Here is a 288,358-nt window from a genome sequence, read left to right as displayed (position 1 = left end):
GAGAAAGAGAGAGACTAAAGAGAAAGAAAGATTATGTTCTCTGTGAAGAACTCTACCAGGAGTAACTTAGCCAAAAGATTGGCTATTAAAATATTTGCCTATGGGTCTCCCTGGTGGTACAAGGGTTTAAGTCTCAGCATTGTGAAGCTATCGCCAGCCACTGCAACATGAGTTCCATTCCTGGCCAAGGAGCTAACCCACATGGCACTGCAGACCTCTCCTGTTTCGCCCACTGCACCCCCAGCAGTGTATTTCAGTAGATCTGCCTGTTCTCCCCACTCTTGTCTCTGGTGAATCCTCCTCTTTCCCCCTCCTTCTCTGGCCTATACCCCAGTTCTTTTTTTAATACTCCAGTTCTTATATGCATAAATAAATAAAAATAAATGTTAAAAAATAAATTATTTGCCTATCACTGGTGGAGGGATGCAAAAATGCAGAACAACAAACGTTAACGTGAAGAAGCAAAATCATACGCAAAGGAAGCATTATCAGTATTACCACCAGCTTCCATACCCCTGCCAATGAACGTGCAAATGGGCAACAGACCATCAACCAGAATGAAGGCTTGACTATTGACCAGAAGAATTTTAGGAAAGAGAGAGAAGTCCTTCACTGCAAGCAGAGATTGGCCAAAAGTGGAGCTGGCCAACATGCCACTTTGTGGAAAGCAGTTGTGTGCCCCCTCTGCTTGCCATACTACATCCCTTACAGTTTGAAATGTTGCTCAGTTGTGTGTCTGATGAAGCACTGGAGGAAACCTCTTGTGAATGGCCAGGTGGAGAGGGCTATGACTGTAACACATAATTTCAGCTCAAATTAAGATTGGAATTTAGGTAATACTTTGATATAGTGTGGCCAAAGTCAGAATGAAATGGTGAACTTAATACAGTATATACGTGTTGGTTTTCAGTGGTGCACACCTGAAACTTAAGTAATGCTATAATGCAGTATTACTTTAATGACAAATAAATTACAAAGAATGAATTACAACCAAACAGTTTTTTTGTTAAGATTTTGGTTTGTATGTCTACAATACCAAAAGTAAAATACTGTTCTTTCTTTTTCTTTAGTTACCTTCATTCAAGATGAATAGCGATCAAGTTACACTAGTTGGTCAAGTGTTTGAGTCATATGTCTCAGAATACCATAAGAACGACATTCTTCTAATCTTGAAGGAAAAAGATGAAGATGCTCATTATTCAGTTGTGGTTAATGCCATGACCCTTTTTGAGACCAACATGGAAATTGGGGAATATTTCAATGCATGCCCCAATGAAGTACTCACTATTTTTGATAGTGCTCTTCAAAGATCAGCCTTGACACTTCTCCAGTCTCTTTCTCAGCCTGAGGATTTCTCCTTGAAACAGAATCTTCATGCCAGGATATCAGGTAAGTCACTTAAAGATTTTACTGCCATGTTATTTTCTGGGAAGATTTTGGTGTCTATACTTAAAAGTATGTTTTTGATGTCTGTACCTAAAATTAATTGTAATTGATGTCACTTTTAGAACAGAATAATTTCATAATCTATTGTGTAATTGATGTCACTTTTAGAACAGAATAATGATTTCCTACTGTTCTCTCTGGTTATCGAAAAGGCTGGGTTAGGTTATTAGGCATACCAACTAAGGTAAGAGATTGTGTGGAAGCTACTGTATATTGTGTATACGTATAAATACATTTACATGTGTGTATAAAATTGTAATTTAAAGCAGCTTTATGAGGTTTTGCGACTGTTACCAATAGGGTAGACAGCTATATAGTTAAACAGTTACCAAGTGGTGTATATATGCCCACAAGTCCTTTTATACTCACATTATAAAATACTTGATAATATAAAGAATTAGAAAAGTGGTAGATGTTACCCTGTAATCTTCAAAACTATTTTAGGAATTTTTTTTTTTTTTTTTTTTTTTTTTTAGTATCTCAAGCTTAGCATTGTGCTGACCACCTCTAGTTACCCAGTAACTTTTGGTTTAAATAGTGTCAGATGAAGCATCTAAATATTTTTTTAAAGATTTATTTATTTATGCATACAAGAACTGGGCTACTGGCCAGAGTTGTGGGGGGTGAGAGGATTCACCAGAGACAGAGTAGGACACAGAACAGGCAGATTGACTGAAATACACTGCTGAGGGGAGCAGCGGGGCAAGTCAGGAAAGGTCTGCTGCACCATGTGGGTAGCTCCCTGACTGGCCGGGGATCCAACTCATGCTACAGTGGCTGCAGATAGCTTCATAGATTGCGTCTTAACCCTTGCACCACCATGGAGACCCCCCTAAGATGAACTTTCAAGAAGGAAAAATATTACATATAGGAACAAATGGTTTAATGGTGCTTGCTTTATGATAGGAGCTGTCCTAAGGAACTTTACATATACGAATTTTTTTTTTTTTTTAAAGATTTATTTATTTATTTATACAAGTACTGGGTACAGTCAGAAGCACGGGAGGGTGAGAGAATTCACCAGAGCCAGAGCAGGGAGCAGAGCAGGCAGAAGGACCGAAGTACACTGCTGAGGGGAGCAGCGGGCGGCAGGAGAGGTCTGCGCGCCATGTGGGACCCTCCTCTGGTGGCCGGGGAGCAGCCGGGGATCGAACCGGCACTGCAGAGGCTGTGGGCAGCTTCTCAACCCAGCGCTCAACCACTGCGCCACCGGGGAGGCCCATGAATTCTTTTAATCATATGATCATATGAGGTAGTTTTGTTGTTACTGTCATTTTACAGAAAGGAAATCTGAGAGGTTACAGTTTGGCCAGGGTCACACAATAAACGATAGAGCTACGACTCAAATGCAGGCATTCTAGCTCCAGAATCTATATTCTTGATTCTTGTATTGCTGCTAAGAGTGGGCATTTTATAGAGGGAAAGAGTGTTGTCTAAAAAGGACACTATATGTAAAATGTTTGAGTGCTAAGAAGGCTTAGTATGAAAGCCACAAAAAAGCCCTGTTGTCTAATCCAGATTTTGTTCCTTATTGTTCAGTCTGTGGAGACCCATGGAAGGATTATAAGCAAACATTTGCATACAGGCCTTCATTATTTCTTGCCTGGGTTACTGTAGAAGCAATGGGGAATATGATGTTTTAGTCTTCCTTTCTAAATTGCTCTTCACAGTAAGAAACACTATCAAATTAAAAATTGCTTCCTAGAAAAAAATAACCCAACAAAAAAAATTACATATAGCTTTGTTTTTAAATGAAAATTTGTTTAAGTCCAAAATAGCAAGTATGTATCTAAATAGTTATACAATACTTCATCAGTTATATATGGGACTTCATCATATTGAAAATCCAAAGTCTCTGAATACACTGTGGGTTTACTGGGCATTCTGTGGTTATGCATGATAGTAAAGTTACACAGCTCTTTCTGAAAGAAAGATCTTATTTTTTTCTTAAGTTTGTATACATGAATATTATAATTTAGACTGAACCATGGATTTGCTTTTGAAGCAGAATGGAACTAAAGAAGTAGAATTGGATTGTAAAAATGATATTTTTTTTAGGGGCCATGAAAGAAAGAATAGACATTTCCAAAAAATTCAAGAAAATTATTGTTAAAATCAGTTCTCTTAACCCATTTTTTCCCTACCAGCCTTTTTAGCTGTCTCACCTTTCTTAAAGATAATTATTGGTAAATTTTGTTTATACTTCTAGAAGCAAATTGTGTTTATAACCCTAATTCCCACTTAAGTTTCCATTTGTATACTTACATAGCAAACTCTTAGTGACTCTGCAAATACAAAAATAAAATTATTTTTAAAAGTGTATTTAACTAGGGCCTCCCCCGTGGCACAGCGGTTGAGCGCTGGGTTGCGAAGCTGCCCGCAGCCTCTGCAGCACCGGTTCGATCCCCGGCTGCTCCCCAGCAGACTTCTCCTGCAGTTTGCTGCTCCCCTCAGCAGTGTACTTCGGTCCTTCTGCCTGCTCTGCTCCCCACTCTGGCTCTGGTGAAGTCTCTCACCCTCCTGCGCTTCTGACTGTACCCAGTGCTTGTATAAATACATAAATAAAAATAAATCTTTTTTTTTTAAAGATTTATTTATTTATTCAAGTATTGGGTACAGTCATTAGTACGGGATGGGGAGAGAATTCACCAGAGCCAGAACGGGGAGCAGAACAGGCAAAAGGACTGAAGTACACTGCTGAGGGAAGCAGTGGGCGGCAGGAGAGGTCTGCGCGCCAAGTGGGACCCTCCTCCGGTGGCCTGGGAGCAGCCGGGGTTCGAACCAGCACTGCAGAGGCTGCGGGCAGCTTCGCAACCCAGCGCTCAACCGCTGCACCACCGAGGAGGCCCTAAAAATAAATCTTTAAAAAAAAAAAAAGTGTATTTAACTATATGACTCAACAGTTCTACTCCTAGCTGTGTGCCCAAGATTATTATAAACAAATATTCAAACAAAAATAGACACAAATGTTTGTTTTGGTATTATTCACAATTGCCAAAAAATGTAGAGACAACCAACCAAAGTGTCCATCAGCTGATGAATAAATATAGTATATCCATATAGCAGAATGTTCAGACATGAAAAGGAATGAAGTGCTTATACATTTTACAACATAGATGAATCTTGAAAACTTTGTTCAAAGTGAAAGACACCAGACACCAAAGACCACTTTTTGCTAAAAAATTTATTTAGCAAAAAAGACAGAAAATAAAACTTAGTGACTGCCAGAGGCAAGGGCTTAGGGGACATGGGGAATAACTGCTACTAGGTATAGCATTTCTTTTTGAAGTAATAAAAATAATCTGAAATTATTTATAGTATTTATAGTATAAATAAATTTATAGTATAAATAAATTTATAGTATTTATAGTATAAATAAATATAGTATTATTTATATTAAATTATTTATAAAATTATTTATATTAAAAACCACTTGATTATATACTTTAAAAAGGAGTAAATTTGTGGTATATAAATTTTTATCTCAATATTTTAAGAAAAGTATTCATGTAGGGAGCAAAAGGAAGATAACTTAACATTCTAGTGTATGAAATAAAATGATGTTGTACCTCTGAAACATATATAATACAAGTTCTTTCATTTTCTTTAAATGAAAAGCTCTTGGTTGTTAGTATAGCTTTTACTTGGTATAACTGGAAATACTGGTATGTTTTTGGTAGTTAACATTTAGTTACCTACAACTAATTTAACAAAGGATCAAAAATGAAAAATGAATAGTGGATTTTCTTCTGATAGTTAAAATCACTTCTTTAATTCTGCCCTAACCTCTGTCTGTTTCTGTACATGTGATACAGCATTTCTCAGCCCCCAAATGTTTCATTGAAGTATTTCCCAGGAATGTGGAAATAAGAGAAATCAGTTTGTTTTCTGAGTTAAACTGTAAAGTCAACACATGCAAAAATCATCCTAAGCAAAAGTATGGTTCCCTTATTGGCAAAATGTGATGTAACCTGAATTAATATAAGTAAGAAACAGTCCATCAGAAAGTGGGCAAGTCAGCATTGGAAGCATAGAAAAAGGAGTCTTGGTGGTAAATGTTGGCAGTGCCTCGTTTGTTTATACAATACACAGTGAATGAGGATAGAGCTCAGCCAACAACAGAAAATTCAAGTCTGTCTGTAGATTTGTAACACCAGATTACTGTAGCTTGGTGCCTTAAACATTCAGTTCATTTGACTAATTTGCTTTCTTAAAAAATTTACATGCTTCCCAGACTGTCTTCTGATTATCATCATCATCATTATTTTTATCATTGTTTTTATTAGGCTTCCAAGTATAATCATACCTATTATGGTTATTTCTCATGAACTTGACAAATTCTATAGCTGTCTTCAGTATGCATACTTGTCAGGTTTTGGACAAAACAATTGACCATGAGACATGAACATTTGTACCTAGGTAAACCTGTTAGCCTTGGACCTTCACAGCCATCATCTCTCTGCTCCAATGTCAAACTTGACAAAGGGCATTTCCACAAAAGAATTTTCTTTGGCAATTTGCAATTTTCAGTTGCCTGTTTATTAATGGTGAAACGCATAGGCTTTAAAAGATAAAGTGTTGCTTTATCACTTTATGCTTTAATACATGGCAGTATTCTTTGTTGAATGTGGTAATAACTATATACTATACTTAGATCCTACTGAAATAGCCTTATTGTGAGAAATAATCCTTTTTAAAATCGTGGTTATTATATCATCTAGATATAAACTTTTAATGTATCCATTGGTAATTATTGTTTGAAATGCTTTTCTATCTTCTTGAGTTCTGATTTCTTAAGTAAAACACAAAGGTTTTTAGGTGAAATTATATTTTTTTTTCCTTCAGGAATGTGAGAACATATTTCATAGAGATAAATCCAAAGGTATAGGTTGATGTGTTCTGTTTTTTTTGGGTTTTGTTTTCATCAGGTTTGCCTGTCTGTCCTGAGCTGGTGAGGGAGCACATCCCTAAAACCAAGGATGTAGGACACTTTTTATCTGTCACTGGGACAGTGATTCAAACAAGTCTGGTGAAGGTCCTGGAGTTTGAGCGGGATTATATGTGCAACAAATGCAAGCATGTATTTGTGGTCAAGGCTGACTTTGAGCAGTATTATACTTTCTGCCGACCATCTTCATGTCCCAGCTTGGAGAGCTGTGATTCTTCAAAATTTACTTGCCTCTCAGGCTTGTCTTCATCTGCAACCAAGTGTAGAGATTACCAGGAAATCAAAATTCAGGAACAGGTAAATGTTCAAATAAATGAGAAAAATAACAAATTTGAAGAAGTGTTTTATAGCTGTGGGCAAGTTGCTAAGACTAGGGAACACATAATACATTTATTATTTTTTTTAGAGTCATAGTACTCTTTTTTTTTTTTAAGATTTATTTATTTTTTTATTTATACAAGCGCTAGGTACAGTCAGAGGCGTAGGAGGGTGAGAGAATTCACCAGAGCCAGAGCGGAGAGTAGAACAGACAGAGTGATGAAGTACACTGCTGAGGGGAGCAGCAGGTGGCAGGAGAGGTCTGCGCACCATGTGGGACCCTCACCCAGTGGCCGGGAATCAAACTGGTGCTGCAGAGGCTGTGGGCAGCTTCGCAACCCAGCTCTCAACCACTGCGCCACCGGGGAGGCCCCACATAATACATTTAAATAGAAGTTATGTCATCACATTATGGGAGATCAACTTACAATTTTTAGAAACCATGAAATAGTCATCTATAAGAACACTGGCAAGAGTGTTGTGGAATTACTTATGTTAAAATTAAAGTAAGTAGTTCAGATTAGCTATTCTTAACTAAGAGATAGGAGAAAATTAAATGAGTTTAACTGGTAAAATATTGGAGTAGGCAGGATGTGGGGTTTTGACCCAATTTTATTTGCTATGCCAAATTAGGCATATACATGAACATTTTAACAAATGAGAGTGAGCCTAATTTTCCTTTACTTGCAGCTTAAAAATAAGTTTCCTCTTTCATTTAAAATAAGTAGGAGGGGCCTCCCTGATGGCCCAAGGGGTTAAGCACTGCACTATGAAGCAATCCACAGCCTCTGCAGCACGAGTTCAGTCAATTCCCCGCCAGTCAGGGAGCAATCCTTATGGCACAGCAAACCTCTCCTGTGGTGCCTGCTGCTCCCCTCAGCAGTGTATTTCAGTCAGTCTGCTGTTCTATTCCCCACTCTGTTTCTGGTGAATTCTCTCACCCCCCTGGCCTGTGCCCTAGCTCTGGTATGCATAAATAAATTAAGCAGGAGATAGTCTGAGACTAGCACATAGATTCCTCATTGTTGAGAACTCAGACATATGAACGCCATTCTTAACACATGACTCTAGTGCTATGATTGGGTATGGATGAGAATGGTGGTTACAGCTTCATTCATATTTGTGTCTTACTCAAAGAACAGGCGATAAAAAGGGATGGGCAAAAGCATCTGTCAGCTAACCCAAGTTTCTATTTAAGCAGTTTCTCTCAGGTTTTCTATGTATCTGCTTATAACTTACTGGTCAGAATATTATAGATGACCACATCTAGATGCAGTGGAACCTAGAAGAGTTTTTTTCCTGGGCACATGTTCATATGGAGTAAAACTAGAACCAGAGTTCTGTTTCTAAGAAATAAAGTGATTCTTGCTAGGCCTTAGATTAGAGAACAGGAAAAAAATTGCCTCGGGCCTCCCCTGGTGGCGCAGCGGTTGAGCGCTGGGGTGCGAGGCTGCCCGCAGCCTCTGCAGCACCGGTGGCCGCTGGCGAGGGTCCCACCAAAAAAAACCAAAAAAAACAAAAAAATTGCCTCTTTTCTAGGTAAGTAACTGTTACTATGTTTACTAATTGGAGCATGTTAATTGTGACCATCTACAAACTAGATTATATTTGGAGATATTTTCCCCATTGTTTTTATCTTACTCTAGTTTTAGTCAATTCTTAAGCTTATAGTAGCACAATTCTCTTAAAGGTCCATAAATCACCATCAGAATTTAATTGTATGATACTGGAGAAATAAAAACTAATTTCAAGAACTGCTAGGCTTCTGAATACTTAGTGTATATTTAAGCATACTCTGTAATGTTTACTTTTCCTTGCTAGGTTCAGAGGCTATCTGTTGGAAGTATTCCACGATCTATGAAAGTTATCCTAGAAGATGACTTAGTAGACAATTGCAAATCTGGTAAGAATTAACTTTTGTTAGCTTATATAGGAGATCCTAAAGTATTAGTTAGGAAAAGTCATGTTTTGTTTTCTCAAAATCATTGTCAAGTGAGGGTGGAGACTTAGTTGCTCACTTTGAGGACAGAGCCTAGCATGGAGGTCGGAAGTAAGAGCAGGAAAGCAGTGAAATCTATGGGGCTGGGGTTATGTCTTTTATTTTTTTTAATTCTCCTTTTCTCCAGTACTAAAATAGTGAATGCTATTCATATATACTTACTGATACATTGAATGATTGAATGTTATGTAATAATAAGTATAGATGTCAGTATTTGGAAATTGTATCTATAAACTATCCAAAGCCTCAAAGGAAAATCTGTAAAAGTTATTCTGCCCACCAGGTTGGGTGAGTTTTGCTCAGGTTAGAAGGACTCAACCAAGAAGGGAACAAGCAAGGCTGTAACTTGTACTTTCAGTTTATGGACAGGAGCTTTGAAGTAGACCAGATATTCATTCATTTCTTACTTAATTCTTTTTTAAAAAAAAAAGGCAATGGGTAAAATATTAACAAATGTAGAAAGTGAAAATTTATATATAAGAAACTATACTATCAGTTGTCAGAAATTGTCTTACTTCCTGACACCAATATAGTTGAACCTTCTGGCTACAGTTCACCTCTTGTTTAAATGTGAACTAATAATGATGAATAAATCATCCAGTAAACTGTTTTCCCAGTGAAGAACAATAGTTTGCTATGATTATCATTTGACAAATTAAGAAAACATGCAGACTTAGTTTCTAGCCATCAAAATAAAAATACAATGCCAACAAAAATAAATAAATGAATAGATCAGGACTTTGTGGAGTTCTTTGTCCCAAATTATTTCTAAACCCTGGTGGGAGAATGATTTATTTCTCATTTCTGGTCCTTTGTTACTGCTGGACTCACTTGGTGCTTTTTCCTTAGGCGATGACCTCACTATTTATGGAGTGGTAATGCAACGTTGGAAACCCTTTCAGCAAGATGTGCGCTGTGAAGTGGAGATAGTCCTGAAAGCCAATTATATCCAAGTAAATAATGAACAGTCTGCAGGGATCATCATGGATGAAGAGGTCCGAAAGGAATTTGAAGATTTTTGGGAATACTATAAGAGTGATCCCTTTGCAGGTTTGTGTTTAAGGCTGTATAGCTGGTAATGTTTAATGGCATTTCCTTCAGTAAATATTTTGTTTGTGATTGGGGGCAGTCTTACATGATGCAAATACAGTGGCTGAGTTCAAAGGAAGGTAGTATTGTTGCCTCTAGGAGTCTCTCTTTTAATTCCTTTTTGGGGATAGTCATTGCTACGCAGAGATCTTAGAAAATCAAGGCTAAATTTCAGAGAGATTTTCCATTTCCAACTATTATTTCAGTATTTCTTAAGCTGCCAAAACAGTCTGAGTCTTCTACCTTCTTTACCAATTAAATATGGCTCCTCCTTAAATATGCATGACTCTTCTTATTTTGAAACCTAATCCTAGTAAAGCTGTATTTCTTTTCTGATACCTTAGATAATAAAAACATCACAGTATTTTAGCTGAAGATTTCAAAGTTCAGAGTAAGTAGAAATGAGAAAATTATATACAAAGATGCAAAAGATAAAGCTTTGTAATTATAGCAAAAATTTTGACCATGAGACTAAGATGTAACATAAATTAAAATATCAGTGTTGGGGTTAATAGAGTAGTTTTTTTGCTACACTACATCCCTCTCCCAATTCTTCCTGGGCTAAGCTGGCCCAGGCACCGGGCTGCCTCCTCCAGCCCTCTTGCCTTCCAGGAGAGACTCCCCTCACCCTCCAGGATTTATGAATTATCCTTTATGGTCCACTTTTTACTAAAAGATTTTTTATCTTCACCACTTCTGCCATACCAGGTGATATCACCATAATTTGTGGCCACTGAGTCAATTTTGATTCATTATAGTAAGTAGCCTTACTCATTGACCCATTAATTATAGAATGAAGGGACTTTCTTTCCCATTGATGGTTTGGTAGGAAAGCTGCTAGAACTGGATTCATCAGCTAACAAGTAGTTGTATGATTATTTTCCTCCTCAAAAGGGCTATTACAGAAATATGAGTGCAGACTCAGAAAAAGAAGTACTGATACATGCAAATTAGTTACCAATATGTGACATTAATTTTCAGTAATATGAATGTAGATACACAGAGTATCATCATGGTAATGAATTCTGACTAAGTTATGACAGATTCAAGAAGGATTTGTTGTGATAGAATGTCATAGGTTCTAAGAGCATCTGTTGGTTGATTAGGCCAATGAACACATGGAGTACCTACTTATTCATGAATGGGATATGCAGGTTCTCAAATTCGGTGTTTTAACATTTCTGAAAACTGTATTGTTCTTCTTAAACCACCTGATCAGAAGTCCCCAAGATGTCCAGCTTGATTGCTAGAGTTTATAATAGTTGTCTTAATACCCTATAACTTATTCTAGATAAAACAGAATTTGCCAAAACTACTTAAAGCAAATGGTGAACTGACTTGCAGGGTAGACTGATTTGCCTTCTCTTATGCCTCTTGAGAATCCCACGAGCTCCAGACATCTGTATTGTATTGAAGACTTTTGGCTCTTGCAGTTAGCTTCACCCTTTGTTTCTGAGATTGAGTACCTTTTGTTTAGACAATGGAGTAATTTATAGAGACAAATTACTGTAAGTATAAAGCAGACTTTCCATTTCATGACATTAATGGGTAAAGAATTTTTAGGACCTAAACAAAGTATTAATTCCTTTTAGTCTTTTGGAATGGTCCTCATGATTATTATAGGTGGTGGGGGAGGGAAGTATTGACAGAAGATGATCAGTTAGGATAAAGAGAAATTCCGGTTAGGATTTCTTGATAATTATTGGTAACTGGACATTCTGCTTTTCCTAGGAAGAAATGAAATATTGGCCAGTTTGTGCCCTCAAGTTTTTGGGATGTATCTAGTAAAGCTTGCTGTGGCCATGGTGCTGGCTGGTGGGATTCAAAGGACAGATGCTACAGGAACACGGGTCAGAGGTTAGTACCTATTTGAAAATTTTGAGAAATGTTAACATATACCAGGAAAGCTGTAATTTTTTTCTGCATAAAAATTGCTTGTGAGTTTTATTCTCCAAATGTAATTTTAAAGCTGACAGTTGTCTGCTTCTAGTCCAGTATCACTATATCAAGAGCTAAGAATTTCCAAAGACTAAAATAAATCCTGTTTTTCAATGTGTCTATAATTTTGTTCCAGCCTATCAGGGTGCAACAAAATAAAATCTTTACATTTCTACTACTGTCTATGGTTTTTATTGGATCCCCCATCTCTCCAAGAGGAAAAGATTAGAAAGTACTTTTTAATGTCTTCAAGCAGCATCTCTCCATCTGTGACTGTCAGTGTTTCTCTCTGACTGCTGCTCAGTCATCTGCCTGCTGATTCACTTTCCTCTGGTAGGTAGAGCAAATGTGCCATCTGCCATGAGGTACTGCCGTAGGTCACACATTCAGATTACTATAAGTGTGTAATTATTTCCAAATGGAAGTTTTGGGGTTTGGGGGGTTTTGTGTAGCTAACACTTAGATGACCTGAATCTGGCATAAAGTAAGTTTACATATGGCCCTCAGCAAGGCAATACAAATAACTAAACACTAAACCAAAAGATTAAATCATACAGTTCATAGGGACTCAAACAATAGTAGAATAGTAGCACAATAAGGTTTACATGTATTGTTTTGATCATGTACTGTTTGCAAAGCATCTGCTATATGTTGAACTTAAATAAGATTGTCTTATTAATATATTTTAAAAATACTAAACTGGCACTGAAGAAATTTGGTGAGATGGTACGTATCACAGGATATTCATATGTTCACTTGTTGTATTTGAAAAATAAGAGCACTTTAAAATAGATACTTCATTAAACTACTAAAGTTTACATAAAATGCTTTGATACTTATAAGTCCTGAACACTTAAAAGTGCTTAAATAAAACACTTGTGTGGCTCGTATGGAAATATTTAATCATAGTTGTTTGGTATTAAAAAGTAGATTAAATAAAATCAGGAACTTTGTAAGTTAAAATTTTTTAAATGTTAAATAAACATCTGGATATAGCCCATTATCTATCATTAGAATTTAATTTTGAAATGTCATAAACAGAAATCAATTAATAATTGTTATTTATAACATAATTTTTCTCAAAATTTTCTAGTTAGATTCTTCGGTGAATGACCTTAAATAAGATTATATAACAAACACTATGTAATATAGAATTTTCTTTTAATTACTTTTGCTAAAGAATCTTTTCATAGAGATTATAAAACCCCACATATTTACTTTTTTCTAGGCGAATCTCATCTTTTATTGGTTGGGGATCCTGGCACAGGGAAATCTCAATTCCTCAAATATGCGGCAAAGATTACACCAAGGTCTGTGCTTACCACAGGAATTGGATCTACTAGTGCAGGTATTTTATGTGACAATTGCAATTAATTTAACATTACTATAGTAGCCAAACATTTTATTTTTCCCTATGCAAAAGTAGCTAAAGTACGAGAAATTTCAAGTTAACTACTGAGTTACTGGCAGAAATTGAAGGGTATGTATTTTTAGTTCTAAGAAAATATTTTAAAAGTTGTATCTAAACTTGTTCTCCAAAATCTTATGCTATATATCTCTTAACATCTAAGGTTTGAATGATCCTTGTATTAGACTCCTATGATTACCATCTCACATACTTACGTAGGAAAGAGTTATACATCATTTGGCATTTTATGAAGATAGCAAACAATGTTGAAATAAATAGGGGGAAAATCTCACTTTACAAAAGTAGTTAGATGACATAGAGCTTAAAGTATTTTCATGGTAATAAATTTCATGGAAAATAGTAGCCCCTACTGAAAATACTTAGAAAATTTGTTTTAGTATATGGAATGCATACTTTCATCGTTGCAATGTGGAACTTCATTTCATATATTGTAATGATTCTTCAATATGTTTAAAAGCTTTGCCGATAAGAAACCTGAGATTTCATAGTGACTTTAGGAAAAAAAATATTTAAAAAGATGTTTTCTTACCCTTTTTGTATCTTTACATTGTTTTAATTGGGAAAATATTTCTCCTGTTTTTATTATAATGGGCCTTTGTTTTCACACATTGCACAAATATTATTTGTTAGAGGAGCCTAATGTCCATTGTTTGTACTCATATTTCACATGAGGAGCTTATACTTTAAAACATAAAGCAGCAAATGCTCCATTAATGGCCCTACATAATGAGAGCCCCAATCTAAGGGGCACTTGTGTTTTGAAGTAGAACTGGACAGTACATTAAGCATTGACAAGAGAGAATTTGTGAAGTGAGAGGAGTGCTCGAGTTTCAGGATATTGGAGGGAAGATGATAATAAAAAACACTTCATATGCATTTTTAAATCCTTATGGCCCACTGTACTAGCGTTCTCTATAAAATAACAAAAAAGGTGTTTCCCAAGTAATTTGTGGATTAAGTAATTATATGAGCGCCAAAAAGTAAGTCCAAGTTGTATTTGGCCTATAGTAATTTCCGACTATTTGGATAGTTTTAAAGTGAATGCTTGCTGACTTACTGTATTAAATGTACTTACCCCTTTTTTAAAATCGAAGTGTGAGAGAAAAGGAAAGAGAAAAGGCTGAGGAAATATAAATTTTCAACTGCAAAAAAATTGCCACTTGTCATTTACCAAAAGGACCAGACTGGCCTTCCTTCAATTGTATTCAACACATTAAAGAGTCATAAAATTCAAATCAGTGAGTCAAAACCAGCATTTCCAAAATGAAGTATAATAAAAGATACCAGAATATACTGCATTCAATAAAGGTGCCCTATAGGGTGCACTTTCATGAAAATTGTTAAATAGTCACCAGGTCATACTTAAAAAATGTTTTGTTAACCATAGGTTTAAAATTCTGCTACAGATTTTCTTGATAAATCTAGAACCCCTAAATTGTAAAATTAGATAGTAAAATCACATGAAAACTTAGCCTTATATAAGGTCATAAAGGAAATATATATATATATATATATATATATATATATATATATATATGCACTCCAGAATTCCTGAGTGAGTCCTAGTTTCAGTAATTTCCTTGTTCCCTCTAACCTACTTGTCTTATATAGCACGGTGTGTTCCTATCTTCAGAACACAACTATTTACTATGATGAAAAGAGGGGGAAAAAAGTTTTACATCTTCTAGCTGTAATTCAGATATTTGTAAAATGTGGCTAAATTGAAAAAAAAAAAAAAATGAAACCTGTGTGTTAGTTTCTCAGTTCCTAATGTTTGAATTCTGTTTTCAGTCATTTATTTTTAAAAAGTCTTCTAGAATAAAATCTCCAGAAGTAATGGTTTTTAAATGCCAAACTTCTGTGATGATTGGCTGTTCATTTAGAAATTAATGTAAAAATCTAATCCTTTGATGTCAATATACTGATCACTATAATTAACCAAATAAAAACTCAGCAGTGAATTACTTTATCCAGTAATTTGGCTTATCTTTGCTTTATTTCTAACAAGAATGTATCTTGTTCCTGTTATATTAATCACTGAGCTCTTTTTGGGAAAGTATTGCATTTATTTTCATTTTAATATTTTAACATTTTCTTTTAATTGCAATTAAACAAAAATGAAATTTTCTTCATAGTTTTAACAGTCAGACGTGTTTTACTTTTAAAGTCTAAGAACTAATTAGTGGACAGTTTTAATAATTTTATTAATTTAAATTTCAAAGTTTAACATTTAGCAAGACTGTTTCACAAATTCACTTATTTAGAATGACAGGAAATATATACAACTTAGAATCCATATTCAAACAAATGCCCTTTCTCTTTCCTCAAAATAAAAGCTTTAAAAAGTGCAGTATAAAAGTTTTTCATATGAAGGCACTGCGTAACTCTGCATCATATGGCTAATACCTTGCTTGGCAGCAAGAGTAATGGAAATATTCTACACTTAATTTAGTGGCGCGTAATAAACTTTTTGAGGAAGAATCTAACTTTCATCAAAGAAAAGGAACCTTTTGGCCCATTTAGCTAATGAATTCCTTTCCAAGGCTGCCTTTTAAAAATTTATTTGGAAAAGCTATTTAGAATATGTCAATCACAAATATACCTAATCTTAACTCTCCATCAGTGTCAGAAGGTATGCAGAAGAGGACTACATGTGTGAAAATATATATTTCCAAATATTTTCTGTTATGATAAAGCTAAATATGCTTTTCCAAATTCGATGATTTTTTATAGAAACGCTGCCAATAACAAATGATCTGTCAAAACAATTTTAAAGCATTATGATCACAGTACGTTTATATATATATCTAACGAACAGGTCTAAATCACTAATTTTCTGTTCTTAAAATTAGGGAGTTTGTATTTGCTCTTAGCATTTTGAATTCATTGGGCAGTAACAACATATGATTCATGGAGTGTTCTAATCTGTTTTTTTTTTTAAAAAAAAAAACAAAACCATAGCCAGAGGACCTTATAAACAATCACATTTGTTTTCATATTAGAAACCAAATTAGAGCCATAAGAAGCTTCGAGGTGGCCTGGAAAACCAGATCCTAAAGTTCTTGGTAGCATATAGTTGTCTTCAAATCTCTTCTTTAAGGACATGCCAAAAAGAAGGGAAATTTGCCCCTTAAATAAAACCAAACTATTTTATGACAGGAAGAAACATTTTAGTTGAAGTGAACTTGGCTTTTTCGAAGGTCAGCAAACTAGTGGTCCAAAGATTACTGTCCAAGAGCCTAAGACATCTTTATAAGCTGGTCTAATTCATATTTTTCTTCATAAGTGCTTTAATTACATATAGAGGAGAAGAAAATTATGTTTTAATCAGATTAGTTTCAGAACAAATAAAATAACACATTAGAGAAAAAAATTACTTAAAAATAGTTGTATTTATATTCCACAATTTGCTCAAATACTGGTTTTCTTATAAACTTTCTACAGGATGTTTTTGAAACAAATTCTTCACATTTGTCTTCACTATGTACTTACGGAATTTCAGGGAATAGTTCTGTGTATTTTTATAGCTTAATTTGTACTAAAGGGATGGCAGGTGGTCACATGCAGTCCATGTGGGATTCTAACATAACATTTAGTGAGTTTTCTGATGTGGACCATCCCTTTGATGCTGAAGGTAATGCATCTGTTGAAAGAAGTGATTGTAGATTTGGGTTACTGCTCTCTGCATCTTCCAGTTTTTCTGTGTTATCTTCCCAATTAATGTGGAATCTTGTGACTCTGGGATTAGATGCCAAAATGTTCCTTTGAAGCTAGAAGGAAATATAAAAATGGTAAATACTAAAAAAGCTAGATCACCATATACAAACAGGAGCTTAGTAAAATAGTTATTTTAATTAGTGCTCCAAAAGAGCTAACTAAGTTCATATATTTTAAGTCTAAATATGTCAAATAAAGCACCTTAAATGTAACTCATCAACAAGGATTGATTGGGGCTGTAGCAAAGAAAGAATTCTTGCTTAATGGAAGCAAGGTGTGGAGAATCTGAGAGAATTCATCTAACTCCTCTATATTTCTGTTGCCTAAAAGGGAGAAAATCTCTTAATTTTTGAACGTAAATGCTTTAGAAGATGCTTTATTTGACAAATATGTTCTGTAATTGATGTATCACTTCAGTAATACTTTAGAGAAAAAAGAATTTCCCCCAAATATAACCTCTCATTAATGGTTTCCTACATTTTAGTTATTATTGATTCATTCAGAGTATTCTGGTTTCTTCTCTTTCTTGTTTTCTATAGAAGGTGCTATATAGGTAACCATATATTGCATCAGTGGAAAATCCAACACTAGGATAAAAAAATTCCAGCTTTCTTATCAGAAGGGAGAACATGCCATTCTGCTCCCATGTAATTTTTCTTGCTTGATCTGGTAGATAGTTTCATGCTTAGTATCTCAGGAGAATCACCAGTTACTGAACTGTTACCATTCTCAATGGGAAATCACAAAGTTCTAAATATTTTTGAGTATACTGAATTACAGATTCACAGATTTCAACTTCTCACTCATAGTTTTATTTTCTCAGAATTTAAGCTGTTTTCAATTTCTAGAAATAAAATGGAAGACTTTTAACCTTTAGGTAGAGCACAGGAAGCATGGAATGTTGGAGTTCTGAGATATTTACTATTCATATTAAAAATAAATACAAAACTTACCCCCAGGATTTGTGGAGTTATAAACTATCATAAGACAGAAATATAAAATATATTTAATATATTTAAAATGTAAAATATCCTAAGACAGAAAACAGTCATGATAGGAAATGCCATGCAAAAAGCCATAAACAAAGGCCTTTTTCTAACAAGAGGCATTTTCATTTTTCTAAATCATCAGACTCTCAAGGTGCCTGAGCAACATCAATTACTAACAACTTATTTGGAAGTAGTGCTTGAAGTCATTCCTAGTAGTAGAACAATGATTAGTTAGCCCAGTTGGCCTAATGGCCTCAAATTTCTTTTGTCTTAAAGCCAGCTTCATAGTGTGCTATGAAATGGCAATTGCACAAAAAAGGAATAGTTCAAACATACCTTAGAAAAGTCTGGTTTTACTGGCGGATTTTCCCTTAATTCTGTCTCCGTATATTCATTATTTACATAATAGCCAACTCTAATAAATTCTTGACCTCGGTAGGTGCATGTAATTAGCACAACTGTTACACCTACTGCATCTGCATCTGGAATGAGTCCTGGATTTGGTGCATCAGCCTAGAATAATTTAAGAAAAAAAAAAAAAAAACACAAAAGGTGTTAACTGCAAGCAAGACTGGAGTTTTGTTTACCCTGAGCACCCTATCAGTCCAGGACACAGCCACAAAAATTTGAAGGCCTACTAGGAAGACAAATATGTGAGATTGACTTATAGCCAGAAAATATAGTTCATGTTTCTCCACAGTATAACTAAGTACCTGGGTACTTGAAAGCATCACTTCTTCTAGAGGAAAATAAACCTAGCTACATTGTATGGTAGCTTATGAGGGATTATGCAATATTCAATTAAATCAATATAATTCCAACTTTTTCTAGTCATGATTTTCATGCCTAAATATTTAGTAAACATTCAGTATCTTCATACAGCATATTGGCAGCAAATATTTATACCAATTCCCTCTTCTACCCACGATATATTCTCACACCCATTCACACTCTCCTCACAGGTATTCTAATAGTAAATTAATAAAACTTGAACTGGAATGAAAATAGGTAATATAGCAGATTTTCAAAAGATACCAATAATAAATAATGACTTTGCTAGGCACTAAAATACAGTGGGCTGCTTCAACCACACAATTATAGAAATTCAGTGAAGGTAAAGATTGTTTTAAATAAATTTAATTAATGACAGGTTTTGAATCAAGCTGAACCTTGAGGAAGGTAGAAGGTGAAACAAATGAGCTAGAGAAGACTAAGCATGAATTGACTATGATACTGTCCATGTCAGTGTACGGGACAGTAAGGAGAGTGGTAGGAAGGACTCAGAGTAAGGGGATAGACAATGATGGCAAGGCATCTGAGTGCTACAAGGGCAGCCATTCTGAGTGCTAAGTGGATGATGTGCCAGTAGATTAGCTTATTACTGTTCCCAGAACACTAAAGAACATCCCTGGACCTGGGTTACCACTTCATCTAATGCCTGAAGCTTGGGAACGACCCAGACTAGTATTCTCAATCAGGCCATCATCATCAGAGAGGAATGTAAATTGTATGCCTACTATGTATATGAAACACAAAATGACACAGAAATACCTACCTAGGCTAAAATCCTCAGTTACCCCCAGATTCTCTACTTCCTACATCTAATTGTCTTAACATTTCTCATCTATGACGGCTGAAGCACCTCTTACTGCTCAATACTGTTAATACTCTAACTGATCTCCTCCAGATCTAACCTATTGCTTGCACTGTTGTCAACATCAGCTACTTAAATATTCCTATTCCATCACTAGATTTAAAAATCTCAGATACTCCATTTCTAAGGGTTAAAAATGTCAGGTCTGTGTTTATAAGACCCTTCACAATTTGTCTCTAACATCTCCATTCACACTCTTTTTAACTCCACACCTCTTCCTCTAGTTCTAGAATTACAAAGGTTCTTGAAAATGTAGTGATAAAATGTTGTATATACTGTTCCCTTGGCCTATAAGGTCCTTCCTTAACATCCTGAAAAAATTCATCTTTGAAAGCTTGCATCAAATGTACCCTCAGTGAAGTCCTTTCTAATTCAAGGGTAGAACTAGTAATGTTTGTTACATACTCCTTATTACTTAACATAAATTCTCTAATCTATGCCAAAAATTTTAAATGTTTTCCCTTAAATCTTCTGTGTGATTCTAAGCTTTAGAATGGGTAGAAGTCCCATCCAGTTCATCTTTATAATCTCATGTTGGCACAGCTCTAGTCATAATAATCTGGTTCCTGCCCTGAAGGGTTTATGATCTCTTTGGAGAGATACCAAGATGTGACTAAAGGGCTTGTACTGGAGAATATGCTGTTTCTCTGAGAAATGTGTCCTCACCCATTCCCGCCCCTCTAAGAGATTTTCATATACCTTGAGTGGGAAGAGATAGGAAATAGAAGTTTAGTATTATGATGGAAACTTTCCACATTGCTTCCCATCCCTTCAAGCAAACTGGTTCTAGGAATACTTGTGGCTTAAAATTTGACAAGGATTAACTTTAGCAAATTCAAGAAGAGAAACCTGTAGGCCCATCAGATCATTTAGGATAGAGAAGTGATAAGCAGAGATTTTTAACTCCAATCAGCAATACTATGTAGGTAGCTGAACATCTTCCTGCTAGTCTTTGAGACACAGGAGAGAGGCATGTTTACTCTGAAAGGCAAAATGACAGACCAGGAGAGTAATACGGTTGTCAAAAACCAAATTTTTGTACCTCTCTGCTAATAATGGTGCATTTTACAAAATGCGTAAGCCGAATATATGCTCTAAATAAATCACATTAGACTTCCTCTGTGCTTTCTGGCAACATGGGGACTAACAGCGAGGTAAAACCACTGGAAAATCACTAGAGGGGAGTATTTTTGAAAATTTTTTTCCTATGACACTCTAAGCCAAAAGCTTAGGAATTTTCTTAACAAAAAGAAAAGATTTGTAAGGGTTTGTTTCAAAAACAAGGCATTTACAAGTTTTTATAGTAGCAAGAAAAGGTGTATCACTATGTGTCAAATCAAGTTTCTGACTACATGAATTATAAGTACTAGTTCTTAGGTTTGTAGGTCAAAGCAAATACTCCATATAACAATTTTGAGAAGCTGAGAGATAAAAATTTAGTTATAATAGAAATAGGGCTCTATTTGTCAGTGACTTTATTAGTTAAGTGTTAGTCCTCATTTAATCCTCATAATGTTCTTTTAATATCTTACTCATATTTTATAGTTAACTGGAGTGACTGAAAGAGGTTAGGGGGCCTGTTTAAAGTTACATGTGGCTAATAAGCACTGCAGCAAGATGTGAACCAGGCCTGCGACTATAGTGCTTTTCCTGATACATGCATTCTCCTGCACCCACATTTTTAACCAAGGTTATGAGTTGTATGAACAACTCATGATAATAGCACTTTTAATTGACATATTTTGAGTTTTTGGTTAATTTATTTTACCTTTACTTATCTGTTAGATATATTATCTGTTGCTTTTTAATAAAAAGCACTAAGGCCAAGAGTTTAGCCTTAGTTCTGAATTCTCTATTTGGAAGAGGGAAAGATAGGATCTCTAGAGATAGCGTTTGAAGGATTCTTAGCCCCTATCTAGTGGGGTTATTTGACTAACAGTATTCACTTAGATTGATGCCCATCTGTGATGTAAGAAAACATGGAGGTCAGGGATAGTAAAAGGGAGATTTTTTTCTTGCTTAAGTTTTTCAGTGGGTTCTACTTAATGATGGGACTGCTAAGCAGAAGTACTTGTAACAAAACTAATAACCTATGGCTTGTTGTTCTTTAGACACTTTTAACTATCTTCCTGTAATAAGCAAGGGTACCAGAGAAGTCACTGAATAGTTTCATATAACAGCTTAACATGGATTAAAAGAAGTATCACTTTTATAATACAGAAGACATTGTCTGAAACCTTGGCACAGACCCAAATACTGTGAGTGGTATCAGAGGACATAATTTATATTAGAATTTCCCCTCACAAATATTAAACAGGCTAGTGGTTTGTGATAGTGATCCTCTATAAATATGTATGCAATAGATGCTTTAGTAAACTACTAGATTTCAATTTTAGTGACCCAAGATCTCAGAGATCTCTATCTACTAACATACTTGTTAAGCTAGGCTCAATGACTAGATTATGCTGAAATAAAGGGTTTTGTCATATCATCACTGCTCATAGCTGAAACCATAAAGGCACATGTTACTAACTTTACCAATTTAGCATGTTTTTTATTTTTATTTTTTTGCATAGAACTGGGGTGTAGACCGGAGGTGCAGGGGTGAGAGGATTCACCAAAGACAGAGTGGGGAGCAGAACAGGCAGACTGACTGAAATACACTGCTGAGGGGAGCAGTGGGCAAGAGAGGAGAGATCTGCTGCGCCATCTGTGGGTCAGCTCCCTGGCCAGGGATTGAACTCAGGCCATAGAGGTCACAGAGCTGAGATTTAACCCCTAAGGTATTAGGGAGGCCCTAGTACATGTTTTGAATCACTGTTTTGAGCTGCTAAATAACCACCCTGAAAATCTACTAGGGGACAATTCACAGGAAGAGCCCAAAATTAAGCACCAGTGTGCCACATTATATAAAATCCCCTGTATGCTGTGCAAATCCTGAATAAACATCACATTAATGTCTCTCAGCATACAAAATCAAGAGGGGACATTCCTTCCTAAAACATGATAGAAGCAGATAAAGCGAAGCAAAAGCAGAATGACTTAACTCAAAAGGGATAAGGACCATGAAATATAGTCTATTTAGGAACATATCTGGCATAAATATTTACTAAGAATAATCTTACCTGAAATACAAACATATGCCTTCCAGCGGGAACAGGCCCCACTAAAACAGAGTCTAAAACTTGATCGTATTCTTCACTTTCTGCAGATCCCACATAGATAATTTTCCATTCCAAGTCTAGGGTTAAAAACCAAAACATTATTCCATATTCAGTAATTTCATTATGAGATGACATCAAAGACCCTTTTAATGTCCACTTAATTCATTGGCTGCTAAAGGCAACTTCTCATTGCTGAAGATCCATTCAGAAAGACGCTGAGCTGCTGCTTGTAAAATTCTTCCAGGTCATACCAGTTCCTCATAGCAGTTCTTTTGAGAAATAGCGGGCCCTGAGCATTGCTCCTCATAAACAAACGAACATAGCCAAAACCTTGGGAAATGCAACAACCCTCTCTTGAGGATTCATAGAACAGAATGGCAAAGTAAGTGTTCTGAGACATCCCTAAGTGAAGAATACCAGCATGTCAATGTGTTCATCCATCACTTCCCAAATGTATTTGGTAGGGCATTCCAACTTTTTTTTTTTTTTTAAGATTTATGCATATAAGAAGTGGGGTACAGGCCAGAGGTTTGGGGGTGGTGAGAGGATTCACCAGAGACAGAGTGGGGAGCAGAACAGGTAGATCTTCTGAAATACACTGCTGAGGGGAGCAGTGGGTGAGACAGGAGAGGTCTGCTGTGGTGTGTGGGTCCCCCCTGGCCGGGGGTGGAACATGCTGCAGTGGCTGCAGGTAGCTTCACAGGCTGTGTGTCAACCCCTTGTGCCACCAGGGAGGCCCCTTGAGTTCCAACTTTTAACAACCTACTGAACACAATTTGGACACTTTGAAAAGGCTCCCCAGACTATGCTGGGCAGGTCTAAATCATCTAAATGGTTATTAGCAAACTTCCCTCTGGGCTCAGAAGGGGCTTTATCGCATAAGATGTTAAAGGGCCGCAGTGGGGCTTTATCCTCATGACACCCATTCATTCTTTAAATCGGGAAGAGGGAGCCAAGAACCCTTATACCACTGATATGCATGCAGTGGGCCGCGTGCGGAGCAACAAGACATATTCAAGTGCAACCTGAGATGTTCTGTGTAATCCAATCTTAGGTGTGATGCAGATTTTGTGTACATATTACAGTTTACTTTGCAAGAACCTAAAGATGAGTAAAAATGATCTTTCTTTTGAAGGAGCTTCTTTGGCAGGATGAGGAAGACAACTCTACAGATACAAATCATCTCAGCACTCCTCCTCCTCCTCTTAGGAGTGCAGCACTGTGTGGCCTGCTCTCAGATGCACTCTACTAAAACTATACAAGCATTACTACAGGGAGTTTCTGGGTCACTTCCTGGGAATCTGGTTAGTGCTACCAGTGTTGCCATATTTTTGGTCACTACATAGAGCTATTGTTACCTAAATAAGTAACAAAATAGTATAGGTACTACTTATTCATACTGTATTATAAACTGCAGTTTATTGGAAAGATCTTTTAGGTTTGTACTTTCTCTTATCAAGTCAGTTATTTTCAGAGGACCTAACATGCCATGTGTTTTTTCTAGACCCAGCCCACTTAATATTACAACTTCTAGCACATTTCCAGATGCAGGGTCCTGTATCTGACATCTCACAATATCAATTATTTGTTGTTGAAGATTGAGTGGAAACAATGTGAATAGTCAGAAGAAATAGCAAATACAAAGACTCAGAAATGGGAGGAGGGTTGGCATCCTCACGAAAAAGAAAGGCCAGGGCTGGTACAGAAGGAGTAAAGAGGAGATGACCATGAGATGGAGGGTAAAGGGCATGGCCAGATTATGCAAGGATTTGAAGGTAAGATCATAATGACTTGGGTTTGGGGGCCTCCCTGGTGGCACAAGGGGTTGAGCACTGCACTATGAAGCGGTCTGCGGCCTCTGCAGCACGAATTGGATCCCCGGCCAGCCAGGGAGCAACCCACATGGCACAGCAGACCTCTCCTGACTCACCAGCTGCTCCCCTCAGCAGTGTACTTCAGTCAATCTGCTTGTTCTGTTCCCTACTCGGTCTCTGGTGGATCCTCTCACCCCCCACATCTCTGGCCTGTACCCCAGCTCCTGTATGCATAAATAAAATAAATCTTGGGCCTCCCCAGTGGCGCAGCGGTTGAGCGCTGGGTTGCGAAGCTGCCCGCAGCCTCTGAGGCACCGGTTCGATCCCCGGCTGCTCCCCGGCCACCGGAGGAGGGTCCCGCATGGCGCGCAGACCTCTCCTGTGGCCCACTGCTCCCCTCAGCAGTGTACTTCTGTCCTTCTGCCTGCTCTGCTCCCCACTCTGGCTCTGGTGAATTCTCTCACCCTCCCACGCTTCTGACTGTGCCTAGTGCTTGTATAAATAATAAATAAATAAATCTTTAAAAATAAATAAATAAATAAATAAATAAATCTTAAAAAAAAAAAAAAGACCAAATATGTAGGATAAATACATTAAAAAAATAATAAAGATTTGGGTTTTACACGAGGAGGAAGCACACAGAGGACCATGGTGATGATGCACAGGTGAACTGGTGGTGGGAATTTTACGGGGACTACACGTGAGAGGAGAAAGCATACATTGTACAAAAAGGAAGAGTGATGTAAAATATATATTTAAAAAAAGAGACTTGGGTTTTACACTGAGTGGCATGGGCATCCATTGGGGGTTTTTAGCAGAGGGGTTACAGGATCTGACTTTCATTTTAAAAGGACCGTTTTGGCTGCTGTGTTCAGCAGAGAGTAAGAGGACAAGATTTCAACAACTGAGACAAGAAATTATGGTGGTCTAGACCACATGTAGCCATGGGGTTGAGAAGCAGTCACATTCTGGATAAATCTCAAAGCAAGTTGTGGTTTTTTTTTTTTTTTTTTTCTTCTCCTTTTGGCAGGGAAGGGAAACAATCAGGAATTAGTTTTACTTGAGATATCTACTAGATATCTAAGTGGAGATAATGAGATGGGAAAAGCTTGGAAATTGTCAACATGTAAAGCCTAAGGGATTCCTAGAGAGTGAGCCGTCAGGTTCTCCAAGATCACTAAAGACTCTGGGAGATGAAGAAATCAATAAAGTAGGTTATAAAGCTAGTGGTCAATGAGGTAGGCACCTCATATGTCAAGTGAAGAAGTGGTTTTAAGGAGTGTGAAAACTATCCGGGTAGGAATAATATTGGGAATTTCTCACATGTAGGTTTTTATAATGTTTTGTCCATTTCATATGTATTTGTACCACTACCACTCTTGGCCTCCTAATTGGTATTAAGTTAAACTGGCATTGGTGATGTGACATAGGAACATAGTTATGATTTACAAAGTTACTTTTATAAAATACCTACTATGTGCTGGGCGTTGGTCTCACCACTTCATACCTGGTGTTTAAACCTCAACAGGTTTGTAATATGGATTTAATTATATCTTTTAAGTACTGAGAGACTAAGAAATCTACCCAAATTCACATAGCTAGTAAATAAAGAGTGTGAGAAGCTAATATGTCTCTCCCAACACAAAAGCTTGGTTAGGTTCTTTCCGAAAAACATACCCAGGAAGATAAATTCTTCCCTACCTCTCAAATAGTGGAATAGGGAATTTAATTATGGGGGAACGGATGAGGGAAGAGGCCATGATCAGATGTTAGCCTTAATGAGTACACAGGCTGTAACTCAGATCACTTGTACCTTAATTTTTATGCTTACAGATGCTTGTTGTAACTAGTGAGTTTAAAATGCTTAATACTTATTTGTAGATTAGCATCACTTGTTTTATTAGTTTTTTAGCTTTCTTTGTGCTCTGTATTAGGAGGAAAGGATAGGGACACAGGTTGGTAGCTAAAGGAGACAATTTTAAAAGTTAACTAATTGTTGCATTTAATCATGATAATCACAGTAGTCTGTCATCTCCATTTGTGGTGGGAGTCACTAATGAAATGTTAAAACTAACTGGGAAGAACAGTAGTTTGGTGGGTAGTATATAATCTTTGAGAATTAGAACAAGTCTGAAGTTTGCAAGTGTAAAGCACCATAATCAATTCTAGTACACTGTAAATACTCAACTGACTATAGCTATAATTGATACTCATCAACTTTTAAGAAAAATGGCTCCATCCATCAGAGAAGCAGTGAATTAGCCATTCACAGAAGGCATAACAAAGACAGCAGGAAAGTCAATCAAAACTCATCCAGATTTAGTGACCAGCAGGTCAAACAAATCCAGGGTCTCCTATATACCAGGCTGACAGGAAAACCTCATTTAAATCTAGACTGCTGTCCTGCTTGTAATAAAGCCTTATGTTTGAAATAACTAAATCAACTTAACTGCAATCAATCAATAACTGCTTTTATTCTGAAGCATAGCTATAGGACAGTTGAAATATTTGGAAGCTACTGACAAGCTAAAGTATGAAAAATGGTGACCAACCTCTGGGTTGGGACCTAGAACAAAATTATGAAGTGAAAGGTTCCCTTCAGAATATTCTATAGTTTAATTTCAAGACTTTTTTTTTAAAGACCTGTAATACAAAACTATGGAACCTATAAGAAGCCTTTGCTAGGTAAACTCAATTTTCTTAATCCACACAGCCTCTAGGTGGAGTACACAAGCATGGTACCTTTTTTGAAAGATTCCTTTGCAGCTCTGTATGACTCAGCTTAAATTCTTTTAAAAATATACGAAATAAGTACTCAGTGCAGAAGTGAGGTGCGCAAGTGGAAGTAGGTGTATGCTTGACACATCAGTATTATAAAAACTGATGTAATTCTGCTGGATTCTGAGCAGATCCCATTTAAAAACGGAACATATTTTTCTGCTGTGAATGGCAGTTTCACCACCCAATGTCAGAGCTCTATAACAAGATCCTGAACCATCTATATTCCCTGTTCAGAACTAGTTCCTAAAATGGAAGGCATCATTTTAAATATATCTATACTTTGAGGAATTTCTAAAGCCTAAAACATTAGTCTAAGTACTGATCAATGGTTTCTCTTGCATTTGCCTACTTTTATGAGATTGTAATAAAAATTGGACAGTTTGGTATGAAAAATGGGCTGGTAGCTAAAATACTTAAAGAACACTGTGGGGAAATAATCAGATGGTTTAATAAATATTACCATTAATTTTATTATCAATGGCCTATTTAGAAATTATTTTAATGAATGAATCATCTTTCAAAATGTGTACCACATGTATTATACACACATATATTCTTTATATACATATTAAAACTGGAAGAGCACAGATTAAAGTTAATTATGGTTACTTGCAGGAGTAAAATGAGAGGCACTGAGTACGGGACTGTTATACGTTTGTACAACTTTTTCAAAGTTTATTACAATGAGCTTTTTCTAATTTAAAAAGTGAACACTACAAAACTTTATAGAAAGTAAAAACGAATTTTTAAAGTGAAAATTGCGTTACAGGTCATGATTAGCATAATAATTGTAATGCAACTTGTTAAATGTACTTGTAAGTTTAAAGTAGTGTGTTCCCTGTTTAATTGTAATCCTACCAGTGGTGAAGTAAACTTTCTTCCCCTCAAGCTCTGAAAATGAGGCACTGGGTTATTTTAATATAATCTAAGAAAAGCAAAGATAACGCCTTGGCAAATTTCAGCTTTCTAAATATTACTGCATATAGTAAAAATACCTTTTTGAAGACCTTAAAACGCACTTAGAAAAATAATTTTCTGCATGGACATCAGAACGTGGCTTTTTATTTCCTAGCCCACTTTTGTGTTTCACGTTCAGGGTGTTTGGATGTGGAGTTATTTTTAAATTGCAACACGTTCTTGAAAAGGTCTCTCAGACCACTGAAGCAGCCGGCGATTAAGTCCTGGAAATTATTTAGGTATTTTACTTACTGAGTTACATGTAACTTTCTCGCGTAGCAATATTTTGCCTCCTGAGAAATGTCCGTCCTTACGGCAGACGCGTCCCCGCCGGTCGGGGCGAGCCCGCGCGCCAGCATCCCCGGCGGGGCCCCGCGCATCCCGGGCGGCCCGAGCACCCGGGGCCCCGGGAGCGCCGGCGCCCGGCCCGCGGCGCGGAGGGCCGAGCCTGCGCCCGCCTTCCCCGCTGGTTGGTCGAGGGAGCCAGAAATCAGCGCGAGGACAGCCTCGCTCTCCTCCCCGCCGCGGCCGGGCATGGCCACCCGGGAGCCACGGCCGCTCCGGCGCGAGCTCTGGGGCCGGGCCGGGCCGGCGCGGGGAGGCGGCTGCGGGGCCGCGCTCGTCACCCGCGGCGCGGCGAGGAGGCGTCGTGACGCCGGGGTCGGTGCCCGCTTCTCCGCTCCGGGTAAGATGGCTCCGCGGCTCGCCCGCCGGCGCGACCACACGCCCGCCCCGCCCGGCCCGGCCTCCTCGCCGGGGCCGCGGGGGCCGCGGAGGCCGTGGGCGGCGCGGGGCCGGCCCGGCGCGACCCCCGGCCGGCGCCGCGGGCCGGGGCGCGGGGCTCCGGGGCCGCCCGCCCGAGACAAAGCTGACAACATGGCTACCTCCGCTCGCACAAGTTCCTCGCAAGTTAGCCGCGGCGGGCGCCCCGGCTGCGGCCGAACGCCGCGCGCGCCCCGGGGCCGCCGGCCGCCAACTTCAAGTTTCCCTCCGCGGAGCCCGGCCCGCCGCCCGCCCCGCGCCGACCCCGGCCCCCGCGCCAGGCCGGGCCCGGGAAACTTTCCCCGCCGGCGGCCGCGGCTGACAGCCCGGGCGGGCGGCCGCCACTCACCTTCAGACAGGTCCTCGATGCACTCGAAGGTGATCTCGAACTGGAACGGGTTGTAGAAGGGAGAAGGGTTGTCCAGCACCACTACATTGTTCACCTGAACCTTTGCCATATTTTGGAAAAAACACAAACAATGGGCACGGGGGCTGGTCGCGGCACAATAAAGTCCAGCGCGCGGCCGCTCGGGAAAGCGCAGACCCCCGCCCCGGCGCCGGCCCGACGTCGTGCCGCGGCGACTTGAGAAACTTTTTTTTCCTCTTTTTATTTACACGGGAACACTCCACAGTGTTTTGCAGCTTTCCTATTTCACTAAACTACAGCCCATTCTGCTCTGATAACTAGCAGCGTTGCCCGCGATTGGCTGCACCCGGGCTCTGACCCTCCTCCTCCTGCGAGGGCCTTGGCGGCGAGCAAGATGGGCTCCCGCTCCCGGAATGGACTCGGAAACTAACTGCGGCTCCACCTGCTGGTGTGGATTAGGACAAAGGCGGAGAACAAAGTGAGTGGAATACGGGCTGGGAGGCCCGTGCGGAGGCCGCCGGCGGCGGCGGCTGCGGGGGCGGGGGGGGGTGCAAGGGGGGAGGGGCAGGGCAGGCCCCGCCCCCGGCCCGGCGGCTCCCGCGCCGCACGTCGGGCGTGGCCGCGGTGGGGCGGGGCGGGGGCCAGGGGAGGCGTGGCCGCCGTCGAGCCGCGGGGGGCGTGGCTGCCGTGGCGGGAGGGCTCGATCCCGGGGTGCGCCCGCCCTGGAGTTTAATGTGTGGGGTTCCCCCCCCCTTTTTCTTATAACGCCTCTTTCACATCTGTGCAACGGCTATGTCGGCGCTCTGCTGAATTTAGCGGATGGGGTTCGTGCGTCTCCGCTGGGTCTGGTTCAGCTGTCTCTGTACGAGGCGGTGTTGGGGTAGAGGGAAGTGTTGGTTGCGGTGGAAATAAATTGCAATTTATAGACCGATGCCATCTCGAAAAGAGCAAAGCCATTTTGGAAATCCAGTTCTTGGCCAATATCTGCGTTCGGGTACGATAGCGCCGTTAGTTAGATAGATAGAAAATGAAGGACGAAAAGCTGCTTTTCCACACACACTTTGCTTGGAAAAATCTGAGGCTGTCCCTAGATGATCTCCCCCCGCCCCCATTCCAATTTCGAAATACTTAAAATAAGGAAAAGGATTACTTAAGATGTGATCATTGCACCCCAGGTTTTTGCGGTTTTTGGTGGGCTTAGCGGAACATGAAAGGAGAAAATGGAAGTGTGGGACACCAAAAGGCAACCGCTCAGATGAAATAGAGAAGGGAAATGGAGAGAGAGCACAAAAGCATACTAGACGTTTGAGTTTGAAAAAAACGCACGATTTAAACCATTAATAAATGCGAACACTCGTAGCACCGTAAGCAAGTTCAGAGGAATCTTTGCTTGTCACCAACCAATTAAGAGCTTAGCTGAGAAAATGTGGAGTCTTCTGTGCTGCTTGACAACCACTATGGGGAAAGGGAGCTCTTTTAGCACATTTGTGAGCTTGTTGCACTGCCTATTTACTAAGTAATGTTTTATTGTCTGCTGTTCGTTTTTTCTTTGAGTGTTGTGAATGAAGCCACTAAATTTGGTCAATGTCAGAGAAAGTTATTAAATGTATCTATGTTAGGAATTTTCTCAGTATATAGTCAGCAGAATTTTGATCTGTCATTCTTTGAGCTAGCTATTCATACTTAAGTAGGTTGCTTTTGATGAGACCTCTTCATCTGATGGTCTTTTGAAAGTTAATGTGGGATAGCTGATACCATGACTCCTCACATTTAGAAAAGTACTTGGGGGTGTCTGTGGGGTGGGAGGAATTCAATTTTATTGTTAATGGATTAAGTAGTCAAATCTATGGGAAAAGGTTTCCTTAAGTCTAGTTGTTTTTGTGTATTAGGAGGTAAGAGTCATACTGTGGTGGATAAATGATCCTCTCTGTTCGTGCTTGCTAGTGCTGGGCCTAACACTAGTTAAGATAAAGTGTCAATTGCTGTGTCTGTAAGACACTCGTGATATTTTGATATAAATGGTCATTTGAAGATTAAAACATGATTCCCTTGAGAATGGTGTATCAGTATTCTGATTATTACAGGCACTCTTAGGAGGAGATTCTAATTCACTTGCTTTATAAAAATGGTATCAGCTTGGTAAAATGAAGTGCAGTTTGCAGTGTGACCATGAGTGTGTTGTAATCGGGTGCATTTTAACATAAAACTTGATTTGGGTAGATTGCAGCAGCAAAAATTAAGATGATCTACTTGAATACCAATAGTTTGGCTTTTTAAAAAATGTTCTGCTTAACATGTCATATGCATATGCAAAGTACTTAAGGGGGGGGGACCCTAATAATTCACTTGAAGCCATAAGAATTCCTCCAGGCCTCTCATACTGCATTTCTACTCCTCAAAAACATTAAAGAGCCCTTGAGCATTCTTCCCAGTAATTTCCTCACTATTATAGAAAAGGCTAAAGGGATTCCTCAGATATTCCCTGGTATAATTCTAACTTAAGTGGTTTGTTGTCAGGGAAAATATCATATATACATCACTCTGATTTCAGTGATAATCTGTAGGACTTATTATTTCTGAACAACTTTTTTGGTGGCCCTCAAATAGCTAACTATATTGCAGCACAAGACATCACAAATGTCTTCATTTGCTAGATGGGTCCCACAGGATGCATGGAGGGCTACATGGAATGTAATCCTCAAAGTGATTCTCTCTGTACGCATTACTTGGGGGAAGCATGGCTGAGAGAAGTTGCTTGGGCTCTAAGATGAGGAAAACCTCAATTGGTGTCTAAGACAGAGAATAAAGGGACCTAGTTAGCCATCGTTATGAAATTCATATGTTGAAACCCTAACACCCACATACCTCAGATGTGACTGTATTTGGTGACAGGGCCATTAAAGAGGTGATTAAGTTAAAATGAGTTTCTTGGGTGGGATTTCATCCAGTCTAACTGGTGTTGTCATGTGAGGAGAAAATGTAAACATAGAAAGAGACTCCAAAGGCACACATGGATGGAGGAAAGACATGTGAGGACACAGCAAAAAGAAGTTTAGGTTTTGTTGTAAGCAATGGAGGGAAGTCTCCAAAGAAACCAACCCTACTGACACCTTAATCTTATATTTCTTTTTTTTTTTTTTTAAGATTTATGTATTTATTTTATACAAGAACTGGGTTACAGGTCAGAAGTGCGGGAGGGTGAGACAATTCACCAGAGCCAGAGTGGGGAGCAGAACAGGCAGACAGAGCGAAGACACTGCTGAGGGGAGCAGCAGGCGAGGCAGGAGAGGTCTGCTGTGCCATGTGGGGTTTTCCCTGGCCGGCGGGGAATCGAACCGACACTGCAGAGGCTGCGGGACAGCTTCAAAGCTGGGGGCTCAACCACTGCGCCACCCTGGAGGCCCTTAATCTTAAGATACACTTAGCTGTTTAAGTTTCTCAGTGTGGTGTTTTGTTACACAACCTTAACAAACTAATACAGTTACAATGTTTTACCCTCAGAATTAAGTTTATTAATAATCTGAACTCACTAACCATAATTATTGGTTTGTTACCAAGTGCTTTCTGGTTGCCAGTAGGTGGTTGGGGGCCGGGGGTATGGAGCCGTATGTTCTTGTTTTTCTTCAGAAGTACCATTGGGCCCATAGTTTAGACTCTGAAAAGATACAACTTGCTTCTCTGATCCAAAGGCCCTCCCTGGAACTTCTGAGAATCTTAAACATGAAGTTAAATTGAGGTCACACACTGTACAAGATGAAAGAGTGAATTAAAATGTGCAAAAATTAAATTGAATTAAAATATATTGGAACTAAGTATTATATCAAGTCTCAGTTATTGTCTCAGAAGTTATAGGAATGGAAATGCTAATGTCTTACCTTTGTTCAGATCCTAGAGTCCACTTAGGCACAATTATTTTATCACCATTGAATTCTCTTTGAAGAGATGTGCATTATTGTCCCTACCCCCCACCACACTCAACCCCCTCCCTCAATTCTCAAGGAAGATTTATTATAATATGGTCTGCAATAAGTTTAAAGAACTCCCTATTATTTGAGAGTTACGGGATGTCAAAATTTGATGATCATTTTCAATAAAATTCTCAGCATAAATGTATAATAAAAATTTTTCAGAGTTTACATACATTTTTAAAAGGAATAAACCCTATAGTAGTGATTCTAATAATAATAACTAATAATGAGAGCATTCATTATGTGAAATTAATGTACTAGACTCCGGAATGTTTACAGACAAATCATAGGTAGATGGCATCCTTAAAATTTTTCTTGTCCCATTGGAAACAAATACAAAGTGTTAGAAGCAACTTTAACCAGTTACAAATTTGTGTGGGAGGCATATATGGTATCACAATAAAGGCTGTGTGTTATGATGTTTCTAATGATGTAAAGAACTTTTAAATACCTGTTTTTAAGCTTTGCATCACCCTGGTATAGTAAAGGTGTAGGTATTATCATCCCTTCCATAACAAATCAAGACACTGGTGCTCAGAAATTCCCTTTAATTTCTGCTTAGTAGCTCCCTCCCTACTGTGTCAGGTAATATTTGAAATGGCCTTGATTTAGAAAAATGATGGTACCCATAGGCACTGCCCCGTTTTCTGCTCTACCTCAGTTTTTCTGTTTTGTGTTCATTGCGATCCACCATTAGTTTACAAGCTTATTCAAGATATAAGCTAGGTCTAGTCCATTGTCCTTAACTAGACTGCATTATTTGTTAAACAGCCTTGGGGTGATATCTAATCAGCTTTCTGAAGCACCAAAATCGACATTAAGACATTGTTTCTGATCAGAAGAATATAAGTGGAAATAATAATTTTTCCTTTGCTTCTTATATGTAGTTTTTTACCATGTGTTCTTAGTCCTCTTATAAATAAAGCCATTCTATATTTGCTTTCCTCTTGGACTCAGATTCCACTTGTAGTCCATCTTCCTTCATATTTTGCATTCCATCCTTTTCTCTCTGACCCTCCTCCTCTTCTATTCATCAGCGGCTCTCTTCTTTTCCTGACACCAAGAGAAATGAGAGGATAAGTAGAGAAAGAACTCAAATCTATAAAATATCTTTAAGCTAGACCCTGCTTGCACAAAGCTAAGCTCGCTCTAATTGCACAAAGCCTTTTAGTTATTTACTATAGAGACAAAGGACATTAGAGTCTTGCTTGACAGGCAAGTAGGCTTTGTGGATTGAAGGCCTTATATTCAGGGTCATTTAGAAAAGGTCAGAAACTGGAAACAATGAGAAGGGGGAAAGTTTCACAAATGCTTTACTACGTAATTAATTGGTAGAATTTAGGTTGACAGAATTTGTGCTTGTTTAGGCCTTGAGTCCAGCATACAAAGAATCCACCTCCAAGTACCCCTGGTGTAATTACCCCATCATTTAAAAAAAAATAATACTATGCTGCTTTTCAATTAACAGCTGTACAACAAATGTACATTGTACAACAGATGTAATGATGTACATTTGGGTGCACACTTTTGTATAGGACTTGTTTTTCATTTCTCTGGATATATGCTTAGGAGTGGACTTGCTAGGTCATATGGTAACTCATTTTAAGGAACTACCAGTTTTTCAAAGTGACTGCATCACTTTGCATTCCTACCAGCAATATGTAAGCATTCCAATTTCCCACGTTAGCATACATCTGACAGGTACCCAGGGATCCCCAACACTTGCCTGCACCAAAGTGATCAGGCCATCTGTGTGCAAAGGCAAAGGAGACTCTTAGCGTAAAAGATCTTTAATAGAATTAGTGTGCATTGAGAGAGAAGAAAAGAGAGATTAGTGTCCCAATAAAACTCCTAAAATTTTCCATCCTCCTGTGAGCAAATGCTCAGCCAGTCAGGGTTAGCTCCAAGTGGGGCGACTGAGGCCTGAAAGCTTGTTACAGGTCTATGGCATCTTCTGGTTCTGGTGGGGAACCATCTGAAAGGGATTCTGAAAAGAGAGTCCACATGAAGATAATGGCTTCCATTGTCGGCCTCCCCATGTGCCTTTCACCCACATGTCTCTTCCAAGTATCTCTACATCTCTGTTTCCTCTCTGTTTATCTCCTTCCACTTCTCCTCAGCATTACTAAGTTGCGAGTCAGGCTGCAGGAACAAAAGGAATCTCCTTTACTCCACCTACCTTCCATGTTGTATAGTTTCACCCAGCCACTCATTATTATGTAGGGCGGGGAACATGGTGGCTCTCCTAACACATCCCCACCTCACTTGTTAGAGTCTTTCTGATTGTAGCCATGGGTGGTGGGTAAAGCGGCCATCTCTTTTGTGGTTTTGATTTCACATTTCCCTGATAGCTAAAAATGTTGGTCATTTTTCATTTGCTTATTGGCAATTTATATTTCTGTTGTGGAGAGAGATCTATTCCAACCTTCTGCTCACTTTAGAAACTGGATTATTTGTCTTTTCGTTACTATATCTATACATGTATCTTTATATATTCTTTATATATAAGTCTTATCAGGTTTGGAAAAATTTTCTCCCGTTCTGTAGTTAGCTTTTCATTTTCTTGATGTTGTCCTTTGCAGCACAAAAACTTTTAATTTTAATGAAGTCCAATTTATCTAATTTGTCTCTTTTTGCTTGTGCTTTTTGGTGTCACTTCTCAAAAACATTGCCTAGTCAGGGGTAACAATGATTTACGCCTGTGTTTTCTTCTAAGAGTTTTGTGCTTTTAGCATCTTAAATTTAAGTCTTTGATACAGTTTGAACTATTTTTGCTATATGATGTGAAATAAAGGCCCAGATTCATAGTTTTGCGTGTGGAGGTCCAATTTTCGAGAAGCATCTGTTGAAAAGTCTTTCAAAAGTTCTTTTCCTTATGAATTGTCATAGAACCTTTATCAAAAATGAATTGACAATAAATGTATAGGTTTATTTCTGCACAATCAATTCTGTTGCTCTGTATACTTACGCCATCACTGTTGAAATGCCCTGGTACTGATGAGGTGTCAGACTCCTTCCCTGAAATACAGACTCCACCCAAGTTAGGGGATCTAGATCTGAACTTTGTCCCTGAGGTCCTCAACAAGGGGACAGCTGGGAAGGGGATGGGGCTGAGTAACCATTTTGTGAGCCTTTAAAAAGGGATGACTCTCACCTGCCCTCCTCCCCCACCTCAGCCACAGCAGGCCTCTACCATACCCCTATGTTCCTATAACTCAACTCCACTTGGAGCCATCAGTCAGTAACTAGACCTCCCTTTCCCTCCATCCTGTTGGTTAAAATACATTTTTCCCTTCTTTTGTTGTGCCAGAGGGCCTTTTGTTTTCATTTGTGACAGGAAGTGGCTGGATCCAGAATTGGTGAGAGAGTTTCTGACCAGGGGGCAGTTTTTAGACCTTTTGCCCAGTAATACTAAAACATTGTCTTGATTACTGTAGCTTTGTGTAGTAAGTTTTGAAATCAAAGTGCAAGTCCTTTCATTTTGTTCTTTTTCAAGATTGTGTTGACTCTTCAGGATTCCTTGAATTTCTGTCTGATTTTTATGATTGCCTTGTCAGTCTCTGCAGAGAAGCCAGCTGGAGTTTTAATGGAAATTGCTGTGAATCTGTAGATCCCTTGGGGAGTATTGCTATCTTAATAATATTAATTCTTCAAGTTAGTGAACATAGGATGCCTTTTCATCTTTTTAAATCATGATTAATTTCTTTCAGCATTAGTAATTTACAGAGTGTAAGTTTTGTGCTTCTTTTGGTAAATTTATTCCTAAGTATTCTTGTTAATGCAAGTTAATAAGTACAATTATTTCTTACTTATATATTTTGCATGTCTCATTTCAAATGTATAGCAATACAGTCGGTTTTTTTTTTTAAGAACATTTGTTTATAACATTACATAACTTTCAGATGTATGACTTCAGATACACAGTTGATTTTATATCCTTCAACCTTATGAATTCATTTATTAATTTTTTGGCTACACAAATTAACCCCCATGTATTATAGGTTAAAATGTTCTTAAACTTCCATCTTTCTCCACCCCACACCTGCATTTCTCTGGAGTTTTTAATTCTCAGAGTTGTCTACACTGAGCTCTGGCAACTCATTAATTATACTTAGAGTTTTCCTATCCTAATACTGGTTCCTATGAGAGTTTATGCCCTGGCACATAGTTCCAGTTTCTCCAGTGTGGGGGGTAGTGGTGTACCCTGTAACTTCATTGCTCTGATGGAACTTAGAACTGTTGAGTTCAGGTTTTTACTTGTTAGGATGGATTGGCACTTTCTAAACTCCTTAAATGCCAGACTGAAAACCAAAAGTACTCATAGGATTTTCTCTTAGGCTTTCTTCCTTGAATTTTCTTGTTAAAATTTTATATTTTTCATTGAGTTAATTTTTGTATCAGATGTGAGGTATGGACTAAGTTTTTTTTTCTTTTTGCATAAGTATATCCAATTTTTTCAGCACTGTTATGGGATAGTTTATCCTTTCTTCATGGAATTGCTTTTGCATTACAAAAAACAATAAAACACATGACCACATATGTGTGGGAGTCTAATTTGGGATTCCATTTTATTTTGTTCTGTGTGTTTCCTTTCTCCAATACTACACTGAATTGATTAATGTAGCTTTCTTAGTAAATCTGGAAATCAGATTATATGAGACCTCTTATTTTGCTTTTTGGCTTGATTCTTATATTTTATTTCTTTTTATATATTTTACAGTCACCTTGTTAATTCCTATAAAATGAAATGACATGGGATTTGTCTTGATTTGATTAGTCATCTTTGATTTCTTTTACCAGTATTTTTGTAGTTTTTACTCACAGATCTTACACATATTTTTTGAGATTTATACCCAAATATGCCATACTTCCTGGTGCTATTATTATAAACTGTATTTTTATTATTTATTTATTTATTTATTTTTGCGTGGAAGAACTAGGGTGTAGGCCAGAGGTGCAGAGGATGAGAAGATTCACCAGAGACAGAATGGGGAGCAAAACAGGCAGATCTAGTGAAATACACTGCTAAGAGGAGCAGCGGGTGAGACAGGAGAGGTCTGATGCACTATATGTGGGTTAGCTCCCTGGCTGGGGATCTGACTCAGGCTCTAGCAGTGAATTGTTCTAGGCCACCAAGGAGGTCCCCATAAACTGCATTTTTAAATTGCAGTTGCTAATCTCTAGAAATAGATTTTTGTATGTTGATTTGCATCTGTAACATTGCTATACTCACAAACATTAATTCTAGTAGCTTTTCTGAGATTGGGGCAAATATAAGTGGTTTATTTTTTCCTTTTCAATCTGTGTATTTAATTTTGTTTCCTTGCTTTGTTTTACTGGCTACAATCTCCAGTATGGCTTTGAATAAGAGCAAATCTTGCTCTGTTCTGATCTGGGGGGTTAGAGTGGGTTGGTATAAGCATTGAATCTTTAATCATTAAGTATGCTTAGCTGTAGGACTTTTGCACATGCCCCCTTTTTCAAAACTATTTCTAGTGTTATGATACTTTTTTTATTATGAATGATTGTTGAAGTTATTTAGGTGTTTTTTCTTTATCCAAGTGGTTGGTTGCTTTTTTCTTCCTTAGCTTATTGTTTCAGTGAATTATGTTGATTAATATTTAAATGTTAAATTAACTTTGCATTTCCAAGATAAACCCCACTTGGTTATTACTGGTTATCACTCTTAATTATTGTTTGATTTGCTTGTGTTTTCTGAGGATTTGGCATCTGGATTTATGAGGGATTCTAGTCTGTATTTTTCTTTTAATACATCCTTACCTGTTTTGGTATCATGATAAAACTGGCTTCACTAAATAATTGGAAAGTGTTCCCTGATTATCCATTTTTTGGAAAATTTTGTGTATTATTGGTACTACTCCATAAATTTTTGGTAGCATTCGGCACATTCATCTCAACCCACTAATTTCTGTGTTACAGGTCAATTTTCAAAATAGATATAGGATTGTATAAGTTATCTATCCTTTTTAGAAAAACCATGTCAATCTGATATTTCAAAGAATTTGACCATTTCATCTATGTTATCAAAGTTAGGGCATAGAGTTATTCATTTTATTTACTTCTTATTAGTTTAACATCTGTAGGGTATATGGTGATCTCGCTCTCACACATTTCTGATATGTGTAATTTGTGTCTCTCTTTTTTTAATCCTGGTCAATCTAGCCTGAGGATTGTCAATTTTTATCAATAGTTATTATAAGTAGTTACTGTGTATCACACACCTTTTAAAGAACGTAAATTATATACTATTGTAATAGCCAAGAATTGATAAAGTATTTGCCATTGTTAGCCCTTTAGTAGATGAGTAAAGTGAGACCTGGATGCATTAGCAAACTTGCCTACAATATGATGGCCAGAATGACAGATCCAGGATTCAAATCCAAGTTTAGGTGACACTAAAATCTTTGCCTTTGACCACTCTGCTTTATTAATTGATATGTAAAGGATGATTCAAAATCAAATAAGACATATGAAGGGAATCTCTCCCTCATTATGATTATGAGCAAATTTTTCATTTTCATCATTGTACTATTATATCTACTGACATAGGTTGCTGACACAACATGCTTTTCTCCTTAGGTCTGACAGTAACTGCTGTAAAAGACTCAGGAGAATGGAATTTGGAGGCTGGAGCATTAGTACTTGCAGATGCAGGCCTTTGCTGTATCGATGAGTTTAACAGCCTCAAAGAACATGATAGAACCAGTATCCATGAAGCAATGGAGCAGCAAACCATAAGTGTTGCTAAGGCTGGGTAAGAATTTCTCTTCTTTAAAATTTGTGGGAAAAGTGAAATCAGTTAATAATATGATTATGGAAATATGTGAACCTTATTGAACTGTAAGGTATATTTGGTCTTCTCTGAGCTTATAAATTATCACCCTTCAAGACATTAGTTTTCCCATGAAAATAAAAATGAGTTGTTGGGAAAAAGAAAGGGAAAACTGGGACAAATGCTGTCAATCTATTTTAGAAGGAGAGAAAATTAGCAGTGCTATATGATAGGCTACAAAATAAATCTTTGAAAGTAAAAGTGTTTTATTAACCACTTCTACTGCCTTACCTTCTGCTAGGTGTGAATTAGTATGACCCCTTTGTGTTATCAAAAGTATGTCATAAGTTCCAAAAGAAATGTTCTTACAGTTAAGCAGTTCACTTATGGCATAGGTTGAACCATCTTATCATAACTATTAACTATTAGAACAGTGCATTAGAACAGTGCTCGTCACACTATTTGTGGTAAAGGACTAGTCGAGCCATTCTTTTCAATCCATCACAGTATTTTTATAAAATGCAATGTTATTTTTTAATGAAATGTAAAATAGTCATACAAAATATAAATTTAAGTTCTTCTTCCACTGAGGATTAAGAAAACTGTACAGCATGTTACCCCTATCCTAAAGGGGAAAATCCAGATAACCCTCATAAGTTTCTTGGAAGTTAGTACAGAGCTGAATTTAGAAGAAAAACAAGGAAAGTCAATTCCTAAGTATAACCAGCCCCTCCAAGGAGAGATGAGGCACAAACTGTTCACCTTTGACAGCATGAGAGGAAGAGGTAGTTACCATAGAAACAAATAAGAAATAACTAAAAATTTTTAAATTCCCTACAGTCTAAGTATGGAGTAGCATATCAATTTAGAATAACTGAGAGTGCTGAACACATGGAAATTTTCACTTGCAAACCCTTCATGAAGGTTCTTCACCAGATGCTCACAGGAAAGACTGGGCACAATAGAAACCAGAAAGACCCTCCCCAGTCCAGGCTTGAGAGGCAATTGCTGCTGGGAAATAAGTACAAACCTTACCTGCTTCACCAGACACATATCATCCAAAGCAAAAGCCTTAAAGCTCTGAGTGCAGAGCATCAAATCCTCTTATCCCCAGGGCAGAGCAAAAAACCAAAACAAACAAAACCCTTTTGCCTCAGGAGGAGTTTAGAGAATATTCCTTCCTCCAAGAAGCAAAAAACATTCTGTTTTTAGAAGTAGCTTAGCAAAAGCCATCTTCCCCTTCAGAGGGGGGCAGAAAATACTCTGGTTCAGAATCCTGAAGCCATACAAAGCTGCAGGTTGCTACCATTGGGACAGACAGAAAACCTCCTCTATAGATACAGGGTGGTGCTGCTTTCCAACCTGTCCCCTCCAACACCAGGTACATGGTTTTTAAGAACAGGAGACCAGAAACTACCCTGGCTCCAAAAACAAGCCTAGTTTAATAACAAACAGCAGCAGTCTGCTGCTGGTAAGGCACAGGAGGATGGAAAGAGAACCCCTGCTATGGTGTGTGTGTGTATGTGTGTGTGTGTGTGTATTATATAATACTATATAGTGACTACTGAAAACTGATGGTAGAGCAGAAGTCATAAAGATAATCTTCTAGCTCTGCATGACAACCCTCATACTAAACACAGATGATCACAGCTCAATACTGAAAGAATTTGAAGTCTGTGGAGCACCAAGGTAGCAAGAACACTGCCAATACCCAGATCACCTAGGATGGCTTGATAGACACCAGTGACCTGACATTCTATGCGAAGTGATCAGATAGTATTTGAAGGCAGATTGTAATCAGTTAAAATGTAAATGCTAGGACAATCACTAAACAATACAAGAGGTATTGTTAGGGGAAAAGGATGTCCTGAGCTAATTCCATACAGGCTTTGTGGACTCCACCCCCACTCCAGACCAAAGCCATCAAGATACTGGGAACTACAAATCCCATCACCACCAAAGGGAAGGTTGCTGGGACCTGAGGGTGGAGTTAAGCGGCCAGGTTTGGTATAAAAACCAGACACGTGGACCTTGGGGTCTCTCTTGCTCTTGCCTCTTGGCTTCACGGCTCTTGGCTCACCGCCAGCTCTCAGAGTGCCATTTGGGATTCCAGATCGGCAGATCTGGTAGGACACATTTAAGACTTTATCTCCCACTTTTCTCCCTAAGTTGTACATTTCCTCATTTCCCCTTCCCTTTTGAATAAATCTTTTATTAATCTTTTGTGTGTACCTACGGCAGAGTATTAAGTCCCTTTTATGTGTGTGGGTGAGGACTCAGTCAGGCAACCTGTTTTATATCGGGGCTGCCCTGTAACAGTATAACTTATAAGCCACTTGTGGAGATAAAATGGAGTCTTGAAATATAGTGCAAAGTAAGCAGGAAGAGGGAAAGAAAGGAAACAGATGGGACAGATAGAATACAGTTAGTAAGATGCTAGATTTAAGTTTAACCATATCAATAATCCTGCTAAAAATAAATCATGCAAACAATTAAAAGGCAGAGGTTAGATTAGATAGAAAAGCAAGACCCAATTAAATGTTATCTTCAAGAAACTGACTTTAAATTCAAAGTCATAAGTTAAAAGGATGGGAAAATATCCCTTGGAAACAATCAGAGACATTACAGGGAAATGAAACTATAGACAGTTATTCCCCCATGAACATAGATGTGAAAATTCTTATCAATATTTTAGTAAATCAAATTTGGCAGTATATAAAAAGTATTATATATTGTTACCAAGTGTTGCTTGTCCTAGCAATGCAAAGTTGGTATAACATTTGAGTATCAATTTTTTTTAACAATATTAACAGAATGAAAGAGCAAAAACTTATCCCAGTAGATGAAGAAAAAGTATTAGACAAAAGTAGATACTCACTTATGATAAAAATTCTTAGCAAATTAGAAGTCCTTCCAATTGTTTTAATGGCATCTATGAAAAACCTACAAGAAGTATTCATAATTTAGTGGTGAAAGATCGACTGTTTTTCAAGTTAGATTGGAAGCTCATCAAGGATGTTGTGTTATCACTTCTGGTCAAGGATGGAAATCTTAGTCTGTTTAGTGAGACAAGAAAAAGAAAAGACATAAATTATAAGAGAATTAAAGCTGTATTTATTTCATATGGCATAACCATCTGTGGATAAAGTCTCAAAAAATATCAGTGAAAAAGATATTAAAACTAATAAATTAATTTTAAAAGGGCATGGGATGCAAGGTTGATATATAAAAATTAATTGTTTTTCTGTATGCTAGCAATGAAAAATTGAAAATCGAAGTAAAATACACAATTTTATAATGGCATCCTAAAACATGAAATTTAGTGATAAATCTAGCAAAATATGTTCTAGATATTTAGACTAAAAATTATAAAGCATTGATGAAGAGAAATTAAAAAGACCCTAAGTAAATGCAGAACTTTATCAGGTGTCATAAATGAGAATACCTACTATTTTTAAGATGTAACTTTTCCCCAAAACAACCTATAAAATCAATAGGAATCAATTTCAACAAAAATCCCAATAGGCCTTTTTGCAGAAATTAATAAATTGATTTAAAATTTCATCTGGAAAGACGCAAGAACTAGAATAGCCAAAGCAATTTTGAAAAAGAAAAATTTAGAGTATTTTATCCCAAGATTTTCTATAAAGCTATAGTACTTAAGGTGTTATAGCATCAGTGTAAGGGTCAACATAACTGAATAGAGGATGCAAGTCCAGTTGATTTTCAAGAATGATGCCAAGATAATTCAATGGAGGAAGCATTCATTTACAAGATAATGCTTATAACAGCTTTATTCATAATCACCCACGATAAAAGATACTAGTTCCTCGTAGAAGGTATGGTAAAACCCTCTGGTCCTCTCGTTTTTTTTGGAAGACTCTTTATTAGTGTTTCAGTTTCCTTGCTTGTAATTGATCTGTTCATGGACAAGTATTGTTAAGGGAAGTTTTATGATTAAACCCTGATTCTGAGATAACTACTTTTCCCATTGTTCTTTGCATCTCAACTCAACTCAACACTCTAGGAGTGTTATCCATTATCTTCCATGGCAATATGTGAACCAGGGTACTGAGCTTCCCATTCTGTATTCTCCTGGGAGAAACTTAGGGAACCAAAGACCATTGTTATTTTCCAAACATTTATTTTGATTTTTTCCTGTGACTTTTTCTCATGAAAACTTTGAGATATAGTTCACCTGTGTCATTCAAAGTATACCGTTTCATGATTTTTGGTATATTCATAGAGTCATAAAACTACCACCACTGTCTAATTCCTGAACATTTTCATCACCCCAAAAAGAAATCCCATCCATTATGGGTAACATTAAGATTTCATATATTACAGAGAGATCCAGGAGTCTCCTCAGAAGTTCCTCTTTGCTAATAGTAAAGCTAATCCTGATTCCAGCATCCATTGCACACATACTCTCAGGCAAGCACTGTCTTGAGCCTCCCCATCCTCCAGCAGTTTTATTGCAAAGGAATTGAAGACAGAGAGCAGCAGTTTTACCTTTTTGAATTCTCAGTTCAGGTCTCTGCACACAGGAAGTGGTTTACAAATATTTACTGTTCAGAGAGAGGGTAAGAACAATATCAGTTTTACCTTGCATTGAGAATAATTTTTTAATTATTATTTTTGAAGATTTATTTTTATTTATGTATAAAAGAACTGGGGTGTAGGCCAGAGGTGCAGGGGAGTGGTGTGTGTGTGTGTGTGCGTGAGAGAGAGAGAGAGAGAGAGAGGATCAGAACAGGCGGATATACTGAAATACACTGCTAAAGGGAGCAGCAGTGGGTGAGACAGAAGAGGTCTGCTGCACCATGTGGGTCAGCTCCCTGTCCAGGATCTAACTTGTATCAGCAGTGGTTGCTGATAGCTTCATAATACTGAGATTTAACCTCTTGCACCACCAGGGAGGCCCAATTTTTTTATTACTATTTTATATGTGATTGTGTTTTGTTTCATTGTCAATATTATAGCAAGTTTCTGTTTTTATGAAAATGCAAACAGCTTCACTTCATTAAATATGCTTTCATGAGATTAGTTAGGAACTATTTTTTTACATTGTTTTTACAACAAACTGAATTCAGAGTTCTAAACACTTGCCTTTTTACAAGGCCATTTTGGCACATAAATTATGAGGTAGACTGTTCAGAATTTTTCCCTTCAGTAATTTTTTTAAAGGGGGGTTTATTTTTCTGTCAAAGTGCCTTGTCTTTCTTTTCAATAATAAGTGTCATCTTGTGCCACTTGCCACAAGTAAAGATTATCAAACTTTTTCTGTCTTTAGGGCATGAGGTAATTGCTAGAGCCAAATAGAAATAGATTAGGGATTAACAAATGTAGCACATGTTTCCTGATGTCACAGGATTGTGACTGCTGAGAGGCAGACCTGCACTGTAATTAAAAAGGTCCTCTAGTGAAGAGCAGACAAATTTATAGAGAAAAAGTTTGACATGATTGTCAATGAATAAGCTATATTATTTTGAGAACATTCTCATGATTAATAATTTTAAAAATGATCTTTAAGTTATGTCACAGTCATGCCTGTCCTGCTACTGCTCTATTTGGGACTTATGTGCCTCATCTTGGACCTCTGCACTGCTTTCCTCCATGAGTCCCATTCATGGTCCTTCCGCAACCACTATGCCCATGTCTTCAGTCTTCCCTCTGTAGCAGTTCCTCAAAAATGTGATGCCAGTCAATACTTATGTTTCCTGATTTCCTTTCTCCCCCCCCCCATTTGTTTCTTTCACTTAAAAAAAAATAAGCACACAAAGTTTTTGCTTCAACCACTAACCATTCTGCAAAGTCACCTTTTTTTCCCCTTCATAAATTTGTATCGCTTCATTTAAAGAAGTCCAGAGGTCATGAGGGTTTAGCTCAAAAGCTGCTTTCTAATGTTTTTCTGATCATCTCTTTCAATCTACATAGATAAATTTAAATCTTATACTCCTCCACTTTTTCTAAGAACTTGATTATTTCTAGAATTTACTGTATTCTGCCTCATCCTACCACTACAGTTAGCTTCTAAAGGTTAGTATCTGTATTTTGTTAAATTTTGTATACCTCCTAGCAACCAGCAGAGGGGTCTCCTCATAGTAGGAACATAAGAAGTATTTATTGAACTTGAAGAAAAGTACTTTTTTTTTCAAGATAGACTAGTGTAAATGCACTTTGAAAGTGGTGTCTGTGATACCTACTTGTATCATTCTACATTGACTTTTACACAAGCAGCCTTTGTTTATTCACAAGTTTAATCTTTGTATTTGAATCTCAATGGTCAGTAACTTTTACCCTTTATTTGGGCAGCCTCGTGTGCAAGCTAAACACAAGGACCACCATCCTCGCAGCAACTAATCCCAAAGGCCAGTATGACCCTCATGAGTCCGTGTCAGTGAACATCGCCCTTGGCAGCCCACTCTTAAGTCGATTTGACCTAATACTGGTTTTGCTTGATACCAAGAATGAAGACTGGGATCGTGTCATTTCCTCCTTCATCTTAGAAAATAAAGGTATGTGGAGACAGACGATACACTCAGATGAAGTTCTCTTTGAGGACTATACCATAAATACACAGGGTGGTACACTTTCCTAACAGGCAATATACAGAGTCTTAGACAAAGAGCAGTGAGAGAAGCTACTGTTTAGTAATCACAGGCTGAGGAGCAGAAGGAAGCAGCCCTTTCTCTGCCTGCCATTAATGAGATGTGGTTGTAAGTATGTCTTTTGTGTTGAAAGGGATCTACCTTATGGTATACGGTTACCACATACCACTCTATACAAAGAAAACTGGACAGAATTAGGAAATAAATCTCTAAATATGGGCCTCTCAGTAAGATTTACTTAATCACTGCTTATATTATAGGGGAGACCAGAATTATTTTGAATAATTTTAACACCAAAGTACCATAGAACTATATGCCATAAAGAGACAAGTCTAAATTTTAATGGCCATAAAAATGTGAAGGTTTTCTTTAATTAGTCCTAGGGATGTAATATACAGTATGGTGACTATTCAATACTATTGTGTATTTGAAAGTTGCTTACAGAGTAGATCTTAAAGTTCTCATCACAAGAAAAATTGTAAAATGTGTGATAATGGATGTTAACTGAACTTATTGTGGAGATAGTTTCACTATATATATGTCAAATATTTAAATTTTATTAAAACTAGTACAATGTTAAATGTCATTTATATCACAATGAAAACAATAAAATCAAAATAAATAAATTACTCTGATGAATCGTAACTCTAGTTTTCAGAGGTTAAGCTATTGTTTTCTTCAGTGTGAGAGTGTTTTCTTAAGAGAAGCACCAGATATCTGTTGACAAATATAATGTGGGGGTAAGGGTCATTTACCTTTTACTTCAAGCATGTCTTCTATTATATAATTTTTAAGAAGTGCATATTATTTTTAATGGAAAATAAATAGTTTAAATTAATAAAATAATTTTATTGATTATTGGATATTTAGTGGGGTCTATAGTCATTCCTTACTGATGAGAAGTTCATATATCTTTTCATGGCTAGAACTAACCATGTACTTCAATAAAGCTACATGTGCAGATACAACTGGACCAGGGTTTTTCTGGAGTGGGAAAATAAGCACTCATGCTGCAGACCAACACCTGAGCATGGTCTGGTCAGTCAGATAATGTTATGTGGGTGTAATTCTTCCGACAAGGAGTCCAAGAAAAAGTCTAATATGTCAGTTCACTAGGCAAAATCTCCAAGAAATGGCAGGCCTCTTGTTCCCCATTATACAGGAAAAAGGAGGGAGGTTTGAAAACACGCAAATTAAAATGAGTTGTTTGCCTGTTGTTAGAAATTACTGACTCAACCAACACCTGGTATATACAGGTTACCCAAGCAAATCAGAGAAGCTCTGGAGCATGGAAAAGATGAAAACCTACTTCTGCTTCATTAGGAATCTGCAGCCCAAGTTATCTGACGTGGGAAATCAAGTTCTTCTTCGCTACTATCAGATGCAAAGGCAGAGTGATTCTCGGAATGCTGCCCGCACAACCATCCGCCTGTTGGAAAGCTTGATCCGATTAGCAGAAGGTTTATTTGATTCAACAAACAATACTTTCATTAGATGCCCAATATGTGCCTTGCATGAGGCTTGGCACCATGACTTCAAAGATGAGGAAAAATAATCCCTACCCAGAGGTGCTCACAGTCACTTAAAAAGTCAAGACTGAGCTATGACACCGCCTCTCCTCTGGGGACAGATCGTGGGTGTTGAGTGGAATATGGTGTCATTAAGAGAAATCTTTGTGATATCTCAGGACCTCCTATAACTTAAAACATCATTCTTTTAGAATATCTTGCTATTGTTTTGTTTCTCAATGTCAGCCTATTAGCATTTAGGGAAGGATACTGCCTTGTTTGGATTATTTACTATATCCCAACCCACCACTAACATAGCAACACTAGTTAACATTGCCATGCCTTAGCTGTTCTGTATGTGAGACTTACATGCATGCATGTATCTGACGTGTCTAAGACTTTTCTAATGATGGCTTTTACATTTAGCCCTTGTTTACATTATTCCAAAAAAATTCACATGAATATTATGATGACATAATACATGATTTATTAAAAAGTCCATCATTTTTAATATGGACTTCATTTATTCAAAGATTTATACTTAATAAGAGAGCAAAAAATACTCAACTCAGGCTTGCAGATTTAGTTGTTTTGAAAAACTCGCACCAGAGATGAGAAAATGAGTTTTAAACTTGTGTATTTTTATAATAGACTGGAAAATGAAGGTTAAAAGTTGTTGGCTATCAAATATGCTTTCTTTACTGGAGCCCAGAGTAATTTTACATGTAAATAATATAGACTTGCCATGGGCTATGTTTTATAAGGCCTATTATAAGAGAAACAATCTAAAAGCTAGTTGAACTAGACTTTTGTACTTGTTATATTAAAATATTTATTAGTAACTCATCCATTTTTCCCAAGGGAGGGAGAATCAGGTAGAATATTACATTTGCACCTCAAATACTTACTTAAAAATCTCTGTCTTCTTAATTTCAAATACCTCTTATTTCCTTAGCTCATGCTCGCCTGATGTTTCGTGACACTGTGACTCTGGAAGATGCTATTACAGTGGTGTCAGTAATGGAATCTTCAATGCAGGTAAGGGGTATTTTGTTCCTAATATTTGATTCCTAACTACAAGCATTAAAAGAAAACAATTTATAGTACATCAGGAGTTATAAAAATGATCATGTTCTATGTCTACTAATTCCTGGGAAAATATCCAAGGGAAACCATTTAAAAGAAAGGGGGAAACTAGAAGTCTGACTATGTTGTAAACCAATGTTCCATCAATAAAAAATTAAATAAAATGAATGAATGAGGAAAAATTGTCATGGAAACATTCTCTGCATCAGTAGCATTGCTTTTGCTACAGTGTCAGTGTAAAGTAGTGAGTCTCAATCATTTTCCTCCTCAACATACCTGAGGGATGCTCATGGTCCCTCACAATATAGCTTCTTAGAGCAGTGCTTCACCAAGAACTGGGGGAGAGAACTACTGAAATTTCAAAAAGGCTCCCAGGTGATTCTGATCCCCAAGATGGGATCAGAATGGGAGTGTGGAGGGCTGGTCTTTAGCCATCTGGAATAGTGGTCCCTTAGTGTGTGCTTCCTCTATAAGCTGTCCTGATGACGTTTCCTGATATTTTCTATTTTCTCCCCCTTCAGGGAGGTGCACTGCTAGGAGGTGTGAATGCACTCCACACTTCCTTTCCAGAAAATCCTCTGGAGCAGTACCAAAGACAGTGTGAACTTATTCTGGAAAAGCTGGAGCTGACCAACCTCTTGAATGAAGAGCTAACAAGACTTGAAAGGCAAGAAAAGAAAACCAAGAAAGAAATAGAATGGAAAATCTTTGGTGTTTTGTAAGATGAAGGGAGTATAAATTAAGTGTAAAATCTATCTGTACTATCTTGTTAGGGGTTATTTCTGTTATCTATTGCTGTATAATCAGCTATCCCCAAACTCAATGGCTTAAAAAAAAACAAAAACCACCCAAGTATTTTAGTACTGACTTTTCTGGGAGTCAAAAATTGATAAGTCATCTTAAGATGACTTATTTTCACTTTTCATAGTATCAGGTAGGGTCACTTATACATTTGCATTTGTAATTGGATTGGCATATCCAAGATGCCTTCTATCCCATGTGTGATGCCTTCTCTGGGATAGCATAAACGGTTGGGGGATGGCTGGCCTCTCTCTACCATATGCTGGTCAGAATTCTGACAGGCTAGCCTAGGGCTCCATTAGAACAACAGTGCAAGCTTCCAGGCTGCTTATGGGCTGGGCCTGGAATTAGTGCAGCATCACTCCTGCCACAGTATATAAGTCACAGCAAGTCTCAAGGTCAGTCCACATGTGAGAGAAAGGCAAATAGATACCACTTCTTGATGAGATAAGTGGCATAGACATATGGGGCTGGGGGATTGCTAGTGGCCATCTTTGGAGACCACCCCCCACAGCTGCATTTCATCCTAGTTTGGGTAAGAACATATGTCTGGTCCTTTACTATAAGTAATAAGTTATATAAATTTATATTTCAAATTTTTACTGTAACATAGTATAGTATCATATACACAGTAAATTTATGCCACTGAGTTCTGATTACATGAGATGCACTAAACTAGGCTACCACAGTTCAGCCCCAGGATGCATAGTTGTCATGGAATCAAGAGTTCTTTTTTACTACTATCACTTCTTCCTTTTCTCTGTCTTTGACTCAATATAAGAAGCAGAGCAGTGCTACTCAGAGAGGCAACTGGGATTTCTGCTTAGAAACAGGAAATTGGACTCAGGGATAGTGATCTCTTCCAGGCCAGACCCAGATACAAAATATTGTAATAACATGATTTTATCATTTTTCCTCACTAGAAGCACATGCAAGGGGGTTTACATAAAGAATTATAGTCTCTATTACTGTTTTAATTTTACTCCATTTCAAAGTTTTCTCCCAAGTGTAATAAATATTTTCTCATTAGTCATTATGTAACCCTGGTGAAAGGAAGTCACAGGTAGAAGACAGAAGTCCAGATTGGTTTCAGAGAACCTAACTTGCTAGTCACTAGAAAGTTAGTGAACTAGAGACAGTGGCACTAACTTTAACCTGGGAGGGCCCTCCTGCCTCATTTGCAGCAGGTCTGACCTCCCTCCCCCCCCACCCGCCTTCAGCATAATGTTTTTCCTTCCCTCTATTCTCAAGTTTATAACTTTCAAAAAGTTACATGTTCAGTAGGCTAAAGCCCCAGTGAGAATGATGTATTTTATCTTGAGGAAAAATCTATTTTTTGTCCTACGGGGTAATAACTCAGGAATGGCAGAGCAAGGTTTCAAAACACCTTTCTAATGACTTATTTTGGTTAATGTCATTTCATATGTGACATTAAAATGCCAGATGAGAAGGAAAGTGTCATCTGCATTGGGCAGAGCATGGATTCTTAAGGAATTCTACCTGAATTTTGGTATTCACATTTTCACCGAACACATGAGTTTCTTAAAAGCTATACTTTGAATCTGTACCTATGAAACGCGAGTCAGAAATGGCAAGTTTTTCCATTGGGGTGTCTCCTTGACTAGTGTGTGTGGCTTAATGATTGACCTGAACCTGGTCATGGGTGTTGATCTCGAGCTGGGTTCCAGGGAATGAACTGCATGTGGAGATGGAATGACTGTAGAAGAATTTGAGGCCCACATTGAGATTGTTGACTATTGAGTAAACCTTGGAATTTTTTTCCTCATTTCTGTCATATCCAGTCCTTTCTCCCAGCAGCGTTCTCTTTCTAATTTATAAAACTTGAGCTCAACCTTACTAGGGAAGTATGAGGATTGCCTTTGTCCTGCTAGTACTCAGGTGCCAGACCACAGTAAACCTATACTCTTTATAAAGTCACTCCCGTTTCTTTTGGTCTTCTGGCTTTTTAATGATCCAGAGCATAGTGTTAAGATCAAAGCTGTTTCTTTGATTCTTTTATAGTTTGATACTGCCAATCCTTTTCAGGCCTGCTGTGGGCTGGGCCAGGCTTTTGGAGAGGCTGCTCGTTTTGACATATTGACCATAAACTGACATGTACTGGATTCAGGGAAGGGAGCAATGTGAAGCTCAGCATTCGTGTTATGTAATAGAAAAATAACAATTGCACTTTAAAAAATTCAAAAGTCCCTCCTCAAAGGAAAGAAGAAAAACAGAATAGGCAATGATCTGAAAGATAGGACTCTGCCTTAAGATGTTCTTCCTGGTGTTTCTTTGCTCATGCAAGCTGTGTTCCAGTGCTGACCCTCACAGCAACAAAACCAGGTGCCCTGCAGGAGGAAGTGAGTTACCTTCAAGACACAATCTAAAGCTTAGCTTACCAAGTGAGAAAGCCCCAATAGCATGTGGGTTTTTATTCCTTAGGAGAGTGTTCTCTGTCCCTCAAGGAGATCACATAGTAATAATAAAACTTGAATAATAAAAATAAAAATATAATAATGTAGCTACTTATATTTTTATTACATTTTCTTCAGGGAAATACTTTACAAGTAATAGTTTGCCTCAACTTGCGGCCATTCTACCCACCTCCAAAGAGAGGCAAAGATGCTGTCTTTTAGGAAGGTGGAATAAAACTGTAGACATTTTAGATAGTGGAGAATTTAATTCACAAAGCAGGATTAGACTAAAAGTAGACTTACATTATCCAACTGCCTTAAAGGATAGGGATGTTGTTATAGACCTTTAACAACTATGAGTAACCGACTTCAGTTACTAAGTAGTAGTAATTCTGAAAGCTATTTTTTTTTAATTTGTGACTTCAGTGAATGTGGATTTGCTGTTTTGGTGTAATAAATTAATAAGAAAGAAATCATAATCTTATTTCTCAAAGAGAGCTACCATTAAAATTTCAATTTATTTAAATATGTTCAAATTTAAAACTCATTTAATACATCCTTCCCTTTTCCATGATTACACTCATGTTTCAGAATAATTCACTTCTCTGCTTTCTGGTGTACTTCCTTTTCAGACTTGGTAAAGGGTCTAAATCTGAAAGGAAGCAATATGGAAGTGGGGTCATATTGCCCCTTATATTGAAAAGGTGTTTCTAAGTTGTTATGAAGGACTTTCTAATTATTTCTGTTTCTTATATGCCCAAGATTTGAAATGAACATCACTGATCAAATCCTTCATTCTGGGAAGGGCAGTACGTCCAACTCAATGAAGAATTGCTGCCCAGAACACATGTTAACATGTTACTGGACTTTGCAGGAAAGGTGTCACAGTCACCTGGGTGGTGGGGTGGGGTGAGGGGCTTAGGGGGCAAGAGGGAATGGGGGCCACGAGGGGGATGATGGCCATGAATCTGAACGCTGGAGGGGAAGTGCAGAGGGAGTACCAGTACAGCTACTACAGAAGAATCTGTCTTTCCACCCTTGAGGAAGGTGACTTTTTAGATGCACTAAGAGTTAGTACTTCAATTAGGTAAAGAGCTGTGAGAAATCATCATCTCTGGTCTTTCTCTTTGGTTCTGATCTGCAAATTGGCAACCCAACTACCAGAACCACTTTCTTTTTTTTTTTTTTTTTTTTTTTTAAAGACACAAAAACTTTATTTTGAATTGTGACTCAGCTACCTAGTCATTTCGTAATCGTAGATACATTTTTTGAGCCCTCCGAGAGTCACATTCATTATCTTTTTTTTTTTTTTTTTAATAAATTTTATTGTTATATTCCCCATACAATTGCAGCCCCCCCATTCTGACCCCAATCCCTCCCCTCCCACCCCCGCCCCCCTAAAAGTGTCTCTGGTTCATAGTTTTTTGTTGATTTTGATTTTCACTTTCTTATAGTTATTCATTTTCCTGGTCCCTTATTTAAGTTTTCTAGATTCCTGCTATGAGTGAGACCATCCGGTATTTTTCTTTTTCTTTTTGGCTTATTTCGCTGAGCATGATCCCTTCCAGCGCCATCCATGTTGCTGCAAATTGCATGTGTTTATCTTTTTTGAATGCTGAGTAATATTCCATGGTATATATGTACCACATCTTCTTGATCCAGTCATCTATTTTTGGGCATTTGGGTTGTTTCCAAAGCTTAGCTATTGTAAACAGTGCTGCTATAAACATAGGGGTGCAGGTCAGAACCACTTTCTTGATCAGCAGTCAACTACTGTGCAGAGAGCTACAAATCTGTCTTGCAGTTGAACATTTACCATGAGAGATAAGACTGAGGATTTTACCCTGACTTACAACAATCTTAAATGAATTAAATGAACTTCAGAGAGATCTAAAAATGTAGACAAACCTGCTATTCTATTAATTTTACTACAGTTTTAGGTTAAATTACAATGATTGTCAGAGCACTTAAATTCTATACTGATGAAAAAAGGATAATTTCTTCTTTCTGTTCTATAAGAGACCATATTTGGTATTAACTTGGATTTATGTTGGACTAAAACTTTTAGATGACATCTCAGAGACTAAGGAGATATAAAGGTTAAAGCAAATTCTCTTCCCTTCAATGCATGTTCTCTTTATCTCTGCTACAGGTTACAAAATCAGAGTGCATACCGATCCCAATCCCTATCATGGACTCGGGAGGCAGAATCTACTCCAGGATTCTTGAGAAATGATCCAGGGGGAGAACGCAATTTCAGAACTTCAACGCAAAAAGAATTGAACAGCAGCATACATGCCTCCCCCACTGGAGGCACTCCTAAGGGAAGCCCCCAACACAGCCCCCCATCCCATCTGGGACCTAATACATCAAGTGGAAAACATTCAGCTGAGCACAAAAATAGTAGAGATGACAGTTTGGACTGGTTTGACTCCATGGCAACTCATCAGATGGAACCTAACAACACTGTTCATGTGTCTCCTGGTCCCAAAACAACTGAGAAAAAAATGGCTTTGAAAATCTCCAGCAACAAATCTCAGGGTAAGGAAAGGAATAAGCCAGGCCAAAGAAACCAGTTGGAAATTGGACAGATTCCAGCACCAGGAGGGACAGAGACTCCTTTGAGGGCAGACAATATTGAGGGTAAGAAGGCAGAAAAGGCAGCAATAATTTCTGAAGCAGCAGTATCTGCTGATGAACCAGACTCACTACTGACTTATCATGTCCCCAGGAAACTGCACAAACTGCGCAAGGGGAGGGCCCAGGAGTTGTGCAGAAAGTCCACCGGGGTGCCCATGCCCACTCGCCCTTCTCCTCCTCAGTCCATTCCTTTACAAAATCCAGACAACACCCTGGAAACTCCCAAAAGGAAGAGACACAAACCCCTCATTCAGGTGGAAGAGCCTGAACTTAAGAGTGTTGATAGGCCAGTTCCTCCTGTGGCCAAACTGTCAAAATTTACTTTCAAACAGAAGTCAAAACTGATCCACTCTCCTGAAGACTCTAGCTCTGTGACTCCTGGCACAACTGAAATAATAGTTCAGAGGCCTAAGATTTCCCAACATAGAATGGGAAAAGAAGCAGCCCTGCCTGAGAATGACCCAGAAAAACTGACCCCTATCTCAGGAAACAGAAGCTCAGATCAGCTGCAGAGGAAGACAAAGGAGGCATCGCAGCAAATACAGGAGAAAGATGGACCAAGAGAGAAGAGAGAATGTGCCCCTGAAAAGAGAGCTATTCAGCCAAGTGTAGAGCTTGGCAACAAAACTGGGCATTTTCATCTTTCTTGTGAAAGAGACAGGAAAGAAGAGGTTTCATGCAATAATAAAAGCACTAAGGTTCATGCTGGCACATTAGCCAAATTGGCAAACTTCTCTTTTACTTCTTCCTCTGAATCCAAATCAGAATCCCCTCCTCCTCCTGAAAGTAAGAACTGGGGTACGAGAGGTCCTAGCCCTTCTCCCGCAATCACAGCTTCAGTGCTTGGCAGCAAAAGGAAAAGTTTTCAGCTGGAGGGCTTCACTGAGAAATCGATTCTTTCAAAAAACTCTCTCTTCGCTTTAGCAGAACTAGATGAAGAAGCATTAGACTTTGATTGGGATGAAGAAATGAGAAAAAAACCTTAATCATGAAAAACCTTCTGGTCAAATTTCAACTTACCAACTCAACAGAGCACCTTCTCAGGATCCACCTGGTATTTGTAATGGGCAGACAATGGGCGAGCACCATTCTGAATGCCAACTCCCTCATCAGGCTTTGTAATCTCAGCTTTATCTTTGTCACTTAAATTGTATAATCAGTTTACTTTGGTGTGATAACAGCACTTGAATCAAATTAATTGACATTGTGCTTAATTTTGCAAATGGAGTGCTTATCGTCCCAAAGATGTTCCGGTTTCAGTTTGATTTATTTTTAAGGTGAAGGATCTTCCCTAAACCCAATCTCTCATTCACTCCATAGCAAATTCAGGAAGATAGTGCTCATAACACTAACAAAGCAGATGAACTATGTTTTTTTTTTTCCCTCCCAACATTTACTGAGTATGGTGAATATTATTGTGATTGCCAAAATCATGTTATCTTTCTAATAATTTTTAAAAATTGATTCCCATGACTGATGCTTTTCTTTCCTTGAGAGACAGCTTGACAGTTCCATGGTATTCCTAAAGATCTGGCACATGGCCAAATAGTAGCTTTCTGCAGTACTGATCTTTTGGGTTTTCCTTTCTTTCTCAAGCCAACCTGGGGTACTTTAGATTCTTTTATTTCTTAGGGACCTACCTTCAAACAGAACCTAATTCCTGTGGTTGCATAGAAAGACAGTGTGCAGTAAGCAGCCTCAATCATAATATGGCATCTACCCATGTGGTTAATATAGAAATGTGACTCTTACTAAATTATGACTCATTTGTCTGAAAACCAAACAAATGAATTGGTATGACTCATTTGTCTTTAAAACCAAGTAAATGACTATATTTAGTAGGAATAGACAACTCAAACTTGTCTTTCTTAAGCGTTTTTAAAATTATTTTTTCCTTTGTGTTCTAGCAAGGGTTGTTAGAATTCCATAAGTAGAGTCTTTCTCTTCAAAAGTATAAATTTGAGAAATAATAATTGATTGATTCTTTAACTGTCTGAGGGACTTTTGGACAAAAGTATTCAAAATTATATATACTTTAATATTCACGTCATTAAATTTAATACAGAAAAAAATTTAGGAATCCCATTTTTTCTTGAGCAGTTTAATATTCCAAAATTTACTAATTTAAGTTTCTGAAAAATTTTAAACTGTGAGTTCAAATTTAGTATGGATGAGTCCTTTGTAATCTTCAGACATCTTAAGCAGCTAATAAAATATATATATACAAGCAATGATTATAAAACATTATTATACATTCACTTAAACCAATTGTAAAACATCAAGACTGTGGTTTAAGCAATTTCTTAATTATTTTTGAACTTAATTTTCTGATGTAGTAGGAATGCTTAACTTGAAATATTCCTAATCTGTCCAACTAGTACTTTCCTGGGTTTCAGTATTATTGCTAAATCTAAGAAAAAGGAAAGAATCTAGATTATGTAACATTGAACCTGGTCTGGATGGTATGGTTGTACAGAGTAGGGTAATTCAAACCTGAGTCACAGCATTAAGCTGACCTTTGTCATGGTAAACTAAATCCCTTTCTCATAGAATTTTGTCTTTGAAACTTGGTATTTTTGCAGAAATGATATATAAACTTGGCATAGCTGGCAGTATTATTATGATCTGTTTTCATCACCTTATTGGAAATACTGATTCTAGAGCTTCCGTTTCTTAGTAATGAGAGATTACTACATTTTTGTAGTTAACTAGTTATCTCTGGGATACTGAGTAATTCATATTTTAAAATATAGTGTTGAATTGTCTTTGTTAGTTATTATGTATGACCATCTGTGCCACCTTCTATGTGGTCTTAATTTGTAGTCACCAGACATCCATTGTTTTTGCGAGTAAATCCACTCTGTTTCTTATTTTAGTCTCCTCTGTGAGGATCATTTGGTCAACTTTACAAGTTCCATGTGTTTATTTTTCTATGCTAACCCAGACAGAAATTAACATATATGTAAATATTACAACATGACTAGAAGAAGTGAAATTCTCAATATAAACATTGCCCTTATTAAAAAAACTGTCCCAGCCTATTGTGATGCTCAGAATCTATGGGCTTTTGTGTTGGTAACTAAGAAGTGATATTATATCGATGCCAGTGTCCTTTGAGGACTAACATTTCTAAATTATCCATGCTATCTGAAAACAATAGGACGTTCCAATCCCATCTTGATTTTTTTCCTGTCCCAAAACATAATAGCACCTATCTGATACTGGTTCCTTTAAACATTTCCTTTGGAGGCCAGTGGTATTAGAGACCAAACTTGGGGTCTCAGAGGTGCACAGAGAATCAGCCGTGGGCAGAAGTACTACCACTTTTGTTGGGTCCCCTGTGGTAACTTCAGAGCTGATGAATGTTTAGTGTCCTGAGGTCACATTTTATTCTACTGCATTCTACTTTTCTTACCCTATGTGATTTCATGACAACTAAGACTTTCTCTCATATGGTCTTTAAGATGTGTGCCAAAGAAGCACATAGGTATCATGGGAAAAATATGTACAGTTTGAAAATCGTATTTCTGCTTAATAAAGGAAAGTGTAAAAAATACATTTAATTCTGAATGTTTTTATTTCAGGCCAATAGACTCCTTGAAAATATTTTAATACTGTAAAACTACTTAGACACAATAAAAGCTACCTCTTATTTTGTGAAAGGACTAAACCAGCATTATAATTATATAAAAGAATTGAGTATATATGATACTTAAATTTTCATTGGGATTTTATTGATATTTTTGTTTTTTCTTAGAAATAAAAGGTAAAACAAGTATATTATTCTGTCTTTAACTTTTTGACTTAATTTATACAAACTTTTAAGCTTATTCTGAAGGTATACTAAAACTTTAATAATAGAGATCCATTCTTGGGTGACAAATTTTCATTCTAACAAACTTACATGCTCTTTATGAATTTATCATACTTTATTTCTGTGCCCTCCCCAAGTGCTAAGCCTCCTGCCTAACTAGTTAAAGGAGTGGAAAACCAATTCTAGAGAAAATCTTATTAGGTCATTCACAAGGAAGATCCCTAGAATTTACTTTTACAGCATTTGGTGGGTCAGAAATGTACCACCCTGAAAGTCTGGATCAAGGGGACTACCCAGAACCAGGTTTACTTTATCCTCTTATCAGGGAACCTATTTCCAAACTAGCAAGCTCACAATGTAGAAGTCTAGGCCAGTGCATATTCCTTAGTGTTAAAAAAATGTATAGAGAGAGAGCAAGAAAAGAAGGCTCCTGGCTCATATTAGTGCTCACTGCAGTAGGGGGCTTGTTGGCTGTGACCCATCTTACACATGTCCCCCCACCCAGGGATATCCACGCACACAGGAAGTGGTGGTAACTGCTCCCTATGCAGTTTGATCAATTCCCCCACTTCCTCCTTCCTTAAAGGTTTAAGAATGCGTCTAAAGGGAATACTGGTAAAAGTGAGGAAGGCAGAAATGTTAAATTAGGCTTAACCAAATTGTTAATGTGTCTATGTAAATACTCCAGTCCAGTATATAGTCCAAGAACAAAATGCAACATTCATGCTGGACCTGATCTCACCAAGAATTAGGCTGAAAATTATTTATCTTGTGAATACCTTTTCAGGCTACTCTTCTTTATGTTTGATTGGAATCTTAATGTTATAGCTAAACAAGGAGGAGTTTAACCACCCCAAAACAAGCATTTTATCAGGTGCATTTTTATGTGGGGATAAACCTCGTTTAATTTAGGATCTCATAATAAGCAAGGACAGTGTCAAAATGCTGCATATTATTTCAAATCTAACTTTCAGAGCTCACTGGTAGATAAATGAGACTGGGTAGCATAAAGAACAGGCTGACTGGGTTTTAGAACCAAATGATCAGTAGCCAACTATGTGACCTCACTGTCTTCAATGATCTCATCCATAAAAACAAGGATTAGGTGATTCTGAGGTATTGAGTAACAAGAAAGGAAAACCTCAGAGGCTAGCGGCAAAAAAAAGTAGGTTTACTCTAAGGACAGGGCGGGGAGTCTACTAAGAACAGGAAACAAAAGTCTAGCCAGGCTTATATGACCCTGGTGCTCTCACCCTCTCTTGGGTCCTCATGGCTCCTCACTGCAGCATCCCTTGGTGAGTGGGGTCCAATTTACTACCCCTCTGCACAGTCCTGCACTGCTCACTGGAGACTTCTGCAACTTGAAGTTTTTGATCTGCTTTGGGACCTGGCTACAACTGTGCTTTTCTCTCACTTTTCCGGATGATACACACCCACCTTCATCTTACTGATTCAGACTCTGATCACCTTGGTTTAGAGGAAATGGGGAGTGAGGAGGTGAGGGGCCCTCTGGTACTAACACAGCACCCAGAGAGTGGGAGGAGACAGTCTTCAAGAGCAGGGGTGGAAGGCAGTGGTTGAGCAATCCACTGCACTTCTGCCTTCACAGCAATAGGTCCTATCACGCTAGCAACACTTACTATTTCTACTACATTCAACCAACTTCAGAGAGAGGCCTCTAAAAACACTTCGGATCATCTCTGTCCAGGGAGAGCTGTGAATCTTAACCTGAGGGCAATTAGGTGTTTTTCAGGGATTACAAACCACTTCGGCAGTATTGAATGTGCAGTTTATGCTACAGGCCATAGAGGGAGCTGTTTAACGTGTCCCTGGTTCTCAAGCCTCCGTTTTCCTGTGCACAAATGGCTCATCATAACTGCATCGTCGCTCTTAGAAATACTTAGAGGAAAATTAAAGTAGATAGGAGCATAGGAAGGATATTACTTGAAGTACACTTTAGGAATAATCTGTAAAGATATATTTGAATATATTCCAGATTTCCAACTTTTATAATTATCAACAAAGTGGGGACTAGATCCATTGCAAGGAGTGGAGAAATAGCTATGTGTTTTAGACCTACTTAATCCTAAATAATTTAGAATTACAGATAGTCCAGAATAATTTTAAATTGATCAATAAATTAAACTACTTTTTAAAATGAAGGACCTACAGCTGTTCTAAGGGATCTCACCTCTCAAAGACCTTTGGTTTGCTACCTTTAGGGGAATCAGTGTAGGAAAGGAATGACACTCTTGCCTGGAGCACAGTAAATCCCCGGAGTGACCCTCTTGTCTGTAGACCTTGCATCTGAGAATTTGTGATGGTGGAAAAAATTAAGTATATGTACAACATGATCTCTCCTTGAATGGGAAGGCATCTGCCAGACTCTGTCCAGTCCCTCTTCTTCCCACTATCAGTGTGTTCACAGAAGGTTAAAAATAGCAATGAAATTTTGTTATGATTATCTATATGGCTATTATAATAGTTCCCCCAAAAAAATGTTAAGATGTACTGAGTTACAAAGAAACTTTAAACCAAACTTGCAGCAACAGAAATTTTTATAAATTTGTTTTTTAGTACCTTATCTACTCCAATGAAAGTTTTAACTACAACATACCGATATTATCAGCCATTATAATATTTATGCTTAAAGTTTTCAAAATGCATTTACTACACAAAAACATTTGATTTTTTTCACAAACTAACATATTTTGGGTGATACTCCATTTTACAAATGAGGAAAAAGCTCAAACATTTTAGTAATTTTTTAAAATGTCTTTAATATACTTTAAGTGAAAGACTAGATTATAGAATACCTACTTCCCAATTTCTTCCCCTATTGCTTCATTAAAAAGAATATCTGTTAATAAAGGGTAAAAGTTCAATATTTAGGTAATCTATGTAGATCGCTTACTCTGTGCTAGTTATTCTTTAAGTATTTTAATAATTTAATGCCTGTAGTATTAAATAATTTAATCCACATGACAATTTATGCTATACATAGATTATCTCTGTTTTACAAATTAGGTTAAGTGTAGCTTAGAAATACTAAATAACAACCCAGTTGACACGACTAGTTATGTTCTTGTGCTACCGAGGGATATACAGGGACCCCAAACTGTTTAGGGGTACATGGGATTTGGCCAACTATTTGCACAAAGGCAAAAGAATCAGACTTTTAGTGTGATAGATTTATAATAGAATTGGTGTGCACATGCATACAGAGAGAGAGAGAAGAATTTCAAATAATAGTTTATCAACAAAACTCTAAAAATTACTCATTCCATTTTGGGCAAATGCCCAGCCAGTCTTGGCCTAAGGCAGGGTTGCAGAAGCCTTTAAAGTTTGCCATAAGTATAATGTATTCTGACAAGGAACCACAAGAGAGAGATTAGGTAAGTCCCAGAGAGCTGGGACGAAGGAGAGACTCCACATCAAAATAATGGCTCCCATTGTCTCTGCCAAGGACCAGCATCCCCACGTGTCTCTCACGCACACGTCACCTTTCCAAGTCTCCATGTCTCTCCTCCACATGTCTCCTTCCATGTGTCCCGTCCCAATAGTACCAGAATGCAAGGTGTAGCTGGAAAAGCAAGAGAGCAAGAACATGCATGTGCTCAGTTATAAGCCACACATGGCTGCTTACCCCTGCCCTGGCTCCGGCAGTGCCCCCAATCAGGAATTCAGGCTCATGGCATGCTGGGAGTAGTAATTCTAGATGTCTATGGTCTCTTCGGTGTGGCGATGGTAGTAGAGTCTGTAAAAACGTCAAGGAGTAGATTGTTCCTCTAATAGTGTTGTACTACATATATTAATCCATAAAGTGAGAGGGAGGGTTATGATGTACTAGATGCTCTTCACTGCGCCTCCCTGGTGGCACAGGGGTTAAAGTCACAGCGCTATCAAGCTATCACCAGCCACTGCGAACTGAGTTCAATCCCAGCCAGGGAGCTGACCCACATGGCATAACAGACCTCTCCTGTCTCACCGGCTGTTCCCCTCAGCAGTGTATTTCAGAAGATCTGTCTGTTCTGCTCCCCACTCTGTCTCTGGTGAATACTTTCATCCCCTACACCTCTGGCCTAGACCCCAGTTCTTGTATGCATAATTAAATAAAAAGAAAAAAAATCTAAAAAAAAACCCACCAAGATGCTCTTCACTTTGTCATGCCCCCATCCTTCTCATGACACAGAAGCCTCTGCTGGGAGCTGCAGCATGTCCTGTCATCTTTCTAGTGTGAAAAGGGGACTATTCGTGCTGCTGTCCTGAGAAAATAATTCAACAACAAAACATACCTACTTCCTCTTTTCTTTGTTCGCCCTTTTAGCAAAACTTTTTCGGAATTGTCTGTTCCCAATTTCTAATTCTGGTCCCCTCTTGTAGTCCACGCCATTTAAGTTTTTTCCCTTGCTGCTGTGACAAAGCCCAATGACCAAGCTCACCAATGACCTTCAATGCTCATTGTCAGTTCTCATCTTAATTTAACACACTGAATACTTTATATTCCTTCCAAATGCTGAGGTCAAAAACGAGAGTCATCCTTGAGAATTTACCTTCTTTTGTACCTGACATCCAAAAAAATCTCTATTAAAAATATACCCACAGTGCCTCCCTGGTGGCGCAAGGGGTTAAGATGCAACCTATGAAGCTATCCGCAGCCACTGCAGCACAAGTTCGACCCCCAGCCAGGGAGGTGATCCACATGGCACATCAGACCTCTCCTGTCTCACCTGCTGCTCCCCTCAGCAGTGTATTTCAGTCAATCTGCCTGTTCTGTTCCCTGCTCTGTCTCTGGTGAATCCTCTAACCCCCCACAAATCTGGCCTGTACCCCAGTTCTTGTATGCATAAATAAATAAATCTTTAAAAATATATATATCCACAATATGGCATAAATAAATAAATCTTTAAAAATATATATATCCACAATATGACATAAATAAATAAATCTTTAAAAATATATATATCCACAATATGGCAATTTTCTCATCTCATTTGCTGATATCATACAGGTCAAAATTATTATCTCTTGTCTCTTTGGTTTCCCATTCAACTGTTAGAAATGTCAATTCTCAGGCCCCAGCCTGGATCTATTCAATTTAAAACTCTGGGGTTTAACTGTAGTTTAACAAGGCTTCCAGGTGACTCAGATGCCCTGAAAGGATCATGTGGAGGCCGAGAGCAGCTGTGCCAATAAAATGTCAGAATTTTATTAACCAACTTTTTGAGATATCGTATCTGGAGGATTTCTGAAATCCTCCAGAGTCCACTGACTGAAGGAAAGGCCAGGACCTCAGAAGACAACGATTACCTCAGTCGAACCCACAGGGACTGACACAGCTTTTCTTGGGTTACTACACACAAGGGAAAGGAAATAGCCTAACATTTTCACACCTGTGGAACACAGAGCCTGACAATGATACCCAGCATGATACAAAATAGTTTCCCATTTTGACTTCTTACTGGCACAGCTGCCCTCAGTCTCCACACAATTCTTTCAGGGCATCTGAGTCACCTGAAGTCTTGTTAAATTACGGGTTGCTGGCTCCCAGGCCCAGAGACTCAATTGAATAGGTCTGGCTGGGGCCTAAGAATTGGTGTTGCTAACAATTTTACAAGTGATATTGATGCTGCTGATCAAGGGACCACACTTCTGAGAATCACTAATGTAGATGGATCTTGCCTTAGGGACACCAGCCATTTCCAGTCTCCCTGCCAGCTGCTCTGACTTTGCTGCTCAGTGAGATATTTGCTTCCACCTTGCTTCTCATAGTTAAGCATCACTTTCTGACCTCTAGCATTTGAGGATCCTTTTTTTCCACACTGATCAACTGTTGCATGTATCCTGCACCTGGGGAGATGGTGTGACCTTGAGGTAGGTGCTGCACAGCTAAGAACAATCCCTAGGGGCAGAGTTCAGCTGTGAGCTGTTAGCTGTTGATGCTCTGAGCCACTAGGGAACATGGGTGCATCTGTGTGGAAGGAGAAGTGTGGGTGGTCCACTTTAGAGCCCACTGTGTATCTACCAGAGTCTCTCTGGGCTGGGACTAGGGTGGAGGGAGTGAGATTTGCCTAGGGCACAAAATTTAAAGAGACACCAAAAAATTAAATAATCCAGATAAATAATTTGATGTAGTATTTAAAAAATCAAAATGCTGAAGAAAAATCCATGACAAATGATTAGATTTTTAAGTAAAGATAGCATCCATGTTTCTGACGTCTCATTTTGTTTCCTGCTCCAACAGGGCTTAGCATGGTGCTGTCTTCCTTCACTAGAATGTCAACTGTGTGAGGGCAGGTTTTTTTCTGTTTTGTTCACTGATGTGCCCCTCCCCCCAATAATTTTCAGAAGAGTTTCTGGCACATACTATGCTCAATAAATATTTGGTGAATGAGACATTTAAGATGAAATAAGACAGCTGAAGGAAGAGTGGCCATTTAGCTACATTTTCCTATTTCTCTCCCTTTTTTCCCCCAGAGTCTCTCCACTCGCACTGACTGCACACGTGAGGCTGCCTTTCCCTTGGAACCAGAGGACTTGGAGGGAGATTTGCATGACTGAGGGAAAGCACATGACCAGAACAGGATATATTTCTAATAAAAGTCAATCTTGAGGTATGTGTTTAAAATATCTTCTTTACTGACATCACCCTCAGATGTGAGGGCTCTATGTAGCGGATGTCCTTATACTAACTAATCACAGTTATAGGTTGTCGACTTGATAATCATGAGGAGCAGCTTTCAGAACTGCTGGGCTGATCCTAAAATGTCGCCGTGCGCCCAAGTATAAGTGGATTTAGAATTCCAGAACCCAAAGTTGAGCCGAAAACCTGGAGACCGAGTGGAAAGGGTAATGGTCATTGAACAGCTCACCTCCTTGCCTGCTGTGTCAGGGAGACCTGTGCCAGCACATGCTGAGCACACCTTCTGAGTGGGCGCTAGGTGGCGCCACATTTGCTCATGTTGCTGGAAAAGGACGTGGCCCCCACTGCTGGCCACGGTCTCCAGGAAGCTTCCTCCCATTTACTTGAGGGCCGGTGGTCACTGCACCTTCCTTTTCAGGACCTACAAGCAATTCTAACTTTTTTGTTAGTCAATGAAGGGAATTTGGGAGTCTGTATCAGAAAAGAATCAGGGGTTACAGGCAATTCCCACTCACTAATAGAAAAATGAAGCTGTCCAGTTGAGGCTAGAGTACAGAAGAAACCCCAAGCATCAGAGTTCTGTGGTCACTTCAAAATAAAACAAAAAGCAAGCCTTCAAAATAAAATTTGACCTGAGAAGTATCAGTAACAGGAGAATTGAGTTTGGTTGACTTGTCCCACTCTGGAATCATGTATGAAGGCTGCAGGGGTGTTGACGGGATCCTGCCTCATGTTGTGGACAAATTTTTATCCTCCCAGGCATACAGATATCTGAGTTGAGTGTAGGGTTGTGAGAATATGGACAATGGAGGAATAGGCTGGTTTTGAGCACCTTCTATATATTAGGCCTCATTTTAGATACTTAATATTTATTGGTGTATATGTATAAAATGGGAAGGTAGGTAGTGGTGTATATGTATAAAATGGGAAGGTAGGTAGATAGATGATATTTAGTTCTCAGCATTCTATGAGAATTGTATCATTAACCTCTTTTTTACTAATGAAAACAGGATCAAAGTGGTTAAATTAATTTTTCAAGGTCACACAGCTAACAAATGGATTCTGATGGAGGTGAAACTGTTTGATCCAAAGCTTGTGCTCTGTCACTTTATCAGGAAAGTTCCCAAAAGAAATATGACTGTGTCAAGGCAAGAACATTGTTGTAAGAGTCCCAGCTGGTCTCCCATTCAGTCACCATGTACTTCAGAAAGAAGTGACCATGTCCTAATGACCACTAAGCCACAGTTGGGGGGGGGGGAGTCCCGTGTTCTCCATTCGCAGACCCTGGCAGCTGGTCTGTGGTTCAGAGCAGGGAACACCGCAAGGCCTTGACCTTGGTTCAGATTCTAGGAAAAGGGAGGCCACCACAGAGCAACTGTCTCACACGCTGGACCAGACCATTCATGCCACACTGGGCTCTGGCACTGTCCACATAGAACACACTGAGAATCCAGCGAGGATGTAGAGAAGGGGCTCTAGAAGATTCCTTTTCAGTTTTCTACCAAATGTGAGAAAATACTTATTTTCATGAAGACCTTTTCCTCACCAAAAAGAGGTAGAGCGCCATCCTGAAGGGGGTTTTGCTTGTTCATTGCCCGTGCTTGCTTGAACAACGATGCTCCAGCAAACACGCAGCGGGCCCTGGAAGAGGAATGGAGGTCAGCTGCTCTTCCTGCGGCTCCCGCCACCAGGGGGCATGCACTCTCTCTGATAGAGGCAGGAACGTGGCTGAAGGAGCAAATTGACCGGCAAAAGCTGGAGGCTTGCCTGCGTGCAACTCTCATGATGAAAACAGTTCTTCCAAAATCAGTCTCATTTGGCCACTTCCGGCAGACAAACAGGCCAGCTGAGGAATGGGCCGAGAGCCCGGCAAGAGCGCCTCAGGAGGCAAGCCGTATGATCATTATGGAAAAACTGCTCCATCTTGTGAAGACTTTGAAAATACCTACCTAAAGCGCCAGGCTGCGACAGGGCTTTGAGGCTCTCTGAGCCAGGCGGTTAGAGTCCATTTTATAGAATCCTACCTGAAAGCTTATCCATTTAATAACGTGATTACTTGGTGGGGGTTGGGGGTGATGCAGACATTCCGGCTTCATCTCTACAAGGTCCTCCAGGAGATTTTGTTAATCAAAAGCTTTGAAAAATCCCAGAACCTTACATAAGATATAACCTGCATTTTTTTAATTGAGAAATAATTGGCATTGTATAAGTGTGCTGTGTGCAATGTGCCCATTCAATACATTTATATATTGCGATATGATTGCCACCATAGGGTAGCTGATGCATTTATCACTTCACATAATTTTCTTTTTGTGTGAGCACAATTACAATCCAGTTTCTCTGCACCTTATAGCATTATAAAAACAGTGCTAGGGACACATACGGGAGTGATGGAAGGACCAAGGAGGGGCAGTGAAGCTCAGGTGGGGCAAGGATGTTAGTTGAAAGAAGCTTTGGAGAAGAGGGTGCAGTGTGTGAGCTAAGCCTTCAAAGGGGTGTGAAATTAAGTCAGACAAAGGCAGAGGAGACTGGAGGACAAGTCTGTCTTCCTCTGTGTAAGAGCAAGGGCTCAGAGGAGGGATTCAACATGGTGTGTGTTGCTACCATCACTGTGCTCCTCAAATAAGAAAGTTGTCACCGGCCAAGAGAGTACAGAGCGGTTTGAGTACAAGTCTCCATGGCAGAGGTACATGGGACATGGTGGGCACAAAGAACAAGAAAAGAATGTTCAGTCATGGAAAGTGCCCAGGAGAGGCTGAAGACCATAATATTTTAGTGGAACCAGCCTAGCTTTACTGTATAGCCAGAAAGAAGGATATTGGTCCAGAGTTAAAGTTTTGTTGTGAAATGAAGGCAGACCTCTGGTAGTTTTGGGACCCCCTGATCTTGAACCTGGCTTGCTCAGCTAGAACTTGGAACACAATTGAAACCTATCTTTGGTTCAAATGATAGAGAAGACATAGGACTGTGGTGAGGAGAATGGCAGGGTACTATAGTCTTGAGTAAAATATGCCACCTATGGTGCAAACGCATGTTATACCCTATCAAAAGGGCCATTATATAATGTAAAATAAAATTGTGAATATATATGAAATTCCAAAAGTAGTCATTTCAAAGACTATCTCAATAAACTACGCTTTGGGGATCAAGATGACCCTCACATTTTTATCGTATATTGACACTCCAGTCATTTCTCCTTTGAGGAAATGTGTAAGCGTGCTTTGAATATTTTATTTATTTATTTTTAAATTTTTAAAAAGATTTATTTATTTATGCATACAAGATCTGGGGTGTAGGCCAGAGGTGCAGGGGGTGAGAGCGTTTACCAGAAACAGGGTGGAGAACAGAACAGGCAGATTCACTGAAACACACTGCTGAGGGGAGCAGCGAGCGAGACAGGAAAGGTCTACTGCGCCATGTGAGTCACCTCCCTGGCTGGCCAGGGAATCGAACTGGTGCTGCAGTGGCTGACAACAGCAGGGGTTAAAGATAATGTTATATGCTATATAAAGATAGCATTATCTTTAACCCCCACACCACCAGGGAGGCCCGCTTTAAATATTTTTTTTTTAATAGTATTTTATGTTTGGATCCTATTCAGTCACTTTCTTTTTTTTTTTTTTTTAATTAATTTATTTATACAAGCACTGGGTACAGTCAGAAGCGCTGGAGGGTGAGAGAATTCACCAGAGCCAGAGCGGGGAGCAGAGCGGCAGAAGGACCGAAGTACACTGCTGAGGGGAGCAGCGGGCGGCAGGAGAGGTCTGTGCGCCATGTGGGACCCTCCTCTGGTGGCCGGGGAGCAGCCGGGGATTGAACCACTGCTGCAGAGGCTGTGGGCAGCTTCGCAACCCAGCGCTCAACCACTGCGCCACCGGGGAGGCCCCTGCTTTAAATATTTTAAAGGAAAAGCTTGAATAATAATAACAAACACTAACTAAAGGGCTTTCTATGTATAAAGCACTTACTTAATCTTCATAAAATATCCCAATATTAATATTTTTTTCTGATATTAATATTAATACTAACATTAACCCATTTTATTGCATCAATATTAACCCATTTTATGGATGGAATAAAAGACAGGCAATTTGCATGCTCTAGGTCACACAGGTGACAATGGGGAAGCTGACACCTTAGCACAGGAAGTCTGGCTCTGGAGTGGAGGCCTTAGGTGTCACTCTACTGCCTCTCTTCTCAAATGCTACCTTCTTCTCACTGTGATGGGCTGAATATTGTCCCCTCAAAATTCATATGTTGAAGTCCTAACCCCCAGCTTCTCAGAAGATGGATGAATTTGAAGAAAGGGCCTTTGAAAAAGTGATTGGGTTAAAATGAGTACATTAGGGTGGGCCTTATCCAACCTGATTGGGTGTGGACACAGACATGTGCAGAAGGAAAATGAGACGAAGCCACAGGGAGAAGACAGACATCTACCCTCATGGAGAGAGGCCTGCTGACACCTTGATCTTGATCTCTAGCCTCCCAAACTGTGAAAGAATGAATTTCTGTTGTAAAGGAAGAGAGGGCAGCCCAGGGGAGGGTTACAGTGGGCATAAAGACTCTGTGATAAAATTAGCCAAAACTTTATAAAAAAAATTAAATAAATTTCTGTTGTTTAAGCTTGGTACTTTGTAATAGCCACTCTAGCCAAGTAATAATTTTACAGACCATCAGTTCAAAGGAGACAGAGAAGGATCCAAAAAAGAAATTAATCTTTTAAGTGAATTCCTTTCTAATTTAAAATACAAAATATGTGCATTTCATTAGATAAGCTTAATTGGCTCATATTTTAAAAGAATTAATCTGCAATTCATTTCTATAGTTGGAGTGAAATAAAGCAGGATGTTTCCATTTATATTGAAGTAATATCACAGACAGGAAAAGGCAGCTTAATTAAGGCCAAAGTGTATTTGTTAATTAGCTGTCAACCTCTTCAGTGAGCCGACCCAGGGATGCCATAAACAATTAGAGAGCATGGATTTATTGATGGAAAGATGAGGTAAGCTGACCATTAAGTGCACTGTTTCCTTAGAGGATGGCGGCACTTTCATTAATAATGAATTCTGTCTTTCTTCATGTCTTCTGAGTTTCCCACTAACACTGGTTATTGGTGTGAAATATGAGGCCTTGCAGTTATTACAGGCAATTGAGAGATTCTTAGAAAGTGCAACAGCATATTCTAGGGGAAAACTAATTTCTAGCATACTTATTTTTTTTCTCTAATGAATTTCAATCCACATGTATTTTGCACTGCCTGCCTGTGAGGTGGTGTGCAGCAGGCCTTGGAAGCTTCATTTTGTTTAGAATTCAGGACATAGTTCTAGTCTGAGTCCCATAGAATGTCTGTTTTCTGACTATTTAAGAGAAATAAACTAGGAAGTGTCCAGTCACAGGTCTGAATCATTTTAAGATTAAAAATCCTTGTTTGTAAATTTGAAAAAATTCAAACTTTGACCAGATTGTCATATATTCAGCTCCTGTTCCATGCTTTACAGTGTTCCATGTTTCAAAACATTTAAAAGCATGTGCTTTAATTAAATGTTTCATTTTTACAGAATTGATAGTTTCATTTCTCTCTATATCCAAGGATCTGGGTTCTCCTCTTTTTACTAACCTTGAAGGGCATCCACATCCTGTGTAGACTAGCATGGGGCTGATAGGATGTACATCCTCAGAAAACTCCATTCCACGTGAGGGGTAAGGTCCAGAACAATTACTTGTTTTCTCAAAGGACACTGTCCGTTGAAAATAAGAACAAAGATACTCAATTCAAAGTTGTGGTGAAGGAGGAATTTTACAATTTTTATTTTTTTTTTTAAAGATTTATTTATTTATTTATACAAGCACTGGGTATAGTCAGAAGCATGAGAGGGTGAGAGAATTCACCAGAGCCTGAGCGGGGAACAGAACAGGCAGAAGGACCGAAGTACACTGCTGAGGGGAGCAGCCGGCGGCAGGAGAGGCCTGTCGCGCCATGTGGAACCCTCGCCAGCGGCCAGGGATCGAACCGGCGCTGCAGAGGCTGCGGGCAGCTTCGCAGCCCAGTGCTCAACTACTGCGCCACCAGGGGAGGCCCGGAATTTTACAATTTTGGGGGACAATATCTAGTGGTTGTGACTCAATCCAATTTTGAATAAATGACCATGAAGAAAAGGAGAGGAAAGGCAAAAGGCAAAAACACAGAGAAGGGAAATAGAAAGAGGCAGATGGTTTAAAAGAGAAGTAATACAGAAACAAAAGTAGAGAAAGATATGCCCAGCCCAGAAATATGTAGGCAGAGATGCATATATTAGGAAATAATAGTCCTATTGGAGTCATACACTCCAAATTCCATGATATTCCACAACTCATCCTCAAGACAATATGGCTTTAATTGATGTGTCACATTTTCTACACCAAAACAAAGCATCTAATGTAAAAACATAAGCAAAAAATAAACCTTGCTCCACAAGCCAAGATAGAATAACACAAAAAGAACCAACTCTGAATGGACACGTGTAAATACGGAGCCACACACATGTGAGCTACATACAGACTTCATGGGTGATGAGAGAACCTAGGGTCTGTCACTCAAACCACAGTCTGGCTCAGCAAAGCAGTCAGGGAGCAGACTAGAGTGCTGGTAATTTGTCTCAAGCCCCCCAAAATGAGCAGCAGCTGCCTTGTTGACAGGACTGAAAAACTGTGGTTAGTTTAACTGCACGTAGAAGTGTCCAGAGGCTGTTGGTAACCTGATTCAAACTGCACTCACTCCTGATTTTCTTCATTTTCCCTTTAGGAACCTGCCTTGGGTACAACCAAGCCTTCTTCCACCCCTCTGTCTCGTAGTCTCTTTGCTGCAATTCTGCAACATTCAAGAAGCCCCGGCTCCATGGCCTGAACAGAAGGGGAATATTTGCTCAAGAAGAGACATACAGGTAGGAAGAAGGAGGATTTTGAAATTTCTTGCCTTTCACTGGAACTTCCTGATAAGCCTCCTTGATTTGGATCAACCTCTTTACTCCCATGTTCCACCAGTTGTCATTCCCTACCTTTTGGAAGCTGCTTCTTTCTCTTACAGTCTCTGGTTTTGTTGCATCTCTGCTTCTCTGAATGACTTCCTAGCCATATTATTTTTACTATGTTGAATCTGATGGCATTTAAACTGACAATAAGCTATTTTACACTGATATAGTTTAGAGTGTGCTTACCTTCTCATTGTTTTGGAGGCAGCAGTGAATAAAAATTCTGCCGGGAAAATACAATAGTAATGCAATTGATGGTGAGGCTGAATTTGGAAACACACTTTTGTTTTCAAATCTTCCATGCTCCGAGGCATCCCTAGGGCTGAGGAATCTGGTGAATTCTGGAAAAGAGAGGAGCTTGGGACTGCATGAGTGGGGAGCTCATTTAGTAGATGTTCTACCACCTGCTCACAGACCAAAGGGAGTTTCATGGCCAGTACATGTGTGGTGGCAGTTGCCAGGCGACTGAAATTGAAAGTGAGTTGTGGATTTTTCTATCGTTTCATGCAGCATTTTTTTCCCCCAAATGCTCTTTCTTTCTAACAAATCATTCAAGTAAATGCCTTTCCTTTAAAGCGAGCACTACAAGGAATTGAAGTCTTACTTCCTGGAATACAGGGCTGGATGGCAGCCATTCCTCAAATGAGCCCCCACGGAGAAGACTTGGAGATGTAAGCTTCCAACTCAGGTTTCCGGTGGATGCATATTAGCCCCCACGGGCCGGAAGCTGAGGTCATGGCTTACTTTCTTATGGCTGTCAAGGGTCAGTTCATCTTATACTTCCTGTCACTGTTGGCTTAGATCACGCATGATACAGTCTTTAACCCTGTGCCTCACACACAGATTTCTAATCAGCATTTTAAAAAAAAAGCTTTAATATTTCCTTTCAAGAAGAGATGCTAATTGGAAAAAGGCTAAGAAACTGCTATGGATTAGCAATAATAGGGGTCAGATAAAATAAGGCAGTGAGTCAGGAAATGGGTTAGTGGTAATCATTCAAGGAGAGAAAGATTGGCAAACCAGCCAACATCGCTAGTAAAATGTTCTGTGTGTTTTTTTGAAACTTCATTTGCAGAACTGAATCGGCATGAGGTCATAGTAGGGACTGTGGATTTTGCTACCAGATAAAAATAGGTGGGAACCTTATCACTAACCAGGCTCTGTGATATTTTGGACAATTTTCTTAACTATTCTCAGCCCAGGTCAGGGATAATTCAAATTTTCAAAATTGTTGCAAGAAGCAGAGATCATGTGTTGTGGAGCAGTTGGTACATAGGGGCATGGACTACATGATGGAGCTAGTAATAATAACACCGTGTGCCCAGCAGTGCACTGGCTGGTGCTCACCTTGATGGAGGCAATGAAAAGAGTCGAGATCACCAAGAAGTTGGCAGACCTTGGTGAGAACAACAGTGAATGGCATTGTCTTTGCAGTCCTGATCACTTCTTCACCACCATTTCTCCCCAGCTTCAAGTCAAATGACCCAAAGAGATGATGAGACAAAATATTGCCAAAAACTGTGGAAGGCCGAGATTTTCATCAAGTTAACAAGTTAAAACCAGTCACAGCTTCCCTGATGCAGGCAGAAGACATGAGACTCTCCTAGTCAGAAGCAAAGCCTTATTACAGCACAGCAGGAAGCTCGAATTTCAGGTTCACATGGGTTCCCCTCGAGCCCCAAGCCCCTCATAGGCCATGCAGAGGTGGGCACAGGTAGATGCTGTGCAAAAAGTGTGTTTATGTAGCTGAGGAACTATGAGCTTAGGAAGCCCCCAATCTGTCAGCAAATCTACCCAACCTTTGTACCAGAGACAAACATTGTCTTTATTAACCTTGCCAGAAAACAAATCTACCCTCTGCCCCAGAGAAAGACTCTGAGATTTGTATACACATGTCCCTGAAAACATGGTCTGGAATGCCATGGAGAATTGCCCCCAAACACCCAACAAATAAGGTATAGTCAGAGGCAGAACTCAAAAGAAATTCCAGATTTGGTCCATGTCTTAAGATTTTTATATATTTAATTAGTAAAACTGATAATCTTATATAGAATGATAAACAGCATAGCTCCTGGAGTTGCTGAGAGTCTGGCGAAGATGATGACTGCTCCATTATGTGCTAGTTTGGAAGGGACTGCCTCCTGGGTGCTGAATGGGGCACACAGCCCACTCTCCCTTTCTCGCCTGGTGCCACCAGAGGGCCTAGAGGGATGTTTTTTCCTTGTGATTTCCAGTTAGCCTGGAAATGGAGGTTAGCCCACTGAAAAGAAATGTGTTAGGGATTTTTTTTCCTTGTTAATGAAGAGGGAAGAAATAAGCTGCTTTGCTCTTCTCTACCTTTTTTGGACTTTATAAGATTAAAAATGGTTTTGGAAAAGGAATTCTTTCAAAGGTCCATGAAGGAATTATGAAATCCTGAGATTGAGCCAGATTCTTTTTTTTTTTCAATGAATGTGCCTTTGTAAGGTTAGATACGGTGCTCCCTATGACTTGAGGATCTAGAACACACCACCCAAGGGTTCCAGCACTTCAGATCCCACCCTCAGAGCATGTCCTTAGAGTTCAAAAAACAGAATCTTCTCAGTGACCTCATACCCTCATCAGGAGACATAGCCTTGCCAATGTCAGATCACATGGGAAAGTGTTTCCCAAGTTTCAATTCAAAAATAGATTCATTATTTTTGAGAAAATGAAGTAATTGTCACAATAAAGAATTCAGGGATTGCCTGGTTGGAGAGTTTGGTGACAGAGCAGATGTGAATTGGTAACTCAGGCAATGTCCAGTTTGTCTCGCTTGCTTCAGCGAGGATACAAGAGCCCCCCAGTAATGGGGTTGATTCCTTTAGTGAATCATATAATTAGCCCCAGCTCTTCTTTCTCCCTTGCTTCACACTGAATCTGCCACATAGTGACAGACTCAGTTCTCAGATCTGCCTACAATTTTTTTTTTTTTTCAAAGAAGAACTAGGGTGTAGCCAGAGGTACAGGAGAGTGAGAGGATTCACCAGAGACAGAGTGAGAAGCAGAACAGGCAGATCTACTGAAATACACTGCTGAGAGGAGCAGCAGGTGAGACAGGAGAGGTCTGCTGTGCCATATGTGCCAGGGAGCTGTCCCTGGCTGGGGATCGAACTCAGGCCATAGAGGTGATAGTGCTGAGACTTAACCCCTAGGCTACCAGGGAGTTCCCCTACAATCTTTTTCTTGAAGACATTATCGTTTTCATTTATGGTTTTATTTTTTTACATGTAAAATGTCTATCTGAAATTTTTTTAGTTGTTTTATCCCATGAGATAGAGTTCTAATCATATTTTTCTCATGCTCCCAAGATTTGGCAATGCTTCCTCACTATGTCCTTACCACTCCTCCCACATGGCCCCCACCCCCTGCACACACCTGTAGGCATATCAACACACATGCATGTACATGCATGCAGGCCCATGTACCCAGACACACACACATACATGTGCACAAACACACACGGGCACAGGCACACCCACATGCACAAAGGAGAGAGGATCTTTTTTTAGATGCATATTCTTTCCATTTGCCTAGAACTGTTTCCTTCAATCATCTCTAGGTGTCATTCAGGAGGAGCCCCTCAAGTCCGGCTTTTCGGCAATAACATGGGCATGGCTGGTCTAGGGAAGCTGGGATGCTTGGGGGTCTGTCCCCACCTGGTGCCAGGGTCCAGCATATGATGCCAGTGAGGGCTGGGCCCATCTTGAGATCAGCTCATCTGTCAGTGCCAATCCCTGCTCCCCACGCCTGGGCCCAGCTGAGCCCCTTCCCCTTTCAGGGCTGAAATTGTGTGAGCTGAACTAATGGGCTGAAGTAGTACTCTCCTTCCTCCACCCCCCAGCATTCCAATCCCCAGGAAGGAGAATTGCCCTCTGTGATTTCACGTAGAATCTGCAAGAGCTGTCTGAGAGACTAGACAATGGCGGTCTCTGTATCACTGTGGAGAAGGAGAACAAAATGCTGATGAATCAACAATTACATTTAGGATCTACGGTTGCCTTGGGCATCTCAAAGACCACTTAATAGGTGCCTTTATTCCAGAGCTTAATTTACCTTCCAAATATCTAAAAGGCTAGAGAATATATTACTTAATTAGAGAGGGATCAACCTTCCTTCTCTGTTCCCATAAAGCACTGGCGTGTTTGAGTGCTATTCATGTTTAACTAGGATTTTTTCCCATTCAGGTTGCAATGCTGGGAGATGTAAATAGCTACAGGTTGTCCTTCTCCCACACAGGTGAGCACATATTAGGACAGTTATTTCAAATATTGTATTCTGATCTTTCTTTAGAATATGCTTTGTTTGTTTGTTTTATTAAACAAATATCACTATGCTTAAATGTTTTAGTATCAGGCCTCAGCACAGTGCCTCACACAGAATTCTGAATAAATGATTTTATGACCTTATACAAGCTGGAATTCTGTTAATAAATATGGATACACAGAAAAACATTTGGTTAATATTCCCTTGGTAAAATAGAAATTCGACAATGCCTGCACCTCTTCACACAGTCTAGCAGAGTTCTCACTCATCAGCAGAAATGAACCATATGGCTGCTGCCCTAAGGCCCTGTGTTACGCCATGTCACTGCCTTGCTCATTCACAGCAGATTGTTTCCTTATCTGCCATGAGAAGTGGAATCTTAAATAACTGAAGCAAAATTATATTTGTCAAATGTGAAATGTTTGTAAGTCAGCAGTGCGGTTTTGTAAGTAGTAGTCTTGTTTATAATCCATTCAACTGAATCAAGCATTTGAATATTGAGTGTTCAAAATTCAGTAATCTGGTTGTAGTTTTCTAGATCATTTACACAAGGTAATAGTGCTTAATAAAGCTCAGGAATCACTTTCAGCTGTCTTCATCCTGTCAGTCCATCATCCTGAACAACTACAGAAGTGGGTTTGTCAAACCTCTTAGATATACATGTGGATCCTGAATCCCAGTCATCACTGACAATTGTAGTTTGAGAAGCTGAATGACACCACAGCTCAGGAGTGCTCACCCACAGGAGGTTAGCACACCCCTGGAGAACTGACAAGAAGCTCGAGCTCAGTTCATTTTGCTGCCCTTTAGTTTAACTAGACTGAGGCCAGGTCCCAGCTCGAGCCTAAGAGTGATTTGAACTTGTCTTTTGAATTGGGAGATACGACCACAAGAATTTGAACTATGTAATAGGTTTTTGACTGAGAAGAAGGGGAAAATTTTTTATTGTTAATTTTTGCACAGGAGAGAAAAATAAATATGAGAAGGACCTGGGTCTCGGATTCTAGTTCCTTAGTCAAGCCTAGAGCACAGGGCTTGCAAACTGTGATACCTCGTCAGATCAACTTGAGGGCCTGTTTTTGTACTGTCTGTAAGTTAGTAATTTTGTCACTTTGTAATAAAGAAAAACAACAACAAATAACTTGTGACAAAGGTGGTACATGCCCTGTATAGCTAAAATATCTGCTACCTGCCCCTTTCAGGGAAGGTTTGTTACCTCTTGCCAAAGAGGGCATGAAGTCAGTACAGGATCATGGCTGGGTTTCCACCTCTGTGAGAATCACCGCATGACTCTGGCTCAGTAAAAACCCTACAAAAAACCATACGAGCCTCTCTCATGGCGCAGGGGTTAAAGTTTCAGTGCTAGCAAGCTATCCCTTACCACTGTGGCCTGAGTTCTATCCCCAGTCAGGGAGCTAACCCACCGGGTGCAGTAGACCTCTCTTGTCTCGCCCGCTGCTCCCCTCAGCAGTGTATTTCAGTCAGTCTGCCTGTTCTGCTCCCCACTCTGTCTCTGATGAATCCTCTCACCCCTCTGGCCTACACCCCAGTTCTTATATGCATAAATAAAAATAAATCTTTAAAAACAAAAACAAAACACCATACTTGAAGACAGATGATGCCCGGGGTGCACAAAAAAAACATGCAATTTCTCCAGGACTTTCTCCAGGACACCAGTGGCTCTAGAGGAGAGGGTTTGCCTTCCTCTGACTTTCTGAGCAACCGGCATCACAAGGGTTAGAATTTAAGTTTGCAAGAGAGACAACTTGCAGGACTTGTTGAAAGAGTTTTTGAATAGGGGTAGGACTGAAGCCCAACATGAAGAGGAAGGTCAAAGCCAGTGAAACTTGAGCTGTTACTGTGATAGGCAGGCCAATAAAACCCCAGTGTCCTGGGCCCAATCTTTTTCTATGGTATCATCATCTTAGAAAGCAGACTAGCAATCGAAAACAAGTTAATTCTGGATTTTGCTTTTATCTCTTAAGTGACATTCAAAAGGATTTTTTATAATTTCCAGGCCCACTTGTTAATTCTCCTCTTCCTTTCTTCCTGGGTCCCCTGCATTTTCTCATACCCCATGACTAACTCAGCCTTCCCATTCCCTGCTTCCCTTTCTCAGTATTTTCTGACACAAAACTTCCATCCTAGTGGTGCTACTCATGTAAATAAACCTGATCTGGAAGATGGGTGAAAATTTTGATCAGGATGGGAGTGATTTGAATCAGAACACTAAGCAGGATGTACCAGACTTTTCTCCAGAACTCAGGGGAGGGAGAGCTATGAATACTTACGCGTTCATAATTTTGGGGTCCACTCATCATTGATGAGACTGGTTGTTTCCTCAGGCTACTTAGACCTGGGGAAACTTTGGTTATAAGAAATTGTGGAATTGAAGCTTATATTTCATTCCCCTGCTTTCTTTTTCCACAAATCTTCTGCAGCATTCAATTGCTCAGACATGAGGAAAAAAAATATACTTATGAAATGCCTCTCTATGTAGTAGTTTAGAAAGAAATATTTTAGATAATCCAATCAAAATGGTCAGAAAAGCTAAACATGGTGGCTTAGATGTGGCAATTCTCCAAAGAAGACATACACAATGAGATACCACCTCACACTTAGAATGGTCCATATTGAAAAGACCTGAAACAGCAAGTGCTGGTGAGTATATGGAGAAAAGGAAATCCTCCTACACTGCTGGTGGGAATGAAACTGGCATAGCCACTATGGAAAGCAGTAGTTGGAGGTGACACAAAAGAGTAAAAATGAATTTGCCTTACAACCCAGTAATTCCAATCCTAGGCCTCTACCTGAAAAAGTGAATAATATGATTCAGAAGAAAACTTGCACTGTCATTGGAACACTATTTACAATAGCCAAGCTAAGGAAACAACCTAAAAGCAAAGATGAGTGGATCAAGAAGGTGTGGTATCTGAGAGGACTCAAAGTTTGAAAATGTATTGACATGTAGCCTTCCATGTCCCTTTTCTCCCATCCATTTTGATTCTCACCTGCCTTCCAAATTGTTTTTCATCTTATACTTCATAGGCAATCTCAGCAATGTCCTATCAACCTGTTGGAAGAAGTACCAAATCTCCTGCCAAGACCAAGACCGAGAGCAACAGGAAGGGTGTGGGCAAGAAGGTGTTCAGAGCAGCTTGTGTGCCTTTTCTGAAGGGTGCATGCCGGGTGGTTCAGATGCTGCCATTTTAATGGCTGCTTAGATGTGGCCATCTTTTTTTTTTTTTTTAGATTTATTTATTTATTTTATACAAGAAGCGGGGTACAGGCCAGATGCATGGGAGGGTAAGAGGATTCACCAGAAACAAAGCGGGGAACAGAACAGGCAAACTGACGAAATACACTGCTGAGGGGAGCAGTGGGCGAGACAGGAGAGGTCTGCCGAGCCATGTGGGACCCTTGCCAGCTGCCGGGATTGAACTGGCGCTGCAGAGGCTGCGGACAGCTTCACAGTGCAGCGCTCAATCGCCTGCGCCACCAGGGAGGCCGAGATGTAGCCATCTTGACCAGAATAAAACCAGGCCATTCATTTTTCTTTTTCAAAATGAAAACTGCTTTATTATTTTCACCAGATGACAAAAATAACAAAGAATTATTAAAAGAATCAGTGCCAAAAAATATGGCATAACAACCATTCAACACAAAATACTTGAATATTTTTCCAAGAATTTGTTCACTGGATAGGTATAAACATCACTGGTTGGGTTTTCTGGAAAGCGTATTCCAAGATGGAATTTATTGTGCAGGATACTTCTTAAGAATCGTCCTTGTGGTCAACACTTGTGGAAAAAAGGAGAGGCAGAATTCGGTAGAGAGAAAATGAACCATGGTGCAGACCTGACAATAGCACTGTCTGATGTCACAGGAGCTCTGAGTAAAAGCAGCCTGTCAAAGCTGTTTTCTGTCGAGCTGAAATGACCTGGCCCTATTCTCCCACCTGGATCAGGAGGTGCCTGAGCAGGGAGCTGCTCAGGAAGGCTGGACATTGGAAGGTGTCCCCTCTGCAGCTGAGGGGACAAGTCTTTGCTTGAAGGGGATCTGAGTAGTACACCTTCATGCCCACATACAGGTAACTCCACTCTCATTCCCAGTGCCAGGCAACCACTAATCTATTTTCTGTCTGCTGAGAATCACCTTTTCTGGACATATCAAATAAGGGAATCACAAAGCCTTCTAGTTTTGACATTGCCTCTTATCTGTGATGAGAAATTTCAGACTCATCCTCAGCTCTGTGGAAACTGACTGGTCAGATCCAGATTCTCAGAGCTAGGAAACAGGAGAGCTCTGACTCAAGTCCAAATCTTGCGATTCCAGTTTCTTTCCACCCCTGTCTGTTTTCCTGATCTGGATTTATTTTCAATGCTGAGTGGAAAATTTGGTAATGGCCCTTTAAAAAAAAAAAACTTCAAAGATCACTGGTCTTCTGGGTCCAAGGCCGAGTTTGTGATTCTTCTCAGCCACCAGAGGGTGCCCCAAAGATCTCTCTTTGAATTGACTTCCGCTTGTCATGTAGGGCATCTTAAGAAAGAGAACGTGAATTGTGACCTGATTGTATTCCGGGTGGGGTTTTTCTCAAAATGCTTTTCCTCTCTGAGTATTGGCAATGGAGAATAAAAAACTAGAGACAATTGTTGGTGCATTTTGAGAGTTTTTTTAGGCTTCTCAGAACAGAATTTATTTTTAAGATATACACACACACACCAAAAAACCAAAAACACACAGACTTAATTAGGAAACTGAGTTCTTAAGTTTTGGCAATCCAGCATGATGTATATCAATCATTATATTAAGCTGATTTTACTGATTTTTGCAATTTCATGTAACAATATTGATTCTTGAAGAAGGGAAATGGAAGCATGTTTTTAAATTGTTTCTCAAATGAAATATCTGTATTGTTAGAATAAATTGGATAATTATTCAACATGATAACAAAGTTTATTTTTTTGTGAAATTATTTTATAGTGATATCTCCCCTGTTATTGGGACTGAAAATGGCTGAACTCACTTGCTAATTTTGACTTAAGAAGGAATTCATCAGTCTCCAGGATCCAGGGGGCTGATATGATTTTTGACCTTTTCCAGATGAATACCTCCTACACCCTGCTCTATTGTGGATGGATGGATGCATAGTTGAATAAATGGATGGATGTGGGCTGTTCAACAGCCAGAATGGGGGTTCGTGGAGCATATTTAGGGGAGCTTAATGATGAATTGTGCTGAGCTCCACACCTGCCAGTTGTCTAAGCCAGTAGAGTCATGTGTTGCTGGCACTGTGTCCCTGTGCCTTCACGGACTGCATGACCACAGAGCACTAGCTGCAGCTGTGGAACTGGAGGCATAAGACATGGATTTTAGGACCGGCTCTTCTCTTACTTAGCTGTGTGTCATTTATCCTTTCTGTACCTCATTTTTTTAAATCTGTAAAATGGCAAAAACAATATTCACCTTAACCACTGTTTTCCCCACAAGGATGTTTCAAAAAATAAGTGGGAAGAATTCTAGACGAATGATGAACACATTGCCTTTGTAGGAAAAAAAGGAGGAAAGAGACTAAGGCAAAGATTCAAAGTCAGAAAGAGAGAAGAGAGAAACTTGGAGAGGGAGAGAAGAAAGCTATGGTTCTGTAGGCACAATTCTTCCTGTAATCACATTAAGCTATAAAAAACATATTTTTATATCTAGGTACCCGCCTTTGAAAAATAGAAAGCAATCCATTCCAGCTTCTGAGATGATTTGACCAGTATTATTCAAGCATCAGAACTTCAAAAACAGGGGTCTCTGTGGTGGTGCAGCGGGTTGAGCACCGCATTGTGAAGTTGTCCACAGCCTCTGCAGCGAGGGTTCGATTCCCGGGCGGCAGACCTCGCCTGCCTTGCCTGCTGCTCCTCTCAGCATTGTCTTCGGTTCGTCTGCCTGTTCTGTTCCCCGCTCTGTCTCTGGTGAATCCTCTCACCCTCCTGTGCCTCTGACCTGTACCCCAGGTCTTGTATAAATAAATAAAAAAAAAATTTAAAAAAAAGAACTTCAAAAACATTTTTATGTTTCTCCATTAGGATTCATTTGTTTTTCAAAGAGTAGTGTCTCAACCAAGTCCCAGGATTGGATAATCCAGTTAAATCTCTCATAAACTAGAATTTGGTGATTGAGAATGGATTCATTCAAGTGAGAAGATGTGCCTTTCACATCTATCCTTCACTTGACAACTAAGTCATTCTTGAAAATTCTGTCTTTAAGTGAAGACACGGAAAAGAGATGCTTAGAATTTTCAAAGTAGCAAACCTTCAAGTACTTTCAAAGAGTCTAATTCAAAGCAATTAATTAATATGCTAATGAGGAAGCACAGCATTCTGGTCACTTCAGTAGGGTCCCTGTACCATTTGGAAAATGGTATTTTTACCACAGGCTTCCATCCCCAAGTGGCAGATCATTGAAATTTGGGCTATCTGATAGTCTGGCTAGAAAGTGTCATGTCTATAGGAACTGATGAAACTTATGTTAAAGTAGTACTTTTAATGTGGTATAAATATACAAAGTTTACCATATTAATCACTTTTAAGTGTACAATTCATTGGCATTAAGTAACTCACAATTTGTGTAAACATTGCAACTGATCCATTTCTAGAACTTTTTATCAGCCCAAACAGAAACTACCCAGATCCTCCCCATTCCCTCAGCCTCTGGGAGCCAGAGAAACATAAAAAACAGACTCCATCTTGTCTTTAACTTTCCTGTTGAGACTTCTAGTAAAAATTAACCAGCCTGACAGCAATTTGGTAATCTCAAAGAAACAGGAGACTCCATTGATTATGACAACATCCACACCCCCCCCACCACCCCCCACCCCCCGCCACCCCTGCCTGCCCCCAACTGCAGGCCTCTGCTGGAGACTTCTGCCCATCAATTGCAGACAGACAGATGGACTTAAAATCAATCCAAAAAGTTTGCTAAAAAGTTAGTTCAACTCAGGTTGTTCCCCTGCCTGATCCTTTAAAAACCCTCACTCTGAAGTCACCCCTGGGGACTGCTCCTTGGTCTGCACTGGAGTCATGATCCTATTGTTGAATAAATGCTTTTCTGACTATATTATAGTCTGGTTATTTCTCTCCAGTCAACAATGAACATATTCATTTAGTGTCTTGGGGTTAAAAGTCATTTTACAAAAAAAGAAAGTGGGGGAGTTGAACAATGGCAAAACTTGGCGAGAGTCATCGCGGAAATCATCAATCTGCCTATCTTTTCCTAACACAGAACGATCTTCAGGATTGGCTAGTGTCTGAAATGTCCCTGCACATGGGAATTAAAGATGACACATAATCCAAGATGTTTTTGCTGAGCACAGAGAAAGTTCAAAATAAGGAAGTTCTGGAATCACCTGAGAACCCAGAGGAGGTGAGGCTGGTAGAGGCCTGCCTGAGGTCAGCAGTTGTGGCAAGGCCAAGATTGCAGCAAAAGGTCATGCTAGTCATCATCTGGACTCTCAACATTTTCCCAAAGTAAACATTTCATGACTATCCAAAGGGGCATTGTTCTAGAATTTGAAGCACCTACACAGTGACCTCTTAAATAAAATTTAATTTCTAAACTAAGCACAATTCATACTTTTGAAAAAGCATATATGCTTTATTCCCCCACATTAATGATGATGTTAGCAGTAATAATGGTCTGTCTTTAATTTGGACTTGGGAAGTCTCTTATGCTTTATTTACAGTCAGGCACACTCTACTGGCGCCTTTCCAGTATCCTGCTTCTTCTAAAAACACGTGGATTTCATTGTGAAGGAAAGACACACACACTTAAAGACTTTTTAAGCTCCCTTCCCCCCTGAGGCATTTTGCTAATGAGTACCAGAAGTACATGAAAGGAGAAAAAAGAAAAAGGAAAAAAAAAAAAAAAGAAAAAAGGAAGAAATGCTTTGTAAAGAAAAGGGCCTGTCTTTGGGCACTTCTGGCACAACTGCCTCTTATTAATCTCCACCTGGGTAAGAGAACAGCAGATAATGTTTATTGTGCGTAGTGCTTTCTATAGTGACAACTGATATTTGAACATTTACTATGAGCTGGGGCCTGTGCTACACTCTTTCTGTGAATAATCTCTTTTGCTCAGCACAGCTACCAGATAAGGTAGGAATAATTTTTGTGAATATTACATATACTAGGAAATTGAGACTTAAAGACTTTAAGCAACTTGGCCAGATCCATGCTGTAAATAAGAGGTTGAACCTGACCCCAAGGGCCTCAGTGAATTAAAGTATGCTGATTTAATTTGTGGACAACCTCTATATGACATCAATTTTTACTGCTATTTCACAGATGAAAAAACTGGAGTTTAGAGTAGTTAATTGACTGACTCAGCGGTGCAGCTACTACAGGATTTGCAGAATTGGGTTACAGGATTTGCAGAATTGGACCCTCAAGCCTTTGTTCTTTCCATTAAACACATGTCCATCAGCTGCTCCTGTTCCCAGAGGCTACTTCAAAAACCAAAAGGGAAATTGAATTGATGTACAGCAAGAGCTGTCTTGTGGCACTCCCTCCAAACTTCTGTATTTAGGAAGGCTCCAGGGTCTGATAGCACTTTGGCATCCTTTCTCTGTCTCTCCCTGCAGTCTCTTGAATGACATTTGACACAAATTACATTGTCAAAGTTCTGTTACTAAAGGGGGTGAAATAATACAAATTGTAGGGTTTGTTTGCATGCTATCTGGCACTGATAGGCACTTGGAACTAACAGATGTTTAGGCTGAAAATGAAAGATCAGAGGACATGTGACAACACATTTACAAGTATTTTATGGAATGCTGAAGAGCCCTTACCCTTAGGCATTTGTTTTTTCTTTCAGAAAAAAGTAACTGATGATCTGAACCCTATATTTTAAGACAGAGGGGTTTTTTTACACTCCATGAAGTTCTTGCAAATGTAAAGTTATGACTCAAACCTGGGACTCTTTCCAAACCAAAATGTGGTACCAAATTTGGATTGAGAGAAAAATCATCTATAAATATACATAAATTTAATTTTTATCCCTGCGATATTAAATTTTTATTCATATTATTGTTAGGATAAAAGAACTATTATAATCATCTGAAAGTGAATATTATTCTGAGTCAAGGCACCAAGGGTGACACCTTTAAGATTAGCAACTCCTCTAGCAAATGTAAACAATCAGTGCTAATTTATCTTTTTAAACTTACTTTTATGTTTGTTTATATGTTGATTGCGGTATAATTGACATGTAACATATTAGTTTCAGGTGTACAACACAATTTGAGATATGTGTATATTGTGAAATCACCACAATAACTCTAGATAACATCCATCACCACACGTAGTTACACATTTTTCATTCTTGGAATGAGAACATTAAAGATCTAGTCTCTTGGGCCTCCCCGGTGGCGCAGCGGTTGAGCTCTGGGTTGCGAAGCTGCCCGCAGCCTCTGCAGTGCCGGTTCGATCCCCGGCTGCTCCCCAGCCACCGAAGGAGGGTCCCACATGGTGCGCAGACCTCTCCTGCCGCCCGCTGCTCCCCTCAGCAGTGTACTTCGGTCCTTCTGCCTGCTCTGCTCCCCGCTCTGGCTCTGGTGAATTCTCTCACCCTCCCGCGCTTCTCACTGTACCCAGTGCTTGTATAAATAAATAAATAAAAATAAATCTTTAAAAAAAAAAGAAAAAAATCTATTCTCTTAGCAACTTTCAAACATACAATATAGTATTACTAACTGTAGTCACCATACTATATATCACACCTCCAGGAGTTCGGTATTTTTTTTTTATTTTAGATTTATTTATTTATTTATACAAGCACTGGGTATAGTCAGAAGTGCGGGAGGGTGAGAGAATTCACCAGAGCCAGAGCGGGGAACAGAACAGGCAAACTGACGAAATATACTGCTGAGGGGAGCAGCAGGCATGGCAGGAGACATCTGCGTGCCATGTGGGACCCTCACCCGGCGGCCAGGGATCGAACCAGTACTGCAGAGGCTGCGGGCAGCTTCTCAGCCCAGCGCTCAACCGCTGTGCCACCAGGGGAGGCCCGAGTTAGGTATTTTTTTTTTTTAAAGATTTATTTATTTATGCATACAAGAACTGGGGTACAGGCCAGAGGTGTGGGGGGGTGGTGAACGGATTCACCAGAGAAAGAGTGGGAAACAGAGCAGGCAGATTGACTGAAATACACTGCTGAGGGGAGCAGCGGGTGAGTCAGGAGAGGTCTGCTGTGCCATGTGGGTAGCTCCCTGCCCGGGGATTGAACTCGTGCTGCAGTGGCTGCGGATAGCTTCATAGGTTGCGTCTTAACCCCTTGCGCCACCAGGGAGGCCCAGGAGTTAGGTATTTTATAACTGGTAATTTGTACCGTTCAATTGTCTTCACCCATGTATCTGTAGTGTTAGAAACAAGACAGCAGACTCAGAATGGAGTTGCCTACACTAAGCTTCATGTGATGAAACCAAGACATAACTTAAATGCAGATTTGGCTTCCCCAGAAATGAAATGTTGAAACAACTAGGAGTCACCTAATTAGTACTAGTTATGTAATCTGCCTGTTACACACCTTTCATCCTCTAAAGTAACCTTGCAATAACCAATCCAATTTTGCTTAGTATAATTTCCTTGTTCCTGCTCCCTTCTGCCTATAAAAGTTCCAGTTTGTACAGCTCCTCAGAGCTCCTTTCTATCTGCTAGACTGAATGCTATCCAATTTGCAAACCATTGATTAAGGCCAATAAGATCTTTCGAATTCACTCAGTTGAACTGTGTTTTTAAACAGTTTATTTTCAGGTCCCCTTAGAGGGTCTGATTAAAGTATCTTAGATGCTGCTTTTAAAACCTTTAAAACACGGAGTGGGGAAACTTCATAGCTCAAGACGCTTTTGTTTCATTCTGAGGTTCAGAGGCCAATAACAGGATGTTGAGAAGCAAGTTGAATGCTTAATCTAGATTGCAAAAGATAGTTCTAGAACACAGACCTGCAGATTGGAAGTTCAGCTTCCTTTTCTTTCTTTCTCTGTTTACCAAAGGCAAGAAAAGATAGGCTACTAGAGAGAACTCAGTAGGGCAACTGAAGCTTTTCATTGGCGAGGCAGTGAGTGGACAACAGCTGAAAGTTTGTTCTTATCAGGACCTGCTGTAAGGAAACGCTCTCTGTTCATCACATGTCACCTAAGCCAGGCGTTTCCAATTGCCTTCCCCTGAAAGTTTCCAGTAGTCTCACTAGGTCCCTCTGGGGTGCAAGGGAAATGGAGACAACTAGAAATGGGTCAGAAAACTACCTCAGCCTGCTTGACTCTTTTGTTTGCCAGAGACTTCATCCTTTCCTGCCCCTCCCTTTCTTTTAAACTTGACTTTGCTCTCTTAAAATAAATCGTCACCCATAATGTTGTCTCTGTCTCCCCCTTTCTCGTTAACATTTCTGCTCTACTTGTGATCATGGTTTTCATTTTATTTTATTTTTCCTACAATGCAGGTGGAACGTAAGCATCTGCCAGGAAAATCTTTCCCAAATGGAATGAGGGCCAAAGACTGGCCTTTACAAAGAATATAAAAGGTCAGGGGTCAGGTTCAGGGCCAGGAAGTCAGAGCTTTGGGATGGAGAAAGTGAGAACAATGTGTGGAAAGCTGCAAATAACAGGGAGCTGAGACTCACGGGAGACCACACACACGCAGGGTAAGTCAGCACCCAGAGTTAAGTAAGGATGGCTATGGCGCTGAGGGTGGGGTGCCACAGACCAGGCAGCTGCAAGGAGGTCATTAACTCCAGCTGGGAAGGAAAAATGCACGTGGAGCTAGAGGCCAAGGCTCTGGATCCACCTCAAAGGTTCTTCGAGGTACTAAAGCCCTGCGGAGCAAGACACAGAGACACCTAACCCTGCCCCCAGAACTTGCCTTTCTCTTTAGTTTCCTTTTCTTTATTGTCTTACCCTATTCCTTTGACATTTGACCTTCATCTGTCTTCATCCTGACTTCATCTTTTGGTTTACTCTGTAAATCTTCCTCCCTGAGTCCCTGCCATCTTTATTTACCATGTTCTGAAGCCTTGGCACCCCCATCTCCAGTCCTGTTCATGTGCCCATGATCCAATTCTCTGGCCAACATGCCGGGGATGGTCCACTATCTTTTATCAGCTTGCTCTGAACAGTGAGCCCTTGTGGCAGAAGCTTGTAATGGGGGGCTGTTGGGCTGAATATGCTACCCACCTCCAATTCCCATCCCGTTCAAGGGATGGGATTTTCTGGCCTAAGCTCTGGGGGCTTGTAGTCCTTAAAACACAGAATACAGTCACTTTTCTGCCAGGGCATTGTTGGCCATTCATATTTACTCTTCCCAAGATGGCAGGGCTCGGTGGCTAACTTCTGGGGCCTCTGGGTGTGGTCAAGTTCACCTGGCCAGCAACCCCTACCCATGGCTTAGTATGAGCACTTTATTTCCTTGGACCTCTACTTCTTAACCTCATAGTTGGCGCCCTCACAGATTGGTCAGTTCTCTTTGATCCAAAACCCCTTGGCCCCTTCTTGTTTGCCTGACATAGGACTTTTGAAATATTTTTGGTTTATTTCCAGCATCAACTGTTTGCTATATTATTCTTTTATCACAAAAATATAAAAAGGTTTGGCAATTCTCACATTGAAATCTATGGAAGAAACGTTACTTTTAAGACACTGAGAAAAATCTTCCAGGAAGTATGAAGTATTAATTTTACCTGATATTTATCAAACCTCTGCTATAGAATGAAGACTGCCTTTTTTTTAAAAAAAATATTTATTTATGCATACAAGAACTGGGGTGCAGGCCAGAAGTGGGGGAGTTGAGTGGATTCACCAGAGAGAGTGGGGAGCAGAACAGGCAGATCTACTGAAATACACAGCTAAGGGGAGCAGTGGGCGAGATACGAGAGGTCTGCTGTGCCATGTGGGTGGCTGCAGTGGGTGCAGATAGCTTCATAGTGCAGAAACTTTTCCCTTTGTGCCACCAGGGAGGAACTGAAGACTGTCTTGATTGTGTTGCACAAATACTACTTTCTATCTTTTCCCCTTTCTTTTTCAATAAACTTGGATTCCCTTGTAGCTTATTTACCTTAATATTCCAACTTGGGAATGGATTGTGAGCTTGACAGGTAGGTTTCTTCTGAAAACAGGATGACTATATTGCAATTTACAACTTGTCTCTGAAAATAAAGGGTTATAAGACTAAGAAAATTTTTACATGTAATGTTTATATGAATATTGAGCCCAGGGTCATATGAATTGGTAAACTTTGCCCACCAAGAATGGTAACCAGTCTTGAAAAGAAACTTAGGATTCACTGAATTATTTTGATACTGACAAAAATTACCTCATAAATCTCTAATAAATTGTGTTTATGCTGTCTGCTGTTTTTCACTAATTACAGTTTAAAAGTTTGTGATTCAAAACTATAAGCTTTGATGTGTGATGATTAGAGCAAGCTGAGGAGGAGGATTTGGTGCTTCTTATAACGTAACAAAATGCTATAGAACTTGTGTTTTTAGAGAATTCTTTGGATACTTATCATTATCCATACTAATTTGTATTTGTGGACTACTTTATATTTTACATTATAGAGGGAATTGAGACCTCCTATACCATTTCCTTTCCAAAAATAACAATGAACTTGATACTTAACATTCCCATACAAATTATATATTTGTATTATATCCTAATTCATCTCTAAATAATATATATTGTCTTCCATGTTTTTAAAGTCTATCTTAATATAACACACTGTATAAATCCTTTTGCAACTTGCATTTTTTGCTCAATATTCTTTTGAGACTTAGTCTATTGATTCATGTAACTCCAGTTAATTAATTTAAATTTCCATACAGCACCTTTTTTGCACAGTTAAATCTCATATTATTTGTCCATATTTCCTACTGAAGAATGTTTAGATGTTTTGATGTTTTTCAACATTACATACAGTGTTGCAATGAATACCTCTAAACAGTCTTTCTTTGTAAGGATTATTTCGTGTAAATACCTATGAGTAGAATTTCTAGATCTTAGCTTTTTAATTTTACTGGACAACTCTTCTCTCAGGAAAGTTTTTTTTTTTTTTAATATTTGTATTTATTTATGCATAGAAGAACTGGGGTACAGGCCAGAGGTGTGGGGTGTGAGAGGATTCACCAGAGACAGAGTGGGGACCAGAACAGGCAGATCTACTGAAATACACTGCTGAGGGGAGCAGAGGGTGAGTCAGGAGAGGTCTGCTGTACCATGTGGGTAGCTCCCTGACTGGGGATCGAACTCATGCTGCAGTGGTTGCGGACAGCTTTACAGTGCTGCGTCTTAACCCCTTGTGCCACCAGGGAGGCCCAGGAAAGTTTTTGATTACAGGTCACAGCAAAACTAATAATTGTTTAAGCAATAAACAATTGCTTTATCTAATGTCAACCAAGGACCTATCCTTCCACTTTGATACTGACCTTAGTGTGCTCACTGTGACCCTCTTGCTTGTCATGTCTCAATCACAGGTGTCTTGCATGACTCTAAGCATCAGCCTCTCATCCCCAATATTCCAAAAAAGGAAAAAAAAGTGCCTGGAGAAAGTTTGTTTGTTTTAAGGGAAGAAAAGCCTCCTTGTGTTTCTAGGGTAGGCCACTTTTGACTTAGGATGAGGACCTGTTTTTTGTTTTTTTTAATTTTTTTAAAAAGATTTATTTATTGTTATTTATACAAGCACTGGGTACAGTCAGAAGCGTGGGAGGGTGAGAGAATTCACCAGAGCCAAAGCGGGGAGCAGAACAGGCAGAAGGACTGAAGTACACTGCTGAGGGGAGCAGCGGGCGGCAGGAGAGGTCTGTGCGCCATGTGGGACCCTCCTCTGGTGGCTGGGGAGCAGCCGGGGATCAAACCGGCGCTGCAGAGGCTGCGGGCAGTTTCGCAACCCAGTGCTCAACCGCTGCGCCACCGGGGAGGCCCAAGGACCTGTTTTTGATAAAAACATGAAGAATAGAGGACCCCCTCCACACACAGGAACCACCCATCCTCACTCAGGGGAGACTCTCAAGTCTTAGCCACCAGAAGTTTCTCATCAGACTTCCCTTCACATTCCATTAGGCTGAATTGCAACCACTTGGTGTCAAGGAAATGGGAAAGCAAGTATCTGTCAGGATTATGGGATGTTTTCAATTGGCTTATACCAGGTATGATTCATACACTGAGGCTGAAGATATTTAAAATAATGGGGCTTAGTAAACCCAAATAGAATGGAAGGTCTAATCTTTAGGCGATTAGTATATATAATACTTTTCAAAGCGGTTACACCAGTTGAATTCACAAGAATAGTGTTGAACATTTCTGTTGTGCTATGTCCTGACCAACTTAGTATTTTCAGTTTTTTGCTAAAATGATGGATATGAAATTGTGTTTGAGGGGTGAGGGTAACATGAGATTTTAAGTACTTTATCATGTTGGGCTTTTACTCTGCTTAGAATTTATTTCATTTGTATAATGAGGTCAGGATTCCATTTATCCCTCCTCCTCTCACAGAGTTACCTATTGTCTCAGTACCATTTACCAAGATAATTTGTTTTCTCTTAGTGTTTATAATGTAACCTCTGGCTTCTGCCACATATCAAGTTTCTACATACATGTCATTTGCTTTTTGGCATGGTATTCTGTTCCATTAATCTGTTTGTCTATGTCTATTACCACACAATTGACTTAGATATTTATAAAAAATCTTGACATCTTAGAACAGGTCTCCCCACTTTGTTATTCTATTTTAGAAGTGTGTTGGTTTTCTTAATTCTTTTTTCTTCCATTGGAATTTTAAGTGAGCTTGTCAAATAATACTTGAGATTTTTATTGGAACTGTATTAAATGTTTAAGTTAATTGAAAACAATTGCCATATTGTTTGATAATATTGGGTCTTATCTATTTATTTTGATAATATTGGGTCTTATCTATTTATTTCCACTCTAATTTTTATTTCCTTCCTTCTACTGGCTTTTGGTTTCATTTATTCTTCTTTTTGTTGTTTATTTCAGTTAAGTGGGGTAAAGGTCATCTGCTAAGAGTCCAAGGAGGGACTTGGGGGCTGGGTGTCAGGCAGCAGTGTCTGGAATGCGGTTGTTGCTCAATGAATGTATATTGAATGACTGCTGAATGAAAGTTTTTAAAAATTGGAGTAATCATTGTTGGTCATTTGCTAGGAAATAAACCATGAAAGAAGTAATAACACTTGGCCAGCTTTGTAGGTTCAAGTGAGGTTATGTAGCATGGACTTATTGTAGTAAAGCCAATTGGCAACCCAAGAATTCTAGGGAAGAAAGAAAATGGTGGACTTGGAAAGGAAAGAATAACCAAAGGGAAGCCTTCTAGGAGGTGAGTAAAGCGTAATGGCAATAGGCAATCATGGGACCAGTGTCGCTAAAGAGGGAAATGAAAGAAGTTTGGAAATGAAACCAACTTGGGAGAGAAGAGAGGGGTTGAAGGACTAAAGTTCCCTTTTCTGAAATTCCTCCCTCTATGGGCTCAATCCTATTATTATACAAACTTGATGTTATTTCTCTCACATTCAATCAAAACAAAACAAAGTCCTTCTCTTGACCTTGCCAGCTACTGTCCCATTTCTCTACTGTCTTTTGCAACAAAGTCTTTGAAAGAATACTTAAAACTCAATTCAAATTTCCCTCTTCCCACTCTCTTCTAAACCCACTCCAATGAAATTTCCTCCATTGATACTCAACTGAAACTCCTCTGGCCAAGGTCACTAATGACTTCCATTTTGCTAAATGCTATGATCAAATATGTTCTCATTTTACCAGACCTGTCAGCAGCAGTAGATACCAATGATCACTTCCTCCTGCTTGATACAATTACTTCATTTGGCTTCCAGGGCACTATAGAAGGGTACCTCTCTGGCTGTACCCACCACCCATTTTGTTTGCTGGTTTCTTCTCTTCTCCTTGACCTGTTAACTTTGTAGTGTACTAAACATGAATGCTGCTTTTTCTCTATCTATACTCGCTCCTTGGTATAACTACCCCATTCCAAGGCATTGAATGCAAGCTATTTCAAAGGTATATCTCCAGGCTAGAACTTACTTCTGAAATGGACTGATACATCTACCTTTTACTCAGTATAATAGATATCTTAATCTCAGCTCGTACAAAACAGAACATCTGATTGTCTCCCCTGCTCTGCCCTTGTCTCTCTTCCGCCCATAACCTTCCATTTCTCAGTTGATGTCAATGCCACCCTTTCATTTGTTTGAATCAAAAATCCTAGGGTAACCTTTACTTCTTTCTCTTGACTCTACACATCCAATCAATTAGCACTTCCTGTAGGTGTTTTCAAAATATATCTAGAATTCATCCATTTCTACTACATCCATTCTGGTCACTCTGAACCATTGCATATCATGTAGAAAACATAATAGAGTAACTAGAATAGTTTCAAGTTGCTTATACCTTTTCATTTCCCATCAGTTCCTCCCAACTCAATCTATTCTCACCACAGCAATCAATGTGATTCTTTAAAAAATATATTCAGTGGAACTCATATTTACCTCTCTCTGCCTCTCAGTTTCTCTTCTCTGCTCACTGGACTCGTTGTTACATTTTGGACACAGTTGATCTGCTCCCTCCTTGGGGCCTTTGCAGCAGCTGTTTCATGGTCTCAAGTTCTTTTTCCACGTCCCACAAGCTTAACTCCCTCCCCTCGTTCATGTCTTTTGCTCATATATTAGTGTTTGAGTTAAAATCAGACTGGTGGTACACTGGTAAAATTTTATCACCTGCCTTTTTGGGAAAAAGGAAACTGTCCTTTGTAGTATTTGCAAATTTCCATGGTTCAAATATTCAGTGAGTTCAAGTTATCAATTTTACTCCATGGAATTGGTGTTGCTGAACATGGAGTTGGAAAGAAATGTAACAGTCAGGTCTTGGTAGTTGTTGCAAGATAGATTCTGTACCCACTTATTGCAGCCTACCCACCAGCTCCCCAATCCCTCTTAGTATGCTTTATATTTTTTAGACCACATAATACCTTTTCATGTAACCCATTATTTATCATGTCTATTGTTTTTTTATCCATCTCTCTTGAGAACCCCACTGGGGTATACCTCTATTTTACTTATTGATATTAGAACAATGCCTGGCACAGAGTAGGTTTTTCAATACATTGTTACATGAATGAATGAATTTCCTAGTGACAATTATACAGTGTAGATATGGTAATAATGATCGACTGGGACAATGTACAGGGTGGAAACCTGTGGTCATATTTGAAGATCTGAGTAGCAGAGCAGGTGTGGCCATACTTATGAAGGGCTGGAGTGGAGTGAAGTGGAATCGGTACCTTTAGAACTGAGAATGTTGTGAGGTTGGGGAGTCTTTTCGTCATTTAACAACCAATCTCTTTTCTTGGTAGTAATATCTAGAAATATGGTTAGAACCTTGGGGCTTTCTGAGGTTGAATAGCAGTCTTTAATTTTGAAACTCTTTTACTTAAAGAACATTATTTCAGGATATGTCGTTATTATCAATTTGAATAGAAAGAATAATGTGCATTAAAGGGAACAAAGAATAAGTGTGCAATTACTAAAAAGAGAAAGAGGGGAAGGAGAAGAAAAAAATAAAAAGAGAATTCCTGATCATTTTGGGAAAGTCATACATATATGTTTATATACATATATATATTACATCATTCTTCATATTTGTACAATGTATATTTCCCCGTGAAATTCCCACCACCATGTCACCTGTGCACAATCACCATAGTCCCTTGTGCTCTTCCCACCCCATCCTGATCTTCCTTTCTCCTCCTCCACTTTGGGAAAGTCTTTGCTGTAACTTTTAGTAATCCACCCTAGAGGCTTCCTCAATGAATGTGTTAATGTGTCACATTCTTCACATACAGATACAGGGCTTTGAACATCTGGATTTCTCTCCTCTTACAAAAATTCACTCTTCAAACTGAGCGATTCCATTTACACTGAAACTTCTAATAAAATTTTCCTTAGATATCACAGAAATACATTTCTTCATATTTCACTGATACAGGATCACACTAATGATTGTGTCATTTTTTGAGTTCGAAGCCTGATCCTCAATTAATCACCAGCTTTTCTGAAACTCATTGTCACACTGTTCGTACATTTGGACATAATCAGCCTCTGCATACACACTTGATTTGAAAGCTACTTATTCTCTAGGCAGAAGTCTCAAGTCTTTGTGGGTGCATTTCCTCTGCGAAGTTGTTTTCATTGATCCAGTTTCTTCAAAGGACATCTTTCATAAGTGACATAAACTTTAGGTGCCACATAATATTCTCCTCTGATGTGTTGTTGAGCTTGTTGTTTGGATTGAGGGTAGTCAGGATGGAAAATATTGATGTCATGCTTACTTAATTTTATCTACTTAAAATTTAAAGAAAAAAATCATATTCAATGTGAATTTCCAGAATCAGTAATGAAAGGAAGGCCAGAATACAGATGATAATTATATATGCTGGTCGTTGGCACTCATATAACTATAACCTTTATTGGTATCTCCAAAAGTGCAGTATATTGAAGATCTCCTAGAGAATCATTTTCTGCAGCTGTTTATTTTGGCCCTGAGAGGGCTCTGGCATGTGGAGTGTGGGCTGTGGCCGGGTGGCTGCCGTCAGCATTGTGGCTGCTGTGAATTCCCTCCCTGACTTGGAATCCTCCACACTGAGGCTGGCGCATGCAGCACCCACTCGGTCTGTCCAAGAGGCAAGCTGGTTCTCCGAGTAGGTTATCTTCTGCCCTTTGCTCTGATACCCGCCAGAGGCTTTATGTTCCTTACCACCTACCTCACGTGCCCCTACTAGTCCTGATTGGTAGTTCCTATCAAACTTCCTGTTTCCAGGTAGGTAATCTACTGGTTTGAGCCATGATGATCAAGTTTCAGTTCTGCCTGATAATTCCATGTGGCCCTTGGCCAGTCACTATCCCAGGACGTGTCTTTGTCACAAGAGGGACCAAGTAACAGATCCCACTGCATCAGGCCAAGCTAATTCCCCATGCCCTTTCCCTTAGTTTCTTTGCTTTAGTGAGAAATTCATCCCACAAATATTAATTTGATCATCTCATTCTGGCATCTGTCCTCATGAAGTTTATGTGGGAGTCAGGAAATTAATAGTTAACAAACAAAAATGAAATTGTTAGAGAATGCTGGATGCGCTAAAGAAAATACAGTGGGTAGAGGAAGTAACTGGGGGAGGGAGGACTCAGTGTAAACATGGTGATCAGGATTTCAATTAGAGTACAGAGCTCTCCACACTTCAATGCAATGTCCTTGATGGAAACAGTCCAATAAGAATATAGAGATGGTGAGATGTAAGTCAAATTAAGATGAGCCAAGGCACACCCGGTTCCTAAGGAAAAACATAGGTAGTCTATGTTTCAGGTAGGTAGTCTAGTGGCTTTATACCTCATCTTTCCCTCCAGGTGAGATGAATGCAACCACACACCCAAACACAAAGGCAAAACTCACATTACAGCATGTGCATGAGGTCTGCGTGCCCAAGGCTGTCCTGCTCACAGCCCCTTGGCTATTCTCTAACAGGAGAGGTCGTGCTCTATGTCACCTGACTCTGTTCACTCAGAAACAGGAGTCAAAAGTACATGCCTGAGCCCAAGTCAGTCTGTCCAGAGGCTGATAGGTGACCTGTGAGCTGACCCAAGGGGATCAGCTCTCTCCCAACGAGGATGTTGATCAGATGGTAAACTTAGCTATCAGAAACTCTCATGCTCTTTCTGGAATTAGAACTAGGCATATAGAAGTGAGGGGGCCTCCCTGGTGGCACAGGGTTAAAGACAGCACTATTAAGCTAGCACCAGCCACTGCAGCATGAGTTCGATCATGGCCGGCCTCATGGGATGCTCCCCTCAGCAGTGTATTTCAGTAGTTCTGCCTGTACTGCTCCCCAATCTCTCTGGTGAATCCTCTCACTCCCTGAACCTCTGGCTTACACCCCAGTTCTTGTGTGCATAAATAAATAAATCTTAAAAAAAAAAAAAGTAAGTCCATAGCAGGAGAAGAATCTGCAAAAAAGCAGAGACTAGGAGAAAGGCTGAGTCACATGAATGCTGGACCATGGAGGGAAGGCCATCCTTCCTAGGCAGGGACAAGCTATTGCCTGCAGCACACTCCTTGTCTGTCCCCAGCCTTGCAGTGACTGTAGGTGACTCCAGCTGCCAATATCTGTATGTCTAGTCTACAGGCCTATTTCTGAAACCGACAGCCAGCTGGAAGTGCCAGGAAATTAACATCTCTCAGGAGAAGCTCTCAATTGATGGCTCAGGAGGTGTGATATAATGGCTATCCCAGCTCCCCAGCACCCTTTGCTGGGATAATTCTGAGTTTGTGTTTTGTACCATTGACTCAAGTCTCCAAGCAAGATGAAGCTTCAGTCCCATCCCACCCATTCCCATAACCACACATTCTTTATTGTTTACTCTATTCTCTTCCCTACTCCTTGACAAGGATTTCCTGTCCCTCCCAAATGAAGTATTTGCACATAAATTCTTGTTTTGACTCTGCTTCCCTTGGGAGATAAGAAAATGACTTAGACCCCAAAATGACTTGGATCTTGAACATCAATTTCAAACCATTCCTGATGGCTGTGTTTTATGTCTTGGGAGGTGATTGGCATTTCCTTTTACCAGGTAGATCCTAACTCAGCAAGTTTCCATCACTAAATGACCAAAAGAGCTGAAATCTTCAAGACAGGAAACAGGTGTTTGGGGAAGGAAGAAATCAGTAGTTTCTTAGAGATAGAATCATATCCTCCTTTAGTAAGTATTTTTTGTAAATATTTGTTTCATGCTAGGATGTTCTGTCAGAGCAAAGCAAGGCTTCTAGTCAAAATATTTAATTAGGGCTTCAAAACTTCCTATATTTGTGAATGTCCTATGATTGACTGCCATGTGAGTATTGACTGCATTAAAGAAAAGAGGTGACAATTCCAGTACATCCTGCTAGTGACACTGTTTTGAAAAAGTTAATTATGATATTGGGGGAATCCATCGGGAATAACACATAGTTAGTTGTGGTTGTGAAATATTTATCTCTAATAAATGCCCTTTCAGCTACCTGTTGAAGACCCAAGTGAATTGTAAGCATGTCTGGATCCCTTCCACAGCACAGAGGAGCAGACGGGGCCTTGGGAGCACTAATCAAATTTCTCTCAACACAGATGCCTGCTGTTTGCTTGGGGTTAACCTGTGTGACTCCCCCCATAGTCTAATCAAGGAGTGGAACACAGGACCCCTCTACTTTCAGTTTCCTCTCAACCAGCGGCACCCACTTTGGAATTTTGTCTGAAGAGAAAGCCAGAATTTACTTACCTGTTTACTTCTCTTTCCTCTATCTGTTTTTTCCTTCTCTCTCTCTACTGTACTAGATGGAGTAGGCCTTTCATTTCCTCTTAGTATATTTGATGACACGGCCTTCTTCCCTAGAACTGCAAGTCTCACTGCCTAGTTATCTTGTAATTTTAGTAAAAACTGCACCTTTGAATTAGCCAGATTTAACTGTCAACAGGGAGCCCCTGCGGCAACCAAGACCAAAGAATAGCAATTAACATGTTAGAACGGTATCCCTATAGTCACTCAGTTAATCATCAAGACACCTAGAATTCAGGTTCTGGGCTGACATTAGACACACAAGTAGGAGAAAAACTCTGTCTCTGCCCTCAGTGAGCTCTGTAGGTTAGTTGAGAAGGCAGACATGAAACTGAATCACTACAATTGAATATGGGTAGTTCTAGAGCGCAGGCAACACCCAGGAAGGAGCTGTGATCGACTCTGCAGGCCTGAGTGGTTCTGGGCAGGCTCAGAGGAGATAGGTTAGAGGAACTAACCACACAGAGAAAGGAGAGTACAAGCCCCCTACGAGCCTGAGCGTGTGAGCCGAGAATGAAAGGAAGTGATGTGCTTGCGGAGCAAGTGGTTGGGTGGGGAAGAAGGAGAAAAAGGGGTCAGAGAGTCTGTCTCTAGTACTAATCATGTGGGGTAGGCTGTGGGGACCCATTGGAGTGGCTTGTCCGTACATGCTGTGTAGCCCAGATCTGAACTCTCTGAAAAGCATATTTGGGAAAAGGGTTGTGCCACACCCATTTTATATCTCCCTGGTACTATTACAAAGGTTGCAAAGACATATCAGATGATCAAAGGTTTGGGGTGATGGAGAAGATGCACATTACAGCAAGAAGCCTATTTAGAGATAAATACAGATCTCAATGCCATGATTTGCAAGTCTTAATGCCATAAATCTCTGAAAACTGATTTAAAATGTTTGTACCCACCCATAAATACTTGCTCTGTGATATCACCATTTGGTTCTGCTTTCTGGAGCCATTTCTGGCTGCAGGGATGCGTGTGCTCGAAGAGAAGTTCCCAGTTAACATGGCTGTGCTAGGATCTGCACTGATGGATAGAACATGGCCCAATTTGGCAGCACGACTGGGAATGAAGTAGTAACATGGTAACAACAAAACAGTTTTCTAGAAACAATTGCCCCAAGAGCCCGCTGCCAAGAGAGGTAAAAGAGCCAAAGGCTTTTTTTAGGTGCCTGAGAAATAAAGTCTCTATTGCTTTAGAATATCATTTTAAAGCAGAATGTTTTTCTCACAGATAGCATCTGTTGACAGAGATAAAGCATTTATTTCAACCTGCTGTCTCGTACAATCTCAGCAGGTGAGTCTTTCTCAGCAAAAAAATCTCACGCTGGGGATTAGTCAAAGATACAGTTAAAGAATTTGTTTAGAGCATAAATGTTTAGGTCTGAAATCACAAGCTTAGAAATAAACTTTGTAATAATGAAGAATTTTTAAAAGGTTTTAAGCAAAGCTTGCAAATCCAGTCAATTCTTATTATAACTGGTATTTCTATTCTATAAAGTCAGCACTAACACCGAATTAGCAAATACCAAAGCATTGCTCCTGGGAGACAGAGTTAGGTTCTTAATGGTCTAGTTATCAGTTATTCACAATCAATACATACCTGTTTTGTGTATGTTTCTGTTTAAAGACACCAAATTTAATATATATTGTTGATACAAAACATTGAACTCCCAGCTGGCAGCACTAGAGCTCACATCTGCTTATGTAATGCAGTATTTTCTCTGCAAGGCACATCACAGATTTCGGGCACTTGAACACTAGGCAGCACTCAGCGCACTGCTTGGGGACCATTTAAACAGTGAAATCATCAATAAAACCCACAAAAATATGAAAAAAGTAGCACTAAACAGACTGCAAAAAGGACACTTGTGTATTACAGGACACATGCAGCCAGAACATCCCCTAGTTCAACCTCAGCTGGGAACAGGTTTGTTGAGTGACTCAATGTCCCACCATATCTGTGAATGATTATAAAGGTTCTGTGAATATTGGTTTTGCAGTTACAAATAAATTTCAGCCTGCAGGTAATTTAAAAATATGGAATTCAGGAATAGTAGGTGATCAACTGCTTTAGGTTTATGTTTTAAGAGAAATTCTGGTAGTTGTGTCAGGAAAAACCTAATGAAAATACTGCTTTTGGCAGATAATATTCTATGTTATGTTGGCTGCATAAGAGGAAAGAAGGGAGAAAACAAACTGCTTGGACGGTTCCCCTATGGTCCTGCAAACAATTTTAACTAGACTCAATGCCCAACAAGGAAAACTATTAAAGTTAACAATAACATTTTTTTAAGGTAATCCTGCAATTTTAATTTTGGGAAGCTACCCAAAAGAATCAACTTAAAATATGGGAAAAATATCTACTGAAAATGTTTGCACAGCCTTATTTAAAATAGGGGGAAAAAATGGACATGACTAAATAATTGACAAGAGTCATGGTCAAGTAAATTATTGCATATATATATAGGTAGCCAGTTTAAATGATTATTAAGAATATTAGACAGGCAAACTCACACCATTTAAAATGTCTACTGTAAAGAAAACAGCAAATAATAAGTATTGGCAAAGATGTGGAGAAATGGAAACTTTTATGCATTGGTGGGGGTGTGCAAAGTTACAGCCACTATGAAAATCAGTATGGAGTTTTCTATAATACTAAAAATAGAATTATATGATCCAGCAATACCACTTCTAGGTATATTCCCAAGACAATTAAAAGTAGGGTCTTGAAGGGATATTTGTAGACCCGTGTTCATAGCAGAATTATTCACAATAGCTATGGTAGAGACAACCCAAGTGTTCATCAAGAGATAAATGGATTTTAAAAATATGGTTTATATATATGTATATATATATATATATACTGAATTATTATTCAACTTTAAAAAGGAAGGAAATTCTGACACATGCTACAATCTGGAGGACATTATACTTAGTAAAATAAGCCAGTCACAAAAAGACAAATATTTTTGATTCTACTTCAAGAACTATTTAGAGCAATCAAATTTACAGACGCAGAAATTAGAAAGGTGGTTCTCAAGGACTGGAGAAAGGGGGGAATGGGAGATTGTCATTAACTGTCCTATATGATGAAAAGAGTTCGAGAGGTGGTTGTCCAGCAATGAGAGTGGTCTTAAAACTTATGGAACCATATACTTCCAAGTAGTTAAGGTGGCACAATCTGAAAAAGAATATCATACAGAAATATAAGAGAAATATTGGGGAGCTACTATAAAGTATAAAAGCTAGTATTAAAAATTATTAATAAAGATTAATAACAACTAGTAGGAATCAATGAAAAATTAATATGAAAGATCCAAATATGTAATATGATTATGAGTATGGTGGGAAAATAGTTATTTTCCACCTTTTAAAAAAATATATTTTTATTAACTTTAAAAAAATTGTTACTAAAATACTAAAATACATTGTTTTACATCTTTGCTAGTGTTTTGACAGCATAGGATTCCCCCCTCAGCTGTATCACTGTGGCACTCCCATCACTGGAACATAGTCCTCCACCATAGTCCATTTGCAACAGAGGGATTGCCATAAAAAGGGAGGGATTCCAGATTCCCTACCCCACCTAATAAGGGGTGATGCTGAGTGACCAAGTGAAGATATAGAACAGTTGGAGAGACAGGGAGAGAAGCTTGTGGAAAAGAGACTTGTGAAGGAGGGCACACCTGCTTTTCAGAGTTGAACTTGCACCAGGGACTTGGGGGATGTGGAGGAGACACATGGGACAAGATACATAGAGACAGTTGAAAGAGACATGTGAGAGACATGGGGAGGCTGACAAATGGCTGCCTTTTTCTTGATTTATACTTTTTTTGTTTGTTTGTTTTAAGATTTGTTTATTTATTTATGCATTGAAGAACTGGGCTAAAGGACAGAGATGTGGGAGGGTGAGAGGATTCACCAGAGACAGAGTGAGGAGCAGAACAGGTGGATCTTCTGAAATACACTGCTGAGGGGAGCAGCAGGCGAGACAGGAGAGACATATGCTGGGCCATATGTGGGTTAGTTTCCTGGCTGGGCACCGAACTCAGGCTGCAACAATGATAGTGCTGAGATTTAACCCCTATGCCACCAGGGAGGCCCCTGATTCATTCTTTCATTTTTCTCCTTTCTTGCTAGACTTGCCTGGCCCCTTCTGTGCCTTCGCTATGGTTCCTTACCAGAAGGTGCCTGAGACTTGTTAGGGCCTCAGTGGCCAACCCTGTTTGGACATTTGCCCCTGAGGGGATGAGTAACTTTGGGTGTTTCGTTGGGAGTCTATATCTTTATCTATTTCCCTCTCTATGTACAATCATTCTATTTAAGATCTTACCACGAGGAGTCTGTTTTGTCTTTGTGTGGTAGATGGCAGAATTCCTTTAGAGTGTCAAGTTTTAGAGTCCCAGGTTACCCCTCAGTCTGCCTGCTACCATCCCTCTTTTTCTCCCTCCCCCTATAAATGTCAAACATCTATGCCTGGCTTTTGAGGGTTGATTTTAAAGTCTGTTTTTGTCTGACTGGTTTTTCTCTATTTCACATATAAGTGACACCATCCAGTATTTATCTTTCTTCCTCTGGCTTATTTCACTGAGCATAATCCCTTCTAGCTCCATCCATGTGCTGCAGATGGCACAAGTTTATCTTTTTTGATTCTGAGTAGTATTCCATTGTGTATATATACATCATCTTGATCCATTCTTCTGTTTTTGGTAGTTTCCATATCTTGGCTATTGTAAACAGTGCTGCTATAAACATAGGAGTGCAGATTTCCTTTTGAATTAGTGACTTTGTATAAATAAATTATTAAAAGTGATTTAATAATAAAAATATAATTTGGTTAAAAAGTAAAAGAAAAATGTCCTGAAAGTTGATAACTTCAAGGAAACAGGGTTACTAGATGCTGTTTAGTCACTAGCTTTAAAATACTCCCGCTGCTCCACTTTTATATAAGGTGACCCAGTGTTTACATTCTGAGCAGGAACATGTATGGCTGGGCAGTTTGTCACATGTTGGTATGAAAAACAGAGGGAGCAACATAGAAGATGACTTTCCTTCCTCTACGATAGCATTTTAAAAGACAGTGATTGTATTTTGCTCAATGTTTTTCCTATGTGTATTAAGTCTAGATTTGCTTTTTACTAAAATTGATGCCAAAATTGTTTATAGTTTTATTTTTTAAAAACTTTTAGTTCTTGGGCCTCCCTGGTAGAGCAAGAGTTTAAGTCTCTGCACTATGAAGCTATCAGCAACAACTGCAGCATGAGTTTGATCCTTAGCCAGGGAGCTAACCCACATGGTGCAACAGACATCTCCTGTCTCACCCACTGCTCCCCTCAGCAGTGAATTTCAGTCAATCCACCTGTTCTGTCCCTGGTGAATCTTCTCACCCCACCCCCACCCCCACCACTTCTGGCCTACAATCCCAGCTCTTGTATGTACATACAAATAAAATAAATCTTTAAAAAAAACAAAAAAACTTTTAGTACTTATAGTAAAATCAATAAAAAGTATAGTTTTGCTTAAAATACTTATATGAGTGAAAAAATTTGTACGGTAACAATGAATGGATTTCTAATTGTTTCAGCTGAAGTTACTCAAAAGCCTTTGGGGAGAACTCTAGGAATTTTTTTTTTTTCTTTTAAAAGGCAAATGAATGAATGAATGAATGAATAAATGAACCAGTGGAGTGAGAGACATTTGCCAATTTTCTTCCAAAGAAATGCAATGCCACATGAAAAGTAAAGATGACAGATCACAATTACTATAGCTATAGCAAGATAAAAAAATGAAAATGATTGATTTCAAATAAGCCAGCTCTTTTTGCCTACAGCTGATGCTATAAGGGATATAGTCTCAAGAGATTACTGGAGTTGAGGAGGTTATAATTCATCCAATCACCATTCAAAAAAAGTCCTTGTTCTGTTCAGTTTTATGAGACCTAATGTTTTTAGCATTCTAATTGTGTTTGTTCGCTCCAGTGATGAAACAGATTTTATCCCCAGACTGCTTTCCATCTGGTTGTTTTGTAATCATAAACAAGCTACGTTAGAAGTAATTTTTTAAAAGCCATAACTCCATTTTTCTATTCTGTTTTATGTATGCAAGCACTTGAATTAAATTATTTTCTGACTTTTTTTGTGCACATTTTTTTAATTTGGGGTGTGTGTGTGTTGTCTATCTGTATATATTTCTGCATGAACCAGAATACATGTACACATATCTATGAATATATGTACACATGTATCTGCATGTATCTGTTTCTATGCATAAAATACCAATGTATTTAGATATATGCAGATATACAAGTATCTCCCTCTAGTTTTTCTCTTTTATCTTCTTTTTGCAAATTTCTGTTATATTCCCCTAGATCGTTCATTTTAAGACTTGACCTGTGACCTCAGGTATGGGGGATGAGGCTAGGCTGACATCACCATCCCTGAGAAACAGAGCTTGTTTTGATTATTCTATTAGCAAGGAAAGTTGGGTAAATGTGTCCTAGAGAACTAAGTGGGCGTGCTGGATGCACTGATACTGCATGGAACCACGGTGTTGGTCCCAGGGAAACCAGGAAGGGAAGAGCCCTCTGCACTGGGTCTGCTCTATGGGCTGAGAGAGAGAACACCTCAGGAATGAGCCAGGTCCCAGAGGTCTCCCTGCTGGGCCTGCTGTCTGCACAATAAAATAAACTCATTATATTTGTTCTTTAAAATCAGTGCTGCCTCCATTTAGAAAGCTGCATTGTTGCAGTGAGGTGGTGCAATAAGGAGGCGTGGGGGTGGAATATTTGCTTGCAGCCTTCTTTCTGCTCCTTATTATAAAACTGCCCTTGTTACAGGGCAGGGAGCGGGGTATCTTAGAACCCCAAATCTGCCTGCTCTAAATAAGTTCTGCCATCTGCCGCATCAACACAAAACATATAAGACTTTAATAGAAAGGAACTTTAATACAATTAGTAAACAATATAGAAAAGACAAAGAATATAGTTTCTAAATCAAGCACCCACAGTTACCTGTCCCCTCGTGGGTAAAAGTCCACCCAAAGGGGATTGGCCCAGGGCAAGTCCCCAAAGCCTGCCACAAGTCTAAAGCATCTTCCAGTGGGGACCCACAGAAAAGGATCAGAAAGAACCAGACAAGTCTGGGAGGAAAAGGGCAAAATCAAAACGAAGACAAAACCCCCCATTGTCACCTTGTTATAGGGCAGCCCCGATACAAAACAAGGTGCCTGACTGGGGGTCCTCACCCACGCACTTAAAAGGACTTATCAATACTCTACTGCAGGCACACACGAAAGGTTAATAAAAGGTTTATTTACAAGGGAAGGGCAAATGAGGAAATGTACAACTCAGGGAGAAAAGTGGGAGACAAAGTTTTAAATGCGTCCTACCCGATCCGCTGATCTGGAATCCCAAATGGCACTCTGAGAGCTGGCCGCAAGCCAGGAGCCGTGAAGCCAGGAGGCAAGCGAGAGAGCGTGAGAGCCCCCAAGGCCCACGTGTCTGGTTTTTATACCCAACCTGGCTGCTTAACTCCACCCTCAGGTCCCAGCTACCTTCCCTTTGGTGGTGACGGGATTTGTCTTTCCCAATGTCCTGATGGCTTTGGTCTGGAGTGGGGGTGGGGTCCACAAAGCCTGCATGGAATTAGCTTAGAACATCCTTTCCCCCTAACAACCTCTCCATGGGTCTCACCAACATCTGTGTCACCCAGTCCACGTGTGGCAAAAGACAAGCGCAGTTTCTTCACATGTCTCTGCTCCATGTGCCTCCTCCAGGGCTCCTTCTGTTACGGAGTAGCCCTGATATAAAAAGCCTGTATGGAATTAGCTTTAGGACATACTTTTCCCCCTAACACTTCTGGCTCTCCATCCTGCTTCCTTCCTTCCTCAGTCTCCTCTGCAGCTTCTTCTCTCCCTGCTCAGCTCCACCTTCCTTTGGATGGGGCAGGGAACCTGGAATTTCCCCTTTTCCGGGGCACCACCCTGTTACACACTGAAAGTTCTTCAGTAGGGCAGAATGCCCTAGAGGCCAAGGATTGTCTTGTCTGTCTGGGAGCAGCCCAAGTCAGTGACTCACACTGCCAGTTGGGGAACCCACAAAGATGTCTCTCTTCACTGTCAGTGATGGTCAGGTGCTGTCTGGTCACAACCCACCTCAACCTCCTCCCCACCAGCTGCAAACCAAGAACCACTGCCTCCCAGAATCTTGAGCTCTTTGCTACTTAGGAAACTTCATACTTCAATGCACCTAGGTAAGGATCTGCCTGGAGGACAGTTGTGGCAAGTAGAGGTCTAAAGAGGCTGGGGAGGGCATTCTAGTTCCTGTATGTACCTGCTAGTCACTAAGATATGAGGCAGGGGGAGACCAGGGTGCAGACTGCAAAAAAGAGATGAAGGAGAGAAAAGAAAACTTTCTTTTCCTCTTGAGGGGGACCAAAATAGGTGACCCCCAAACATGCCACTTTGGCCTGTGGATTGTTTTGAGCTAAAGGCAGACCTAGCAGACTCAGGAATCAGGAAAGTTTTTTACCTCTTAACTCTCCCACCCCAGCCCCCAAATTTAGATAGAAGGTGTCTGGCACAAAGGAAATCATCCCACGTCCCTATGTTCTTCTAGGCTGGCAAATAATTGAACAAGCACTAGACAGCTCAATAAGAAAAAGAAATCCCAAAGATGAGTAATAATGGTATGGATATATCCTACATACAAGGGAGAAACCCAGTGTGACTGAATGACTTGCCCACATAGATTTAAATTCATTTTATACCAAGTAAAACAAGGTAAAAGACAGGGTGGGGGGTGGAGTGGAAGTTCAGGAGGGTGTTTACTAGGGAAATATAGCAAACAATAGGTATACAGATTTATCAATAGATCTCAGAGGAAAAGCGATAAGGAGATTAGGTCTTCTTGGGAGCGGCCCTTACAGAGAGAAATTGACATATAAATATCAAAAGCAACTTCCACCCAGCCTTCAGGGCCCCTCCATGAAATAAACCTCTGATGGCAGGATTTTCCTCTCCTCCAGGGGCCTCTACCAGAAAGAAAGCTATTACCACAGAAAGACTTATATGCAGTGGCATAGCAAACATCTGTTTACCAAATATTTACTCTTTTCAATTTCTGGTTAATGTCTTTCTCCCCTTTGAGGTCCCAGACATCTACATCCTTCTCTTTAGCTGAAGTGGCTTATAAGCCTCAACTGATTGTCTTGTCTTAAGATCTCATATTTGGGGTCCCCAAATGTACAAAATTAAATGTATTTTTCTCCTATTCGCCCTTTATTATAGGAGGTAGTTCATCCCAGTTACCTTCCCTATAGTCTTATAGAACACACTGTGAAACATATATCCTATCCTTATGTTGGAGTTTGGATGCTATGTTAGTGGCCACTAGAAAAAATTGCAAAGGAAAGGCTTATTTCTAAATGCATATGCCCAAGTTGCCCTTAATTTAGAATACTCTTTGAGTCTTCCCTCCTGTTTGCTTCTGAAAGTGGCTTAGGTGTTGAAATACCTTCAACTTCCTTCAAATTTTCAATTTCCTGCATCTCCCTGGTGGCGCAGGGGTTAAAACCACAGTGCTACCAAGCTATCGCCAGCCACTGAAGCACAAGTTCGGTCCTTGGCGAGGGAGGTGACCCACATGGTGCAGCAGACCTCTCCTGTCTCGCCTGCTGCTCCCCACTCTGTCTGGTGAATCCGCTTACCTCCCTCACCTCTAGCCTACACCCCAGTTCTTGTATGCATAAATAAACAAATCTTAAAATATTTTCAAATTCCTCATACTTCCATTTCCTTTTCTTTATCAGCTAACTCATAAATACATGCAAGAATCTCTTAGCCAAAGGCAAACATTCATCTGAACATTTGCTATTGCTGTCAAGTGTCCCATTGCTACTTCCCTTTCATACAACTTCTAAAAGAACAGCTTACATTGACCATCTCTACTCACCCATCATTTATTCAGAGCACAGCAATCTTCTGAGCCCATCACTGTTGGAACTGCTTTCACTGTTCACCAAAGCCATTCTCATTTTTAATCCAATGCACTCTGTCATTCTTTATGTTTCTGGACCTTTTTGTTACACTGATACAACAATGTACATCATATATTGGTAGAGATTTTTTTTTTCCAAAAGGGACACTTATTATTTTTATAATAGCCTTGTACACTCTGCTGCCTTCTTGCCAGATGCCCTGGGAGTAGGTGCTTTCAGACTGGATTTTTCTTATCCTTCTGAGGTTTTTGAGGTGCTGCATTCTGGCTTGCAGCTTTCTAGGCACATACATTCTGGGCTGGAGACTTCTTGCCTGAGGTGATCATCTTCTTTGCTGGAACTGTTAGGGGAAAATGATGTCCTGAGTTAAATCCATACAGGCTTTGTGGACCCCACCCCCACTCCAGACTAAAGCCATTAAGACATTGGGAAAGACAAATTCCGTCACTACCAAAGGGACAGTGGCTGGGACCTGAGGGTGGAGTTGGGCAGCCAGGTTGGATATAAAAACCAAACACGTGGGCCTTGGGCTGGCTCGCTATCGCTCGCCTCCTGGCTACACAGCTCCTGGTTTGCAGCCAGCTCTGAGAGCGCCATTTTGGGATTCCTGATCGGCAGATCAGGTAGGACTCATTTAAAACTTTGCCTCCCACTTTTCTCCCTGAGTTGTACATTTCCTCATTTCCCCTTCCCTTGTAAATAAACCTTTTATGAACCTTTCGTGTGTGCCTGCAGTAGAGCATTTATAAGTCCTTTCAAGCGCGCGGGTGAGGACCCACAGTCAGGCACCCCGTTTTGTATCGGGATTGCTCTACAACAGAACCTTTGCAACAGCTCCTACAGTTGCACCTGTTAGTGTACAGAATGAATAGCACCTCATACCCCAACTTGTACATTCTAAAGGGGTTCTTGCCATCTGCCACATAAAGACAAATCATACTCTTAGTGTGAAATAACTTTAATAGGATTAATGCGCATAGAAGAAAAGATAATAGCTTAACAATAAAACACTCAAAGTTACCCATCCCCTCATTGGTAAATGCCCAGCCAAACAGGGTTGGTTCGAAGCAGGGCTGCTAAGGCCAGAAAACTTGCCACAGTCTAAGGCACCTCTGGCAGTGAACCACAGGAAAGGGGCAGATGAGGCCAGGCAAGTCTGGGACAAAAGGCACAAAATCAAAGCATAAATCAAGGTAAAGACTGATTGTCAGCATTACCACATGTCTCTCATTCACATTTCTTCTAAGAATCTCTACATGTTTCTCCTCCAAGTCCCAAAGCCAAAAAGAAAATGTACACCTTTTCTCATGTCTGTCTGCTCCGCATGTCTCTCCTAAGTATTTTCCATCTTCTCCCTGCTGCTCAGCTCCACCCCTCACAGGGAAGGGCAGGGAACCTGGAACTCCCCTTTCTATGGAGAGTCCTTCCTGAAACACTCTTAGAACAGGTCCCTTTTTGGGAGAAGTTTTCAGAAGAGCTGCCTTTCGCGACTTCCTAACCACAAGCTTAATTATTCTGCCCCTTCTTTTCTTTGCCTTCATGGTTTTATAACACTCCAAATCTGTAATTTTGGCTTGTCTTTTCTTTACTCACCTTGTAGCTGCCCATTTTGTATTCATATTTGCCTTTGTAAGCACATGACCAAGGGTTATCCAGGGACCCCAACCTGTTAAGGGGGGAACATCCTAAAGGTTGACCATTCACATGCACAAAGGCAAAGAAAACATAAACTTAGTGTGAAAGATCTTTAATTTATTGCTGTGGGGAGAGAGAGAGAGAGAGAGAGGAAAAAGGGATTCCAAGTAATAGATTCCCAATAAAACTCCAAAAATTACCTATCCCCTTGAAGGACAAATACTGAGCCAGACAGGTTTTGCCCAAAGCAGGGCAGCTGAGGCCCAAGAGCTTGTCACAAACCTAAGGCACCTTCTGACAGGAAACCACAAGCAAGGAACTAGGTAAATCCGAGAAAGCTGGGTCAGAAGGAAACACCTCACATTCAAAATGTACCATATAATTCACCATAAGGTCAAGATAATAGCTGCCTTTGTCAAGTCCCAGGAGTGCCCCCCCCATGTCTCTCCTCCAAGTTCCTCTCCACAAATGTGTCCTCCAAGTATCACCTCCTCCCTCACCCACTTCTAATATATATCCACCTTGCTCCTTCCCAGCTGTCCCCATTCAGCATGGCCTGCTGGGAATTGTAGTTCTAGGTGGCTGCAGGTAGGTGTGGATGGGGAAAACAGTACCTGCTCACTGCATTGCACTGCACTTCTACCATTCACAAGATGCTGTCTGCAACACTTCTCACCAGGCTTGTCAGATATACTTCTGGCAAGCACTGGTTGGGAACTTGAAGATAAAGTCAGGAGGTTGCATGCATTTGAAAGGCAAAACCTATTGCCTTACCTATGTGCAAGGTCCATCAACCAAACCCCTGCTCTGACCACTAACATCTACAATGGCAACCAGTTTTCTGGCATGAGACCAAGAGGAGATGCTGGCCACCCAGCCAAACTTCACACAATCTTGGTGCATCCTTGGGCAGAGCTGTTTTGCTCACTGCTGTGTCCACAACATCTTGAATAGTGGTTGGCGTGGAGAAAGTGCTCAGTAAGTATTACTGATAGTTGAACGAATTAACCAATGAGTTCTTTCCAAAGATTCACGAAAGCGTTCACTCCTGGCTTCAGTGACTTGGTATCCACCTGGTTCTCTTTTCTGGCCATGGTTTTCAGCCTCTTTCATGGACATCTTTGCTTTCAACTTCTTGTGTCTGGCTATTCCCCAGGGCTTCATCCTGTCCTTCTCAGTTTTCTCTGTCTACATACTGTCTGAGTCACCTCATCAAATTTATGAAAGCTACCTCTTATGTTGAAGATTCCCAAATTATATCTTTTTTTTTTTTAAAGAGATTTATTTATACAAGGACTGGGGTATAAGCCAGAGGTGCGGGAGGGTGAGAGAATTCATCAGAGACAGAGCTGGGGAGCAGAATAAGTGATGGATCGAGGACACTGCTGAGGGGAGCAGTGGGCGAGACAGGAAAGGTCTGCGGTGCCATGTGGTTTGCTGCCTGGCCGGCTGGAATTGAAGCCGTGTTGCAGAGGCTTTACAGCACGGCGCTCACCCCACTGAGCCACCGGGGAAGCCCCCCAAATTATATCTTGATCTCTTTTGACTTTCAGGCTCAAATATCCAAATGTCTGTGGGTCATCTTCCTTTGCATCCAAAATTTCTAGTACTGAACCCTCAATCTCCTCACCAGATCTGCTTGTCCTCTTGATTGCTCATTTGGTAGCACCCCTGTCCACTTTGTCATCAAAACTAGTGTAAGTGCAATATTTCACTCTAGTGCCTGGAGTTACAATAGATCTCTCTTATTATATCTGTTCAACTGAAAGGATGCTTGAGTTTAGGGAAATTGTTTATACAATGGATTAAAAATTCTCTTGAGGAAGGACTTGTCCTAAGGGAGGGGTGGATGAATAGATCAGGCTGGCTTAGAATTGCTGAGTCTAGCAAACCTGATTCTTTTCTTCCTTATAACAGATGAGGGTTTATCTGTCCTACACAGATAAAGAAACTCAGGATCTAATATCGTTCCCTTTATCACAGAGTCCTACATACAGTCTTTGACTTATGCCAACTTCCCTTTTAAACATTTTAAAAAATTACCTCCTTGTCCTTATTTGCCTATTCACCCTCCCATCCATCCCCCGTCTTCTCTCTGGTCTACTCTGCACTGCAGGAAAGTCCAGTTTCCCTTGTCAACTAAATTCCCAGTAGGTTTGGCCGTGTGAGGCACATTTGAAAGTCTGGAAGATGGGAGGAGGAAGAAGCCAGCGTCTCCTCTCAATCTCATGCCGGGAAACTGGTCGCCATTGTAGATGTTAGGGGTCAGAGCAGGGGTTTGGTTGATGGACCTTGCACACAGGTAAGGCGACAGGTTTTGCCTTTCAAATGCATTCATTCAACTATCAGTATTACTGAGCACTTTCACCATGCCAAGCCATCTCTTTCTGCCTTTGTAGCGTCTCCCCATGATAGCTCTTCTCTGCTGTCCCAGCTTGAGCCAGTCCTCCCCACTATCGCTCTGGCTGCCATCAGATGGCCGCGGCTTCTGGCTCTGGTAGTTCTTCCTCTTCCCTTTGTCCTCCAGTCTAGAACTGTTATAGGGCAGCCCCAATACAAAACGGGGTGCCTGACTGTGGGTCCTCACCCGGGCGCTTAAAAGGACTTATCAATGCTCTACTGCAGGCACACATGAAAGGTTAATAAAAGGTTTATTTAGAAGGGAAGGGGAAATGAGGAAATGTACAGCTCAGGGAGAAAAGTGGGAGGCAAAGTTTTAAATGCATCCTACCTGATCCGCCGATCAGGAATCCCAAAATGGCACTCTGAGAGCTGGCCGCGAGCCAGGAGCCGTGAAGCCAGGAGGCGATTGAGAGACCCCAAGGCCCACGTGTTTGGTTTTTATATCCAACCTGGCTGCTTAACTCCACCCTCAGGTCCCAGCCACCTTCCCTTTGGTGGTGATGGGATTTGTCTTTCCCAGTGTCTTGATGGCTTCGGTCTGGAGTGGGGGTGGAGTCCACACAGCCTGTATGGGATTAGCTCAGGTCATCCTTTCCCCCTAACAATTCCCCCCTTTCACTTTTTGAACATCTTTTCCCCCTAACAGGGCGACAGTGATTTCCTACTTTTGCTAACCTCCAGACTGCTTTATTGTCCTCTGAATTTTCATCAGTTTCATCACTATATAATTATCTCTATAATCTATATAGTCATCACAACAATGGAGGAAAGGATAGGAAACCTAAAGGAGGCATCACAAAACTGGAACCTAACTCACACAAGGAGGTGGGGGCAGAAGGGATTAGCGTTAGCTATTAACCCAAATGTGCCTCACACGGCCAAACCTACTGGGAATTTAGTTGACAAGGGAAACTGGACTTTCCTGCAGTGCAGAGTAGACCAGAGAAAAGACGGGGGATGGATCGGAGGGTGAATAGGCAAATAAGGACAAGGAGGTAATTTTTTAAAATGTTTAAAAGGGAAGTTGGCATAAGTCAAAGACTGTATGTAGGACTCTGTGATAGAAACCAAGACCCGCAGGTATCCATGCCCAGATCAGGAGGCTCAACATCCAGGAACTATCAGAATGCTGTAGGGAGTGTGAGGAGCACAGACCTGAAAGTGAAGATATGGAAATTAAGGAACAAACCATCCACCCACAAAGATGAGCCCCTCCCTGAAGATGATAAAACCTAACCCTGTCCCCACAAAGAGGCAGCAGTCCTCCTGCCCACCTGTGACTATGCAGGTGCTTCTTCTTTTCACTATCTCTCTTCCTCTGCAGGGCAGCAGCCTCCTGCCTGCCTGTGACCTGCACCAGGCCGGCCTTCTCTGCACTGACCTCCCTCAGCGGAGGCAGCTTTCAAAGCCACCCACCTGCAGCCATGCAGACCTCGCTCAACAAACTGTCCCTTTCAGGGCAGCTCTTTCTGCCCCTTATGTCTCTGCAAGTGTCCTTTACTCTTCTGTCCCTTTGTCTAATAAACTTGCTCTTTTAAAATATAAATAACATCTCTGTCTCATGGGGAAACTCGCCTGGGGAACTCAATGTGTGCTGCTGAAATGGGAGCTCTGGTGACAACTTTCCCAGAGTGAACCCAAGGACCCTGCACTCCAAACTCACAGACTCCAAAAACGACATCAACTGTATTAGTTTTCCCTTGCTTGGAAAGACCTAAAGTTTTCGATAGTTTCTGCTTTTCTGACTATAGCCTAACACTTTCCTCTGATACTTACCTTCACTCTCTAACTCCTGATGCAGACCTTGATCATCCTGTTGAAGTGCCCCGACAGCTGAGCTTTGCATCCTGTAAGAGTTCTTGGGGCTGCCTGTGCAATTAGGGCCAGCTCTGCCCCCGACTTCTGGACACTGCCCAAACTGGAGGGAACTAAGCCTTGGTCTAAATTCCTCCCCTCATGTCCTGAGCAAGGGAGCTACTGGGAAGCAGGAAGAACTGAGTGGCCTTTTTTGTGAGTCCTTAAAAAGAAACAATGTGCTGAGCTTGCTCTCTCTGCTTTTTTGCAGGAGTTGCTGTAGAGGGCATTCTCCTCCCCACCCCCTCCACGCTGGGGAGCCCCTGACCTCAGACCTGGCATACTCTGCCAGCTCTTGTAGCTGCAATTCTACCTCAAACAATCAACCAGTAACTGGACATTCCCTCTCCCTCTACCCGGCTGGTTGTCCCTCTTCCTTGAAGCTGTTTACAATAATTCTTTTTTCTTTTTTGCTGCACCAAAGACCTTTCCATTTGCATTTGTGGTGGTGGCTGGCTGGGCACAGAACCAGGGAGACAGGTTTTGAACTGGTGACAGTTTTGAGACCCTTTGTTTGGAAACAGTCCCTCATCCATATTTCTCTGTCATTGTCTCCTGCCTCATCTTCCTGCCTCCTTTCTCCTTCAAGTTCCCTTCCTCAAAGCTACCATAGTGATGCGTCTGGAGTGCAAGTCTGCTCTTGCCCCTGCCTTGCTGCAAACCCGTCCAAGATTCCAGGTGCACCCAGGAAAAGTTCTAGATCTCTGCAGTCAAATAGCCACTAGCAATAAGTGTTTCCTGAGCACTTGCAAGGAGGCCAGTCAGAACTGGACGCACTACAGTGCAAAATACTTGGCAGACTTTGAACATTTAATACCAAAACATTTAAAACTCAGCTTGTAAAATATATCACCAATTACTTTTAAACTAGCCTCATGTTGAAATGATAAAAATTTGGATATATTTGGTTTAATAAGATATAGTGTTAAAGTTAATTATAACTGTTTTTTGCTTTTTTAAAAATTTATATTTTTTAAAGATTTATTTTATTTATTTATGCATACAGGAGCTGGGGTGTAGGCCAGAGGAATGCGGGCTAGGGGGGTAAGAAGATTCACCAGAGACAAATTGGGGAGCAGAACAGGCGGATCAACTGAAATACACTGCTGAGGGGAGCAGTGGGTGTGACAGGAGAGGTCTGCTGCACCATATGGGTCATCTCTGGCCGGGAATGCATCTCGTGCTGCGTAGCTGCTGATAGCTTCATAGTGCTGAAACTTAACCCCTTGCACCATCAGGGAGGCCCTTTGTTGTTTTTCAGTGTGGTTATTACAAAATCTTAAAAACATATGTGGCTCACATTTTATTTTCTCCGGGCAGCCCCCCTTAGATCACTGAAATGGCGTATAAGGCCCCATGGTCTCACCTTGCTTTCCTCTCTAGCCTCACTACTTGCCACGCCTTGTTTTTTGCTTTAAACTCTAGTTGGATCCTGGGGTGTAGTCTTTTTGACCCCCCTCCCCTAAACCTCACCCCCAGGTCAGCTAGTGTCACACTATGACCACTAGGGGTCATGCTTTCCCCCATCTGTAGCCTCACCCCACCAGGAAGAGGAAAGGAAGGCAGAGGAGGGTCTAGGAGAAGCAACTGTTGTGCCGGGTTAGAGGGTGAAACTTTTCAAGAGATGATTGAACATGTTGGACATTAAAAACTCTTTCTCCTGATAGACCCCTCCCATTGGCCTCTGGTTCCTACTATGGATGGCTGTTGATGCTCTTGAATCTCATACTCACCTGGGCCTGGTGGAGCATGAGAAAGCAGATCCTTTTCTCCACTTGGAGCAGGGTTGCATACTCAAATGCTGGTCTTCCACAACTCGTCAGCTTCAAGCCATACACAATAGCACCTGCTGCTAATAATGGCCTGCCCAGAGTGTAGTCATGACAGTGGTTCACATTTGGGAGCCTGCAATGACAGTTACATGAAAGATAGGTTTTGAGGTTCTGAAATGTTGATCCTAGTGACACAGGCACAGCTAATGCATAGGATGCTCTACCTTGACTCTGGCCTTTGTTCATGTGCTCCCTCTTTCACTCTTCCCTCTCTCTGCTGACTCCAATTTTCTAAAAATACATTTAAATGTACTTCTGGGTGTGCTTTTCTGATCCCTGCTTACAACTCTAAGGTTGGATGTATCATATCTTTTTTTTTTTTTAATTTTTTTTTTAATAGAGGCATGTTTTATTTATTTATTTATTCATTTGTTTGTTTTGTTTATACATGCACTGGGTACAGTCAGAAGTACGGGAGGATGAGAGAATTCACCAGAGCCAGAGCGGGGAGCAGAGCAGGCAGAAGGACCGAAGTACACTGCTGAGGGGAGCAGCGGGCGGCAGGAGAGGTCTGCGCGCCATGTGGGACCCTCCTCCGGTGGCCGGGGAGCAGCCGGGGATCGAACCGGTGCCGCAGAGGCCGCGGGCAGCTTCGCAACCCAGCGCTCAACCGCTGCGCCACTGGGGAGGCCCTGTATCATATCTTTTTATTTGCTGATCTGTTACTATTTCTCTCCCACTTCATTTAACTTTGAAAGTTTTTTTTTTTTTTAAGATTTTTTTTTTTTTTAATTTAAACAAGTGCTGGGGTACAGGCCAGATGCGTGGGAGGGTGAGAGGATTTGCCAGAGACAGAGCAGGGAACAGAACAGGCAGACTGACGAAATACACTGCTGAGGGGAGCAGCAGGCAAGACAGGAGAGGTCTGCCACGCCCTGTGGGATTCTCACTGGCCAGCCAGGATCGAACCTGCGCTGTAGAGGCTGCGAACAGCTTCACAGTGCAGTGCTCAACCCACTGAACCACCGGGGAGGCCCTGAACTTTGAGAGTTTTAAGGGTAGCAACCATATTTTGCTCATCTTTGATTCCAGTGCTTGGTCATAGCAGATGATTAGTAAAAAAATAAATGAATGAATTAGATATGTGGATGAGTGGATAGATGGATAGATGGATACATGAGTGATGAATGCTTTTCTGAGGTTCCCCACAGTATGTAACACAATGACTTACACGTATTTTTGGATCAAAAAGTAATCATTTGATTGACTGAATGTTGGGTTCCAAGATATGCTCATTAAAACTAAGCTACTGATCCAAAATAGAAACCAGATTGCTGGTCTTGCTGCCAGTACTCTTGGATGTTAGGACTATCTCCAGATTTGAACTAAATTTGGGGCCAGCTTAGAGGTACCCAGACAATGTGGAGAAGGCAGATCCATAGAGTGACAGCTGCCAAAGTTGTAGCAGGACAAACAGCTTATCAGCCAAGAGCTCTTTGTCTCAGATGTCAACTCACAAATTTCTCAATTAGTGATTAAATTTGCTATAATCATTTTATCTTGAACTTAATACTACTGTACCTGAAGTTATACTGACTCAAGAGTAGGGAGTCTGAGTTGCTGTTAGCATCTAACAACTATTTGCCAAGTTGTGTTGAGTAAGTCATTTACTCTGTGAGTCTATTTGTTCATCAGAAAACTGGGGGGAAATGGTACTCACTCTGTCTTTTCACCTGGTTGGGGTGAGAATTGAATTGAATAGAGTATGATAAGAGCTTTGTAAACTGTAATGTGTTATACATATGTTGGGGTTTTATGCAAATATATGTAAATATATGCAAATATATCTAGCATTGTGTCTAAGTTCCTGAGGGATTTAGAAGGAAATAGTGGAGTAAGATAGTAATTTGATAGAAATATTTGCAAATTCAGTTATGCCTTATATCAGGCTACCTGTCCAAATAGTTCTTTCACCCCTATTAACTTTAAATGCTTGGATGAAATTTCAAAATACCTTAGTTACACACCAAACTCACTGTTAATAGAGCTCAACCTTTCTTTTTGCCATGTTGGCAGTCTAAGTTATATCCTCTGACGCATTTTAGTTGTCTCTTTAATATAAGCAAGTCATCAGCCTGTAATGAAGCAGACACACAAACTCATATGTATGTGGGTACACTATGTGTATATGTGTACATATATATTGATATGGTTCTATTTCTCTAGAGAACCCCGACTGATAAAATCCATATCTGCAATAAATTAATGACTCATTCTAATAATTATTTTCAATGAAAACAAATCTATTACAGAGACAGATAATTGCTAGCAACTTTCATTAGTGTTCCTCTGGCTTTCAAGAATAAGTTAAAACCCTCTCTCCACCACACATCATTATTGAATTCCAAATGTGATTCACATGCATACATTCAGCAGTTATTTTTAAATGCCCACTCTATGCCAAGCACTGCTTCAGGTACTGGGGTACAGCAGTGACCAAGGTGAACTCGCTGTTCTCATGATGTTAGGTGTTCTTACTGAGGGGAAAAAAGGAATAACTTGGATGTACAAACTGAAAATACTTAAACAGAAAAGGAATAAAAAGTCATGAAAGGGATAAAGAGTGACAGTGGGAGGATATTTTTAGAAGGGAAGATTTTTTTCTGATAGGGATCTATTTGAACACAGTCGTGGATAGGGGCAGCAGGTGTGAAAGAGGTGTAGTGCTGACAATACTCTAGTGACCTTTAGTCTTTTATTGCCTTTAGAGAACCTCAGTTTTTGCTAAGCAAATGGATGATGTTTGGACTGACTACATTTCCCAGCTTTCCTTGCAATTACATGTGCCATGGACTCAATTTAGGCCATTTACATGTGTACAGAGGTGGTGAGTGCAACTTTTGCATCATCTCCTTAAAAACACCTGCTTCCTACAAACTGGGTAATGGTGACAACTGGAGCAACATCAGAGACCACATGTGTGAAGACAGAGTGTCCCATCTTCCCTGCACATTTACAGGAGAAATAAAATTCTATTCTAAGTGAAATAACTCTATTTTGTTATGGTAGCTAGATTGTAACACAGCTAGGTCAAAGGACAAGATGTGTGGATATTTAGGAAGGTACTTTTGAAGGAAGATGGTATTCTGGTATCACAGTGTCTCAGATGCTATCGAGTAGAAGCTCGCTAGGAATGTTCAAGAACCTGCACAGAGGTTTAGTGAAGTTGAAGTGGAGTATCAGATGAGAGCAGAAAAAAAACAGAGGAAAGATCATGTAATATCTTGGAACCTTCATTAGGGCTTAGGATTTTGTTCTTGTATACTATTTTGGGAACAATATGTGACTTTTGTTTTAAAAAGACCATTCTGGCTATTGTGTTGCTCATAGAACAGGGAGTCATGGGTAGAAATGCAGAGTCAACAGTTGGAGATTATGACAATAGTCCAGTAAAGACATCATGGGTAGCTTGGATTAGGGTGCTAATGGTGGATGTCCTAAAGTTGATTTCTAAAGTCTGGATGTTTGGTTGTATGATTGTAAATGAGAGAAAGAGAAAAGTCAGAGTGATTAGATAGAAGAGTGGATTGGCATGTGTAGGGTAAAGAAAATGTCAGGCTTTTCTGCCCTTCCGCCATCAGGATAGATGATGGATCCTTGTCCTGAATGCATGCCTGATGGCGGGCACCTGGAATAGGGTGTGGGCATAGGTAGATGGGATTCAGCTGAGCTAAGACTGTGCTTTTTTTTAAGGGCAGCGTCACGGGGGGACGCCAGCAGAAGCAGCAGCAGCAGCAGCAGAAGCAGCAGCAGCAGCAGCAGTAGAAGCCGAAGCCGAAGCCGAAGCCGAAGCCGAGAAGCAGCAGAATGAACGCTAGAGAGCCCAGATAGAGTGAAGACTTGCTGGGGGCTGGGAGGCCTACTAGCCTCCCAGCCCCCCAGCCAGCACCCTTGCCTGCCATATGCCTGGTGAACCCCAAATAAAAAACCTGCAAAACTACTGAGGACTCTGACTCCTCCTTTACCCGGTCTGCATGGGATCAGAAAACCTGCACTGTGCCCAGTCTGGCCCTTACAGCATGGAAATTAGATAATCATGGGCAGATGTCCAGGATTGAGGTAGGAAATGAGACTTCTATTTTCTTTGCTGAATAACTTCATATGACCACCTTCTCTTTGCATAATTGCAATAAATTTTATCTCAGCCTCTACCAATCAGACTCTCTAGAACAAACAAGAACACCCTGTCTCTTCTCTATTTGATCTTTTTTTTTTTTTTTTTTTTTTTTTTTTACCATATCTTTCTGTCTTTATTCAGAGAGTTAGTTTGCCCATTCATCAACTTGGGAAGATGTTCATTGTCAGCAGAAGATAGTGATCTCTGAGTAACAGACCTCAATTATCTTTTCTCTCGAAAGCACTTAGGGAAAGAGGAAATGAGAATAAGGATATGGAATCAATGGTGAAGAAATGCACTGTAATTGGAGAAAGGATGGGAAGTTGAAAAACCGATGAAGGTCAGAAGGAAAAAGAAATCCCAAGTCTGAGACTATGAGAAAAAGCGAAACTTAAGAAGTGGAAGCAGAGCGCAGGTATCAATGATTCAATGACCTAAGTAAACCACGGCCAGGGGAAATGCAGACAGCTGGGGAGGAGCAAACAGATGGCCCTTGTTTCTCTTTCATTCTAAAGTGCAGTCTTTTGGTACCCTGTAAATTGCTAGAATTACGTAATCTTGAGGAAGTAGCCCCAAGAGAATTGTCATACTTTTCAAGACCTGCTTATAAATTAAATTTGGGATCAGTTGTTCTTATAAGAAAACATGGTGAATGTTATCATAAGCCTCTGTCCAAGGCTGCATAAATGACTTAATGTAGGAAATCTTTCTTGACAGCCAAGGGAAAAATTATTCAAGATAGTTTCAAGCTACCTAGTGTAGCTTGTATCTAGGTACACTTTGGGTGACTAGGTAGTGTCACCCAAAGCCGAATTCCAGGATTGGCTTTTTTGTTTGTTTGTTTACCAAGAGGATGTTTTCAGAATAGTCATTGAAACTGGAACAGGGATAACCCTGACATCACTCCAGAGATTGTAAAAAATATCCAACACTATACTAAGCACTCTAAAGCAAAAAAAAGAGAGGAAAGATGTTTTGAATCAGGTGAGTGACAGGATGAGAAAGCATGATTATGCAAGAGATACATTCTTAATGAAGATATCTAATTATTATTCATAGCTAACATTAAAATTTAACATATTAATATGATTGGAATCTCAGCATTGTTTACATACAAGTTTCTGCTTAAGCAGGCTTCTAGGGTACATTAGGAAATATGGTCAAAATGTACAAATTCATGAGTTCTAAAACCATACCAAACTTGAATCAATGTCTATATCTGATCATTTTTTAAAAACCAAGAATACAGAAGCCAAAGCAGTTGCTTCAAAATCTAAGTACAGCTGGTAGTGACTTCATGTCATTGTCATCTTCTCCACCACCAAGTTCATCATCACTATCTTTCTCTGCCTCCTCCTCATCATCATCACTGCCCACCATCAGTACAAATTTATAAAATGTTTACATTGTTTAAGGCATTGGACTAGAGAAAGGGAAATCAAATAACTATAAGGCATAGTTACTTCTCTCAAAGGACTTAGGATGCAGTTGGAGAAGACAGAAATTAACAGATAAATACAGGAACAAATTTTGCACAAGACATGTACAGCAAGATTATGCTCAAGAAACAACTCCCACATTTTGGAAGATTATAACGAAGGTTATTTCTCAAATCTCCTACATGGCCATCACAAATTGGCATAGGAGCTATTCTTATTGTTGTCATTCAGAAGTCCAGGCTAATAGAAGATTCTGTACTGACACTTACTTTTACAATCATTTGATCAGGATAATGATAAGGTGATGAGCTACTTCCTCCTAGATGTTACAGTTGTCACTTCTGCTCACGTCACTGTTTCTAAAACAAGTGCATGTCCATACTTCAGGGGACAGGAAAGGATCATTCTACAACATACTAGGAGGACTATACATACATGGTGGACAACACAAATGCTTACTACAAAATTTGCATGTTAAGAGTCAAATAAGTTATATGGACTCCATTTTTTTGCTGTAGTTTATAGAAGGGAGTGAATACAATACAATGTAATCTGTGAAATTAATTAATCATTTCCTGTGTATATGTTTATAGGGCACCTCCTAATACTATTACTCTTCTAATGGTCATACGGCATTAAACAAACTGACAAAAATTCCTGTCTGCTAAAGATTATCTAATAGGGGAAAACTTGAGCTAAGCTTATAGGATGAATAGAATATGGACAATTATAGAAAAAGAGCATTCTGAACATGGAAATAGAGTATTTCAGTGATCCTCCTATTCTGCTCCCCATTCTGTCTCTGGTGAATCCTCTCACCTGCCACACCTCTCACCTGTACCCCAGTTCTTCTACACACAAAATAAATAAATAAAATTTAAAAGGGATATATATATATATATATATATATATATATTTTAGGAATGAAAAGCTACAAATACAAATGATTAAAAAAAAAAAGATAATGACTACTGTCCACAAAACAGAAACTAAAAAATGTTGAAGGGGATGAGGAAAATTGTAACTCTTGTACATTATTGGTAGGAATATAAAATGTCCTAACTGCTATGAAAATTGGTATGGTAGTTTTTGTAAAAAATTTTAAAAAGAGTTACCATGTGATCTAGCAATTCCATTTTTAAGTATACCCAAAAGGATGGAACAGGGACTCCAAATTTCCTTGTAAACCCATGTTCATAGCAGCATTATTCACAATAGCAAAGCAGTAGAAGTAACACAGGGGATCATCAATGGCTAAATAGATGAACAAAGTAGGATACAATGATACAATGGTCTATTATTCAGCCTTAAAAAGGCAGAAAATTCTGGCACATGAAAAACCATTGATGAGCAATGGGACATAATGTTAGGAGAAATGAGTCAGTCCCCCTCCAAATATACATATATATACACACGTATACATACATACGTATATATATACACTGTATGATTCCACTTATGCATGGTACCTAGAGTAGTTTAATTCATGGAGACAGAAAGTAGGAAGGTGGTTGCCAGGACCTGGAGGGAGAAAAGAAGAGTAGATTGCTTAATATGTACAGAGTTTTAGTTTTGCAAGATGAAAAGAATTCTGGGGAAGGACTGTGGCATAGTTGTACAACAATGTGAATGCACTTAATTCCACTGATCTCTATACTTCAAAATGATTGAGATTGCATATTTTATGTTACATGTATTTTTATGCAATTAAAAATCATTTTTAAAATTAGGGCCTCCCCGGTGGCGCAGCGGTTGAGCGCTGGGTTGTGAAGCTGCCCGCGGCCTCTGCGACGCCGGTTCCATCCCCGGCTGCTCCCCGGCCACCGGAGGAGTGTCCCACATGGCGCGCAGACCTCTCCTGCCGCCCGCTGCTCCCCTCAGCAGTGTACTTCAGTCCTTCTGCCTGCTCTGCTCCCCGCTCTGGCTCTGGTGAATTCTCTCACCCTCCCACGCTTCTGACTGTACCCAGTGCTTGTATAAAACAAAACAAACAGACAGACAAACAAATAAATAAATAAAACATGCTTCTATTAAAAAAAATAATAAAAAAATAAAATTAAACAAACAATAAAAAGAAAATTTTAAACTGCCAAGCTTTATAAAATCAGCAACCATTAATGTTTTTCTTTAGTTTAAGGCATCTCATTTCACATTTTGCCTAGAGAGTGATTCCCTAATATGATGCTTACACATCTCCCACTGTCTAAACCGTGGTGGTTCTGCCTGCTGCTACATTCCAAGAGTTCTTGTCCTAATTAAAATTTCACTCTAATAAGATTTTCTGGCATCTAAAGTGTGATCTATCAATTGTTGACATATTTTGGGATGTGGCCAGGCATAACCCAGTTAACTCCTATGGGAGAGGCAGCCTGGGAGGGACCAGGAAAACAAGCATCATGGAACAGGTGCCAAGATAAAAAGCAATCTGCAGAATAGGTAGGAGAGCAGAGCTATTCCACAGGTCAGGAAATAGCCTCAGGGTGGTCTATCATCAAAAGTTGTTCAGCGTCCCTATGTGGAATTCTGGCAGGTCGTGATATTCTGGGATCCAACAAAAACTTAGACAGCAGGAGATATTGGGGAAGGTTGTTAGCAGTTCATGGTTAGGATTCCTGTGGCGGGGGTAGAAATTGATAATATGGCAAAACCTGGAGTGACTAGAGAATTCAGCAGGTTGAAAAAGCAAAATCTCAATGCTCAGAATTCTGCCACAAAGAAAGTCCAGAAGCTCTCTGGATATACTTTGAGAGGTACTTGAAGAGACACATGTGTTAGAGACACATGGGGAAGCTGCTCTTGGTCCATGACAGAGACAATGGCAGCTGTTGTCTTGATGTGGTACATTTTGACTTTGGAGTTTTCCCTTCTGTCTCAGCTCTCTGGGAGCTGCTTAATGCCAGAATGTATTTAAACTTGTGGCAAGATTTCAGGCCCTCGGCCCCACTTCAGGCCAAGACTGTTTGGGCATTTGCCCATGAGAGGATGGGTAATTCTCAGAGTTGTTTTTTTTAAAGATTTATTTATTTTTAATTATTTATGCATACAAGAACTGGGATACAGGCCAGAGGTATGGGGGGAAGGGAGGGTGAGAGGATACACCGGAGACAGGGTGAGGAGCAGAACAGACATATCTACCGAAATCAGAGGGGAGCAGCACACGAGACAGGAGAGGTCTGCTGCACCATGTGGGTTAGCTCCCTAGCCCCAATGGAACCCAGGCCGCAGTGGCTGGCAATAGCTTGGTAGCACTGAGATTTAACCCCTGCGCCACCAGGGAAACACAATTTTCAAAGTTTTTATTAGGTCTCTTCTCTCTCTCTCTCTCCACATACACCCCAATTCTATTAAAAATCTATTACACTAACAGTCTGCTTCTTTTGCCTTTGTGTAGACAGAAGACTAGACTCCTTTTAGAGTGTGCATCTCTTAACAATTTGGGGTCTCTGAGTGCCCCTTGGTCATGTGCTACTACAAAACAGCTCAGTCTTTCATGAACTTTGATGAAGTACCTGACTTGAAGGTTGTAATCAGAGTCACTGAATTAGTCAGTGTGGAGGAAACAAAGGAGGAAAACAAAGACTGGGGAGCTAAAGTTATTTTCTTCAGACCTTTTGTACAGACAGTGCAGTCCTGGGGTAGAATCTAACTGTGAAGGATATGAAGGAGAATAGAAGATCCAGGCCCAACCCAGTGGGAGCTCACAACAGCAACCATTGCTTTGTTTCAAGAAGCTCTCCTCTCTACCACTGAGGCTAGGAAATCTCTGGAGACCAGCTTAAATAGCTTAGACTTGCCTTTATCCATAAAAACAAAAAGTCAAGTAAATTTGCAGTTTGCATGGTGACAGGCTATAGAAGTCATCTTAAAAAGCTAAGCTGAGGGAGGTGGGGGAAGAAAGGAGAAGTTTAGTGAGGGTGTTTATTGGGGACATTACAGCAAATACAGGTGTGCAGATTTAGTTCTTCAATAAAAAGAGATAAGGCGAGGGCCTCCCCGGTGGCGCAGCGGTTGAGCGCTGGGTTGCGAAGCTGCCCGCAGCCTCTGCAGCGCCAGTTCGATCCCCGGCTGCTCCCCGGTCACTGGAGGAGGGTCCCACATGGCGCGCAGACCTCTCCTGCCGCCCGCTGCTCCCCTCAGCAGTGTACTTCGGTCCTTCTGCCTGCTCTGCTCCCCGCTCTGGCTCTGGTGAATTCTCTCACCCTCCCGCGCTTCTGACTGTACCCAGTACTTGTATAAATAAATAAATAAAATCTTAAAAAAAAAAAAAAAAAAAAAAAAAAAAGAGATAAGGCGATAAGTCTTCCTGGGAGCAACCCTTGCAGAGGGGTATACATGTAAATATCAAAAGCAGCTTCCACCCAACCTTCCGAGCTCCTCCATGAAATAAACTTCTTACAAAAAAAGACATAATCTGGGGTGGCAGATTCTTACTCCCTTATACTATATTACAAAACAAACATTCATTTCCAGGAACTGTGATATGGACATAATTGGGGACGATTCTGCTTCCTTGGAACTTTTTTTTTCTGACAGGGGGAGAAAGGCAGAAAATACTGGGGTGTCATCAGGAGGGGCCAAGGAACACCAAAGCATCAGTGCAATTATCCCATTTCATCAGCTCCAAGATGGGTCCATGATACGCTTTAAAGACCTGTAGTCCTTCTGTCCTTGTTGCTCAGCTCAGTCGAGGGAATTTAAATTTTATCTGTTTGTGGAGGAATGAATTTCTTATACACAGATAGTATGTGTTTCAGAAGATGAAGGCAAGGGCATCTTCTCAGGACCAGTAGACAATGCTTCTAAGTCAGTGGTTTTCAGAGTGTAAGTCTCAACCCTACATTACTGACCCTAATGAGTCCTGAGATCTGCTGAGTGGAGAGGACTGGGGAGATGGAGCACAGAGATTGGAGGAGGAGGAGGGGAAGGGAGGGAGGGAAAAGTAGAGAATAGAGAAATGAAATAAAGAGACAATAAAACAGTGCATCACACATTCTTTTTTTTTAAGATTTATTTATTTATGCATACAAGAGCTGGGGTACAGGCCAGAGGTGTCGGGGTGAGAGGATTCACCAGAAACAGAGTGGGGAACAGAACAGGCAGGCTGACTGAAATACACTGCTGAGGGGAGCAGCAGGCGAGCCAGGAGAGATCTGCTGCGCAGTGTGGGTTGCTCCCTGGCAGGCCAGAGGATCGAACTCATGCTGCAGAGGCTGCGGACAGCTTCATAGGTTGTGTCTTAACCTCTTGCGCCACCAGGGAGGCCCGCATCACACATTCTAAGGATGTAAGTTCTTTCAGTTTTATCTACCCGTATACACTGGCTTATGGTGGAAGATATATTTTCCCAATGAAGAGGTCCAAACTTTAAAGGCTTTAGCAACAGACAGGGATGTCTGCATGGAGAGATTTCCCCTGCCTGAGTCACCCTTAATCACTACCTAGAAAAGTGAATCTTCAAGTCTCAGCTGAAGGACTCTAAAGGACTTTTGGGACCCAAAGAGGCAAAAAGGATGGGAATGTGGAGCAAGGAGATGGGGACAGAAAAACTAGAGATGGAAGTTTAAGGGGAAAAAAGGAAGTGAAATGAAATTGAGAACATTAATCCTGTTGGACAAGAACAGAAAGATTGCACTCAGGCAAGATGTCCACAAGAAAAATAAGCCTGGATTCAAATGCTTTCATGGGTAAAAGAACAAAGGAGAAAAAATTTAAAAACTCAAACTGTTACAAGGCAGGGAGAGGGGCACCCCAGAACCCCTAAACCTACCTGCTCTAAATAGGTTCTGCCATCTGCCGCATCAAGACAAAACATGTAAGACCTTTAATGGAAAGGAACTTTAATACAATTAGTAAAGGATACAGAAAAGACAAAAAATATAGCTTCTAAATCAAGCACCCATAGTTACCCGTCCCCTCTGGGTAAAAGTCCACCCAAACAGGATTGGCCCGAAGCAAGGCCCGAAAGCCTGCCCAAGTCTAAAGCTCTTTCTGGCAGAGACCCATAGAAAAGGGTCAGAAATAGCCAGACAAATCTGGAAGGAAAAGAGCAAAATCAAAATCAAGATAAAAGCTGCCATTGTCACCTCCCCACGGGTCTCTCACCCAAGTCTGTTCCAATCAGTCCAGGACAAAGAAGCAAGTGCAGCTTCTTCACATGTCTCTCTGCTCCACGTGCCTCCTCCAGGTCTCCTTCTTGCTCTCCATCCTGCTTCCTTCCTTCTCCAGTCTCCTCTGCAGCTTCTCCTCCTCCTTGCTCAGCTCCACCCTCCCTTGGGCAGGGCAGGGAACCTGTAACTTCCCCTTTCCTTAGGGCCACTGTTACAAAACCTCCCTGCACTGTTTCCTCTTCCTGCGGTGGTGGCGTCCGAGCCCCCAGAATCCAGGGGCTGCAGAGCACGTGCACCACAGCTGGATGTCTGGGCTTGCGGGTGCCTGGGGTTTGTGAGCTCCAGCTATTCCTGGGCTATGAAATCTGAGTGGGAGGAAGTGAAAATGCCAGGGGGCCTAGAGTGGAGGTGGGAAGTGGAAAGACTACAGTGCACAGTCCCCCGGGAAAGTTCCCTCTGTTATTTTTTTTTTTTTTAAGATTTATTTACTTATGCATACAAGAGCTGGGTGCAGGCCAGAGATGTGGGGGTGGGGGCAGTAAGAGGATTCACCAGAGACAGAGCGGGGAGCAGAACAGGCAGATTGACTGAAATACACTGCTGAGGGGAGCCATAGGTGAGACAGGAGAAGTCTGCTGCGCCATCTGGATTAGCTCCCTGGCCAGGGATCAAAATCATGTTGCAGGGCTGGCCATAGCTTGATAGTGCTGAGACTTAACCCCTCGTGCCACCAGGAAGACCTTGTTTTTTTATTCTTTATGTCCTCAAGAACCTGGGCCAGGCTGGGAGTTCAGGTGATACTTAGAACATTCTAAAGGAGAGCAGCCATTAGAAAACTCTGGGAAAGATACTTCTCGTGGATGTCTACAGACCAAATTGGGAAGTCTGGAGTCCTGCTTTTAAGAAGAGAATGTCAAGGTAGGGGCCTTTGGAGGGGACTGTTGAGTGACAAGGGGGACTTTGCTAACTCTCACCTGTCCCTCCCATCTGAGCCATGTTCACTGGATAAGAAGGAGTCATCTGCTTCTGCACTGGAAGACACTTTAGATGAAGTAAAATTAAGCATAAGTTTCTCTTTTAGGATTCATAAACAGGCATTATGACCTCCCCAAGGGGAATATGGTATGAAGTCAGGGGTGGGATTCAGAAGTGTGGGTTCTGAAGCATTTCCTTAGTGGCCTGTTAAGTAAAACACCCCTCTGTGTGATCAAGGTATTGTTAATCTTGTTATCTCAGAGTAGTCCAGGGAATTGTGGTTCTGTTATAGGGCAGCCCCGATACAAAACGGGGTGCCTGATTGTGGGTCCTCACCCGCGCACTTTAAAGGACTTATCAATGCTCTGCTGCAGGCACACGCGAAAGGTTCATAAAAGGTTTATTTACAAGGGAAGGGGAAATGAGGAAATGTACAGCTCAGGGAGAAAAGTGGGAGGCAAAGTTTTAAATGCGTCCTACCCGATCCACCAATCAGGAATCCCAAATGGCACTCTGAGAGCTGGCCGCGACCCAGGAGCCATGAAGCCAGGAGGCGAGCGACAGAGCGAGAGACCCCAAGGTCCACGTGTTTGGTTCTTATACCCAACCTGGCTGCTTAACCCCACCCTCAGGTCCCAGCCACCTTTCCTTTGGAGGTGACGGGATTTGTCTTTCCCAGTGTCTTGATGACTTTGGTCTGGAGTGAGGGTGGGGTCCACAAAGCCCGTATGGGATTAGCTCAGAACATCCTTTCCCCCTAACAGTTCATCAACCCCAAATCAGGAATATAAATGAGATGAGGGCTTCGGAGGGGACCCATATAAGAAAAGTTCATGTCAACTTGGCTCAGTATTCCATATTTTCTAAACATTTTTGCCTTTTTTTTTTTTCTTTTTGGAGGGAGGGCAGTACACCAGGGGTCATATCTCAAGAAAGCACCTTCAGAAAGTCTGATCAAATCTGTGTAAAGTCTTCAGGTGTCTGGCATTAGCCTGGCTCTGCCAAGAAGACACCTGGGCACGTGCTCTCATCCACCATGAGGCCCTGCTCAGCACTGTTTTTCTAATCTACCACACCTCAGGTACTTCTCTAATGAGAAAGGAGTGTCACTTGCACCCTGCTGATGGCCTCAGGGGATTTGTGGATTTTGTTGCTATTTGATTAATCCTGGACTTAAAGCAAAAGGCAAGATGAGGGGGAATGGGAAGTGGCACCTTCTGCATTATGCTCAGTGAAAAAAATCAGAAGGAAAAAGAAAAATTCCAGATGGTTTCACTTATAGGAGGAATATAGGGGATCATGGAAAAAAATGATAATAACAACAAAAAACTCCACAACAAAACAAAACAAAAATAAACAGACAACTATAAATTAGAGACATTCGATAGGGGAGGAGGAGGGAGAGGGATCAGAATGAGGGCAGGAAGAGCACAAGGGATTATGGTGATGGTGCACAGATGAATTGGTGGTGGAAATTCTATGGGGACTAAACCTGAGAAAAGATAGCAAACATTGTAAGAATAAAAAAATTAATTAAATTATTATTTTTAAAGTGGCTCCTTTTGAAGAGAATGAGCCAATAATGGCCTGGGGTGCAGGGTGGCTGGAGGAGCTGCAAACTCTACAGAAGCTGCTCAAAGGACAGTTCAGTTCATTTTTGCTATCTTTAAGTTGCAACACATTTCTAATTCATGTCACACAAGTCAAAGTGTGACAGTTGTCAAGAATGAACTTGGGCTGTGCCTTGAAGCAAACACTGTTAATGTGTTTCTGATTATATTAGCAAAGCTACTCTCTCCTGCATATTAACTCTTCCTAGTTTGATTGTCAAAAGCATATGTGGATATTGAATGCTTGTGTTAACGTGTGTGTATCCTAGCTCTAATATGGGTTAATAAGAACACAAATATCAATCAAATAATCTTAAATATATATCACTGTCCTAAAACTAAAGCACAAAATATTTAGGTTAGCTCTGAAAATTCACTAAGAGAGTTACTAAATACTGAAAAACATTATTAAGGGAAGTTGTGGAATCTTTCCCTGGAGGTTTTTAACCTGAGACCAGGTCTATTCCATAGAAGGAGGTTCCAGGATCCTGACTGACAGAAGATAGCTTAGTCTGGCTGTCCATGTCTTCTAGCTAATGCACAGGTGCTCCAGTCGCTGTGTTCACTGAGGAGCCTTATCCCAGCTGACATTTTGATTCCTTTAATGCCTTTCTGGTAGTAGAGTTAGAAATTCCATTTCAGATCAAATTAGGCAGATATGAACTTCTTACCCACTCCACTGTGTCTTTTTACCACTGTGGCGATTATAAAGTAAGGCATTATCATTGTCGTTCTTACCACTACTTTAATTATTATTATTACCAACCGTTTTTAAGCACTGAATATGTTATAGCCACTGTGCTCACTCTTTGCACACATCACCTCATTTTCCGCTCATAACAGCATCTGAAGGTGAGTGTTAGTGTTCCCATATCGCGGAGGCATCAGCTGAGTTATGGAGAGACAGCATAGCATGATGACCATACAGCAAGATTCAGACCCAAGTCTGTCTGACTCCACTGCACATGATTTTAGGTATGTTAAGAGCATGTCAGATTGTACAGATTGTTGGTTTCTTGTGTGGAATCTCATTGGGCAGCTGTGCTCTTCTGTTGTTGCTCAACAACACTAGGTTATCTTCTGCATTTACTTTTATTTCCATAGACATTTCAAGTTTCACAAAGAATGACTTATTTTCCAGAAGGAGAAAGACAAATCCTGTATGACTTCATTCATTTGTGTAATATAAAGGGAAAAAAACCCCAAAATCTTAGGTTTGGACAACAGAATGGTGGTTACTCAAGGGGAAGGAACAGGGAGGAATTGGGTAGAAGCGACCAGCTGGTTGGTGGTGCTTGGTGGCTGAACACTTGGTGGCGAGCATGGGGAGAAAATGTCATCTTGGAACCTGTACAGTAACTAATGTTACTTCAAATAAACAAAGGAATGTCTTACATAAATTCCTAAAATTTTAAATGGGTTGAGAAAAACTTTCGTATGTTTTATATGTTGGGTTTCTCATTAGGAAAATAAAAGCTATGCTGCTAAAAATGTAACACAGTGAGGATTTGTCTTGAGAGGGGGTAAACACCTGAGGATTATTGAAAAGCAAGCCTGGTGAGTTGGAGAATAATCAATACAGTTATAAAAAGAAAACAAGGCATAATTGATAAAATAATGTCAATTTTCTTATGTGACATTGTGACATATACGCTGATTGTGTATACCCTGTATTTCCATCAGAAACAACTGTGGTCCCATCACTGATGTCCATCACAGAGTCTACAAGTGACCTAGTAACATCTCACCTATTCAATGACCCATGTCCAAGCAAGGGCCAAAATGATGACCTAAAATGAAATGCACTGATCTTGCAGCTGGTACACTATGGAGCAGGCAGATGGTGATATTGCAGGAAATGCTTGCTCTGTCAGCAAGACCAAAAAATGTGCTGCTTTACTATTTTCTTTATCAAGTAGGGAATGGGAGAAGAAATTCTTTATTGGTGTAACAGATACATTTTTCTTAAATAAGATGTAGGTCAGTGATAAGCATGACCTTCATAAATCTTTTTGTGCGTATCATAAATGGGAAAAAGCATTTAGTTGCATGATGTTAAAAAGATACAGCACACATTCTTTTGCTAAGAACTATGAATTTATTACAGTTTTGATTGTGTTTCTGCCAGATTCTGGGTCATAGTCAGTTGATACCTGCAGCTAAGCCAAAATTGGGTTTATTTTCTGTCCCTGTTTTTCTTACAAACTCTTGTCAGATCTCAGGCCCCAGTGTTATCCATGATTCCATTATCCTGCTAGTTTTTGTTCTTAATCTTGTCAGTGCTCTTTCTCATCTACCATTTTGTCCAGAAACCCACCCACTCTATGATTCCTTGCTCCTCAGTGCTGCCTCCATCCTCATGGCATGAGCTGGACTGGACCAAAGCATCCTGTATGACAACAGGAATATCTTTTTGATCTCCCGCCTTTAGTTTCTTCCCTAACCAAACCATCCTGCACATCAGCAAGCATCCTTTTCATCACTTGCCCAACAAAATTAAATCAGGTATTCAGTACAGTATTCAGCATATTCCTCACTTCATTGCCTTATATGCTTCCATGCCTCAACTGTGCCGTCAATCACTTTCCTGTCCCTTCCTTTCACCTCTGAAGCATCTACAGACTATTCAACCTAGCACTTTCAACCAAGTGATGCCTCTTCATCCCTTTCCAACTTTGCTCAAGATTGTCCTCTGTCATGACTTTTTCCCAGAGTATATGTGGTTTCCATAGTTTTATTCCCACAATTCTCTTCAACATCTTTTTATCTTTTAGGCACTGAACTATACAATGAAAGTAAAGGTCAAAATTAAAAATTTACATGCAGTTTGTTTGTATTTCAAGCTTCTTTTGTTTAAGAATCAGTCTCTGTGTTTGGTGCTGCACCTAGGCCTTGGGCAGTCCCTGCACTCTACGATTTCCTTTATTCCCATTTCAGTTCAGGATCATCTTTAAAAATCTCACATTTTGCTTTAACATGTTAGAGACAGAGAATCTCTTGCTGGATTTAATCAACATGCTGAATAACTTGATCTCTTTTGTAAAGAGATTTCCCTGCAAGGAAATCATTGATTCTAAAAGCTGAATTTAAAAATAATTTTTTCATTTTTTTCTTACATTTCATCTAAATGTTATATGATAAAGAACCAGAGATTTTTAGAAAACAATTTCTATCTGCAGAGACAAATTGTAGAATTAACTTGGAGTTAAGATGAATGTTAAGCTATTTAACTTGGATATCTTTATTTTTTAAGTACTAGAATTTGTTTGCTGGATTCATATATATATCAACTTCTATTACCCTTACAATAATTATTTGAGGTAGAGTTTATTATTCTCAGATTATAGACAATGAAACTGATGAATCGGCTATCATTGCTGATAAGCTATGAGTTCAATGTCACCAAACCGTAAGTGGTAGAGCAGGCTTGGTGCTTGCAACAGCAAGACTGTTGGTGCCTGTTTTCTGGCAGCTGAAACTAACTCTGGGTGTCTTGTTGTAGAAAGTCTATTGAGAAAAGAAGCCATGGGTGGAGCACAGCTACCTTGCCATGTGCGCTATGCCTGTTATTTCTCTATTAGAGGATTGATAATAAATGCACTAGGCTCAGTTGAAAACAAATAATCATTTCCCTTTTGTTTCATATCAGCCAAAGCTTTGAAAGTCACACTCGCACAGTGATGGCTCAAATATGCATCCTGACAGATGGATGTTTCTGGAGCTGTCATGAGGCTTATGGAGAAAATCCAGTCTACGTGTGGGTTAAGTCAGTGATGAACAATCCCCAGTCTTCTGCATTGTGTTACTAAGCAGCTCCAGGACGCCTCAGCATTAGTGTTCCCTGGTAGTGTGGGATGCAGAACGTGTGCAGGGAGCACAGTCAGACTGTGGTTTCACGCGAGAGCTCAGGTTGCCGCCTATGAATATGCATGATGAGGTTGGATTGCTCTTGCCACTTGAGCTCTCCCCCCACAAACCCATTTCCTACCTATCATTTGAAGACAGTCCTTGAGGAGGTTTGAAGAAGTGAGTTTCTCTAACTGTGGAGCATTTTACTTTTTTTCCTCCTTAAAAATGATGACAAACTGTACCCTGATTTATTTTTATTCACTGAGTCATTTGCTAGTCTTATTTTATAAATAATATTTTCTACATCTTACTCAGAGGCAGATGAGAAAGTTCAAGGAAGCTCCTTTGAGAAGAGGGGACAGGTCCTTCAGCCTGGATTTGCAGGCGAGCACCATGGCTAGAGCTCCCCAAAAGCCACACTGCCCGGAGGAAATAAACAGATGGCACGTGGTCCTTGCAAAGCATCATTTAAAGTGACTTTTCTTTGTTTTGGAAGGGACTGTTATTCTACTCTTATTGTGAACTCCATGTACTCCTGAGAGTGCAAAAAACAAGCAGGAAAGCCTTTCTGAATATTCATAAAACAGGTCACTGGATCTAAAGGTAGTGGGCCAGTTGGGAGCTCACACATGCAGAGACTAGCTAATCATTATTCCACATTGTCTTTCTGAAAGGAAATGGGGGAGGGGATGGGGAGCTCTAGCTCCTCTGAAGCCAAGAGGCAGTGCTCCAAAAACCCACATGGTGAACAGCATGTGCTGGGAAATGCCAGCATGTGTCGCTCCTCAACTTGGCAGAGACTCAACTCCTGTTTGACATACTTTACGAAGCAGACAGGGAGTATAGGGGTGTTTTCTCTGGACAAAAGTAATGGGTGAGGAAACAGGCAAATGTAGGTTGCTATGCAGTTGTTTTGCTGTTGATACGGGAGCAATGCCAGGCAGCGCACAGACTCTGGGAACATTTTCATTATTCCATGGAGGTCTCAGCCTTTCTGTAAGAGAACTCACACTACTGTCTTTCCCTTTAATGACAATAGTTTGGGAGAAAATGTACCTTCTTTGTAGATGTGCTCTTCTTGCTTCTCCAGCCTGGCAGTCTCTTGCTGAGATACTTACATGATCTTGCTTGTCATAGATTACTAGTTTCTAATGAGCTGTCTATTTTGTTTTTCTTTTTCTAAAGATTTATTTACACATACAAGAACTGGGGTATAGGCCAGAGGTGCAGGGGATGAGAGGATTCACCAGAGACAGAGTGGGGAGCAGAACAATCAGATCTACTGAAATACACTGCTGAAGGGAGCAGTGGGTGAGACAGGAGAGGTCTGCTGCGCTATGTGGGTAGCTCCCTGGCAGGCTGGGGATTGAACTCGTGCTGCAGAGGCTGAGGACAACTTCATAGTGCACCACCAGAGAGGCCCCTGAGCTGTCTATTTTATTGGTTTGTTTTTAATGTTACACATTCTCTTCCTATATAACGTTCATACCTAAGCAATTACTTGGAACTGTTCTTTGGCGTTTAAATTTCATGATTTAAGAGCTGTTGGCTTTCACTCATTTTTAAATGGTGAAATAACAGGGTCAAAGTGAGGTTAGTGGGATTTAGAGTCTTCTGAAAAACCGTGGGCAAAAGAAGGAAGGAAAGAAGTACAGGGAAAAAAGAGAAGTGGAAGGAAGAAAGGACTAGAAAAGAAAAGGAGGAAAAATTTCTTCATGGAAAAGTTTTGGATAGGTGAAGTTATTGACTAAATCCAAGTTTATCTGAGCCAAACCTATTTATATGCTCTTCCTGGGTCTTACTTTATTGGTTCAATAGATGTCTTTCTAAAGTGCACTCAGGCAGATGAACAAAACAGTATTTTGAGGAAGAGGAACTACCATTTAGTAACAGACTCTTGATTGTAATTGGAGAAAATGAATCCTTATTTTGTTTTTTTTCACTGCAGAGGTCATATTCTGTCTCTGTTTCCATTAGAAAACTTGGATAGGGTACCTATGTCTTTCATTAACACAAATTTATTTCAGGGCAAGTGTATGGGTTATGTCTTCCCCACATTCGGGTATCTTTACTTGTTCTATTTGCTGTATCACACTTTAATCCAAGGCTTTGGAAACATGCTGTATTTCGCAGTCAAGCCCTTTTGCTTCCCAGTGAAGTCTTTGCAGCCCTGACCTGGATCGTTCTCAAAGCCCTTCTCTCATGAGGCTGCATAGTACTTCGCCTCTTGTGAAGAGGCTCAATACTAAGCAGAGGCCCCTGGACATTAGAGCCAGGGAGTGGAAAGGAGCACAGAGTTTAGTTGGTAAGAAACTGAAGCACTGTGAGTCTTTCTCTGCCCCTAATCACTTGGTGGCTTTGAACACATAGCTTACCTGCGCTTAAGTTTTGGTTTTATTGTTGATCATACTATATCAATAAATTCTATCCCAAAAAATTACTGAGGATGAAATAAGTTGATGTAAATGAATCTACTAACAAACTCTGGTACTTAAAAGATAAACATGTCCTAGTTGAGAAGCTAAATAATTTTCATCCATGAGGCGACACCCTATTAAGCAACTTAATAAGTACTTGTAGAGAGAAATCAATGTTGCCAAAAATATCTTAGTTTATATATTCTGACATTTTATTTTTATGGGGTTGGATTCTATGAGTGAATTTGTTCATTGAAGTCTCTCTATATTTTTAATTTTAATAGATGTTGCTGGATTACTTTCCAAAAAATAGTTCAAGCAGCTCTTTTTCTCACATTTCCACCTCTAATAGATTTTATTTTTTTTTTAAGTTTTGCCAATTTCACAACTATAAAGTAATATCCCAGTGTTGAATTTTAATTTTCTGAGTATTAATTGTTTGAGTTACTTTAGATGTGTGTGTTGGTGATTTAGATTTGTTGTTCTACGAATTAATTTTTATAATCTTTCTTTTGACACATAAGTTTGCATTTATTTAAATATATATAAAAACAAAATGTATAGTTTTCTTTAACTAAAATTCACAATTCCAGGTATATATATCCTATATAAACACTTAAATATGCAAATGAAACAATGTATATAAGCATTCCATTAGAGCAAGTTATAGTAACAAAAAGTTAAGTTTAATGAAAAGAAAGTAGTTAATAAATTATGGTCCTTATTGTGGAAGAGACTGAAGTAAATCTATATATACTACATAAAAGATTTCATGAAATTATTAAATAACAAAAGCCAATTTTGGAATATGTATTGCAAAGTGCTATCCAAAATTATATATGTATGTATGCAAATTGTGGTGAAACTTGCTTTCTCTTTTTCCTTAATCTCAGGAGCAATCTGAAACTGTCAAACTGTATTTGACTCATGCTGCAACAAGCAAACAGCAATGCTAAAAGCTAGGTCAAATTCCGAAAGATGCATGGAGTTTTTATAATGTGGGAAATATATAAGTTCAAGGCTGGAATGAAAGAAAAAAATAAATAAAAGTCAGGGAGTCAGTTCCCTGAGGGTTCAATTAGTTCTATCATGATTAACAAGATGAATGCTTTATTGTCTATCAATCCTATTCTATATTATGACTTTTTATATTATTTAGAACATATCTCATAAACCCTGATATGGGGAACTAAAGACAGTTCACACTACAGATGTGTAAATGCTGTTTTTGTAGTGAAAACACTTAATAGGGTTCTTAGCTATCTTTACAGATCCTCTGATGGTGTTTCCTAACTTTGGATATAATTTGTGGCAAAAGTACATAACAAAATCTAATTTTACTTGAGATCATTATCTCAACCTGATGGGTTGGCAAGTAAGTTCCTTATTTTGTTACTTGGATCATTAATATTGTTCATCATTTAGCTTTCTTATCAGTATATGTAAATTAGCTTGTCTAGGTACAACTGATTTGCTTCATAGGGAATAATGTTTATTCCAATTTAAAGGAAGGTTACCTTTTCAAAATTTACATTTACCCCTTTCAAAAAGATAATTTAACTATGTAGTTTCCACAACTTTGATGTGTATACATATGGCTACAAGGAACTTCTTGATGGTATATAAGCCCATAAAATGCTCTTGCATTTTATCAAGATTTTGCTAGCCAGGGCTGAAGTGCAGGGACAGGGATGGGGAAAGGTGACAGGACATTGGGAGGGTTCACTTTGTTATAGGACAGGGAGAGGGGTAGCCCAAGCCCCGCAAACCTTCCTATTCTAAATGGGTTCTGCCATCCGCCGCACCAACACAAAACATAGGAGACTTTAATGGGAAGGAACTTTAATAAAACTAGGAAACAATACAGGTAAGGCAAAGAGTCTAGTTTCTAAATGAAGCACCCAAAGTTACCCGTCCCCTCGTGGGTAAAAGTCCATCCATATGGGATTGGCCCAGAACAAGGCCCTAAAGCCTGCCACAAGTCTAAAGCATCTTCCTGTGGGGACCCACAGAAAAGGGTCAGAAACAACCAGACAAGCCCAGAAGGAAAAGAGCAAAATCAACATCAAGATAAAAGCTGCCATTGTCACCTCCCCACGGGTCTCACCCACATCTGTGTCACCCAGTCCACGACCAAAAGACAAGCGCAGTTTCTTCACGTGTCTCTAGGCTCCATGTGCCTCCTCCAGGTCTCCTTCTGGCTCCATCCTGCTTCCTTCCTTCCCCAGTCTCTTCTGCAGCTTCTCCTCTTCCTGCTCAGCTCCACCCTTCCTTGGGTGGGGCAGGGAAACTCCCCCTTTCCTGGGGACCACCCTGTTACAACTTTATCCTGCGAACTTCTATAATGTTTGGATTTTCCAAAAATGAAATTTTTTTCACTTTGTATATTTTAAAAATGAAGAGAGAAAGTAACTAATAATTGTCAAAAATTAATATTTTTTATATATATCTCAGAATTCTATGAGAGGTTACAACTTTTTGGAGCATGAGAATCCCTCTTTGTTGTTGAATAATTTTCTGGAGTCATATGCTAGTTTTCATATTTTTAGTATTTATTTAGAAAAAGCAATAATTATCAAAAGGCACTTCAAATTCATTAATATTTGAAATCTGAAATATCTTGTTCAAAGGGTTTCTCTATAGTATCTCAACTCCCTTGCCCCTTATGAGCTTGCAAATCTCCAACCCAGAATGAGTTTACCTTTGTGGTATCCCTGTGAGCACCCACATTATTGAAATCCCCTGGAAAAGTCTGCCATGGGTGCTCTTCCAGCTCCATGTCACTCAGCACCAGTCCCTCAAAATACAGCAATGCCCTGGTGTTTCTCTGGCTCTCTTCTTCCAGTCACTGTAGTAATTATTTCATCCATTCACCATTCCTCTCAAACATTAGTATCAAAATAATTCGCTTTGCTGGAATTGTTTTAATTTCAGTCTTCCAGGATAGTCCTCTGAAGACTGAGGGCTCATTTATCTCCCAGGACTCAGTGTGCTACTAGAGTGGCATTCAGCACATGTTTAGGGAATGAGAGGATGAATGATACTTTATAATGACAAGCAGATGAGGAGGAATATGCCGAGGGTGCAGCTTTGAGGCACCAGAACTTGATGACATGGGGTTGGAATGGCACCCATGGCAGAGTCACTGTATTTCTCCAGGACATCTCCATAGTGTGAGTGCTGACAGGGCAGGGAAAACACAAAGATGGACTTGTTCAAGAGTGAGGATTTGTGAGGCTAATGAGGAAGTTGGGATCCTAGAGAGAGGCTTAAAGTGACGGATCTTGGAATCTGTTGGGTAGGGAAGAACAAAGAAAGGAGACTAATCAGGAAGGAATAGGATTGAACTCTGGAAGGCAAGTCCTGATGAAGTGTAGCTAACTGAGACCAAGATGAAGAGGAGATATGGTTGAGAGAAAAATTCTTACCTATATGTTTCAGAGGTGGAGCTGTTCTAGGGGATGAGGTTGATGGTGTGGCCAAGCTTGCAGGTACCTGAATAAAAAGAGGGGTCATTAGCTTTAAGAGGTCAAGAAAAAATAGGGGTCTTCCGGGCAAGGATATATCACTATGCAGATACTCTACATGGAGAGTAAGTCTGTTTTCTGGGTAGAATGCCACAGTTTTCAAGGACAGGAGGGACTGTGAGGCTGTCAACCATACTTATTGATGGGATGGAAGGAAATAAAGGAATTAAATGTATGGAGATATAGGTGGTGTTGAGGGATACCTCAAGTTGGAGAGAAGGCAGTTAAATAAAAATCAGTGACTACGAAGAGTAGTGAAAATTTTGTGTAATTCCTAGCTGTTTAAAGTAATCAGTATAAATTAAACCAGAATTCCGGGAAATGAAATACATGTTTCATTAGTTGATATTACTCTGAGATAAAAATTGAAATCATGTTGGAATTTTCTGAGCCTCTCAGAAGAACTAACATCTCAAAGGAGCTTAATTCTAGAAGGAAAATGATAGTAGCTTTGCCAATTTCACTTCTTTTCAGGCATGGTTAGAACATGTTGGCCTGACTTTTAGTCTCATAGGGATTCCACTTTCAGAACACCAAGGGTCCTTGACAAATAAAGCTCTTGAAAATTTCACTGCTGAAATGTTCTGTCTGCAAATCAGGATAATGAGGGAAATACCTATGTTTCATTTCCGATACTCTGATTATTGGTGAATTTGGACTTTAATGTAAAGAAAATGGCTATTACTCCTCCTCTCTAGAAAATGAAATTAAAATCAACTTCCTTGCCAGAGCATCTGTGTTCTATGGTTACATTTCAGGCAATTCACTGAGTACCTGTTTCCTGCAGGATCTGAGCCCTAACCTCGGAGAGAGCAGTTCTAGGAGCTGTGACATACACTTGAAAAGCTGTGAGGTGACAAACAATGCAACACCCAGTGCCCCCCAATTAGCTTAGTGCTGACAATGGGCAAAAGCTGAGAGGAACACTGTGAGGCAGGGTTCTCAGGAAAGTCTTCCCAGGCATTGCATAAATGTACAAGGAAGAAGAAAGAATTCACACCAGGGTGGGAAATTATTTATGGCATTGCAAGGGTGAAAGGGGATCTTTTCAAGGACCTGGTTTGTGTTACTTGGTCCTAGTGTTTGGACATATAGAATCACCATTGCCATTCAACTATTAAAATGTGCCAGAAGACCTGGGATCCCATCAGAGCATGTGGGAGAAAGGCTGACACAAATCCAATTATGCCTTTGGTACAAGTGTCATGTCAGATTGATGTCTAGAAAAGGACTAAGATTTGGAAAGATGCCTAATGAGTTCTGGCATTGTTTTTGTGTTTCATTTTATGCAAACCACACTCAACATGACATTAGTTGCTTCCTCAAAAGTCAACTAGATAAAGGTCTGTAAGAGGAACTAGCTGGCTAACTTGAATCCTAATGGAAACCTTATAAAACCTGGATCTGACTCATGCAGTGCTTTGTAGTTCAACTTCAAACATGTTGGTTGTTCCTTTAGCAGAAATGATATTTCTTCCCTGCTATAAATTGTGGAAGCTCAAATGAATGTTTTGTGCTTTTTTTAAGTGTTATCTAATAGCCTGGGGCATATTATCAGATAAAACAAGCAGCCAAAATCTAATAAGAACAGGCAGGGTGTGGGAGGGTGTGCATCCTTTGGGTATGAAAAGAAGACAGAAACTTCCCTCATTTTCTCATAGAGACCATTTGACCTAGGTTCTTATAAAAGCAATAGAAGAAATGAGCCCAGAGTGGGAATGGGTGTGTGTGGGTGATGCTGTTACTTAGCAACAGAAAAGCTTCCGGCTGATATTCTGAATTGAACAAAGGAAAACAGCCAGGATATCATGGAATAAATGAATGGGGGGGAAATGAAAGGGAGGAAGGCAGATGTGGTGGCGAGGAAGGGCTAAGAAGATAATGAAAAATAAAAGAGTAGAAGAGAGGCATGAAAAGGGATGTAGGTGGTTCTTAAAAACCAGATGACTGTGAATAAGAAAAATCTGGAAAAAGTAACTAAAAGAAAGGTGGAAATTGGCAGAAGAATAAGAGAACATTTGCAGTGGAAGCTGCCAGGCAAATGGTGAAATGAAATGCCCCAGTGTGGTGAGCTCTGAGATTAAAATGAAACACTCAGGTCTCCCTGGAGGCACTGGGGTTGAAGTCTTGTCAAGCTGTCACCAGCCACTGCAGCATGAGTTCGATCCCCAGTCAGGGAGTTACCCACATGGCATAGCAGACCTCTCCTGTCCCACCCACTGCTCCCCTCAGCAGTGTATTTCAGTGAATCCACCTGTTTTGCTCCCCACTCTTGTCTCTGGTGAATCCTCTTACTCCCAGCACCTCTGGCTTATACCCAGTTCTTATATGGATTAAATAAATAGAGAAAAATAAATCTTTAAAAATAAATAAATAAATAAATAAATAAATAAATAAATAAATAAATAAATAAATAAATAAAATAAAACTCCCTGGTGTTTGAGGTCACCCAGATTGGACCTGAGGCAAGGTTGTCCAGAACACACTCCAAACCACTCAAGTGAGATTAGTCCACTCAGAAAATGAATCAGGAGGTGTGATAGCTCTGGAATTCTTTTTTAATGACATTTTATAACAGGTAATTAAAACTTAGAATTATCCTAAAATTGCCTTTAGATTTTTAGGCAATATATCTGGGCTGACCCAAACCGGTAACTCCAAGAGAACAGGATAGACTTTAGATCAGGCAAGGAAACTTGTAATTCATCTTGGATTCTTCCAAACAGTTTTATCCAGGGTCATAGCCCACAGTGGGTCAGAAAGTATTTCCTGCACATGGATATGCCTTGAAACTTTCCTGGTGCTTTTGTCATGGGAGTTATAGGCCATCTTGTTGGCATGGATGTGTTTATTTGTCTAAGTGACAAAAACACTTGAATTCTATATTTGTCCTTTAAAACATAACCATGCTTCCTAGCCTACCAATACTTTTGTTTTATCTTTCACATGTGTAAGAAAAAAACTAAGAATTTTCTCCCAATATATGTATTAGTTTCATGAACTATATACCTGTATATAAATGTATTCAATAACACATGGTTCCTCTGGGCATAATTATTTATTAAGAAAGATGAGGAAAAGACAAAATTTAAAAATATGTATTAAATTTTATTTAAGGGTTTTGTTTTGTTTATTAATGAAAGTTTTAATTCTCCATCTTCACCTTTCCAGCAAGCCCACATTTTACCTTCCTATCACAGGACATAGTGCAATAGGATGTAGTAGGGGCTCATTAGGTATCCGGGGTAAACAGATGTGGAATGGCATCTTCCTGTCCCTGCATGGGCTGTCACATCATATTTTGCAGGGATGTTTGGAATTACTTATCAACTTTCATACAGTTCTATATGTAACTTCTAATTTTCTACATATGTAATAAGCCTGAGTTTTAAAATTAGCCCCCTTAAAATTTTTTTCTTATCTATAAGACATAGTTTGTGATTTCTACTTAGGCCTGGTTGAATTGCAACCCACTTTTTGATCTGCTTCTTCTCCAAATCTCACTCAAATGACAGTGAAAGGAGAGAATGTGAAAATTATGAGAGGGTTTGTATATAATTTATCTGTTACTGCATAGAAACTGCCCCAAGATTTAGTGGCTTAACAATGATTTAAACTGGTTGACAATTCTTGGGTCAGTGCTGTGTGCAGGACTCAGCGGGGACAGCTCATCTCTGCTCCATGTGGTGTCACCTGGGCTGCCCTGCAGGTGCATTCGCTGGGTGGTCAGCTGGGGCTGGAAAAGAGGGCCCCTCAGTTCTCCACCTGGCTTCTCCGGCAGGCTCACTTATGTGTCTTCACATCCCATCAAAATCCCAAAACAGGCAAGAGCTGAAGACACTAAACCTTCTCGAGGCTTCATTGGCAGTCACAAGTCTTTGCTTTTCCCCCTTTCATCTGGAACTAGTTTCATTTTTTAAATTACATCATTTTTTATTGAGGTAACATTGACTTACTACATTGTATATGATATAGAGGTGTAGGTTCACACCTTTACAAATCACCACTTGTGCGATATTTTACTGGTCAAGACAAGTTAGTCACAAAGTGTTAGGGACTGAATTGTTTCCTCCCAAACTCCTACGTTGAAACTCCAAGCCCCAGTGTCACTATATTTGGAGATAGGCCTTTAAGAAAGCAGTTAAGTCTAAATGAGGTCATAAAGGTGAGCCCCTTGCCCAAAAGGACAATTGCTCTTAAAAGAAAAGACATCAGGGACTCCTGCGCATACAGAAAAGGCCACATAAGAGGGTGACTGCCTGCAAAGAAGTCACTAGAAATGGTGACCAGAAACACCTCACCAGAAATGGATCCTGCCGACACTTTGATCCGGAACCTCCAACCTCCAGAACCGTGAGATACTAAATTTCTGTTGGTTAAGCCACATAGTCTGTAGCATTTTGTTATGGCAGCCTTAGTAGACTATTACACCAGGCCAGTGCACACGTAATGGGTAGAAAATGCACTCCACCTCTTGATAAAAGAGCTATAAACAATTTTGTGACTACTTTTTATCTCCCACACTTGAGAACATTGTCTTGTTTTAGAAAGGGTAGGTATATCAAAAGATATACTGAAAGAAATGCACTCACTATTCCCCTCACCCCACCACACCCCCTGCCCTTTATTTCATTTAAACTACTTTGTCAGTGAAATTGGCATTAACATTTTTTATTTAGGTAAATTAGAAGCAATCATTTAGTGGGCATAGATCTAATTAAGTATAACTAGAAAATGATATCAAAGTCATAGAATTTCACTAAAAAGTAACAGGTTTATTATACCAAGGCAGATTTATCTATGGAGAGTAAATATAACAAAAAAAAATCAATGCATTTATTCCCAAGATTGATCATTAGTAAATACTGTGTTATATTTCTTCTTCTTTGACTGCTGTGTGAGAAAAATATTCCTCATCCTCAAAAATGTACAATGTAGTAGATATTATACCATATGGACCTTCCTCTTTCCTAATGGAAACCTCAATTTTATTCAGGTATTCAATCCATCCTCATACACACACACACACACACACATACACACACAAATACACATATATACATCTCTATATAGATATATATCTCCTTATATATATATTCAAACTATTCTCACTGATTAGGTGGAGTGATTGGTTCAGGAACCCAATCCTTTTATTTTTTTTAAGTTTATTTATTTATTTATTTATTTATTTATTTATTTATTTATTTATTTATGCTTACAAGAGCTGAGGTGCAGGCCAGAGATGCAGGGGATAAGAAAATTCACCAGAGAGAGTGGGGGGCAGAACAGTCAGATGTACTGAAATGCACTGCTGAGGGGAGCAGCGGGGGAGACAGGAGAGGTTTGCTGTACCATGTAGGTCACCTCCCTGGTTGAGGATTGAATTTGTGCTGCGGTGGCTGCAGCTAGCTTCATAGTGCTGACTCTTAACCCCTTGTGCCACCAGGGAGGCCCCGGAATCCAATCTTGAAAGCTATTCTATATACGTTGTTTCCATGGTGACTGTTATTGATGTAGAGACTGCAAATCACTCTGAATGGGAAATTTATAGAGTTATGGATATTGAGATTACAGATATTATTACATATGAACTGCTCACCTACTCCCTGTATCCTTGCTCTAGATGGAGAGAGAAATGCCCAGAAAATATTCCTTGTACCCGAGGCTTGAGAATTCATGGTTATAGGCTGGACCCAACTTCTTTTTTTTCCCCCTAAGACTTATTTATTTATGCATACAAGAGCTGGGGTGCAGGCCAGAGATGTTGGGGCAGGGGATGGGTAAGAGGATTCACCAGAGACAGAGTGGGGAGCAGAACAGGCAGATCTTCTGAAATATACTGCTGAGGGGAGCAGCAGGCAAGACAGGAGAGGTCTGCTGCCCCATGTGGGTTGCTCCCTGGCCGGTGGGGAATTGAATTCGTGCTGTAGTGGCTGGCGATAGCTTGATAGCACTGTCTTTAACCCCTGGGCCACCAGGGAGGCCCTGGACTCATCTTCTTAAAAAGTACTTTGTGGTTCATCTCCATACGCTTGGGTTAAAAAAAAAATTCTGTTGTTGAAAATGGCTCCTGATTTCAAAAGAATGTTGTGATGGAAGGGCACAAGTAGTGACACCAAACTGCCAAAGTCAAGGTGGTCTTGCTAACCATAATAACAACAATAGAGTTGGCTTGGTATTCAAAATGATATAATCTTCAAACATCTCTGCAGTTCTTTCATGTGCAGTGGAGTTACAGAAATAAAAATAGATGGCTACCATTAGGGGTTTGATTCATTCATCTGATGAAAAAGATTTCAGGATTAGTGGTTTTAATTCATTTGTATAATAGAAAATATTCCAGGATTAGTGGTAGTAGCACTGGTGTTATGTTCATGAATTCTGCAGTCTGGGAGGTGAGTTCTGGCACTTGCCTCCAACCTTCACAGGGATTTTGTAAGCACTTAATTCCCTGCTTTGAGACGCCTTCTACAGCTGACCAGAGTGGAACAGCACACAGGTCAGTAACTGAAGCACGCCCATGGGACTTTGAACCATTGCCATGATTGTTTCCTCAGTTTCTGGGTATGTTATTGGGGTAGACCACCTCAACAAATGGCAGAATTCCAAAACTGACTCCTGATCTGTTGTGTGGATTTATCGTAGTAGGAATGACTTAGTGAGATTCAGGAGCTCAAATTCCCAGCCCAAATATGCAATATTCTCTTATTTTTCAGTTAAAAAATACCCTCTCTGTGTGTGTATGTGTGTGTGTGTGTGTGTATGTGTTTTACTGTTTCCCTGGGGAAATCACAGAGATGATGCCACAGTGTTCCTATTACATCCCCTCATCTCTTGCCACTTGACCTGTGTAGAAATGGGTGAGTTGAGAATCACAGAGGATTACTGTAGGCTAAGTATAGTGTAATTCCAAGTGCATATGATCTTCCAAATGGAGTCACCTTATCACAGCAAATCACTACACCCCGAAGCATATTTACTGCAGCTTTTATCTGGACAATCTTTTTTCTCTGTTCCCATAAACAGAGGTTAATTTTACCTAAAATAGCACAAATACATTTTCATCTTCAGGTTATGTTAACTCTATTCTTTGTGCCATGGTTGGTTTATAACTCATCCCCAGAGCTGCACTGGAGAGAATGTGCTGATGAGCTCAGAGGTATTTTAGTTTAAGTGGCTGGTATGGTACATTAAGACCTTGTATGACCAAGATGGGAATAAAGTCTATGGTTATACAGTAAGGTTTCTTGGGACCTGTATTTTGTGAAATGTGAGCATATTCTCTCCAGGAAAGAAATTTATGATTGATGGTGCACTTTGGATTTACAAGCAAGGATCACCTTTCGTGTGCCCTCACCCAGTGAGGCCGGGATTGAACCGGCGCTGCAGAGGCTTTCGCAACCCAGCGCTTCTGCGCCAGTGATGGTGCACTTTGGATTTTAAAAGGATCACCTTTCGATAGTGGCCTGAAAAGCTGATAGTTTTGGGTAGGGCCTAGAGGAAGATGATCCAGGTATTCCAGGCTATAGTTTTTCTATATGACATTTTAGGACCCAGTAAGATCAGTGGTATTCAAAAATCAAAGAAAGTCTGTGGTGTGGAAAGACTGAATACTAGATTTATACAAGAAATATCAAGGTTTTCAAAGAGTAGTCATTCTTTTTTGGAGAAGTAGGACTTGACTTGCTATAGGACCCTGGTAGAAACCAGATGACTATGAAATACAAGCTACCTCTCATGAACTGAGTGTAATCTGATCTACCAGCTACTCAGCTAAAGAGTCAAACGCATCCAGGTAGAAATAGTATATAAGTGAGTGCAACTGAGCAGGACCTAGAAGCTCAAGTTTCACAGGCTGAGTCCTTCGTACTAAGCCAACTCATGCCACACTGCCTCCTCTCCACCACCAACATAAGCTGCTTCATGATAGTTCTCTATTATTAGTTAACTGAAGAAAAAAATAAGGAAACCATAGTTTACTGATGCTTTGGCATAACAGGTTGGCATCTCACGTGGATTACTGTATCTCACTTAGTACCCCTGAACAGGTGAACGGAGAGAAGGGACATTTTCCCTGTGGTATAACTAACATCTTTGCTTCTTCCTGGAAAGAGAGGAAAGTTTATACAGAGTGATACCAGGTTTAGTCAGGTTGTCACAGATCCGAAATGAATGAGACCAGATGACTGGCAATCAGAAGGCTTGGGCAGAAGTATATGGATGGATTTCGTAGAATGGGCTCATAGTGTGAAGACATTTGGGGTCCATATAAATAGCCACCATATTAGTTGTTGATCAAATAGTAACTGCCCTTTCATGTGAACAAAACTTCAATTTTATACATGTCCCATTCTACTCCATGTGATTTTATACTCCAGGGAAGGCTGATTGTATCTCTACCACTGCCAATGAATCACTAAACCTAGTCGGTCATGGTTATTACATTCTCATTACCAGTGGTTGGCTTAGAAAATGCCATGTGATCCAATTTTGGCCAATGGGGACAATGGAGTCTATAAGGTTAGAGTTGTAATTGTATAATTACAATGCATTTATCTTTATTTTTTAAATTTTTTTAAGGTTTATTTATTTTATTTATTTATACAAGCACTGGGTACAGTCAGAAGCACGGGAGGGTGAGAGAATTCACCAGAGCCAGAGCGGGGAGCAGAGCAGGCAGAAGGACCGAAGTATACTGCTGAGGGGAGCAGCGGGCAGCAGGAGAGGTCTGCACGCCTATCTTTAAAAAGAAAATGAGAGGCAGTCCCTTCTTCTGCGTCACTTTGTGTTAGAAGGTAGTTTTACAAATAAGGACAGAGAGGGGAGCCCTTCTCTTTGCAGTGTTTGTAGCAACACCTGGTTTCCTGGGACAGAACTGCTGGCCACACCTATAACAATACCAGTGTGTAGTGTCAGTGTTTTAGCTGTGCAAGCTCCGACAGCTGACTTTAGTGGCAACAGCAGCATGTCTTCAAAGGACTGATGTGACTTTAACTACATGGCTTCTAGGCCTAATTGCTCTCCCGGATAGTCTTTGAGCTAAGCTTTCAATAAATCCTGTTTCTGCCACATTCAAGCAGTTTTCATTTCTATTGTTTGCAGCAAGTCTCCATGACTATGTAGATCTTCTCTATCATATCACCTGTGAAATACTGGTCCAAAAGAAAAATAATGTATTTTTCTAGCAGTAACATTGTTTTCAGAATTGTTTCTTTGAAAGTTTTATTTTTTTTTTTTTGACGTTATTGAAAGTTAGGAAAGACAAATGTTGTTCCATCTACCAGTATTATTGTCTGGGTCAATCTCCAACTGGTACAAATAATTAACAATGAAAAATTCTCTCTTTGAAAGCATGGAAATTTTTTAAATGTGTTAATAATTGAGAGAATGAAAGCTAAATATGAGGTTTGGAAAATGAAAATAAAGACAATGCTTTCCACACTGGTTGTGGTGCAAGCCCTTACCCTTACTTATTACTGTGCCAGATGAATATATAGGCAGAACTCTTACTCTCCCAGCGAATTTCAATTTCTGTCATGGGACAATCGTTGTTCATGAACTGAATGTAGTAATTTCAGCTATTTTTCTAACCAGTCTGGCTAAACGTCTACTTTCTTTCTGCCTCATCTCAACAATTGGGTTACATAATTCCCACCTTCACAATTTGCTGCTGCCTATTTTTGAGGTCCAAACCTAATCAGAGGTGAGAGTAATTTAGAGTGATTTTTGGGACTAAGGATACCCCAGCATCCAAAAGAGACAAAATTCAAGCTCTAGTGGAGTTTCTTCTCTAATGATTTGTTGCCCTGCCTACCGGCAAAATATCTCTGCTGCTCCCACCTATCAGGTCTAGACTTTGCTATTTGCACTGTGTGACCCAGCTCACTGCAGAGTGAGTGCCAAATTGGGCAATTTAGTGGGATTTCAAAAAGTTAGGATTGTTGAACTTTCTATTTTGAGACAGTAATATTTTTATTATTTCAGCTGTATACTTTTATGCTGTCATGTAATTGGTGTAATTATAAAGTAGTCAGGGAGGGACATTCCCTTCTTGATAAGGAGGGATGGACTTTATAGTCCTAGCTCTTAGAGTTTAATATTCTTCATGGGGATTATTTAAAGGATCATACTATTTGCTGGGCTTGGGGAGCAAAGACCAATGCCTTCCTTTCAATGCTTTGTCCCATATGTAAGTGCATTACTTTTCCTTGGATGTTATTTAGCTTCATGGAAAGGCTTAATCCCCAAATTAAGATTTACTAAAGGTGACACTATAACAAAATGCCAATAAGTACTAAGAGTTGGACCATAAGAATAAATAATTTAATATACATTGCATAACTTACTAATCTTCAGCTTTTAACCCATTTATGGGGCCTTGCCTTTGTCATTGAAGTCCTGTTTCTGCCAGTCCACATCCTCTAAATAATTGGCCTCGCCGCTGCAAAGATCAGAAAGGGATGGAAGCTTCCGTGTACATTTGGTCCTTCCCCTTAGTTCTGGGTTTCCACTTGGGGACCTCCTCCAGATAAAATTAGCCCTGATAATAAATATGCATTTCATGGAGAAAGGGAAGACACCCACAAAGGCATAGTCTAACTCCCTTCTCATGCCCAGTCCTACCCTCAGTAGACTCTACCATTCGTCACTCTGCCTACAAGGCAAAGAGACAAAACTTTATGTTAAAATTGCTTAAGAAAATTTTATCATTCTTTGAATAAGATAACTGAAAAGACCTTCAGACACAGCTGGACAGAGAGGTTCAAATATGTCATTTGTCTTATCATTGACAAACTTTTGCTCTCTGTTTCTTTTTTCTTTCAGTTTTTCTTTCTTTTAAACTGTCTCTTTCTCTATAGACTTCTTTATTTTCCTCCCTACTGAGTCCATCTTTGAGGATTCTCCATATTTTGGCAAAACTGACCTCTAACACCCTTGAATTTACATTAAACTACACCAATCTCAATGAAGAGAAAAAGATGTAACTGCTCTGAAATTTCAAGAGATGACTTTGATTGCGCCAGTATGGCTCCCTGAACCAAGCCTGTAGATAATGGATGGAGTCCTATGTTTCATCAACCTCTGCAAGGAGAGATGGTGTCCTGGGGTTGATAGTCCTACTGGGGATCAAATAGGTATTTCTCAAAAGGAAAAGCTCCAGAACATTAAAAAAGTAACATTCTTAAATACAATATGGCATTCCCAATATTTGTTCTAGAGATATATGTATACAAGATCAGTAGATTGTTAAAGTTATAGTTAGACAAGAGAAATTCGATATCAGACGAAGATGAATTGGGAATTATAGTTGTAAAGCTGCTTCAGTCATAAACAATCAGAGCCACTGTATTACCAAAAGTGTAGAAAATTGTCTCTGAAGTATTAGATAAGCCTAAAACCCATGTAAGACAAAATGCCAGAAATGATTCAGGCATTTCAGTGAACTGTACTAACTTAAAAGGAGGAACCAGAATGTAAAGCTAAACCACAAATAACTGACTCTGTTGAAGGTGGGAAGATAAAGAAGAGACTCTTACAAGCAAAACACGGCATGCATGGATAAGAATGCATTAGTACTGTAATTAATCTTTATTTATTACTACATGCTTGAATGGTGAATTGTGCTCATGAAACTTCAAAAGCAAAACACAAAAATGAGTCTTTTTGGTAGCCACATGTTACAGTTGTCTCAATCTACACACTCTAAGGCTGAGTTGGTCTAGTAACGGAGAAAGGCACTCAATGCTCATTGCATTTTAGTGCCTATAGTCACTTCTTCATTTCCCATTGACAGGAAATCTAAAGCAACTAAGAACTCCTTAATTTTTTTTCTTTCACATTCTGTAATGGAAAGAGCTTCCTATCTTTTCTCATTCTTCCTAATGGAATCACAGTTTTGACACAATTGATCTCCTAGGAAATGACCTATTAACAACTGCAAGATTAAAGGTTTGAAAACAAAACAAGTTAATGTCCGTATTGTTAAATTAATTAAAAAGTTGATCCTGGAACTGAGATGGTTCGCATATCTTAACAGCCTATATGAGCAAATCAAAACCTAAGCATATAAATGCCTCAAAGTTAAGAAATCAAAATCTGGGCCTCCCTGGTGGTGCAAGGGGTTAAGACACTACCTATGAAGCAATCCGTGGCCACTGCAGCATGAGTTCGATCCCCGGACAGGGAGATACCCACATGATCCAGCAGATCTCTCCTGACTTGCCTGCTGCTCCCCTTAGCAGTGTATTTCAGTCAGTCTGCCTGTTCTGTTCCCCACTCTGTGGTGAATCCTCTCACCCCCCCCCATGCCTCTGGCCTGTACCCCAGTTCTTGTATGCATGCATAAATAAATATTAAGAAAAAAAGATCAAAACCTAAGGATAACTAAACTCAAGTAGTCAAGGAGGCTTTAACAAATAAGGCAAATGCTTAAGCTATAACCAATCAGATAGTTTCCTTGCTTTGCTTCTTCCTTGTCTCTTGCTCCTGCCTACCTGTAGATTGCTCCTATCCACTCCCAATTTAACACTATGCAATTTGAATCAATCTTTTGCTCAAATATGCTCTTAACATTTTTAATATGCCTCAGTTTATCTTTTGACAATATGAACTATGGTTTTCCTTACCAAACAAGAACCATCAAAGGTATTGTATGTGAAGCTACAAATAGCACACAGCAGTACGAAGTTGCAAAACCTAGAACTTAACATGTTATAGTTTGAACTTTAATTTTGGAGAACTAATAATATTTTGAAGAAACTCTGTAAGCCATAAACCTAAGTTGGCTTTCCCTGAAAGCAGAGACTGAGATAGAGACTGGACTGCTGATCATGTGTTAGGGAGGTAATTCCAGCAAAACGGTGTAAAGGAACACGAAGGGTGAAACAAGGGATGAATAAAAGTCAATATCCAGGTCTGTGCTGAAGGAGCACAGACTCAGAGATTAACTAATTTGTATTTTCCTTGAACAAGAATAATGGCTAGAACTGTAAAAAGTGAGTTTCTTCCAGAATTTTCCATCTGAAGAACTGAGGATGAAGCCTGGCTCCTGTATTGGTTGATGGCTGCTGACATTTGCCCTGGGGTGCACTGACATACCTCACTTAAGAGACATGTTTACACATGTGCTCAGGGGCTCAGGGAATATAAAATGTCCAAGGCAAAGAGTGAATAGTTCTGTATCTGCTTGAGGTGGAACCTTATTGATAGCAGGTGAACTTGAGCTGTCAGGGAACTCACCACTGTAGCTCTGGCTGAAGCAGAGATGGGCCAAAGGAATGGAAATGGAGCACCAAAGTATCTGTTACATAAAGGAAACCTATGTAAAGTTTAAATGTGGTCCATGCCTCGCCTTTGGTCCATTGGTTTAAGATCATGCCCTTTCTAACTGACTTCTCAGTGATTCTAGGAATATAGAACTGTAAAAAGAGGGAGAATTCTGCTTTTTGTTTATGTATTACTTCCACATATTTAGTGGTGCTATGTTAGAGACACATCAAGGAGCAAGATAAACCAAGACCTATCTCATTGAGCTTGCATTCTGGTTGAGAGACAGTCAACAATGAGTAAGGCAATTTCAGATTGTGTTACTGAGTGATGGGGTTCTCTACTTGATATGCAAAGATCAGGTAATGCCATCAAGCATTTGAGAAGAGAGATCAGCTTTACTATGAATCAATTGGCAAGGAGGTAGGAGATAAATTCAAATTGGTCTCTACTGTTGGGAATGGAAACGAGGTCATGTAAGTTTTAGGAACTGTGGTTGAGAACAGCAGAATTAAATTTTTTTAGCTGAAAAGTGAGTTGGGGTAAAGAAACATGTACTTGGCTCAAGTTCATTGGCAAGTACAAGGCAGTTCATATATGAAGTATGAAGAAGTTGTTGTCAGATATCTAGTTTTGAGTTTCTGTTGGTGGACCCCAAATTCTCAGTCTCCAGCTGCCTTGGAGCTTGGATCACGGCTGTTTGCTCCTTCTTGCTCAGGCTGTGTCAGATTAGTTGCATCTGTAAATAGGAGCCTCAAAGAGAACGTTAGATTTTCTTTCACTCTTCTTTATGCTCTTAGGATTTGAGACCAATTTAATCATTTACACTTAGTCTCTATTCAGTATATGTGCTAGTGGGAAATGAAATAGGTAAGTAAATAGTGAGAGGAACTTGGCTGATGGTGGCCATGGAAGCATTCTCAACATAAGTAACGGCTGAGGAAGACCTAATTGTGAAGGAGAAAGCAAATGAAGATCTGAGGAGAGTATTCTAGTCAAAAGGAATAGTGTATGTAAGAGCCCTGAGGGTAGAATAAGCTCTTTTGATGCAAAACTACATGGTTAATGGTGACACTGAGAATGACAAAAGTAGTAAGAGATGAAAGTGAGACAGATTGACAGAGGTCAGATCAGGCATTGCCCTGCAGGCTGTGACAAGATATCACTTTAGTCTTAGTGAGACTGGAAAATTTGAATCAGAGGAGGGATGTGATCTGATTTTCTGCTCTAAAAAGCTGTGTGAAGACTGTGTATGTGCAGCTTGGTTTCTGGAGTTGTAGCATAAAACAAACCCGAATATTTGTATTTTCCACAAATGAAGAAATTTCTCAGTCATGTTTTGTATAAAACACATTATCAAGGACCTCCCTGGTGGTACAAGGGGTTAAGTCTCAGCACTATGAAACTATCCGCAGCTACTGCAGTATGAGTTTGATCCCTGAGCCAGGGAGCTACCCACATGGCGTGGCAGACCTCTCCTGGTTCACCTGCTGCTCTCCTCAGCAGTGTATTTCAGTCAACCCTTCTTTTCTGTTCCCCACTCTGTCTCTGGTGAATCTTCTCACCCTCCCTCACCTCTGGCCTATACCCCAGCTCTTGTATGCATAAATAAATAAATCTTTAAAAAAACCAACCCCCCCCCACATTATCAATGTCCAAACAAAGACTTGCCCACAAGTGTATTTAGCAGCATTATTCACTATAGCCAAAAAACTGGAAACAGTGCAAATGTCCATTAAGTGATGAGTAGAAGAGCAAAACATGTTTATGTTCCAGCATATACCCGTGTATGGAAGACTGTTGTACAATAAAAACAAATAATGATACATGCTATAATAACATCAAAAACATAATAAGTGAAATAATTCAAGCACAGAAGACTAATATTGCATGATTCTATTTATACAAAATGTCCAGTGGAAGCAGATCTATACATAGAGAAAGCAGATTAGTAAATGTCTGGAGCTGAGTTTGGGAACAGAGATTAACTGCAAAAGACTTTCCTTCAGAAAGCCCTTCTCAAGGATAGCCTCAGAATTTCTACCTTACAGTTGTGCAACCAGACCTCCTTTCTTTACTACTACATTTATGGGAAATAAAAATGTTATAAAATCATATTTTTAAAAAGTGCTTATTGCATATAATTGTATTTTTACTTGTTTTACATTATGAACAAGAATATTCTCAAAGGAATATTTTATTGATATCAATATAAATAAAATACTTTTGTAGGCTGACCCAGTAAAAGGAGAATACTTTATCACATTATTTCTATAGAAAAAAAATTGATATCTGAAGTTTAAGCTGTTTATTTTTGGTTTATTAATTAGAGACTACCATTATTTAACTGGATTTTTGTTCTTTATTGGGTTAGTGTTGGCTTATAACACTGTGCACTGTATAGGGGAGTAGAGTCACATCACCTGGGATGTACATCACCACACCACACCCAACGAGGCACCCACATGGCGTTACCCTAGGTCACTGGGCCCCTCCCTTCTTTGTACTCACCACCTGCCCCTCTAGCAGCCTTAATTCTGCAGTCATATTTCTAAGTGCTATTAACCTTAATAACATTAACTTTATGTACTATATTGTAATCATTCCATTGGCCAAAATTCCTATCTTGTTTTATTGCATTTTCCCCCATTATATTCTTAAAAGCAAAAGGAAAATTATAGTGATATCTAAGCAAAACTAAATTTCCCAGTCAATAAAACAGATGACAGGATCTACTTTTTTTTTTTTTTTTGGTCTTCCTGTCACATGAAATATCAATATATAATGCTGGGAAAATTGCCATAGTAATAGTCTTTACTATCAGGGTTCATTTCTTGGTTACATTTTATATATATATATATATATATATATATATGTATATATGTATACATATATACACACACATATATATATATAAATCAGATTCTAAATTCCTTTAAAATTCAGCTTAAAAGACACAATGCCTTGATGTATGAAATTATGAAGTCAGGGGTTGCTAGTGTATCTTGTCTTTAGGGAGGTGAATATATACAGCACAGCTATGGCAGCCTGGATTCCAGGGTGTAAATACACTGTTCAGCCCTATTCAGAGAAATGTAGGCAGAAAAAATACTGAAACTTTCATTTCCTGGATGGTGCTTGTCACTTAGAAGATTTCTTTGCAGCGTCAAGTATCATTAAGCTTTCCATACTACTTATAAAGCGATGATAATGACTAAGATTAAAAATAAAAGGTCCATTTAAATTAGAGTGAAATTTTCTAACATAACCTAGGGGGACAGTACCTGAACAGGAAAGAATTTTGTTTCATGTTTTCATTTTTAACTGCTAATTTAAAAATGGGCTGCTATAGAAAAGGGTGTGAGTTTGTTTTTACTTCAGTCTCCATTTCCTGTGTAAATCCTTTGGGAAGGGTGTTAAGTATAGATATGAAATCATTGTGGGAAAGCAAACAAAGAGAAAAATATTATCATGAAAAATTAAACATTAATTTTCCACATAACTTTTTGAAAGGAATGTCTGTTTGGCAAGGAGAAGAAGGACTAGAACAAAGTACTGGATCCTATAGGCCCAGAATCCTCGATGGAGCTGTGTGAAAAAAGGGCCTAGATTTTTGAAAAATCCTCTTCTGAGAAGAGCAGGCCACAGTCCAAAAGAGTGCTTCTTCACCCCACAGGTTGAAGTTTGCAAGAAACAGTTGATTAAGTGTAGAGGTTCGTCAGAGCTGGTCATGCTTTTGAATCCAACCTTTTAATTAACCAAATGCTTAGCAAAATTTAGGTAGCTGGAGTAGACAGTTCCACCCAGGTGCTAATCACTAATTTCAGTAAGGAAAAACATTGGAGTTTGGGAGTGGATCTTGGGTCTGTCACCTTGTGTTGACAAGACCACTGGGATCTTTTTGGAGCCACACTGCGAATGCTCCAGGTGGCTGCTCTGATTTTCCAAAAGTACTGCAGGAACTGGGGAAAGGGGAGAGGTTGGTTGCATCCTACCATGGAGATTGTTATGCCAAATGAGTCCTTGCAAAATAGTCAATAAAGGGTTAAAAAGTGAAGTCTTCATATAAAAATGTTTGTGGTTCATGTCCTTTCATAGAAACATTTAAAGGAGGAAAATAAAAACAAAACCCTGCCACTTGCATGAAAAAAGATTCTCCCCCAAATTTCGATTTGGATTCTTCCCAAACGCTGTCTGATTAAATTGTTGCAATCTTAAGTGGTAAAAATACAGTGTACTCTATTGCAGTGTAGCTATCAGATGTTTCTAATTATAGTATCAGAAGCCTCAAAATCATCTTGTCTGTAATCTTCTGAAAAACACACCTTTCTGATTTAGTATTGAGCCCTCCTGAAAGGCCTGCAGGAGTCCCAGAAATTATTTAAGTAGCAACTGCAGGGTTACCTTCGCCTTAATTTTCATGCCTAATAAAAACTTGTACCTTTTCAAAACTGGGTCATACTTCCCTGTTTGGCATTGTTCTCGTTCCCTAGTCTTGCTGTGCTTTTCATTGTCACTCTAGAAATTTGAACAGACATAAACTTCTAGATACAAGCTCTAGATACATTTTCATATTGCAGCTGTGAAGTCAAAATATTGTTTCATTACTAAATGATAATCAAAAGCAAAGATTTAGAGCAAGAGGAAAGTGGGGTATGTGTTTTGGGAGCAGGAGGACTTAACTTCAGGGTATAATATTCTCTGAAGCTTCACTTAGGTATACTTGAAGCACAAATTCAGGAAATGTGAAAAACTTAGCAGTGGAGAAAACACTTATGTTCCTTGCGCTGTTTGAATGCCAAATCACTTCTGTTTGCTTATTATATGCAGAAGGCACCTTTTCTTTAAAACTTCTTTGTGGAATTACATTGCAGACTTCTGGAAGTGAAGCACATGATTCACACCCAGAAGGCCTCTGTTTCTGAATTCCAGCGTCTAGTATAAGCATAGCACATAAGGTGCTTCTATAACACAACTGATGAATAAAAGGAATTAACAAATTAGTAACCATGTGTTTACCAAGTGCTGTAACTATGAAACATAAGGACTCATTTATTCAGTTTATGCTATTTTTCTTGAATGAACAACTGCTTGGTTTTTTGAAAGCTACCGCACCATTTTTTCTTGTTTCTTTTTGTTTGCGAATAAGAATTTTGAAATGAATGTTAATGTACATAAGATATGTGTTAAAACATATGAGGGTATTTAAGTGCATTATAGTATTAATCATAGTAAAATAGCAAAGTGAAATAGATCTAGATTTAAAGTTACTAGGTTAAATTCTCCTAATCTCTCATCTGAAATTGTCTTAACACTCTACCCCTGATATTTACAAATACAAATTCAGGGAAAAAATTGGAATGACGTCAGATACTATAAATTTAAAAAATTTTCTTGATGGTATTAACATTAGGTCTGTCCATTATTAAGTGTGGCCATATTAGTCTTCTGTACTCCAGATTCCTGGCAATTAGTATTAGACTTGTCAAATTTCTTCTTTCTCAACTCTTTCTTGTGGTTCTATGGATGAACTTGAGAATATTTTGACTCCAAATAAAAACACACAATAGTCCCTTGTAAAAAATGTGGTTTTGTTTGTTACAATAGTCTTCTCTTATTTGACTTGTTCAAATTCACATCTTAAGATTTTCAGGTTTGCATTCAATATTCTAAGGTCAAAAACTGTTCTTTTCTATGTTGAATTACTGGTAAATAAGTTTTCTATGTTAAATTTTTCTGGTAAGTTTACTATGTTGAATTACTTGGCACCAAGTAAAGGTTCTTTATGAATTGGACTCAAAAGCTCTTGTGTACCATCAGTCCAGAATTCAGTTCTCACAGCAAATGTCACTGCACAATTGTCCGATTGTGGATTCAGAACCAAGTTGTTTTTCAACAATATTAAACTACTCCTCATCAGACCTTGTTCTGTGGATATCTGTTTTCAGTCAAGCACTTTAGAATCACCTCAGAATGTCTTTATTAGCTAACTTAGGTCATATATTCTTAAAGACATGCAGTCATTTAGAACTAAATTATTTCCCTGCTTACCTGCTACCTCTTGCTACACATGCATGTCCTTTCCACAGTTGTAGCCTAGTGTCTGGATTCTACCTGGTATCTGATGCAGAAAAGAGAATGCCATAGAGATGGCTTAAGAGTGATGCAATTTTTGTCAATTATTTTTTAATTCCCCCACCCCCACCACACACAATGTTCCAAAAAATTGTATTATTTTGTAACAAGGAGACAATAAACTTGTTTAGAACAAAGCAAAAGTAGTGGCCAGAGTAGAAGATACCAAGTCATTTCATACAGAAATAAATGATTTTCTCTCTCTCTTTTAGCTACCAGTGAAATTTCTGATCTAATATTCTGGCAAGACTATGAAACCACTGCAGAAAAAATTTTACTTTTTAAAAGAGATATATAAACATTCTTTTTCTACAAGCGTGAAAATGTTGCCCACATATCTCCCCACTGAGTTCAGTAAATGTTTTATTTCAAATGTGTAGAAAGCAAAGTAAATCAGTAGCTTTCAGACCACATCAGGCCCCAATACTGGTTCTGTTCTGGTGATCACATGATCTGAAATTGAAGTTGAGTGACCCTTGCATGAACATTTATTTCCTATACATCCACCACTCCTGTAAGGAACCTGCGGGCATCTGAGGACATTAGAATTTGACACCCTTAAGGAAACATTTGGCAAGAAATGGATTAGGTGATTTGATACTCCAAGCAAAGCAAAAATGATGCTGTCAGCATCCTGCTCTTCATTTTGCACATGGAAAAAACTAACTTCAGAAAAAGATAGTGTAGCTAATTTGGTGTCTACAACCACAGCCTTTTTTATGTAATCTTATAATTTTCCCCCATAACTTCCTCACTTTCTAGTCTATTCTGCAATACTTTCTGACTAATATTCCTAGAGCCTAACTTTATTCATATATTCTTCTAACATTATTCATTTATTGTTCCTGTACCTTACTCTTTGTTCTTAGCCTATTTATTTATATTGCATATTCATTCATTCTTTAAGTGACAGACCCCTTTAGGTGCTAAGAAAACACACAAAAATGGATATGAAGTTCAGAGACTCATATCCCCAAAGGGGATCGGACATGAAAATTAAAAGTAACAGGATTGTGATAATTGGTAGGAACTGAATTCCATGAAAACACAGAGAATGAAAACTATGCCTGGGAAAGTTTTCCAAAGGTGACGGTTGAGCTGACTCTTGAAAGAGAAATGGATTTCCAGTAGGTGATCAAGGTAGATAAAGATATTCCAAGTCAGTGGAAGAGCAAAGCCTCAGCATGAATTCATAGGATGGCCCAGGGAATTGCAATTAGTTTGGTATGACTGGCCCCCAGGGAATAAGGGATGGGGAGAGAGGAAATTTGCATTATTCATACATTTAATGATTCACTTGATATATTGTTTAATGTCCTGCTGTGTGCCAAACATTAAAGATACAACTTTAATTTATATAGTCACAGTATTTTTGCATAGAAATCACAGTCTAATGAGAAATACAGGGAAATAAAGAGTCAATAAAATAGAGGGTAGGCAGGAAATACTGTTAGAAGGAGCTTAAGGAAACACAGAAGCATATGCAGAGGCAGACAAGAATATGGTAGATTCTCTGTTCTGCTGCTCAGGTTTCCCTTCAGGAATTAAGGATTTGTCTTCTAAACTTCTGGGAGTGTTGCAAAAAAGACAATCTTCAAATTCTAGGATCACCTAAATTTATACTGCCTTTTATGGACATCCTACATCCAATGCTTGATCAGTGTGTTGTATGAAACTCTGGTGCCTTTAACTTACCTCAAACGCAAGCAATTCTGAAGAGCAATTTCAGCCACATAGTTCCCTATGGGGTGAATTGAGAGGCCTTTGGTGGAATACACTAAAGCTCAACATCTCCTTCTACCTAATCCTGCCTCCTTCCTTTCCCTTCTGTGGGTGTTGACCCACAGAAACTCTTTAATAAGTGTTCTGAACACTCATCTTTGTTTCAGAGTTTTCTTTCTTGAACAGATCATGAGGTGTCCCTGAATAACATTGAAAGTAACCTGGATTTTCAGCTGCAATCAATTGTACCCAGAAATGATTTTTAACAAGGGAATAACTTGATCATATGTGTGAGGTGAAAGTTACAAAACTGAAGATAGATTAGAAGGATGTTTCAGTAGTTCAAGCAAGTGTTTAGTATCTGAAAAAAGACAATGATAATGACTGGAAAGAAAGAGGTAGATGTAAGTGGTATTATGGACAATATTGACAGGATTTGGTGATTGATTATAGCTGTCAAGCAAGGTAAGATCCTGTAGGAGATTTTGTATGCCTTTGGATTAGGGAAAAGAATACATTTTGGTGCCATTAATCAAGATGGAAAATACAGTGGAAGAAGCAGAATAATTAGTGAATATGACAAGTTCACTTTGGGACCTGTTTAGTTTAAGTAAATTCAATGCAGTAAAATACAAGTAATGTTTGGCAGATAGTTGAAAACATGCTTTGAGAGGTGAGGAGAGAGGTCAGTGCTAGACATATGGGGATGGGGACTATTAGCATATATGTGTTAGATAAAAACATAGATATACATGAGCTCAGAGTATCACTGTTCTGCTCTAAAATGGTCAGCTCTACTTACTGCTTCCCAAAGCAATTCCCAACTCCCTCCAACTGGCATTCACATAAAACAATGATGGTTCAGCACTACGGACAGTGGCAGCATTGCTTGCACATTCCTACCCCCACTTTCCCCCTTTTAGTTATTTTAAATGAAGTCTTCATTATCTTGGCCTGTCTAGCTTTCTTGCTTTACGTCCTACTGCTCCTGTGGTTCATATCATCTACTTAGGCAACTGTGTAAAAGTCATCTAGTTCAAAATTTTCTGTTTTTATCAGATGACAATCTGAGGTCCAAAGAGTCTAAATGATTTGCTCAGTGATATTCTTGGTAAGTGACAGAGCTGGGAACCAGATTCCCAGTATCATGGCTTTATGATTTACTAGAGTATAAAAAGTTGTAAACTCTACAGTTTTCCTAACAACAAGTTTCAAGATGGCTAACAACAGTTTATATGTATATAGTTTACACAGATAGATATGCACATATATATTCATCTATATATACACATACATATGTACATATATATGGATGGTGTGACTAATTTAGTATCCACAACCATATCCTACTTATAATTTTCTAATTTTCCCCTCTAAATCTTCCTCCCTTCTTAGTCCATTCTGTACATATTTCCTGGCTAATATTCCTAGAGCCTAAATTCACTCATGTATTTATTATTCATTTATTTTTTCCCTTATTTTATTATTTATCACTGTCCACAGAATTCCTACTTATTTTTGTGACTTAGTATATGAAGGGTAAGCTGGAGGGTCATGACAGGTACTCAACAAATTTTAAAAGAAAGAATTCCTTTGAATATTTAAAAAAGCTATCCATCAGATTCTTAATAAATATTTTAAGCAGCCTGAAGATAGGTAGTTTTTGAGCTTTATATTTATTTTGATAAAGGATTTGAAATGATACAAATGGATATCAGTGCTTTATACATAATACCTTCCTAGAGATAACAAAAAGAAGTACTATATTCTCATTAAATTCTAACAATAAAAAGTTGATTGATTAGTGATGGAATTGTACTTTGGCCTATATTCTACTAACTGAAATCAATATTTTTCTTATTAACAATAGTATCTTCTCCTTTTTTAAAAAACAATTTTATTGTGTCTTAAGAGTCCTCTTTTTTTTTTTTGATTTATTCATTCATTTATTTATACAAGCACTGGGTACAGTCAGAAGTGCGGAAGGGTGAGAAAATTCAATGGAGCCAGAGCGGGAAACAGAACAGAGTGACGAAATACACTGCTGAGGGGAGCAGCGGCCTGCAGGAGAGGTCTGCTCACTATGTGGGACCCTCGCCTAAGGGACGGGGATCGAACCGGTGCTGCAGAGGCTGCGGGCAGCTTCGCAGCCCAGCGCTCAACCACTGCGCCACCAGGGGAGGCCCCAACAATAGTATCTTCTTAATTGTGTTTCAAAAAGGAATTAAAGTGCCCAACATAAACATATACAACATAACAATATTTAATATGATAATAATTATATGGAAGTAGTAAGGTATATGGAAAACCGAGAAAGAGAGAGAATATGAGTGTAGGGGAAAAGAAATGAAGCCAGCAAAGAGGTTGGTAAACAAATTATGAAGACTCCTACTTGCACTTGCTGAGGAAGCTCAGATGTTCAGTTCTGCCTTTTTCAAGTGATTTCAACAGGACTCACATTCAGTTATAGAACCAGTGCCTATAGACTTAAACAAACCAATATCTCAATATGTGAACAATTTCTCCAGTTACTGAAACTAGAGAAAAATTTCTCCAAAACTTTGTCACAAAGGTGATATTGTAAGATATAATGATCATCATTCTTAGAGTCAACACACCTAGTTTCATAGGCATCATCTGTCAATATAGGCTAAGAATGTCAGTTCTTTACACAGAAAGTTCCAATTTTAAATGTACAGGGTCCTTGGCACTGACAATAACCAGGCTAGAAGTTCTAATGAGGAGAACAATTCCATGGTGAATTGAAATGCTTAGATGTCTCCATTGCAGCTCAGCAGCCATAAAGAAAATTTACAATCATGAGTGTCTTGTTGGATAAAATGCACTTAAAAAGTTAAAGAGCAAAAGGCCTCAGGTATCAGTCAGGTTTCTCCCACAGTAGTGCTGCACACAGCCAACTACAAATTTTAGAGGCCTAAAACAAATGTTTTTCTTGCTCAAAGTTTTGGTCAGTTCCCTACCTCCTAATTCTCAAATCAGTGGCTAGCCAGTAGTTATAGAAGCAAAGGAAAGCAAAGGAAACCAAAGATGAGCATGTTTAAAGCCTCTGCTTGCATCACATTTGCTAACTTCAATTGGTCAAAGCAAGTCACATGGCCAAATCCAAAATGAAGCAGCTAGGGAACTCTGCCTACTTGGTGGGAGGTATAACAAAGCCACTTGACAAATGCTGTGTAATTCCATATCAGGCAGGGAATGAAGAATTGGGAATAATCCAATTACCACAACCATAATTCTATTTGCTATATCCCTTTACATTTCATTTCCCATTTTGAACCTCTAAGAATCATACAACTTCGCAGTTGTAAAGAAACTTAAAGGTTGTCTAGTATGATCCTTTCATTTTGCAGATGAGTTATCAAGGGCTCAGACAAAATATGGGACTTGGCAGTAAATCAGTTCAAAGCTCCGCTATGTTAAATTGAATGCGGCAATGCTAACTTTCCTTTTCATAGTCCATCTCCAAAGCCCAGCATTTTGTGGAGTTACATTAATCTAGTTCATGAGATAAATATGTTTAAGGATCTATACTTAAATCTCCAGAGGTAAAAGGCTAGACTGACTGCAGTTATGAAATGTTTTGGTAGGATGCTGAAGGGAGACCCTAAATTCTAGATTCTGTCTTGGAGGAATAAGTTATTATAGAGCTTTTCTAAACAAAACACTAACAGACCATGAGTTGTTATTTAAAAATAGGTAATGTTTCCAGAGGAAATGTTGCTTTCCATTGTCTTCATGTTTCATCTGACAAAGAATCAAATGTAAGGAAGGGCAAGGGGAGGGCACGTGGGCGGAGAATGGAGGCTTGCCAAGGATGGAGAAAGAATAGAAAACAGAGCCATTTCAAATTCACTTTTGTTTTAAGTTTGCCTAATGTCCTCCTCCACGTAAATCATCAGTGACCATGTATTTGGTTCACTCCTCAAAAGCAGCTCTGACCCGGTAAGCAGATGAAATGCTGGACTAGGGTTTGTTTTGAGAGAAGGTAACAGCTGTTCCTCCCTATTCCCCAGCAGACAGGAGCCTCTCCGTTACCTCCGTGTGCCTAGATGGTAATACAGCTTTTTGTGCTCTGCTTACTGTTCCAATTTGGTAGGTCAGTTTGACCGGATATTACTTTTTTTCAGAGACACTTAATAGCTAAGATAGTATTTGTTATTAATGTCCTGTCCAAGTGTGACAGTTTCTTTAACATTTCATGGTTTTATTTCCAGCTTGTTTACTTGTGAAAATCAGCTCTTCTGGCAAGAAACTTGACCCCGAAGGATGATATTATCTTGGAGGAATGTAGGGCTAGGCTACAGGATAGTCTTTCTGAGAATCAGTGATCTGACCACACATAATAAACTAAGCCAGCTAAGAGGCAGTCGTTCAACATGAAAACCGAACAATAATTTAGCTATAGAATTTTAAAATAAACATAGGAAAAGATACAAAATATCTTTAAAATAATTTTCTATTTTAATATTATTCCTTTTCCTTTATTTTAGCCTTTAAATAGATGGTCTGCAAGTTTTCAAGTAGGATGAAGCTATTTTACAAACATTTTCACAGCACATCCACATAATAGTAATTATAATTTTAGTAGAATTGGAGTAAGAAAATAAGGAAGGACAAAATACTTTATGAATTAGTAATGTTTTAATTGAAGCCATGTTTTATTGAACAAAAGAGCATCTCAATTCATCTGAGGAGTAGACAGACATATCAATGCAAGCCTCCTCATTCAGGATACAAATAAGCATACTTCATGGAACTCCAGGCCCCCTTGTAATAATTTTAAAGCTCAATGGAAGTACACAGATCATTTGTTATGAGCTAAACTTTGTCTTCTGTCTTTGAAACCGATAGATTTGGGAAGTTTTCCTATTTATTTATTTATTTATTTATTTTTATATAGAGCAAACATTTTTTTTTTTTCCGGGATGGTTCTGCTGTATCCCTCCGAAATTTATTTTATTTATTTTTTATAATAAATTTTATTTTTATATTCCCCATACAATTGCAAATGCCCCATTCTGACCCCAATCCCTCCCCTCCCGGCCCCCACCCCCCAAAAAGTGTCTCTGGTTCATAGTTTTTTGTTGATTTTGATTTTCACTTTCTTATAGTTATTCATTGGACCCCTGTGTACTTGAGTACCACATTGTCTTACTAGTTGGACCAAAAGGGACATAATATAATGATTTTAATCTACTACTATGTTTTCTTGAAGAAATCAGTATCTTTGAGATTGTTTCACCTTTGCAAATTTAAGGATGGCACTGAGATGATACATGCTCTGCCCAACAGGTTATTGTCCAGATCAAATAGGTTATGTAGCACCTAATTATATAAACAATAAATGGTAGCTGGCCAGTCAGTAGTTCAGTAGAACCTTCCCATTTAGACCCTAATTTGTAGCAGTTGCAGTATTAGAAATGCATAATTTACCAGAGTGACATACGCTTGGGTGACTGCACAGTTGCTTGTGGGACAGAAAGTGGAAGGTCCACACATGTACAGGGCTGGGAGGGTTGAACTGGTTTTAAGATTACCTCTGCCCTGTCAGTGATTCAGGCCTTGGTCCCTTATGGGAAGATAAATGGACCAAAATCCCAGAGGTGTTTACTTTTTTGTAATGGGGCTTTTTTTCCTAAATGAACTTTTATTGTGAATGAAACTCCACAGTGTATACTTTTTCATCTTGGTTATAGTCCCCATACAATTTCCACCCCCCATATTTTGACCATAATCCCTCCTACCCCCCACCCCCACCCCATAGTGTGTCTCTGGCTTATAGTTGCTTGTTGCTTTTGATTTTTACTTTATTATAATTAGTTTTTCTCCTGGTCCCTTATTTAGGTTTCCTAAATTCCTGCTATGAGTGATACCATCCAGTATTTTTCTTTTTCTTTCTGGCTTATTTCGCTGTATGCTAGTATTTTTTTCTCTAAAGAACTGGACAGGACAATTTGGAATCTCTGCTTGCACACACACACACACACACACACACACACACACACACACCCCATAGACCAGTATTAGGCCAGTATTGGCAGGAACACTATTGATAATCTTAGCCTTAAATTTGCCTTTTTATGCCTCTGTGTAGATCTCTGTAGGCCTGTTGATATGATCTCTGATATTTAGAATATGAATCTTGGACTCTAGGATGAGAATACATTAAGTCATCTAATATTTGAATGCCCTTTACAGAATCTCATCCAGGCTCTGCTTGTCCACTTCCTATTGCAGGGCTTGCTACCACTGGAGATAAAGCCATTTCTCTTTCCTCCAAAGAGTAATTCTTTGTCATTTTTTCTATACTTTGATCTAAAACATGATTATAGCTTCAAATATTGTTGATGTGTAACTTTCTAATAAATGAGTCATATTCACAAGATTTTGAGCTACTCCAGGTCTGAAGGTGGATCTTAAGAATTCACCACCTAAGAGTGCCTGATGTATAAAATGTACCTAAAAACTCTTTTTTTTTAAAGATTTATTTATTTTATACAAGAACTGGGGTACAGGCCAAATGTGTGGGAGGGTGAGAGAATTCACCAGAGACAGAGTGGGGAACAGAACAGGCAGATGGGCGAACATACACTGCTGAGGGGAGCAGCAGGCAAGACAGGAGCAGTGGGCCAGGCGAGGTTGCCGCGTCATGTGGGTTGCCGCATCATGTGGGTTGCTCCGTGGCTGGCAGGGATCGAACCGGCGCTACAGAGGCTGCGTGCGGACAGTTTCACAGCTCTGCGCTCAACTGACTGCACTACCAGGGAGGCCCCTAAAAGCTCTTGAGTGACTAAACCATTGATGTGGTGGTCACTGAGAAAAGGAGAAGAAGGTGAGCCTGGGATGAGGCCCTGGGGTTGCCCATCAGCTTTCTTGGCCCTAATATGTTTGAGCCTGGTGGAAGGGCCTTCTGATATCAGTGAATTATGAAGTTTTGGGGAAGGTGCTAGTCTACAAGTACACTCAAACTAAGATTTAAAAAAAAAACTGGAGTTGGTGGGTTGGGTTCAGAACACTGATTGGGGCACAGTGTAAGGGTGATTGTAAGGTCCCATCTTCACAGTGCATTATATGCAAGAATAAGTCTTATGATAAGAGGAAAAATCACACACTGGAAGAGCAAATGTCACAATGAGAAAATCTTCAAGTTGAATTACTGAGATTTCCAGATTGTGAAATAATGGCCTGAATTTAAATTTTACAGGATAAACTCAGCGGTTTTGTTTTATATTATTAAGAGAAAGAGAACTATTCTATGTTCAACATTAGAATCTGTCAGTAATTTATTTTAGTATCACATATTTGAACATTACTGCATATTATATATAATGGAAGATTTACAAATATATGCAATTCTAATCAATAAAATCACAATAGTACCTTCGAAAAATCTTGAATGACTGACTAAACAAATTAAGTGAATTTGTAACAACTCATTAAGCAAAGAAAGTCTGAATTCCATGATTATTTTTTTCAAAGCAGTAGCTATAAAGTTTATAACTCAGCGCACCACTGAGAAATCTAATTTTTGTCTTCAGACTCTGATAATGCCCCTGTACCTTCAGGGCTCCAAAAAATTTGAGCTTCCAAAACATCCTGGGAGCATTTTCAGGGTGCAGATTGAATTGTTAACTTAGCTGCATTCATCTCAGCTACTAAAAGAACTGATGGGAACTATAGAATGATGAGGCTGCTATAGAATGATGAGGCTGCTGTAGAATCTTAGAGACTATTGTATTTGGATTCTTTTTTAAATATATATTGTATTTTTTAATTGAGTTAGCACTGGTTTACAATACCATATATGATTCATAGATTCACATCTCTTCAGATGTATGTTACCATACCACACCCACCACCAAGGCACCCATAAATCTCCACCAGAGTCCACTGAAACCCTTATCCCTTTGCTCCCAACCTCTATACATCCTTCTGGTAGCCTAAATTCTATAGTTGGATTTGTAGGCTTTGTTTGGTTTACTTTTGTTTGTGCCTTTATATGCCGCATATAAGTGAAATCATCTAATATTTGTCTTTTTCCTTCTGACCTATTTCACTTAGCACAATAGCCCCTCCACCCCAGTTCTATTCATATTGTTACAAATGACAAGAGTTCATCTTTTTATTTATTTTTTATAGCTGAGTAGTATTCTATTGTGTATGTAATATCACATGTTCCTAATCCATTCATCTGTCATTTGGCACTTAGGTTGTTTCCATAGCTTAGCTATCATAAATAAAGCTACGAGGAACAAATTAGTGTTTTTGCATTCTTTGACGAGATACTTAGGAGTGGAATTGCTGGATCATATAGTAGAATTACACTCCCAGTAAAAGTGTAGTAGGGTTCGTTTTTCTCCACTTTCTCACCAACACTTGTTTCTCTTCTTTCTGATGTGGATCATTCTGATGGGTGTGAGATGGTATCTCATTGCAGTTTTGATTTATATTTTCCCAGTGATATGGGATGATGAGCTTTTTAAAAATGTGTCTGTTAGCTCTCTCTTGCCTTCTTGGAGAAGTGTCTACTTAGCTCTTCTGCCCATTTTTTGTTTGGGTTTTTTGTTTTCTTTTTGTTGTACAAGTTCTTGGTAGATCTGGAACACTGACCCCTTGTCCAATGCATGATGTGCAAATATTTTCTCCCATTTGTCATTGTGTCTTTTCTTTTTAATGATAAGTTCTTTAACTGCTCAGAAGCTTTTCAGATTGATGTAGTTCCACTTATTTCTTATTTTGTTTCCCTTGCCATTGGAGTTGAGGGTCTATAATCCTGGCCTATCTACTTGTTAGCCAATGTGACTTTGATCAAGTTACCTACTATCTCTGGATCTATAAATGGATATTAGCTAATGTGAAGATTGAATGAGTTAATGCCCCTAATGTTCTTAGACCAGACCTCAGCATATTGTAACTATTCAGTAAGATTGATGCTCATGCATTCATCCTGGTTCAAGAGAAAGAACATAAACTTTGAGTTAGACAAAGCAGACTTTTAAATTCATGGTCTGGCCCTTTTTGGGGGCAAACATTTAATTTCATTAAGTTTGTTTCATGTGGGCATCCCTGGTGGCACAGCGGTTGAGCACTGGGTTGCGAAGCTGCCTGCAACCTCTGCAGCTCTGGTTCCATCCCTGGCCACCAGGCAAGGGTCCCACATGACGCGCAGACCTCTCCTGCTGCTGGCTGCTCCCCTCAGCAGTGTACTTCGGTCCTTCTGCCTGCTCTGCTCCCCGCTCTGGCTCTGGTGAATTCGCTCACCCTCACGGGCTTCTGACTGTACCCAGTTCTTGTATAAATAAATAAATAAATAAATCTTTAAAAAAAAAGTTTGTTTCATCTTGTGTATAATGTGAATAATAACATAGACGTGGGGAGAGAGGATGCTATTTAAAACTACTGCAGACTCCAACTTTCAGATTCCTAGGACTTGAAATTTAGGCAAACATCCTGATGGGTCTGCTTTGGAGATGAAGGAGGTAGCCCCAGGCAGAGAACTAACTTGCTTTGCATGATAAAGCAAAATAAATTTTGAGCATTCCAGAGCTTGATGTGAAAGCACCAACTGCAGAAGGAGAAAAGTGCAGCAAAACAGACATAAGTCTGGGGTGCTATTTGCAGCAGAAGTCTTAACCAACATCCAGTTTTTGATACTTGGCACTATACTCGATCATTCCTTATCTTCTCATCACAATATAGGTATTTGTTAACGCAAGCAGGCATATGTGGGTGAAGCTTTGGAGTGAACAAATTGGGATGATGTTTTTATGGTATTGGGTAAAACAGTACAGCAAAAGGGAAAGCAAGGTGGAGAATTTGACTTGGGCAGCAAAACAGAAAGTTGTGCTGGTAATGTGGGGAGGAACAATGGATTTCCCACCAGTGTGTGAGATGGCAATCAATCACTTTCATTATTACACTGATCTTAAAGGATAAAAATACTGGGGTTAGTTGAAGAACATAAATACCCTGGCATGTAAAGTATACATTCGTCAGGAGTCTTATGACAATTAGAATTTATGAGTATAAACTCCTAGCACAAAGTAATCATTCTCTAAGTGATAACTACAATCATTCATGCTGCTGATTCATATATAATTCAGTGAATATTTATCTAACCCATAGACTCTGGCCAAAGAGTAGCTGGTGTGTGTGGGGGCCAGTGGAGCATATAGGCTTCCTCATTTTACCCGTGATGGAGATTTACCTAACATCCCCACTACTTGGAGCATCTCCACTCCTGGCCTCTATCTCCTGTCTGCACAAGAAAATAAGCTTCTGTGTCCTTTAAGGAGCGCAGGCAAACTAATGTGATGGCAACCTTTTTTTCTAAGTTATCTTTGTGCCTAGGTAAATGCCTGGAGACTGACAATTTTAAAATTATTTCAATATTCAAATCAGTTAAGGTAAGAGTGACAAGCAGTGTTCTAAAAACACACAGCTATTTTACCCATGATCTATTTTCCAGTAAGTGGCTACCAAGATAGCTGGAGCACAAGAATAGGTAATGGCTTTGTTTTCCCAAGATGTAGTCATTGTGATTATTTTTAGATGAAAGATTTGGAGCCAGAAACACAACTCATAATTATGTTGCTATGATTCTACAACCAGTTGTTTTGTATAATTAATTCAACTGCAACAACTTTAAAGTCACCACGTTTTCTAAAAAAATCAGAAGATAAAAACTGAAAATGAAATATTCCATAACAGGCAGTGCTGTTTCCTGGGATCCTCTCATATCTTTCTTCTTTCACAGTGGCACACCCGCTTCCCTGAGGCTCTCTCTTTCTCCCCAGCTGCTACCCTTCTCTGCCAGTCATCTGATAGCCCCACTTTCACGAAGTATTTCAAAAAACTATAGCCGATGGATCTCTCCTTCTTGTAAATCCTTGCATTGATAGTGGATGGTCTATAACCTTTTTTAAATCCTCATTCTCTTCTTTGGATTCTAGTTTACTTTCCTATGTAATCATTATTTCCAAAGCTACGTTTCCACTATGTAGTACTTTTACATTACAAAAACAATGTCAGGTTAATATAAAAATTTGGAAGAGTGTGAAGAGAAAAATATTCATAATCTCATCATGGGAACACTAACTCTAGACTCATTATTTTAGGGTGTTCCTGAGCTTTTTTTCTGTTTATTTTGTCATTGACTTAATCCTAGTGGATATGGAATTTCATATTCTGACTTTTTGCAACTAATGTTATGGCAGTCATTGTGTGATTTGCTATATATCTTTCTTAATGTTACTTTGAAGCCTGCTTAAATAGTATTGAGTATTATTAAAATTTTAGATTGTTTAGTATATTCCAGTACTATAAGTAATACCTTCATGTGTATAGTTTTTTGCAGTGTGTGCATTTATATGTGTAATGCATGCATATATTGATTTTTTCCCCCTAGGGTAGTTCCCAAAAGCAAAATCACTGAACCATTTTTTTTATAGTTTTACAGACATATCATCAAATTGATTTACAAGAGTTAGACCAAGAAGTATATGAGAATATCAGTTTTCCCTAGACTTTTACCAGAATTCTTTCCTTAATTAATCTTCATATAAACAAAGTAGGATGGCACTAATTCACTACTTTAATTTTTTACTGAGAATTCTTTAAAGCATGCAAAAAAGGTTGGAGAAAATACTAATTGGGGCCTCCCTGGTGGCATAGTGGGTTAAGCGCAGTGCTATGAAGCTGTCCGCAGCCTCTGCAGTGAGGGTTCTATCCTGGGTGGTGGGAGAGAATCCCACATGGCACAGCGGACCTTTCCTGTCGTGCCTGCTGCTCCCCTCGGCAGTGTATTTCGGTCCCCCTGCCTGTTCTGCTCCCCACTCTGTCTCTGGTGAATCCTCTTACCCTCCCGCACCTCTGGCCTGTACCCCAGCTCTTGTATAAAAATAAATAAATCCTTAAAAAAAAAAAAAAAGAAAATACTAATTCATGGCCTTGGTTTGTTGAATCTTAACACAGTTCCCTACTTTCACTAGTTTTATAAAAAATAAAATGTGACATATACGGTTGAAGTCTTTGTGTACCCTCTTGCCAACTCTACTCTCCCTCCCTCTACAGAGACAGCTGGGTTTGGTTATTATCCCTTTGCATTTTCACTTCCATATGTTTTAACTGTTAAATCTTTTATTGCTAATGAAGTCAAATTTTTCTCCCTCGCATAGCTAAATAGTCCAGTGATCAGTTTCTAGAATCAGGTAGAACTGATTCTGAATTCCTGCTGTACCACTTTCTTTTTTTTTTTTTTAAAGATTTATTTATTTATGCATACAAGAACTGGGGTACAGGTCAGAGGTGTGGGGTGAGGAGGATTCACCAGAGACAGAGTGGGGAGCAGAACAAGCAGATGTACTGAAATACACTGCTGAAGGAAACAGCTGGAGAGTCAGGAGAGGTCTGCTGCACCATGTGGGTAGTTCCCTGGCTGGGAGATTGAACTCGTGCTGCGGTGACTGTGGATTGCTTCATGGTACTGAAGTCTTAACCCCCTGTGCCACCGGGGAGGCCCCTCACCACTTGCTAACCATGCCTCCTTGAGCCTCTCTGTGTCTTGGTTTCTACATCTCTACATCTCTCTACATCTCTCTAACATGTGGTTATGAAAACTAAGTAAGAGTGCAGGTAAAATCTTAGCATTTAGTAATATTTTTCATTGTTATCCTAGTTTTCTTTGAATTATTTGCCTGTTGTCCCTCTTAAAAGGATTAGATTAACAAAAATTTGTGAAAAGCTTTATCCAACATGACCGTGTTTACTGCTCACAATGATTTTTTGAGATGGTGCCGGGGTGATCACATTTGATAAATTAGCCCGAGATGCCCATAGCCAACAGGGAGCAGAGCTGGGTCTGAACGTGGTCTCTGGTGCCAGCACCTCACATTCTGCACTTATTTGCTACAGCTCTATAGCCTCTGAAACCTTACAAGTGGTTTCATGATACAGTATGATTGGTCTAGGAGGTAGTTTTAACACTGATCTTTTAACACAATCATTATATGTATTTCCCAGTTTCTCTCTTATTTGTAATTGTTTTCCTTCTCTATTTTTTTCCTGAATATCCTGTAGGAAATACTAAATTTATTGCTTTTATAAAACATTAAATTCAATAAATATTCTTACCAATAATATATATTTTTAAATTGTTATTAAATTGTGGCCTATATTTAAGATCTCTAGGGCTAGTATCACTTTTTGCCTGATTTTTAAAATTTTCAAGCTTCATTAAAATTAAAAAAAATTATGTTTTTACTAAGTAGCATTAGTTTACAACACTATATAGGTTTCAAGTATACAGTTTCTCAGCTCAGCAGCAGTATATGTCACGTTACACCACCACCAAAAGTTCAGTCACCATCTACCTTTTTATGTTCTCCTCCCATAACCACCATTCTGTTATCAGAGTCTAAAGGTTTGTTTTTGTTTTTTTCATTGTTCATTTTTCTTTTTTCCTCCTCATGTTCTACAAGTGAGTGAAATCAAACACAAATTGTCTTTTTTCTTCTGACTTATTCAAGCTTCATTTTTAATTTTCTCAGTTTTATTGAGAGATAATTGACATACATAACTTAAACATTTAAGATGTTATTTTTAAAAATAAGGCAAAGTAAAGATCTTGAGCAATTTCTGTCCAAATTTCAGTATATTTATCCTAAATATTTAATCTAAAATAATTTTATAGTGATTCTGGGTATTTATTGTTTGCCAGAGTAATATTAAACTTTTATCATTTATTAAAGTTTAATTTTAAAATAAGAGGATTAATAAGCTTTATTAAAATGTATTTATAAGCCATTCATAAAACCTTATTTTTTGCTGTTTTTTTAAGGCATAAAAAAGTGCTCTGTATAGAAATAATAACCCACTCTTGCATGCATTAATAGAACTAATAAATGTCAGTTTTGTTTATAAAATCTTAAACTACAAGAAAATTTTAAGATACAGTTTTATGGTAATCACATTTTCTCAGTTTATTAATACTCATTTTTTTCTTTGAATATTTGGACACCTCTCACATTAAATGACATTATTATATTTAAGAAAATCAGATTCAGTGAACCCAGGAGGGGTGGGAGTTAATGAGGCAGCCAACCATAGGCAACTTACAAAACCCCCAGGCATGGTGGAATTAGAGAGTAATAATGACAACTGGAAGAGCAGAGAGCAGCATCACAAGATTCAGGAAAAGTGTGAATTATGAACACACAATGACTATGTACTGTAACACATACTTAGGTATTTGGAAAAGACCAGTATAGATGCTACAAACCTAAATCCAGTTTTTGTTTTGCTTTTATTCCAGTAGTAGAAGAATAATCTTTTTTTTTTTTTTCCCAGAAACTATGGGGTTCAGGTAAATAGCAGTTCAGGTTACTGGGAGTCTATAAAAACCATTACTTTATAAATGACAGTTGACCCCTCACCTGGCAGTCTGCCAATTCACCCAGCAACTCACCATAGCAATACTGGGCTCTGGCCTTTGGCCAGTATCTGAGAAGGGATAAGGCAGATGAGTCGACTGTGGCTCTCACTTGAGGTGTCCTTCAGCTAATACCCTCTGCAGAAGGCTGGCAGTCACCTCAGCTGAGAGCCACCTGACAGTGTACAAAGTTTACTTCTTAACAGAGGTGTATTAGCAGGAGAATGCCCACACAAACCAAAACATTTTAAGGAAATTCATCTTAAGTTTCTGGATGAAAAGGCAACAGAAAAACGGCAGTGCCTGGTACCCGTTGCTCGAGTAGCAGGTAGGTACTTATAAGAGAGATTAACTACTTCAGTTCATAGAGACACACTCTCATCTGCTAACCACCTCTCAACTTCCTCTAAAAATTTTAAGCAATCTGTTCTAAAAGGTAGTATGTGGGAAAATGAAAAATCTTTAAAAAAATTATGGGGTTAAACCTAAACTCAAAAGTGGAGCAAAATTGACTTTGCTCTTCTATGCTTGTTTTCTCGAAACAGCTTCAGGCAGCAGGCTTAGGAGCTGGATGGATTCCGGGGCCATTTTAGGGCAAGCAGGGTGGGATTAGGTGTTCCAGTCTGCGTTGCTCTCCTAAGCCTGCCATGATCTGAAACTTAGATCTTGGGCCTGGGCCAGAACCAGACTGATATTCAGGGAGAGCAGAGATGGCAACAGCATTCAAGCAACTGCTGCGCAGAATTGTCTGGATAATGGCTTTTTGCTTATTCTCCCCCAACGCTGAGCACATTCCCCCAAGCCAGCCTCCTGCTAAGTGTCACAGTAGGCCCATTCTGCTGGAGTCATATACCATTTTTACGATTATGAGAATAAATGGCTAAGTGCTATCTCTTTCTCTCTCTTTTTTTTTAATCTCAGTCAAAAAGAGTTATCCTTCAGTGATCTTTCACGGTTAACTAACTTGCTCAGCTTTACTCAGGCTAAAGTTTGCTCTATAACTTCATTAGGAAATTATCACTAGTGGAAAAATAATAGCTACTTGATTAATCTAAAGATTTATATAAGACCCCAACTAGGAAAATGTCATATAAATTCATGTGTATCTTATATATGTATGTAAATATGTATCCTTTGAATTTATTTTGTCTTCATAGATTATGTATGAAGAGTATGGATTTAATTTTAGATGCTTTTTTCATTGTTAATTCATCATATTCTCTGTGAACACTTATGGTAATGAATGAATTTGATATTCAGGTGACTTTTCTGTGCTTTCATTTTGCAGTTCAGTACCTGGTGACACAAGGTACATGGACCATTAAAAGAAATGCTTCAATTATTATAATGAAATTATAAATTAGTTATTCTACTAGGTTGTTAAAACCTTTTAAGTTTCACTGGGCTGTAAGAAAAGTCTTTCAGATGTTATTATTTCTAAATTCAGTTTCAGGTAATATGTTTAAAATAGATTTCCCCAAAATAACATTACAACACATTAAAAATGTTTAAGAAATACCTATCCATGGTTCAAAGCAGAGGAAAAAAAAACAATTTTAGTTCATTATTTTAAATTATTTTTGAATATTTAAATGTGTCCAAATGTAAGATGATCCCCCTTTTTTCAGACACAATTTCAAAAATGTATTTGGGACAGCTTGAAATATAAGTGAAATATTAGTTAAATATCAATACAATATTTTTTATTTGTTTGTAGCTTCTAAATATACCAATTTAGATAAGTTGCTTTTTTCACTTTCATATTTAATACATATTCACAACTGCTATAATTACTGTACTAAATTGTAAAGTGATATTTTAGATGCTCACTTATCTTTTTTAAAAAAACACAGAATTCAGATTTTACAGATTAATTCTATATCAGTCTAACTCACTTTTCTAACTAGTACTTTGTTAATCAAAATAATTTAAAAAGTGACCCATACTTTTATAATCTTAAGGTCGGTAATACAAAGTGGCGATAATTTGGAAATAAAACGATGGAAATTATTTATTTATTTATTTATTTTTAAAAGAATACAGCATCTCCTAAAATTTCTTTTTTAAAGATTTATTTATTTATGTAAGCACTGGGGTACAGGCCAGAGGCACGGGAGGGTGAGAGAATCCACCAGAGACACAGCAGGGAGCAGAGCAGAACAGGCAGAAGGACCAAAATACACTGCTGAGAGGAACAGTGGGCGAGACAGGAGAGGTCTGCTGCACCATGTGGGAATCTCCCTGGCTGGCCAGGAATCTGCTGTGGACAGCGTCACAGTACTGCACTCAACCTGCTGTGCCACCAGGGAGGCCCCAATGGCAATTGTTCTTTAGGAAGTTTTCCAGTTGCTGTTGGTTGGTTTAATTTTCTACATATTTTGTTTGTTTTGATATATTTTTTTAAGATTTATTTTTATTTATTTATGCATACAAGAACTGGGGTGTAGGCCAGAGGTGTAGTGGGAGGGGAAGGGAGAGGATTCACCAGAGACAGAGTGGGGAGCAAAACAGACAGATCTACTGAAATGTACTGCTGAGGGAAGGAGCAGGCAAGACAGAGAGGTCTGCTTTGCGATGTGGTTTAGCTCCCTGACCAGGGATCAAACTCTTGTTGCAGGACTGGTGATAATTTGATAGTGTTGAGGCTTAACCCCTTGTTCCACTAGGGAGGCCCCTGATTTTGATATTTTATATTTTTGTAAGCATTAAGCTGTGTCGAGGCTTCTCTATATTAGGCGTAAGGGTTTCTTCTAATTTTATTTTAATTTTTAAAAAAAGATTTATTTTTTATTTATTTATGCATAAACTGGGGTGTAGGCCAGAGGTGCAGGGGGTAAGAGGATTCACCAGAAACAGAGTGGGGAACAGAACAGGCAGACTGACTGGACTGACTGAATACACTGCCGAGGGGAGCAGCGGGCGAGGCAGGAGAGGTCTGCTGCCCCATGTGTGGGTCAGCTTCCTGCCCAGGATCAAACTCATGCCACAGATGTTGGCGGTAGCTTAATAGTGCTGAGACTTAACCCCTGTGCCACCAGGTAGGCACCTCAATTTCTTCTAATTTTAATTATCATTTTAATCCATTTTATATCATTCTTTAGTTCTCTCATTGTTGTTTGCCCAATTTGCTATATTTATGTAATAAAAATACATGTAAGATCATTCAACTTAATCAGTTCAGAGATTCATATTCAAATTAAGATTTATTAAAGCAACACTTATTTTTCACTTTTAAGTAATGTCTTTTCTGAAATGCAGCATTTTGGTCCTCCCTGGTGGCTCAAGGGGTTAAGCACCGCACTATGAAGCAATCCGTAGTCTCTGCAGCATGAGTTAAATCCCGGCCAGCCAGAGGGCAACCCACATACTGAAACAGACCTCTCCTGTCTCACCCGCTGCTCCCCTCAGCAGTATATTTCAGTCAGTCTGCCTGTTCTGCTCCCCACTCTGTCTCTGGTGAATCCTTTTCAACCCCCCTGCAGCCCTGCTCTTGTTTGTATAAATAAATAAATCTTTAAAAAAATAAATAAAATGCAGCATTTTGAATGAAGAGGTTACTATAGTTTGATAGTGAATATGGTATTTTAGTACTATTTTCCTCTTTTGTGATTTTGTTTATATTTTTTGAAAGTCCCCTTCTCAAATAATTAATACCTAAATTTCACCTAAGCAACCATATTGATACACACACAGAGTCAATATTCTCACTTCTTACTTGTATTGTCTCTGCTTACTAAAACAATTACCAAAATACTGAAATTCAATAGTAAATCTCCTTGTTTGTAAGATTCACTTATGTTCTTTACATACTATCACAACAAAACAAAAATATTCCAGTTTAGAACTTTAGGCTTACTAATGGATGGGTAGTCCTTAGACTCTTGATCCTTTGTTATGATAAACTGATCATTCTGAGATACTGTGTGGTATCATGGATGGGAGGGTCATGGTAGCAGTGGTGGTAGTTTTGGTGGTGATGGTGGAAATCTCAGTTCAGTATATACTCAGAAACCATATGATTAAAAAAATGGATGGTTACAAATTACTTCATTACATAATATTTTCCATAGTATTTCAATTATTTCAACTGCATTAGCCTTTTACCTTCTCTCCCCCAAGTTTAATTAGCAGGAACACAAGATTATTTTTTTTTATCTTCAGTGCCATTTGCCTAATAGCAATAAGTTTTTGGTGTTTGCTTTTACTCTGTAATAGGTATTGGAATCTTTTTTTTTTTTCCTAAATAAACACCTGCTCTTTATTTATTAATTTAAAAAAATATTTATTTATTTATGCATACAAGAGCTGGGGTACAGGCCAGAGATGCAGGGGGTGAGAGGAATCACCAGAGACAGAGTGGGGAACAGAACAGGCAGACTGACTGAAATACACTGCTGAGGGGAGCAGTGAGGAAGACAGGAGAGGTCTGCAGAGTCATGTGAGTTGCTCCCTGGCCAGCCCGGGATTGAACTCAGCCCGGGATTGAACTCGGCCGGGGATTGAATTTGGCAGGGGATCGAACTTGGCTGGGGATCGAACTCGTATTGCAGAGGCTGTGGGTTGCTTCATAGTGCGGTGCTTAACCCCCTGCACCACCAGGGAGGCCCGGTACTGGGATCTTTTACATAGTCTCAACTTCACATGTACATTTTTGTGCAGGCAGTGGCAAGCCTCTCACATTGCTAAAAACAGAACACCTGACTAATTTCCTTTTCCTTTTAAGATTTATTTATTTATGCACACAAGAACTGGGGTACAGGACAGGTTGGGGGGGTTTGAGAGGATTCACCAGAGACAGAGTGGATAGCAGAACAGGTGGACTGACTTAAATACACTGCTGAGAGGAGCAGCAGGGAGGCAGGAGAGGTATGTTTGGCCATGTAGGTCATCTCACTGGCTGGGGATCCAACTCATGCTACAGTAGCTGCAAATTGCTTCATAGTGTTGTGTCTTAACCCCTCGCGCCACCCGGGAGGCCCCTAACTAATTTTCCAACACTATTTAGAAATTGAATGGAAATTGACAAGAGTTTTGGAATAACAATAATTACATTTTATATTCAGGAAGGGTCAAGATATCTGTAAGAGTTCATACATTTCTTAAAACTATATCAAGAAAGTTTGGTATTTAATAACTATTGTACCAAATATGAAACTATGATAACTATAAATCACGAAAAAAAGAGAGAATACTTTGATATACTGTAGTTCTATAGTTTCTAATTGTTCTTTCTGGAATGTATTTTTTTTTAGGTTTCTCTTTGAACCTACATTATTAAATGTCACATTAGTTAAACCATAATTAAATTAGAACCAACCAGATTCTTCTGTTTCTGTTGCTTTCTATCCTTAGAAACAATTGACCCTTGGCTAACTTTTCATGATTTGAAAAAATAAGTGGAAATCACAAAAGGGATATTAAATGTGAAATTGCAGCCAGAAAATTAGGACACAGATGTGGTTAAGTGATAGAATCTGTGCCTCAATGTGATTTAACCTCTAAAATGTTTAAGCAGTATTTCCCAGTTACAAGGAGTTTAGATACAAACACCAGGCCTTTGTTAGCAACATTCCAAAATAGAAAAAGCAACACTAAACTCAAAGCCTTTTGAAGGCAGGGATTTGAAATCTGGCTTACCCGATTCGTCAGTCTACTGCAGAGTTGGCCACCGACTACAGTGCTCAACGGGTATTTATAAAATGAACTAGCTTGTATCAAAACCTTATGATACCGCCTATGAGAAGTAATATTTAAAAAGAGGAGCATGCTGCAGTTCTTAGCTGATCGTTCCTCAGACTCCATGCTCCTGCGGTCCAGGTGAAGGGTGGGAACTGACGAGGCAGAGTGGTAAGGTCTGGAGTGGTAAAGAGGCTCCCCCCGCCCCTTAATGTACCTTGTTGCCATCTTGACGCTGCTTATCTACAACGTTTATGGCTCTGCCCTGAGCCCTCTGGTGTTAATTACCCTTGGGTCTTTGTGTCCTCTATTTCCAGCGTCTATACCTGCGTCTAGTAGACATTTGGACACGTCTTCCCTCTCACCCCATTAAATCAATGAGTTGCGGAAATGACCTCTTCTCTAATCTCCATAAGCGATGCTTGTGGGATGCGTGACGATGACTTGAACCCCAACTCCAAATGAGAAGAGGCGCCCCTCAACCCTCGCGGGGGCGGGTGTTCCCCGTTTAAGAGGTGCCCAAAGCATGTGGGGGTATCACCCAGGAAAGGAGATACAGCAAACTAGCGTGCCAAGCCCAGCACCGCCCTCTCCCAATCACCCAGGGCGCGGGGAGGGGGGGAGCCCCGCGCGCCCCACGGGCCCACTCCCGCCCGGGGCCCGGCAGCGCGAGCCCCCGGCCCGCCCGCGGCCCGCCCGCGGCCCGCCCCGCGCCGCGCACGCCTTATGTAAAGCGCCCGAGGCCCCGCCCCGGCCCGGCCCGCTCGGGCCCGGCGCTGCTGGCGGAGGGGGCGGGGAGAAGCCGCCGCAGCTGCAACTTCGCCGGAGCCTCGGAGCCGCGGCTCAGCCGGGCACCCAACCGCCGTCCGCGCGGAGCCGCCGCTCTCCCGGCCCGGGCCTCCGCCCCGCCGGCTCGGCCATGGCAGCCGCGGCGAGCGTGGCTCCTGCGCTGTGCGCCCGGCGCCGCCGCTGAGCAGCCGTTACCCGCCGCCTCGCGCCCGCCCGCCGCGGCCCCGGATCCGACGAGTTGCCGCGGCCGCAGACGCGGGAGGACGAGTGGGGAGGACGGACGCGGGGAGTCGGACGCCCCCGGCCCACCCGGCCTTCCTGCTCGCGATGTGGGGGCGCTTCCTGGCCCCCGAGCCCGGCAGCCGGGACGGCCCCGGCGGGGCCCGCAGCTTCCCGGAGGGTGAGTAGCGGGACAGCCCCTGCTGGGCGGGGGCGGCGGCCGGCCGCGACGCGGTGGACCCCGCCGCGGCCCCCCCGCTGGGCCTGCCTTCCCCGACGCCGCCTCGCGCCCGCCGCCCCGTGTCTCCCCGGGCGGACGCGGGGTCCCGCGGGGGGCGTCCGGGGGCCGCGTCCCTGGACTGTCCGCCGCCGGGCGGCGCGGCGCGCGGGCTCCGCGTCCGGGCGGCTGCCCCTCGTTGGCCGCGGCCCCGGGCCCTGACTTCGCGCTCGCGGGGCCTCCTCGGGCGGGCTTTGTTGTGGTCCCTCCCGCTCTCGCGTGGGGCGGGTGGCCGCCGTGGAGAGCCGGGCTCGGGCCCCGGGGATGGGCGCCCGACGGCGCTGCGGCGGGGCCGGGCGCGCCTCCGCGGGCGGGGTCTGCGGCGTCGCTGCCCGCGGCGCCACCTTAGGGTGCGTTTCGGCGCTGGGGCTGGGGGCTGCTGGGTGCGGGCGCTGCCGGGGACCTCCCTCCGGGGGCTGACGCCCCTCACAGAAACGTGGTCCCTGCGCCGCAGTCCCCTTCCGCGCAGGAGAAGGACGCGTCCCGCAAGAGCCACATCGACCTCTGCGCGGTGGGGATGTTAAGCTGTTGGCCTCGCCCGTCCCCTGCAAGGAAAATTTGGGGTTTGCCGCGTTGGGTGTGTGAAGGGGGCCGTTTATGTCGGACAGCCATTTCGTGCCTGTCTTGCTCAGAAGTTGTGTAGGAGCCAACAAATTAGGATAAATTCCCCCGCCCCCCAACCCCCCCAAATTTGGGATTTAAAAAAAAAACCCAAAAAACAAAACACCAACCCGATTTGGGCTGCCTGTGACAGTTTATCCAATGTGGCGATCCCTCCAGGTACTTTGATCTTGCATTTTGAATCCCTTTGAGAAGCTGAAAAATCATTTGGATCTTTTATATAGAAAAATTGCCTCATGTACACGCACAGAAATTTCTAGGATTCATGTTCAGTAACCTTGTTCCACCAAATGTTTGTGCTTTTCTAACTGATGTTTTTTTGTATGCATTTCAAAGCTATTATTTGCAAAATAAAAACAAATTAAAAAGCAGAAGCTGCTTTTGGAAGTGGTTTTTTTTTTTTTTTTTTTTTTGGTTCTTGTTGGTAGTAATGTTTTGATATATGATTACATTGTGAAATAATGTCTGCAATCAAACTAGCTAAGCTGTCCATCCCCTCACATAGTTACTTTTTTATGTGTGTGGTGAGAACACTTAAGATTTACCTTCTTACATTACAAGCAGCTTCTGCTTTTTAATTTGTTTTTATTTTGCAATAAGCACACAATACATTATATAGTGACCATGCTGTACATTTACAACGATTTTATATGTGAAAAAATTTATAAAATTTAAAAATTAGAGTTAGATTTGAAATCATGCTCTTGAATTTGGGCCTTTAACAATTTTAGAAATAATAGAATTTAGTGTAGGCATGAGTTGAGTAAAAAACAACATAAGTAGGGAATTACTTTCTTTAAAATGTGTACTGTTTGTCCTAGGAAGAGGAGGCAGCATTTGAGAGGTTACTCTTGCCTACTGAGTATTCATAAATCCTGCAGTCACAGTCATTTCAGTGAGTGAGAAGGCACTTCTTTATCCCTAGGGATTGGAGGGAGTGCTTTCATTTTAGCTATATAAGTCAGAAGCCATCTGTAACGTCTTTGTAACTTAACCTCAAGTTTTATTTATAATAATAACATGTTTGGAGATAAAATATCATCCAGCCATTGTATTCATTTTTCCATTGTTTTCAAAGAGGAAGTGCTCATGTTGTTTAGAAGTTAGGTAACCCAAGGAAAGACTTGAGGTTCACTTGCTGCCTCTAGACCTTTGCTGTGGCAAAGAATATAGTAGAAGATGGTACTTTGTAAATACTCTCCAAGTTTAAGGAATTTGGACAGTATATTTTAACAAACATTTTATCTCAGCTTTGACAGTGATGAACCATTGGTAAGTCAGGACTTGCCTTTCCAATAAAATATTTTTCAGCTATATGCTGAGAATCGATGACTTTTACAATAAAGTGATAAACTTATTTGTTAATGCTTATTTATTCTCTTGAGCAAACAGATATTAGAAGTTATTTTTTCATTAGTTTAAAAAATTTGTACTTTAGATGAAAATCTTAACTGCGGTTTCTTGAGCAAATGAGCAGATGGTGAAGGTCAAGATAATGACCTCTGAGTTGATTTCACGTAGGGGTTTTTTTTCTTTGTTGAGAATCTTAAGGAAACATTTTTGAAATATCTAGTATATTTTTTTGACTCTTGAGTGATTTTAGAGTTTTTCTGGAAAAAAATAAAAAGGGAACCAGTATTCTGATTGAACTGATTAGCAGTCATTTTGGTCCTGGGGACCAATGTGAAAATAGGGATAAACAAATAATTTCTCACATTTAAACAAGTTTATCTCAATATATGGGAGACTTCAAGGTATTTACAACTGCTTTGTTCATGTGGATATGTAACTAGAGGAAAAATGAAGGTATATAGAGCCAGTGTTCTAAAAACTTAAAGGGAACTTTTTTTAGGTAATGACATTAAAGAATACCGAATTGTTGACCTTTGCTTTAGATATAACCATGCTTTGTTTTTATCCACAATTTTATAAATGACAGTATTTTCATATGAAGAATGAATACCCTTTCCTTTTTTCTATTGACAAGTGTGATTAGAAAGCTAATTTTAAGTAGATTAAGTGGTAAGTCTTTTATGCCTCTATTTGACTGCATTTGAGAATATCTAATTAAAAAAATGTAAGTTGCAAAGGTGGATGAAGAATGTATGTATGTATTTCCCTTAGGCAATAATCTAGTATGCTATAGCTGTATTTTGTATACTTATACCTAGTTGTACTGAATTTATTCCTTTTTATGAATCATACTTTTAAAACATTTATATATTCAACTCTTAAAACATTTGGAGGTAGAATATGATATTTTAAAAGTGCTAAAGTCAAAATGTTATGGAAAACACATGATCTGAAGAAATGTCATTTGTTCAATGCCTTGAGCTTTTTATCCACCTCTCTAATTGATGGCACTGCCATAGGTGTTTAGCGATGTCATAATGCTGTTGACAGTAACTGGCATGATGACTTCAGAGACTAAGGTTTTCTAGTGTGATTCTGAATTAGGTGTGCCTAAAAATACTGTGTAACAGTGAAACATAACTTTTGTCTAAACTCAAATGGACACTTTCTTTTATAGACATTGGAGGGGGGTAAGGTGTGAGTCTCAACTTCAGTGATGACTTTGGTGAAATGAGCTTGATTAGTAATTGGAACTTTACCTTCTTCTTGCCTTGAGTGAAGCTGATAAATTAATCTGAGGGCAGGCAATAAATGGTGAGTCCGATCATCTCTGTTGTCATGTTGCGCATATATTGAGAACAGAAAGGCTTTATTGAGTCATAATTTTTCTAACTGAATGAAATGTGTCCATGTGTACTTTGAGAAAATGACAAAAATATGAAGGCTTCTAGATGATATTTTAGTGAGTGGTAACTTAATTAGATTCCTCAAACTGTGCATTTAAAAAATGAAGAATGTGATCATTTAGATAGCTTATAAAGCTACAGTGTTCTATTAATTACTATTACTACTTTAAGGATATTCAAACTTTATATTGGCAAAATGATAAAAAAGTGAAATTTATAAGCTCATTCATTTTATTTTATTTTTTAAAAGATTTATTTACTTTTATACAAGAACTGGGGTACAGGTCAGAAATGCGGGAGGGTGAGAGGATTCACCAGAGACAGAGTGGGGAACAGAACAGGCAGACGGACCGAGATACCCTGCTGAGGGGAGCAGCGAGCGAGGCAAGAGAGGTCTGCCGCGCCTTGTGGGTATCTCCCTGGCCAGCTGGGAATTGAACCCACACTGCACAGGCTGCAGACAGCTTCACAGCGCTGTGCTCAACCTGCTGCGCCACTGGGGAGGCCCCTCATTCATTTTAAGAACTTTAAAGAATGATCAACATAAAAAACATCAAATTACTCTAATATTTTACTTTGACTTTCTATTTTTTAACTGAAAAATCCATTGTTATTACTTAGCATAGTGCTTGGCACATAATAAGTACTTGGTGAAAACATGAGGCATTCTTTCAGTAAATATTGTGTGCTAGTCACTGTAGGGACCTGCGGATACATCATTGAACAAGAAATAAAAGGTCCCAAACTCTAATTCTAGTGGGGAAGGAAACAGTCTGTAAGTCAACTGAAGAGAAGATAATTCAGTAGTGTCAAAAAGTAAGAAAAAAAAGGAAACTAGGTGAGGTGGTAGAGGGTGGGTAGAGTGGAGTTACTATGTGAAGGCTGGTCAGGGAACGCCTCTTTGAGGCGTTAATTTTACTCTGAGGTCTGAATGATGAGGAGACAGACATGACAGGAGTGTTCAGGCAGGGGGTATTGAAATAGCTCCAAGGTGAAAAGAGAGTTTGGTGAGCTGGAGCACAGTGAGCAGGGATGTGAGGTGAGAAAGTCCTGTTGCATAGGCATTATTAGAAGTTTGGATTCTGTTCTGTGTGTGAGGGAGAGCTAGTGATAAAAGGGCAGGGGAGATAACTTCATTCTTTCGCTTAGCAGGTTGACCTCCTGCTATGAGGCAGATGTCATTGTTTTATGTAGAAACACGAAGCTGACATTCCCCATCCTTGGGGTGTTTTGTGAGGGAAGGAAGCAGGAATAGTAATGGGGAAGCCAGCTAATAGATCATTTCAGTAATTAGTGTGAGAGTTGATGGCTTGGATTAGGGTAGTAAGACTGGATTTGGAGAGAAGAGAAATGGGTTTGGAATTCTTAAGTAATAAATAGGATTTACTGATGGTTTAGAGGGGGCACGAGGGATAGAGATATCAAAGACAATGTCTTAGTTTTGACTCCAGTAGTTACAATGGATGGATGTTGGTGCCGGACATGGGAAAGAGTGTGAGGAAGATAAGTGGACTCAAGACTTCCCATTTGTCCACCTGAAGTTTGAGAAACTTTTTAGAGGTTCAGGTAAGAACTTGAGTAGGAAATAGTATATACAAGTCTGGAGTTCAGAGGGTAGGTGATGGGGTTGGGAATGAAGGTAGGAATTCAGTGTGTACCCTGTGTATAAAATGGTTTTTAAAGGTGTCCATATGGAGAGAGTGTAGTGAAAACAATGGAGACTTGATAAGATGGCAGAGGACCAAGCTCTGGGCCTCTTAATGTTTTCAGGCCTGATAGAGGAAATGGAGCCATCCAAAGAGACTGAGAAGGAGTAGCTAGTGAGGTAAGAGTAAATTGGGAATAAAATTGGGAGAGCTGTTCCAGAAGAGGAGATTAGAGGAGTGAGTACCAGTTCACTGCTACCAAGAGGGCATCTAAGAGGTGTCAGTAGAGAATGGATCAATGTTACTGGCCAGTTTCAGTGAGAATCTTTAAAAAATTTTAAATGGCAGCGTTTAGAGATTCTCTACACTGTCAGATACTTTATTGCATAGGGACTGATACTAAAATGTTCAATAAATGTTTGAATTATATTCCCCTTACTATTTCTGTACTTAGGGTGACCAACTGTCTGGTTTTGCCTGGAATGTTCAGTCTTAAAACTAGGAAAGTATCCCGAGATTGCAGGATCGAGGGGTTTCCTCTGATGCCTTGCATTGAATAGTGACTCAACCTTGACTAAAGGATGCCCAGGACCTAAGTCAGTCCAAGTGTTTTTTCCTATGAGAATAGATCTCAACCAGAGGACCAGCCTTTAGTGTCTGTCTATTTCGTACTCCGGCCAGTAACTCTGTTTTTTGCTGCTTCTCTCTTTTGATAAATTGTTTTAAGAATTCATTAGGTTGTATTAAACTAATTCAAGTCATTGATAGGATTTTAATTTACTTTAAAAAGAGAATGACTTTAAGATTAGGAACTTTGTCTTATGGCCACTTTACATTATAGATGTCTAATAAATAGAATGATTGCTTAATTAATACTATTCAGTACTAAAGTTCAGAGTTCTGAAATGAACTATAGTATTTAGATATGCTTCTCAAGAGAATGGAATGATTTGGACTACATTTTATGTAAAGTTTAAAGTTTGGTAGATGAAGTGGTCACGTTGCTCTTGTAGAGGCAGAGGTCATGTATTTATTGATCTCAAGGCATATATTGCCTTGCCATGACATTACTGAAGCTTTTCCATTAATACCGAGCATTTTATCTCAATAGGAATAATGGACTGCAAAGTTAGACTAGAAATTAGGTACTTTAAATTTAGGAAAAGAAAAATTCCTGGCATTTGTAAATTTTCTCTGTTTTGGCATTTAAGTGTATTGTGTGTGGTACTTTAGTTCTTAAGTCAGGAAGTGAAAGAATATTTGAGAAATATTCTTTGGGGAACTCTGCTTTCTTTGGCGGTCAATGGTAGGTAAATAAAAGCAGCTTTTACTAGATCTAATAACTTTTTTATTTCAGAAAATTTATTTTTGAGTGTTTATTTTTACCTGGTGTTGGTGATCCATCTTAGTTTTGGCATAACTTACTACCATGTAAAATATTTTCTCTACTATAGTTATGAAATAATTATATTCAAAGACAAAGCTAAATGCCTCTGGGATACCACTTGGTAATCTCCATTACTTTTTTAGTGGTTTTATTAAAAATCTGTATTAATTTTTATCATACCTTATTTTTTTCCACTTTATAAACAGAAACACTTAGGAACCCTGAATTAAAATATGTGGACTTCATTCCAAATAACTACTAAAATGCTTTTTGAATATATCGTTTCATGTAACTGGAAGATAAGATAGAAGTCTGGCCTATACATACACTGAAATCAACAGGCATGTACTTTTTTCATAGGGTAGATAGTCTTATCACTGTTGATTGCTACCCTAACACTCTTGAATTTCTTATTTTATATACAACAAGTAGTTTGTGAATATTTATTGGCTTGAATTCAGGCTTCAAATGTCACATATTTATATATCTGATCATTGTTTTTAACTGAGGTAATTTTGCCTTTTTTTTTTTTTTTTTTTTATACAATAGCTGGGGTACAGCCAGAGGCGCTGGAGGGTGAGAGGATTCACCACAGACAGAGTGGGGGGCAGAACAGGCAGACAGAATTGAGGTAATTTTAACCTCAGCTTGACCCACTTAGTTTAAAACTCTCCCTTGTACCAGAATTGAAAGAAAGAAAATTCTGAATGACATTTGATGAATATATTCTTATACATTTTTGGGGTAATGTTTTTAAAATTATTTAAAGTACTTAAGTTCCAGAATTTTTTTTTTTATTTAGAAAATAAAAAATACTAGTTGTTGGTTAAAATTTGACTTAAATTCTTAAATGCAAGAAAGACAATTAATAATAAGGATTGAGCTGAAATTTAAGGTATGATTTGGCATGTATTTATTGCAAAATGGTTACCATAAATTGACATCCATCACCTCTCAGAGTTTTTTTCTTGTGATGAGAATGTTCAACATCTACTTTCTTAGCAACTTTCAAATATACAATATAGTACTATAACTATGTTGCCATGCTGTGTATTTCATCCCTCAAATTTATATTAAAACTGAAACTTGATGCTTTTTAGTCACCTTCCTATACACCCCCTGCCTCTTCATTCTGCATCTGGTCACCACCTATCTATTCTCTGTTTAAGGTTTTTTTTTTTTTTTAGAGTCCAAATATAGATGAGGTATCAATGCAATATTTATCCCTCTTTGCCTGGCATATTTCACTTAGTAAAATGCCCTCAAGGTCCACCTGTGTTGTCACAAGTGGTAGGATTTCCTTTTTTATGGGTGAATAATATTATACTATATATATGTGTGTATATATAGTTTATTTAAAATTTTGTTTAAAGATTTATTTATGCATACAAAAGTTGGGGTGTAGGCTGAAGGTGCAGGTAGGAGGGATGAGAGGATTCACCAGAGACAGAATGGGGAGCAGAACAGGCGGATTGACTGAAATGAACTGCTGAGGGGAGCAAGGGCGAGGCAGGAGATGTCTGCTGTGCCATGTGGGTCACCTTCCTGGCCAGGGATCCAACTCTTGCTACAGTAGCTGCAGACAGCTTGATAGTGCTCATGCTTAACCCTTTGCGCCACTAGGGAGGCCCTATCTAAAAATTTTTAGTTGAAGTAATAGTGCATTACAATATGACAGGCTTCAAGTGTGCATCATTATAAATCAACATATGTATGCATAGATATATTCCTTCCAGATTGTTCAATTTGTTGTCATATTGATATTCGTAATACTCTGTTATGGTCTTTTGTATTTCTGTAGGATCATGTTGTGACTTCTCTTTCATTTTTGATTTGAATTTTCTCTCCTTTGAGGGTTTTGTGAAAGGTTTGTATATTTAGTTTTCAAAAAAATTAGCTCTTGGTTTCATTGACCTTTTAAAAAATACCTTTATTGACTTACCATTGATTTACAACATTGTTTATGTTTTAGGAACATAGGCTTACTCTTTTACAAATGTTTGGTATCACACCACTCCCAGGATATCCTTTGGGTCCTCTCCCACTTTGCTCCCACCGAGCCCTTCTGGTAGAGTCAGTTCTGCAATCAGATTTCAAGGGATTGTTTTGGTTTGTTCTTCTGTCCCTCTGGTTTATTTCTTCATATTCCACATATGAGCAAAAACATCTGGTGTTTTTCTTTCTCCTTCTCACCCTTTTGGTTCCATCTATGTTGTTGAAAATGGTAAAATGTTATCCCTTTTATATTTAAGTATTATTACATTATTGTATGTATACTCCATCTTTATCCAACAGTCTGCCCTTGTACATTTAGATTGTTTTCATAGCTTTGCTATTGTGAATAGTGCTAGAATAAACATGGGAGTACATATATTCCTTTAAATTAGTGTTTTTGTATTCTTTGGGTGGATACCTAGGAGAGGATTACTGGATCATATGCCAGATCTATTTTCAGTATTTTGAGAAACCTCCATACTGATTTCCATAGAGACTGACTTAGTTTATATTCCACATTGATCTTTTGAATTTCAATCTTTGTTTTTGCCATTATGTTTATTATTTTCTTATGTTCAGTTTTTCTTTTTCTTTTTCAGGGGTTCTTCTAGGTATAAGCTTAGATTTTTGTTTGTGGTTTTTCTTGTTTCCTGATGTAGCCCTGTACTTACAAGAACTTGCCTCATAGTCCTGCTTTTGCTGCTACTAAGTCATGTTTTCATAAATTTGTCTCCAGGTATTTTTTGATTCCTCCTTTGATTTCCTCAGTGACTTGATAGTTGTCAGTAGTGTAGTATTTAATCACCACATAGTTGTGCTCTTCCTTCTTTATTATTTTGGTTGATTTCCAGCTTCATATTGTGATCCAAAATACGTTTTATATGGTTTCAGTCTTCATAAACATACTGACTTTTTCTTTGTCCCAGCCTTGAATGTTTCATGTACAATTGAAAAGTATATATTTTGTTGTTTTCATGTGGAATGCTCTGTATATATTTATTTTTAAATATCTGTTGAGTCCATCTCATCTAATTTGTTTTTTAAAGGTCATTGTGCCTTTCTTGTTTCCTGTCTGGATCATCTATCCATTGCTGTAAGTGCGGTGTTAAGGTCCCCTATGATTGTATTGCTGTGTCTCCCTTTAGGTCTGTTAATATTTGCCTACGTATTTTGGTGTTCCTATGTTGGGTGTGTATATATTAATAAATGTTACAGTCTTTCTCCTGTCTTGTTCCCTTTCTCATTACACAGTATCCATCTTTGTCTCATTAATTTTTTTTGGCCAGAAGTCTAGTTTATCTCATCTTAGGAGAGTAGTTCCTGCCTTTTTAAACTTTATATTGGCTTGCTGTACTATATTCTGTTGATTTGCAGTACCATTGTCCAGCCGTTCCTTCACTAAGTCTGTCTCCATTGCTTAAGTGAGTCTTTATAGGCAGCATGTAATTGGGTTTTGTTTTTTAATCCATGTAGCCACACTTACATCACATTTTCTTTATTGATCCATCAGTGGGCATATAATAAAGTGTTTGCATGTCTTGACCGTTCTATATAAAGTTCCCCATGTACAGTGAACATGGGGATGCAGGTATGTCTTTGAAATAGTAATTTCATTTTCCTCAGATATGAATACCCAGAAGTGAGATAGTTGGATAACATTAGAATTCTATTTTTAGTTAATTAAAGAACCTCTGTACGGTTTTCTGTAGTGGCTACACCAATTTACAATTGATGCTTGAACAATGTGGAAGTTAGGGGTATGTGAAGTTGAAAGTCTGTGTATAATGTCTGATTCCAAAAGCTTAACTAATAGCTTGTTTACCAGGAGCATTACTGATAAAAAAATTGGCATATTTTTATGTTATATACTGAATTATTACAATAAAGTAAGTCAGAGAACAGAAATTATTCTTAAGGAAATTACAAGAGAAAACACATTTACAGTGCTGTACTATATTATCGATATAGGAAGATTGGCCCCATCTGTTTATAAGAAAATACAGGCATGTGGACTTGAGCAATTCAAACCCATGTTGTTCGAGGCTGGCTTTAAATTCCTACCAAGAGTATGCAAAGGTTTATTTTCTTCACAGCTTTACCAACACTTGTTTTTTGTTGATAATAACCATTCTAACAAGTGTAAGGTGATAGCTCCTTCTACTTTTGGTTTGCATTTCTCTGATAGTCACTGATATTGACCACCTTTTCATGTGTTTGTTGGACACATATATGACTTTAGAAAAATGTCTATATAGTTTTTCTGTCCAATTTTTAATTGGATACCTCAGTTTTGCTATTATGTGGTATGAATTCTAATGTATTTTGGATATTAATCTCATATCCTGTTTGAACAGGTGGACTAAATCATGGACTGGCATGTCCTATCCAAGCAGTTCAGCCCACTACACTGACCATGAGGTCCCTTGATAAGACAAAGCATTAGATCCTGACTAATGATTATCTCACAGTCTCCTGGAGGAAGACTGAGAGCCCTCGTTGGCAGTCGGAATGTAATTCATCTGAGCATGCCCTGGTATAGCCCAACCCAGAACAAGCTATGAGGCTCGCTTACCTGCCTCTTGGACTTACTATCCTTTAAGTATCTCCTGACTCCCTTCGGGAAGTTACATTCTTCTTTCTCAAACTGACTCCTTCATGTGTGAGTCTGTATTTGGGACTTGTCGGGTTCAGTTACAACTAGCACTCTTTTTTGAATTCTTTCCCTAGAAGACAAAGGACCCACTCTAATCATATTTTTAAGCTACTTTGAAAACTATATACTTATTTTTAAATAGATACTTAAATGCAGTCTGTCTGAAGGGGTAGTTTAAAAATTTCCTGGGTTTTAAAATAGACCACCACTACCAACAAACAAACAGACAAACAGACAAAACCCCAATAAACAAAACCCTGTTTTAATCCTTCCTCTACTTTTTTTTTTTTTTCCTTTAAGATTTATTTATTTATTTATAGAAGCACTGGGTACAGTCAAAAGCACGGGAGGGTGAGAGAATTCACCAGAGCCAGAGCAGGGAGCAGAACAGGCAGAAGGACCAAAGTACACTGCTGAGGGGAGCAGTGACAGCAGGAGAGGCTGTGCACCATGTAGGACCCTCGCCCGGCGGCCAGGGATCGAACTGGTGCTGCAGAGGCTGCAGGCAGCTTCACAGCCCAGGTCTCAACTGCTGTGCCACTGGGGAAGCCCTTAATCCTTCCTCTAAAGGGAAGAGCATTTTTTAGATCTAATTATAAGGTTTCCAAAATGCTAATTTTATTACATGAGCATTTATTGGGTATCCGGTGGTAATAGTGACTACATTTATTGAAACCCTGTTTAACTGAGTAGCTCTGTGCTAGAGAGTTTTAAAAAAATTCTTTCACTGTTCCCAGCTTCGCGTGAGAAGAAATTTATATACATAGGGGTTCATATAATTTATGTTGTTAGGGAATTTTCACAGATATGTTGGGAGAGCATAAAGTTGCTTTTGTTTGATACCATTTTGAGGAATGAGAGAAAATATTTAGATCAAGTTAATTCTGAGCTGGAACTCATAGAGAAGGAAAGTAGCTTGGATTCATGAAAGAACCTGATCAAGTAGGAGGCAGTGTTTAGATATATGTGCTAGTGTTTGTAGGAGAGCCAGAATGGGGAAGGCTAGGGATTACAAAGTATTAGAAAATGAGACTGCTAAATGATAAATAATTGCCAAACTTAAGGTGTTATGAGTATTACATAATATCCTGTAAGGAACCTATACAACTGTGTAAATATAATGATGTTAATTATATTTTATTATGAGACGATAATTCTGATACTAGTGTTAGTGGGCAGAATGAGGAGCAGCACCCTAGGGCCCTCCCCAAAGCTGCATGTTCTAAATGGGTTCTGCCATCTGCCACATAAAGACAAAGCATACTCTTAGTGCATAAGATCTTCAGTAGAAAAGAACTTTAATAGAATTAGTGTGCAATAGAGAGAAGAGAAAGAATATGGTTTTCAGTGAAGCACCCCAGGCCACTCATCCCCTTGTGGGTAAATGCCCAACCAAACAGGGTTGGCCCAAAGTGGGGCCACTGAGGCCTGAAAGCCTGCCACAAGTCTAAAGCACCTTCTGGCCGGGAGCCAAAAGAAAGGAGCAGAAGGGGACTGGCAAGTCTAGAAGGAAAAGACAAAATCAAAATACAAGTCAAGATAAAAGCTGCCATTGTCAGCCTCCCCTCAGGTCTCTCACAACTCTTTCAAGTGTCTCCTTCCATGTCCCCCATGTCTCTAGTACAAGTCCAGGGTGGAGGAGGGAGCATGGCTTCTTAACATGTCTCCCTGTTCCGCGTGCCTCCTCCAGGTCTTCTCTCCCAGGTCCTTTTTGACTCCACCCTTGCTTGGCTCAGGCAGGAACCTGGAGCTCCCCTTTCCCTGGGGATTACACTGTTACAGTAGGTCAGGGCTAGCTCTGGTGGAGTTTCTTCAGTAGCAGATCTTGTAGCAGTCCAGCCAAAAGATAGGCTCCGAGAAGATGGGAATGGAGAAAAACACCCCAAGTTAATACTTGTGAAAAGAACTGAAGAGGCTCAGGAACTAATTTAGATGTATGGGAGGTAAGAGAAAGAATTTATTTTGTTATAGTCTCTGGATTTATTACTTTTTAACATAATTGTGTGTTGGTTTCTATTCATAAGTAGATTTGGGGCAGTGAAAGGCCACTGTGTGAACTTTGATCTAAAGTACTTTGTACTTGTTCCCACCTCAGAGATTTTAAAGTAGAGATCTGGTCCAGCTTCTGTAAGGGTAAATACACCTTTATTTATTTTCATTGTGTTCTATTTTATATAAAAAGTTGGTTTTAATCCACTTGAGTGTTGATTTGCATTAAAAACACTAATTTGTACTTATGATTTGTATTATATATTCATTGTTTTATATAAAAGTATAGATCTGTTTTGTTGATGTTATTTTTATTTTCTTCTGGCTTAGAGTTGTCATTAAAAATTAAGTAAAATTAGTTAGTTTTCTAGGTGTAAGTACAGATCCATTAATATTTTGTGAAAGATGATATTGTATGCATTTCTTACTTCCAGTTAAAAAAAAAAACTCCAGGAAAAAATAGATTGCTTATTTATATGATGTTATACTTCCTGTATTTCCAGTGTGAGAAATATTTTTTTTAGTAAGTTATTCTTGAGCATTCAGTAAATGGGGTGGAGATAAGGGTGAAGTAAATCTGTGTACTGCTCAAAATAGTATATTATCTATAAACAAGAAGTTTTATTTTACTTACTTTACCTGGTGTTTCTGGGTGAGTGTTTATTCAGCTGAATTAAGGTAAGTTACATTCTGAGAGAGTCTTAGAACCTGCAAAGTTTTAAGTGGTTGATTTCATTCTCCAAGCTGGTAGGAGGATAGCTTTGACCAATATATTTTAATCTTGAGTTAAGTTAAATGTATATGTCTATACATGTATAAGATAGCTATAAAACCCACAGAAATTTAATTTATAAATTATACATAAATGATTCAAAATAATGCTAATGTGCCATAATGTTTTATTAAAATGAAACCTTTAATGTTGGGATTTATAGCTTCAGGTCTGGTTATATTGTTAGCATGCTTAATTATTTTGATTTTAATATTACTATAGGGAATGGCTGTTCCTAAAAGTGGTAAAATGATGTCCTTGATTGTATGCACATATCTGTAATTTTGTGAACCTTATATTTAAAGTGCTGACAGCACTACTTGCATGCCATTTTCAACAGGAGTTGTGATAATTCTATAAAACTGTCTTGATTCACATGGTGGTAAGTGCCTAGTAAGTCAGTCATTTCCTCTTTACTTAGAAGGAATTGCAATTTGCTTACAAAATGTAAGTGGGACATAGAAATTATATAATAATCTGTTTTAATATAGTTATATTGATACAGCAACATGGAGTAATCAGATAAGTAACATGTACTTATTAATATTGTAAGAATGTCATTGAAGTGAAAGCCCCAAAATTCTTGCACAGAACTTGTTAACTCTGACAAATAATCTATAGGAGCTAATCTGAAAATCACTGTGATCAACAGCAATTAAAATATGTGCTTCTTAAACTTTTATATAGAATTCAAGATTTAAAATTGTTCTTTCGAACTGTACTGTAAAAATTTCTAAATGCTAATTCTATGTTTCTGCACCTAGTTCTTATGAACTAATAATAATACACAGACTAGCACTGGTCCATGGATATGTGCTTTGAGTAGCCTTTAGTAGACAATAAAAGAATGAAGTAAGAAAAAAAGTAAAATGCTGGATAAATCAGAAAAGGGCAAATAAAAATTAAGTAAAAATGGACAAGATAAGTGAAAATATTGAGAATATTGAAAAATATGTATTAGCTGAAAAAGGAGGGTCTAATGTAACTCAAAAGGAATAATTGAACTAAGAGAAAGATTCTGTGCTGTTCAACTTTAATAAGATAACTAAAAAAAAAATCAATTAGAACAACTTAAAATAATTAAACAATTTCAGTGATTAGGGTACAGTAGAGAAAAAAGCAGGTCTTTTGATCTTCCTTGAACGCAATCTATTCATTATGCCTTGCAATAGATTCTATTAGCGTTTCCCTGAGCCTCAATTCTCTGTTAATGCCTCTACATGGAATCTCAAATGTCTGCCTATCAAATATTCCAGGACAGAGTTCTGACATTTCCAGATAGATGTAGATTTGACATTTTAAATAAGACAGCAATGTGTGTTCAAGACCCAGAAGCAGAAAAACAAGAGGTTTTCAGCTAAAGGAAGCCACTAATCTGCATTGAATTCTTTTGTTTGTGTATGTATTTTCACAAGTTCAAGAAAGATTTCTAACTTTTAACTTTTCTGTTTTCCTTTTTAGGCCCAGATTATTCTTCATCAGCATGGTTACCTGGCAATGAATCTTTGTGGCAGGCCACAACTGTTGCATCCAATCATCGAAATAATCATATCAGGAGACATAGTATAGCTTCTGACAGTGGAGACACTGGCATTGGAACTTCTTGTTCTGACAGTGTGGAAGGTGAGTCAAAATTCTTCATGTCTGGATATGAATCTTTAGAGAATGGTTGTGACTGACAACATTTAAGGGGACTGTGTTTATTGCTCCAAATGAAAAAATTATAAAGCAGTGAATAAATAATATTCAGTGTTGCTATATGTCAAGTGAAACTGCCTTTCTGATCACATTTGATTTTCCTTCATTTATTTCTTTATTTTTATTTATTTATTTTTTTTTTTAAAGATTTATTTTTATTTATTTATACAAGCACTGGGTACAGTCAGAAGCGCGGGAGGGTGAGAGAACTCACCAGAGCCAGAGCGGGGAGCAGAACAGGCAGAAGGACCGAAGTACACTGCTGAGGGGAGCAGCGGGCCGCAGGAGGGGTCTGCGCGCCATGTGGGACCCTCCTCTGGTGGCCGGGGAGCAGCCGGGGATCGAACCGGCGCTGCAGAGTCTGCGGGCAGCTTCGCAACCCAGTGCTCAACCGCTGCGCCACCAGGGAGGCCCCATTTATTTCTTTAAAGTTCTTATTATGAGATAATTGTAGATTCACTTGCAATTTTAAGAGAATCTGTATACCCTTTATTGGTCTCTCTACCCCTTGGTAATATCTTGCAAAAACTACAGTTTTATATACTATGCCCGGAACATTTCTGTCAGGGCAGTATACCTCATGCCCATGTCTTGTCTTCTTCCCTCCCTCCCCCTTAACTCTTGAAAACCACATCTATTCTCCATTTTTATAACTTTGTAATTCTTAAAATTTTAAGAATGTTTTATAAAGGGATTCAAATAGTATGCAGCCCTTTGGAATTGGTTTTATTCCCTAGAGCTTCATCCAAGTTGTTGCATGCATCAGTAGTTTATGTCTTTCTTTTAATGAGTAGTACTCGATTGTGGAGGTATTGGATCGACTGCATTTTGCTTAACCATTTACTTAGCCCATTGAAAGACATTTGAATTTTACCTAGTTTTTTACTATTTAGAATAAAGCTGCTATAAATATCTTGTAGACGTTTTGGTGTTAACATTTGTCTTCATTTCTCTGGGGTAAATAAATGCCCAGGGTGAATGACGGTCCTTTGGTAGTTGCATGTTTAGTTTTTAAAGACATTTTCACTCTTTTGCACAACAACTCTTCCATTTTTATCAACAATGGAGATGGATCAAGATGAGAGATCCAGTTTTCTCTTCATCCTTGCCAGCATTTGGTGATTTTAAATTTTAGCCTTTCTGATAGCATTTGAATTTTCATTTCCTTAAAGTCTAATAATATTCAACATTTTTTTCCACATGCTTACTTGTCATCCTCTTTCTTAGGTGAAATGTCTCTTCATGTCATTTGTCCATGTTGTAGCTGGATGATTTCCTTTTCTACTGTTGAGTTTTGAGAGTTCTTTGTATATTTTAGATGCTAATTCTTTGTTGGCTCTGTGATCTGCAAATATTTTCTTTCATTTTGTAGTTTATGTTTTCATACTCCCAATAGTATTTATTGTAGAGCAAAAATCTTAAATTTTATGAAGTTCATTGTATTCGTTTTCCTTTATGTATGTCATGCTTTTGGAGGTCAAATCTAAGAAGTCATTACTGAGACTTAAGAGCTTGAAAATTTTCTCTCATTTTTTTCCTAACACTTTCATTTCATGTTTTATGCATTTAAATCCAGGATCCTTTGTGAGATAATTTTTTAATAAAGTGTGTATATTCTGGCATCCCTAAGACCATTGTTAGGCTTAATGATTTGCTAGAAGGAATCACAGGACTCAGTTATACCAGTTATACCAACAGTTATGGTTTATTATAGCAAAAGGAAACAAATGAAATTATTGAAAAAGAAGCAAAGGGCAGAATCTAGGGGACACCATCCCCATACTTATGACTGTTCTTTCCCAGTGGAGTTGTTTGGCCAGTTGATAGCCCCACTGATGATGTATTACTGCAAATATAGAGTATTGCTAACCAGAAAAGGTCACTTGAGCCTTGGTGGCCAGCATTTTTATTATGGGATAGTTATGTTGACATGGCTAACTGTCTCCATGGATGACTTTACTCTCTTAACTCCTGAGAGATCAAGTTTATCACACATCATTCAAGGACCCCTCCATAAATCACATTATTAGCATACACTATACGATGGGACCTAATATCCCCAGATAAAAAATGACACTCTTTATTAGACAGGATTTCCAAAGGATTAGAGGCTACCCCTGAGACTCAAACAAGGACCAGATCGTTCCTGGAATGTACAGGGTCTGCAAAACTCAAATAAGCTGAGTTAATCCTTACCGCGCAATGTAAGACTAAGATTAAAATTCATTGTTTTGCCTAATTAATCTTGAGATCAGTTATAATTATTGTTCCCATATAATTTTTTCCAAAGTTGTTTAAGAAATAGCTGTTATAGTTCCTTTGCCTTTCTAGAATCATTTTGTCTATATCTACAAAAAAATCTTACTGGAGATTTAATAGGAGTTATGGTGTCTGTATATCAGTTTGGGGAGAGTTTGACATCTTCATTCTGTTGAGTCTTTTAGTCTCTGTTGTTTCTCCTTTTTATTTAAATTTTAATTTTATGGACCAGTGCTGAATAGTTTTCAACATTCATGTTCTATACATATTTTGTTAGATTTATAGATGTATATTTTATTTTGGAGGGTGGTTTTATAAATTTTACTACCAATTTTGGTGTCAATGTGTTATGTTACTATATAAAAATACAGTGGACTCATACATGTTAGCTCATAAAATCTTCACAGCAACCTTCTGCAGAAAGAGTAATACTCAGAGATTAAATTACTTACTTAAAATAACTTAGGTAAAATGTGTATAACCTTGTCTCAGTGTATACACAGGTCAACAAATACAGTATGGTCAAGAATATTCAATTAGAAAATAGCTTTAAGTGTCTGTCAGTAGGAAATGGTTGATTATTTTACTGAGTATCCAGTTAAAATAATTAGTTAGCTATATATGTACCTCTTAGAAAGAGGTTCAAACAAATACCCAGATTGATAGAACAAATTGAACATTCTTTTGGAACTTCGTTGAAATTCTACTAAAACTTGGGGGGTAGGAAATTAAAATCAAAAACAGCCTGATGATGACCAGGAGAATAAGAGAGAATACTAAAATTCTGTGAATAAATGGAAAAAAATTAAAGAATAATTTCCATTGTTAAATTCAGATATTTCCTTTACCAGAAGGTGGAGTTTAATCCTCCCTGTCTAACTTGCATCCAGAGAATAGGAAGTAGAAAGGGGAATAATCACCTTACAATGGAGAAACCTGGCAAGTCTGGCACTGTCAGTTTCTGAGCCTTTTTGAAGAATTTTAATAATACATTGACAATTTACTCCTGAATTTTCTCTGTTGCTGATTTAGAATTCAGCTACTTGGGGCCTGCTTGGTGGTATTGTGACTCACCACTCTTAAGTAATATTCTAGGAGTAGTAAGTCACAACTGGGAGTTGTCTTTACTCCCAGAATTTTGGTTTGTTTTAATAATTTTTAGGTGAAATGTGTACTACATTTGAATCTAAAAAATTATGTTTATTGAGATAATGTTATTTTACAATACTGTATGTATTTTAGAAGTTTAGGCCCACACCCCTATGAATCTGTTACCACTATCCCACTATTCACTTGAATTCTTAAAAGACTGATTATTGTGAAAACCTCGGTGTACATATTAATTAACTACATGATTTACATACTAAAAAGTTTGACTATTAACAAAACTCTTGATTTATCTTACTGCATTTATTTACTGTATTTGATAAAAAGTACATACCTGTCATCAGTTACTGTCAATCCCTTTCTAAAGACATTTGAGTTAGTTTATGGAAAACAATGTAGAAGCCACTAGCAGCACGTGGCTATTGAGTGCTTGACCTGTCCCTGGTCCAAATTGAAATGTAGAATGCACATTGAAATTCAAGAACTTTTTATAACATATGAATGTAAAATATGTTATTAATATTGACTGATTATATGATAAGATAGCATTGGATATAGTGGGTTAAATAAAATAGTTAATTTTACCTTTCATTTTTACTTTTTTGATGTTGCTACTAAAAAACTGAAAAGTTACAAATGTAACTGAATTCTGTTTCTATTGGATATAATGGATATACTGGTTTTGATAGCCTGTAACTTGTGAAGAGTTTACTTTAGAGTGTGTTTGTGTTTTTATGTTTCTCAGTAGAAATAATATTGACTTCTCAAAATAGCTCGTCAGTCCACTTAATATTTTACATGCTACATGTTTTTATCATTAGCATTATGTCTACATTAAGTTATGTTTTGTCATTCTGGGGTATTGAAAGCATACTTCTTTTTGCATTTTGACATGGATAAGAACTTCACTGCAGTAGGATTACCCTGTTCTCCCTGGCAAAGAGAAAGTAAAGATGGGTGTGGTGGGGGTGTCAAGATTTGGATTGGAAAAGATTTTAGATTGCTTCAGAATTTCAGAAATTTTCCAATCTATTCAGTTGAGGAATAGCAAAAAGGAATAATGTCAATAGTTCTTGCTAGAAAATTCCTACTGGGTCTGAGGCACAGGCCCTCAGCGGGCAAGCTGGAACATTCTTTTAGATAAAGGAGATCCCAGATTGGGGGTTTCAGAGCATGGTTTCCTGTTAGAACAAGTAGAACATGGAAGTTGAGTTATCCCAGGTAGAAAAGTGTATGATTGTACCAGTCTTTCACATGGTTGGAAAAAGAGTTTTTAGGATGAAAGAGTTTATCTTTCAAGCTTCTAAACTTTGGCTGTTCTTTTCAAATAATGGCATATACTTAGGTAATTGAAATATTTAACCCATAAGTTTGAATCCTGATTTACCTTAGGTTTGGTTTTTTTGGTTTTTCTATAAAATAGTTATAATTGAATAGGTGTTCCTCCATATACTAAATGCAAATTTAATTTTTGGGAGTATAGATCCAACTACATGGAATAATTTTTATTTAAATTTCGTGGTACATTATTTTTAAGTAAACAGTACACCCATGAAGTGGGTCATCAAACTTTAAACAAACTGATATTATCTAGTGAAACTTCCATTTCTCCACCCGACTCTCTGCTCTTTAGTATTGTTTGATTATAACAAGTCTTTCAAGTGGTATCCTTTGGGCATTGATTCATCTGAAAAATAACTTGTATTTTTGTTTAATATTTAGTAAGTGAATAAATGAATGAATATGCAAAGCTCCAGGTTGGAAAGGGAAGAATACGTCTATTTTATAAATCATTTACAAAACACAATATTTGTAATTCACAGAGCATTTACATTCTGCATTCTGTTTACCCCACATTTATGTATAAGTTTTTAAAGAATTAAAACACATGGAGCTTTGCATATTCATTCATTTATTCACTTAATAAATATTTACTGAATTATTACTGTGTTTCAGGAGCTACAAAATTGAAGAGTTCAAAATGGGAAATACATCAGAATATGGGAAGGGACTTTAGTACAGAAAACTATTCTAATATTACCAGTGAGTAGTTTAATTTTAGCCAGAGTATTTGGAGATTTAAAATAACGCCAAGTAAGGGCTAGCTTAAACAAGAAGTAAATTTAACATTAGTGGCACCACTTTTTAGCTGTGGCAAATTGTTCATGGGGTGTCACATTTCAGGTTAGTAAGAAATGGTCTGTGACATGAAGGTAAATGTGTCTGCAAGCCTACCAAATTAAAACATAAACCACACTAGCAGATCACCAATTTCTTCCTAGGTTTTCTTTGCTGAGACCTGGAAGCCATATAAATGTAGCTGCTGTTGCTACAGAAAATAGTTTGAGAGGGAGTTGTTTTTTGAGGTATGCAGAACTTGTGTAGTGCATACCTAGATGTGTGGTGCAAGGGTTGAGTGACTAAAGGAGAAGCAAGAGGAAACTGGGAGTAAGGACCCTGAGGCAAAATAAATAAATAGATAAAAATGAGTCTAAAAAATGAACAGCTTTTTGCTTAAGTTTGGCTCTGTATCCTTCCATAGTATAGTCTTCCTCTCCTTTATCACCTTTTATTTTTTCAACCTTAACTTTTAACAGTCTGTTTGGGCCTAGTTTTCAAGCATAATCATATAATTTACTAAGTAAAGATACAGATAGGCCCTCTTGTGTTATGCAGCCATTGTGAGTCCCACTGTGTTCTTCGACACGGCTGTATCAGCCTATCAACAGACAGACCTTGGACACCTTAGAGGTGTTTGCAGACAGAGTTTCAAAACACGGAAGACTCTTGTGTTCTGAGCACTACGGCAAGAAAGGATTTGGTTATAAAGGTTCCTGCTTTCAGGGAATTTTTCTAGGGCTTATGTGTCAGTGTGGTGACATCACTTGTCATCATGACACTGGTAGCGGGTCTATTTATGGGGTGAATGATGAGGAGAATTTTATCCTGAAGCATACAAGTCCTGGTATGTTGTCAATGGCAAATGCTGGACCCAACGTGAATGGCTCTTAGTTTTCATCTACACTGCCAGGACTGAGTGGTTGGGTGGAATGCATGTGATCTCTGACAAGATGAAGAAGGGAACAAATAGGGTGGAAGCCATGGAGGACTGTGGGTCCAGGAATGGCAGGGCCAGCAAGGAGATCACCATTGCTGACTCTCGACAGCAGTTGTGTTTTGGCTTAATCACCAGGGCATTCCTTCTGTAGCTCAGGAGAGACCCCTTCATCCCTGCCTGCTCAAAATAGCTCACAATTTTTATGCTCTCCTTATAGTTCTTTGGGGTCCATGTTTTCCTTATCCTCTTCCAAGTCTAGTAGATTATAAGTCAAATTTATGATTATGAAATAAGCAATAACAGCAGCAAAAAAGGAAAAGATACAAGTGTAGAGTTAAATAAGTTTTTTCTTTGATAAATCCTAACTGCTAATTTTATTTGGAGATGCTTACATGGCAGGGCTAGTAAAAATGAACTTCAGTTTAATCATACATTCATCAGTGAGTTGTGTTTACTAAGAGATAGGACTGTTGAATAATACAAATTTTGGTGTTTTTCTGTGACTATGTCCGAAAGGAAGGAAAATCAGAAAAATTACCATTTATCTGGTACATAGTCTTCATCTTATGAGAAAATTGAGGCCTTTTAAGGTAAAGTCCTATTTGATCTTTTATTCTGTTTGTTAGGTTCTGTACTAGGGATTACAGTGAAAGAGACATTTTCCCTGTTCCTAGTCTAGTGGAGAAGACAGACAGGAAATAATTGTCGTAAAATAGTATGATTAGTATGACAGGCCAGACACTAAGAGAAGGGGACCTACCTAAATCCACTGGATAGGGGACTCCTAGCAGAAATACTTAAACAGAGGCCCATGAGTAGGAACCAGCAGGGCAGAAGTGGTGGAGGAGAATGTGCAGGTTGATAGAAGAGCATGGTCAGAGACTGGGAGGTGACCCCCTACCTAGCCTCGTAATAGTTGGCTTATTTTGGTTACACATGTCATGTATTAAGTATATGGAAATGAACATTCACACACTATTGGTCCAAATATAAATTGCAACCTCTTAGGGCACCTTGAAAATGTCAGGTAAAATTTTAAATGCACTTCATTTGACCAGCAATTTTATAATTAAAAATTGTATTTTGGTACATTTTACATTTACAGTGGCATAAGTAGGCATCCTGACATTGTGTGTTATAGCAAAAATCTAGAAACAAATGTACATCATTCTGGGATTGGATAAAGAAATCACGATATCCATTAAGAGGCAATTCTTTGCCTCTACTGAAAAAGAATGAGTTAGACTTAAAAAAATACTGGAAGGTGAAAGAACGTTCTGCAGATGGATCAGAGGAGAGTAGAGCTGAAGTTAATTTGGTTTATACATAGGAGCTGACTTGTCCACACAAAGAGATAATGGGAAGGGAGAAAATGACATGTTTTAGGAGACATTTAGGAGATGAAAACCATACATCCTTTTTAAACAGCTTGATTGAAATGTAATTAATATACCATACAGTTCACCCATTTATAGTGTGCAATTCAGTGGCTTTTAGTATATTCACAGAGTTGTCTATTTATTAACATCAGTTTTAGGATATTAATATCACCTCAAAAGAAACCACATTCTCCTTACCCATCATTTTTAATAGATCTATTCTGCCAACCCTAGGTAACCGCTAATTTTGGAAGGTATAATATTTTCCAGGGCTCTATATTTTCTTTGTGTATTTTTTTTACAGTGATTTGTTTTTATTAGCTTACTTTGCCAAATAATTTCTTTAAAAAAAACTCACTTTAATGTAAAGTATCCTTTTGTTCTTGTTTTGGTTTTTTCTTCTTTGTATTTTTTTTTTTTACAGAAAATTTAAAACATACACCAAAATAGAAAGATGGTAAATGGTAAAACAAATTTATGCAAATTACAGCACATGGTGGTCTTATTTCAGCTATCACTTTTCTGCTTGTCCCCATACCTCTAGAAATATTTTTAATGAAATCAAGAACTTCATCTTATAATAATTCTAGTATTTATTGGGAATTCACTGTGTACAAGGCATCATGATAAGAGATTTATATGATTGCTATAGATTAAATCGGTGATATTTTGACCATTCTCCAAGCTGTTAACCCTTGTTTTTACTAGCTATCAGTCATTGGTGAATACTACTATATTTTTGCATCTTAGAGAGTTTCACAACTCTGATAATGGATACTCTAATAACTTGACTTCTAGGTTATTATAGTGAATTAGTGGGTCACTTCACCCTAACATTGATAAAAATTATCTACTGTAAAATTTTGCAATGTGAGGTTTTAAACATTTTACAGTTTTTTAAATTATAAAATCCTTTTAAGGTAAAATATAATGATCTTTTTATTGATAAAAAGTAAGACTTACAGGACATTACTAATATACCCATGCTTATACAGCTATTCAAGTGGTGGAGCTGAGATTCTACAAGTCTGTCTTAATTCTAGAGCTCTACTTTGATCCAACTGTCTCAGATATTTGTACTTGCAGGAGAAACCATCAGGGAAGATGCCCAGAGAGGTGTAGCGTAGGGTAGTGTATGAAACCCTAGACTGAGAAATAGGAGACCAGGAGTCTATTTTGAGATTTGTACTTAGTCAAGTGATTTAACCTTTATGCACTTTCATTCTTCATTTGCATATGGGAGTAGGTTAAAGGTTATGTATGTAATAGTGTTTTAATTGTGAAATCAAATAATTGCAATGCGGTATTAAAACATTTACATTTCTTTGCAAAACAAACATCCCTTTTCCTTTGTGCCCCATCTCTACTTAATTTTGGTTGTTAATCTGCATTATTGCCTAAAGTGAAATATGACACCATACATGATTTAGCCTCTTTAGGTACATACTATCACACCACGCCCACTGACAGAAGACTCATAACCCTCTGCTGTCGTTGATTGAGCCCCATTTCCCTTCTGCTCCCCACTTAGCATTCCCCCCACTGTAGCCTCAATTTTCCTGTCAAATTGCAAGGTTTTTTTTTTTTTGTTTGTTTGTCTGTTTAGTTTTGTTATTTGTTTCTTTGTAGTCCACATTAAGTGTGAACTGATCTGGTGTTCATCTTTCTCCTGATTTATTTTGCTTAGCATAATCCCCTCTGGTTCCATTCATGTTGTCACAAATGGCGAGATCTCATCTCTTTATAATAGCTGAGTAGTATTCCATTGTGTCATATGCCACATCTTAATCCACTCATCTGCCCTTGCGTACATACATTTCTGTTTGTGGTTGTACAGTTGTCCCAGCACCATTTGTTGAGGGGACTTTCTTTTTCTATTGCACTTTTTGGCTCCTTTGTTCTAAATTAGCTATATATTTAAGTTGGGTATACTTATGTCCTCAGTTCTATTACAGTATTGTCTGTGTGTCTATTTTAATTATAATTCCATACTGTTTTGATTACTATAGCTTTGAAGAATAGTTGGGAGTCTAGATGGGTAATATCTTCATTCTTCTTTTTTCTCAGGATTACTTTGACTATTTGTCATCTTTTGTGATCCCCATATAAATTTTATTAATGTTTGCTCTATTTCTTTGAGAATGCTTTTGCAACTTGGATAGGGGTTGTATTGAATCTGTATATTGCTTTGGTATGATGTCCATTTTAGCAATGTTAATTCTTCCAATCCACATACAGGGAATAACTTTCATTTTTTGGGTTCTTTCTTTCTTTTAACAATGTAGTACAGTTTTTATTGTGTCAGTCTTTCATCTCCTTAAGTTTATTCCTAGGAATTTAATTCATTTTGATGTGTGTGTAAGTGATTTTTTTTTCCTTGATTCTGTGTCTTCTAGTTTGTTGTGTACAGGAAGGCAGCAGATTTTTGAACATTTATTTTATAGCCTATAAGTTCACTATTCTGATTTATTGTTTCTAAGAGTTTTTTAGTGAAGTCTTTAGAGTTTTTCTATACATTTATGTAATCTGCAAATGGTGATATTTGTACTTTTTCTTTCCTGATTTGGACTTCTTTCATATTTGAGCTAGCCAAGACTTCCAAAACTATGTTTAATATTAGTGGTTAAAGTGAACATTATTGTTCTGTACCTGGTCTTAGAGGGAAAGCTTTCCATTTTTCACTGTTGAGTATGATGTTAGTTGTGAGTTTATCATATATGGCCTTTATTATGTTGAAGTATGTTTCACAACTTTTTCCTGCATGAAATGAATTTTTAAATCAGAAATGGATGCTTAATCTTCTCAAATTCTCTTTGCATTGATTGACAAGATCATGATTTTTATCTTTCCTTTTGTTGATGAAATGATGTTGATATTGATTCCCCATCTATCCCTCGCAACCCTAAGTGACCACTTATCTTTTCCATCTCTATAGATTTCTTTGTTTTGGACATTTACTATAAATGTAATAATCTAATGTGTGGACCTTTGTGACAGACTGTTTTCGTTTAGCATAATGTTTGCAAGATCTCTTCATGTTGCAGCATGTACCAGTACTTCCTTTTTTATTGGTGTATAATATTCTAATGTATGGATAATATCATACTATGTATCTATTTAGCATACAGACATTTGATTTGTTTCAGCTCTTTGGCTATAAAGAATAATGCCTCCGTGAAGCTGTTTCCATTTCTTTTGGGTATATACGTATGAGTGGAATTGTGTGGGCATATCATAACTCTGTGTTTAATTTTTTTTCAGGAAATGCCAAATTATTCCCAAGGAGCCTCCAGCTTTGTATGAGGGTTTCAGTTTCTTCACATCCTTCTCAACACTGACTGCCATTTTGAATGTGAAGTGGTATTTCATAGTAGTTTTATTTTACATTCCCCAATGACTAAATGATTCTGAACATCTTTTTATATGCTTTAATAAGGCCATTTATGTTATCTTCTTTGTAAAAGTGTCCAATCACTTTTACCCATTTTTAACTTTGGTCTATACTTTTATTATGGGGTTATAGGAGTTCTTTAAATAGTTCTTTGATATACATGTATATTAGATACATGATATGCAACAGTTTTCTCCCATCCTGTGGGTTGTCTTTTAACTTTCTCTATGATACCAAGTCAAATTTGTAAAATTTTTGTTGAAATACAATATATTTTGTTTGGCTTTTTGGTGTATCTAGGAAACCACTGCCTGACTTAAGGTCAATAAGAATTTACCCATAGAGTTTGAGTTTTGTAATTTTATTTGCTATTTTTTAGGTCTTTTAATTTTGAGTTAGTATTTGCGGTTGGTATGAGGTAGTGGTTCTACTTTATTCTTTTGCCTATGACTATATAGTTGTCCCAGCTGTATCTGTTCTTTTACTTCTTAAAGTAGAAATTATGATGTGCATTCTAACTTGACCATCTATTATGGTAAATGGAAATCTTTTTCTTTCTCTCACAAATATAAGGACCTTAAAACATTGGAATGGTGATCTGCTTCTGTTTTTTCAATTATATGTTTTAGCTGCCAAATACATTGGCTCTTTTTTTTTTTTTTAAGATTTACTTATTTATGCATACAAGAGCTGAGGTGTAGGCCAGAGGTGTGGGGAGGTGAGAGGATTCACCAGAAACAGAGTGTGGAGCAGAACAGGCGGATTGACTGATACACATTCCCGAGGGGAGCAGCAGGTGAGACAGGAGAGGTCTTCTGAGCCATGTGGGTCAGCTACCTGGCTGGGGATTGAACACCTGCTGCGGTGGTGGCTGTGGATAGCTTCATCAGTGCTGAGACTTAACTAACCCCTTGTGCCACCAAGGAGGCCTTATATTGGCTCTTTTTATATGCAAATTAGATAATTGTTTTTAATGGCTTATACTTATTTCTTTGTTCTTATATTTAATTGCAGGCTTAGTTAAAAAAATACATTACTTTTTGCAACTCAACACTGTTTTCCTTTTTTCTGAAAGAAACTATAAAGGAATTTTGGTAGTTCTCTTGATGAGTTTGTGGTAGTAAGCACTTGCTTCATTTCTGTTTCTATTCCATTTTGCTTAGCAAAAAATATATTTTTCCCTCAATCTTGAAAGATAGCTCACCTTTCCAAACAGTTCTTGGGTGACAGTTATATATTCTTAATCTTTTGGAGATATTAGTTCCACTGTATTTTGAATTTCTTTCTTACTGTTAAGAAGTTGGCTCTCATTCTGAGAGTTCTTAATATGAATAGTCTGCCTTTGTTCTGTGGCTCACTTCTCATTGTGTGGTGTTTCATAGTTTTTTTTTTTTTTTATGATAAACTTTAGTCCTGCTCTGCAGTTGTGTGTGTAATATTGAAATTATAACCCTTGAAAGGAAGGGCTGGATCAGTAATTTTATTGACAATGACATTATTGCATTGCCTTTTCTACGTAGCAGTGTTGTGTGCTTCGCACATTCCTAGAAGATCCTTTGAATTATTGTTGAACCAATTTATAAAATTGTTTTCCTACCAGTGTGTAACTTAGAAAATTTAAAAATATTTACCTAAAGACATAGGGAATACTTAAAATTGTTCATGAATCTTTTGAGAAAATGGATGCATGTGGCATAAAAATGATTTTCCACCCACATGCTATGATTTGATCATGACATTAGTTTGAAGAGCAAAAATTACTGTGATGTTGTATAAAACTATATTATTGCCTTTGGGCTAGGGTTAACATTTTTTATTTAAAAATGTAAAATATTTTTATATTTATGAGGGTAAATATTTTAAACTTATACTTTAAATCAGAATTTTTTGATACAGGGTTATATACAGGCCATTTGTGTATTCTTTGAAAGTGTCTAATTTTTTTTTAACTGTAAAGGCTTGTGATTTGTTGTTGTATAGATTTATAGGTGTGATCTGATTGAATTTAATTCTTTTTTATTATAGGGAGGATGGGAGAAGGCGGGAGTAAGATCTTGAAAGAGAGTGGGTGTAGGAGCCTCACTATTCCTACATATGTGAACATAGAATCAGTTAGACTCCTCTTAATGGATAAGAATGAATATGACAGTGAAGCAGAAGTAGGGATTTTATTCAGAATTAAAAAATAAGTTATCTTAAATATAATTCAGTTTCATTATCAGGTTATAGTAGTGCCTTCTCTTACAAGTTGAAATTTGTTTAAAACCATCAGCTCTTCTATTGATACACTGTCTTTGAATGCTATGGATCTTATCCTCTGGATTTCAAAAGGACTGTCTTCTGCTGGTTTCAGATTTCATTGTGCAACTTATATATGGACTAGATGCCATCATAATAACTTGCATTTGGAATTTGTGGCTACAATTATGTAGTATAATAAAGCACATTTATTTATAATTGAACATCTTGTTAGGGTAAAATAACATTTTTAATGTTGAAATTATTTTCTGTACTCAACTCAGATACAATGATTCTTTTTTCAGATACTCATTATCAAGTATTTAACTCCTTGTTAATTAATTCATGTGCAAATGTGTGCATGTGCACGTGTATAACTAAATCTTAATCTTTAGTTTTGATAGTGATAAATTCTGAATATCAGAGTAAATCAGTTTTTACACAAGCACTCAGATGCTGGTAATGGTTCATCTTAGGGATACTTAAGCTTGAAAGCTTCAGAACTGGAGTTAGACCCAGGAGGAATGTAGTGAATAGAGCAGCAGAATCATTTGTTAAAAAATGACATTACTGGATCCCATGCTACTCCAGATCTCAGGTAACATTTTTGTATGCTAAAGTTTGAGAACTTCTGATAAGAAAACTTTCAGGAGTAAGTACTCTGGTCATTGTAATGTTTTGTGAAAAGCATGTATCAGCTACTTTCAGAATTTTTGGAGTAAATACTAGACTGATGTGGAATTTATCTTTGTCATCAATTTTTGATTTTCTATACAGTTGGGGAGTATTAAATTTGCAAAGGTAGACAGGAAAGTAGTGTATTATCAAGACATATGTGGCAGCCAGACTGGCTGTGTCTGGTCTCAAAAGGTTTCAGTTGTGACATGAAAAGTGAGACAGTCACCTGATATATTATTTAGACTTTAGTAATAGTGTCCTTTGAGAAATTTAAAACTCTTTGCGGCTACAGAAAATAGCAGTTTTTTTTTTTCTTTCAAACTTTGTATAAGTTAGACTAATTAGTAAAGTTATATTCCTTGAAAGCAAGTTAAAATAAGATATAAAGTAAAATGCAAAAGCATCTTTTTCCTTTATCCCACTTTCATTGTGCAAGAGTTACCTTCATTTATTAAGTTTTGGGTGTATTCTTCAAGATCATTTCTCTGCTTATGAATATATATGTACTTACACACATGTGCATCGGTATTTGTAGTCACGTACATATTTGCATGTTTTAAACATTGATATATACAAAAGTGCACCCATTCTTCCGAAGGCTTTAATAATTTATGTTCCCCATGGTGGGATATTAGCAGCCTTTAATCATGTTTTGAATATGATAGGAAATGCACTTTTACGATTAGTGAATTTGAGCATTTTAAAAACATATTTTCTATTTGCATGTCTTGTGTCATAATGTGATTCTTGATTTTCCTATTTTAAAAGTAGGTTGTTGCTGTTTATTTGTTGGAGCTCTTTGTATAGTATGGCTATTTAGCCTTTTTTCTATTATATTGAAAATAGTGTTTACTTTTAGTCTTTTCACTGGTGTAATAATAACTAATATTTTGCTTTATGCCAGGAATTCTTTTGAGTCTTTTATGTATATTTCATTTAATCCTCACTCTTTTTATTTCCACTTGTTGGTGAGGTAGCTGATGCTTAAGGGTAAATAACCTGTTTGAGCACATACAACTGCTAAGTGATAGAGCCAAGATTTGAATTTAAAAAGGCTGACCACCATATTAGACTTAACCTTTACACTGTACCAGAAATGTTACTTAGACATGTTGTTAAATGTAAAAACCTGAAAATTTCAATTTAGATATAAAACATGTCTTTTGTTTGTATTAAAATGATCATAGTCTATTGAAATAATTTTTTTAAATAGAACTAATATGTTGTTAGTAATAGTAAAAACATATGTATATAAACATAGATAAAATGCTGTAGCACATTAGTGCAACTGTTGAATAGACTTTTCAGGACATTTTAGGACTTGCCTTCAGTAGCACATTCCTCCTTTTTCTTCTTCCATTGATCACCATGGACGTCTGTTACCTTCCTGTTGCCATTCGTTTTGCCTTAATCCACTCTAAACACTGGAAGCACAGTTTTGATTGTATCACTCACTCCTTGTTTGGAAACTTTCTGTAACCACATTTCTTGCTGAATGAAGGCCAGGCTTTTTCCTTAACAGGGTGTTTTATGATTTGTACATTGCAGCTTCATCTTTACCTTTCAGGATATCATGAGCAACTTTTTCACATTGCAGATAAACAGGAAAATTTGTTTTTCTTTTGGAGCCTCATTCTCATGGATTCATGCTTGGATCAATTAGTGTTCTTAGTTAGCAGAAGAAACTCACTGGCTGATTGAGCAGATGAAGAAATTATTTAAAGGTATTCGGTACCTCACAGAAACTTTGAGAAGGTTCGGAGAACCGGGTTTATGGTTAAGTTTCTAGGTAATATGCATCAGATAACCTCTGAGAACTGTCACTTTCTGGTCCCAAGTGCTGGAAGAAGCCACCAGCTGCCCAACTGCTTCTGTCTGGGCAGGAACTTGATTTTGCTTTCTCTGCTGCTGCCCTTTTGGAGGCTGATGCCTCTGCTGTTGCCTGTTCCATCCAAAAATGGTAACTTCACCCAGAGTCCCTGTCCTTAAGGGACTCAGTTCCAAACTAAAATCTTGTGCAGGTGTTTCTGATTATCTGTGTCATATTTATATGTCCTCTGAGGGAATTTGAGGTCTAAATACCTTTTGCTAGATTAGGCTTATAATGTGGGAATATTTCTGAATATGAAAATGTTTCGCAGAAGCCAAGGAGAAGCTTGACTATGATAAATGTCTACTAATGTGCTTCTGCTTATATTCCTCCATCCCTAAAGGTTTTTGCTTTTCATCTCTGAGTGAATAGATTCTGGCAAAAAATCTATCAGAATTCCATTTTTTTATATTAGTGTGTCTGGCTTATTTTCATGTGAATTTTCGATTGATTTTCTCAGTATTTCTTTTCTCATTACTTTTTAAAACAGTATAAAAATCAACAAGTAATGCTTAATATATTTTAGTGCGGGTCATACAGTATTCAGAGATATAGAATAAACTGAAAGTTGCCTTTCACCTCTTCCCCTTTCTCGCTCCCTCCCCCCCCCCAAATTGCTGTTACCTTTCTCCATGTTCTTTTTCCTCAGTAGTAAAAACTCACAAATGACATAAGCCAGCATTTAAAATCCTGGAATATATCTGGCCTTGGCAATAAAATCCTAGTGCATATTTAGCCCCAAATGACTTGAAATACTACACTTATCCTGTGGAACGAGCCAATGATAATGATTCATGAAAGAGACCCCAGGTCAGGCAAGAAGGAAAGCAAATAGAGATGCACCAGTTATGTTCACTCTTGCTGCCTCCTCATCAAAACTCTTTTAAATTGGGTTTTAATATTGTTGAGAACTAATCAGCATTGCAAATAGAAAACTCTGGTTGTTATTATAAATGTGATTGGAGGCCTGAAGGCCGAATGGAGGCAAGTACCATTTCCTGATGCTATTGGAAGGAAAAGCAATTAATTTAAAAGTAAAAAGTTATAACCTTTGATTTTAATTTGGTGCATTTAATGACAATTTGGCTCTTGATGATAATTTCATTGACTGTAGAGGCCTTTATTTATCTTTTGAGCTTCCATAGGGCCTACTAAAACTCTTCCTGTGTGTAGAAAATGGTAATAGTGGAGACCTAGCCTAAGGCATAAGTGTGTAATCATTTTACAAGTGAAAAATTTTAATTTGAGAATTTAGTGAATGTACAGAGAAAGATAGGAATCATTGTAGATTCCAAGATTTCTAACTTGGGAAAGAGATTACTGATCATGCAATTAAGGGACACTGGGAAGTTAGGACCTACTTTTTATCTGCAAATATATTGCTGGATTTCTTTCTGATTATTTCCCATTATTACAGATGCTCCTTTATTTCTGATTAGAATTAGCATTTAGAGAATTGCTGAAATGTTCAGATTTGATATAGGTTCCCACAGTTCAGGAAAAACAGAAAAACAATATTTTCTGATAAGTAAGATCTCTTAGTAAGGAAATAAATTTTTCTTTTAATGGCAAAATACTTAGACTTAATAGGGTGAATATTACCCTGTTTTCTAGTCATTTTTTATCTGTTCATTAGATGGCAAATGGGCATATATTTTGTGTCCATTTTTAGACAAATGTTTGAAAGTATATTTGGTTTGTTTCATAAAAACACTTTTTAAAGTATGGTAATAATAAGTCCCTCATGTTGATAAAATGCTTCTTTTGAAAAATGTGCTGGGAGACCATGTTCAGATTTTGCCTTAGCATTTAGCCCCCCCACCCCCCATAATTGTAACTAATTTGGCATTCTTTTCTCTTCTCAGATCATTCAACATCAAGTGGCACATTATCTTTTAAGCCTAGTCGATCATTGATTACTCTTCCTACTGCCCATGTTATGCCGTCCAACTCCAGCGCTTCAGTTTCCAAACACAGGGAGTCATTGACATCAGATGGGTCAAAATGGAGTACAAGCCTCATGCAAACATTGGGAAACCACAGTAGGGGGGAGCAGGACTCACCATTAGACATGAAGGACTTTCGGCCCCTCCGGAAATGGTCATCTTTATCCAAACTCAGTGCCCCAGATAACTGCAGCCAGGGTGGCATTGTGCACACAGAAGAGTCAAGGAGTGGTTTGGAAAAGATAGAGAGAGGCAAGACTCTACCATCACAACTGAGGACAATTGGGTCTAGCTGCTTACATGATAGTATGGAGATGCTTAAACTTGAGGACAAGGAAATAAGTAGAAAACGATCATCAATACTGGATTACAAATACAAATTTGAGAGCTATAACAAAGAGGACTTTAGAACTTCTTCCTCCAGTCTTAGAAGACAGACTGTAGACATGACATACAGTGCCTTACCTGAAAGCAAACCCATTATGACAAACTCAGAGGCTTTAGAACCTCCAAAATATTTAATGCTTGGTCAGCAGGCAGTCAGTGGAGTTCCCATTCAGCCTTCTGTGAGGACACAGATGTGGCTTACAGAGCAGTTGCGGACAAACCCTTTGGAAGGTAGAACTACAGAGGACTCATTCAGTTTAACTCCTTGGCAGCAGCAGCAGCAGCAGCAGCAGCAAATTGAAGAGTTTCGACAAGAAAGTGAAACACCAGTTCAGGTAAGGCTCAAAATCTAGTGCTTGCTTCCCCCCAGTGGATGTTCTGAGTATGGTAGCACAAGTGCAGTGAGCATATGACAGTGTGTTTGTTCAGACAGATCTTTTCCTTTCCTCTGTGGGTTAATAAGCATAAATATTATAAACCTGAAAAATATTACATCAGTAAACTAAAAGCATTTGAGACTAATTAACATGAAAAACATAAAGCCTTGTACCTAATTGGTTATTATTTCCTACTCATTTGTTAAATGGGCTTAGAGACAGACAAAACAAAACATGCGATCTAAGGAAATTTAAATAGAAACAAAGGAGCTGGCATGATAGAACATTAACTTGGGAGTATGAGGTTTTGGATTTATTTCTAGTTATTTCAATTTCAGAACCTGAATGATTCTCTACCTATCACTTTCTTTTTTTTTTTTTTTTAAGATTTTTTTTTATTTATGCATACAAGAACTGGGGTACAGGGCAGAGGTGTGTGTGGATAAGAGAATTAACCAGAGACAGAGTGGGGAACAGAACAGGCAGATTGACCGAAATACACTGCTGAGGCGAGCAGTGGGCAAGTCAGGAGAGATCTGCTGTGCCATGTGGGTCACCTCCCTGGCTGGGGGTGGAACTCATGTTGCAGTGGCTGTGGAGATCCTCATAGTGCTGTGACTTAACCCCTTGTGCCACCAGGGAGGCCCCCCATCACTTAATTTCTCTGGGTCTTCATCTGTAAGATGAGGAGGTAGAACTGAAGTGATTTATAAAGTTTTTGTAATGGTTGCTGTGTGTTTAGGCCTAAAAAATAGATGTGCTTACTTTTTAAAGTTAAAGCAGGTATCAAGATTTTTTTGTTAATCAGTTTTAGGAAAACATTCTATGATAATACTGTATATAAAGAAAATAGTTTGTATCTACTAATGAACCATGTAAATATGTAATAGTCTTGATTTGCAAATGTTTTTATTCTAATAATTTTCTACAGATCATTTTAACTGGAAAACTAGTATGTGTAGAATTGTTTTATAAATCCTGTCATCCATTTTTTAATTAAAATTTTCTGAAGCATATTCTTTCAGTTATAAAAACTTCTCTAGTATAAAAAGTTAAAATTACTATTCATTTTTACCCATAATAAAAAGCAATAAGGATTATTTTATAAAAGGTTAAGAAAATCCAGGAACCTCTAAATCTTACACAGTGTGAAAACACATGTACAAACTTGTGCTATATTCACAGGAAAACCCTTAACCTACCCATGTGCCTGCTTGACTTTTTTTTTTTTCCCCCGGACACAGTGCTTATACCTTAAGTACTTTTAAACCATATAACCAGGTAACATCATTATGATATCTGAATTACAAATTAGAAAAGAGGAATTTAACCAGATTTGTGTTGTTAATTCAAATGATTTAAACATAGGAAACCTAATTTTTCAAATATTACCATATTTTAAATGATCTCATATGCTTATGATTATCAGAAGACAGAGATCAGGTAGTTGTTTTTTCTGATGGTATCTTTATGCCTAATTGGAGTTCTCAGAGGGGGCAGAGTATTCTACTCCAGGCTGAAGTAGGTACCACAATAGAAAGGTAAAGTCATGATATTGGGTGAATATAAAACATAGGTACTAAATATTTTCATTCTGCTTGGAGGAACTTTTGCTGCAAAAAAGTTTTCTCCAGCCTTAAATCAATATAGAGAAGCTGCATTGTGGAATAAAACTTGGTTTTAAATATTCTTTCCAGTACAAAGTATAGAAGAAAAAGCTAGTAATTAACAGAAATTGCATAAAACCTGGAAAGAAACTACTTTCTGATTTAACCTTTTTTGGGATGGTCTGTTTGTAGTGCTTTTAAGTTTTAAAGTGGAAAGATGAAACCAGGTAAAGAAAACTTACAATTGCAATATTTAAATGACTTCTTTTCTAATTCCCTTCTTAGACTATAATAGGAAAAAAAAACATCTTAAATAGCTTCTTCCTGGAACTTCCAAGTAGAATCTTGGAAGTACTCTTCTTAGCTATTTCTTAATTATTTCTTTAAAACATTGGCTTCCTTTTAGTCTAATTTTTATATAAAGGGAAAGCCTTAATAAAAACGAGTTCATCTGATAAATTATGAGAACATATGTGATTTTCAGGCACAACTGTTAAACTCTCACCATGAAAAGAAAACAACTCTTTTACAACTAAGCAATTTGGCCGAGAGTCACAATCTTAACCATCATAGATTTATGTAGAACTTTGTAACTCTCAACAGTGTTTTATATCATTTGTTCTTAACAGCTGCCTTGCCCCCTCTCCCTTTCTCTCCCTCAGAAAGTTAATACTGTACCATGGAAGTTTTGCTCTTTTTAGGACTCAGTCCTCAATAATTATTATTATTATTTTTTTAATTTAACGAAGTTTTTTTTTTTTTTTTTAATTTTTTCATGCACACAAGAACCGGGGTATAGGCCAGATGTGCGGGAGGGTGAGAGGATTCACCAGAGACAGAGTGGGGAGCAGAACAGGCAGATCCACTGTAACACACAGCTGAGGGGAGCAGCGGGCGAGACAGGAGAGGTCTGCCATGCCACCTCAATAATTATTAAACCAGCCTCAGTTTTATGTACATGGTATTCCTTGTACCATAGTTCCCCACTAGATCACCCAGCGTGCAGGTAGTATAGTTGTGTTTTTCTCTGTGAATAAAGAGAAGCCGCTGTGTTCTCAGTTGGTAGATACAGGCCTGCAAATGCAGGGTCCACCACTCTCTGGTTCATTCCTCTGTTCTACATCACCCCTCTCCCCCCACCTTCTTCAAAAGCTATCTGACCTATTTGAAAAACAAACACAACTGTTGTCTTTTCTTTGGAAAGAATATATTTCTTTCTATGACCTTCTTGCATTTCTGTTTTTGGGGGAGTGGGGTAAGGGAAGAGTTTAAGTGCACATAACAGTATCTGCTGGACTCCTTTAAACTCAAGATGGCTCTCCCAGACAACAGCGAGGAAGTGGGCTCTTTATTGACTAAGTTGTTTATCCTCTTGTTTCTTATATTTCGTAGTATGTTTCTAAGTTCTGGGTCATGGTCGTTAAAAAGAAGAAGATAAATTTTTGTGTTTGTTTATGTCATGGAGATGCTTGATCAGTCAAGATACTGACACCTAATGATTGCAACATATTATACTGAACAGTTTCTCTTACATAAATCAAAACTATACAATTTAATGATTACATAGTCAAATAACTTGGTTTTTGTTTAACATCAGAATGAGTTTTATTTCTAATGTAAAGCATTTTTTATTATTGTAACATCCTCTGAAAAGAAATTTTCTTATCTTTATTCTTATTTTTTATACCATTTTGTCTCTCTCTCCCCCACTTAAGATGCTGTAAATGTGCACTGAAAAATATAGACACTGTGATACCTTCACAGACAGGCAATGACATCATGACACATGTTGCTAATAAATCAGTAATGCATTTGACTTTTCATCTGTCAGCTTTTCTTATAGTTCATTGGAATATAATTTTTAGACATTTTGAAGTGTGCTGATATTAGAGAAAGTAAATTTCTTTTGAAGATTTATCATTTTCTCACGATGCCAGGAGACTCAAAAATATTCAAAGGATAAGAATCTTTAGGTAATAAGAAACTCATTGTATAATATAGATCTGCCCTCTTGTGTCTGTATTAGGAAATCTTGATATTACCTTATTTGGGGAAAGTCACTGAAAACATCAACAAAATCAGAGTTACTTAGATTCTTTTATGGTCATTATCAATCATGAGTATATTATAGTGCATTTTCACAGGTTCACTGACAGTTCATGTTGATATATCGGTGAGTGCACTGAACAAATAGACATTTTTATCCTGAAAAACAGCATTTAAGTATTTAAAAATTAGTTAACTTTTAGTAGCTCTGTAAATTGACTAGAATTTATTTTACTGTAGAAAGTACTTGAGCATTTGTTATTTAAGATTATCTAATACATTATTTTCTTACATTTTACCCATTACATATTGTAATAAACAAAATAGATAAGCTCCATTAAAAGAATGGATTTTTCTACATTATAATCTGATTTACAGTGTTTTGTAATTCTTATGTACACATTTTTAATTTCTATTAAAGACAATGAAAATTATTATTTCTGTTTTATTAGGAAAAACCACATAACTTCATAGTTTCTAATTTCAAGTTGAGATAAACAATGTAATGAAAAGAATAAAATTTATTTCAAATGTTCTACTTTAAGATCTTAGCTTATTATAGAACTTTTTTTTTTTTTTGGCATGGGTAATTACCAACATCAGTAAGTAAATGTGTCACTTGTTATTTTAAGCTTTTTAGTTGTTAGTAGGTATCTCTAGTCCATAGATGAGACTTCACTTAAGAAATCACCATGTCAGTATGAGACCCCCTTTTTCCTCTGTTCCCCAGAAATTGGTGAGCCAAAACTATTCCCCTCCTTTCTCCATTAACTTTCAGTGACTCACAAAAATTACAAAAGCAAAGTCTCTATTATTCTATTAGCACCACTTGTGTTACAAATCACAGTCAATATTCAACTTTTCAAATTCTTTTAGCAACCATATTTTATCAAATTCCATAGTAAACTACATGTTGCTTAGTACATTAACAATTACTATAGTATTAATATGTTTTGAAACTCTTCAAGTTAAATTTGGGGCAGTATAGGTGTAAGTCATTTTACAATTAATTTTAAACTGAGTCAAATTACCAAATTTTGGTGAATATGTATTTCAACACCAATTTTTACTTTTTTTCTTAATGAGTTGTTGGATGATATTTCTAAATGACCAAAGGGGAAATTGAAAATGTGTTCATTAAGAAAATAATTGTAGCATTGCTGGGTCTGTAATCAGGTAGAGTGGCCTACCATAAAAATGTTTACTGTTTGGCTGATTAAGAAAATGCTATATCCTAACATAAACAATAGTGGTAGAAAAAGTTGATATCAAAGGATTAGTAATTTTGGAGAGATTTAAATTTTTACTTTTTTAGTGCTTAAAATTATATATTTTTCTTTTCTTTTTCTTGCCTACACTGAGAATGAGGTTGAAAGAGAAGACAGTCTATATAATTATTATAAAAATCTGAAGATTCCATGATTCCAAAGATAGAGCATGGCAAATTATATATTCTAACTCAGATAATGAACTACTGTGCCTTAAATTAAGGTTTGACTGTGTTCTGTTAGTGTATTTGTAATAATGATAACAGCACAGATGTCAAATTGACCAGCAGTTCTCATCTATTGATCTTAATGTCCCCGTGAGAACAGATTTCTGCTTTATCTATACATACTGGAATTCTGTAATTCTTTGACAAGATTAAGTCAAGGGAAAATTTATTTATGGCCTTACTTGATTCTAATAATATACTTTCAAGCATGTTAGTGTAGTATAGAAAAAGAATACAATTTCTACTTTAGAATTTAGGCTCGGATAGTTACTACAAAGACTTCCTTGTGATAATAAAGATAACAGATATGAGAAGTCAGCGTTATTTCAAATGATGACACTTCATTTGAATGATTATGTTGGTAGTTGATGAAGATCTGAAAATAATATCAAAGAAGCTTTTACAGTACAGTCTAAATTGTATTTATCCCTAGGGGTGATGCTAATGCTTTATATATGAAGTGAACTTGTTACCAATGAAATTTCAAAACTAAACCTCTAGTTCATCCTCAGAATAGATTTGGGATGGAAACTTAAAATCTCAACAAGTTACAATATACACACATATTAGAGTCATTTAAAAGTTAATTTTTAAAAATAATAAAACCATTTCATGTTTACAAGATCCAGCAGATAAACATATTTGCTAACAATTTTTGTCCCGAATCTTGATCTTTCACAATGACATTCTTTTGCTTGGAAGTGGTCTGTGTAATAACATGGTCTCCCCTCTTCATGGGCTGGCAGATACTAAGCTGATGGTGATAAGCTGCAGCAGAACTTCAGAGAAGCATCACGATGATGCAGATCAGCAAGAGGCATATTAAGATGAGACAGAAATTGACAAATAAGTTCTGGAGATTTTGACGAGCTTGCTGAGGCATTTCAATAGTTGATGCTCTTCTTATAGCAGAGCGAGTGAGGTATTGGACTTTCTCCATGACACCAGAAAGGTGGGAACTCTGAAGTTGTAAATGATCACGAGAAAGATAAAAAGCTGGCACCCAAATTTAAGATTGCTGTCTTCTTTTAGGTAGCCTGAAATATAAAATTAGTAAATGGATTAGGATCATGTGTGTAACCTATTCTCTGAACAGGTAAAACACAATTTCACGTTAACTTTTCAACATTATTTGTACTTATGATGTTTGTGTGAGTGTGTGTATTCATGGTTTTTTTTTGAGTTTCTTTTTTGGCCACTATGAAGTCTCATTTGTCTTGAGTTTAGAGTGTAGTCACTTCAGTCTTTGCTTCTATGTCTCAAAATGACTAGAAGTATAGTTTGATTTAGGGTGCAAGTTTTTTGAGCTATTTTCTTGGGGTAAAGTTCTCACATATAGTATCTTTAGGACTGTTTCTCTGTGAATGTAATTGTTGTGACCATTAATGTATTAATAGTGCTAGAATAAACATTATAAAAAGAAATGCAAGCAATAAATTCCTTTCTGAATGTATTAATTTTAGTCCAAAATAAAGTGTGTGAGAACTAGAACTATGTATTCAAAAGTACGTCATTCCTTTTTATGATTTTATTTTTGTAGAATATGCTATTTTAAGTAACATTTTAATAAGATTTGATACTAAGTACTGAAGACTATCAGGCTGAGAACCATAGTAATAAAATTATCATTATCTCACTATCTACTGAAGACAGTTCTTTATACAGATGACCTGTACTTCAGAGCAGTGATTTCCATTTGCTTTCTCTCAGAGCTCCCACAGCTCTTCTGCCTAATTAAGTAATTGACTAATTATTTAATTATCTATCTAATTATTTGTGCTAATTAATAAAATAAAGCTTAAAACACTATGTCATTATAGAAAAATTAGATACAGATTAAAAATTAATTGTAAATGAACTGTGCAGAGATAATAGCTGTTAACAATTGGTGATATCTTGTCAATCAGGATGCTTCTGTATACATTTTGAAATAACAAAAATTAGAGATGAAATTTAAAAAAATCAATTTTCAGGAGATAATGGCTGTTAACACTTATTGATATATTGTTGTCAATCAAGCTGTAACTGCCTTATTCCGACAGCCATATTTTGATTTCCTTCCTAGTCTCTGTATATCCTCTGAAAAGCCATCTCAATCTGTCAGCTTCATTTCTGAGAGAGCCTAGTACTGTAGTGCTGTGTAGAGCTGAGGGAAGTGCTGGAAGAATGGGACAGGGAAGTTATGTATCAGGAGTAAACACTTAGAACTTGGCATTTCCTAATGCAAAGGAAGGTATAGGGTAGGATAGGGTGATTAGATTAGTTTTGGTACCTCAACTTGTTTATGTTTTGATTTATATAATAGACTGGTCTTTCATTTGATTACAGATCTTTCCCTCTTTCATAGGATTGGTCTGTAGTTAGTAGATACAAGCATCAAGCATATCAAAAAATTCTTTTATCTTAGAGTTGGTAACAACCTGTGTTTCTCTAACATATATTCTCTAGCATATATAGATATCTCTAGCATATATTCTTCATTTTCCAAAACAAGTGGCTAAAGGCTGTTGCTTAATTTATCTAAAACACTGTCTAGCTTAAACTTGGTATGTATTTAATTATTCTTGTTTGAATTCCTCAGTAAAATAATGTAGAAATAAAGGGGCCTTGTTTTCTATGAAAATGCATTCTCTAAACTGTTTCTGCTTGTATTTACTTATACTTGATATAGTGAATTTATACTGTTGGGGAATTGTGGGAAAGAATTCCTTTTTTTCCTGTTTATATTTGACTAGTCACTTTATATGAGGATATATGGCAGAATATAGTAAAGATAAATAAATTAACATTAGCAATTTCTATGTGAACTTACTGAACTTAAAAAACATTTGCGATAGGGCCTCCCTGGTGGCGCAAGGGGTTAAGCACCGCACTACGAAGCAATTGCAGCCTCTGCAGCACGAGTTCGATCCCTGGCTGGCCAGGGAGCAACCCACATGGCGAAGCAGACCTCTCCGGTCTCGCCTGCTGCTTCCCTCAGCAGTGTATTTCAGTCAGTCTGCCTGTTCTGTTCCCCACTCTGTCTCTGGTGAGCCCTCTCACCCCCCACATCTCTGGCCTGTACCCCAGCTCTCATATACATAAATAAATCTTAAAAAAAAAAAAACATTTGAGATAATATATGGAAAAAGAAAAAGCTGTTCTTGTTCATTTTGAAACATGTGGAAGAGTCATTTTCTACCCTGGCAATGATGAGTGGTACTTCAGTCACATGAAACATGTCACCTTTCCATAAATACTTAATTCCCTTTTCTGAGTTTTCCTTTTGCACATGTTTTTTTTTTTGTTTTGGCTTCATCTGCAATGTTTCCCCGTTACCCCCCTCTACTTTTGATTCTTTGCCACACAAAATCTGTTGTCCTTAAGGTCCACTTTAAATAGAATTTAAATTTGTGGAATGGCAGACTTGGTTATCAATGCTAGTATTTTTTTTAGGCCCTCATTGTTACCTGTATCAGGATATGTATCATACTACATTTTAATTTTCACTTACTTGTCTGTACCCCTAAGTAGACTTTTAGTTCATAAGTGTAAGGGACCAGGCTTTTATTTTGTATCCTAGTACTCAATGCACACTTGGTACCATTTGAAAAAAAATGAAATGTTGAACAAGGGATTTTTATGACTCACTTTATTATGTTTAGAAAGTTAATTATCAAAGAAAATGCTATGATTAACATATTAGACCAGTTAGAATAGCATAATCTCAAATGTTCTTCTCAAGTCTTATCATAGATGATAAAAGTGAGATAGGACTACAACTCAAGTAAAACAACTTTGAACTGTTCTAGACTTTGTATAAATGGATATTTGTAAAGTATGGAAAGATGTACCTGACAAAGATGAGGTCTTACTGGTGAAATTATAATGAATGTATTTTAAAGATGGTCTCATAGTACTTCAGCAACCAACTATTATTGAAAAGGGGACATTTGTTCCTGGAAACAAATTAAGTATAAAGGAGACAACCAGAGAGAGTTGGATTGGCCAGTAAGAGAAAGTGTGATGTTTCTTGTCAAATTTAGAAACAAAATTCTTAAATGCTCTGTAGTTACCTTCTAATCTTACACTCAAACCAAGAACAAATTACTTTACGTGCTGAAGTGTTGTATACATTTCATTTTTTGGGCCCAGTTTATTTAATGGTACTATAGTCTGAAATGTGTAGTGACCTAATTCTACTGAACTTCCAAAATCTGCATGATAATCCAGAATTCATCCATACAATATGGGACTTACTGTCATATGTAAAGAATTGAAAAGTTGTGAGTGGTAACAGTAAGATCCTGTATATGACAGGAGCTTGGTGGTAGAAGTGATTGATGCCTTAATATTGAGTGTTACATGTCAGAGGCTGAAAAGTATCTTTGAAATCTATCATTATTGCAATTTTTTTTTTTTTAAGAGATGGGAAGACTCACTCTGTACTTTCCCTATAGGTTTTATAGAGCCTTTGTTCAGTCTTTCTTTTGCACACAAAGGTGAAATTGGGAAATAACTACAATTGAGTTCAAGATAATATTCTGGTTTTTTGAGATGGAAGAAGGAAAGAGAAAGCCATAGGAAATTCTAATCCTTCATCAAATATTACATGCCATATTAGGTAACATTTTATATAAAAGGTACTAGCATATCCCATTCTGCAGGAATTCTCTTTCCCCACAGTGAGTCCTATATCTTAAGGTAACATCAGATGTATTCTTGTGCAAGAGGCACCTTAGTAAACTTTTGGTGGCGTGCTTTATGATTTGCTAGGCAGTTGATACTGTAATAATGTTGTATATGCTGAGCAACAGTCTTCACCTGTAATTCAAGCACTTTTAGTGCTTTGCAAAACTTTTGGAACTATAGTTTTTTGGGGGTATTTAAATCATAAATTCCTAAATTCATGAGTTCTTTGTGGAATTCAGAATTTTTCTTCCCTTTTTTTTCTGTCAGAGCATTATTTTAGTGAATGTGCAAATATTTTTCTGCTAAATTAAAGTAATACACATAAAACCAGTCTGGAAGATACTTTTTAGACTTTTCCCCCATTTAGTTGGTTCACAAGATTAAAATTCTTTATAGTGTTGGATTTATGGGTTTTACCTATATTAGGATTGTTTGGGGTTTTATTGTTTCCTATTATTCACTGTCATGTTTGCAGATAATCCAGAAATGATTGTTTATGGATCTTTTTTTTTTTTTGACTTGTTAAAGTAAATCAGAACAATCATTAGAATTATCAATCTGTTGGAATCCAAAAATTCACTTTCATTAAGTCATTTTCCTTTGGAGACTGCTTAATACTAAACTTGAAATTTCTGTTTGAAGTTACTTTGTGGCAACAGCATTCCAGAGCTTTGTTGGTTCACACTGACTATTTGAAAGAATCTTCAAGCTGCTTCTGCCTAGTTTTGAGAAGAATTGAATAAACGTAAAAATCAATGTGTTTTCAACTCCTACTTTTACCCCAGAATGAGTTGTTTCTCTCACTTGAAAGCTCTGCCTTGAGAATTCATCCAAGAACAGAATAGAGAGGTCCTTCTCTTTTGTCTGCAGGCAGGCTTGTCTTCATTATCTGTTCATCATGCTAGAATGAAGTTATTTGCAATTAAAATATTTTTTTAGCCCTGTAGTAGTTGACACTTAAGATACTTTTTGGGAGGGGAAGTGGATGCGTGGGAAATGAGTGTTTTGGGGAATTTTTAAGGGAAAATGAATGGCCTGTTAAACGTGCTTGTTTCTTGAGTTGGATGTTAAGAAGCAGAAAAGTACTCACAGAGTGTCTTGTATTTCTGTGGGACCTATGATTATTCTAATTTTTAGAGGGATGGCAAGAGCAACTTTACTATTCCTTGTGGAATTTGTGAAGCCTTTGGTTGTCCACTTTTCATAAATGAGAGGAATTGGTGTTCTGTTTTTGGGAAAGATTTGAAGGTGGAGTACATGTTAAATAGCACTAGAGGTCCTCAGTCGACTACAAGTAGAGTGGGGTGGAACAGTACACCCAGGCCTTATTTTCATGTGTTTATTTAGTAATACATGCTTAAGAATTATAATATGTAGGAGAATAGCATAGATGTGCTATTTCTGGAAGTGTCCAAATAAACTACATAGTATCTGTTTTAGATCATTATAATTTGCTAGTTTATTTCCTGTATTTTTAACCTTTTGACTAATTAGTCCTTTGTTGGTATGATCAACATCGTGTTAATTCAGTTTAGATGAAAGTTAGTAATTTTCATAGCCTAAATAACAAAGCAGGATTCCTTTGTTTAGGCACCTCAAAGCAAATGGGGTTGAATATTTTAAATGGTAGACTATGAGGGAGTTAGAAACGAAATTGAGGAAACTGAGGGCTTCCATGTAACTGGAGTATGAAAGCGTGCTTTTTGAGGAAAGTGTTGGGGAGAAATTAACCTGGATTTTATGAATCAAGGGTACGTTAACAGTGAAACAAATAAAAGGAAATTTATTTGATTGTGGCATTTTGATTGGTTTTTAAAGTCTATGTGATTATTTTGGATTTTGTTTTCTATAACATTTTGTCCAGTGATAGAGGATATTTTATAACATGCATCCCTGACTTTGTAGATGATCAGGGAATATTATAGACATAATCAGGCTATTCAGACATAATGTCTCTTGCATAAATTAACTTTAAATGACATGAAGTGCCTTTAAACTAAAATAAACTTTTGTATCTTCAAACTTTGCCTTTTAGAGTACCATTAACAGTATTGAGGACCCAAAATTTATGTTGCTTTGTCAAAGTTATGATTTATTTTTAAGCCATGCTGATAAGTGGATGAGATGTGTCTATGGTTTAGAATCAGAAAACCTTGGCTCCTGCCAAGGCTCCACCATTTCTTAGCTGTGTGACCTGTGGCAGTTTACCTCTTTAATATCTGTTTCCTCAATTGTAAAATAGAGATGCATTGTCAAACATATAAAGAATTAAGAGATCAAGTGAAATAGTTGTATATTCCAGGACATTTAGGAAATTGTTCAAGAATAATGGATATTTTAAATGGACCCTTTTATTTCTAGAATTGGGAATAGATTCACAGTCTAATTTTAGATAATCTAACCTTTACTTTAATCTACCTAAAATTTAATACAGTACATAATTTATTACATAATTAACATTACATACATTTCACATAAATTGAGGTTTTTCTGGAATTATTTTTGTTTATACTAATATTGTATCTCTGATAGTGAGATTAGGAAACAGTATATGTAAATATGTAAAAAATGCAATTTCTTCCTGGAATATTTTGCTATTTTTGTTTTAGGAAATGATAATGACATGTCTCCTCTTTGTAAAGCAAATGCTCTGAACCTGTTTTGAAATAATCAAGTTTTCATAATTTAAGCATCTTTCATTCACCAAACACTTTCCATGTTATCTGACACTTTTAGTTTTAAATCACATGGCTTTATAATCAAAGGCAGTACTTACCATTTCGCCTAATGATAGATATAAACTAGTTAGGCCATAATGTCTAGCATTAGGGTATTGTTTGAGGTTTGAACAACTATCACTGTAATTATGCAGTTTCTGTTAACCTGGATACACTAAGAATAACTTTGATAGACTTTTTGCTTTTTCTAGAAATTATCAACCTTTTAAATATTATGTGATGTGGTGAAATTCTGGTACTATAAAGAATTTATGAACATATTATTTAAAATTTAGGACTATAATTTGATAGTAAAAATGCATAAGTATGCATATAAAACACCTGCATTGAGTGACTTTTGTGTAATATGAAAGGAAAGACATTTTATGAATATGAAGATATTGAGAGGTAGTTAAGGTGTCTGCAAGGTAGACAACAATTAGAAATGATTTTGCATGTCTTAAGGAAAGCCGTTTTGGGAATTACAAATTTCATAACTATAAGAAACAAGTAATATTTGTTATAGAACCTTAGAATTTTAGAGATAAATTTTATCTTGACATTTGTGAAAATAAAAAGAATGAAGTAAAATTCATGTGATAGTCTTTATGTTTTGACTGAGATACAAGAATGAAGACACAATCCATATACTAAATTAAGGATTGTAACATCAAATATAGAGTTAAATTTATACAGAAGACACAAAATTTATTGTAGCATCTCCATTCTTGGGCAATTTTTCCTTTTTTCTCTTCCTGTCTCCTCCCCATCCTTTCATAATTCAGGAGAGGAAGCTGAGGAACAATGTAGGTAATATCTTCATAAAGGTGAATTCATTGATAGGTAGAATCATTTTATTAGATTCACTCAGATGAGATATTTGCAAATGTTTGTGCTGTCACAATAGTATCTCTATTTTTTAAGTGACATTCTTATTCTATGATAGTTGAAAGAATTTTATGTTTTTGACAAGTGTTTTCAAAATTTCCAAACTTGTGATTTGCAGTGTACTACTGAATTTAATATAAGTAACTCAATTTATTAAAAGTTTGTATTTTTTTTAGAAGTATTTGTTAAACGTTGAATGACTTTATGGAGAGGAAAAAGTCTTCAAAAGCATTTTAAGTAGTTTGTGTTATATATTCTTAAACTCCACTTTTCTAATATGCGCTGTAAGGAATCATTTTATGATAATACTGAAATAGTCATGCCTATCTGTACATTACACAATGATATGAGAGTATTTCAGATGTGAATAGCCCAGTCCTACTCTTTTTCTCAGCAGAGCAACAAATAACAGAATTGTTTTTGCAAGGAGAAATTAAATCTACCACCAATACAGTAACATAATTGGATATTCTACTAACTACCACCTTTGAAAGCAAAATAAAAAAGTTAAATTAATATGACAAGTGAGTACCTAGGATCAAATATGAATCCTGCAGTTACCATTTCAAAGTTAAATCTTATTCTGTCACTGAATGTGGACAAGCATTTACTTAGATATGAAGGCTTTTGTCATACCAAACATCTTGTCTGACTTTGAACTGAAGCTTACAAAAAATCCCTTAAAAAAAAAAAAATTCACTAAGTTTAATTTCATTATGTAAATTTCAGTAACTAAGAATTGCCAAAATCAGTGAAATCTATTTCTTACCTTGACTGTTGTGGTGATCACAATATAGAGTATTTCAAGTTATATGAAGTTGTAGGGTTGTTTTGCTGGAAAGTTTTCTGACTCTGTTAGCATATTTATAGGAACAACTGAAGTAGGTGGAAGAGAAAGTGTATTCTGGGGGTGGGGGGGTCTCATGATGTCACACACAGTTATGATTGGTTGGCCTTAGTCTTATAAGCACACACTTTAGAATGTCATTTGTCTTTCTGTAGGTAGGCAAGGTCATTAACACTTTGTGCTTCATTTCTTGTTTTTAATTTATAAAAGTGTATGGGAGATAAATTTTAAAAGGTATGTTTGAATGGTAGAAAGCTTTCTGTAAAGATTCATGCATCTTTGTGCTTGGAAATAATTGTGTACTGATGGTGATAATGTTGACGAGCTAAAATAGAAATGGGAATTCTAATAGAATGAGAGTAATAATACTGGTTTAAGCCAAACAGGTCTCATTGTTGCTGCTGTTGCTGTAATACTGCACTTCATAATGTTAACTTCTGGCAAGACAGTAACTAAGCACTTTCACAAGATCAACTTTTACACCTTTTTCTTTCTTACTTTGCTGTTTTTCTTGAAACCTGTGTATATGGGAGAGGGAGTATGTGTATGAGAAAACCAAGCTAATAATTGATTTTGGTTTTAAAAAATTAATTTTATAGTTACAAAGTAAGAATTTATATTCTTATATGAGTCTTGTATTATTTTTAAAGATTTTCTTTTTTTAATTTTTCTTTTTTTTTTTTTTTTTTTTTTTTATTTATACAAGCACTGGATACAGTTAGAAGCGCAGGAGGGTGAGAGAATTCACCATAGGCAGAGCAGGGAGCAGAGCAGGCAGAAGGACCGAAGTACACTGCTGAGGGGAGCAGCGGGCGGCAGGAGAGGTCTGCGCGCCATGTGGGACCCTCGCCCGGTGGCCGGGGATCGAATCGTCATTGCAGAAGCTGTGGGCAGCTTCGCAACCCATCACTCAACCACTGCACCACCGGGGAGGCCTGAGTCTTGTATTATAAGACTATAATTTGTGTTTTATTCAATTAGACCTTGCCAATATACTTATGCCCCAAATTCTCATATTTAAACTGCTGCATATCACCCCAAGAAAAGCTGCAATTTACAAATTTAATACTTAGGATTTTTTAACAGCTGTATTAAATTACCATGAAATCTTACTAAAGTTTTAATAAGCTGAATCAGTATAAAGAGCAACTTTCTAACAATATCAAATTAAGTGTAGATTCTTAATCAATGACATATAATACTTTATTGTCATTGGGTGTACGTGTGTTAGAAATTTGAGCTATGGAGTATTTCTAAAATGATCTCCTTATTTAATATACCAGTTGTTTCCCTAAAAATTACTACATAATGAAATTTTAGTATGTAGTGACATTTTGAACTTCTTAGAACAGTTCTTACTATAGTAGAGCTGGGAAAAGAATTCTTTTGAAAAGTCGTTTTTCTATTTTTTCTAATTTGTTATTAATATATATTAATATATTTATATATTTGATTATTTAAATTAGTACACTTACAAATTCTAATTCTTACATCTCTTCTGTTATTCTGGAGCAGCTATTTGTTAATTTTTTTATGTACTTACAGCAAAGTGAACTCAGCCTGCTTCACTATTTTATGGGTAACTATAATGTGTTGCAGGAGATGCTTATGTGTTCTTAAATGGAGACAATTTTGACTTCTTCCAAGGAAAGATGAAATCCATCCTTTGCAGCAAATCTTGTTATTTATTTTTCAAGTTTTAACAGAATCATATTTTATTTCTTTATTTCTTTTTTATTATATTTTTAATATATTTTTACATCATCTTCATTTTTGTACAATGCATGCTTTCTCATTTGGTTATAGTCCCCATGAAATTCCCACCATCAGTTCACCCGTGCACCATCATCATATCCCTTGTGCTCTTCCCACCTATTTTGATGCTACTCCCTCTCCCCGCCTCCCCTGACCCCCCCCACCCACCCCTGCCATGGCTCTGGTTTATAGCTGCTTGTTGCTTGTTGATTTTGGCAGATCTCATTATTTAAAGAATCAACTATAACTACCAAAAATATTATTTTTAGCAAAAATCTTCTTTGAACATTGCTAAGGGTAAATTTATAATTTGTTAAAATAAACTCAATATTAAAGAAATTGCACAAATATTTTTGACATTTTGCTTAGTGATCTAGAAGTGTTTTTTTTCCTTTCAATCCTTACATAGTAAGGCTCTCTTATTAATGTTATCAGTTGCCAATAGTGATGAGATATAAAACCTAGAAGCCTAGAGTGATTTTACAGTAAGTATCAAATATGATACAACTGGTAACGGACAGACTAAGGATTCAAATCTGGATCTGTTTACTTAGAATTCCCTGATAATTGACATATTGTGGGGGAAAAATCATAATTTGGATATAGATTTCATAGAATAGCATGTATAAACTAAAAGATTTTTAAGATGAAGATAGATGAATTAAGTTGTTACTGTTCTTATTTTTTTGATGAAGTACCATTATTTTACATCCCTAAATTTACATTATTTTACATCCCTACACTATTTGTTTTACAGTAGAGGATTTCTCCCCTCGGGTGTGGTTACTGTACTTCTTCCACCACCAAAGCCCCCACAGTCCTCCACCATGTCTACTGTGCTCCTCTACTGTGCTCCCCTCCCGCCTCCATTCTCCTCCCCACTCTCCTCCTCCCTGGGTGGTCTCAGGTCTGGAGTCAGCTTTTAAGTGTCTGTATTAAAGTTTGTCTTACTCTGAACCTTTGTCTGATCTTCTGTATTCCACATATACGTGAAACCTTCTGGTTTTTCTCTCTCTCCTCCTGTCTTGTTTCACTTAGGATAATCCCTCCAGCTCCATCCATGTTGCTGCAAATGCATGAGTTTGTCTTTTGTTATTGCTTATTAGTATTCCATTGTGTGTGTGTGTGTGTGTGTGTATACATATATACACATATATATACACATATACACTGTATCTTTTGATCCACTCTTCTCTTCTGGGACATTTAGGTTGTTTCATATCTTAGCTATTGTAAATAGTGCTGCTATAAAAATGGGAGTGCAAATTTCCTTTTGAATTAATGTTTTTTTGTTCTTTGGTTGGAGACCTAGTAGTGGTATTGCTGGGTTGTATGGCATATCAATTTTTAGTTTTTTTGAGGAGCCTCCACACTTATTTCCATAGAGACTGGATCACTTTACATTCCCACCATCAGTGTAAGAGGGTTCCTTTTTCTCTGTACCCTCACCAGCACTTGTTTCTGGTTTGTTTGTTTTTTTTTTGGATACGGGCCATTCTCACAGGCGTGAGGTGGTTATCCCCTTGTGGATTTGCATTTCCCTGATGATAAGTGATGATGAGCATCTTTTCATATGCCTTTTGGCCATCACATGTCATCTTTGGAGAAGTAACTATTTAGTTATTTGCCCAGTTTTTGATTGGATTGTTTATTGTGTTTTTGTTGAGTTATATGATCTCTTTGTAGGTCTTTGATATCAGTCACTTGTCTGATATATAGTGTACCTCTATTTTTTTCCCATTCAATAGGGTGTCCCTTCATTTGGTTTCTCTCTCACTGTACAGAAGCTCTTTAGTTTGATGTAGTACAACTAATCTACGACGAAGGATTGAAGTATATACACAGGACCAAGGGAAAGCCTTTTCAGTAAGTGGTGCTGGGAAAATTGGGCTGCCACATGCAAAAGAATGAAACTAGACCACTATTTCACATCATACACAAAAATCAACTCAAAAAGTATAGAAGACTTGGCTATCAGACCTGAAACCAGGCAAAACACTATGACGTAAATCTCAAGAGATGTCGTTGCAGATTTATCTTCAGCAATAAGGAAAACAAAGGCGATTATAAACAACTGGGACTTATCAAACTGTTACTATTTTTAGAAAGTCTAAGTTAAGTTTGTCTTCCAGTTACACATTCATTTGAAAGATAAAGCTTAGGGGATAGGTCGTTGTGGTCTGTGCACCTCTATTACTAAGAAAATAAAATCAGTAATATTTAATTGGATAAAATAGAGACTGTCATAGAATGAAATATGCTGTGACTGTCTCATGTTTGCTGATTGGCTTAAAAAGATACATAGTCTGATACAATCTGTTTGTGTCAGAAAAATTTAATTAGTGGATCTGTACATGTATAGGGAGCTTTCTTATTTACTCTTTTCCTTGTGGTTTGCTCTTGCTGCTTGCTTATTATTAGTCCAAATGGGTGCTCTAGGAAGTGTTTGATTTTAGTTTTAGCCAGATTGCTAAAACAGAAAGTTGTTTAATAGGAGCATTGGTGGACTACATTATAATCAAAACAATCATAAAAAACTTTACAACATGGAGTGGATAATGTTTTAGAGGTGCTTTGTCAGAATCTATTTGGAGTCCACTTATAGTTTGAATTCAGTTTTGTTCACATGACTTCATACAGACAACTTTCTTTCCTTAGCTGCGTTATCTGGGTAATGGGTTTGTTGTGAGAGTTTAATGAGATGTGAAGTACTATGTGGAGTGACCATTAGAGATCCTCCAGCACAGAGTCCATTTGGTGTTAGTGTTTATTTTCACTTTTCTGTTAGAAGATGATTCTGAACCAGCGGTCTGTGGATAGAGTTCAAGGGTCTTTGAATCTGAATAGAAAAAAAAAATCTGTATTTTGAACTCTGCAATCTAACATTTTTTGAGTTTGAACTATAGAGCAAAGACTGCAGATGTATTCATATTACATTGGGCTATTACTTTAGCAGTCTCAGATATTAACAGTTATTGCACATAGTTTGAAAACATTCATCACTTCTTTGAAATTACCATAATCTGTGAAAGCTGACTTTGGCACTGAGGAGTCCCAGGTGGGGTGGGGGAGAGGTGAGAATAAAGTAGAGAAGGAGCATATGGACTGTGGACTATGAATGTTTTGGGGGTGGGCGCACTCTGGTGACAACACCTGAAAGGGGGGGTGTACTGTACTCTCAAAGTACAAACAATGATGTAAATCAATAGTACCTCAAAATAAGAAAATTGTTACTTAATGCATTAATAAAGAAGCACAAGTATTATACTACAAATTAAGAAATAATTCATTTCCTTCCTAATCCTATACATCTTTTTTAATTGAAAAAATTTTATAACAGCTCTACATTTACAGAATGAATGCAGTTATAGCACTTAGAGTTCCTGTATACCTCACATTCAGTTTCCCCTTTTGTTAACATCGTACACTAATATGGTTCATTTGTCACAGCAGTTGTACCAATGTAGAGATGTTATTTCAAGTAAAGCCTGTACTTGACTCACATTTCCTGAGTTTCCCCTAGTGCCCATTTTCTTTCCCACAGCCCCGTTCCAGGACACCAGATACTTTTCGGTGGTCATATTTCCTTTGTCTCCTTGGTTGTGACAATGTCTCAGGCTTTCTTTTGTGGCCACCCTGACTATTTTGAAGAGTGCTGGTCAGCTATTTTGTAGAATGCCCCTGCTTAGGGCTTTCTGATGTTTTTCTTACGGTTAGAATGGTTAATGTGTTTTTAAAGGAAGGTTGGACAGATAAAGTGCCATTTCTGTAATTGTCAAGGGGACCTTCCTGGCTGGATTGTAACAGTGTTTGTCAGATTCCCCCACTGTAAAGTTATTCTTTTTGTTTTTCCCTTTTCCTTAATGTACTCTCATTGTGTGCAGCCCACACTTGTGATTCACTACCTTAACAGTGGAATAGCTATTACAATTATTTGAAATCCTAGATATTTTATGCATTCCTAGATCAGGTAAGTAGGCTACAGTGAGCTTCCAGAAAGTCCATGGCACAAAAAAGTTAAGAATACAGTTTTAGTAGTTGTATGGGACAGCCCCTTATTTTTCCTTTTCTTTCTTTTTTAATTTTATTTATCTTATATATTTTTTACATCGTTCATTTTTAAACAATATTTGCTTCCTTCTCCCACCCCCCTGCCCAGGTGTAGTCCCCATAGGATTTCCTTCACCAGTACACCTGTGCACCATCACCACAGTCCCCTGTGCTCCTCCCTCCAAGTCCTCAATCAGACTAAAATTCATTGCTCTTAGTTGCTTTTTCAGTCCCTGTCTTTCTGGCTGCTTCTCATCACATTCCTTTGTATCCTGTGCTATGCCCCTCTGAGCAGTTGTATTTTAAGCCCACCTACTTTTTGCAGGAATATGGTCCTGACCACCCTTTTTCCCATTAAAGTGCTGTTTCAGTTTCTATCTTCTGTGTAGCCCCCTCTATCTTATGCCAAACAAAATTTTGTGTGTGCTTCTTATCTGTCCTTTATTGTTTATTGATATCAACTGAGACAAAATATCAAGCATCTTGAGCTGATCTAATAACTCATGTTTGTACCACTATTTATTCTTTACAGTACTATTACCTAGTACAGAACCTGGCCCACAGGAATTCCTAATACTGATTGAATGATTGGATGGGTGAATGAAGGGAAACTGGGAAAGCCTGCAAAGTGGTAGTGAATGAATGATCCTGCATAAGTAATTGTTAGGCGTAGTTTAATTTTAAAAGCCCTTTTCAATTTCAAAGCTTTTTGTAGGGGGAAGAGAAAGATATGAATGACTCAGACATTTGGGGTAAGACTAGAATGGCTGAGTTATTCTAAAGATTAGAGTAACATTCTTGTCATTTAAAAATGTAAATATACTTGGAAGTTAAAAGCAAAGGATTGTTGGGCCATAAACCCAAGATTTTTAAATTGAGTCTTATTAAAAAATTTTTTAAAGTTTGTTTTCATCCCTCATTGAATTCATAATAACCTATGGTACTTCATGGCCTGCTTTTATGTATGCAGTTATTTAATTTTTATTTTAAGTTACTTTTAAAAATTTAGTGATAAGAACCTCTAAGGTTATTAACTGAAGCAAAAGCCAAGATGTTACTAATTGTTTATATTTTAACCACTTGCTCTTGCCCTGTTCCTGCTGTTCTCTCCATCCTTGATTATTGAATTTGTTTTTATGTAGTTTTGCAACATATTCTGTACATCCCTTTGCTTCATGTAAAGGAAACCATGATTCTTGTAATCCTTTACATTGAGTATTTAAGTTCTAATTTTAATGGTGTGTCGAAGGCAAAAGAAGCTTCAAGGTAGAATAGTTTTATTGGAAATGTTTTTGACAAATGGTTAAGTGAGATGCTAAAAATAACATACTACTTAATTCTTAGAAGATAAAGTTAATGGATATTTGGAATGTTATTTTACCATCACAAATGAGTTCTTAAAAGGATAAGTTGAAGGGGGAGAATAAAGACCCTCGGAGATTTTAGATACAGTGATTTCTTCATTCCTGGTGACTGCACCTGAAAATTTGAGATTTTACTTGCACTTAATTTTTTTTAACTTGTTCACACTTAGACATGTGTATAAAATGGTGATTTGTGGAGTGATTGTGTTGGTTATGAGTTATTAATGAGAGGTTGAGGAATTTGAACTGTCATTCTCATCTTTTTCTCTTATTACCTTTATGATTTTCAGGAAATGTATCTTTCTGTACTCTAGTTTTCTCATAAATAAAATGAAGACAGATTGATTTTTAGAATTCTCTTTCAAACTCAACCCTCCTATGTGCTCCTCCATTATACTAGGTTTAAAAATGTGTTTGTATTAAAAGTAGCCATTAATCTCGACTAGCTTTGTTAAAATAATTAAATGTGCAAATTTCACATGACTCAGTTTCTTAGTCATTCCAATAGTGTAATTATGGGTTTACTGTTTGCTAGGCACTATATGGATAAGGGATACAAATGAAAAACAAAAATGTTGTCTCTTTCTGCATCTTATATTTTAAAAATCTCAAGAATCGCTACAAAATCACATGTTGAAGAATAAATTTTACTTAATAATGTTTGAACATATTTATGTGATTATATTGAAATATAGAATATAAATTTTAATAACCTTAACATATAAACGTACCACAATTTGTTAAGTTAGTCTCTTATTGGATATTAAGTGATTTATATTTTTGTCATAAATCATAATAATAATACTGTAATGAATGTCTGTATAAGTAATTCTGGTAACTCCCTTTGTCTTTTTTAGTTTCTTAGCTCTGTAAACTTGTTATAACTTTATGTTATTTTATTCAAGGATGATTAAGCGCTTAATCATTCACAAATCATTTCCATTTGTATTTAAAGTCCAGTTTAAATAATTTTCAAAGGTTAGATAGTTGAAGCATTTTCTTTTTAGGCAAAAATCATTGAGAAAATGATCTAAGAATAGAATTTTTTTCGTGGTGAGAATTAGACTCTGAAATTGGTAAGAGATATAACTGGACCACTTTAGTACCTAAAGGAATTATAGTTTAGATGAGGTGAACTCTTGAACTGTGCTCTTGCTCTAATGTTGGGAAAAATAACTATCTTAATTTAGGTCTGAACTTTCATGTGAAGACTTTGGTAATATCACCATTAAAGATAGGTCCTTGATGGCCTTAGGTGACAACCTCTAAAATGTTATAGCTTCTGCTCTTCCATTACACACTTAAAATGTAACTGATCCTTGATTTTTGAGCATAGGTGTATTCTTGAAAAGATGTTTCCTGCTTACCTTATAAAGCAAGAGGTCTAAAGAGTCCTGTGGAAAAGATTAGTAATTCCAACTTCCTAATACATAGAAATTGTATTTTACTTTTTTTTTAAAGGGAAAGATTTTTTAAGATTTATTTATTTATTGATACAAGCACTGAGTACAGTCAGAAGCTCAGGCGGGTGAGAGAATTCACCAGAGCGGGGAATAGAACAGGCAGACTGCTGAAATACGCTGCTGAGGGGAACAGCAGGTGCAGCAGTAGAGGTCTGCCGCTGCGCTGGAGGCCAGGGACCGAACCAGCACAGCTTTGCAGCCCAGCGCTCAACCGCCGCACCACTGGGGAGGTCCTGTATATTACTTTTTTTCAGATTTTTATTTATTGAAAGTTTTATATGGTTTTGATGTATCTCAGTAAATCTGTACTTCCTCTATGACCCGACTCTAGATTAGAGGTTTATGTAGCATAGTGAAAGGACATATACTTCTCATCTACTATTTTCATTTTCCCTTGTGTTGGTTAAAAGGCAGTCTTCCAAGACAGTGCCAGCATTAGGATCTAGAGGCTGCTTTTGACAAAATCATGTTGTATTAGGTTGCCTTGTAATGTATTCATTTTCATAGGTATATATTTTTTTTAATTTTGGACCATGTATACCTGTAGTTGTTAATTTCAGCATTAATATATTGATTCTAACTTGAAAAAGAGAAACCTAGAAATTGAATGTTTGTATAATAAAGAATCTGTTTAATGAAAAACAAAAAGTGCTCTTGAGAACCCCCGCCTCCACTACAAGTTATCTTTCAAATGTATCTCTAAAAAGGTTGGCTAAAATTAAATTAATTATATAAATTACTCAGTGCTTCATTGGGTCTGAAAGAAATGAAACTAAACCTTAAGGGCCAGAAGGCTTGACTTTTATTATTATTTAAATTAAGTATGTAGACTGATCCTCAGTTATAATCTTTAAGGTGTATATATTTTTAGTATATATATCATTTCTTTTTATTCCATATATATTATACTAAAGTGGTAATGTTTTAAGTGATGATAATTTGGGAGAGGGCAGTCTTTGGTAGAAATCTAAATTTTTTAGGTCGATCAATATGAAGCAAACATTGTGATTTTGTGCTGAGTTCCAGGGATTATAAAAAAAGTAAGGTCAGGCTTATGATGCAGACTAACTGTGAAAAGAGCCTCTGTCATAATTATTACACAGTACTGTAATTATTATATTTTGCTGCTGGGAACTCTTTCTGAGGACTGAAAAATATCCTTGAGGAATTAGAATTATTTGTACTCCTTTGTGTGCAATGGAGGCAGGTGCTGAACTATGCAGATCAAAAAATCATTTTAACATTTCTGGCTCTTAACACTTTTTAGAAAAGCATGTGAAAGAAGAGTTAAACAACAATCAGCTTGCTCCTGTTTTATGTGCTAGCATACAAAGAGTTCTATTAAACTCTCAACCATTTTATCTTGAGATTTTTCCATTGTTGACTGTTGAAACATGTTTTAAGAAATAGTACTTTTAACATTATCAAAGAAAATATTTAATGACCTGTCAGAAAAGAAAAAAGTAGTATATGGATGGTGAGCAAAGTAAAATAATCCCAAGTGATAGAAAGTAAAAATCTTCAAGCCACAAGCGCTTTTAAACCACTGTTAGTAGTTCCTTTTATATCCTTTAAGAAAAATTACTTGATACATTTTTCAAATAATGTAGGCAATGGTTTGGTCCCCAGATATCATTATGTTTTTTCTTTTATTGCTTGATAGTAAAATATGAAAGGATTTGATATTTTAATAATATGCTTTTAAAAATAGATGAAATATGTTAGCATTTTACTAAAGGCTCTGCTTTAGTAAAATCTGGTCCCACAGTCTGGTAACATTTGTTATTCATAACCTTGGGAAGAATCCCCAAAAGACCCACATTATATTAATTATTTCATTTTGATAAACTACTTTTCATTTCCATTTCATGAATTATCAATTTGGTTTGGTTGCAAATAGAAGCCATTGGGTTTGTTAAGTACAGTTAACAAATTCATTAATTTCTACTGTTGATATATTTTCTTAAGTTAAAAAAAGTAAAACATAATAGCAAAGTCATTGGAAAAGGTACTTTCTGTTTTGTTAATTAAAATTCATGACTACATGTAAGTAAAATTCATGACTACATGACTGTGTCTTTTTTTCCCCCCTAACTTAATTGTCTTAATGATTTGCTCAAAAAAAATGATTTGCTCCTCAGTGTTGGATGTAACTTTTCCCCTGTCACTTTTACATTATGACTATAATGAGATCATGTTTCATGAATGGATTATTTTATTAACTTAAAACAACAAACATGACACTGCTATACAGGACATACACCTTGTCCTTTGGAAAAGGGTCTAGCTTTTTCCAAAGGATAAAAGTTAAGTTCCTAATAATTAAGTTATTGTGGTGGAAATCAGTAATACTCAGGTTTTTTTAAATTTTCATGCCCATGTATTTTTATGACATAAAATACACAGTTTCTAATCATTTTTCCCAGGGTCTTTTTCCATTGAAGTAACTCTATGTTTGCATTGTCATTTTAGTAAAACATACTATTAGTTTGGCAAGAAAAGTATTATGGAGTTAACGACAAAGAAATGAAATCATTAAAAACAGCTTTTCCTATTGTTTTAATTTCAAGAGTCCAGATGCTGACCAGTTAGTTTATAATAGGTTACTCTGAGGAAAAGATTATAAATAGAATTTTTTAAATATATTTTTATTTTAATTTTGTTAGAAAAAAATATGTAGTGTTACATTCCATAAAAAAATTTGATTTAGTTAAGATACAGATTTTTATTAAATGTATAGTTGTTTTAGTAATAATATCGCCTATAAGATATAGATCCTATTTTATTGTATAGTTTTTTAGTAATCATATTCATGTTTTTCTTTAATTTTTATGTAGTGAATTTACTTTTGGGTTAGGTTTTATGATTCTTTTACCAAAAAGCACATAGACTATTCCAGGAAACAGAGGAAGATTTGCTGTGTTATTTGACATGTAGTGAGTGATGAATGTGCCCAAGAACAAAGGCAAATGAAGGAGAGATAACAAACTTGAAGAATTGCAGAGGTTATATTCCAATTAAGTGTGGTAGCACTAGATTATCTAAATTTAGCAGTATTTGTCCTGTCCAAGGCCAAAGAATTTTGAATTGTTTTCAGCTGCAGTATAGTAAGCTTATTTTAGAAATGTTTGACTATTAAGTGACATATTTTGGCAACTTTTCATAGCATCTGGATTTCATCTAAGTAGCATGTATTTGGGATTGTTAGAGATGCCAGTAATTCCTGTTCAGTTATTAGAATGGAAGAGGTGCCTATCTGTGTTTTGTAGTTTATACATCTGGATGCTTGAGGTCTACATGCAAAAGAATTATTATTCTTCTTTGGTCGATAAGCCTCTTTTTCACCTCTGTACAACCATTGCAGCTAGGTTATTATATGCATTTTGGGTAAAATATCTAAATGAGGAATTCCTTTCTCTCCCTGAATTTGCTGACTACCAAATATGTATGAAAATGCTGACTTGTGAAAGGTGTCTTTGTTTCATCTGTACAGATTTTGAAATATTCATTAGGTTGACGACATCCTTTATATCCCATATTTCAAATTAGTTCACACAGTTACATTCCTTTATAATTATCTGTTGGATTTTATGTTCATGTCCAGTTAGTTTTATTATTCATAAGCTATATATACATTGCATGATCTTAAGTTACCCTGTTCTCCTTGATTATTTTTATTGGTTACAGTCAAATTGAAATACGACACTGCTTGGAATTCTAAATAGAACAGCATAACATCAATAGTTTTCTATTTTTATGATATGTGAGCTTTGATCCTTTTTTTCTAGAATTATTTGAAGATCTTTTCTGTAAGTCTTTTTTTTTTTTCCTCCTAAGATTTATTTTATTTATGCATACGAGAGCTGGAGTGCAGGCCAGAGATGTGGGGGAGGGGAGGTAAGAGTATTCATTGGAGACAGAATGGGGAGCAGTACAGGAGGACTGACTTAAATATACTGCTGAGGGGAGCCTTGGGTGAAACAGGTGAGGTCTGCTGTGTCATGTGGGTTAGCTCCCTGGCCAAGGCTCAATCTCATGCTGCAGTGGCTGCTGATAGCTTCATAGTGCTGAGACTTAACCCTTTGTGCCACCAGGGAGGCCCTGTCTTACTCAGTTTCTATCATACTGTACCTTTGTTTTCTAGAATATAGTCAAAATGTATATTGCACTACCAGTATTTAATTGACACAAAATGATAGGCCTCTTATGACCAGTTAGAATTTAATGAATAGAAATCCTTTTTTTCTAAATACTTGGGATACAAGTGTGTCACCTTAAGAATATTGGGAGGTTATTTGAAAATGAAATGTTTTCTTCTTTTCCATTTTAGAAAGTAGGTTTGGCTTTTAATAGGCGACTTCATTGTTCTCTTAGATTATGGACAACTCTTAGAGAATAGCTCGTAGGTTGAAGGGGAGGAAAAATAATTTTCCATTTTCCCTTCTGATTTCTTGCGAGACCCCATGATATTTAGATAGACATCTCCAAGATGTTCTCAACAGGCTGTCACTCCTAGTGTTAGTTTGGAACATGGATTATTTTGAGCCAAGGTCAGTCAAGGCTCTGCAGGCTCATGAGAAACTTTTGCCATTCCTCAACTACTTGGAAGAATGAGAATTGGGGTATTATCCAGAATTAGAATTTTACCAGAAATAACCATCTGTATGGCTCAATAAGCATCAAATTCCAGAATACTTGGTGTTTGTCATATGGGTCACCCTCTCCTCATCATGTGAGTCATCCTTCCTTCTTGAAGCCACAGGCCCCTATCCTGTTCTTATATACACCCACTTTTGTTTTATTGGCTTTATAATCTACATCTATAGAGTCTTCATATAATTAAATATACTCTTTTCTCCTACTAATCTGCTTGGTGTCAATTTGATTATACCTAGAAATGTCCTCTCCACCCCTGAACTTGTAATAAAAGACAGATTAACAAGAGAAAAACAGATTTCACATATATACCTTAGCACACATGGGAAATACCCAGGGAAATAATGGAGAACTTATAGCAGGGAGGCTTTAGTATTTATAATTAGTTACCATTTTAATAGAGAAAGGGGAAGAAAGATAGAGGCCGGTGGGTGGATGGGAAGTAAATGATTTTTAGCAAGAGTGAGTTTTTAGAAGAATATAGGGAGATCTGACAGTATCTGGTAATTTGTCTGGGTATAGTATCTGCTCCTAGTCTACCCTCCTGAGGTAAGAATCTGTATACCATGGTTGATGAACTGCACAGGGTGTGGTTTTATGACAATTGGGTTCTTGGAGGATTTGTCTTAGGCACATCAGGGGAGAAGAAAAACCTCCCCCTGCATTTTCTGTTTTTCAAGTGGCATCTTTTAAGATGGTATATCCTGAACTAATCTAGTCTTATTTTGGCGTGGCATTCTGCTACCCTTCAGTTACCAACTCTATTCTTGCATTCTTGGTGTGCAATACTTGTTTCAATTAGTCTTTTATCTCTTGATGTTTTGCAGATGTAGGAGAGCACTGAAGTGATAAAGAGCTAGGGAATTATTGCCAGGACAATGCATTTTATCAATCTGCAGTACATCTTTATTTATACGTTCTCTCCTGGAAGAGAAGATCTTCATTTCCCCTTAGTCCTACTTTTAGGTAGCTATAGAAACAAAATGTAGGTATTTCTTATGGTGATAGATTTTGTTTTTGGTGCGGTCTTAACACATATAGAGTTTAGTGTATAAATTAGTCTTAAGTATAATAATAGCTCCATCCTACAGAATAATGTATATATCCTTATAGCCACCACTCAAGTTGAGATATGAAAGTTTCCATTGCCCCATAAATCTAATTTGTGCCTGTTCTCTACCTGTATAACCCATACTCCACTCATTTCCATTCTTTTGTTCCATTGCATGTGTATAGTTGCATCTCAGTTCTTTTGCTTAACCTAATGTCTCTGAATCTCACCCATGTTGTTGCAAAAATTATAATTTTATTGGCCTCTGTGGTTACACAAGGGTAAAAGTCTCAGTGCTATCAAGCTGTCTCCAGCCACTCCAACATGAGTTCAATTCCAGGCCAGGGAGCTGACCCACATGGCTCAGCAGACCTCTCCTTTCTCACCCACAGCTCCCCTCAGCAGTGTATTTCAGTCAGTTTGCCTGTTCTGTTCCCCGCTCTGTCTCTGGTGAATACTTTCACCCTCCCGCACATCTGTCCTGTACCCCGTTCTTGTATAAATAAATCTTTAAAAAAAAAAAGAATTTAAAAATCAGGTGGTTACTATAATGTGGAAGAGGATTTCATAAATTATTAAGCTGTAAATATTTCTACCATAGCCAAGGAGTATCAAGATTGCTATTTATTAAAGTCAACCATCTTGAAAAGTTGCTTGCAGTATTATTTCAGAGATGACTCCTTATATTGTAATTTTATTTATTTAAATAAAATGTATAGTGATTCATTTAATATGTGCATATAAATCTTGTAAAAATAATAATTCTATTTTATTGTTGTATAGTAATATGTTGTATTCAGATACCACAGTTATCTCTTTGTTGATACACATTTAGGTTGCTTCACTTTTATCATGGTGATTTCTTTTTGTGTTTAATGTTTTATTAAACCCAATGTTTTATTACAATATTTTGGTAAATGATTTACTGTAATTTTAGGAAAATTAATTTTGTTGTCATATTACTTACAAATATACCTATTTTTGTGTTGAAGTAATGCTGCATAACATTATATAAGTTTAAGGTGTACCTACTTTTAAAAAAATATATTCAGCATTAAAATGAATGTTTATGTTTTGGAAAAAAGATAAAATTGTGTATACCACCACAGCAGTCAGGTTGAACACCTTTTCCAGAGCCCCAGAAAGTTACCCTTTTGTAGTAAGCCCCCCTCCCTGTCCCTGGTGATCACTGATATACTCACTGTCTTTTTAGTTTTACTCTTTCCATATGCAATATAAGTAGAATCAGATAGTATATAATCTTGAATTTGACTTCTTTCACTTAGCATAATGCTTTACCGATTCAACTATATTGTCGCATGTAGTGATTGTTTTATTGATGAGTACTATTGCATTTTATGGATATGACACAGTTCATTCATTTATCACTTCATGTGCATATGGATTACTTCCAGTTTGGGGTATTTATGAGCAAACATTTGCCTATAGGTCTTTGTAGACATATTTCATTTCTTTTGATTAAATACTAAATCCAGTTCCCTAAGAAAAGCTTTACCTATCTTTTAGTTAATTATTTCACTAAGTGGGAAAAAAAGAAGTAAAAGACAAATCCTGTATGGATCACTTATATGAGGAATGTGAAAGTCATAGAAAAGAGACTGGAATGGTGGTTTTCATTCTAGTAACCCCTGGAGCCTGGGGAAAGGAGATAATTGGTCAGAGGGTACAAACTCCAGTTAAAGACATCTAATGTATACCATAGTGCTTATAATTTTACTGTATTAAGAGTAGGTCTTAAGTGTTCTCACCACAAAAAAAAAGTAATGGTAATTCTTGTGGTATTGCAAATTTTTTATAACATGATTGTATCCATGTCAGTATGTTGGCTTTGATAATCATACTATGGTTTTGTAAGGCATACCATTAGAATCAGATGTACTCTGATTTCACACTGTTTTTTTCTTGCAACTGCTGTAAGTCTACAATTATCTCCAAACAGAAAGTTTACAATTTTTAATAAAATCAGTTGACTGTGTATGTGTATATATATTGGTGGATCTTTATTCCTCTCTATTGATCTATCTTCATGTGAATACCACATTGTCATAAATATTTTAATTTTGTGATTTTAATTTTATAATATTTTAATTTTGTAATTTATTCAGGTAGTGTAGTTCTTTGTATTTCCATAGAAATTTTGTAGTCAGCCTGTCAACTTCTAAACTCATGAAATGGTATTTTAATTGGGATTTTATTTAATCTAGAAACCATTTTAGGGACAATTGACATCTTAGTCTTGAATTAACTCTCCTTGAAAAAAATGTTTTCTGTAATTTCTTAGTGATAGATTCTAGTTTTCAGTGTACACATCTTGTAAACATGTTAAATTTTAATCCCTAAATATTTAGTGTTTTTTGATGTGATATTAAATTTTTTAGTTTCCAGTTTTTATATGGGAGCATATAGAAATGTGATAGATTAGTTTTACATTGATCTTCGGTTGTGCACTCTTGCTAAAGTTATTTGTTGTAGTATTTTTTATTAGTCTATTAATGAGGTGAGAGTGTCTCTTGCAACTACTCAACTCACATGTTAGGACAATATGTAAAGGAATGAATTCAACTGTGCATTACCACAAAGGAGGCTCCCCCATAATAAGGCATTGGGCTTACATGCCATCCTGAGATGTTAAGAAGGGAGAGGGCTCTGAGATGTAATAGGGGAGGAAGACAAGCATGGCTGCTGCTTCCCATGTCTCTTTGCTCCTTGTGCCTCCGTTAGTCGTAGTCTTCTCCTGTTCTTTTCCCAGTGTTTTCTAGCCTCTGCTCACTGTTCAGCTCTGCCCTTCCTTGGGTGGGGCAGGGAACTTAGAAACTCCCCTTTATATGGAGATTACATTTAAAATTGGTTGCATGTTAGACAAAGGAAAGAATGAAATTCAGAGGCAAGATCTCTGACTACCTATAGCACTGTGTGTCATTTACACCCCAAATGTCTATTTAATAAAGTTATGTACCCTCTTACCACCTGCTTTCTGTAGTTAGTCTGTTCATCCTATCCTGTTTTTCTCCTGTCTAAAATATCACTCATTCTGGTATTATTTGACAGTCATCTTAAAGGGTTAATTTAAAGGTTGTTTGATATCACATAATTATATTCAGAAGCAGGCTTTTTCAGTAACATCTTTGGAAAACAAAGGATAAAAGCATTGGAACACATTTGACTTCTAAAATTTCTTTGTGGCTTTTATATAGTATTATTTAGATTCCCAAGGAGTTTATAAGTTCCTGTTTGATTTGCTAGTTATATTAGTTTGCTAGCACTGCCATAATAAAGTACACAAACTGGGTAACTTAAACAACAAAAATTGATTGTTTTAGCATTCTGGAGGTTAGTAGTTTGAAAAGTTATCAGCAGAGTTGGCTTCTTCTGAGGGCTGTGAAGAAAAACCTGTTGCAGCCGTTTGTAATGGTTTGCGGGCAATCTTTGGTTATCTGGTTTGTAAATGCATCACTCCAGTCTCTTCTTTCATCTTCACATACTGTTCTCCTTACATTCTTCACTCTGTATATGTTTGGTTCACATTTCCCCTTTACATAGGACACAAAAGAAAATGCTTTTCCCCTTTTGTTAAATTTAGTTCAAGGTATTCAATTATTTTTGTTTTGGAAATGCTTTTCAAGTCAAGCTATGTTACATTCTTTTATTATACTCCTTCTTTAGGCAGTGATTAATCACATATTTCCACAAAACTTCCAGAAGTTGAGCATAAGATTGTATGTGTATATGTTAGATTAAATATTCTATTGTCATCAGTTATCACTAGATACCTAGTGAAACTTTCTTGAATTTCTTCAAGTTATTTTGTAGTAATATTTGTGATTTCAAATAGTCTTTAAAAATATTGAAGTGAGAGTTCTATTTTTTAATGACCACATTGAAAAATATTAGATGACACAAGTATTTCCCTTAAATTAGACACTTTTAGTACACTAATCGTATAACCCTATTTGCGCAGGTTTTGACTGGATCGCCTCATCAAAGTTATTCACCTTCTAGCTATCAGGATTTCAGTAAGTGGGAATCAATGCTGAAAATAAAAGAAGGACTGCTGAGGCAGAAAGAAATTGTTATTGATCGGTACGTATTTTTTCCTCAATTACTCAGTGTTTATGGCATGTAGGTTAAGAAAGCAGATACTTTTGTATGTTCTATTTTTAGTTAAGAAATGGAAGCTTACAAATATATTGATGTCTCATATCTGTTCCTCCCAATCCCAATCCTTTTTTTTTTTTTTGAAGTTTAAAAAATGTATTAGTTTCTATTGAGGCAATGTTGGTTTTCAACAGTGCATATGATTTGGTGATACAGGTTCACACCTCTTCAGATGTGTGTGACCATACCACACCCACTACCAAAGCCCCAGAAATCCTCCATCTTGTCCATTGGGCTTCCCTCACCTTAGCTTCCTCCCTCAGCCTCCCCCAGGTTGCCTTGATGATTGAAGAAGCGAGTGTAGGTAAAAGCACTGAGTATGGGCGTCAGCAAACATGCATTCAGCTTCCTACACAGCAAAATTTTGCCTTCCTACAGTGGCAAAATCTGTGTTTTTCCACACATGGTGCCTGAACTTCTGTATGTGGAATCAGATGAAGATAGGTCTTAGCTGAACGCAGATTCTGGTAACTGATAGGTCAGTGACTCCTGATTTATCTGTTGTCATGACTTTTTTTTTGCTTTTCCTTTCTGGGTTTTTTTTTTTTTTTTTTTTTACATCATTGTTCATTTAAATTTTTTTTCATTTTTTTAAAATTTTGTATATTTTTTGCATCATTTTTCATTCAAACAGTATTTGCTTCCCCCCACCCCCTCAGGTGTAGTCCCCATAGAATTTCCTTGACCAATGTACCCATGCACCATCACCTCAGTCCCCTGTGCTCCTCCCTCCCCTGCAGTGTGTCTCTGATTTATAATTGTCCATTTTTGCTTTGTTGTGTTTTGTACTGTTATTATTTTTTTTACACTGATGTCTTACTGGGTTCCCCTGTATGCCTGCTCTAAGTGAAGCCATCCGATATTTTTTTTTTTTTTAATTTTCTAGAGGCATGTTTTATCTATTTGTTTGTTTGTTTGTTTGGTTTATACATGCACTGGGTACAGTCAGAAGCCGGGAGGGCGAGAGAATTCACCAGAGCCAGAGCCGGGAGTAGAGCAGGCAGAAGGACCGAAGTACACTGCTGAGGGGAGCAGCGGGCGGCAGGAGAGGTCTGCGCGCCATGTGGGACCCTCCTTCGGTGGCCGGGGAGCAGCCGGGGATCGAACCGGCGCCGCAGAGGCCGCGGGCAGCTTCGCAACCCAGCGCTCAACCGCTGCGCCACCTGGGAGGCCCGCCATCCAATATTTTTCTTTTTCCTTATGACTTATTTCACTGAGCATAATTCCTTGTAGTTCCATTCACGTTGCTGCAAATGGCATGAGTTTATCTTTTTTTGATTGCTGAATAATATTCCATTGTATATATATGCCACATCTTCTTGATCCAGTCATCTATTTTTGGGCATTTGGGTTGTTTCCAGGTTTTGCCTAATTGTAAATAGTGCTGCAATAAACATAGGTGTACAGGTGCTCTTTTGAATCACTGTTTTTGTGTCCTTTGGGTAGGTCCCTAGGAGTGGATTGTGCCGGATCATATGGTAGCTCCACTTTTAGTAGACCAAGGAACCTCCAGACATTTTTCCACAATGGTTGGACCAGTTTGCACTCCCACCAGCAATGTAGGAGAGTTCCTTTTTCACCACATCCTCGCCAGCATTTGTTGTTGCTTGTTTTTTTGATATGTGCCATTCTTCCAGTCCCAATCCTTTTGAGGACCACTATCAGCACTAAGTATTGACCATTCAGTTGGCCTGTTTCTTTACCATTTTCCCTTTCACTTTATTTGAAATTCCTCTCCATTTTCTTTGTACATGTACAAACAGTAATTGGATAGATAGCTTTTATAAAAATATGTTTCACTCCTTACATTGAAATTCAAAAGCTTCAGTGGTATTAGTGTTGAACAGTATTTGAGTGAGGGAAAATAAATGATTTTAATATAAAGGCATTCCAGACTGAGGATGTAACGAGTTAGGTAATCAGAAGAAAGGAAAAAAGCATGACTTTGGTATAGCCTAAGAAGAGTATTCTATAAAAGGCCATAGTCTATAAAATGCTAGAAGCACTTTACAGTATAAGTACCCTTGTTCTGTATTTCACATATTTCATGGTAGTATGGTTAAAAATACTTCCTATTATGAATTTTAAGATAATTACTTTTACCTGTCAAATTATTAGAATACTAGAAGTTCTGCTTTTAACTGTCTTTTGAAAGGTATATTCTTTATAATGTGACTTCAATTGATGTTTTGCAGGCAGAAGCAACAAATTACCCACCTACATGAGAGGATAAGGGATAATGAATTACGGGCAAAACATGCGATGTTAGGACATTATGTAAATTGTGAGGATGCTTATGTGGCTAGCTTGCAGGTAAGATTACAGAAGATTTTGTCATCTTATTAGTGTTTATTAGTGATATGCTTAGTTTGTAAGAATAGTACACATTATTTGAATTAATAATCTATTCACATGGATCTTACTTATATGTGTAGTAAAAGATATCCAACTACTCTTTCATCTGTCTAATTTGTACCTTATCCACACACATACAGAAACTGCTGCTATTAGTTTCTAGTATAGCCTTCCAGAGTTGATATAAATATATTTTATTCCTCTCCATCTTCACCAAAAAAAAAAAATCAAAATTACCCAGCACCTTACTTTTTTCCTCTATGTAATGTATATACATGTAAAATACAATGATTATTTCCACATTATTTCATAAGCAGCAATTCTTTTCTTTTGTTTCTACAGTTGCTTGATTTCTCATTTTGTAAAGACAGCATGTCCCTTCTCAAAATTTGCTTCGTTTCTAGTTTGGGGTATTATGAAGTTGTAAAGAATAACCTTATATAAACATTGCATGTATTTTTGTAAATTAAATTCTCAGGAGTGAAATTTCTACACATTGTGTGAGTTGACGTTCATGGGAATTTTAAGTTGCCATCCAGAAGAGCTTGTTCAGATCTTTCTCCTCCGCCACCAGTGCATAGACTCCTCTTTTCCCACTTCCCAATGAGTAGCCATGTTAACAGTGTGTTATCAAAATAAGATGAGATGTTTGCCTTTCTAGTAATTTTACATAAATGATGAAGTGGGAAACTTAACTCTGAATGGGTTTTGTTTTCATTTTTTTATTGTTGCATATGTAATATATGCATATATATTTAAAGTTTACCATCTTAATCATTTTAAGTATTCAGCTCAGTGGCGTTAAATACATTCATAGTATTATGATCACCACTATCCATATCCATACTTTTGTATATGTGCATATTGCCTATACAATTTCCCTCCTTTCTAAAGAATTTTAGTATTTCTTGTAGGGCAAGTGTACTTGCAACAGATCCCCTCAGTTTTTATCTAAGAAAGCACTTTTTTTCATTCTTTACTTTTGAAGGATAAACCTATAGCATTTGGATTTTTAGTTTGGTGGGTTTTTCTCTCAACATTTAAAATATTTCACACCAGTTCGTTCTTGCTTACATGGTATCTGAAACGTCAGACCAAACTTATCTTTGCTATTTATAGTAACATGTTTTTTTTTTTTTTCAAAGATGTATTTATTTATGCACACAATAGCTGGGGTACAGGCCAGATGCACGGGAGGGTGAGAGGATTCACCAGAGACAGAGTGGGGAACAGAACAGGCAGACTGATCGAAATACACTGCTGAGGGGGGAGCAGCAGGCAAGACAGGAAAGGTCTGCTGCGCCATGTGGGTTGCTCCCTGCCTGGCCGGGGATTGGACTCATGCTGCAGAGGCTGCGGATTGCTTTATAGTGCTGTGCTTAACCTTGCGCCACCAGGGAGGCCCATATAGTAACATGTTTTTTTTCCCTCTGGTTTCTTTCAAGATATTTTTTTTTTTGATCTTTGTTTTTCAGAAATTTTAGATATGCTATGCCTATGTGCAGTTTTTGGCATTTTTCATTTTTGATGCTCTGTTCTATTTAGACTCAATACTCTGCATGAGTCTGTGGTGTGGTTTCTCAGAATTTGGGAAAATTCTCATTCATTATTTCAAATACTGCTTCTGTTCTTTTCTCTCCTTTTCCTCCTTCCAGTGTTGTCAGTACACATATTTTATAAATTTAGCAGTTAAGTCGCAGTTCCTGCATATTCCGTTCCTTTTATTCAGTCCTGCTTCACTTTGCGCTTCCATTTTGGAAGTTTCTTTTCTCGTATCCCCAAGCTTAGAAATGGTTTCTCTTTCTGAGTCATGTCTAGTCTACTGATGAGCCTATTGAAGTCATTTTTCATTTCTATTACAGTGTTTTTGATCTCTAGAATTTTTTTTTTGTTCTTTCTTAGAATTATCATCTCTGTGCTTATATTGTCTCCTTGCATGTTGTCTACTTTGGTAGTTAAGCCCTTAGCACAATAATAGTTTAAAAAATTTCTGGTCTGGAAATCCTAGCATTCCTGACTGGATTTTTTTTTTACCTTTTAGTATACCTTGTAATGTTTTGTTGAAAAGTGCATGTGATATCTTCATTTCTCCTCCTTCCTCCCAACAATTTGCTTAAGATGGTTTATCTTTGGCTTTATTATATTTGGTCCCATATGCAGTTATCCATGTTATAATTTCTCTTTTGTCAGGTAGTCTATGATTTTTTAAAGGACAGTGTCTGAATCTGTCATCTTTGAAATACTCTGCATGGGAAATGTTGTATATATAATTATTGAGTCGCATCTCTATTCAAAACTTTAAGTTCTTCAAGGTCTGCTTCAAGTTCATTTCTTTAACAGCTTCACTAGGCATTATTTATTCATTGTCTTTTTTTAACACTTCATTGAACTGGTGAGACCTTGTATTGACTGTTGAAACCCCAGTAAACAACTATTTGATGTTTGTTAAATAAATGGGAAAAAATCTGTTTCTTTGTTTTCACATTATTTTATGGATACTTTATAGCACTTATCACGTTCTAATTTTTCTGAGGAGATACCTTTCTAGGTTGTAATGCTGCAGGGAGATAAAGAGGGGAAATATCTTTTCTGAATTTCCTACAAAGCCTTGCTTGGAAGCAATAGTACCTTTACTCATTCAGCACTAGAGTTTTGAGCACTTGTTTTGTGCCAGTCACTGTTAAGGAAATAAAAATATAAGAGCAGTCAAAATAGACAAGAATACTTGATTTCATGGACCTTACTTTCTATTCGGTGAAAACCTCTATTAATACTTACTGAGTTTACTATTAGCTGGATGTGATCACCTATGAGGAAATTTTTCTTTAGGTTTTCTTTTCCTAGAACTTTCACTTCTGTATGTTACTTTATCTCCCTGTACCTATATGTTTTAAAGAAATAATAACTGCCTTTTTTTAGCTTTTGGTTTATGCTGGGCACTTTATATACTTTTTCTCTAGTCTTAAAAAAAAAAACTGCTAGAAGATTTACAGTAATTGTTTTTAAAGATGAGAAGACAGACCTGTCATTAGCTAGTAATTTAATGGAATCATGGGCCCTAGTCAGAATACAGCAGAGCTGGGATTTACGCTATGCTATGACAGTTGCTACAGCCTATGTGTACTTTCTGTACTGTTCCTTATTTCTATTCCGTCTCAAGAAAGTAAATTTTTAAGGTTGTACCTGTTTGTTTTTTCTTTACCAATAGCCACAGTTTGAGAACACTTCACTGCAGGCTTCATTTTCAGATCAGTCAGTATCCCATTCCCAGCAAGAGGAACTTGAGCAAAAGCTTGTATCTACTGAGAAAGAGGTGTTACAGCTCAATCAGTTTCTCAAACAAAGAATAAATCAATTTGGTGAAGAAAAGAAGAAGCTGGAGGAAAAGGTAGGCATTTTTAATTAAGTTGCATTACTCAGCAACATTTCTTCAACATGTAAGTATTTTTCCTCTGTTGTAAGCCAGGTGTCATCAGCTCGCACATTTATATTGCAGTGATTAGTTTTGTAGTAACTTGAGAAATTCTGTACTAGCTATAAATATCCAGAGATTTTCCTAGAAATAAAAATACCAGTGTAGTATTATATATATGTTGTTATGTTAATTATATTTCTTTCTAACTAATAGTGAAACATTTTTTAAGTCAGTTGCCTATACTGAGATGTGACACAAAGCATTTCCCTATGGACTCTGTTTCTTTGCCATGATGGTTATGAAGGATTTAATGAAATAAAGCTAATCTTTCCATAAGTATGTGACTTCAAGTTATTTAAACTGAAGCTTCTGGGGCCTCCCTGGTGGCTCAGGGGTTAAAAACAGTGCTATCAAGTTATCGCCAGCCACTGCAGCACGAGTTCGATTCCTGGTCAGGGAACTAATCCACATGGCTCAGCAGACCTCTCCTGCCTTGCCCGCTGCTCCCCTCAGCAGTTTATTTCAGTCACACTGCCTGTTCTGCTCCCCACTCTATCTGGTGAATCCTCTCACCCCTCACACCTCTGGCCTGTACCCCAGTTCTTATATTCATAAATAAATCTTTATTTATTTATTTATTTTTTAAGTTTTTTTTTTTTTAATAGAGGCATGTTTTTTTATTTATTTATTTGTTTGTTTGTTTGTTTGTTTTGTTTATACATGCACTGGGTACAGTCAGAAGCGCGGGAGGGTGAGAGAATTCACCAGAGCCAGAGCGGGGAGCAGAGCAGGCAGAAGGACCGAAGTACACTGCTGAGGGGAGCAGCGGGCGGCAGGAGAGGTCTGCGCGCCATGTGGGACCCTCCTCCAGTGGCCGGGAGCAGCCGGGGATCGAACCAGCGCCGCAGAGGCCGCGGGCAGCTTCGCAACCCAGCGCTCAACCGCTGCGCCACCGGGGGGCCCCATAAATAAATCTTTAAAGAAAAAAACCTGAAGCTCCTGATTCAGACTATGTAACTAAAAGACAGTGTACACAATGTACACATTTATTTGAACTTTCTGCTGTTATTAAAATATTCATACTTAATCTATTTCATCTCATTCTGTTAAAATATCATTAAAGATCAAGTAGGGTACATGTCAGCCCTAATTTACTGAGCTGAAACTGCTGCTTAGTGGCAGAGCTGGTTTTAGATTTTTCTCTTGAAATACCCAGCTTATTATTTTACTAGCTGAGCTTTCTATTCAACCTGATCTTGAAACAGGTCGCCATGATTTCTGCAGGCAGGTTTCAAGCTATTAATAGAGAAACTCAGTTGACATCTTTGTGAGTGAATGACAACTATAAACGAATTAAAAATCTTAACTTCCAAAAAACTGACAAAGTTTGTACATGTTTTCTCTTCCTCAGATGCATGGTGTATTTTATCTTTGCTAAATTGAAAGTATATTAAGTACCTGTTTCTTGTTTCTTTTCTGTGTTTTTGGGGCTTCATATATTACCACAATTTGGAAAGAGCTAAGGAAATGTTCACTGATCATTCAGATATGGGGATTAAAATATTTTCTCATCTGAGACAGGCTAATGAAAAGCTTGTGTGAAAATTTTGAGAGTTGGTGGATGCGATTTTTAAAATATGTTTTCATATTTTACCTACATTTTCCCCATTTATTACTTTTGATCTTTAGTGCTTGATTAACTTTATAGCTGTCTCTCTGTTAGCTCCTCCATAGAGGGTTTAAAAAGTGTCTCAAACTTTTCATGTCTCAAATAAAAGAATAAGGCTTTGTTGGGCATTTAGATTGTTTCTATACCTTGGCTATTTTAAATAATGTTACAGTGCACATAGTGCATTTATATCTTTGAAATGTTTTTTTTTTTTTTACATTCTTTAGGTAGATACATAGGAGTGGAATTGCTGTACTATATAGTATATCTATTTTGAGTTTTACAGTTGCATCAAGAAAATTGAATACTTAGGGGTAAACTTAACTAAGGAGGTGTAATGCAATTACATTGCATTGTTGTCTTCTGCATTTACTCTTGCAGTACTACAAAAGTTGTAAGACTTTGCTTAAAGAAATACAAGAAGACACAAATGGAAAGCTGTTTCCAGCATATGACTTACAAGAATTAACATTGGTAAAATGGCTATCTTAGCTAAAGCAGTATACCTAGTCATTTCTATCCCTATCAGAGTTTCAGAGAAATAGCGTAAAATTTAATTAAATTTATGTAGAACCACGGAAGATCCCAAGTAGCCAAATTAATCCTGACAAAAAGAAGAATGAGGATATTCATCCTCCCTGACTTAACTTCAAAACAGTACAGTATTGGAATAAAAAGAAACTTACAGATTGATAGTCCATAAATAAGCCCACACTCATACGGACAGTCAGTTTACAACGAAGGAACCAATAGTATACAATGAAAAGGTGACAGTCTCTTCAGTGAATGGTGTTGGTAAAACTAGACAGTCACATGCAAAAGAATGAAACTAAACACTACACTACATACAAAAATTAACCCAGAATGGATTAAAGACTTGGATGTAAGATCTGAAACTCTAAAATAAATAAAAGAAAGCATGGGCATAACACTTTGTGACACTGGCTTCAGGGATGTATTTTGGGACTCAACTCCAATGGCAAAGGAAACAAAAGCAAAAATAAACGACACTACATCAATCTACAAGTTTCTGAAAAGCAAATGTACCTTTCATCAAAACAGAACCATATCTTATGAACTAGGAGAAAATACTTGTTCCTCATACATCTAACAAGAGGCTAGTTAGTATCCAAGATCTCAAAAGAACTCATATAGCTCAGCAAAAAGAAAACATTATCCAATCAAGAAATGACAAAAGAGCTAAATAAACACTTCTCCAAAGAAGACATTCATATGCCCAAATAGACTCAAGCAAAAATGCTCATCCAGGTCTCCCTGGTGGCTCAGGGGTTAAAGACACAGCACTAACAAGCTATCACCAGCCACTGCAGCATGACTTTGATCCCTGGCCAAGGAGATAACCCACATGGTGGTGCAGACTTCTCCTGTCTCAACTGCTGCTCCCCTCAGCAGTGTATCTTAGTAGATCCACTTGTTCTGCTCCCAACTCTGTCTCTGGTGAATCCTTTCACCACCACCTTTCCACCTTGCCCCCCCCCCACCTCTGGCCTTTACCCCAGTTCTTATATGCATAAATAAATAAATCTTGTTTAAAAAAAATGCTCATCAACAATTCCTAGAGAAATACAAATCAAAACTACAATGAGATACTACCTCACACCTGTGAGAATGGCTCATATCAAAACAAATATTAGTGAGGGTACTGAGAAATAGGTACTCTTGTGCACTGTTAATGGAAATGTAGATTGATCTAGCCCCTATGGAAATCAATATGGAGGTTTCTCAAAATATTAAAAATGGTTCAAATGAGTTTTGCCTAGAGAAAAGTGAGGTAACTCCACCAAAGGATTGTGGTGAGAATAAATAGTAAGGATGTTAGAGCACGTGCATGATTGGGTAAGTTCCTTAATAAAATAGGAAGACGTTGATAACATCAAGAATTAGCTCTCAGAAAATAGGAATAACAGGCGTCTGTGGTTTTTTTTTTTAATAAAGACAATTCTAGAATGTCTTTTTTTTTTTTTTAAAGATTTACTTATTTATTTATACAAGCACTGGGTACAGTCAGAAGTGCGGGAGGGCGAGAGAACTCACTAGAGCCAGAGCAGGGAGCAGAGCAGGCAGAAGGACCGAAGTACACTGCTGAGGGGAGCTGCGGGCGGCAGGAGAGGTCTGCATGCCATGTGGGACCCTCCAGTGGCTGGGGAGCAGCCGGGGATCCAACCGGCGCTGCAGAGGCTGCAGGCAGCTTCACAGCCCAGCGCTCAACCGCTGCACCACTGGGGAGGCCCAACAAACGTCTGTGTTTTAAGGCTATTTTAATTTGAGTGGAGAAATTAAGAATGGAAATGTCTGTACCCGGTTAACTTGTAGAGTTTGGTGAATGTAAAGAGGAGAATTTGTGTTAGAGGAAATGGAGATGACTTCAATACTTGGTAAACTTGAGTCCTTAAGGAATATAGAAGGTAGAAAGTAGATTCATGATGATGCATTTCAGGCTACACGAGATTACATTGCATTATTATCTTCTGCATTTACTCTTGCAGTCCTTATCGGCTGATTCTATGACAGAAAAACATTTAATGTGGTAATAACAGCAATAGAAATTACTCCTTGAGCTCTTTCTTGCATATGCCAGACAACATGTTAATGTACATTAAATGCATTTTTCGCTTAATCATAATCTTCACAAAAATCAGATGAGATAAAATTATGACCCTATTTAAAAAGTGAAATTACTGAATCATTGGGGGAAAAGTTGAGTTAATTTGTCCAGTTGCATGTTGATAGAAATTGTTGAAACACTAGGAGTAAAATTCACGACAGTTTAGTTGTACAGTGGATGATTTGGCGCTACTAATATAAAAAAAGAGAGGAAAATATTTCTTCATTAATCTATTTTGTTTGAATCATTGTATTTAAAATTAAGAAAAACATGTTTGTAAAGTCTCTTCTGTTGCCTTATGATCTTAGTATTGGATAATACTTCCTTGAAAGAGAAAACTTCTTATAGCTAGAATAGGAAATAGTTACTAGTGATACCTTATTAGTGGAGGTAATTCCTGGAGTTCAGACTTCAATAACCTATGTTTCAACTTGGGGTTAACAAATAATAGGAATGGTATCTAATAGTGATGGTATTTAATAGTAGGAGGGTATTTGCAGAGATTTGTGATTAAGACCCACAAACTTGGTCAAAATTCAGAAGTAGCAGATCAATAAATTGCTGATGTACTAATTTAATGTCTTAATTTATAAAAATTTATGCTGCAGATACTGAAAAGGCAGCTAACTGGGAACATTCAAACTAGAACATGGCATGAAGTGTGGAAGTATATTATTATAAAGTGTCTTCTGTGGTGTGGATAGAGTTAGTGACTATTCTTAACAGTAATTGATTACAGTGTTAGCCTTTAAAAATGAACAGGAATTAATAGTGGCTACATCAGTTTGGGGGGGAAATTTAAGTGTTGATTATGATTATTAAGGCATAGTTAGAAGTAACCCAGGTCCAGTTAGCCTTGCTTATCTTGTGAAATGAGCTGACTTAAACTTTGCTTGTATGACTAAACTTGTTTTTTCTGTTCAGGGAATTTTCGAATCTGATCTGCATTTGTGTTTGATTTTTAACACTTGACATGATAGCAAAAAAGAGTAGTGACCAGCCAAAGAAAAAGAAAAGAACTGGGACATCTTTGCATGTTAATGTACATTAAATGCATTTTTTTCACTTAATCATAATCTTCACAAAAATCAGATGAGATAAAATTATGACCCCATTTAAAAAGTGAAATAACTAAATCATTGGGGAAAATTTGAGTTAATTTGTCCAGTTGCATGTTGATAGAAATTGTTGAAACACTAGGAGTAAAATTCACGACAATTTAATTGTACAGTGGATGCTGTACAACCTATACCAGCAGTTGCTTTATGAGAACATCACTGTTTCACATTTAAGACATTTAAACAATTAACTATATTTGGGAGCAAATTAGGGAGCATTTAGTAAAAAATGGACTAATTAGTTACGTTTTCTTCTTTAATTTACAGGATCATTTGCTAATGCAAAAGCAGACTTTGTTAATAGGGTAATTCAGTCACAACAGAACACTAGAGCACTTAAGGGAATCTTGAAATGAGGAGTATAGAAGAACTGAAACTGCTTTCAGTCACATGATTTTACATTTTAAATTCCGCCTTTTTCTCTGTGACTTGTAATTTATCATTAAAGATCTCTGGGCTTAATATTTAAAAAGGGAATTATATAAACTTCAGGTAACTACCAGTGCTAGCTACTAGTAGTCTAGATTTATCCCATCTTGATGTTAAATTGTCACACCAGCACACTTGCCTTTAGTCCTGGGAATGCCCCAGTACGTAATAGGATTTGTCTGTTTCACCAGTGTTGCTTCTTACCCAAGGTATTAAATGGATAATAATGTTATGATGGAATGAACAGATGAAGTGAGATTCGATTCAGTTTTCCAATTGAAATTGTCTTAATAAAAGTTGTTTTAAGGTGGATCTGAAAAAAACTTGATAAGACATGAAAGAAACTAGATTGTGGACAAATGTTAGCTTTAGTAAAATTTGAAAGAGTAATACTTTATACTGCTGATTATTAGCACTTTTTTCCTCAGTGAATATGGGGAAATGCTGTACAAATATTTTAGAACCTCTAAGTTTTAAATGAATGCTAAATATTTGGATGACTAGTAATTTAAAGTAAATAGGGGTCTTGAGTTTACTTCTAGGCAACTATTTGTGCGCATACATGGTTTTTAGTTGAATAGTAAGTGTGAAAGACCATTGGATATATGATAGGAATTATGTTTTTTAAAGAGTTATTTATTTATGCATTCAAGAACTGGGCTGTAGGCCAAAGGTGCAGCAGGTGAGACAGGAGAGGTCTGCTGCACCATGTGGGTTATCGTCCTAGCTGGATCGAACTCATGTTGCAGTGGTTGGCAATATCTTGATAGTGCTGTGTCTTTAACCCCTGCACCACCGTGGAGGCCCCGATAGGAATTTTAAAGATAGTGTATTTCAGGTAGAAAGCTGAAAAAAAATAGTACGTAAAAATCTGAGTTTCACTCTTCTGCACTGTTGGTGGAAGTGCAAACTGGTCCAACCACTATGGAGAGCTGTGTGGAGATTTCTGGACCTACTAAACATAGAGCTTCCATATGATCCAGCAATTCCACTCCTAGGTATTTACCCAAAGGACACAGAAACATCAATTCCAAAGAGCACCTGCACCCCTATGTTTATAGCAGCACTGTTTACAATAGCTAAGCTTTGGAAACAACCCAAATGCCCAAAAATAGATGACTGGATCAAGAAGATGTGGTACATATATACCATGGAATATTACTCAGCATTCAAAAAAGATAAACACATGCAATTTGCAGCAACATGGATGGCGCTGGAAGGGATCATGCTCAGCGAAATAAGCCAAAAAGAAAAAGAAAAATACCGGATGGTCTCACTCATAGCAGGAATCTAGAAAACTTAAATAAGGGACCAGGAAAATGAATATAAGAAAGTGAAAATCAAAATCAACAAAAAACTATGAACCAGAGACACTTTTTGGGGGGTGGGGGGCGGGAGGGGAAGGATTGGGGTCAGAATGGGGCGTTTGCAATTGTATGGGGGAATATAAAAATAAAATTTATTATTAAAAAAAAAAAGAAAATAGCAAATGAGTTTGAAATTAAGCAGAGCTATTAAAATTAGCAGTGAATGTATAGGAAGTTTAAGAACATTTGCAGTATACATTAAAATTTATATGGTGATGTCCAGCAATTACAAAAGCTGGGAATTACAAGAAAACTTAGTTGGGAGGGACAACTGGAGATAGAAAAGACAAACAAAAAATGGAGAATAGAAATGGATGAAGGGAAAAAGGCAGTATGGGAAAGAAGAAAGTAGGAATAAATGGAGGAGATAAATTTAATTTGGTTATATGTCTTAATTAAACTATGAATTTGTTTTAACATTTGACATCATGAGGCTTCACTAAATAGTCATTTTTAAATATTTTGTTGGTAGAACATAGGAATATATGTACTTGACATAAATCATATAAAGACTAAGTAAACGTTTTGTATTAATATTAATAAAGGGCTTCCAAAAAGTTAAAAAAAAAAGAGTATAAAAAAAAAAATCTGAGTTTCAGCCCATACAAACTGGAACTTAGTAGGATCGTGTACTGTATGTATTCTACAATAGGCATTCAGTTAATGTAGTTCATCAACCCTAAAATGCTATCTAGGGCAAGCATACCTTTGTGTAATTTTTAGAAAGAAAATATGCTTGCACGTTCAGTTATATCATAATGCTCTAATGGTAGTCTTGTCTCATTTGTCTATTCCTAAGTATTAAATAATTTTGGTAAATTCTGGTTTTTATTTTCTTGTAATCACAAGCAGTTGCTTTGCAAGTATGTTAATGACAAAACATTTAATATTTTATAGGTATCTTTCTTTACAGATGTGAAACATTTGGATAGAGCTGTGCAAGAAGTAAGAAATTAGAGTCATTCCTCTAGAGATAAATACTTGCTTCACTGATTTCAAAATTATACCCTGTGACTCTGTATCTTTCTGGGTACCCAATAACTTTTTGCAATGCCACATTATAATATGACATTTAAAAATCTTTGATATAATTTTAACATGTACATAGCACTGTAGAATTGACTAAAATATGAACAGCTTTGACCAAATTTGTACATGTGTAAAAATGTAGGAAATAAAAACTACATAATTAGTGATGGCTGGATCACTGCAGTTTATAAGATGCCACCAGTTATAATAACAAGCAACAAAAATTCTCAATTGATTGTTGATTTCAGTGGTATGAAAACTTGAAAACACATAGATCTTAGGGTTAAATATTAACAGGATAAATTTTACTTGAGTTGGTGGTGATCTTAATAACCTGGAACTGTTGGTGTTTTCATTGATGCCTGAGATTCCAATGTTGACTTATTTTTAATGATTTAAAACTACTGAAGATTTCTAATCTTTTTTCTTAGCTTAAAACCAGAGATAGATATATCAACAGCCTGAAAAAGAAATGCCAGAAAGAATCCGAACAAAACAAAGAAAAGCAGAGAAGAATTGAGACCTTGGAAAAGTATCTGGCTGATCTTCCAACTCTGGATGATGTACAGAGTCAGAGTCTACAGGTAACAAGAAATAAAATGGTCATCTTGAAAATATTTTTTAAGTTCACTCTTTAGAAGTTTTGTGATTTTTATAATTTAAAATTGTTACATGTTTGACTAATTTTAAGTTAAAAATTAGTGTATTGTTTTAGGATTAACCTCAGTTAGGAATTTTGTTCTTATTTTTAATTATTATATGATTACCTCATAATGAACCTGTGTGTTAAATTCTGTCACCTAGTCTTCTGCTCTAAAATGTAGTTTCTAAACTAGTCTGATAACCCTGCCCTATACTCACAAATACATTATGTCACATTTCTGAATTTTTATATTCTATGGAATTCATTCAGGTTCAGCAATACCTTTTGACGATATTTCTAGATTTTTTTTCATTCCTTTTGGTCTTTCCATAAATTTTTTCTTATTCTTAAATCTGTGATATCCATTCACATCTCTGATGACTTTCTAGTCATTTGCTTAACAATACCTTAGCTGAAATCTTTCTGCCAATTTGGTAGGTAGACCGGGTTCCTTCTCTTCAAGATTTTTCTTGAAACCTGATTTATAAATCCAGAATCTACTCTTCAGTCTTTTCTCAAAATTTCCAATCATGGGGTTTTTTAACCTTAGCGTTATTGACAATGGGGGGTGAAAAATTGTTTGTTGTGAAATTCTTCCCTGTGTATTAAAAGATGCTTAGTAGGGCCTCCCCGGTGGCGCAGCAGTTGAATGCTGGGTTGCGAAGCTGTCCGCAGCCTCTGCAGCGCCAGTTCAATCCCCGGCTGCTGTCGAGGGTCCCACATGGTGTGCAGACCTCTCCTGCCGCCTGCTGCTCCCCTCAGCAGTGTATTTCGTCTGTCTGCCTGTTCTGTTCTCTGCTCTGGCTCTGGTGAATTCTCTCACCCTCCTGTGCTTCTGACTGTACCCAGTGCTTGTATAAATAAATAAATAAATCTTTAAAAAAAAAAAAAAAAGATGCTTAGTAGCATTTTAGTCCTGCCTTGTAGGCACTCTTAGCACTACTCCCTTCCCCTCTGCACCTCCCCCCCCCCAGCCAAAAAATGTTTACAGGGGATAGGAAAAAAATCACTCACTTCAATTGAGAATTATGGTTAATTCACAGGGTATCATGCAGATGCTGAATCTACAATGCATACTCTCTTTATGTTAATCTATATGGCAAAAAACTAAAGGGGTAAATTCAGCAAGGAACTAAAGAAGGATGATAGGCATATGAGCAGGAACATAGGGGAATATCGATTTAAAAACATGTTCATTAGACCCATTAGGATGGCTAATATTAAAAAAAGCCCCATGTGGTTTGCATTAGTGGCAATGTGTAGAAATTAGAGCTTTTGTACATTTTACGTGGGGAATGTATAAAATAGTGTAGCCACTGTGGAAAAAATACCACAATTTCTCAAAAAGTTAAAAACAGATTTACCATATATGGTCCACTTCCAAGCATATACCCAACGAATTCAAAACAGGTGTTTAACAGGCATTTGCACGTCATGCAGGCTCATAACAGCAGTATTTGCATAGCCAAAAGATGGAGGCAACTGAGTGTCTATCAGTGAGTGATGGGTAAACAAAATGTAGCATATACTTAAAATTCAGGCTCAAAAATGAAGGGAATTATGACACATACCACAACATGGATGAACCAGAGGATATTTTGCTAAGTGAAGTCAGGCGCAAAAGGTAAGTAGCATAGACTCCAGCTTTATAGGAACCTGCAGTAGTCAAATTCATAGAGACAATCGGGGTTTTGTCAAGGGTATAGAGTTTTGCAACATAAACAGCGTTCTAGTGATTACTTCTACAGCAGTGTGAATGTACTTAACACTACTGAACTAACTGTACACTTTAAGATGGTAAATTTTATGTGATATTTTATCCCAATGAAAAATAACTCTTAAAATATCCCCAGATTGAGATCATTTACCTTTCTAGAAGTTTTGATCTCATTCTTTTCTCCATTCGAAGCTTTCTTCCACACAAAGGCGGGGATAGTTTTACTAGAGTAGACTAGATGGGATGAAGATATGTGGCTCTTAACCATAAGTCTATTAGTCCTTGAGAACACAGTAACAAATTCTAGTAAAAATCTTTTAAATCAAGGGGTTGCAATTGTATGGGGAATATAAAAATAAAAAAAAACCTTTTTAGTATTCCATGTTAAAAATTTCTCCATAGCTGCAGGTTCTAGAAGGAAAAAATAAGAATTTGCAAGAAACGTTAACAGATATGGAAGAAAAACTTGAAGAGATCAAAAAACAGTGTAAAGAGAAAGAGGCACAGCTAATATGTCAGAAAAAGAAAGAAAAGGAATTGGTAACTACAGTTCAGAGGTAAGAAAACCTTTGTTAATTCTTTTATTTTTAAGCTATTCATATTTTTCATAAGGCATTTCACTTAAAATGTTAATTTATAATTAGCATCCTCCTCCTCCCCCTGTCCCTGTCTTTACTTCTTGATGCATTATTATGACCCAGAAGTATCTTACTGAAACAGTTCTGTTAACATTTTGATGCAACATAGTGACATTTTGATAAAGTTATAACACAAACTTTTTATTGATGACTTTGTCTAAAAATAAGTAAAAATTCTAAATAATAAAAGAGGGGCACCAAAACACTCAAATTGTACTCTTTAAGAAGATACTGCTAATGTGAAGTAATTGATTCACTTGACTGCAGAGTAGCAGTTAAGGTAATTTTGCCAAATATCTTCCAAGTTTACTCACATTACTCACTTCCAAGTTTAAGCTCATTGCCTTTTGAACTCTTCTTTGAAATTAATAATTAGAGTGGATATCATTTTATTAGCGTATTTAGATAATATTTTTAAGATAGGAAATTGAAATTGTACTCCTGGAAAACTTACTGAAGAAAACTGTATTCTATATGCACTTACATGCACTCTCTTTTGTAAAACTTAAACCTTATTTAATTTTGAAATAAAATTGATAAAATTATCCTGAAGAATGACAACAAAGCAACAAAAACTAAATTTAAGAAATTCACTCTATAGTTTTATCAATTATGTAAAATTCAGTTTATTCTTTACAGCTTTTTAACCAACATCCACTTGCTAATTCTATGTTAATTCCTTTACAACTTTGAAAGTCTTAAACATGTCTGAACAACCTTTTTGACACTGAATTTCATTGCAGAAAATCTCTGATTTCTGAAACAATTCCGTTTATAGGGTTTCTGATCTCAGGTCCCCCCAAAATCATATACTTTTGATTCTATTTTTCTCCCTATTTTCTACTTTTCAGCTCTTTTAATTTCTTTTTTTTTTTATAACTTCACATCTTACATCCTATTCTGTAGTTTCAGAACAGCTTCCTGACCTCTACTCATTCAACCTTATATTTTCTTTTATTGATAAAATGAAAGGAGGTAATGTATCTTTTCTTTTTTTTAGGACATCATGATCATGAACTCAAATAGTGTTGTTTCATATATTTAATATGATATTTTATGCCATCTCTTGTTTAGATTTTCTCTTTTATTAGATTGTTGGTGAACATTAAGCCTAGTAATATTGATTTAAAAAGTTTAGTATATTGCATTTTAACACCGTTTTCCATTTCTTAACTTTAACTTGATAAGTCTCTAAGAATGATAGCTTAGAAAATTTCTCTTGATTTCAAGTATCTGTAATAGTCCAAAGAAACTCTTCTATAATATTGTAGTAAACACATGGCTGTAGTGCCATTTAACTTTTGGGAATAGGGGTGTTACTTCAGTTTCCTTAGCTTTACAATATATTCCTTAAGTTCTGAAATAATTTCGGATATGCATGTGAATATGAATTATGTCACTGTATCTGCTTACATGTATTTTCTGCTTTATTGTGTATAACTTTCTGCTTTATTATGTTTTCTGCTATTATGTATAACTTTCATGATTTAAAAATGAGACAGGCTTTTTATTAGCAATGAAAATGTAAGAAAAATGTGTGGGTGGATCCCTAGTAATGTAATTGTAGGTACCTCTGCTATTCAAAAGATTTATTACTTTTCTGAGTGACTATGCTTCATACCATAAACAATGAGAATGTATACATTGTAATAAAACTTATTTAATAGTTTTCCATGATAGAGTACATTTTCCTTCTTCAGATGGCTTTCCCCACACCCTCTAAGTATGAATGACCTAAATAGTTTTAATGTATTTTATTTCTTTTGGAATGTTACAAATACATAGAAGAATGTCTTTACACTGAAATTGGAAAAAATCTTATTCTGAAATAGAAATAATGTATTTTTCACTTCTAGATTGAAAAAGCAAATACTTTTGTGACAAGTAACAATGTATTACAAAGCATTGCACTACATTCATTATACTTAAGAACCTCTCTGGTGCCATTAACACACCTGAAATCTATATTGTACCATTTAGGGTTGTCAATTCTTTGTTCACAATGTAGATACGGAATTTTTTTTGGTGGGGGAAGAATTAACAAGAATGGGCTAGCCATACTACTTGAAGAAAAATAATGAAAAAATCAAAACCTTAATTATAAGAAATCTGTTTCTTTTAGTACTGTGCAGCTCTGTGGTATGATTATAAGCTAAAGTAGAGCTACTTTTATGGGTCTTTTTTTTTTTAATTTATTCATTCATACAAGCACTGGGTACAGTCAGAAGCACGGGAGGGTGAGAGAATTCACCAGAGCCAGAGTGGAGAACAGAACTATTACAGGCAGACTGATGAAATACACTGCTGAGGGGAGCAACGGGTGGCAGGAGAGGTCTGCATGCCATGTGGGACCCTCGGTGGCCGGGGATTGAACCAGCGCTGCAGAGGCTGCAGGCAGCTTCACAGCCCAGCGCTCAACCACTGTGCCACCAGGGAGGCCCACTTTTACGGGTTTTCCTGCTATGTCTGTTATGTTGCTATTCTTCTTTTCTGGGGGCTAAAACCTTTCTCTGCTGCCCTCCTCCATCTTTTTATTTTTTCTTGATGTAGCATAGAAGTTTCCCTCATTGTTTCCTCTTCTACAGTGTAACTGTGTGCATTGCATAGCAGGAAAAACTGTTAATTAATGTATTACATTACTATTTTTATTAATGAGGAAAAATGTAATTCTGTTGGTTTAGGCAACAATTTACCTTATAAGGAAAATCTTAGGCTCTTTACCGTAATCATCTTTATCAAGGAACTTGCTTTTGGGGGAAAGGAAAAGAGAGGGCTTAGATTATAGGCTTAGATTAGGGTAATGAGGGACTTCACTAGGGCCTAAGGATGTCACATACTAAGTAACCCAAGAATCTAGTCTCAGATTTAACATTTTAAAAAAGATGATCAGCCTTCCTATTTTTTCTTAATATGATAAGAATATAAAGTTACTCAAACTTATACATAAACTGTCTGTGGCATTATTAAAAAAAATTACATACTTTGAGGAAGAATTTAATTTTTGTTGCTGTCATCTGCCAAAATCAGCACATAGAGCTAATTTTCTTCCTATGTTTTTCTAAATCAGTTTGCAGCAAAAAGTAGAAAGATGCCTTGAAGATGGAATCCGCCTTCCCATGTTAGATGCAAAACAGCTTCAGAATGAAAATGATAACCTGAGAGAACAAAATGAAAAAGCTAGTAAGGTCAGTACATATCTTTGATAATAAATATGAAACTATACTATGGATTTGTCTGTACAGATGTGTATTTTATTTGTTTTTGCTAATGTTTTAGTTTTGAATGCCTCTATTTAGAAAGAAACATAGCAATATAAGAAAATTCAAAAATTTTAAGATTTAATAAAAGCCAAACTAAGGAAATTATAGACCTTCATAGCAAAAATAAAAGGCTACTTTTCCTTCTTAAGTCATTCAAAGTCTGTTTCAAAGTTTTTATTATAAATTGCATAAATTGGAAGTTTTATCAAAAACTATAGCATGATTTGCAGTTTTACATATGTGTGATCCAATCATAATGCCTTTTTCAACATCTGTAAATCTATTAATGTAATTCACATCAGCAAAAAGAAAATAAAAGCCACATGATCATATCATTAGATGCTGAGAAAGCAGTTGATAAAATTCAACACCATTTTTAACGTAAGCCCTTAAAATTCTTGGGACAGAAGGAACATATCTTAACATAATAACAGCCATACACAGTCAGACTCACAGTCAATATCATTCTCAACAATGAAAACATGAAAACCTTCCCTATAAGATCTGGGACAAGTCATGAAAACCTTCCCTATAAGATCTGGACAAGGTCCAGTCTCACCACTGTTTTTCAGTAAAATACTGGAAGTCCTGGCCAGAGCATTAAGACAAGAAAAAGACGTACAAGGAATCCAAATAGGGAAAGAAGTAAAACTATCACTATTTGCAGTTGATATGATAATATACATAGAGAATCCTAAAAACTCTACAGGAAAACTAATTAAAACAATAAACTAGTTTAGAAAAGTATCAGGTTACAAAATCAGCATACAAAAATCAGTAGCCTTCCTCCAGACAGTCTGTAGAAGAATAAATTTAAAAAATTATCCCATTTACAGTTGTACCCCCCCAAAATTAAATACCTGGGAATAAACCTAAAAAAGTAGATGAAAGACCTATACAAAGAAAATTATAAAACATTGCTAAAAGAAATAGAAGACACAAAGAAATGGAAAGACATTCCCTGCTCATGAATTGAAAGAATTAACATTATAAAAATGACCATATACATTGAATTTACATATTCAATGCAATTTTGATAAAAAATCTCAATGGCATTCTTCAAAGACACAGAACAAATATTGCTGAAATTCATATGGAATCACAAAAACCTTCAAAGAGCCAAAGCTCTCCTGACTAAAAAAGAGGGAGAATAAAGGTATCACACTCTGAGAATTCAAACTATACTACAAAAATGACTCTTCTCCAAAGATGAAATGCGAATGTCCAACAGGTATTTGAAAAAATGCTCAACATCACCTATAATCATCACCTGTAATGCAAATAAAAACCACAATAAGATACCATCTCATGTCAGTGAGAATGGTCCATATTAAAAAAAAAACAAAAACCAAAAAGCTAGCAAGAACAAATGCTGGCAAGGATGTGTAGAAAAAGGAACCCTCTTATACTGCTTATGGGAATGCAAACTGATCCAACCACTATGGAAAGCTGTGTGAAGGTTCCTCAAACTACTAAAAATGGAGCTATCGTATGACCCAGCAATTCCACTCCTAGGAATCTACCCAAAGAACACAAAATCATGAATTCAAAAGAATACTTGCACTCCAGTGTTCATTGCAGCACTATTTACAATAGCTAAGATAAGATATGGAAACAACTTGAATGCTCCAAAAACAGACGCCTGGATCAAGATGTGGTATATATACATAATTCAGCAATCAAAAAAGATAAATTCATGCCATTTGCAGCAACATGGATGGAGCTGGAAGGCATTATGCTCAGTGAAATGAGTCAGAAGGAAAAAAACATATAGGATGGTTTGACTTATAGGAGGAATATAGGGAAACCAAACAAGGAGTCAGGAAAAAAAAAAGACAAAACTAGCAGGCAAACTATAAATCAGAGACATACAGCAGGGGAGGAGGAGGGAGAGGGGTCAAAACGGGAGGGAAGAGCACAAGAGACTATGGTGACAGTTAATGGGTGATGTGGTGTGAATTTTGTAGAAACTACACTTGAGGGGGAAAATTAGACATGTACCAAAATGAACAACAATATAAAAACATAAATATGTTAAAAAAAAACAAACAAACATAATGCTTTTAAAAATATACTTTGGAATGAATACGTCTGTAAAAATAATCATACCATGATTTTTTAGAAGATAAATTCATAATTCCATGTCTTTTGCTTTCTTGAATATTGGTACTTACAGAAAAAAAAATTCACAATGATTTGTTTTCTCTATTTTAGATAATAGACAGCCAACAAGATGAGATTGACAGAATGATTTTAGAAATTCAGGTGAGGAATGTTTTTGTGCTTATTTTAGTTTATCTCTGTACTGATTTACTCCTGATGATTACATCACCTAAAATATTACTCTCTGTGTGTGTGTGTGTGTGTGTGTGTGTGTGTGTGTGAGAGAGAGAGAGAGAGAGAGGATTAAGAGTTTACAGTGAAATTGTAAATTCTTTACTATTAATCTTTCCATTTTTTGTAACAAAAATGCCATTTGGCAAACGTTTCTTTAAAATATTGTGAGGACTGCTTTTCTCTATTTCTACCCTCTCCTCTTTTTAATTGGGTGTCAATGATCTACTAATTGAAGAAAGTGAACTCTTTTTAGGCTACTTATTTGATCTTTATATTTTATTCCCACCTAGAAACACATTCACACTACCACTGTCCATCTTATGTTCCTTCTCTTCAGAGTTCTACTGTGAGCTCTGATTTCTGCCTCTTTAAATATTGGTATCATATAAGTTTCTCTGTCCCCTCCTTTATGCCTCCATTGATACTACGTAACATCACCATCTCCGTTATCACTTTTTTCTTCTAAATGTTATTGGCATTGTAAATAAAACAAGTTTCTGGCCACTCTAGATGGGTGAGATGGAGAAAACTGAAATATAATATTAGTGATATGTGCAGTTAAAAAGTAGAAAGAAGGAAATGGCAGACAGTTCTCCATCATATGTTTTCCCTAAGATGGTAATATTTGATCACAGACCTGAATGAAGATATATCCAGGGGATGAGCCTTTCAGGCAAAGAGAGCAACCAATGTTCTGAATTTATCTGCTATGCTCCAAGAAAGGAGGCTGCTAATCTGGAATAAAGCACTGTGGGGTAGAGTGGTGAAAAGTGATGGCAGAAAGTAGCCTGGCACCAGATCGCATAGGGGTGTATATCTTTTTTATTTTACTCAAAGTATGATGGAATGCCACTGAATAAATTTTGCTAAATAATTTTTATTTTCCCACTTCCTGATAAAATAAAAATTGAAGTAAAAGAGAAATAAAAAGTTTTATGTATCAGAATTATAGACAGTCTTTTCTTTGGCCATATGAAGTGACTTAGAGGCAAGAAACAAGTGCTGGTGAGGGTGTGGAGAAAAGGGAACCCTCCCACACTGTTGGTGAGCAGACAGACAGATCCAGCCACTGTGAAAAGCAGTGTGGAGGTTCCGCAAAGTACTTAAAATGGATCTGCCACATGATCAGCAATTTGACTTTTAGGTTTCTACCTAAGAATATAAAAGCACTATTTTTCACAAGTAAAAAGACCAAAGAAAAAGCTTATTTATTGAGAAAGTATTTTTTCCTTGATAGCAGACACTTTTTGACTGCTTTCTATTTAAGAATTTAGTATTAACATCTGAACAATATTTTTAGTTTTCATGAATTATAATGCAACTTTGCATAAGTAAAACATTTTTAAAAATTAAACTTGAGGAAGAAAGAACTTTATGATAACATAAAATAGGAGATAAACATCACACAGTAATAGTGGGAAAAACACTGAATCAAATCATATTTATTTAGTTAAAGAGTCATATTCTGGAAAGATGTCCCCAAGATGGCAACAGAGAAGGCTCTTTGCTTCGTTACTGAAAGGGATGCCACACCCAGGGAGTCTTAAATAAGAATTAGACTGGACGGGTTTAATATATATTTACAGGGCACTACACCTCAAGACAACTGAGTGCACATTCTTCTAAATTGCACATGGTATATTCTGGAGGATAGACCACAAGGTGGATCACAAAATAAACCTTCATAAATTCATGAAGACTGAAGTCCTATCACCCATCTTCTAGGATCACAGTGGTATCAAAGATTAATTTTTAAAAATGCTTCGATCTTTTTACTTGTATGGAGAACATGATACATTAGGCCTGTTGTGGGCACATTATAATTGATAATTAAATTTAATTAAACCTTGAGAAAAAAAGATGGATTTAACTTTTGAAAAATCAGGTCCATATTTCTTAGGCAGGGAGTAGCCAGAAGGGAATCAGCACACATGAATCACGGAAAAAATGTTCTTGGGCCTTATATGTGGTAGGAGTGGTCTCCAAACCTGTGTTTATATTCTCATTATTTGAGATGCTTTTTAAAAACAGGTTTCTGCCTAAAACATAGGCATGCAAGTTTCTTTTTGAATTAGTGCTTTATTGCAGCACTACTATAATAACTAAGATATGGAAACAACTTAAATGACAAAAAAAGAATGAATGGATCAAGAAGATACAGTATATATACACAATGGAATACTACTTAGTGATCAAAAAAGATAAACTCATGCCATTTGCAGCACATGGATGGAGCTGGAAGGGATTATGCTAAACGGAATAAGTCAGAAGGAAAAAGATAAATATCAGATAATTTCACTTATATGTGGAATACAGAGAAACTGAACAAAAGGTCAGAAAAAGACTAAGCTGACCATAGATCTGAGGCATACAACAGGGGAGGGGAGAAAGAGGGGTCAAAACGGGAGGGAAGAGCACAAGGGATTATGGTGATGGATCATGGGGGCTCTGGTGGTGGGAGAGCTATGAGGACTGTACCTGAGGGGTGAAGTCAAATATTGTCCAAAAATTAACAGTGATGCAAGAAAATAAATAGATTTAATAAACAAAAAATAAAAGTGAAATACAGGTTTCTGGGGCCCATCATGAACCTAATGAGTCAGTATCTCCTGGGTAAAGCTTGAAACATGTATTATTAACAGGTTCCCCAGGCAACTCATATATAGCCTGACAATAATCCTAATCCTAGAGCCTTTATAAAGTGTAACAGACTTCTTGCTTATTGGATCTAAAGTGGGAATTGATTGTGAAGACTGAATTTTTTTAAATTATGTCATTTTTGTTGAGGTAACTTTGGTTTACAGCATTGTACATGCCTTAGTATAGGATTTCACCTTTTCAGATGTTACCACACCATGCCTGCCACCAAAGCATCAATAATCTTCCACTGTAATTTGTTGGCTCACCTCTCCTTCTGCTTTATCATCCTCATCTTCCCCTCTGGTAGCCTCAATTCTGCATGAGAAGACTGAAATTTAAGTAAATTTAAATAATGGTTTAATTTTGCATCACCTGAGTGTGTTCTTGGACACAGTTATACTTTTTGGTAGTTCTTGCTACCAAAATAGGACTGGAAGAAAGTGATCCAGGCAAGATTTTTTTCCTTTTATATTGTGCTGAAGATTTATAACAGTTTTATTGAAATATAATTCACATACCATACAGTTAACCCATTTAAGGTGCAAAGTTCAATAATTTTTAGTATACTCATGGGTATGGAACACCAAGACCACAACCAACTTTAGAACATTTTTATCACTTCATAAAAGACGTTAAGATCGGATGGTTCCACTTATAGGAGAAATATAGGGAAGCCAAACAAGGGGTCAGGGGGGAAAAAAACCAAGCTAGCAGGTATACTATAGAACTGAGACATACCGCAGCAGAGGGAGAGGGTTCAAGAAAAGGGAAGGAAGAGCACAAGAGACTATGGTGGCAGTTCAAGGGTGCTTTTGTGGTGGGAATTTTATGGGGATTACACCTGAGGGAAGAAATCAAACATACAAAAATGAGCAACGATGTGCAAAAAAAAAAAATAAATGTAAAATAAGTTTAAGGAAAGACATAAGTACCGTTTAATTATTACTTCCTTAAATCTCATCCCCTCTCCAGTCATAGGCAATAACTAATATATTTCCTATCTTGATAGATTTTTGTATTCTAAGTATTTCTTATAAATGTAATAAAGAATTGGTGTTAATTCTTTAAATGTCATATCATTCCTCCTTAAAGCCATTTGCTAACACACTCCAAATATATAAACAGTTAAATAATAAAGAACCGTGTAGAAGATAGCGTTAAACAGCGACTTAGGAGTTAATATGTTTTACCCAGATAAAAAATTTCTTGTTGAAGATGATGTATTTTTTCATTTGTTGTCATCCACTCTAGAAGTAATGTGGGTTGATTTATAGATGAAGGCTTCATCTTCAAAGGGACGGCGGGGGCGGGTGGAGATAGAAGATCTAAAGTATTCAGTGTTCTTGCTTACCTACTGATTGCATTTTAAGTGATGTCATGCTTTGTATTTCCTATGCTCTTTGTTCTAGTCTATGCAAGGGAAACTTTCTAAAGAAAAATCAACCACTCAAAAGATGATGGAAGATATGGAAAAGAAAGAAAGAAATCTACAGAGATTAACAAAAACATTGCTGGATGTGAGTAGCAGAAACTCAGATTACTTTCACAGAATTAAGTTTAAGCAAATGCTTACTTTGTACATATTACTAGCACTTTTTTAAATTGAAGACAATTTTGATGTGCCAGTGAATGAAATCCATTACATTTCCTAACTAAAATTATAATAAAGAGACAAACTTCCATCTTTCTTATGTCTTAGCATACAGTTTCATAGGCAGCTACAGCAAAGTCAAATGTAATTAGGTCCCAGAGTCATTGAATAAGGCATAACTGGAATATATTTTTTAAAAACTCCTTGAAAACTCCTAAGGAAGGTGCAGCGTTGACTTTTCATCATGGAACAAATCACACTTTCTTCATTTAATTATCAGATGAAACACTTGCAATTAAGGACATGTTACTCAAAAAAATAATTTATTAACTCGCATTGTGACAGCTTGTCTTTGAATTCTTATGAATGCTTCTCTAAAAGTTAGGGGCATTTTCCTGTGTAACCACACCACCATTGTCACACCAACAAAAATAATAATTTTTGACATGATAATACCTACTCTATATTAAAAGTTCCCTACTTCTCCAGATGTTTTTTATTATGACTGTTGAAACCAGCTTTCAATCAAGAATTGTAAGTTACATTTCATTTTGTCTTATAAATCTAAGAATATGACTATATTCTTCTCCCATGTTAACTGACTTGAAGAAACTGGGCTATTTTATATACACTTGAAGATTGTCAGGCCTGCTAGACGTACGTGATTACTTCCTAATGGTGTAATTTATCTTGTTCTCTACACCTTCTATTTCTTGTACCCCAGAAGTTAGAATTGTTAGGGGAAAAAGGATGTCCTAAAGCTAATTCCATACAGGCTTTGTGGACTCCACCCCCACTCCAGACCAAAGCCATCAGGACATTGGGAAAGACAAATCCCATCACCACCAAAGGGAAGGTTGCTGGAACCTCAGGGTGAGGTTAAGCAGACAGGTTTGGTATAAAACCTGGGCACGTGGGCTTTGGGAGGTGCCCTTTTTGGCTCTCCGCCAGCTCGCAGCTCGGCCAGCTCTCGGAGTGCCTTTGGGTTTCCAGGTCGGCGGATTGGGTAGGACGCATTAAAGACTTTATTTCCCTATTTTCTCCCTGAGTTGTACATTTCCTCATTTCCCTTTCCCTTGTAAATAAACCTTTTATTATCCTTTTGTGTGTGCCTGTAGTGGAATATTAATAAGTCCCTTTTAAGCGCGCTGGTGAGGACCCACAGCCAGGCAACCCGTTTTATATCGGGGTTGCTCTGTAACAGTCCTAGATTCAGGTGAAATACATTTTGATATGATTACCGTGTTAAGGTATTGTGCGCATCTTCAAATTATATGTTTGGTTATCCCACTGTTAAGTGACAGAAATACTGATTTCCCCTTTTTAAGGTAGTAACAGACTGGTTCTTTCCACTGTAACATTATAGCCTCTGCATACAGCAAGTAGCCTCTGGGATGATAACCTGGGTGACTGTGTGAGTAAGCATGGTGTGCGCACCCTTTTCCTTCCCGTAGTTTTAGTATCCACTAATGATCATTTTCTGAGTCATCTTCTAATTGTATCATTCCTACTGCATTTATTAGCTGGCATTCATCTATTAAAAAAAATCTTTCTTCATTGGCCCAGGAAAATTGGTTATTCTGAAATACAGTTCCAACTGGAAAGCTAATTAAACTTACCTTTAATTAGCAACTTTCAGGATGAGAAGTAGATGGTGACAGTTTGGAGGAAGATGTGTGAAAGTAGCTTTTTCAGAGTGTAATAAATTATGAGTCCATATTGATACTTCCACTTCAAATTTAACAATTCAGACTTGTTTGGGTTTTTTTTCCCTTCTTTGATTTTATATTTGTGTTTTTTTAGTCTTGTACTAAAAATTTGGGTTCTTATCAGCATTATTAGTATACCATAATACTTTCTTTCCCTTAAGATACAAAAAATAGTTTCCATGTAAGTCACTGTTGCTACTAATAATAAAGCTATAGGATGAGGTTTAAAGTTCCTTTGCAGTTTTTATGTTCTTAGAATAAATCTTATTATAGAAAGACACATAGACAACCCTGATGCTCATTATGTAACAGCATGAGAGACCCTATGATCTAGGTCTTTGCATTTATATTTTCTTTATTAGGTTTACCCTAGGGGATGTGGCTTGGCACAGAGGAGCCATTTCCACTATTTACTTCTTTCTTTTTTGTTTATGCAGTTAAATTTGGCTAAATGTATATGACTCCACTGTTCTGTTTTGTAGACTTGAGGGGGAAATGTTAACCTATATGGTTTTGAGTACCTATTACCTGTTCAAACCACTTATTTTTGTCTTCTTTATCTTTTGCAGAACCAAAGACAGGCGGAAGAAACATGCGCTTTATTGGATCAGGGCCAGGAAGCAGACCAGTCCAGGCAGCAGGCATTTCTTTCCAAACGGCCTCTATTTGATTTGAGTGTGATTGATCAGCTGTTCAAGGAAATGTCCTATTGTTTGTTTGACTTGAAAGCATTATGCAGTATTCTTAATCAACGTGCTCAGGGCAAGGAGCCTAATCTTTCATTACTGCTGGGAATCAGATGTAAGTGGCTCATGACATGTCCTTACCTTATTGCTTAACAATCAGAAACCTGTCCTCATGAATTGGGAACTTCTGACTTGCTTTTTCCTTATTTTTCAAATCTCCATTTCTGCTTAGATTTATAAATCTCTGAATCAATCTGTGAGTCTGTGAATACCTGTTATTACTTCATTGCTAGAACTTACCTCATTATATTTACAGAAGTCATCAGGTCATAGTCATGGGCTGCCACTTGGCAGAAATGCCTACAGGTCTGTGGTTTAGTGGGCTAGGAAATGTTTCCTATGCTGAATCTTAATGCATGACTGGAATGGTCGTCAATTAGGTGTGATTTTCTGATTATGTTTCCAAAAGTAATGAGTCTTTTTACTTGCATGTGGTAGTTGTATAAATTAATGACCCAGCTACCTGTCCTTCTGGTAAACTGTATCAGAGAAAATGTTCACTAGCCTTCCTCTGCAGTATATGTCCTTTGTTAATTGTTTAACATAAGTGCCAGTGCTGTCAGATGAGCCACTTCTATGGATTATAGATCCTTGTCATATCTGCTTGTTTTGTCCCCTTCAATGTGACACCCACCCATCTGTCTCAATTCTCCCTTCCTGCACACATAATTGTTAGAGCTGTGACAGGAATATCCTAGTTTCGTTTCCTGCCTATGCTACTTTTATAAACCCTTATCTCTGCATGTAGTTCTAAATTATTAGAATATTGACATATTGGTCTCTTTAATAGAGAAGATATATCCTTCAATAAGGATACATGAATGGCTTAAGACCATAAGCCAAATGGTGTATTGAGTTACCTGCCTAATAATTGGTTATTAAGGGATTGGAATGACAACTAGTTTTATTTCCACTTTCATCAAAAAGTTTCATTATTTTGCATCATAATAGTTCTTTTGGCAAACCAAATAATGTTTATACTCAAAAAAATATCACTTGTTAATGAAACATGCAACTGTGCTCGGCAGTGTCAGTAGAATTTCCCCTTCCACATAGATGTAGCTGTAGGTATACAAATGAGTGTGAGTGTGCAAAAAAAAAAACTTAATGCTGAAATATATTCACCCTTTCAGTAAACATTTATACAGTTCCTCTGTTGTCCAGGCACTAAGGTATTGATAATTCACATACACTGGACACAGCCCTTGACCACATACTAACCAAATTATTAGAGCATTTTGATATGATATATAATTGAGTTATGGACAGAAAACATTAGAATACTAAGGGAAAAAAATAACTAAATTGACCTGGGAAGGACTGTTCAGTCATCATGGAGTAGCTGTTGTTTGACTTAAATCTTAAAGGGAGAGTAGAAGTTTGCCCAGTGAGCATGGGGATGGTTTAGTTAGTTGTGATCTTGTGGAGCAAGAAGCAAAAACTCACACATAAATGACTCATTTTCTTCACTATTTTAGAGCTGGTAACCTCTTCAATTATTTTGTAACCTACATTTATACTATCCTATATAACATTTGTTAAATTTTTCAGTAATAGCATAAGAGAACCATTCTAATATAAAAAAGGGAGATTTGAGAGCCTTGCCACATTCCCCTCCCAATGTATACTTCTTCCCATCTTTAAAGTTTAACACCAGAATCCTTACCTTGTAATTCAGCATTTGTGAAAATTTGACCAGCCAGCAAATGTCAGTGGATTCATTTGAATCCTTACCTAATTACACCAATGGTTATCTGTTAACGATGTTCACCCTACCCTTTAAACTCTGCTCCCCTGGTTTCCGTGACATCATTCTCTAGGTTCTGCTTCTCTCTTTATGACTGCTCAGTCTCAGCCTCCTGTGGAATTCTCTGCCCCTTAAATAATTGGTGTATCCCTCAGGGTGCTTTTGATGTTGATTTTTTTTTTTTTATTTACTTTCTCTGAGTAATCTTAACCATGTCCTGCTCTGTTAATTGTGATACCCTTGATCTATACATTTATATCCTCCCTGCCTACAATCTTTTTAGCATTTCTGATTATACTTTCCTGTATATCAGAACCAGCTATTTCATAGGCATCACAGACAGAATAGGTCCAAAATAGAACATACTTTTCTTCCTCCATAAACCTCTGCTTCTTCTCAGTGAGTAGCAACCGTTATCTACCTATCACCCCACCAAGATGTTGTTCTCCACCCTACTTTTCTTCCACTGGTCTCCTGTGCCCAGTCCCTGACCCTTACTGAGTTGCTGGTGATTGAGCTCCATTAATTCTGTTAGTCTCTCTACTACTTAAAACATTTATTCCTACCATTCCACCTCCATTGGACTGTTTCCTTAATTCAAGTTTTCATAATCTATCATCTTTGTCAACCATTTTACCCACCATCTTCCCACCCCAGTGAATTGTCACATTGCTGTCAGAATGATCTAGCTAAACACTAATTATTTCTTAATATTTGTTTTGTATTCCCCTAATGTAGAGATAGGTAACTCCATCTGCCTCTTTTGTCTTACCTCTCATAATTTGTGTTCTGCTATTTTAAAGCTGTTTGCTGATTTCCTTGAAATACCTCATTCTATTAGGCTGGTTTTCTGTTTCTATACTTTTGTTCATTCTGCTTCCTAGGTGTATCCATTGAACGCGTGCCCTCTCTAGCTGGGTCTGGTTGTTCTCTTCCTTGTTCCATTGTACCCTGAATGCACTGTAGTTCACCTGTTATACAAGACTGCTCGTTTATAACATGGCATGTAAATCATTAAGAATAAGCAGCTACATCCACTCATTATTTTGCTGACTTATCCTCTAGCATAGTGCCTCAGTTGTGGTGGGTGTTCAATTAATTTTTGTTAAAATCACGAACTGTCTGACTTCTATGTCTCCAGTAAGCTATCCAGGCCAGTGCAGATACAAGGTTCATTTTGTAATCACTAGTTCCCCCTGTGTTTATGGTGAGATAATGCTAACTAAGAGAAGAACTGGGGTAATTTATAAAAGATAGCTGACTCAGGGCCTCCTCCTCAGTTGTTTATATTCACCCACTGGGCAACTATCAGCCTGATTTAATTGTCTGGGGCTAAAGAGGTCCAACTTGAGATATCTTTTGAAACATGACTTATATTTTGATGCTAGCAAATGCACTTAGGAGTCTATTAAATTTAAGGTAACATCTATCACTACACAAATAATTTTTGGGATTTTGTCAAATGAGAAGAACTAAGAGCTCTAGTTGAACTTGAAAAGAGACAGCGCGTACACTTTTCTACTTTCTGGATACTGTCATCCATTAACCATGTTGAATTTGTGTGTATCACTGTATGAGTTTAATGTATTTTAATTAGCAGAATTTTAAAAGAAACCAAGTAGACAAGATCTTTTTAATATTGAATGATGCCTAATTCAAACCCGAGACTGACTTGTATTCAGTGTAAAGCTGTTACATTTCCGATGGCAATTGAGTTGGAAATCCTGAAATGTCTTTATTCAAAAAAATGTGAGGCATTCTCTCCATGTTTTATTTCTACAGCAATGAATTGTGCAGCTGAAGAGACTGAAAATGACCATAGCCCAGAAACACTCACTAAAAAACTATCAGATGTATGCCAGCTGCGAAGGGACATTGATGAATTAAGAACTACAATATCAGACCGCTATGCTCAGGACATGGGGGACAACTGCATTACCCAGTGATCAAGTGTTGGTTCTATAGCAATAATGACCTGTTGTTAAATGCTGCTGTATTAACAGTTCTTCATGTTTCTTTTTAGTAGCCATAATGGAAAGTGGCAAGTAGCATAGGACTTGCACATTGGTTGTTTTTTTCCCCCTGTGGATTTATTTTTATTTTTTTTTTTGGTGGGGGGGGGGAGGGATAAGGATGGGGAAAAGGGAGTGGGAATGTGTGAGGATGTTTCTAAGGGATTTACCTAATCAGGCCACAAATTGAATTATCATTTGAAAGATCTGATAAAACCTGTAAGAAAAAAGATCTGTATTCTCAAACTACTGATTGTAGGACCAAACTGTGAAGAGTGCCCTTCAGATAAAGGGGTAGGATTTTTTCTTTTAATCCCATAGTTCTTTTTATTTTTGTTTTGTTTTGTTTTTGTTTTGTGTGTGTGTGTATGTGTGTTTATATAAGGATTTCTAGGGTCAAAGCTTCTGATAAAGGCACACAGTATTTATTCTTGTATTTCTTTTCTTTCATGTAGAAGCTTGTGTTGTACTTTGGGGTTTTCAAGGGCTTGCTGAACAAGAGTTCCAGCAGCAGGCAAGTGTTCTCATAGTAGTAAAACAGGGAAAACCATTTGTATTTTGAATAGTCACTGTGCTAAGATGAGGTTGTGGGGTTGATTTGATTTTAGTACTGTAGATAGGTCAGCTGTTTTTCCAGAGTGATTGTGGTTGACTTAGAGGTGTGAAGTTTTGATGTGATGGTCTTTTATTAGCATTGTAATTTATATACTACAAGGCAGTTTAACATAATTTGAACTAATTTTGACATGTCCCTTACTATTTGCAATTTTAGTTTATAATGTAGGCAAAGCCATATATAATTACTATAAACCTTCTAAGGGTTGGGATTATTATTGTAAAAGAAAGATTAACAGAATGACTCTGGAACAATAGCTTATTTATCCAGATCTCAAATGTTTACATTTTAATAATTTTGTATCTATTTTAAATTTGAAATTACTTTAAGAAAAGGCCAACCTACATTCTTTATATCTGAATTAACACTAGCATAAAACAAAATATAAACCCGGGTGATATTTCAGTTCCTTTATTAGGTAAAGTACATTCAAAACAGGATTTTTCATAGAATATAAACTTGGCAAATTTAGTTCTTCTGAAGTACCTGATAGCACTGTGAAGTGCAACTGATTTTTAAATAGACACAATCATTTAAACTTCTAAATGCATATTTCCCGTGTTTTAGTTGGTATTTTGGAAGGACTATGTGATTATTTCCTTCAGGGCATTCATTACATTCTTTCAAATATACTTAGCTATGGCAGTCATTGTCCGTTACAAGCTGGTTTGATCTCTTGATGTAACCAGATCTCACTTAAGTCCAGACTAAATAAAAAGGTTGAAGGAATAAGGGTATGACTCAAGCAGGATAATACTACTTTGACCAAGAGCAGATTGCATGTCTGTTTTCCTGACAGGGATGTGCCCAGAAAATATTTTTCTTGAATATCTTCAGCAGTGAAAACATGTGAGATTTGATCCATAAGGAAAATGTCTAGGAAGACACATTAGTTCAAAATTTGACTCATATCCAGCTGTCAATAAATTATCTTGTGTTTCAACAGTCTGTTGCAGTACATTGTTAGGGGCATCAGACTTCTCAGTGCCTGAGTCCTCCCTGCTTTTCTTACCTCTTAGGATCTGAGCACTGTGAAATCAGTGCACGATAGTGCTTCTGCATCCCAAGGTCCCTTGCCTAATAAGGAAGGCCTTAGTCACTGGTAAGAACTTGACTTTCTAATGTATTAATTTGCTTTTTGATATTGATGGCTTGAAGACAATCAGGGAATAGTAAATTTGTACCAAAAATCTGAAGCGGGAATTCTGCCTTGTAAAATTTAATATCTATAAAAATGGCCCTTTATAGTAAAGTAGATAATAGAATTTAAAACAGATAAAAACCACAAGTGCAACACAGATTTTTACATTCTCTTTTATTAGAATCCTCTCCCTCTACCCCCAAGCACCACAGTTTTGGAAGTAAAGGCACACTAAAATGATGGACAAACAATCACTAATTTAGGCCACTAAAAATCTTAAATTTCTCCTTGGGAAAAGTCCTCCTTTAGGGACTTTTATGATTGTTGTTTTAAAGAAACTTTAGGTCATTTGTTTTAACATATTGTAGATACATTTTTGTTTTCTGGCTTTCTGGCTTTATGGTTGGAAATCATTTTCTGTTTTTTTAAATGTTAGTTTTACAAAAATTACAGAATTTGACTTAATTCACGTATCTTGAGATAAAAAATTTTTTACTTAGCAGGAAATAAATTGCTGATGTATTTCAGTTTCCAAAATGTACGCTCTCCCCAAAAAGAGCATTTAAGGTGTGGTTTCAAAGTATATTTTTGAATTACAAAATTAATCTCTTGGAGTCTGAAGTTTGTGAAGGGACCTAGATAATAATTAGATAGCCCTAGCAGAGGTTTTGGTGAGGGAGATGAAACTAGTAGTGTTTTAATTTTTCAGTACTCAATTTTAATTTGGGGGGAATGCCCCTCTTCTAGGACAACAACCTCTTGTGTCATAACAGTAATAATCTTGGTATCTCTCATTGAAAACCAAGACTTTACCATTAGAACAAATAGAAACGCTATTTAAACTATGATGTGTTGAGAAGTTACTACAGTGATATATGTATGAGATGAAAACTAACCTAAAATTAAAAGTAAATATATTTGAAAATTTCCTTAGATATGAAAACTTTTTAATTATGCTTTTGTCAATTAAATGCTTATCATCTTAGGAAGTATCTCATGCAGTATTAACATTTATCATTAGTATTTTGGATTTACAATTAAGCTTATTCTGCCTCAGTCATACTAAAACAGGGATAAAATAACAATTTTTTCAATAAACAATCCAAATCATCTATGCAGATAACTGACAACAATAGTTCTTTTCATCTGATGTCAGAATAAAAAGGATGACTTTAGTTAGTTACATGTTTCGTTAAATTTATTTTAAAATAAATGTGGCCTTCCTTTTATTTGTAATGTGCTCTGATATTTAGTGTGTTAACAGTATTATACTTTAGTGAAATTTATTTTATTCATGACAGTTATTAAACTGAAATAGATTTCTTTCAGCAACCTGTTAAAGACAATCACAAGGACTGGAAAGTGTTGTTAAAATGGTTATTTGTAAAGGTACTGCTTTATTGGGAAAATGCTCTTTCAATATCAGCAATCATTTATTGAAAAACATAGTAGCTGAGAACTTGGGCTGTATTTTTACATAGAATAGTTCAGCTCAGGCATACCTTTAAATTTGGGTTATTGGCATTCTCTTATATAGGTTTCTATCACTGTAAATATGTAATTACAGTAATAAGCAGTTCTCACAACCATGCTCACTCATACTGTATCATTTGAAACTGCCAGTAGCTGGAACTCTCAGAGCCAGAGTAATTCATTTTGGTTTTTTGATAGCTTGGTATTGACAAAAGAAACTATTTCCTGTTTTGGTATGAAGAATAAAATTTCCAACTTCACCCCAAAATGCCATGGTGGCATATTTGTTGTATAATAATATTATACATTTAATCATGAAGGGGGAAAGATTTTAGATTTTTGTATTTTTTTTCTTATTTAAACAAAGTATCGAGTATACTCAGAATGTAGTTTCAAATCAGTAAGTCATTAACAACCCTTGCAGCTGCATACAGAGAGAACCCTTTGTGCCTTTTTGCCTGCAGTAAGCATTCATTTCTATTTTAGGTTAGCTATAAGAATATTGATGGCATTGCACCTTGTTCTTCTGTGAATAGACCTGTTTAAGGAGTTGTTTTTTTTTTTTTTTTTAAAGTAACGAGCAGTTTTTCATTATTAAGTGGATACCTTCACAAACATGAGAAGCTCGTGTCTTTGGAGCTCTGCTTTTTCCCTATAGAATGAACAGGAAACTCCTTTGGAATGTAGTGTGTACATATATGTATAAAGTTATTTAAATGCATAAACATAAAATTCTACATCACGTTGTTGTGATGACAAGTAATAGTAAGGTGCTAGGTGGTTACATTAAAAGCACAGCAGAGTGTTCAATCAGTCACTATGACTGGTGATTTCTGTAAAATAGGTTCAGTTTTTGAACCACCCAGAATACCTCACATGTAAATACAGTGGTTATGACTTAATTGAAAAACAGTTATGGTGAAAAGAATGTGAAGCCACTGGTTGGCTTATGCCTTCTGAACTATAATTTTTACCTCTTTTTTGGTAAAGAGGTTTTTTTGGTTTTGTTTTTAATAGGGTTTACAGCTAGAATTTTGAATGCCAAAGTTCTATTTATTAAATTAAAAAAAGTTTTCAATGTTAATGGCTAAGTATTTTTCCACTGGACTATTGTTTGTTGATGTTGAAATTTGTATTTACAAAGAAATAAATTTTTTATAAAATTATTTGTGTCTTCTAAGTTCTTGATACTGCCTAAGCATGTCTTAAAATTTTCAGACTCCTGAATTCTCATGACACAGATATGCTGGATTTTTTAGGTAAAATCTTTCTGTAAATACACAAGAGAGTTTTTGACTAGAAAGTGGAGACTTCTGCCTTCTAGGTCTGTCTTCCAATTCCTTTCAATTACTGAAAAACTTTCTCAGAACCTTCTCACTGAGATTTTCTGATGATAGTTGCCTTAAATACAAAGGCACACCTGTATCCATTTCAGCTA

The 288,358-nt window shown here is 37.9% G+C and overlaps 4 protein-coding genes and 2 pseudogenes across 26 annotated transcripts in view; 4 read left to right on the top strand and 2 right to left on the bottom strand.

Moving 5' to 3' along the window:
• Nucleotides 1–58,915, top strand: part of MCM9 (minichromosome maintenance 9 homologous recombination repair factor) — a 60,871-nt gene extending 1,956 nt beyond the window's left edge. For 2 of the 4 annotated variants that reach the window (XM_054699132.1, XM_037520309.2), the window contains exons 2-13: nt 1,071–1,389; nt 6,375–6,691; nt 8,534–8,615; nt 9,561–9,761; nt 11,532–11,657; nt 12,967–13,086; nt 39,941–40,115; nt 46,449–46,651; nt 48,001–48,204; nt 49,208–49,290; nt 49,860–50,005; nt 54,706–58,915. In XM_054699132.1, the coding sequence (XP_054555107.1) occupies nt 1,086–1,389; nt 6,375–6,691; nt 8,534–8,615; nt 9,561–9,761; nt 11,532–11,657; nt 12,967–13,086; nt 39,941–40,115; nt 46,449–46,651; nt 48,001–48,204; nt 49,208–49,290; nt 49,860–50,005; nt 54,706–56,179 (3,435 nt within the window). In that variant the 5' untranslated portion in view covers nt 1,071–1,085 and the 3' untranslated portion in view covers nt 56,180–58,915. Of the gene's footprint in view, nt 1–1,070; nt 1,390–6,374; nt 6,692–8,533; nt 8,616–9,560; nt 9,762–11,531; nt 11,658–11,874; nt 12,070–12,966; nt 13,087–23,826; nt 27,763–39,940; nt 40,116–46,448; nt 46,652–48,000; nt 48,205–49,207; nt 49,291–49,859; nt 50,006–54,705 lie in introns of those variants that run through there. The other 2 variants (XM_037520310.2, XM_054699133.1) reach the window with 2 other exon arrangements.
• ASF1A (anti-silencing function 1A histone chaperone) lies at nt 16,541–29,868 on the bottom strand. Its single transcript, XM_037520312.2, has 4 exons — nt 29,355–29,868; nt 22,653–22,768; nt 18,210–18,386; nt 16,541–16,937 (listed from the first exon to the last, which is right to left on the bottom strand). The coding sequence occupies exons 1-4, from the start codon at nt 29,461–29,463 to the stop codon at nt 16,725–16,727; spliced, it is 615 nt and encodes a 204-aa protein (XP_037376209.1). The 5' UTR covers nt 29,464–29,868; the 3' UTR covers nt 16,541–16,724.
• Nucleotides 58,916–88,651: 29,736 nt separating the features above from the next.
• On the top strand, nt 88,652–169,438 carry LOC119251515 (acylphosphatase-1-like; annotated as a pseudogene).
• Nucleotides 145,335–288,058, top strand: CEP85L (centrosomal protein 85 like). Of its 5 annotated transcripts, none has more exons than XM_037520307.2 (14): nt 145,335–145,466; nt 198,930–199,091; nt 217,012–217,814; nt 250,446–250,567; nt 252,838–252,955; nt 256,206–256,385; nt 265,082–265,234; nt 267,413–267,567; nt 270,716–270,833; nt 273,123–273,173; nt 277,295–277,402; nt 279,755–279,986; nt 283,461–283,630; nt 284,146–288,058. In XM_037520307.2, exons 3-13 carry the CDS (start codon nt 217,086–217,088, stop codon nt 283,622–283,624), a joined length of 2,130 nt encoding a protein of 709 aa, XP_037376204.1. In that variant the 5' UTR covers nt 145,335–145,466; nt 198,930–199,091; nt 217,012–217,085; the 3' UTR covers nt 283,625–283,630; nt 284,146–288,058. The 5 variants fall into 5 exon arrangements, with proteins under 5 accessions (XP_037376204.1, XP_037376202.1, XP_037376203.1 ...); XM_037520305.2 differs by lacking the exon at nt 145,335–145,466 and adding an exon at nt 183,442–183,550; XM_037520306.2 differs by lacking the exon at nt 145,335–145,466 and adding an exon at nt 186,530–186,934.
• Nucleotides 204,698–210,221, top strand: LOC119253137 (peptidyl-prolyl cis-trans isomerase A-like; annotated as a pseudogene).
• PLN (phospholamban) lies at nt 222,069–281,797 on the bottom strand. Of its 16 annotated transcripts, none has more exons than XR_008553334.1 (8): nt 281,598–281,797; nt 279,096–279,340; nt 276,152–276,213; nt 270,630–270,803; nt 267,162–267,421; nt 266,865–266,949; nt 256,181–256,553; nt 223,940–224,041 (listed from the first exon to the last, which is right to left on the bottom strand). XR_008553334.1 is itself a non-coding variant. In XM_054699131.1 (7 exons), the coding sequence occupies exon 7, from the start codon at nt 223,942–223,944 to the stop codon at nt 223,786–223,788; it is 159 nt and encodes a 52-aa protein (XP_054555106.1). In that variant the 5' UTR covers nt 223,945–224,041; nt 256,181–256,553; nt 266,865–266,949; nt 267,162–267,421; nt 270,630–270,803; nt 276,152–276,213; nt 281,598–281,777; the 3' UTR covers nt 222,069–223,785. The 16 variants fall into 16 exon arrangements, 2 of the variants coding, with proteins under 2 accessions (XP_054555106.1, XP_037376205.1); XR_008553325.1 differs by lacking the exon at nt 279,096–279,340 and having other exon boundaries at nt 267,162–267,291; nt 267,378–267,421; nt 281,598–281,786; XM_054699131.1 differs by lacking the exon at nt 279,096–279,340 and having other exon boundaries at nt 222,069–224,041; nt 281,598–281,777.
• Nucleotides 288,059–288,358: the final 300 nt, after the last annotated feature.

This window comes from Talpa occidentalis, unplaced genomic scaffold, assembly GCF_014898055.3.
Source record: "Talpa occidentalis isolate TD23 unplaced genomic scaffold, MPIMG_talOcc4v2.1 talOcc4.2, whole genome shotgun sequence".
In the NCBI taxonomy this organism is placed as follows: domain Eukaryota; kingdom Metazoa; phylum Chordata; class Mammalia; order Eulipotyphla; family Talpidae; genus Talpa; species Talpa occidentalis.
Note: the sequence above shows the minus strand (reverse complement) of the source record. Positions and strands in the feature narration are given on the sequence as shown.

Coding starts and splice junctions, on each gene's coding strand:
- CEP85L (XM_037520304.2), top strand. CDS start 188,490: ATGGATGTTGGTGCCGGACATGGGAAAGAGTGTGAGGAAGATAAGTGG. Junction 188,593..198,929: donor GAAACTTTTTAGAGGTTCAG/GTAAGAACTTGA, acceptor TTTCCTTTTTAG/GCCCAGATTATTCTTCATCA. Junction 277,403..279,754: donor TAACAAAAACATTGCTGGAT/GTGAGTAGCAGA, acceptor TATCTTTTGCAG/AACCAAAGACAGGCGGAAGA.
- ASF1A (XM_037520312.2), bottom strand. CDS start 29,463: ATGGCAAAGGTTCAGGTGAACAATGTAGTGGTGCTGGACAACCCTTCT. Junction 18,387..22,652: donor GGCATATGTTTGTATTTCAG/GTAAGATTATTC, acceptor AAATTATTCTAG/GCTGATGCACCAAATCCAGG. Junction 16,938..18,209: donor TAAAACCAGACTTTTCTAAG/GTATGTTTGAAC, acceptor ATTTCCTTCTAG/CTTCAAAGGAACATTTTGGC.
- PLN (XM_054699131.1), bottom strand. CDS start 223,944: ATGGAGAAAGTCCAATACCTCACTCGCTCTGCTATAAGAAGAGCATCA.